Raw genomic sequence first — 288,358 nt, 5'->3', positions numbered from 1 at the left:
ACACAAAACGTACTGTTCCGCGCTCAGCAAGCGATCGCGAGCAATCGAGATACTATAGCGCGATACATTGCTTTAGGGATGTCTTGCGCACACACACATTTCGCTTCGTAGCACCTTCGGAAGCGAGTTTACGTGCTGCCGCCCGCGGCTGAAATATGTCCATGTATCCTCGCGACTGGGTGTCTTTAACCCTATTCTAACTGGGGGGGGGTCAAATTGACCCCCCCTCGACATTTCGCGCCACGATTCCGCAACGCGCAAAGATTTTGCCACGTCGTTTCATGACTTTTTTTATTGAAGTCTCCCGCATATTTTGAGACCAAATTTGCGACATCCGGGTACACCGTTCTGAAGTTACGCAATGTGTTGCATATGCATGTCAACCTGAAAACAGCTCAAATTCATGATTTAGTGTGCAAATCCAATGCAAATTGTGTTTTTTTGTTTAATTGATATAAATTAGATTATTTCAACTTTAAACCATTGATATTAATCAATTCTAATGTAGATAAGCTTGAAAAAGTGCCTACAACAAATTTTGGCAAAAAAACAATAGAAAACAAAAGGTCGAAAAAACAATAAAATACGTAAGAAATTAACAAAACAATAAAAAACAAAAGAAACTGATTTTGATTGCACAATCTTTTTACAAGAAAACTGTTCGATGTGTCTTGAGGAACTCTGACACAAAAATTTAGCAATCCTTCAATCTTTTTCATGGAGTTATAGGTGAAAATATGATTTCATGCGTAAATTTGCATAATTAATTTATTAAAAAATATAAAATCAAATTTTTCTATTGTATGACCATGTAATCTTGTAGTTGACATCCGGCTCTATGTTCATGCAAAATTTTGCGGCGATCGCGCGATCGGCGGCCGAGATCTGAAGGGGGGGTCAAATTGACCCCCCCCCCCCCCAGTAAAAACTTGGTCTCAAATAGCCCAGTTAGAATAGGGTTAAGTTGCAACTGTCATGGTTCCCCTAAGAGTCGCCTTTCCATTTTGAGTGTAGATTGTCTGTTTTTGTTGTACGCAATGTGTGTTTTGTAATTCTTAGATGGTTGTAATGATGACAAACAATTTCACCTTTTAGTATGCATAACATCATACCATCTCTATGCATGTTACTTTTGAACCAGAAAACATGGAAAGCAAAGTACATCATATGAATGAGGGTTGATAGCAGGAAATGATTAAGGATTTCAAGCATTCACAAATAGATTAGTCTCTAAAATAAGTGGTCAGATTACCAGCTTTCTGAAGGCTATTGGGAAGAGAATTCCACCAATCTGTTGAAGTTGAAGATTTAACATTCACTCGACCTGACAAATTTCTTGAGTAAGACCTGCAGTACCTACATGGTGAATAATGGTGCATTCCCTGTTGAAGGTAGACCAATGCCACATGGCTTCGCTTGTATCATACCTGAAGACGATCAAGGTGTTAAACAACATTTCTTTTGTAAACTCGCCCTTGGTATAGGTGTCAGTGAGAGAGCAGTGTCTAAGGCCAAGGTGGAGATCACAAGACTGATCAAGGAAGAACTGATCAGACTGGTAAGTATTCACCACTCTTTCTTCATTCTGTCACTAGGCATTCAAACTGAAAAATGCATACAAATTCAGACCAGGTTGTGCTTTATACGAGGAGGCAAGCATTTTCTTTTGCCTATTCTATTTAGGAAAAATGATTGATTTCCAAAGTCCAATGAGTTCTGATTTTTTTTCTTTTCTCTGTATTCAAAGCTAGAGCCCAAATTGCTTATTATACTCACCAGACTGTTTGATTCCACCACTGATATCACTATGCTCGCAGTACAAGTTGCTATTGCGAAAAGCTATGAGCACAATTTTTATCATGGTATTCCCACGATCAAGAACATAGTCCTGTCGGAACTAAACTCATCTGCTCCGCAATGTGTTGTTTTGCTGTTCATTGCTGCAGTGTGTAATTTGTATTTCAGGTTAAGAGCAGTGATTAGTTGTTGGTTAGAGCTGTTTGCCTTTATTAAAGGAAGTTTTCTCATTGCCATGTAATGAATACCCCATCTGTGCCATAACTCAAAAGAGTCATTGGAGTAAGTTGTATGTGTTCAGGTTGAAATAGATGCACATCTACTTCCTGTTAAACATCCAAGGTAGTGATAATCGCTGTTTGTGTAAATAGGAATTGGAGGATAAACTGTCATACAGTGTCCTTTGAAACTTAGAAACTTTTGAGAATTATGTTGCTCCATTGGTCTGAATGATACTTATGTATCCATGTGCATAGCGTCATGAAGAGATGGTTTGGTTTATAATGAGTGAGAACCATGTGGTATAGTGGAAAAGCCTCTGGACCTTCAGACAGAAAGTCCTGAGCTCAAATCCCTCCTTGTGCTAACGTCCTTTTGGATCTGTTGTATCCCGGACAAGGCGTCCTACTTGCAATATCACTTTTGGATCAAGAGTTAAAACAGGTACCTGGCAATGCTGACTTCATGGTAACTTTAGAACAGTTTTGCCTGTGGAGCTGCTTCCCTGGGTAAAAGAAACCATAGTAATACCAGTTCAGCATTACTTTTAGCCATCAGAAAACAAATCATACCGCATGCATAAACTGTGTCCATCCTTGCTTCATCGTGTAACGTCAGGTCTTTCCCCATTGTTCTTTCTTCCAGCAAAACTCCTACCAACCCACCAACAAAGGCAGGTACAAGGTGCTCTGAATTTCCTTCCAGACGAGTGACGCGTCGTGGATGCTAATTGCTTATTCCAGCCATTTATTCTTCTGGATTACCATAACTTATGGATGTGTTTATCTAGACTGGCAGCACTCCTTTCTGTTGACACATTGAAACACTCATAGTTGAACCTGACTCACTAAAAGCCTTTGTTACGTTAAGAAAACTGGCCAGAAAACATGAAGGATGTTGTGCAAATCTGGACACTACAGATTTAGTGCATTTCAATATCTCAAATTCAATCTGCCAGGACTTGCAACAGCTTCCACTGATAAAAAGATTTGATATTTACCTGGTAAGTTATTTTCATCAAATTTAAGTTTGACACCAGAGAGGTTTTTGTTTTGGAATTCTTTTGATATCAAGAGGTCGCACTTCTTGGCACTTTTATACTCTTTACAATAAATCATCCATTTTTGGTCCACTCCTGGCCTGTATTAAAATTGCTAGCGCCAAGCAATAAAAATTGCATTCAGTAGCTATAGCAAAGCCACACTACTTTTACAATGACCCATTTACGAACTTGGCAAAGTAAGAGATAACTGCCGTGGTAACCAAACACGCGCTCCAGTGGAGGCATGGCTAGGAATTGTGACATTTGACCGTGCAAAGAATTTTGGCTGGAGCCTAGTGCTGCTATCGTTTATAAACCCTTTGGTTGGCACCTGGTGAGGGCCTGCCACTGGCTATTCTGGTCTGCGCTATTCATAAACTCAAAATTTTATGACTTAGCCCGGACCTGGCTTGCACCAGAGAATTTTTAAAAGGGGTATTACACTGTTAATTATGCTGTTCTGTTTCCTCAAGGTGAAAGTCAATAAGGTGGGATATGAATTGGTTTGTGCCAAAGTCCTGTTGCATCATTTAGCCCTCTCGGGCAGTGAGGTTTAGCGTGATGTACAATTTCCAATTACTGAACTTCACTTAAGCTCTGCATTTGCAAGCTTGTCATTGAAGAGATCCCTGATACCTTTCCAAAGGAGAATGCAGTATAGACATATACAGTTTCAAGCTCACTGTTTTGCCACCGTCTTAGATGTGTATTGTCAAGTCAGGTGATATATTCAAAACTTCTTGGTCACATGATTCACTCTTAAGTGAAGAAACTTGACAACAAAATAAGATATGGTTTCTGCAACATACTGTATAAGCTGTTATTTTCAAGTACAGATATTTTCGTGAATGAAGAGATCACTGACAATTTTGCAAGATGTTTTCACAATGGACATTTTCGCGACATGTTGTTTTCGCGAATGGACACCAATGCTGACATAACTGCACTATTACCCTAGCGCATGGCGACATTGTTGCGTGTTGTTAAATTTGCAGTCCATCACTGATTCGCGAAATTCATGAAAATTAAACCCTCGCGAAAATAACAGCCTATACAGTAATACATTTTACACATATTCTGTTATACCGTGTGTTCACTGTGTCTAGCTCTTATTTTTACAACATGATTATGCAGAAAGTCATGTTACATTCCCAATACTCTCCTCATTGACATCAATTTTCAAGTGTTTGAAAGTGTTATTTCAGTGAAATCCTACAAGTGTATAGCCATCAGTGTCAAGGCTAGTCAGATATAAGGGAAAGTTTCACTCCTTCTAGTGGCTGTTTTGTGGAGTATCATCTGAATATCCACACTATCACTGGGGTGACATTTTGTTTCACGTTCTCTTTGTGTGACGTCAGAAGTTGTCCTGACATTTGAATGATTAAATGTGAAGTTATTTATCTCAACTCCCCTCCCCCCAAACCACCAACAACATTTGGACCTGGACTTCAAGAAAAGGTGTTGTATCTCCCATTATACCAGCATAAAGATGTCTGATTTACGTCAATGTGGGGCAATTTGTCAGTTGCAATAAAAACAACTTGAAGAAAAAAAAGGAAAAAAAAAGAGAAACCCAATAACAAATCAACTAACAGGCTAGCAAATTAACAAACAAATCAATAAACGTATCCCAAAATACAAATTTGCAATGCAGACAGTTGCAGTATTGACTATGGCTTGTGGAGTAAAGGTCTTTAGAATCTTTTGTATTTTTCTTCATCCTCATTGTCCATTTTTAGTGTGACTATAGTGTTTGTTTTGTAACGTTCTATGGTACAGGGACTCTGATTGGTAGATTGGTGATTAGTATATCTATGCATGTCTTTGCACAGGTGGTGCAAAGTTTGTACAATATGAGAACAGATGTGTAGGTATGCAAACAGCTAATCAGACCTGATGTAAATTGTATATGAGTCTAAAATCCCCCAGTGTGCCAAAAAGGCATTACCTGAAAATTTTATGTGGATTTTAATTTTGCGAATTTTGCGAGAGCCAACATTCGCAAAATTAAAGTACATGCAAAACTTCTTGTCTGCACTATGATGCATTGGATGCCAGTGGCAATTTGTACTTGGCACCAGTTTGCAAAAATTTCATGCCGCAAATATTTCTTGCTTTACAGTATACAACACACACACACACACACAAAGGCTTGAGCTATGCCTGATTAGATGAAAGCTCCTCACACACCATTTGCTGAAATGTACATCGCATGCTTTCTCTGTCAAGCCTGCGAATGTTGTCGAGTATTATGTATATTGTGTTACTCCCATAGATTCTTCATCGAAGTCAGTTTTCCATTTTGCCTTGCCCTGAGAAATGGTGTGTTGTTAGCTACTCTTGAACTTGAACTTGAACCACCCCCAATATATACCGAGGTGGTCTATAAAACAAATAGTGAATGTTCGTTTGTGTGTGCAGTGGAACAAGATTTCGCATTTTGATGGAGGATCCAATGTTTTGACTGGACTTATATGTGGCTTGATTGAGCGTCACACCTTTCACCTCTGTGTGAAATCTTGCACCATCACACTCTGGACCATGTACTGTTTGTATAATAGCAACCCAGAGATTCTTGGCATCTATCCCTCCCTTTTTCTCACATGAGGATCGTGTACAGTATGTGCAGGACTGTGTGTTTGTCAGTGTAACATGACACATTGAAATTGTAATTTTGTAAATAAAAGTCATGGGTTCATGAACAGATTTGTGCGGTAATGTCTCATGTTCTGTTGGCTAAAGTTCATTTGTAAAGTTTGGTATATGTGGCGGAAAAGTGCGATGCAAAACAGTAATATGTACGTTTCAAATTATTGTTCTGGTTTCACTTTTGCTTTTTGTTTTTGTTTTTGTTTTTTGTATTTTTAGATTGGGATGCCATAATTACTTACAAGTATTTGATTACAAGCCATAAAAGCATTGCCAATCACATGATATTAAGCCCATCATGTCCAGGGATGGATTTTTTTTTGAAAGATTGTTTTGTTTTTTGCTCCACCTTATGAAACACTACCAAGAAGAGTCAAACTTGTAATTAAAGGGGAGACATACAACAGTGAAAATTTAATCTAAATTGGAGAAAAAATTAGGGAAATTATGACATTGGAAGTTTTGCTAATTTCTTCAAAACAGTTTCTGTACAATTGATATGAATATGAAAATGAGTGAGCTGATGTCATCACCTCACCATTTTTCAGTAATCATGTACAAAAAAATTGTCAAAAATGCAAATTTTCTGCTATAGCTGTATTTAAGTGTAAAACATAATGTAATTCATGACTGATTATCTTTAGAATCATGATCAGTCAGATCTATCAGGATCTGGGACTGGTGCATAATTTTGCTCGATAAAAAAACTGGAAATTTCGTGACTTCATGAACACAATGTAAAGGAAATTGAAAGGGGATGCCATCATCAATCCACTTATGTGCACATTCATGTTGACTGTTCCAAGAACTTTTTTGTATGAATTAGCAAAACTTCACAATTTCCTAACTGCCTTTATTTTCATGATTTTGATCAAACTTTTACTGTTGTGCTTGTAAGAATTTACTCTTTCTTTTTGGACAAACTTATGTGTCCCAGGGTTCCCCTTTAACCCTAACTAGGCCGGGCTATTTAGGTAGATGATAGAGCTAGAGGTGGGGACTCCCAGTATGTCTTACCATCAAGCAATGTTACATGCATGGCCACAAATGTCCACACTAGTAAAATTACCCATTTTGTGGCACAAGAATTTATCATTGTTTGAGATTTGCTGCCCCCAATTGTTGGTGTTTATTCAAATTCAATCAAGTGGGACCGAAGTGAGGGAAACGATTCTTTTGTCGGTGATGATGCACAGTTACGCAATTGTCACTGTCCAAACATCTGAATGTGTATTAAGATGCACATAATCAGGGGGAGGTGGTGATTATGGGATCAAAGAAAGACCTCTACTCATGGTCCATGTGTGTATTGTGTCCATGGTAATACAAACCCAATGAGACATGCAGAATTTCTGTGAGAGACACACTGTCAAGTGGCCAAGACTGCTATTTTTAGATGCATACATTTTCAGGACACCAGGCTGGAGAATATCACTAACATCAAAAAGTGGTCACAGCCTTCATCCTCTGTTGGCCAATTTCACATATTTCTTCACCATTGTGCTGCTTCCATAATTTTTCCGTATTCAAATCAACTACACGTACACAATATACAGTGCGAACAAAGAAAGGTTTCTAAGGAAACATTGGTTGATGTGATTACAGAATATTTTCTGTGTTGTAGAAATAACAAGGAAAAGTAGAAATTACGCGGTGCGTAATATATGTCCCCGCCGGAAGTAGCATTTAGTAGCAAAATGTACAATATAGGAAAAAAGATGAAGGTCAAAGGTCAAAGAAGTCAAAGGTCAAAATTCTATGTAAAAGTTTTGAAGCCCTCACCTAGTGCCATCACATAAAGCAAACGGAATCGAATTCGGGTTAGAAATGGCGAAGGAGTAGCATTTTGTAGCCAATGTACAATATAGGTAAAAAAATCAAGGTCAAAGGTCAAAGAAGTCAAAGGTCAAAATTCTGTGTAGAAGTTTTGAAGCCCTCACCTAGTGCCATCACTTAAAGCAAACGGAATTGAAATCGGGTTACAAATGGCAAAGGAGTAGCATTTTGTAGCAAAATGTACAATATAGGTCAAAAATCAAGGTCAAAGGTCAAAGAAGTCAAAGGTCAAAATTCTGTGTAGAAGTTTTGAAGCCCTCACCTAGTGCCATCACATAAAGCAAACGGAATCAAAATCGGGTTAGAAATGGCGAAGGAGTAGCATTTTGTAGGCAATGTACAATATAGGTCAAAAATCAAGGTCAAAGGTCAAAGAAGTCAAAGGTCAAAATTCTGTGTAGAAGTTTTGAAGCCCTCACCTAGTGCCATCACTTAAAGCAAACGGAATTGAAATCGGGTTACAAATGGCGAAGGAGTAGCATTTTGTAGCAAAATGTACAATATAGGTCAAAAATCAAGGTCAAAGGTCAAAGAAGTCAAAGGTCAAAATTCTGTGTAGAAGTTTTGAAGCCCTCACCTAGTGCCATCATATAAAGCAAACGGAATCAAAATCGGGTTAGAAATGGCGAAGGAGTAGCATTTTGAAGCAAAATGTACAATATAGGTCAAAGGTCAAGGTCAAAGGTCACAATTGAAATTCTGTATAGAAGTTTCAAAGCTCCCATGTAGTGCTATCATATAAAGCAAACAGAATCAAAATCGGGTTAGAAATGGCGAAGGAGTAGCATTTTGAACATTTTGATCACACACGGACGCACACACGGACGGACACACGGACGCACGGACGCACGGACGCACGGACGCACGGACACACGGACGGACACACACACGTACGGAGCCCGTTTCATAGTCCCCTGCTCGAACTCGTTCGGCGGGGACAACAATGATGTGAAAAGGTGAATAATTTGATATGAGAGAAGGGGTGTAAAGAATGTGTCAAAATTATTTCTACCTGTTTGGGTATCTTAAGTATTCCTGCCATGCATACTTGTTTTGCCGCATTTTGATAGTTGCCCTGCAGCATACCAGTGCACTAGTGTATAATTGAGCGCTTGCGTTGTGAGTTATCATAAAATGGTGATATAGATCATAGTCAAATGATTGGTCGAGAGCTATCACCTGACCACTCTTCTATTTTGCCTGGAGGCCAAATTGTATGTTTCACTGACATTGGCATACTAATGACTGGTATAACAACTACTCGTCTGTGCTCTGCAGCATTGCCAGTGTATTGTAACCGCATCGCAATTGTTTGTGTCTTTGGTTTGGTCGGCTTGGAGCTATAGTGCTGGCCTGGGAATCTTGCAAAAATGGCTGAAGTGAAACTGAAATCATGTCACCACTTTATAGAACAAATAACGCACATTCCTTGGTCATGCATCAGTAAAGTTATCCATCCTCCATAACTTTTGAACATGCGGTAGCACTTCGCCTTGCCTCTTATGTTTCGGACTATTGCACAGTCAGTGTCGGTTGGATAATTCTTGCAAATGTCCTATGTAATGTGCATTATTTGTATTCTATTACCCTCCTGGAGATCTCTTCTTTACAAATCAAGGTAAAGCTGTATTTACACATTCATGAACACTCACATGTTCATGGGCACACACACTCATACATATGACCAGCATGCCCACACAAGAAATGTACAAAAGTGTCATTGTAAACAAAATAAAACAAAATAAAATGTGAAAGAAAAGAAAAGAAAGAGAAAAGACCAGTGTGCAAATTGACATCAAACCAACTATTTGCAAATTCCTCTTGTACAAATTCATAGGTTTTCATTTAATTTCAATCCTTGGCTAATTTCTTTCTGCACATGATGTAGCACAACATGATACTATTCATTTTTTCTTTATATATGTAATGCACAAATTGGATATACACTGACAGATTGTTAGCTGAGAAGGTATGGGGGTGTTCACACCTACCAACACTGTGGAAGTGTGAAAGCACCCATCCCCCTTCCCACTTGACAATCTTAGAAATTTCTTCATCACCTCCAAAGATAAATGTTGAGTGAACAATGGGCTCCAATACTCCAGCAAAAGGCCTCATCGATGTGGAAATGGGCAGAGCAAGCAAAGGTCTGACACAAAAACAAACAAATTATCATTTTCTGTTCATTCCCAAGAAACAGTTGGGGTAAGAAAGAGCTCATAGAGGCCATATTGTAGGAGATATTCTTTTGTTTGTTTGTTTGTTTGTTTGTTTTTTTGAGGGGGGGGGGTGGTATATCTGCATCAAAGCCATCTCTACAACATAAATGTATTACAAAAGGAAACCCAAACCCTACACCACCATGAAGATAAAGAATAGATAAAGTGAGCATTGTTACGAAATTCACAGAAATACACATATTTTGGACGATTCTCAATGAGACAGCATGATACTAAAACACTTGGTAATTTGTACATATTGAAGTCACATGTCTTAGAAACTTACAGGTTTATAAGCAGTGAACTTGCTCTTTATCACTCTTGAGAGCAGATCTTATCAAAGCAAATAAAAAAAAAAGTGGGTGAGAAGGCTGGAACATATCGATACTGGCAGGTAGATGCTTCCTTTCAAATAAGAAATCAAGAAAAGACCTACACACATGCAATACTTTTTTTGTTTTTTGTTCATCATTGGTACCTTATCGGGGCTAATTTTACTACAATGTAACAATCCTTCTTACGGAAGCCGTACACTAGCATATATGTGTCTTTAAATATCATCAATTCTTAGATATGCAGCCTTAAGCAAAATATAAATATGACTCCCAATTTTGGTTCAGACAACAAAAACAATAATGCAAATAAACCATTTTAATCAAATATATCTTGAACACTTGATATGATTGATTCTTAGAACTTCTTCTGGTGATGTGCCGCAGTAATTTTGGAAGAAATCACCATAAGAAATGATAAATGGATTTGATAAAGCAAGCATTTTGAAATAGGAAAAACAATGCCAAAATAAGCCTTGATACTAAAACAATAGAGATTAGAATATTGCCATCAATATAACTTCTTCAAGCTTTGTAAAAATAAAACAATTACAAGGTGCAATTGCATTTCTACATTGAATAAACATAAATTTATCAACTGCAAATATTGGCAATTATATGATGGAGACCCACTCACTTCCCCCAATTACGATACCATAATTTTATGCTCCATATCATAGTCCTTCTCAACTAGAATTCTCCATTCAAAATGTTTGTAAAATAGAATTGAGCCTCATGAAGACAGGGACTACCTTTTAAACGATTGCGCATTTCATATGTGATGGAATGTAGGGTTGATGTTACATCACTTGCAAGAAGATAAATGAAAATTTCATTCAGACCAGGGGATTCAGCAGGTCACGAAATCTTGGGTTTCCTAAATGAACATATATATGATTTGACCATAGCATGAAAAAAGGACAAATGAAATTACATAAGTGCTATTTGATAGGTTGTATACACACGTCCAGGAGTCAAACTCAAGCCAAGCCTTGCCTACCATGCAGCTACTTCTAATCCATACATACTGCTTAAATACATCCTCTCAATACTTAAATAACAATCAATCAGAGTATCTGGCTAGTATAATCACACTGAATATATAATCATAGAATTGAACAAAACTAAAAAATAGTACTGGTATTTGAGAATATATGTATCAAAATTCATTGACAAAAAGAAAAACAAAAATCAGTTGCATTTAATTAATAGCAGACAATAATTCATCCTGATCCTGTCATACTTCTTTCTGCGTGACATTAGTCACACGGCCCTGAAACACATCTGCATTGAAATTTTCCACTTACAGCATCTGTGATTCACAGACTCCTGCAAAATATGTTCATATTTCTGTCACATTTCCTAATCTGCACAAAACCAGAGAGACAATTCACTTGGGCTCTCTGGTCGATCACACAAACTGTATATTTTAGGTTCTTCGATGACCATGACAAGATCATTCCAGTCACATCTGATCACAACAGTTAGATTGATACACTGAACTCACCCAACCACGACACACATAGGCAATGTGCCATTATGAGTAGAATAAGAACTCTATATAAATGAGTTTATATAACATTTCTCTACGGAGGTAGCTGCTTTTAGTTGCCACTTCTGGACAGGAAACACCATGGCGCTCAGTAGACTACTAAATGACATCTAATGTCATTCAATGGATAAGTTCCTACAGTTTTTTTGCTTTGTTTTTTTAATTACCACTTTCCCTTAATTCTTGCAATTGGCAAACAGTCTTTGGATATAGACTCTGAAGTCATTCTTTCAATCCATGGGTGTGTGTGTGTGTGTGTACTTATGCTGGCAAAAATGTTGCCACAGAAGTACTTCTTCTCTTTCTCGGGAAGCAGTGCATTTGTGATTATTTCAATCATTTTTCTTACTTTGCAGGCTACTTTGCAGCAATACTTTATTACAGGAAGCTGGTGACACCCACAATAAGTTTTTCTACTTTTCACTGGGTAAAACAGCTGAGCTGAATGAGCAGCTGTGATGAATGTAGCACAAAAGTGCAAAGGAAGTACATCTTATGAAGTAAAACTAGAGCACCAATGATGTTGCCAATTTGATGAATAATTTGGCATTCATTGCAACATGTTGATAACCAGTTTCACTGTGTTCTGGATGCATATGATATAAATGAGGTGATCTCTTTCCAGAAATAATAAGCTACATCATGCATGATCCTTTTTGGCATGTCTGTGTCCATGTATGGCAGAGACACATTAAAGGGCTAAGAGTTGCTGCGTGCAAGTTTGAGGTAAAACCCGAGATTTTTCGTAGACTTCTCCACATTCCTTTCCCCGACCACTCCATTAGTATTCATCCATCCATCAGACATGAGATGAGTGACTCGTACGGGTTAGACATGCCGCTGGCAGATTTGTTACAAATACTTGAAATTAACCTCCCTTGCCAACTGAACACTTCACCTCAGCATTATGGAAATAACAGCTCAGAGTGTTTGTGACCACATTAGTGAAATGAAAGGATGGTGAAGAAAAACCATAGAAGAGTCCTCAAGCGATATATATATTTTTTTTCTCTTCCCATCGCTTGCTCACGGAGAGTCTTGCTGGAGAGCCATGCGCTGCTGCTCGATGGTCTCCCGCATCACGTTGGCGATGACGTGGGGTGAGTGGACGCTGGCGATGGCAAGGAGCAGGGGCAGGTCGCTGCGGTCCACCCCGACTGCTCCGGCCAGTGCCGCGGCCTTGACCATGGGCTTGTGCTCCAGGAGGCCGGCCACAGCGGTGCTGTGGAAGAAGAGCTCTTGCAGGCGATCCTCTAGGTGCATCAGGCACTGAAATGAGAAAGGAGGAAGAGCTGGATGATGAGCTGTTTTTTTAATTTCGTTATGTTTCTGTTTTGTTTCTGTTTTGTTTTGGTTTGGTTTTTGCAAACACAGAAAAGCCCTCAGCATAGGGTCCCGTAAGATTAACAGCACTCCTCCATTCTTTTCTCATTCTCTTCCTGTCGTCCTCACCACCATCATCTCAAGATAATAGTCTCATGGGAAATTCCTACAAGGTCCATCACAACATGCCTGTTGTGATTTTTTTCCTTTCAATTGACTCCGACAAATGATCACGAACAGCCCAAACTTCTAAACTAGTAAAATCATAGTTTGTAATGTAGCATCACGTCGCATGTGTGTCTTAAGTGGACCCCTCTGGAAAACAGCTTTGCCATGTCGTCATTGTAGAGTAGGGTCATCCACTCCGGTCTCACTCAGTTATCAAAGCATTAACATTTGCGATGTATGTCTATATATTGTTCATTGTTTGTATATGGTGAAAAACTACCATACCATACCATCATCATTACCATTACAAAAGTCATTATTATTTTTTATTTGCTAAAACATGAAGAAAACAAATAAAAAAATGTGGGATATTTTTATTATTATTTAAAGAATATTCCTCGCTACACAATAAGCCAGGTATCATTGGAAAAGTTTTATTTTGCTCTCTCTGATACTGGACGTACTTAACCCTAAAAAGACGGGGGGGGGGGGGGGAGGCTTCATGGCCCCCCCCCTCGACATTTTTCATGATAAATCTGTAACATAAAAATCTCCTGCCGCGACATTTTATGACTTTTTTCTTTTAAGTCTTGCGCAAATTTTGAGACCAAATTCACCCCCAGTCCTAGGAGGCATCAAAATAGCCCAGTCTTTTTAGGATTAAGAATGTTTAAAAATGACACTTTTTGCAATCAAACTCAAATTCTTCCTGGCATCCACACTTACAACACATACACTTCAAGGATGATTTTTTTTTTCAAGCATACTGCCAATCCCCTCCTACTCACAAAGTCTGATGAGAGTTTCATGCGATGCAACAGCTTGACGGACTCCAGGAGTTGATCCACCAGGGTTGAGATGGCAACCTCCTGTATCGTCGGCTTCTCCACGCATCCCTGGTATCTCTCGCAGGACACCTCTTCCACCGTCCAGCTGTCCGTGTTTGCCACGATGTAAAGCGGTTCCTGACCCGACTCGTCCAGCACTGGGTGCTGTAGGAAGAAGGCACACAGTAAAACAGTTTTAGTGATACACGCATGGCAGTTTGTGAACAACAAAGCTGACTTCTGCAACATCTATGACTGCGTGATGCAAAGGCCAAGTTAAATACGTACAACGATGTAATTATCATTTTAAGACCCCATTCCTCTTGAAATGGTTGTTCATTATTTTCAAGAACTTCTCACCCTTTCTTTTTGATCTTTTTTGTTTTTGTTTGTGGTTATACATTTTTTCTTTAAATTGTACTTGGTATTCCTATTTGGTTTTAAGATATAGCACGAGTGCACTATAACATTTATGGAAGGAATCTAAATCTTGGCACTGGCAGATATCCACACATCCTGAAACCACAAAGGTAGATGACACAATGTGAGGTGCAAGACACCACATTTTCAAATCACTTGGTGGATCTACAATTTCAACAAAGGCAGCTCAAGCCATGTATGTGTTTTCACAGTCTGCATTGCTGACCAGTGCTCAAATCCAATGGCTAAACTCTACATTCACTCACGGTCATTCATTCAGGCACACATGATGGCCAGACGGCACAACACACTGATTTGAGAAGGTAATATATTTCTCCCAACACCTGTACACCCTCAAGCAAAGACATTCTATGGCACCCAGTATGAACTACATCTTTACATTTCTGTATGATGACAAGTTATGATGAGACAACAACAATGAACATACCTAGCCCCCTCCCCACCCCACCCCCCCCCATATATACATTTTTACATTTCTATTGTAAGTTATGATGAGACAACAACAATGAACATACCTAGCCCCCTCCCCATTCCCCCCCATATATACATTTTTACATTTCTGTTGTAAGTTATGATGAGACAACAACAATGAACATACTCACCTCCAGCTGCTCACCTCCCTCCCCCAAAAAACAAAAACAAAAACAAAAACTACACTAAACTAAAGCAAAGACAAAAAAAAGTAAAAAATGCCCACCTGGGTAGAGTCCTGCAGACTCTTCTCTACTCTGGCCATGTCCAGCTGGGGCACACCTTGGAGGGCAAAGTCTGGCACAAAGTGCTGGCTGTAGCCGCCCAGGAGGGACCGACCAAAGTTGTCCACGTGGGTCCTGGTCTGCTCCAGCTCCATCTCAAACAGCTGCTCAGAGCTGCAGAGAAAAGTGGTCATGTTAGGAGATGTGGTAACACTATAGTGACTCAATTGCAGTCTGGAATAAAATCTTTGACAAATCATCTAAGATTCCACTTACATGGAACTGAGGGAAGCACAGCGAGTGTTCCCTCTGACAAAGGGATACAATAAAACAACCACATGACTAATGACATGCCCATGACACAGTATGCCTTTAAGAACTATGAAACACTTGTCATCACTACCTTCCACCATACAGCTGATTACGTCAACTGAGAGTTTGATAAGTGGTCCCTTGAGGGGGTTAAAGAATCTCTGTATCATCCTGCAGGACACTAATGGAAAAAAATATTGTTTTGAAGTAAATTTGGGAGTCTGGTATCATAGCAGAGAGAGAAAATAAGAGAAGAAGGGCAATGTGGTTAACACAGAGAGGAGTCAGGAACCATAGGACGGGTGCGGTCTTACCTAGCGAGGGGCAGCTCCACGTGGTCTGGGCAGGTGTGGTCAGACAGGTGAGACAGGTGACTCAGTGATGACGAGGCGCAGGACACGCCCGACAAGCTGGACACGGATCGGTTGCACAGCGCGGTCCTGTCTCTACAATCGCCCTGGCCAACCGCTTCCAGCCTCGCGGTCGCGCTCTGATTCTGCTTGGATGCGTTTCCGCCATCCTGGCAAGCCAAATGGTGGCTGTCATCTGTGGTTGGATTCGACTCACTGTTGAAACAATGCCCAGGGTCTGCCAGCTGAGAGGGGCACTTACTATCTGTTGTCCGCTGGGCAGAGTTTGTAACGATATCAATGGAGTCAGATACTGTCTTCCTACATGGACTAGAAACATGGTTGGGAACAGAGATGTGATCTGATGCGCTTGAGTTGCTTAAAGTACTAAGGCTAGAATCTACACACACTTGACCTGAAGTTGGGTTAATTACACTTAACGGATTGCATGGTTGCTGCTCTTCATTCGGTAACGTCCTACATGGCAAGTTTTCCGCGGTATCCTTTGTGCTGGTAACTGATGGAGGGGCACTGTCCATATCAAAGCTCAGAATCTCATCGATACTCTTAACTGCACGACCTACTGGGGTCACACATTCTACTTTGGAGTCCAACATGCTCAAATTCACCATTTTGCACACGATGGCCGGCTCGGCTGTGGTGTTGTCATTCCGGTCGTTCAGAATCTGAACCTCGATGGAAGTTTCTGCAACACACGTCTCACTATCGGCTTTGACCTGCACTTGGGATATTCTGTTGACTTCTTGTAATCGCGAGTCAAATACCTCGTCACTCTCCTCTACGCCATCACTTGTCCTAGTTTGGGGAATATCCCCGTTGGCTTGATTGCACTTGTTAAATCCTTGAATACACCTCGACTGCCCCGATACATCCACAGTTTCACTTTCGAGACTGACGCCATCATCGCTGGAGGTTTCCACCTGCCCCGAAGACTGGTCGAACGTGGAAGAGTCCTGGATGTAGAATACTGGCTTCTCGCTAGCCTCACTGGCCGTCAAGCCCACATCCATGATGCCACTGTCTTCAGTTTTCGCAATGAACGACTCCTCGGTGAGAGTTCTCCTGCGATCGAGCTTGTCCTCGGGGTCGGCCAGCTCACTCATGTCGGTACAGTCCAGAACGATGTCCTCGCACTTTTCATGCACTTCATGGACCTCACTGCAGCGGATGAAGTAGGATAAGACGTACAGCAGTCTGCACACCACGTCAGCTCGCTTGCCAGTCACTACCGTCTTGGCCACTCTGTTGGGAAGGCCTATTGTTCCATAGATGTCTCTGTTGCATACACAAAGAAAAAAAAAATGGAGAAGTGAATATATTTTCAAGATTTCTAAGTAGCTTACAGATGGTAATGAACCAAATTATTTTCATGAAATACAAACTCATTGGTAATAGACAAGAATTAGTACATTTGATATATCAAAGTGGGAAATAAATTACGAAAAGCTATTTCTACCAGACATAAGTGTACACTGAAAAAGAAACAGGAAATGTCGAGGACCACCAGGTTCATTGGTAACCCTACATTTTCAAAGGGGATATGCTATGTATATTTGATATTTTGCATGAAGTCTTCTTCTTTGTATGGTACCACGTGCCTGGTTGATACCATTTGCTGACCATTGCTAGTCACCTGGGGCCAACCATGATGGGTTGGCACATATCACCCATTTTCCTGCATGTGTTTTGGGCCGACCACTTCACCGCGCTTGCACCGCACTCTTTACAAGTGAAGAGAGATCTTTTATGAGCATTGGTTGTGACACCCCGACACACAGGACCCCCACCTGAGCCGTTTTGATTGCAAGGCAGACATACTACTGACCGAGTTACCTCGCCACCTTGCATGAAGTGTACAAATCTTATCATTCACACCAAACTGCTTTGTTCGTTTGTCTTATCGATAAAAGTGACAGGTATTTCAGGGTATGGGATAACTGGTGGATGACTTACCCAAGCTGTGCCCAGAGAGGGTTGTAGGGATGAGACTTGGCAAGCATGTCCAGCTGTGGAGGGACAAGAACCAAAGGGTTATTGACAATGGCCTCAAATTGATCATCAAATATGCAGAGGCAGATCATAGAATGTCATGATTCACGGTATAAGATCACTTGCCATGGGTCTCCATCATGTCATCGTACCACTTACACAGCATCCAAACCATAATTCCAGTTGATAGAACAGAGTGATGTCCATACTAACAGGTTTACTTACGTGTCATTTAATAGCACATGGACATCTGATCAATATCATTTTATGTTTGCATTATCAAATTTGTCTACATTTTTTTCATATAAACCCATATCGTACCATCTACGGGATATTCCGTAGTTCCTCCGAACGCCGCAGGGGCCACATACAGAATATCCCGTAGTGAATAAAATGACATATGAATAACGTCATTCACTTCCGCTGAGTACTATGACTGTACTTTGCATTGAATGGCAGCATGTTATATACCATATTAAAGAGATTTTATTCCTCTTTCAAATGATATATAACTTGTCTATGTTTTTTTCATTGCTTGCTAGTGAAGAGCGATTGTTTGGAGAGTTGTCTTTTTGTCGGCGTGTGTGCGCGAACGGTGCTGGGCCACTTGGGTGTTTGTTTACACAGGTGCGTTGGCCCGATATGGGTTAATTTTCTACACATTGAGTTCATCTCACATATACTAACAGTTAACCCTGCGCAAGTCAAGGCAAAGTCTCAAATCAACTATGAGCATATTTTCTCATGTCAGTCAAGATATTACCTTTTCATTCTCCTCCAGTCATAGCAGAGTTGATTGAATGCTTACTTGGGGACAGCAGCTGGCATTATACAGTCTTGATACCACACTGAATATGTCAACTGATGCTCCCCACTACAAAATAATGTACCCACACTTTGCTTACAAGTGCACTTACCGTAGTCGAGGAGTGTTTGTCTAGGAAAGCCCTGCAGGGAGCCGAGCCAGCGGGGACCACTGTGGACACCCAAGCCAAGTGGTGCATCAGCACACCGCTCAGCAGCCGACTCATGAAGCTGTAGCATGAGGTAATGTTGGTTGGACGAAAGGAAAGGTAAAGGTGAAATCAACCAATGTAGAGTCAAAGCTGACCATATGCAAGAAAATGAATATGATAACTTCTGTTCTGAAAATCAAAATCTTTCTCAAGAGAGCACAAGCCTACCTATCCATCCCTCCTTTCCGTGAAAACAAATTTGAACTATAATCTTCTCCTAATACCCCCATTCCACAGACATTTTTTCTCATCGGTCACTCGGCGGAAGCAAAGTTTTTTGCCTCCGGCCACCCACCAAAGTGTATCGGATCGCAGTCTGATGAATCCAACTCTGGTTGGTTGACTATCAGGTAAGTGTCCAACACATCAGGCATGATCCAATGAGGCAAGATCGTCCAACGAGGATCACGCGCTATATGTCTGACACCGACCTGATAGTTGACCAACACAAGTCAGATTCATCAGACTGAGATCCAATACACTTCGGTAGGTGGTCAGAAGCAACAAAACAAAATTTCCCAAGTGGTAAAATTCGCGATTGTGGAGTACAGCAATGAACTGAGAAATGTACACGTTCATGTCTAGGTCATTGTTAATAATTATTTCACATTTTATCAAATTCGCGAATAGCACTCGACTTGAGTAATTCATGAAAATTAAAACCCCTCAAAATATATGGCGCATACAGAATAGACTGCGTTTTTGGTAACTCACAAATTGGTTTGCCGGGTGTTGTGTGCCTCCAGGAGGGTGCCTAACTCTCGGACCAGCTGGGCACACAGGTGGCCTCTCTGCTGGGGGTAGGTCATCAGGTTCAGCCACACTGGCTTCTGGATACGCGGGGCAGTGTAGAGATGGAACACCGTCGACTTGAACTCCTGCAGGGCCTGGGGTGGCAATGCATGATGGGTAGAGATTGGGACAAGGAAAGAAAGCAATAATACTAACTCTGCCTTTTTTTTTTGTCTGTGGTGTGAGGTCTCTATTGAAATCCTCTTTCCAAAACAGCAAATTACTCCACAAAAACCTTCGCAGCATGAAACTTTTGTGAATTGCCACTGGCATTCAATGCATTTGTAGACAAGAACCTTTGCGAATCTTGGCTCCTTGGTGAAAGTTTCACAACCTCTGGTTTTACAGTATTGAAATCTGTGACACAGATTTCTTCTACAAATGAGTCGACTCTACACAAGGGCGTTTAAAACATGGAAAAGACAGTTTTGACTGAATTGCTCAAGGCTGCATTGCCAATTGCAGCAGGCAAGCGATGGAGGAACAGTCCCTCTGTTTCTACAAAGATGCTTCCGTTTTCAGCGCGTTTATGATACAGCACAAGACTAACGGGCAGGGGAGCATGGTATCACTACCCTCTTACCTCCATGATAGGGCTGGGCCTGAAGTACGTCTTCTTCTGAGAGATTAGCGCCCTCTCGATGGCCGACACCAGCCTCTGGAAGTGGCTCTCCAGGAGGGTGAAGTGGGAGAAGAAGAAACGGCGGAATTCCTGGTCCTCCTTCCCCGACGGCTCCTCCGGGAGTGAGAAGAGCACCGCTACGCCTATCTTGGGATACCTCTTCCTGGGCCGGATGGGCTGAAACGGGTGAGATTTGATCTTGTTGAGATAATGTCACGACATGTATTATCAAATAGTGTTACATGAACCTTACAATATAGCAAGCCAAAGACTAAATCAGGTGGTCTTGAGAACAAAGTTAATGCAATTCCATAAAAAAAAACGTAGGGTTAGCACGGAGAAAGCTTTATTTCTATTATTTTTACAGATACGGCTTGAGATGTGTCCACCTAAGCATCAATTAATATGGCCTTTCACTTCACAGTGATAGACGTACTTCAGTCTTTTCTATACAGGACTTACTTCCTATTACTGTAAAACCATACGCATCTGTGGCATGAAACTTTCACCAATTGGAGCCAAAGGCCTTTTTCACGGCATGAAGCTTTCGCAAATTGCCTCTGCCATTCAATGTACTGTGTAAACTAAAATTTTCACATGCATTTTACTTTTGCAAAACTTGGCTCCTTGTGAAATTCGCGAAAGTTTCACGCATGCCAAAATTTCTGGTTTTACGGGATTCAGCTTGCCCATACATGGAGCAGTGAAATATTGGTACATGAAGAGTCAACCTGAAGGTGACATTGTTTAAAACAGGCTAACACCACCATGCTTAGCCCAGTATGGTTGGCTATGTAAACAGTCCTTGAGCTAGCGGCAGAATGCCTGCCTGTGCCGAGGTCAGAATTATACTATCCCTGGCATACTAAGCAGGAACCATTTCCCTTTGACAGTTCCACTGTTTAGTTTGTTGATATCTAGAAAATTGGGGGGGGGGGGGGGGGGAGATTACATGTACAGTTTCTACGCAGATCATTTTCCTTCCTGTGGCCCAGTTCATGTAGATGTCTACAGTAATCATCAGTTGCTTCAATAATTGCAGGTTTCTTTGTTTTGGTAGTTCTACTAGTGTTACCCTTTCAACACAAACTGTCAAATTTTGCAGGATGATGTTACAATGTAACACTGTATCAAGTACTGAAGACATGTTCATCACTTAACTTGTCATCTACAGCTACAATGCCTATTTTTTGTTCTCATGTACTACCACTAAGTGACGAATGTGAGGGCTACAACTCTAGGTGTCAACAAAGGGACAGACGACATTGCAGTAGGGTGAAGACAAACTGTATCAGCACTGTTTTCATTGATACATCTATCAGAGACTTTTCCACATGATCTACTAACTTCACAAAAATTAGGCACGAGAGCAGCAATGAATCAAAGAAGAACCAAAGAGGGAAACTAACCTCCTCGGCACTGTTGATGTTCTCGGAGGACCTGCGGCGCACCACGTTCTCCATGCTGGTGAGCTGGTTCCTGAGCCAGCGTCGGTGCAGGCTGCTGGTGGAGGCGGAGCTGGAGACGCTGCTCCCCGGAGACGAAGGCAGGAACGGGGTGAGGAAACTACCAGAGGCTGAGGCGAGAGATCACAGAAAATGATGTTTTGGTTAGTTCTTAGCTAAAGCTTTGCTTCCCACACATCATCACACATTTTTTTAGAAACCCAAAGTAACTTTTCGCGTGAAGATGCTTTAAAAGTCGTTCAGAAAGTTTTCTTGTACAATCATATACTTTGGATCTGTATTAATCAGCAAAACACTAGTCATACTTATAGAAATATGACAAGGATTTTAAGTCCTACAATCTCCCAATGCTACTGTGTGTGACTCAGAAAAAGAAATGATTTTGCTTCTTCACCCATGACAATACCCCCCCCCCCCCTCCTTCCCAGTAATTTTGTCTCTGGTTTCTCTGGACTGATTAACCAAAATATCATTCCAAGTCAAGAACAAAGTTTTGTTTAAACATATTCTTTGATGTTTGTCATGCATCTGGTCTTGTATTATTTTTGTTTTTGTTTTTGTTTTTTTTAAGCCATAACCCTAAAAGGCATCTTACACATGACATCACAGCCACTTAGTTGTTTGCCATCCTATCTTGCACTTATCATTCTGACCTGATATTTTGTCTACATCACACAGAGTACCAGATCTTGTGAATACAGTTTAATCGCTGGGTACACAGTGTTACAATTAGTCCGAGGGAAATGACGAAGACAGCGAAACAGCAAGAGAGAAGATCTAGAGAGAGAAGCGGGAATGTGAGAATCTTTCTAACAGGTACCCTGGAAGATCTACAAACAGTCCATCCCCAGAAATTAAACTAAACGAAGGTCACACAAAGTTTCATGACCTGGGTAAAATAGACGGACATTACTGTGATATGGAGGATGGAGGGGACGTAGTGGTGATGGTTGGGAAGGGGGAACCATTGCACGAACACATTGCTGCCAGTTTTGTAATGAAGTCAACTTGTACAGTGAGCCATGGCAGAAAAGTCACAAGGTCACAGCAAAAGAGAACAACAATGGATCTGTGCTATAACCTACAGGTGTACTCTCCTAGTACAGTCCCCTTACATAACCTGAATTTTGGCACAAACTTTACAATGACAACATGAAAGAAATATCTAGGTCTGTTATGTCTAGAAGTTAACAAAAGTGTGGTGCCAAAATAAATATTTTGGTGGTACCAAGCAGAAGTTCAATATCATCTTGTTTAAAGTGACAATAAGATACGCAACACATTGCATGTGTGTGCATGTGTATGTGTGTGAAGAGAACCTGCTGAAAATTACTGGAATATGGAATAACAATCAAACATATTGGTATCATGCTGATGAAGAGATGGATATGAGAGTTTAGAGACAGGAAGGAAATCTGTTTGTCTCCCTTCGTCAAACTCAACATCCACATCCCCACATGTCCGAAAAAATAGAAACGACAAAAATATGGATAAGCAAAGAATTCCAAACACAATGGATGGTCAGGTGACGATACGCAGGTGATGGAAAGCGGAAAGAGAGCGGCAATGATGGCAGATCCAGGGGGGGTGAAGGGACTGCCAGAGCACTTTCATTGACGGTGTGTGGCAGAGTAATTAAGGGCCGACGTCCCTAAAATACCTCGCTGACCCAAGGGGTTATCAGAGAGGAAATGTGGTTGGATATAATCACCCTTGCCCATTTCCTATTAAAACACACACACACACACACACACACACATGCACTCACATAGTGCATGCAGGTGTGCTAAAGAAACAAAACAAAAACGATGGCCACGGTCCCAAACTCAAAACTTTGCCTGGATGTTGGAGAGTTCAGTGTTTGTACACTGTCGGGGCACAGTCACATGTCACAACAATTTACCAACAGTTTAGGGGAAAAAATATCTCCCCCGAAAAAGAAAGAGCATTTTTTGTATACACAGGAGTGAAGATGTGCTGTGACAGTTTATTTTAAACGGGTTGTCTCTCGCTGTACAAATGTGTTTGTAAGATCGCAACTGCTTAATGACCACAAAGTTTATCACTTGACTGACTGCAGTATGAGCCCTCAAAGAGTTTTCGAGAAACATGACCATCAACAGACCAAGGCAAACAATAACACAATTGTTGATGGTGGCACCACCCTGGGCACCCATATGACAGATAGTTAGATCAGCACTTCACTGTAATTTGATACTAACTGCAGGGTAGTCACCAACTCGGATGTTAGCACTGTGCCAACAGTAACTACAATGGGACGGTCAAGTACGTGCGTTTGTTTCACAGAGCCACATGCTTACCTGTGAATTCTCCACTGGAGTCGTCGAGTCCACGGCCGGGGGATGGCGTTGGCATGGCGATGGGGAGGCTACGTGCTGCAAACGTGGAATGTAAAACCGACAGTCTCATCATCAGACGAGGAGTAACGATGTAATGAATTATGCTAGCAAAATGTGATATCCCTCACATGCATGCATCTATACACATGAATACAAGATATCTATATCTGCTTCCGCATTTCCATAAACAGTGCTACCATAAAAATTTATACACTCTATAAAATCATACTCATGACATATTTGTTGTTGGTTTTTTTTTATTGTGCTAAGGTGTCAAGTTTCCTGTCATAAAATAAAACACACACACACACACACACATAGAAACAAATGAACAAATTCAACGGCATTTCCCCTCTATTCATATCAAGTGACGATGGAGAGACGGTTTTACCTATTTCCATGGCAGGCAAGTTATTTTCGCTGATGCTGCGTGGTATTGTCATGTCGGCGCAGTACAAGCTAATGGCGTCCTTATCTCCTCCCTCCGGCTCTCTGTAATGAATGGGACAACAAACGAAAGTCATCATTCACAGGATTGCCAATCACCATTTTTCAGTCCCCATCTATGATCTGTGACCACAAAAACCTTGTACACTCTGTGGACATAATTTCTCCAATAAAATAGTTTCATCTCAAGATTTTCAGCTTCCAAATGACATGTGATTTGTCCCACTTTTTATTTCCGAAAAGCTACCACAGCAAAGCCACTATACTCGGCTTTGACCACAATCAGCTTTAAATCTTTGATGCAATCAAGTATGTCAACAACAAGGCATTTTGAAACAATACGAAGTTAATCTTCAACATCAAAGAAGCCTTCTTCAGTGGAAAAAAAAAATCACAGATAGCTACAATTCCAAAATTCTCTAGTTCTGACATACAGTAAACAGAGCATAGCTGATATATAAAACTTGCCAGTTTTGGACATAGATCAAAGTATCATTTTTCAAATGAGATGGGGTAAGGGAGGGGATGACAGAGGAAGGCAGAGGCCACAAGCAGCACACTTACAGCTGACCCCTGGGTGGCTTCAGGGGGAAGACCCGAGACAGCATGAGTTTGGAGGGCATCTTGAAGGTATGGACCTTGATTATGGGGCCACTGGAGCTCATTGGGATAGACCCAAAGAGCATCTCGCCCAGCATTGTCACGTCGGAGCCTGGTCGGGAGAACTGCATGGGAGGTTCAAAAATTCAAGAGGATGGAAAACTGAACTGTGACAGTGGGAGCGATGAGGTATAGTAGACAGTAGTATGGATTCTACAACATGAGATCTGGGGTTCAGTTCCTGCCCAGTGCACATATCCTTTGACAAGGTGTTCTTTTTTTATTATCATATTTCTCTTGACCCATGTGTGAAAATGTGGAACTAGCTTCAGATGTGTAATAGTATTCATCCCAAATATGTAATCCAGATTCACCTCCTTAATCATAAGACAATATCAAATCACAATATGATTTGATATTGTCTTATGATTAAGGAGGTGAATCTGTTAAGTATATTGTCTTTTACAGACTTTGTGATATATCATATCACAAAGTCTGTGAAAGACAATATATTTCACAGAGGCTGCTTTACGTAATAACAACTCAGCACAGTATAATATGGTAGACTCCACATTTCATCCTTGATTTACTTGACAGCTTAGTGATTTTTTTTTTTTTTTTTTTTTTTGGGGGGGGGGGGGATGGGTGTGAATGATGGCAAATAATTTTTTTTTTCATTATGATGCAAAGACTGATGACTCTTGAGTGCAAAATCCCCACCAAAACACTAACAAAAACTATGTTGTAAAGACGACTCACCTGTAGCAACATATAACAAGGTCAATCGCATGAAAGAGACTGATTGCACGATCAATAGCCTGGTATTCTTCCAGAAGAAAAGCCTCCCTTTCTCATTACTTCCTCATTCTCACTCACCTTGTAGCCATCAAGAATGTTTGATGGCTGGGAGGGTCTCTCAGGGGGGCGGCGTTGCTCCCCATTGGCACTCTGGTAGCATCTCCCCAGCCTGCCTGTGTTGGGTGACGCCTAGAAAACAAAACAAAAGATTTCACCACTAGTTATGTTCAGACGACAAACCCTAACCTCGAGGTTAAGCTCTTGCCCCCTAACCACGACGTGTGTCCACATGACGAATCTTAACGTGTAACCTCGAGGTCAAATTCCTGCCCCTTTGAGTGCGTTGATTTTTGTGTCCACACGGTGCATAACTATGAGTGGGGACCCCCCCCCCCTCGTGGTTAGAACGCTAACCATAAGATTTCTCGTGGCTCTTAACATCGAGCAAACCTCAAGGTTAGCCAACTACGAGTGCGTCTTCACGGTCCCTAACTACAAGCTCTAACCTCGAGGTTACGGCTTGCCATCTGAATGTAACTAATTTCACCATTTTAAAACTATCATCACGGACAAGCTGTGTCCAGGATAAACACAAATACAACTCCATCCACTACACTTTCTTATCGACTGAGATTTCTCCATCAATTCGGCCAAGTTTTCCTAGTGCAGCATTCTACATTTCATAGAGAAAAAAAACATTTGAGTTTTGATTGTGAAATAAAAACTGTATAAGAAATACAACTCGAAAGGCTGGCCAATAAACAGGACTAAATCTTTCTTAATTTACACATGTAGCTTGACAAAAGCGATGGAGTACAAACGACAAATTTTGATGAAGTGCAAAGGGTAGATTTTATGGGAGCCAAGAGGTGGAAATGCACAAATTATGTAACGGGTATTGAAAGACTGGTACAGGTATACCTGCACGCTTTAATAGAACGGTTCTGTAATGTATTCAGATTTTATGCATACTTTGTTCACAAAAGTTGCCCTCAATAACCAGAAAGCTTGCCGGGCACTTGCTCAACCTAGCAACAACATAGACCCCGTTTACAGTGCGAGGCTCGGCCGCGCCCACCTTCATTTCAGTGTAAACGCGCAAAAGGCCAAATGCGAGGCCAAAATTGGCCTCGCATTTGGCCTTGCTCTGGAGGTGGTCTCGGCCACGAGCTGCGGCCGAGCCCGGCCTTTTCTCAGTGTAAACGCAAACTGGGCTAAATGCACGGCCAATTTTAGTCTGGCTTCCAAACCCTCTGCCTGTATCTTTTGCTATTCAGGATATTAACCCCTTCAACGTCGAAAACTAGTATAGTTTAAGGTGGTTTTGTCCTGCAAAGGATTTTTTCCTTCGGCAAAGGCCTTTGCCCGAACGGCGACTTTGTCGCCACGAAATTCAGTTGGCAAAGGGTCTGAAAACCAGACAATACCAAATTGCGTTTGTTTACAAGCAGAGCGCCACTACGACAAAATATTGAAAGGTTCGAATCTAAAGCGCGGCCGAGCCCTGCAGTGTAAACATACAAAATTGCGGGGCTCGGCCGCAGCTCGGCCGCAGCTCGCCTCGGCTCAGCCCAGCCCCGCACAGTAAACGACGTCTAAGTGAATTCCTGCCTATGGAACATAATGGGAGAGAGCAGGTGAATGAAATATTACGTAACTGGGCTGAAGGGAAAGAGAAATCCATAAATTGTAATTCATGACAGGAAGAGCCTATTCTGTGCATAACCTGTGCATAGACAATGCTCTTGACAATCAAAACCTGCCCAAGTTGTGCCAAATATAGCATCATTCAAGTATTTAAATCAATCTAGCTGGAACAGCACTAAATAGGTATCTACATGGTTCCTAGCAACAACAACAAAAAAACAAAAAAACAACAACATTTAACAAATAGGCCTATATGAACATGAACCTACTTGCGTATTCATCAAGATGAATTATCATAGACCCCGTCAAAGAAGCTTACCTCATTTGCATTTGGTTCAACTTTCTGAATGGCCTTGGAATCAATAAGAATCCGCTTTCCCTTGAGATCACACTCTTTGAATACCACCAGTCGGATCTGCTTCTCCTCTAGAATAGGTGCCTGCCAACTGCACAAAGAGAGATAGAATGAACATAACTTTGACACACATTTTACTTGGTATCAAGAAGCAGAAGCAGTAGCACTTTCATTTCTAGCCACATTATTGTGAAACCATTGTGACAAGTAATTCTACACCAGGACAAGAAAAAAAATTGCTTGATCACATAGGGACTTTGAAACTGTTTCTTTCCACAAGCTCTGCACTGCTCGACAACTAAGCTGTGTAGATGTACATGCTCTGCAAGAATAGATTTTAAATGGACAAAAAGGAAAAAATAACTGTACAAACAAGGAGAAAAGATGAAAACTGGCTTGGTATGACAGTGACCGTGTACTTTCAGCAAGATTTTACAATAACAATGAAGAAAGCACATAAATTGTGTGTAGCATCAAGCAATACAACTGTAATATCCATTTGTTATTTTTTTTTAACAAGCACATTGACACTGAAGGTATTTATTCCCAAACAAAACACAACAAAACCAAACAAAACTTGTCTTCGAAACATGCCAACTTGGCATGTGAAGTCCACAGGTGTGTGAAAGATACAACTGTACATGTACATTTGGAGGCAAGAGAAAAGATACACTGATGGTATGTAACAGGTATTTATGCCACCTGCACATTGAAGAGGCTGATATTCACACTTTCTTTAAAGAGCGTAGGCACTTATTTGCAAGTACGTTTTGACTTTATAGTACCCTGATAATCACATGTGGCCAAAAAAGAAAAATATCTCTGAATATGTACACTGTACATTATATTCTATAATAATATTCCTACTGTTTTCCTTCAGATTACACTGTACTTGGATATGGCCACAAAGGAAAGGGGTACGTCTAGACTTTGTAAAGGTATCTCTGCACAAATGTAGACAGAGGCTCAATGACATGTACATGGACTATTCATGAATAACATCCTAGTAAAGAATATGCCAATGACATCAGTGGCAAACTGCTTGACATGCATACGTTGCATTCCTTCATCCCCATAAAAGAGGTTTGGTTTCACTGTCTGCAATGGAACCCCCCCACTCCCCTCCCTTCCCCCCCCCCCCCCCCCCCAATAGAAGAAGAAAAATAACCAGAATAGCTGTATTTTTCCCCTTGGCCTGTACTTCAAACATTTGAGCAATGGCTTCTAAATTTTCACATGGAAAGAAGTACCAATTCATTTCACTGGTTGGATAGTGAGTTTCAGTTGCCCCAAAGAGTTATTAGGTGAGCCTAGTACCTCATTGGTTGCCCTGGGGCAAGCAAGCAAAGTGGGTCTGTTGCACCATGATCGTAATGAACCAGTCTGCTACTAAGAGCTTCCCAATGGGATAACGGAAGACACAATGGACGGGAGTTGCATTGGGAGGAGATCAGACTGCATCCAGCTATTCTCATTCCTCCTCCCCTCTCCTCTTCAAGGAGATTGAAGACCTACAACTGTATAGCATGCCTAGACATTCTATTGACATGGTGATGGATAATGTTTCAGCCAGCATTGCACCCCTCCCCCACCCCTACCCCCACCCCACAGTACCACCACCCCATCTCTACCATTCCATGTTGGCCTATTTGGGGCTCCCAGAGCACTAAACTGTGTGAACTGCTCTTGACCCTTTCCGGGCAAACAGACACGTGGCATTTGGCATGCCTAGTCAGAGAAAGAGGAGAGAGAGGGATAGAGAGAGAGAGCATGGAGTAAACAATCCATGTAATGTGCCCAGGCATGTGCAGCATCCACGCTGCCTTCAGCCAGTTATATAATGCCTTCATATATGCATGCACACTTCTGCTGTTGGTGCTTTTTAAATAGAGTATGCATGACACCTTCATGTTGAAATTTCTACTTCTATTTCATGATGACTTTTTGTTTCAACGACACCAGCGTGACACAGAAATGACTGATAAGTGACAAAATGTATAATATTATGAACTAGCAATTAATGTAGGGCCTATGGCACTTGAAAAAGATGTAGGATACTAGTATATCTAGACTGTTTCATGAAGATAAAATTCCACATTCAACACTGATTACAAGGACTCTCCAAGGCATTGTGATGTACCATGGAGGTAGAAATTTCTACCTCCATGGATGTACCAAGAAGGAACACGTAGCAACACAGTGCATGGGGGGGGGGGGGGGGGGGGGGGGGATCATTAATTTGATAATCTATAATTTAATTAAAATCATAATTTAATAACATTTACATCGGATAATCCCTTGCCAGTTCAGTGGATGGGTTGTGCCTGATGAGGCATATAGGCCTACATGTACATGTAGTGGGATACAGAGGGATTTCACACCTAAGTTACTGGTTTCATAATCACATTACTGAAACCATTTCTCCATTTACAGTCACAAAGTGATGGAATCTCTGATTCCAGTAAGATTAGAAAAAAAAACCCCACAAAACTTGGATATTTCATAAAAGAAAGAACTTTAAAAAAACACACACCCTGAAATTTGTATGTAGGTCAAAAGGAGACTAACATTAGTAACGAGGAATCAGTATCAAAAGTACCACATACAGCACTGTATCAGAATCCATCCATGATTGTAGCCAAGTATCGATCACTATCTTATGAACAAATCACAAGTGAGACTCGAAGATTTTATGACTATAACGAACTTTCAGATCACCATCTTTGGTCCATGTCACTCAAATCATTTAAGGCATAATTTACCATTTGCAGTTAAAACAAAAACCCAGCAATGGTGCTTTAAAATAGTTCTAAAATGTGAGTTAGGGATAGAAACAACCCCTGCAAAAATTTGAATTGGTAAAATCGATGGCAAGTATCGTTAAATATAATATACAAAATGGGAACAATAGTTGTAATTAAAATGTTTCCAGACTTAACTGTCTACAGACACGGTTTATTGAAAAAAATACAGATATCTCCTCATATCTTAGGCTTTATTGCGAAAATTTTACATGGTAGGATGTTTTGTGATACAACATGTATGCATCAAGCGTGATATCTTAAAAAAAATTTTGAATCACTGTTCCCAAAGGTAAACAAGTCCTTTAAAGTCAACCTTTGGAAGGAATGGTATTTCCCCTTAAAGGTAGGGAATCCCATTTGCACGCCTTAAATGAAGAGTTGTATAAATACAGTGGTATGTTGAAGAGAATATCATTTCAGAAACTCCCATAAAGTATTGAAAGTGGAAGGTAACATTTAGTACATTTTTTTGACGGTTAGATTTTGAAATGAATTGTTTTCGGGGCTCACCGTAAATTCCAGTACATTACTAGGCTACCTTTGCAGACCCATGTACTGCATGTGTGTCCATCATGTATATTTTGTGAAGAAAGTTCGTCAACACTTACAAACATTTCTATATACATTCTTACCACACACTCTATTAGTTACTACATCAACTCTAGTACTTTTAGATTTGTGTTTATAGATCACAAATACAGAAGAATGCAACAAAAAGGCTTAAGTGTGGCTGACACACAGAACTACTGAGTAGTTGAGTTTTGTGCATTATTCAAATTTTAGATAACGGTTGACTTCTAAATTTCGAAGCAGTGGCCTAAGCAAGTCCCCTGAGGTTCATATTTAATGTTTTGCTGCATTTTGGGAGGTCTGTAAAAGGTATCTCCTACCTTTAAAGCACTGTCTATCACCTGCTGGGCTGTAAAGTGTAGGCAGAGACTGCCAGGGAGGAAATGTGATGAGTAGCACTGTGCAATCCATTTATTTGGGCACCTGATCATGTGACATATTATCTTGTCTGCTAGCATGAGGTCATGTAGGCGGGCTGCACAGTTAACTCCAAAAGAGCGAAGTGTATGTGTGCAATGTGTGTGTGTGTGTGTGTGTGTGTGTACAGAGAGACAGACAAGGAACTATACTAAACCTATAGAGTGGCATATATAGCACCTTGTTACATCCATCTGTCAGGCGTACTACATATTTTTCAGACTAAATTCATTTATTGCACAGTGCTTTTTACATACTTCCATTCTGAATGTGCTTTTTCTGTGTACAGAGTTTGGATTTTTTTTTTTTTTTTTTTTTTTTTGGGGAGGGGGGTTCTATGCATTTGTTTTTTTAATTTATTACATACCAAGGCACAAAAACATTTTGCAACACAAAAAAAAAATTACTTTGGGTGATGCAGATTAAAGATTATACATCTTTACACTGACTTCTTTTGAGATCATATCATCCACAACAACTGCTGTCAGTCTGTTATGAGCAGCCCTTGTTGAAGTACAGGTAATACTTTACGATTGTTGTATGTAGTAATAACACCATCCTTACCTTTTCAGCATCAAAGGAATATGAAGAGAGAGGTTCGTTTTTGTTTGTTTGTTTTTTCACCTTCTATCACTTCATCAAATTTCATTCAATACATATCACGGCACTTAAAACACATTGCACAAAGTCAGTTCTGACTGTTGTATGTGTGGGGCCCCACAGCTGTACCATCTTCATTTCTTCGAGAACATCACGGTATGGCTAATTAAATTACCTTTCTATAAAATCTCCAAACCCTTGTCTTTCTTTCCTGAGCAGTCACGCCACTCATGACAAATCAGGAAAAGATTACGACGACTTTAACCTTGATAACCTCGTACAGTAGCTTCAATAGTTCTATTAAAGCCTTTCGACTAAGCTATTTAAATAGGCCACCCCATCCATTGCAAAGCTGTGTACAGCCAGGTGTATTGACCCTGATGTTTAATACCTTTGTACTGTTTCGTCTGCTGCAGTCAAGCGGAATAACACACAAACACACACACATACATACACAAACCCATTGTGGTCAATGCGAAATCTGACGAAGCAACTGGTATCAGAAATAACAGAGATGATTGACTGGTTCTTTTTCGTCGACCTTCACGCCCACGGTCCACACACGTTCATGCCCGCGTCACATGACTGCCTACAGGAGGCCCAGAAGGTGGCAACTACCACAGAAACCCCCAAGGTCCTAACTGGGGCAGCAGGCAGAGTTCATGATTACTGGGTTGGCTGCATGTAAATTTGAGCTGAGGTGGAGTTCACTCCACCTTTGTGAATAGCTGCAGTTTGAATGCAAGACTACTTCACTGACCTTCCGTTTCCTCTAAAACCTGTCACCATGGATATTGAGCTTTTTTTAAAATCAAGGATGGTACATTTTACAAATTTTAGTTTAAAAAGGCACAAAAAAAATATAGTAATGTTAGCTCTGTAAAATGATGTGAGATGTAGTTCGAATATATAGCACTCTCAATTCAGTGCTTTTAGACCAACCATTTGTATCTATGGAGAACTATACTGCTAGAAATGTGGGAACTCCACTAGAAATAAATAAATAAGATGATATTCATGGCATTTCACATTAGCTGTCAATTCATAGCAGATATATTCACAACAAAGTTGCTCCAAAAATCTGGAAATCTGACAAGCTGAAATCTTTTTGGGTACAGATGTGTAATACATAAAATATATTACCGGTACTCTTCATTGTACCAGCAGAATGCATACCTTTGACTTGAGCACATGTTGTATATTGTATACATGTAAATTGTGTCCAACACCCACTATTACAGGCTTTTAATGTATTGTGTTAAAAAAAAAAAAAACCCACTGCTTTGTAAGCTCATGTTGGGCACATCACATCCCATAGTGATTGCATTATCACTCACTATGTGTATTTTCTGCACTCTCCAATTGTTGCAGAAATGAAGACAGCCATGAAACAAAAAGACAATCAAATCATTTTCTTGTTAAAAAAAAAAAAGGACGGAAATATGGAACACTGCAAAATCTGTTTCTGGCTCTGGAATACACTGCCTTAAAAGCAAATTTGGATGACAAGACGAAATGACGCATTGTCACACGCCATGCTTGTTGACGACGTCATGCAAGTCACGCTAAGCAGACTCGCGCAGAATTCGCGTCTGCCCCTAGCGATGAAATCACTTCCTAGAAAACGTGCCACAGACAAGAGGATAGTGCCAAGAAATGTTTAGACTGACGCCTTTCACATCGTCAAAATAAGGGCAAGTCCAAGATAAGGTCCCCTCAGAAGGCAAAATTTCATCTTTGCTCAATATTGACATGTTTGGTATCATTTTGAAGCTTATGAGTTGAAGTTTAGATTTCCATGGAGGAAAAAATTATATTATGTAAATTTATACAAATTTCAAGGGCTTCATTTGCATAAATGTGAAACACAGCGTTACGTATGGGACATTTATAAAAATTCATATTAATTCAAAGGAAAGCAAATGATATTTGATTAATATGTGGACATAAGAAGTTCATCAAATAGTTTAACTTGGTATGAAAATTTAGGGATTATGCAAATGATTATGCAAATTAGCTCGTGTCCTATCATGAGATGTCCCATACGTAACAAATTGAGGTCATTTTTTTAGGTTTTTTCTGAAATTGCTAAGGTTATTTTAATGCCCTTTTGGAAAGTTCTAATTTATTGTTTAGAGAAATTAAATACCATAGAAAAAAGAAAAAACAGTAAAAGAAGTATTTTTTATCAGGCATTGAAATAATGTTACGTATGGGACAAATGCGTTACGTATGGGACATCCTCATACATATTGCATGTGAATGCATGTAGCATAGCTGGGAAGGTCTCTCAGTACACAAATGGTCAATCATCCTGAAGAAAGCATCCCAACATTGTAGCTACTTTTTGAGTTATAGACACTTTAAACAATACATGTACTTGACTGAACAATTTTCAGAAAGGGGGAGGGGAAATGGCAAAATACACAATGAAAAATCAGCATTAAAGGGATGGTATACTTTTTTGTAGAAATGGGGATTCAGTTTTCAACATTTAATGAGATGATTGGAAACCAATTATATGAATTACTAAAGAGCATACAATCCCAAGACTAGAGGAATTCAAAGTTTATGTGATGGAGGTCCAATTTGAAATGGTTGTGATATATATTTAAAAAAATATAAAGTAAAATGATTTTTTTTTTATTGCAAGTGATACACAAATTGTCCTTATTCAGTTTTCAATAGTAGCCACGACAAAATTCATGGGTATACATACTGAGGTGTCACTCGAATCAATGACCTGACTGCTAGACAGACATTATATAGATCTACTCAATCACTGGGGTTCCACGCAGCAGGTATTGCTTATTTATTAAGATTAATACAATGTATTTCTTGTGTCAAGTTGGTTTTTATTGAAACTAGATGGCAAACTGCCCTTCATTAATGGAAGTAAACACTTTAAACTATTCAACTTTTCAGTAGTAACTACCCTGATAAAAATAGGGCATATATACTCAGGTTGGTCATAAAAATATAGAATATGATTAGATATGAATATGATGGTAAATATTTGGGGAATATTGTTCCCTTGTCAATCTGGATCAGTATTTGAGTAATTTTAACTGATTCCATTTCAATAATTAAATGCAAAAAATTGTTTATGGGTATTTTGCAAAATTATTTTGCAATATTATTTTGCAACATACCCATAAACATGGTTCTCCACACACTAAACGAATGGGGGACAAAGGGCATGCATACTCAGGTTGGTCATAAAAATATAAAAATATGATTGAATATGATTATGATGGTGAATATTTGGGGAATATTGTTTCCTTGACAATCTGGATCAGTATTTGAGTAGTTTCAACTGATTTTACTTCAATAATTATGCAAAATACCCAAAAGCATAGTTCTTCACACACTAAATGAATGGGGGACAAACTGTCCCATACGTAACTGTCCCATACGTAACACGTCATGTCTGTCTTTAATCAGAACCTGTAATTAGAGCTTTTTGCCTAATGACATGAAACTTACCTGTGATAATCTTGAGTGTTGTGACTTTCATCACAGTGAGTTACAAGTTGTAGAATGAAATACTTTCAGAGAGTTTTGAGGTTGAAAAAAAATGTTCAAAAAAACAAAATTTTTCTGGTCCCATACGTAACGGCACATATTTTCTCTTCTAGAATATAATTGTCTGGGTCATTTTTCTCAATTTTTTACATGATTATACTTCTCCTAGATATCAATCACCATGATGAAGTTCAATATGATCAAAGGCCATTAACACTATTTTTCAGGTCATAAAAGTCTCTGAATGTCCCATACGTAACGCGCGCGTTATCTTGGACTTGCCCATAAATCAGCAGTGGCATTGCCCACACTCGGAAGTTTTTCGGTGAATCATTCAGCCTCCTACCAAGTTGGGGGGGGGGGTACCCTCTGTGGGTACATCACGCAATCTGGAAGCAAACAAACAAATAAGGATGTACACTGACATCAGGAAGGGGGTAACCATGTGTACAGGATGAAATTATATCATTTTCCTGGCAGAAGGAAGACCGAATCCCATCACTCGGAAATAGTCGCAATAAGAATGACCACAAAGCGACTCTTCTGTGGGTAAAATGGTGGTGGGGGGGGGGGGGGGGGGTAGGGGGTGGGAGGAAGTTATGTTTCGTAAGCACCCATACTGCAAGATACAAAGCGTTGGATGCATAGAATGTTTAAATTTTCTACTGCAAGCAATACCACTTATATGGGAAGTAACCTTAAACTCCTGTTTGAATAGAAAACACAATAATCTGCATGTTTAGATTAGAAAAAAAAAATCTTTGCAAGTAGTCAGAAAGCATTTGGTTTCCCTGGAGATTGGATTGATCAGTCACAAGTTCTTGCAATAGACTGTAGGAATATCCATACTTTAATACATAGAGTGTCTTTACATGAACCCATGATGCAGGATTAATTCATCATTTGGTGACTATCTAATAGCACCATTTACCACACAAAATTACCTGCTGAGTGATTATCAAGCAGTAATGATTTTACATTTGTCTCAAAAAATCAAGAACTCTCGAAGCCTCTAGCACATTTATGGATACATCAACTGGCAAGGAGATAATGAGCTTTACTGACAAGGATTACACACATACAGCTGTACATGTGTACATTTTATACCCCACAACCTTGCATTTTCACAAAATTTGGGTTAGTAAAAGAAAATGGAACAAGTGCTAGAGAAGTATAAAACTAAAAAGAAGCCCATCATGCACACCATTATTCCTCCACCTGCATTACCACAGTGTGAGAATTTTGGACAATTTCTGCACTTAAAAGAAGTTCTGTTTTAGTACGGTGCAGGAAATTTCAATAGTCCATCAGTTTTAACACAGTCACCGATCTTGGTATATATGTCATTAGACATTGAGGGATTAAGCCATAGAATACTTCAAAGAAATCAATTACGATAACCTATTTGCACAACTGGCATTGGGTACCAATAACCCAATTTAGAAAAAAAAAAGTTGGCTATGCAAAAATCTGCTTTATAACAAAGCAATCATACAAGTTCTTGCAAGTGTGAATGTATTTTCAATAATTTTTCAGTCATATCAAGTAAACATAATTTCTAATCTAAATGTACATGCTGTTCAACATACAGTATACCCTCAAAACAGGCTTCTAAAAAGTACCTAATTGCCTCAGAGCTTAAAGGACAAGTTCACCCTCATAGACATGTGGGTTGAGTGAATGCAGCAACATTAGTAGAGCACATCATTGAAAGTTTGAGGAAAATCGGACAATCCGTTCAAAAGTTATGCATTTTTGAAGTTTCTGCTCACTCAAGGCTGGATGAGAAGACTACTATAGCTTGTGATGTCACATGAGTACAACGATATAAAGAAAGAATAAAGAAAATTCAACATATTTTCACTTTTCTCGCATAACAAAAGAACACTTGACTTCTCTCTTTCAGAAGGCAGGGGAAATAATATTACCCTTGACCATATGTCAGTGACAAGTCGAAAAAATGTGCACTTTATTCAAAAAGTAAAGTTTTGTGAAATTCTCTTTTTATTTTCCTTTTATTGTTGTACGCATGTGACATCATACACTGTAGTAGTCTTCTTATCCAGCAGTGATTACGCAGATACTTTAAAAATTCATAACTTTTGAACGGATTGTCCAATTTTCCCCAAACTTTCACTGATGTGTTCTACTAATATAGCTGCATTCACTCAATCCACATGTATATGAAGGTGGACTTGTCCTTTAACTTTTTTATTGCTGCAATATGTTCACTACAGTATACCCAACTACCAGTTTCCCATTGTGTATAGAATTACAACCTACAAGGACTTCCATACTTTTATTAGATTTTGACACAATAATATAGACAAAAGAATCAGCAGAGACACAAAAGGAAGAATCAACATATGAAATGCAATGAATAATCAGCCGAAACTGATAATAACTCTCCACGTGCTTCTCATTAACTGTTGAGCATTGGGGGGGGGGGGGGGGGGGGGGGAGAGAAGAATCACTTCCATCAGCCCATGCAAGATGATACAATACACAGGACAGAAAGATGTTTTAAAACACTTTCAACATGGACATTAAAACAACATAGAGGAGAATGATTTGCATACATACACCCTTCAGGCAAAACAATTCTAAAGGCATGACCACATGTGATTAGTGCAGGTATTAACTTGACACCACAGCCTTGAAACAATGCACAATTTATGAATGTCAAATGTTTTTATACCTATGATTATCATACTGAAATTCATTCTAAAGTGAAAGAGCTTTTAAGTTAAACAAGGAAAAGTAGAAATTACGCGGTGCGTAATATATGTCCCCGCCGGAAGTAGCATTTTGTAACAAAATGTGCAATATAGGTAAAAAATCAAGGTTAAAGGTCAAAGAAGTCAAAGGTCAAAATTCTGTGTAGAAGTTTTGAAGCCCTCACCTAGTGCCATCACATAAAGCAAATGGAATCGAAATTGGGTTAGAAATGGCGAAGGAGTAGCATTTTGTAGCCAATGTACAATATAGGTCAAAAATCAAGGTCAAAGGTCAAAGAAGACAAAGGTCAAAATTCTGTGTACAAGTTTTGAAGCCCTCACCTAGTGCCATCACATAAAGCAAACAGAATCGAAATCGGGTTAGAAATGGCGAAGGAGTAGCATTTTGTAGCAAAATGTACAATATAGGTCAAAAAATCAAGGTCAAAGGTCAAAGAAGTCAAAGGTCAAAATTCTGTGTAGAAGTTTTGAAGCCCTCACCTAGTGCCATCACACAAAGCAAACGGAATCGAAATCGGGTTAGAAATGGCGAAGGAGTAGCATTTTGTAGCAAAATGTATAATATAGGTCAAAGGTCAAGGTCAAAGGTTACGACTGAAATTCTGTGTAGAAGTTTCAAAGCTCCCATGTAGTGCTATCATATAAAGCAAACAGAATCAAAATTGGCTCATAAATGACAGAGAAGTAGCAAATTGAAGATTTTGATCACACACGGACGCACACACGGACGCACACACGGACACACGGACGGACACACGGACACACACACATACGGAGCCCGTTTCATAGTCCCCTGCTCGAACTCGTTCAGCGGGGACAAAAAACAATCATGTCAATGAATTAGATCTATATTGTATTAACTATATCTACCTGAATGTGAATGTGACCGAACAAGACAGTCTGAATTTTGGTGTAAATATGTGATAAATCTCAGCATGATAGCCACACATCTGCAGTACACATCCAGAGACTCCAACTCTCCCGTTTTTGACAGGAGATCTCCCGCCGAAAACCCATTTTTTGCAAAATCTCCTGTTCTCCCGCTTGAGATTTAATTTCTCCCGCCCTGGCTCTGTGTCTCCCATTGGAAAGGATATCTTACTTATTGCTATTGTATGTTGAAAAAAATAAGCCTTTATTGATAGCACCAGTGAGCATCTAGAACCCTAGGAACTTCGCGCTTCGCACACATCAACTTGGATCTCCCGTTTGCAGGCGGGAGAATCTCCAGATCAGAAGGTGCTTTGGGTTAGAGTCTCTGCACATCACATCATGATATGGGCCTGTTGAAATTACACCTCTGCACAGTGTTTGTGATGCCTATTATACAATTACCTGGTAGTATAAAACTCTTCATTAGCCATCTAATAAAAAAGATTAATTTTCCTGACATATTTTACACAATTCAGCTTCCTATTACTAAATCCTATGTTTCTGAAATGTGCCAAATCATACTGCACTTTAGAATGGTATAAGAAGAGTCACAAAGAAAATATCTTTTCAGAAAGCAAAACAAGATGACAGAAGCACTGTGCATGTACAGTAGACCTATGTGTAGGCTACATGTAATGTCCACTAAGAGAGCATTGTTTACATAACATGCCCACTGGATGACTCATTTGTACATGTGTAGGTTAATTTCTGGTCATTGGGGATTTCTTTTATATCATATGACCCGAATTCACGAAGGTGGTACAATTGAAACCATGGTTTAAACAATGGACAATTGGTATGGAGCACCAAGTCCTGGTTGCATGGCCTACTTTGTTATGAAATCAGTCATTTCGTCAACGAAATAACCATGTCATTGACAAAATGTTCATTTCGTTAATGAGATAATCAGTTCGTCACAACATTTCGTCTACGAAATGACTGATTTCGTAATGAAATAGGCCATGTGACACTTGGCGCTCCATACAAACTGTCCATGGTTTAAATCATGGTTTCAATTGTACCACCTTCATGAATTCAGGCCAAGGGGTCTGGTTTCCCTTGAATTTCACAGAGTACTGTAAAACATGACATATTCGCGGCATGAATTTTTCGCAAATTGGAACTGACAGCCTTTTTCGTGGCGTGAAATTTTCGTGAAGTGCCACTGGCGTTCAATATAGTGTAAACAAGGACTTTCGCGTGCACTTTAATTTCGCGAATCTTGGCGCTCGCGAAATTCGCAAAATTAAAATGCATGCGAAAATTCCTCGTTTTACAGTATTTGCTCTGGATACATTGCTTTCATTCACAAAGAAAATGTTCTCTCTCTGGTTTATTTAGCCTCTCATTGAACAAGATCTGTTCAGAACTTTTTGCGTTATGTTGTGAACATAAAATATAAATTAACCCATGCCCACAAAACCATAACATCCTTGGTGGAGGTACTCAGAATCAGTGTATACTCCTTGGCAATTCAAAGCGGGCGAATAGAGATATCATTACTATTAATGTAGGCTAAAGGGTATTCACAATCTATTAGACTGTTACACGTACACTGTACATTGTGAAATGAATGGTTTAAGGAGTGGTACAGTTTTGGTTGAGATGGGAGATTCAGACCAAACTTTTTGCAAGGTAGGCCTAATTTGAAACTACTTATGAAATCTTAAAGAGCATACAATTCCATGAGGAATTCAAAGTTTGTTTGATGAAAATAAGTTTTGAAATGACCGATATCCAAAACCAAAGTAAACCAATGTGGTCCTATCAAAAGACGGGTCCCACTTTTTATTAGGACCTCTTTTGTTTTTCGATAGGCCTACATCTCAGTCATTTCAAAACCAATTTTCATCAAATAAACTTTGAATTCCTCTTAAAATTGTATGCTCTTTAATATTTCATACGATTTCTCATTATCTCACAACAAAGTTGGAAACCTGAAGCCCCATCTCAACCAAAACTATACAATCCCTTTAATCTTCATAGGATTTTTATTTTTGTATTGCTACGGCTTTCCGCCTTTCTGTTTGACATCCAATTTCTATCGACAGCTGGCAAAAAGGATCGATTAAATCTGTGTTGACATAGATGCAGTATTCAAAAGTTCAAACACTGTATGACCACTGACACAAGGTAATCACAGTACAATATTGTATCACAAATGCACAACTCGTGCAATTTCATCTGGCTAAGAAAAAAAGAGTTGCAAATGACTGTAGGAGTGTGCTGGATATGTGGTGACCAGCATACACGTAGACTGTGGAAATGATATCTAATTCTGTAGGGTCAGTTGTAACTCTCTTGGATTACTGGTACACAAGAGGCACTGACTACTAGAGGAATCACTATCAGCCTTACTCACGCTTCTCCACCTGGTGACAATAAATATTGGCACACATGACTCTGATTCTGCCTTTAAATGGTGCTGACAGGGAGCATGTGACTGTGATTAACATGCAGCCAGGCTTGGCTGCCAGCCAAAAGGCCACAAGTGCAGCGCGTCGATGTTCAGTCCGACAGGCAGCGTGACTCAGAGTAATATGACAGAAAATGAAAATGCTGTCCAAAGATTTGTTCACACGGAAATATTGACTCTGTTCCAGATCTTTTCTGTCATGTCACTACGCTATCTACATTTTAAAAGCCTGGTGAAAAAGAAAAAATGAAAAAAAAAAAAAAATTCATACAAGTGTGTTGATCAAGAAGGTGCAAAATGAAATGCAACTCCTGGCAAAGTTCAAGTCACACAACAGTTTTTGCTCTCTTTTTTTTTTCTCTCATGTGTAAGAAGAGCTGTTTTGTTTGGGGTTTGTTTGTTTGATTGTTCATTCTGTCATTTGTTTGGGGGAGGATTAGAGACTGTGTCTTGCTTATAACAAAATTCCTGGAAGAATTCTACTAGTACTACACATACAGGGCATTGCAAATTGGGCACATGACCTGTCATCAGTTGGGTCCAACTTTGTATTGGTATACAGTATTAGCTAACACCCACTTATCACATGACTAAGCTGTCAGTAGTACCATGCTTCTATTACATGATTTAGTCATGCTATTTGATCTAAGGCACAGGTTTCACTATATTGTTGAATTGCCTTATATTCCCCTGATGTCATCATGAACATTCTCTTTTGATATTATCCATCAAAGGCACATTACACTTTCAGCAAAATTTCACATACTGAAGATTAGGCTTTCAGAGGAAAAAAAAAATCATGGATATGAACAATTTGTTACAATTGGGATTTATAACAAATTACCTTCGAAGTATTACAGCATAGATACTAGAGTATCTACACAGTTATCTAAAATAAATAAGACTTTAAACAGGTGATATCCCCTTGACGAACCTGTAACTTCTTTTTTCAGTTTATCATTGTTACTAATGCTTGACTTTGACAAATGGAAAGTTTAAGCTCACGGAAAATCGTGTTCTTGATTTCCTCCTAACTTTTGATAATCATAGTCCCAATACAGGATGGTAACTCTGCATGGAAAGACTGCAATACAGTATATATTTTGGTAACCATGACATTGAAAGACTCCCTTTCCTTTCCCACGAATGGATTTGGTTCCCTTCCGCATATAGATCACAGGTTTCTCCTTTAGGTAGCTTTTTTCTTTTTTGCTGCAACAGAGATACAAACTCTATGTGTAGTAATCTGGGTGGTGTTGTGCGTATATTCTTTTAATGAATTTTCAGTACTCTTCATGTATTCTACATTTATTTAGTGCTTCTGTTTTTTTGAAAACACACACACAAAAAAAAAATCAGACAATATATAAAAAACCAGGACACATCATCATCAACACGATAAATCCTGTTTCCTCCAGCCCTTCAGCCATATGATATGAGAGATATTTAAGTTTCATATTGAATCACGCACCGTGTGACAAATCAATTCTAACAGAATGGTTTACATTTCCCTTGACAGGTCCTAATCCACACAAGCTGTCACTTCAGCAGTGACAAATGCTATAACATGCACGAAATCCATCTCTGGCAATACTGAAATCAGTATCTTTTATTTTGCTTTCCAGCAGAGGTCTAGATGCCGTGGAGATGGGTTTTGCTGTATTTTGCTTGTTTTTCTTAATGATATTTTATCTGGGTTCTACTTCACAAATGCAGGATATATCAAAATTCATGTACATCAAAATTCACGAGGGCATGGTTAGAATAAGACATTATACCATCTGGTCTGAAAGGTGGTATTGCTCCTCTTTTTTTAAAGAGCTCTCTCTGAAGTTCAATAAAGCAGCACTCAATTATTATATGGTAAATGGAAATGACATGAATGAAATCATAGCTAAATTCACAGGTTTGAGCAGTACTATGCCCAGTCTGGTTGTTAACCGCCCCCTCCCCCCCCCCCCCACCCCCATATCAGTGTCGCGTCATATCCATTAGTTTAAAGGGATGGTATACTTTTGGTTGAGATGGGGATTAAGATTTTAACTCTTTGCAAAATAAATAGAAACCATTTCCAGTACATGAAATTGCTGAGATATCAAGAAAAAAGAGGTCCTAATAAAAGGTGGGAACCATCTTTTATTAGGAGCACTTTCTTTTGCTGTGTTTTTGGATATATCTCAGCCATTTCAAAACAGACTTTCATCAAATAAACTTTTAATTCCTCGTAGAATTGTATGTTCTTTGATAGCTCACGTAAGTGCTTTCTAATTATCTCACAAGAAGTTAAGATCTGAATCCCCATCTCAACCAAAACTATACCATCCCTTTAATGTTTGCATCATATCTACGACAGGAAGGAAATCACTATGAGTGTGTATTTACCAAATGAGAAGCTCTATCAACCCATGATTGACAGTAGGACAAGACTTCATCTTCCTCAATCAATTTTGGCATGAATATGTATCTATGCTCTTGAAGAAAACAAAATGGCGCTAGTCCTGGTGTCCTCATTCCGTATTGGGTGAGGTGACCCATCTTCTGTGTTGTTCATCCATCTTGCTGCCATGGCAATGGGCCTTGCAATAGTGGACACTACAGGAAGCCATTCACTAGCGCTAACGCATCCCGCACTCGTGAGTCAACCACGAGGGCGTGACGGGAGGTTGATCTCATGTCAAAGCGTGCCTTTCATCGGCTTCCAACAAGTGTCATCATACACTGTACTCGGTGAAAGGTACAGATGATATGACAAAAGGCTCTGTCAAATTAGTAGGCTGGAAATGAAACTGCTGAGGTTTAGAATCTGGCTTTGTATTTGTTTAATACCCTATCATTTATAATAAATCCAATCATGCAGAAGTAGATTATATTACTCACAATTGTATTATCTCACCCATTTCCCTCCAAACAGATTCTGAAATATCCATTGGGTACATATTGCACAGGAATAACCAAAGTCCTATAGACAATGGCTTTACCTAGACATTATTAGACAAACCTACTGACTTAGTACTCTTCTAGCAGGTGCCATTAATATCATATTCTCCACTATTATTATTACCACATTTGAATACTCTTTTGATTGGACCAATATCGATGCAACTGGTGATAAAACTGTCCAAGAAAGTGTGCCACATGATGAATGAAAACTTCACAAAGACTTTGATCCATTATAATTATGACATGACAAGGCATGGATTAAAACTATTGACCTACTTTATTTTTCCCTCTCTGTTTGGACTTTAATCTCAGTCCACTCAACAACTACTGAGATGCTTGCTCTCCAATCGCAAGTTGATCTAGCAGCATATTTAACCCATATCAAATAGAAAATTAAGCGCAGTGATGCTAATTAAAGATTCCAGCATATTTGGAGAACCATCTCTGTATTCCGCTTCACTTCCTAGAACTACACTTCAATATCTCTAGATGCAAAATATCAATGGTAAATAAGAACAATGAAGTGATCCACCTAATTCTTCAAAATACAGTGTACAAAAATACTGCCATGGGTGGGAGAATTTTATATCACATCTGCCGAGCAATTACAGGCAGACCCCTCAATATCCTTTGCTTTATTCAAAAGCAAGACAGTCAGGGATACCTTTTTATAACAGGAATGGCATGATATTGATTTTTCTTGGAATTGGCAAGCATCCCTTGATGTGCTCTGCTGACCATCTTGCATTTACAAGTGTATAATAATCTATCCACTAGAGTGCTTTGATTGTTGATGGCACAGAAGTCCTAAGAATACAAAACTGTCCATGAATACAGCTTAGGCATTGCCCTCAAATGGTATTGGTCATTCTGCTAGATGGTCAGCTATCACAGCTGAATGGCTTTGTCTGTCTGGCTTGTACTATAGGTCCATGCTTGCACTGCTGCAAAATGGGAAGGGGGGGCAGGTATAAACTTGAATGAAAATTTAACAGTAAGGCAAGTTTGGATTTCTTGCGTAGAAAACCTCATGTACAATTTGTATGTGATTTCACCTTGTATGGTCAGTCTTACCTACCAATGAATCAGAATGTTGCAACAGTCACCAGGGATAATCGAGACTGACTAAACATCATGATCAAACAGTCAACAGTGTACGCTGAACATACAATGTATGGTCAGTAGTTGAAGAAAGTCTGGTCTAATGTCCTTTTCAGTGGTACATGTGTATCAGGCACATGATTTTTGTGGCACAGAGGTTCATGTTTGATAAGTTTTACTTTACCACAACACTGTAAAAGTGAAAAAAAAATGACAACAAAAGCTACATGTACCTTATGATACCGATGTATTGACTCCTATGCTTTATACTGGCATACTGACTCCTGTGCTTTTACACTGGCACCATGCCAAGTGTATTCTAAACACCATTGTTGATGTTACAATGCAGGATAGTAAGCGTGTTACTGTTTTAGTTCTCACATCACATGACAGTTTTGAAGCCAAATAGACTGGCTGATTCTGTATTTAGGCCATGCAGGGCACTGAAAAAAAAAATCAACAGCAGTATACCTTTTGCAGGCAGTGAGTTTTTGGTTTTAGTATCCCACGCATAAAGGGGCAAAAGGGTTCGTGGCACTTTGCATTGTCCTGGACTTCAGCGCATCGCAAGTAGAATAGTGGTGTCCCAATCACAACTAACTGCCACATGCCAGAGCATTATTCAAACTGCTTAAAACAATAATCATATGTAATTGAACACTTCTCATCTTAATACTATGTGTTGATCACAGTGAACTTTGCCCTACGCTCAAAAAGCCCCACCGCAAAGTCATCTGACCATGTAAAAATTTTGAATAGTGCACACTGATTTTTCCTCAGCTACTTTTTTGAGATGAGTTTTTGCCAACCAAGTATGTTACAATGCTCCACAAAATGAATTGATATTCTAGCTAATATAAAGTGTGTGTTTTTTTCCCACAAATCCCATGTTAATGAGCACCAGTGCCCTCAGTTCAAAAAAGATCTAGTGAAATTTGACAGAAAAATAGGAAGTGTACATGTGTACATGGAGCAATCCTTTCAGCTCAATGTGTATACTCTGACTAGAGGTGGGACATCTGCTGCAAACCAACTTACATTTATATGAACTTGACAGTGCTCCTATACCATGACACGAATACCTGGCATTCTTAGCAATCCCATTGGCTCAAGGCAAGCTCCCAGGAACCCCACACCATCTCCTCTCCACGGGAGGGGTTCCAGGCAAATGAGAGTGAGTTGTGAAAGCAAAAGCCATAAAATGTAACCCAGCTCCTCCACAATAAGAATTTGAAGAAAGCTATAGCCACTCACACGATATCATCTAATATTACATTTATACTTGGCAACCCTCAAAATTTATCTCAATCACATGATGATGATAATCTCTCATAGTTTTCATTTGACTACCTAGAAGACATTGAAACAAAACAAACAAAAACAAAAACAAAACTGAAATATCACATTCCTCATATATTATTATGTCTACTTCGCATGATACCAATCTGGTTTTGTCACAATGTCTAGATACATGTAGATAGCTATAAAGCAAGCAGCAAAAGTGTGTTGAAGTCAATTGCCACATTTCAAGTATGAATACCATAAAGCATCACCAACATGAAGCAGCAGGCAGTCTGAACAGTGCGGCAGAAGAATACTTCCCCAGAAGATCTTGAAAGTCTTTGAAAACTCAAAACTACTGTGATTTCTGTTTCTTTCCTTTTTGGTGTTCTTGCATATTGAAAGCAAAGTCTTCATAATGCTGTAATATTTAGCTAAACCCCAAAATGCTGTGTTGTATGTACATTGTACCTCCACCAAACTAACATGATGGCATGCATGCATGGCATGCTGTACTCTAAAATGTTACAACGTATGTACTGTACTTTCACCCATGCACACTAACAGGTATACCGTATCCAAGGTAATTACGATGCGATATCCATGTTTGATTTGCCCAGTTCATGGAAACACGGAACCAACCATGACATGTATAAAGCCTTGTGGACAATCATAATAGTCATAATCACAGGGTAAATCCTTTCCCCAGTTACTCTCCCCAAATCCCACAAATCACTATAATCCAGCTGCATTAGTTACCCTCCTTTGTGTTACTTTTTGAAGAAAAAAAAATCCTTTCTAACATTTCTTTGGCAAAATGCACAGCTTCACACAGTTTCCTTGTAATGTAACAAGCAACCATCATCCCTACGTGCATCTGACTCATCACAACAACAATCCCTGGACCTCGAACACTAGCCAAATATCTGCAACACTCAGTTGTACAGCTGAAGGACACAAACAAACCAAATCCAATTTCACAACAAACTTTACAAACTACAACTGCATCTAGACAAGTACAGGTACAATGTAACTCTACACAACACCTATTATTTATCAAGGCTAAGCCAGCACTAGATTGTAGGTATATTCAATCTGACATACAGTAGAAACAGATGGCCCTTTTTATACCACTCTTCTGCTCTTCTTCAAGGCACCCATTCTCAAAAGCCAGTGCGCACACACTATATTCAATTAGGAATTATCCAAACTCTTCATCTACAGGCTCTGTCCATGATTGATTCATTTCATTGAATGTCTGATTAATGCTTTTATTAGCCTCCTTGGGATGGCAGCATTCAATATTACATGAATACAGATCTAATTGTGATTTAGTTGATAGCAAATTGGTGATATGTAAAGCTGTAGACACAATCCTTTTTTAATGGATGGGTTCTGTTGCCTGTAACAACCATAAAGCTTGCAAGAGGCTTGCCCTACCTAGAAACAACTAGGCGAATTCCTGCCATTAGAAGTTCATGGGAGGGAGCAGGTGAATGAAATACTTAGTTACTGGGCTGTAGAAAAAAGAATGGATCCATATAATGTAATCAATTACCGAAACTGGTCAAAACGTCAACGAGCAACTCCTTTCAAAGATGGAAGAGCTGGATGAATGGTTATGTGCTTCACCTCGATGTGTAGCGATAATAATATCTTAATAGCCGCGGTCACACTGGCAAAAAGATTGTAATGTTTAAACTTGTGAAGTTCATTTAAGTTTGGGTAACTGGTGCACCTTCCACAAACAGATGGTGGACTGGTCATGTGACAAACTTCACGAAGTTCTGGTTGTTGGCATTCACACTGCCAAAATGTTGAGAAGATTAGTAGGGGGAGGCGGTTCAAAAATATCCCTAGTCTGAGTGGGAAGTTTCAAAAGAAGTTTTGCAGGAAGTTTGCGGTCACACTGGCAAAACTTTGAGATCTTAAAGATCATGATCTTATATAGATCGTGATCTTAAACTTAGCGATCTTTTGCCAGTGTGACCGCAGAGCTATAGAAAACACAAGAGAAATTAGTAGCTTCTAGACAAAGTCGGCTCAGGATTTTGCTGCGCAGGAGCACAACTAAGCTGAAATCCGTCCCCCAGGAACTTCTTTCAGCTATAATAGACATACAATGTAGATTTGTATTTATGCCCACATTTATGCCGGAAATAGCAAAAGTCATATTGCTTTGAGAGGATTCACGGTGTGCATGAAAAGCTATGCATACATCAGCTAAATGGCATGGGAACAATTCCATTCATGCACAGGTGGTTTGGATTTGCTCAGTTTCCACAGCTTGGTGTGAAATATCATACTGTCAAATGCTAGCTATGTATGTGTCTTCATTGTAGTGCACACAGACAGTGAAGGGACAGATATGGGGTTACTTTCACTGATGAAGCAACCTGAGGTAGCAATATGCATGTAAGCTCCTTGCATTGTATAATATCATTCCAAGCTGATATTCCAGATTTTTTAATGGTTCCATTCCTCTGGCTGGCAACAACATTAAAGTCTCTATATAACCTGCAACTCTTCCCCAATCCTTCATATAACCTTTACAAGGAGTTTGTAGTAATTGTACATCAAACTGGTTCTACATATATGCAGTCTGATAGTATGCATTTAGTAAGTATTTATACCGGTATGTAAAATCTGAAATGACAACACATTTTTGCTCTGGATGCCTTTTGCTACTGCTCATTGTCTGCAAAGATGAGTGGGAAGAAGAACCAGACAGTCTTTCCCTAGCGGAAAAATTAGGCAAAACAGGCTCTTTCGAAAATGCACGTACACTACATGTACTTGTAATGTGTAGCTGAATGGGTCCTGACCTTTAGGCCTACAGGTTTGTAACTGAAATAAAAACAACACATTGAATCATTCCATTTGTCTGCAGAATGACAGGAGTGAGCTGGCTTCGGCTGCTTACTGTAAGCACTGACACAAGAGGAGACAAATGAAAACCCATAAAATATGCAACAGGAAGAGTCAGTTCAAATGACAATCACCACTAAAACAAAAACAAACAAATAAACAAAAACAATTTCTCTTGATTGTAATTTGTATGAATGTGCATGTAAAATATGGAGAAAATTGTTTACTACATTAAAATACCCTGAAGGCCATGGCAGGTTGATTCCTTACATACAAAAAAAAAAAACAAACAAACAAAACAACAACCAACAAAACAAAACCAACAAAAAACCAACAAAAAACAAACAAACAAAAAACAAAAAACAAACAAAAAAACACACAAAATGATGGAAACATGAAAAGTACAGGTAAGAATAATCACTTAAGAAAAACAAATGCATCTACACAGCTAAGAAGTATGGTTTTAAGAGAGAGATTTATTGCTATCCCCAGAGCACACAATGTATGTACTTGTACCCAAAGTAAGCCTACAGGTTGCTAGTATTTCTGCTGTACTATTCCCAACAGCTGCTCAATTGAATTCACACTTTCACTCTACGCTTGTTTAAAAAATGATTCATGTGTTGCATTATTGATTTGCAAGTGTTGATGCAACGTGGATTTGAAATGGTAGGCCTACAGTGCCTGGACTACAAGGCATTGTTATGTCACGTTATGTTAATCCAGAGCCAGAGATGCTCACATGACATAAACCGCATGCAGGAGGGCAAACTACCCAAGTGTACAATATGTGTGTGTCAACTAATCTCTTTACATTATACAGAGATAGCTCAGACAGGGATTTCCAGACTATATAACTGATAAGTGTTAAGTCAACAGCTTATCAATAGCATGCAGTCACATGAGTTACTGGGTACCAAGGTCACCTTGCTCTGTAAACTGTTTCCTTATCTCAGCAAGGCAACACAAACATATATTCCAATATTTTGCACACTATGTAGAATGTATGCCATAAATCTGATGAAATCATTAAGTAATCAAGATCTGAGAGCACAGGATACTCATTCAGTGGCAAAACGCTTCCAGCTTCACTATGATTTTGTTACTACTTTGCTTACAAGATTGTATCCCTCATAATTACATTTAAACAATCTTCATACAAAAAAAGAAAAAAAAAGAAAAGAGAAGACTTGGAAAAAAGATTGAAGCTAAATGTTAATTGCCAGTATGAAGCTTACCATTTGTGCGATGTTAACACTTCTGGGGACCTGGATGTTGGAAAGTTCACGGAAATACAAATAATCGATTAAAAATTTGATATCTACAGAAATACATACAAATAATCAATATCAGTGTTCTATTTCATTTAATATGGAAAGTGTTTATTCTACCTGACAGAGCTACAGTAAAATTGTACATCAAGCCAAACGTATAGTGGGATTTGAGCAATGCTGTGAAACTAAGAATTTTCTCTTCAAGAGTAAATTTCAACAAAATTAAAATTCAGCATATATATATGAAGAAAGAGAGTAAGCTTGCTCCAACACGACATTGTGGTTGGATCATGATTTATACTACATTAGGTGCTGCTCATTATTAATATTATTATTAACCATAGCATCCTGAGGAAGAATATCAACAAAGCTTAATTAAATGTTTCAAAAGTTCTCAGACTCACTATCACATGGTCAAGTAGCATATCGTTGCTGGGGTGACAAGACCTTGTATCTGCAACTTTGGTGAAAATGACTTTTTTAAATTAATGGCCAAATCATGGGTTAAGTGATGTCCTGTCCAAATCCCAACTGTCTTACTCTAAAAACGAAGCCACCACGGCATGTCAAAGGAAAGGCTATCCCATTAGCCATAGTGCTTTGGCCGCCATGTTTTTTGGCTCTCCTGAACATTTGACATTTTGTAGATACGAGGTCTTGTCGCCCCAGCGACGATATACAGAAGCAGAACAGTGATCAGTGGATTGGATTACAATGTTTTGTTATTTGTATTGTTAATCTTGATAACAATGCTGCTTCCAAAAATCTCAGCATGAACATTTTACATTCTTTCTCATTTCACCGAAATATTGTACAATCCTCTTGTAAATTCTGAAATTAAAAATGCACTGTCAGCCATGCAACATGTACACTACGTAGGTGATGTATATTGTGTACAATCTTTCCATGTCATCATCGTCAGTGTACTGAAGTATTGAATAGGTGATCCTGTCAAGACGTGGTACAGCACTTCGCGAAGAATTCAGTGTTGAAAGAACCAATGTTCAGTTCAATATATACTTATGAAAACCGAATTAAAGATATTAAAAATAAAAAATTACAGTGTTATAATAAACTGAATGCATAACTCCAAGAAACTTTCTAAAATCTATTTTGGCACCAGGTTAGAGTACAGACAAGTTGGGAATTAGTATCAACTTGTGACATAAAAAACCTGCACCAAGGTTTGACCTCATATGCCAAAATTCAACTGCGCGCAAAAGCATACATTGTAGGTTTCTACAGGTAGCAGCTGGTCAAAATTTTTGACGGTGTTTATGGTTGAATCATGGACGGTTTGCTTGATAGTGTTGTCAAAGCGAATAGAGTATTAGACATGTTAACACATTATAATCTTGATCATAAAAATACTCTCAAATCTGATACACTGTACATTCGGGTATTGCCTCCAGCTTCAGAAACCTGGACGGAGCAAGTGCATCTAGGGCACAAATGTCAAAGTGTTTGGTAGTGAAAACAGCATTGGCATCCACACCGAGGTTCGATTACTGCTCAGCTAAGAACAGGAACAGGGTAAATCCTAACTTGGGACTCTTGTTCCCCTCACCCCCCAACGGCCAAGACTCAAAAGGAATGTGATAGATGGATATGACACTGACATTAAATATTACTATAGACTGTCTGGCTATATGAATTCAGTGAAAGTTTAACACCTGTCACAAGATATGGCATGCCCAAGATATTCGTTGCCATTGGCAGCACACACAACATTCACCATTCCAATTTTGTAAATTGTACAATTGTATCTCACCGTTTAAAGGCAACATGCATACACAAGGATGTCTGAAGTCAGCGAGTGCTTGGTGGATTATGAACTATTTGAATAATAATAGCATAGTCTACTATACTACAGACTGACCGAACACTTGTTACAAAGACATTGCCTAATTCAATAACCAAACCATAAAGGCAAAATCAACAGCATTTCATTGTATTTGTAATGTTAAAAATAATAAATGTATACTACAATGATGACCATGAAATTATTATTAAGAAAAACAATGAACTGACAACAGAGATTTGCAATGATTCCAGTATTATTCTAGTAGGTGTCCAATGTCTGAATAGGGTGGTCTATCTAGTACGTTTCTTGCTTCTTTAGTAATTAAATTACACTCACTATCATTTATTAGTTAGCTGGTCTACCGACAAGCCCAAAATTACGTAACTTACTCAAAGAGCTCGTCCTTCTTTGCATTGCCGCTACACCACGTCGGGCGCCTCCTATCTCGGGAATGTTGAAAAAGTCGAGTTAACGCCATTTCTCACAACATGATGGATAAAAGAAAGGATCATGCCACAGCTGTGCTCACTTGAATGCTGTAATCATTGCTGTGTTATTAACAGACCTAGCGTTAAACTTGCAAGTTGTTCTCACGGCACAGCAAGAGACAGGCGGCACGGTTTCCGGTACCAACGTGCATATACTACAGAATACTACTGTATACCATTGACGATTCGCGTACACCTACACTATGTGAACGTACATGGCATGCCTGCCAGTGTAAACGACGTTGTTTTGGATTGTCACATGACGGGGAGATGTCGACCGCGACCGCGATTGGATACGTGAATCCAATAGTACGCTCAATATCATTGGACATATCCTCAGCATTCCGTATAGATCAAAGTCTATGATTGGTCGTATTGCGAAGAATGTCGTAGCGTTTGGAGCGAAGAACCTGCCCCGATAAATGCGGCCAGTCATGTGAAATGAGTAAACACAGTGTGATAGTTCGTTATCAAATCCCGAAGTCACGTGCCGAATAGCATTGGGTAGTGCAGTGGGATCGAAACGCGTTGTCGGATATAATTTGGTGAACTTTTTGTAATGTCGCCAATAGATTCGAAAAAGAAATACTTGAAGCCGATTCTTTCTGGCAGCAAGGATAATTGGCAACAGGGATAATCTAAGTCAAGAGTTGAGTTGCTCACACATTTCATGTTTTGAAATTAAATCGTAGAGAATATATAGGGGGCCTCACCTCTTCAATTTGGTTTATGTTTCAAACCTACAAGAATGAATTTCCAACTGCCCTCTCAATTTATGTCATAAAGACAGTCACGTCCATATTTATAGTTATACTCCAAAAACTTATTCTCCAAAACTTATTCAAAAAACCTAGAAAACACCTCGCACACCCACCGCCCTTGCACAAAACACTCGAACGTACTTTTCTGGTCCAAAACTTTGGAATAATTGCCACTGAATGCGAATATCTGCCCCAGTTTATCTATGTTCACGTCACGAGAGGGAGAGAGGGGCACACAGACACGGATAGACAGACACACAGACAGACAGACAGACACACACAACAACAAACACGTACCTCCTTGCATCCTGTTAAATGATGATTGTTCGTATGTGACTTTGAATTTTGCACTCACATACTGATGCAGTTATTCTCTGTTAGTATATATTCAGTTATCTTGCCATTCGATGTAATGATGCCAAACTTGCACTGTCTTCTGAATATCCTCCATAACTCTCAAGTTCGTGGAAATAAAGTCACCTTCATGATGTACAATGAGCTTTATGACTAACAAAATTGTCCCTTTGTTTGTCTTCAAATAAAAATATTCCCTTTTTCTTTTATAAGGCCCTTATCTATAGGCCCCCTATTATGCAGTTATCACTATAGTAGGCCTATATGTAACCATAAACAATTAACCTGCTAAAACTGAAAAATGAAAGGCCGCATGTCACACCTTTCCGGGCAAGCTACGCGGGCTTGTTGCGAGTAGGGATTTTCCAGCACGTAGGAGAATTTTCCGCCGGCGGACAAGAATGTTTGCGATCGAGTTTCGCACTTGTGTTTTACCTGCTAGACGCGTGCTACTTACCTTCTACTTACGTGTATTCCGTGTGACCTGCGTGAGAGCTTTGAAACCGATCCGTTTTCTGTTACGAGCGACTTACGGGCACTGCGCAGTACCTGCCTTGGAGCTGCCTGCGAGGTACTGCCGGTAAGGGTCTTCTACTGGTGTTCTGCGTGTACCTCTGCGTGAACCCCCACGACTCACTCGGAACAAGTGTTTAGCATGCTCAAGGCCTTGTCATACCGCATTTGGGAAAGTTTTGCGGGTTGACTTGCTGGGAAACAAATTTGCTACCCGGAGCTCTCCGCAGTTGGTCCGCACCTGACAGTACCTGGCGCGTATCTCGCCCGTAGTTGCCCGGAGGTCCTCATCAAAGCATGCAAGTCCGATTTACCCGCAGCCAAGTTTTGAGCATGACCAAAGCTTTTTCCGGGTGAGTATAGGAGGCCCTTAGCGGCAGCACATCGCGGGCAGTTCCACGCAGGTACTTCGCAGTCCCCGTATGCGGCCAAGACAATGACATTCTGTGGGACTTCTGTCATTCCTAATTTTCTACGATTAACACGATTAATTGTTGATCGTGATCATCGCATCAGGTTGTCTTGGATCGTATCAAAACGCAGCAAATCTCATCTAATCGTACTTCTTAAACGTGTTGATCGGGATCGACTTTTTCACTTCCCTCCTATCTATATACATATATTTATTCTTCTTTTTTTATATTTGCCCTTATTTAGCTCCAAGATCGTACATATTTTGTATTATATATTTTTATACATATCATTATTATCACTATACATTGTTTTACCATAACACAGACGCACAAAAACGGAGTTCCCCGTAATCAATTTGGGATAATTTTTTAACAAAAAAAAAATAGCAAAACTAAAATGACTGTGGTATGTCTGCACGTATTGACTAAGGTCAGTATAAAAATGAGAATTATTTCCTGAATCGTGCATGAGTGAGCACACATCAAAGGCAAATTTGATTACTTTTTAGAACTATACTACAGTAATTGTTGTTGGGTTGTTTGTTTGTTTGTTTGTTTTTGTTTTTGTTTTTGTTTTTGTTTTTGTTTTGTTTTGTTTTTTTGTTTTTTTTTGGGGGGGGGGGTAAAGTATTGTTTCTTGTGTTATCAATCGCTTTTGTTGTTTCATCATCCATCATTTGACCCCTTCACATCTATTGTAACAATTTTCATGTTTGTTTGTTTGTTTGTTTTTTGTTTGGTTTTTAGAGGAAAATAGCTGTGTCTACTCTTATTAAACTGCAAAATCCATTTAGTTAAGGATTGTTGTCAGATGATGCAGCCAAGATCTAGCAGCCCATGTCAAGTGAGCATAAGAAAGAGTAGTTGTGTCTTCATTGAGTAAGCATGTACACTTTAAAGATGGAGCAAAAACTGCAAAACTGTACTTTTGATATTGAATAGGGGAGGGCTGGCACAATGAATCCTAAAATAACACCATTGAAAGCAGAATGTTTCTCATACCCCACGAAAACTTTTGTGACTTTTGAAAAGTGACCATTGTCACTCATACATGACTATAAAGATCACTGTCATTTTTCACATAGAGGTTAGTTGATAAGACGTGTAACAATACCACTGCGAAATAATTTTGCTTCAAACTTATTTTGTGTTAAAAAGTGACATTAGGGGAGTTACTTTTCTGTTGTGTGTATATCGGTTTTGTTAAACACTGTTGAAAAAAACTATTTATCAAGCTAAACCCACCAAACTTTCAATACCCCATGAGATAACGACATTTTGAAATAGAAAGGCATATATACGTACTATGCGAATATGAAATCAAACACATAAACAATACTAAGTTCGGTCAACTTTCTTATAACTGAACCTATAACACATAATAATCTAAAAATAACCTAAAACAACTGCGTATGCAGTTGTTTTAGGTTTTTTTAGGGGGGGGGGGTGCTGAGGCCGAGCATGTCGATTCAATAATCTTTAGGTTGAATTAGAAAAGGGAATTTCTGACGTTGTGGCTGGCCTAGGCGCTGCTTTCTCTCTGATGATAACGTAATTGTCATTCGCAATATTGCAAAGGTCACGTTGTCGTCATCCTCAGTCAACCCTTGCCATCATCAATGGTTGTGGATAAATAGGCCTAATCACTCTTAAGAAGTTAGAGAAATAATAAAAGACATTGTCAGTCGGACTATAATATTCCCATTCGGGTCCAATCGCGCCTTAAATCGAGTCGCTTTTGATCCCGATCGTGAAAGATATCGTATCTTATCTCAACAGCCCGCATTGCTTCGCGGTATTCGTACTGGAACGTATCAGAACACAGCTGCACGCACCAGATCGGGGATCTCGATCGTAGTGATCGTGTTAGATCGAAACCAATCGTAGACTCAATCGGGACAATCCTATCGGGTCATATTTGAATCGGAGACCACATCGTGACAGATCGTATTGCTTGAAATAGACCAATCGTGACCATATCGCATCCCAGCGAACCAACACGTATTGACTCGCATAACCTCATATCCAAACGTGAAATTTCAGACGAGTTGAATAGAACCTTAAGAGGAATTCCTGCTGAGTTGTCAGCCCCCACGCGCCTGGCACACAGGTCACACAGTATACCCGCAAGTAGAACTTCAGTAGAGCGCGTCCAGCGAGTAAGACACATCCACTGACTTGCCTAAATCCTTGTCTACCCTCAGAAATTGTGCGGTATGCTGGAAAATCCCCACACGCAACAGGCCCGCGTAGCTTGCCCGGAAAAGTGTGACAGGGCCTACACATGGTTGCGGGTAATAAGATTTGCGTGCGCACCTCCGGGCGACTACGGGTGAGATACGTGCTAGGTACTGTCATGTGCGGGTCATCTGCGGGGACCTCCGGGTAGTGAAAGTTGTTCTTCGTAAGTCGCACGCAAGGCTTGCCCGGAAAGGTGTGACACGGCCTTTAGGACTATAACCTGTAGGACTATTATATATACGTGCGTAACTCCGTCATCTCCAAGTGGAGCCTTTATCATAGGCACCTTACTTCGTTTTTCTTCCTTCCCTACTTCCCAGTTGGTTTCTCACTCCAGCCCTATACGAAATACACCACTTTCACTATCTGCATAGTAGACCCTATATTCTATATTTTTTTTCGGACCTAATGGTTCACTCAAGTCGTACTTAAAATCAAGTCACTCACAATATTCAGTGCATAATCTAACCCCGGCGCGGGGCGCTGTAACCAGGGGTCACTGCTGCGGTTATGCATAAATCCTGACTCTTGGAACTAATATGTAGGCCCTATGAATACATGCTCCCGTGACGTGTATTGTGTAAATGCTACCCATGTGAATGTTTGTGAAAATAAACCGAAACTGAAACTGACACTGAATTGCTTCCGCTGCGTTGCACCAACGCAGTGCAAATTATTAGGCCCTACTAATGAAAAAATAGATGTCAACATTTGCATTATTGGGAAACAAACTGTCAAACAGAATCAATAGGTAAACATGTATAGTATTGTCATATGTTCTCAATGTTACTATAAACTTGCTATTCTTCTCATTCTTATCATAATTGTCATCATTATCATTATCATGTTACTATTTGAAACAGAGACGTGGAGTGAAAAAAATGAATATGTCGAGACAAATATACAAGTACATCATGTTATGAGTACTGAGAACTCTATATGCATAGTTCAATAGTTTGGTGGCTGGGCAATATACGGAAACATGCCATCGATTACGAAAACCGTTGCGTTGTGACGATTGCGTCACCTGTTGCAAAATACACATTAATTTAGAGATGTTATGGATTGAACATGCCATGATCGAGTTGCAATATCACATCAATGTCCTGTGAATCTGACGGACGGTAGAATGACACCATTTATGTGAGGGTGCGGCATAGTGGATAAGACTCCCAACTCCCAACCAGAGGACCCGAGTTCGATTCCCACCCAGTGCTTACGTCTATGGACAAGATTTTACCCACAATGTCCCTGTCGACCCAGGTGTATAAATGGGTATGTGGCAACGCTAGAGAAATAATAATGGTAGGGCCCTCTGGTAGAACAGTGGCAACACTGGAGAGGCTAGATCAACCCTAAGATCTAGAAGACCTTATCATTATCGTTATTATAGTCTCTGGTCATTTCTTTTTTATTGCTTTTCGGATTTTTTTTTTGTCTTTATAAAGAACATACGTGGTTATGCATGAGAAGTGACCGCATTTCTCTTTAAATTCTCTCAATATTGTCTCCTGTCTTTCACATTTCATAGCATGATAACAAAGTAAAGGCGTAAGTTCTGGGTGAGAGGACATATCAAGAAATTTTCTTTGAGATATTAAAAAAAAAGTATCACCAGTATACTTATAAAAAGAGTATATAAACGTGAAAAAGATACATATTCAAGTGGGTTCTTTAAATCAAACAACAATAACAAAAGATATAGCAACAATAACAACAACAGCAACAAAATGCTAACACGAATAAAGGTGGGTCCACAGAGGTCTGTGCAATATAGGTCTTGTAGGATGAAACGGTACAGGTCAATGTCGTATATTACTCTCTATATACAACACTGGAATACAGGTGAGAGTCCCTTCAGGCAGTTCGTTAGACAGCTCCCTCTGTCGTTTGAATCGAGCTATAGAATGCCTGGAAATTTTGTTTGCTTGATTTCTAGCTGCTTCTTGAAATACGATCAAGATGCCCAGGCGCAATCCCAGCCGCGAGTGCACATTTTTCTCTGGTCACATTTTAACCAAATAATTTTGCAGTTTGACTCTATTTTCTAGAAACGATGTGGAAGCGTAAGACAAATGTGTACGGTATAATTGTACGTTTGAAATTATAGCTCTCCAATCTGAGTATTTGATTTTATATAGGGCTATGATACTTCACCTTCCTTTTCATGAAACTCGTTGAAAGTTAAACGCGCAGTTTCATTATTCTGTACAGAAAGGGATTGATTATTGTGTGTGCCTAAAAATGTGTTAAAATGTGTGCTTAATGCGTTTGTATTTCCACATGCATAAAAAAATTATATTCTGTGCCATTTATGATATTGTAGCTTTCGTGCTGCTACAGTCGCAAAAACGTTATACTTCAAATCATTTATCATATCAATCGACTACTCGACAATATCATTGCAAATATTAAATACTTTGAAACAAAATACCATTCAGGCATACCTCTCACATAACGTAGTATCTTTCACTTATTGCATGATATCCGCAGTCTCGATTCGTAGATCCATGGTTTCCTTTTCTTTCTTTTTTCGTTTTTTGTATTTCTGATCTTTTTACTTTATAAAATAGTGAAGACAATTAGATGATTATACAATGATTGTATTCGGTTATATAGAAATCACAATCTAACCGTATACGCTTCGTCAGTTCATCTATAGGAAGCTCATTTTCAACCAGCCCATAATTCAAGGTAATGCTCGGAATAATCTAAAAATTGCAGAAATAGTTCCCATTTTCTAGAAAGAAGACAAAACAGACTAAAAATTAAAACCTTTAACCACCCTCAACAAGCACGTATTGATCAGGTATAAACTGGAATGTTACGGTGTGCATGGTATTGCGCTTGACTGCATCACTATCTACATCTACACTCAGCACAGAAAAAAAAGAAGAAGAAGAAAGAAAGTAAACACTTTTTCGAGTTCATAATTTTCATAGAAGATTTTGATGAAAATCAAAGTATTGTATACCATATTAAAGGTAATTTAATTGCCTATCAACCTTTAGTACGTCAACATAAAGCGAAACTTTACGCATGAGTAAACACTTTCGTTTTTATCCTCCAAGGTACAAAGCTACAAGCTACAAAAGTAAAAACTGCAAAAATTTACATGAATTTATTATTATTGTCTTTCATTTGCAAATGCCCTTTAAGATAGCAAAGATAACAAAAGACCAGTTTAACACAATGAAAGACATGAGGGAAATACTAGTAGCAAAAATATGTTTTCGTTTTCTTTATCTCTTTATAACCTCAAAGGCAAAATCAAAGTCGGAAAATTAAAGGGGAAAATAAGATTTTTTCTGACAACTCAAACTTGAAATGACATAGGGAGTAAGGGCACAAAGATTATTAGATGAACAGAATATCTTTATTTCATTCATTCAATTTAGTTATGTAAGAATTCATGAGACAAATTCAACAACTGAATATAATTTACAATATTCTTTAATTCAAAATCCTATCATTTTTGTCAATATTGCTTCTTCTCTCATTTCATTTGAATTTGGATTTGACAGAAAATTCTTCATTTTCCTCCATTACTAAGCCTTTGTTGATATTTTGGAATATAAAGATAGTAAAAAGATTATTAACCCTTTCTTTGCCACTGAGTCAAAAGAGCATACATTTCACATCTGTATCATCCCAATGGACATTATATAGATAAACGTGGCACATAAAGGGTTAAGGTACATTTTTGCAACTGAATTCATGTTCTTTATTTTGTTAAATTTGTCTTATGTTCTTATTGTTTCATAGAAGAGCATTTACGCATGAATGACTTGTTCATTTTTGCAATTTTTAATTTTGTGCCTTGAAAGAGAAAAACAAAGGTGTTCACTCATGCGTAAAATTTTCCCTTTTATTGACTTACCAAGGTAATGGCTAATTAAATTACCTTTCATATGGTATACAATAGGGCCTACATTTACATTTATTGTATGAAAAATATAAACTTGAAAAAGTGTTTACTTTCTTTCTTTGCTGAGTGTACTTGGAAGAACAGAAAACAGTAGGCTACCTACGTTGTGTTAGAGGGTGCTGAATCCAGCTTTTGTAACGTCACATGTGGCGTCCCACAGGGCTCAGTATTTAGACCCCCCCCCTTTCTTATTCATGTTAATTGCATTGTTTCTTCTTCCGATATTGTCAAGTTCTCATACATTATTATTGCCGACAACACTACAATCCTCTTATTCCACTCACACACGCGCGCGCGCGCACACATACACACACACACATCAGTGATCTTATAGCAATTAATGCGCGAAGAATTTACACGACCGGCTCATTTGGGCCCACGCCACGAGTCCGACCCACGAGTCATTTGCAGCCCACGAGTTACACAACTCACAAGTCACATACAGTCCATAAGCTTAACAAGACACTGGGCAAATAAGGCACATGAGTCCGACACTATGCAAACAAGGCCCACGAGTCAGACACTCATTACCACATACATGTAGCCTATACGCAAAACAGCTAGAGTGGTCTTTATAAAAGGTGGGACCCACCTTTCTTTAGGACCACTTTGTTTTACTATGTTTTTGGATATCTCAGCCGTTTCATAAACGATTTCCATCAAATGAACTTTGAATTTCTCTTTCATGCTCTTTGATATTTCATAAGTGGTTCCTATTATTTCGCAGACAGTTAAGATCTGATATACAATTCCTTTGAGCCTCGTAATGCACTACTGTCGGTCTCATGGGTCATTAACATTTTTGTCTAGTGTCGGCCTAGTTTGTTTAGTATCGGAACCATATGAGTCTTTTTTCTTCGCCTATAAAGTGTCGGACACATGGGCCTTATTTGCCTCGTGTCGAGCTAGTGGGCTGCATGACTCGTGGGCTGTATGACTCATGGGTGTCGGACTCGTGACGCGCACCGTTCATAAATGCAAACACTTGAAAAATAACTCAATCAGCCATCCCGCGTAAACACACTCGCACACACACACACACACACACACACTCTCTCTCTCTCTATCAAACTGCATTTTCAAGTGTATTTCATATGTGTGATAGAAATATAAAGGAAAATATAAACGCGCCATCACGCAAGGACAGAATATGCAGTGCTATTAAATATACTTTATTTGACACTTCATCCGGGAAATTGCCCTAATTCAACTACTAGTTCAAAATTAACCTTGTTAGTCGTAATTTTGTCAACAGGAAAATATGAATTCCTGGACAACCATTAATGTGCTCCTGGTTATTCATTACACTGTGGAATTGTGGAATCTGCAATTCCTATAGCTATCATGATGTAGAATTTGAGTCCTCAACTGCACAGTGATTAGTTATGTAATCACTGACAGATTAGCAAAAAAAAAAAAAAGAAGTAAAGATCACTCAATTATGATATTTTGGTGCAATATGTGAAAAACTATGTCATTAAAGACCCAATTACATTTGACTGCTTTTGTTTACAAGTTTTCAGTCGCTATAAATCCCGTTGTATAAACGAAACTGAACTGAAGAGAGCATTAAACATTGAACTCAGTAGTAGACAACTACTGAGTGAGACATCTTGTTGAAATACACACTAAAATTGTTGCTCGGCGGGGACGTCCCACACCTTATATCCTATCCAGAGCAATCATTGCCGTTTATTGGAATAGCTAAACGTCCCGAACGTACTAAACAAAGTAATGACCCATGTTCATTAGCGTTGATGTGTTTGAACGCCACTTTGGCCCCAAGTCAATTCATATTATTCCGCTAACTTGGCATGCCGAGCACACGACACTTGCCCCGGCATCCGCGAGAGTATCACAGAAAAGGAAGGCCAAAGTTTGGTCAAAGTAGTTGAAAATCTGGTCGCACATGTACAGGAATTCCGCGGGAGCACATGCTGCTATGCAAAGGTCGACGACGGAAGCTGGAGCCAGGGTAGAGGCAAGAGTGGTTTCCACAGCATTAGTGGTTTCTTGAATGGTAGTGGTTTCTTGATTAGCAGTGGTTTCTTGATTAGCAGTAGTTTCTTGATTAGCTGTAGTTTCTAGATTGACAGTGGTTTCTTGATTAGCTGTAGTTTCTTGATTGGCAGTACTTTCTTGATTGACAGTGGTTTCTTGATTAACAGTGCTCTCTGCTCCGTTGTTTTCAGTTACGGGATTTGTGCTGGCAACGGGTGGTAATTCTGTGGTTTGCTCTACTGGTTTTAATCCGGTTCCTGTTTCATCAACCGCATTGGTGGTCTCTACGAATGGCTCCGTGGTTGCAACATTTGTGGGAGCATTTGTGGACTCGACAACCTGAATAGAGTCAGTCCCTTCTGCATTCCTGTCAGATGTCGGTTCCTGACCTTCCGTGGTTCCTTCCACAGCGTTAGTGGTTTCTTGATTAACAGTGCTCTCTGCTCCGTTGTTTTCAGTTACGGGATTTGTGCTGGCAACGGGTGGTAATGCTGTGGTTTGCTCTACTGGTTTTAATCCGGTCCCTGTTTCATCAACCGCATCGGTGGTCTCTACGAATGGCTCCGTGGTTGCAACATTTGTGGGAGCATTTGTGGACTCGACAACCTGGATAGAGTCAGTCCGTTCTGCATTCCTGTCAGATGTCGGTTCCTGACCTTCCGTGGTTCCTTCCACAGCGTTAGTGGTTTCTTGATTAACAGTGCTCTCTGCTCCGTTGTTTTCAGTTACGGGATTTGTGCTGGCAACGGGTGGTAATTCTGTAGTTTGCACTACTGGTTTTAATCCGGTTCCTGTTTCATCAACCGCATTGGTGGTCTCTACGAATGGCTCCGTGGTTGCGACATTTGTGGGAGCATTTGTGGACTCGACAACCTGAATAGAGTCAGTCCCTTCTGCATTCCTTTCAGATGTCGGTTCCTGACCCTCCGTGGTTCCTTCCACAGCGTTAGTGGTTTCTTGATTAACAGTGCTCTCTGCTCCGTTGTTTTCAGTTACGGGATTTGTGCTGGCAACGGGTGGTAATTCTGTGGTTTGCACTACTGGTTTTAATCCGGTTCCTGTTTCATCAACCGCATTGGTGGTCTCTACGAATGGCTCCGTGGTTGCAACATTTGTGGGAGCATTTGTGGACTCGACAACCTGAATAGAGTCAGTCCCTTCTGCATTCCTTTCAGATGTCGGTTCCTGACCTTCCGTGGTTCTTTCAACAGCGTTAGTGGTTTCTTGATTAACAGTGCTCTCTGCTCCACTGTCTACAGTTACAGGAATTGTGCTGGCAAAGGGTGGTAATTCTGTGGTTTGCACTACTGGTTTTAATCCGGTTCCTGTTTCATCAACCGCATCGGTGGTCTCTACGAATGGCTCCGTGGTTGCGACATTTGTGGGGGCATTTGTGGACTCGACAACCTGGATAGAGTCAGTCCCTTCTGCATTCCTATCAGATGTCGGTTCCTGACCTTCCGTGGTTCTTTCAACAGCGTTAGTGGTTTCTTGATTAACAGTGCTCTCTGCTCCGCTGTTGTCAGTTACAGGAATTGTGCTGGCAACGGGTGGTAATTCTGTGGTTTGCACTACTGGTTTTAATCCGGTTCCTGTTTCATCAACCGCATCGGTGGTCTCTACGAATGGCTCTGTGGTTGCGACATTTGTGGGAGCATTTGTGGACTCGACAACCTGAATAGAGTCAGTCCCTTCTGCATTCCTGTCAGATGTCGGTTCCTGACCTTCCGTGGTTCTTTCAACAGCGTTAGTGGTTTCTTGATTAACAGTGCTCTCTGCTCCGTTGTTTTCAGTTACGGGAATTGTGCTGGCAACGGGGGGTAATTCTGTGGTTTGCTCTACTGGTTTTAATCCGGTTCCTGTTTCATCAACCGCATCGGTGGTCTCTACGAATGAATCCGTGGATGCAGCATTTGTGGGAGCATTTGTGGACTCGACAACCTGAACAGAGTCAGTCCCTTCTGCATTCCTGACAGTGGTTCTTTCTACATTAGTGGTTCCTTCCACGGTCACCTTAGATGAAGCCGTTGTCATACTTGTGCAAGTGTTTAGGCAGGATTGGTAACACTGCCCGTATGGAGTTGAAGTAGCTGAAGTGATAAAGAACAAGTAAATCAACGGGGAATCGCATTAGAAATCTAGAGATAGAAAAGTCTGGCAGAGAGATCAGGTCCCAAGCAATATCAAAAGCTGAGAGTCAACCAGTATCATTTAAGTTTTGTGCAGAATAAAGAGTTTAGTTGGTTAAGACAGGTAGGTGGACCCGAGTCTCCCACTTCCCTGGTTAAAACGTCAACTTACTTCTAGCGATTACAGGTAATTCTTTGAGTTTTATGGACATTAATCGCAATTATTCTCGAGAGTTGAGAAAAATGCAGTTCCATACGTCAAAATGGTCACATATGCAGGTAGGGCTCTACGATGTCTTCTTCGAAGGACATTGTTTTTAAGGGACAATCTTATTATCACAACAAACAAAACAAAGAAATAATTGAAGTAAATTGAAGAAAAGTATACGTGCCATCAGGTCGACGGAGATGCCATAATTCATGGGTATATGCTTATGTAAATTGATCTTGATGGCAACAGTATGTTGAAATGACCAGATGCACAATGATGATCGCATGGAAAGCAATTAGATATAGTCAGATTAATGTCTAGAAAACATTATCATCTTTCAAGATAGAGAGAAATATAAGAAGAGAGAGAGAGAGAGAGAGAGAGAGAGAGAAAATGACTTCGTTTGTTTGTCTGCTTCATATTTTGTAATCTAACTGAGCTCCGTGAAAACAATATTATAATCATTCACAAATCTTGGTAGAAATGATAACAAAATGCAAACATCAAAACCTGTTATCGTTTAGAGTGGAAGAGTTCGTGAATGAGTTTACTCGACATTTTATCCAAATCACACTATTATTATATGAAGTGTTTGATCGAAAAACGAATTAACTCAATTCTTGCTAGTTTGAGACATTTGCGAATAAAGGGATGGCATAGGATTGGTTGAGGTGAGGGTACAGCTTTTAACTTTTTGCGAGATGTTCAGAAACCACTTTATGAAATGCTAAAAAGCATACTATTTTAAGAGGAATTCAAAGTTTATTTTACGAAAAATTGGTTTTGAAATGGCTAAGATTTCCAAACACAAAGTACAAATGAAAGTGATCCTAATAATATGTGGGTCCCACCTGTTGTTATGATCGCTCTATTTTGGACATCTCAGCCATTTCAAAACCAATGTGGGTCACAGAACTTTGAATTTCTCTTAGAATTATATCATCTTTCATATCATATAATATGTTTATTATCATCTAAAAGAAAGTAATCATAAAAAATGTTGAAAAAATAGAGACCCATCTCAACGAAAACTCTATCATCCCTTTAAAACTGCTAAAGACAAAAAATAAGAAGAAAATGTGGGATATTTATGATTATAACTTCAAGAATATTCATTGTTACGAAGAGAGATATCACTTAGAAAGGATTTATTTTGCATTCCCTGGTGAAGGACTTACTTTAAATTGTTTAAAAATGGGGCTTAACTCCTTTTTGAGCAAACTCTTCATTATAGACAGTCGAGTCTGTCTCGTGTTATTTCAAGGGTGGGGGGGGGGGGGAGTTCTCGACAGGATTGTGCATGAAACTTTGCACTAAGGTTCATTTTCATGCCATGATGAAATGCCCTCATTGAAACAGAAATACAAACACATGCAATAAAAGGCATTCTGATTTATTACCATATTGTGAATGAGTGCTTGCGGCCGAAACGAGGAGAACTAGCGCGGTCACAAACATGTTCTGGAAGAGTGCCATCTGGAGAATCACAATACATACGCATCGATTTATTGGGAAATCGTTGGATGAAAGCCGATAGACTTGAACTTAGGAGATTGATATGTAACGATATTTTTCAGTAATGATTTACAGCAATTCATCGGAGTGATGGTGTTTGACCAAATCACATGGCTGAACGCTTTGCTCGGTGAATATACCATGATTGTAGACACGTGGACTTGCAAACTGTAACTTAAAGTTGAAAAACAACAACACAACAAGCAAGGAATGTGTAATGCTGTCAACGGCGATCATCATTTATTTTTCTTCATACAGTGCCAACGTATTTCCAACTTTCATATGACTATAAGCAAACTATTGGCGAGCTGGATGGCAAGGCCGTAGATGGTGGTGTAAAGTGTCACATGCTTTCAAAACTATATAGATTCATTTTGGAGGAGTTTAAAATCTTTGAAGAAAATGGGATAATACCGGAATATTAACTATACGTAACAGATATTATGCCATGACGTCATAATGGATGTGAAATACTGACAGCTTCAAGCAGGCGTAAAACCAAGTAATTTTGGTTCGTTCATTTTCAAAGCATGTTATGAAAGTCATAAAACGATGTTAATGAAGAAAAGATAGCATTTAAGGATGGTTTTTATCAATGAATGAATGATTATTCTAGGAATATATGATTTTCAATGGCATCGCTCAGAATGGCGGACAGGGTCTAAACTTTTACAGTATAACATTAGATAACTCTGCCCTGCACATCTACTGGACAACCAGTGGCTATTGTCGGGTGAAATTTAAACTTTTGTTTGCTGAAAATAGCAACTGATAAAGCCTACAAAATAGATATACAACTTTATTGCGAACAAAAGAAGGTGTTTTAACGTTCACGTAGAATTCTTCTTACGAAATTACGAGCCTTACCTTATCTTGCTTGTGTTGCGATCTTTCTGCGATGACACTTTACAAGCTCACCTCGACCCGTGAGGAAGTTTGCCGAGTCTGTCTTTTTCACGGAGAATGGATCCAAATTTATGCCAAGCTGATATCACCTGCTAATTAGATATTCATTTCAGATCAAGAAACACGGGCGGGTAACAAGAATATAAATATTTGACAATAGCTGTATGCCACAATCTAGTATTTGCAGAAGCATGCTTGCTCAAATACCCATAATTAGAAAGCATGTCTTGCAAAGAATATCGTATTGATTTAGATCGATCCAAATTGTTTAATTGCTCCTTAATGAAAGAATGTTACAAAAGTGGTTGGACAAAATTTTGTTTATTGATGTCAATCAATTTCACCGGTAAGGAGGAATCTGATTAAATGTATAAGAACATCTGTTTATATCTCCAGATTTGAAGTTCGAGCGTTATTCGGACAAGAATACACCAGGTGGAAAATCATCACAGAGAGACGTGTTAGCGTAAATACAGCAGCACATCCTTCACCAATTAATGTTTGACCAGTATGGACGTACCCCACCCTCTCTCCTTCTCGTTATATTTGCAAGGATACATTGCAAGAAAGAGTGCATGGAACTCAGCTTTAGAGCCGGAGGAGAGAGCGGAGGAGGCACAATGTTACAATAGGATAGTGAAATGGGGAGGGGGGGGGGGGGGTTGGGGGACGATTATGTTAAAAAGATAATCTCTCCCTAGAGTACGGATGGGTGTCAAAAGCAACATCTTTCATGGAAATCACAAACTGCAAATTTTTAGCAATATTGACATTGACATTGCTCAACGCACACCTGCCGTGTACTTGTATACTATCTGCAGATTGAAGTCGCACAGTAAATCCTATATTCATACCCTCTTACGGCTACTAGTATGTGAGAAGTGTCCTTTTCGCGATTATTTTTCTTTTGCAAGTCTCTTAAAACAATCGATCGGTGGATGATAACAACACAATGAGAATTGCTTTCCTTTTGAATCATCCTTAGGCAAATTCTTCTGCTTGCTTAATCAAGCCTACCAAGTTGCCTTCAAACGTGGCAGTGAGCCTGTGTGAGAGGGTGTACGTCTGCAGTATACTATACAGTATACGCAATTCCTCCAGCTGGTCTTTGCTTCAAAGGAAGTATCCAATACAGAATGCATGTCGAATTGTATCGATTCATGATATCGATTCATGACATATATGTCACTGGCAGAAATCTTGGTATAGAGGATTTTTTTTTTTTGTGGGCGGAATCCATATAATCTGAAGAAAATTTGTAAAATATTATCGAGCAATTCAGTCAACATGAATTTGCATTGCATAGCTCCTTTGATGGGAGCAAACGACAAACTATAAAATGTGAACTACAAGCCATTGCCAGCAATAATAGAACAACAAAAAAGGCAGTATTGTCTTATTACTTATACGTTAACCCTAACCAGGCTTTTTGGCCTGTTCTGTGGCCGGGGGAGGGTTGATTCAAACCCCCCCCCCCCCCCCCCCCCGAGATCTCGGCCGTCGGTCGCGCAAGCGCCCTGAAAATTGGCACATACGTTACTTGTCGCGTAATCTATACCAAACTATAACAGAGAAGAAAAAAAAATGAATTTTTCACTTTTTATACTTTAAGCGTGAAATCATAAGTTTTGCTGTGATTCAGAAAATAAAGCTAATGGCATCCTAATTTTTGGTGACATTATACCTTGTAGCAATCCTAACAAGGTACTTGAAAAAAAATCCTGGTATGAAAGTTGATTTCCTACATATTCTATTGTTTATGAATTTCTTATGAATTCCCCTGTTTGTCGACCTATTGGTGTGTTGTTGTTTTTTTCGTTTTTTTCCACAAAATGTATTACAGAATCTATTTTAAGCATAATTATGCAAAAATTAATTGATTTCAGCCTTTGAAAAATGAAAATAACCATATCTATGAATAAGGTGAAAAAACTCTATTTGCATAGACTTTGTACACAAAAATCACGTTTTTGAGCCATTTTCGGTCTGACAAGCTTGTCGTGCGGCGTCGTAATGGTATATCCGATTTTCGCGAAAATGATGTCATAAGATGTGCTAGACATAAAAATAAAAAAATCAGCGAGCGGCGCGGTCAAAAAAAAAATCGCGCAGTAGAATTGTCGCGTAAAATGTCGAGGGGGGGGGGGGTTGATTCAACCTCCACTGGCTCTTTCAGGGTTAATCCTGTGTTTCTTTGTCTTGTGTATTGCTTTATCTCAACGTGGTCAAAAGTACCTGCTACAGTTATCTGCCACTGAAACTTCGTTTACTCGGGTTTGTCCGTTTGTTTTCAGCAAGTCCTGAAAAACAAATGAAGTATGTGGGAAACACAGAAGAGAACACGACTCAACATGAGGTTGAACAATGACAAAAGTTCAAAGTTGAAACGGAATGTCAATAGCTGCAGGCCTACTGAGCCAAAGCAGTGTGATAAATGATACGTCAAATCGTTGTCATTATTGACACCTCGTGTTAAACGTTATGAGACTAGTCTAACCCCAACGATAAGCCCCTATACCGTACTTCAGTGGAGATAGAAATAAAATCTAAAGCTGCTGGGGAACTGCAGGGAGTATACTTGTTTTGGTTTTTTTTTAATCTAATATGCATGAGCATTGTTCTTTACGATTAGCGTTGATAAAATTTTGTAGAATTTACGAAAGAGAAATAAATCTACCGAAGCATCCGGATGTAAATATATGAATAGAATTCATGTAGGCCTACAGTGTAGATTTTGAGATTTTACTATTTGAGAATGTATTATCACTGCAGCTGCGAGTGAAAATTTAGTACAAATCGGCTCACAATATAACTATGGAATAATTTTCTGAGTCTGGAGAAAGTTGTTTCACCGACATAATAGATAGCTTATGTAGGTTTGGTGGTTTGGTGACGATTGATCCCGACTCATTTGTAAGACTCCAGAAAAGGGCTTTCCCTCACATTTGAATCTTTCCTGCTTACAAGAAGGCACGCACAATCACCCACAACCACGTATACATACTTATACCTACACGCACACACACACACACACACACACACACACACACACACACAAACATACGATTTTGCAATGGTAACAGGTGCAAGTCTGTCACACATGCAGATAGTCTTGTACTTGTCACTCGCGCAATAACTGTTTGACACACACGTACTGTAAATGCACACGAAACATATTTTTCCCTTCACCTCATCTTTTCATTCACGCATATAGCTTGATTTTGTATGTTAGGAACTATACTCCCACCACCTGACAACCATGCGCTGACTTCGCATGAAAATATGAAAAGTACTCTTCAATTATGTTGATGAGGAAGATACATTATACACACACACACACACAAATATACATATATATATATATATATATATATTTGATATCTCAAGTCTCAACATTAGCAGTGGCTTGGTGGCACGGAGCCACTATATAAAAATTGACGTCGGGCAACCAAATTTCGAAAACGGTTCATCTTTTCGTGGCCCGATCGGGCAACTAAGATTCAAAATTGATTGATATACGTTTGCTCTTATTTCGGGCCATCGAAACTTTTTAATGATTTTACTGGCCCGACAGGGAAGAAGGATGTTGTATAGCCCTATATATATATATGTATATATATATATATATATATATATATATATATATATATGGCCATGAAAAAGTTGTTGATCATTATCTGCATCAATAAAGTTATTTCACTATTAAAGCTCCCGCACACACATTTAAAAGGTATCTGTAAGCGATCAAACAAGAGTTGAAGAAGAGGCACTCAAGTTTATTTTATTGATTCATCGAAACATCTTACAGGAGAACAGTGTAAATGAAAAGAGGTCTCATCTTCTGTCTCGACAGAGATCTTAGCTGGTTAGCCACCGATGCTATCCCTCTGAACAACCATCGAGATTGTAACATTTTGACAACATTCGTTGAAAAAAAGACATTCTAAATAAATAGAACCTACTTGACTCAATGAAATGGAAAATTTTTACCGGGGTTCTCTTCAAATGTGCAAGAGTAGCCTTTTAATTGAGTTATATCTATGATCACTTTCTTTTACTGTATAATATATACTCTAGGCTGAATGGTTGTCCAGATGTTTACGAGTTATTCCGAAGGCTCTTTATTCCTAAGATTCGTTATTCCGAAGATTCATTGATCCGAATTTCATTTTCGGATTAACCAATCTTCGGAATTACGAACCTTCGGTATAACGCCACAAATTTTCGGATGAACGGACCCTTTTTCATTTTCGGATTAACGAACCTATAGGTATAGGGAATTCGTGTGTTTCGGATTAACGACCCTTCGGAATAACGAACCTTCGGAATAGCGAACCTTCGGAATAACGAACAGCACCCGTTGTGCTAACACGCTAGTCATCGAAGGTACCAGTAACCGTAAAGGGAAATTAATCAGCATTCTGTAGCACACTTCATGGTCAGCCAAACAGTTTGTTTGTTTGTTTGTTTTCTAATTTCATGCTCATTTTGTCACAACGTAAGGCAGATAGTGCAGACAATGAAATAATCTAACACAAGCTGCTTAATACGAATGCTGTCACACCTTTTTTGTTGTTGTTGATGATGTTGTTGTTCAAAAGAAGGACATCTGTCAGGCAGTTGTCTCTTGGTTTCAAACGGTTTTCTTGTAAATTCGTTTTCTTGCTTTCGTTAATTAAGTTTGTATAGATTCATTCATTGATCATAATAGTAAGGACATTTGATTTCTTGAAAGAAGAGGAGCTGGTTGTGCTTTTAAGGTATCTATCACAGCAGGGTAAAAGGTCAAGAAGGGGCTAGATTTGTAAAGAAAATAAAAGTTTAAGGAAAATCATAAACAGCACTGACTGTCTTCGGCCAGCTATCCCACATATGTTATGACAAAAGAAGATAGCTTTCATTCCAATTATGTGCGTCAATGTTTCGGTAATTGATTTTCATTTCAATTCAAGGCCACCATCTAGACAATCCCGGTAACTCGACATGCGGTGCAGGCAACGCTGGCGGCCTGTGCTGCCAGCACATTGCAGAACAGTTCAGCCAGGATGTCATCGAAGTAACTGTACATCTGGCGGCAGGCCTCCATGGAGAACTCTGGCGCACAGGACGTCTGGCAAAATTCCGTCACAGTGGTGGGGACGAGGGAAGATAGAGTTGACGAAACCGTTGTAGGAGCGGAACTAACCACTGTCGTTTTTGAACCGGGAGTGGACGCTTCCTTTAGAGCTGTGGTCTGTCCAGCAGTGGAAGCCTCGACTGCCTGTGTCGTTTCCTCTTTGACTGTGATAGTGGTGGTTTCACCCTCTTGAACAGTTGTCATTTCGGCGGCTAGAGTGGTTTCTTCTTCAGTCGTTTTTAAACCGGGAGTGGATGCTTCCTTTCCAGCTGTGGTCTGTCCAGCAGTGGAAGCCTCGATTGCCTGTGTCGATTCCTCTTTGACTGTGACAGTGGTGGTTTCACCACCTTGAGCAGTTGTCACTTCAGCGGATAGAGTGGTTTCTTCTACAAGAATCCCTTTATTGAAAGTGGTAGTTTCCCGTTCAGCAACTGTGCTCTCAGCTATCGCAAGAGTGGTTTCTTCTACTTTGTCGGTGATATCTTCAACAGGCAAAGTGCTCTTGTCAATTGCTATAGTATTTTCTTCATAAGAAATAGTGCTTTCCTCACCAATAGTGGTAATTTTTTCGTCTTCGACTGGAATCTTGTCAATATCTTCGGTGGTCGCTAACCTACTTCCCGGGGTCGTGTTGACTGTGTCTTCAGTGGGAGCGTGTGATTCTCCTTCGTTAGCTGTAGTTTCTTGAAACGCAAGTGTACTCTCTTCAACAGACACAAGGGTGGATACCCTAGCAGATTCAGTGGATTTGCTACGACTTGCGGTTGTTTGGACAATAGTCGAGGAAACGAGGGATTCCGATGAAGGCGTAGTTTCCACACCTTGCAAAATGTCAACGTTTGTGGGACCATCCGTCGGTTCACCGTATATTGTCGTGAAGAAAACGGTGGAAGAGCAGATATCTGAACATGTCAGGGCACAGTCTGATATCGGAGTTGATGATTGGTCCGTCAGCATTTGAACAAATGTAGATTCAGTAGTGACAACACTGGAAGAATATGCTTCAGTGTTTTCCGTATTTGCACCTATATCAAGTGGAGTGGAGAATTCAGCAACAGTGGTGGTCTCTTTGAATGCATCAGTTGTCCGTTCATCAGAAACCGTGTTCTCTGCAAAGTCAGTTGTGATTTTTTGGTCTATCGGTGATGTTATTTCAACAGCAACAGTGCTGTCGATAGGCGTCTCGGCGGTTGTCGCCTCACCGGCATTAGTGGTTTCTTCATCCACTACAAGAACCCCTTCATCGGATGTAGTGCCTTCCCCTCTATTGTTTATGGTGGTTTTACTGCTTGAAGAAGTGGTTTCTGTATCACTGACTGTGCTCTCATGAACTGCAGGAGTGGTTTCTTCATCTAAATCAGTAATCTCTTCAACAGGCAAAGTGCTCTTGTCAAGCGCTACAGAAGTTTCTTCATAGGAGAGAGTAGTTATGTCACCAACTGCTGTAGAACCATCCATAGGTGTTGATGATTGGTCTGTCAGCATTTGGACAAATCTTGATTCAGTAGTGACAACACTGGAAGAATATGCTTCGGTGCTTCTGGTATTTGCACCCGTATGCTCCAGAGTTGAGAAGTCAGCAACAGTGGTTCTCTCTCTGAATGTATCAGTTGTCCCTTCATCAGAGACACTGTTCCCTCCAAAGTCAGTTGTGATTCGTTGGTCTGTTTGTGATGTTATTTCAACAGCAACAGTGCTGTCGACAATCATTTCTGTGGTTGTCGCCTCACCGGCAATAGTGGTTTCTTCATCCACTACGAGGATTCCGTCATTGGCAGTAGTGCCTTCCAATCTACCTGTAAGGGTGGTTTCACTGCCTGAAGAAGTGGTTTCTTCATCGATGGCTGTGCTCTCACGAACTATAGGAGTGGTTTCTTTATCTATATCAGTGATATCTTCAACAGGCAAAGTGCTCTTGTCAAGTGCTACAGAAGTTTTTTCATGGGAAAGAGTGGTCATGTCACCAATTGTTGAAGGACCATAAGTGGGCTCTCCGTACAATGTCGTGAGAAAAATGGTGGAAGAGCAGATATCTGAACATGTCAGGGCACAGTCTGATATCGGTGTTGATGATTGGTCCGTCAGCATTTGAACAAATGTAGATTCAGTAGTGACAGCACTGAAAGAATATGCTTCGGTGTTTTCAGTATTTGCACCTACATCAAGTGGAGTGGTGAATTCAGCAACAGTGGTGGTCTCTTTGAATGCATCAGTTGTCCGTTCATCAGAAACCGTGTTCTCTGCAAAGTCAGTTGTGATTTTTTGGTCTATCGGTGATGTTATTTCAACAGCAACAGTGCTGTCGATAGGCGTCTCGGCGGTTGTCGCCTCACCGGCAATAGTGGTTTCTTCATCCACTACAAGAACCCCTTCATCGGATGTAGTGCCTTCCCCTCTATTGTTTATGGTGGTTTTACTGCTTGAAGAAGTGGTTTCTGTATCACTGACTGTGCTCTCATGAACTGCAGGAGTGGTTTCTTCATCTAAATCAGTAATCTCTTCAACAGGCAAAGTGCTCTTGTCAAGCGCTACAGAAGTTTCTTCATAGGAGAGAGTAGTTATGTCACCAACTGCTGTAGAACCATCCACAGGTGTTGATGATTGGTCTGTCAGCATTTGAACAAATGTCGATTCAGTAGTGACAGCACTGAAAGAATATGCTTCGGTGCTTCTGGTATTTGCACCCGTATGTTCTAGAGTTGAGAAGTCAGCAACAGTGGTGGTCTCTTTGAACGCATCAGTTGTCCCTTCATCAGAGACAGTGCTCTCTTCAAAGTCAGTTGTGATACTTTGGTCTATTTGTGATGTTATTTCAATAGCAACAGTGCTGTCGACAATCATTTCTGTGGTTGTCGCCTCACCGGCAATAGTGGTTTCTTCATCCACTACGAGGATTCCGTCATTGGCAGTAGTGCCTTCCAATCTACCTGTAAGGGTGGTTTCACTACCTGAAGAAGTGGTTTCTTCATCGATGGCTGTGCTCTCACGAACTATAGGAGTGGTTTCTTCATATATATCAGTGATATCTTCAACAGGCAAGGTGCTCTTGTCAAGTGCTACAGAAGTTTTTTCATGGGAAAGAGTGGTCATATCACCAACTGTTGAAGGACCATCGGTCGGCTCTCCGTACAATGTCGTGAGAAAAACGGTGGAAGAGCAGATATCTGAACATGTCAGGGCACAGTCTGATATCGGTGTTGATGATTGGTCTGTCAGCATTTGAACAAATGTAGATTCAGTAGTGACAGCACTGAAAGAATATGCTTCGGTGTTTTCAGTATTTGCACCTACATCAAGTGGAGTGGTGAATTCAGCAACAGTGGTGGTCTCTTTGAACGCATCAGTTGTCCGTTCATCAGAAACAGTGTTCTCTGCAAAGTCAGTTGTGATTCTTTGGTCTATTGATGATGTTATTTCAACAGCAACAGTGCTGTCGATAGGCGTCTCGGTGGTTGTCGCCTCACCGGCAATAGTGGTTTCTTCATCCACTACAAGAACCCCTTCATTCGCAGTAGTACCTTCTAATCTACCAGTAATGGTGGTTTCTCTGCCTGAAAAAGTGGTTTCTATATCATCACTGGCTGTGCTCTCATGAATTGAAGGAGTGGCTTCTTCATCTCTATCAGTGATCTCTTCAACAGGCAAAGTGCTCTTGTCAAGCGCTATAGAAGTTTCTTCATAAGAAAGAGTAGTTTTGTCGTCAACTGTTGTAGGACCGCCCTTCGGAGTTGATTGATCCGTCAGCATTTGAACAAATGTAGATTCAGTAGTTACAACACCGGAAAAATATGTTTCAGTGCTTCCAGTATTTGCACCTATATCTACTGGAGTGGTATATTCAGCAACATTGGTGGTCTCTTTGAATGCATCAGTTGTCCGTTCATCAGAAACAGTGCTCTCTCCAAAGTCAGTTGTGACTCTTTGGTCTATTTGGGATGTTATTTCGACAGCAACAGTGTTGTCGACAATCGTCTCGGCGGTTGTCGCCTCACCTGCAATAGTGGTTTCTTCATCCACTTCAAGAACCCCATCATTGGCAGTAGTGCCTTCCGATGTACTTGCAATGGTAGTTCTGACATCTGAAAAAGTGGTTGCTATATCATTTAGTGTGCTCTCAAGAATTGGAGGAGTGGTTTCTTTATCTACATCAGTGACCTCTTCAACAGGCAAAGTGCTCTCGCTTACTGAAGATTCTTCATAAGAGAGAGTGGTTATGTCGCCAAATGTTGTAGGGCTATCGGTTGGTTCTCCGTACACTGTCGTGAGAAAAACGGTGGACGAGCAGATATCTGAACATGTCAAGGCACAGCCTGATATTGGTGTGGATGACTGGTCTGTCAGTGGTTGGGATGCCAACGACTCAGTAGGAGTTGTCCAAGAAGAGGATGCTTGGTCAGACGGAGAGACGAAAACATGAATGTCGTCTCCAGAAGAACTCGACATCCACGTTGGAGTCGCTTCAACAGTTGGCTCCTCCGTCATTTCATCGAAGGGTGTGGTGACGTATGGATAGAATGAACAAACCTCCGCGCACGTATCCGCACAAGACAAAGAAGGTGTAGGAGTGCTTGGTATCACTGACGCAAGATCCTCTGTGCAATTCAATTGAAATAATAAACAGAACGTGAGATAACGATATACTCCCATTTTACTCCCAATATACAAGTATCATCAAAACGAAGTGCATCAGAATCACATATGTTTGAATTTGTTTGAGTAAGTCAATTGTTTAGTTGAAACTTTTTATTCCAAATCGTAACACGCCGCAGATTGTGATAAATCAATACCAGCTGAGTATTGATTCCGATCAGAGTATACCGTTACGTAAAGATTAAATACAAAACAAATTGTTAAATGAAACAGTTTCACAGCATTTAGGCATTAAAATATCTCAAAAGATGTGCAACTTAAGCGACAGAAGACGGACTACCCCTGCATTTGCGAGTATAAAGAGATAGATTCCCCACTTACGTGAGTTCACGTTCTCTGGGCTTGTTGCCTCTGGTGACTCTTGGGCCTGAGTTGTGTATCCTGACTCGTTAACGATAGCGGTAGAAGGCAACTCCTTTTGGGTAGTGGATGGAGGATGACTTGGGTTGCTTTGGGTTGCTGTGGGTGACAACTTGGGTTGCGAAGTAGACGGTGACATTGTATCGATCGTCTCCGAGGACAGCTCAGATAGAGTGGTGGATGAAAAGGGGACGTCCGTTGCCACCGATGATAACGAAGACTGAGGAGTGGTTGGTGGCAAACCATCTGTGTTAGTTGATGACAGCTCCATTACAGGTGTGGATGGTGGTTGAGATTCGATTGCTACCGATGATAATTCGGGTTGAGAAGTAGATGATGACAGGGATTCGATTGCTACAGATGACATCTCGGGTTGTGAAGGGGATGATGGCATCTCGGGTTGTGGAGTGGATGGAGGCTGAGATTCGATTGATACCGATGATATACCAGGTTGTGGAGTGGATGATGACATCTCGGGTTGTGGAGCGGATGATGACATTTCAAGTTGTGGACTGGATGATGACTTAGATTCGATTGCTACTGATGACATCTCGGGTTGTGGAGTGGATGGTGGCTGAGATTCGATTGCTGCCGATGATGTTTCTTGTTGTGGAGTGGATGGTGGCTGAGATTCGATTGTTGCCGATGACGTTTCTTGTTGTGGAGTGGACGGTGGCTGAGATTCGCTTGCTACCGATGACATCTCGGGTTGAATGGTAGATGGAGGCTGAGATCCGCGTGCTACCGATGACATCTTAGGTTGCGAAGTGGATGATGGCACATTTACAGTAAAAATTGACGACGGCTGGGATGGAGTGGTGTTTGGTAGGACGGGTCCCATCGCTGGAGAAGACAGATCCGACTGCGTTGGATATGGTGACGCAGCTTCGGTCGCTAACAGTGACGGTAAAATGAAATAGGTATACGTTAAAGATACCAATCTTGTCTGAATAAAGATCTCAGTCGAGCTTCATTTCGAAAAGAAGTGTGCCCACCCCCTGATGCTTATTTTAAGAGCTTATGCTTGAACAAAATAATGAGGGCTTCCCCTTTTATTAAAACAGTATCTTCACCGCGCTTTAAAGAAAATCATTCAAAAAGAACTGCATGAAACACAAACATGATATGAATAATTCTTTTAGCGAGAGCGGAAAGCATGCAATTGACATAATTGTCTATTTCACTGCCTGTCATTCCAATTAAAAGTCAGTAATGCACTGTGGGACCATCGGTGGATAACAGGAAATAGTAAACAATTCCTTCATCACGTCAAATCTATGACTTTACATCCGGTTAACATCTGCTGGAGCCAAGAGGACAGCTCGATATCCATAAGATTTGAGCATTCATAATCACTTCACGGGGTTTCAAACATCGTTTTGAAGACTATGTCGGCAAAATACTTACAGGGATTGACGAATGAAGCATTTGTCGTTTTCGGTGAATCTTCGACCAGAGGAGTGGAAGACGGAGGATTGGTAGTGGTGGGGACTTCGGGTGACTTCGTCGTTTGAACTTGACTTTGGGTCTTCTTTTTAGTGTAGACGACTTGAGGTTCTGGCTCCACTGTTCAGAAGATGATGTAGGTTGCATTTTCAAAAATTAAAGTACTGTTATACGCATGTATAATTTCATGTGCTTAACATATCCTAATTGATGTTAGCTTTTCATCCGATAATTGACACGAGTTATGCCATACTTCAAGTGAGGAAACGATGTATGAAGCGATAAATGATTTATGGCACATTTAAAGGTAAAACGAAAACAAAATCGATTTACATTTACAGAAAAAAAGATTTTCCCGAAAATGGAAATGCAAAGGCATTCCAGTCATTGCTTTTGTCCACCTGGGTTTTGATAGAGTTTATAAAATGCAGAAAGTGACTTACCAAAGAACGGTTTAATCATTAAAGATCTCTGGAACTGAACGACTTTGTGTACAAAATTTTAGAGGTAATTTGCCGATATCGAAAGACGTCGGAGTTTAAATGCCAGAGGTATATAGATATATCGAAAGGGAAATGTCAAAAATTGGTGTTAGAGGTAAACATATATTACAGAGGTAATGATGGCAGTGTTAAGTTGGCAGAGGTGAGAATGTCACGGGTAAGATGAAGATATTGAATGCCAAAGGTAAATGTACAAGAGGTATTATTATGTCAAGAAGGAAAAGTGTCAGAATCAATCATTATGGGAGATGTAATGATGAGATGACGCAGCCAGAGGTAAGGGAAAAAAAAAAACAACCCGAACTTCATTTCCCCTTAATGGTAGAAATATCCCGTTCTTTAATAGCTAGAACAAAGCGTAACAAAATAATTCTTACCGACAATTTGACTGAAATCATAAGCAGTCGCGGCCAGTGCTATGCAAAGGAGAACTATCAGCGACGGAATACATCGAAGTGCGGCCATCTGAAATGGCACAAGAAAGAAGCAAAGGGTTACTAATTATAGTGTTACAAAACAATCTATGTTTCTATTTATCAATGTGTCAATCAATCTATTCATCTTTAGATTAAAGAGAAGGTAAATGAAGCAGAAACAAATCTACAATTATTCTTCAAAACACTTAGCTAGCTCAGGAAAAGAGAAGAAAAGATGTCTGTGTTTTAATTCATTACTATCAAAGATCACTACAATTAAATGTTATTTAAAAACTAAACGACAAATGTCAATCACACAGTGCGTGGAGATACATAGTTTAATGTAGACTTTACTTTATGGGAGAAAGACATTCTCGAATTCAGTTCCGGGCCTTGTACACTGTAGTTATAGATCTGCACTTCTACAATTAATAGATTACCAAATTCACTGACTGTCGCACGGGAAAGAGATACACGTTAGGCAATGTAACGTTGTCGGTCGCCAGGGAACCAATCCCCTGCTTGTTGAATTTTTCTAGGCAGGAAGACGTTAGCTAAGTTTTCATGAGACGGGAAAGTAACGATGATCCATGCAAACATCTTGACACTCAACCCATACATTGTCATCCTTAAATTGACACTTCTAATTTCACTGCATGTCGGACACTGAACAGTAGAAAAGAAATCGGATGGACCTGGTTAATTTGATCATATCTGCACAAAATGGGGGAAATATAACAGAAACTTTCCAATGTACGAGAGATATAGGAGCTTCATTGTTTCTTTTTCTTCTTTTTTTTTGGGTAAAGATGAGTCACCAATTTACCACACAACTGCATATCAAGCAATTTAGAAGCGTTTGAAAATGAATTGAACAAAACAATTAGAATCTGAATAACAAAGCACTGAAATGAAAGAGCATTTCTTTACTTTACCTTATGATAGCATTAACAGTGAAAATCAACAATACATTTAAAAGCACAAAACCGTCGGAATTTGGTTTCTGGGGCTTCACGGGTAAATAAAAACCTTGGCTTTTGTTTGACATGGATTCTAAGTAAGCCTAACCCTTGCAATCTTTCCCTTATTGGTTACAGCATTTATCATATCTTTGTCGTGTCTACAGAGAACATGATTTATGACATGACAAAATCACAAGAAACGGATTGAGCACATTAGTCTTCTTCCATTCCCACAGGCAGGCTTTAAGTACACAACGAACGCACAAAATAAGCACATATTGGATAGTGTTTGCATCGTTCAATTCAACAATCTTTTGTTGCAGTTTTTTCTTTCCACGTTTACACGGGGATCTCCTCCTACATCTCGTGGAAGTCTCAGCTTACCTTTTCTGATGTCGGATGTTCTCCTTCGATGCCCTTGGGAGTATGGTAGCCGCGAAACTTTGGCGATGAAAATAAATTTTACACCGTGAAAACTCCGCCGACGCAGACAGATGGGACCCACAGTCCAATAATTGGTCGCGGATATAGTCATCGATTGATGATCCCGCCCAAACATGAGCACACCTGGAACTCCTGCTTTTTCCTTCGTCAAATTAGCACAGGACAGCTCTAAGCTTGCGCCATGGTATCGTTATTGAATTTGTCTTTAGCCCGAAAAGCGTGACTTGACGTCGAAAAATTCTGGATGACTTTTCCCCTCCGCTATTTCGTCACTTTCTTATTGAACATAATATTATCATGATTTATTTGATTTTGATCAATTCCTTTCACCATCACTTTACATACTTGTGTCCTACACTATTCTTAACTACTCTCAGTTTTGAGAGAAATTCATACAATACCAGGTTTACAAAGATCTAGAAATATTTTGAAACATGCTGGTCACGCAATGCATTTAAAGGAACGATTTTTAGCATAGAATCATTTAATTACATCACTCTAGAGAGAGAGAGAAAAAAGCAAACTTTTAACCTTTAATTAGATTCCCGACAAGATTACACATGTTCAATGAAAAGAATTGGTTTCATTATGCCAAAATCAACGTACTGTATTGACTTTGAATGCAATAACTTGGTGTTGACATGCCACTGACAAACCTAACTACAGTATACAAGTAAATAGATTTGATCAGCTGGCGGTAACACGAACATACTCCCAAATTCGCGTCAGAGTTAAGGGTAATTCTCATACGGAGGACACGCCACATACTTCTAACATTGTTAGAATCTAATTGATGCTGAATATTTATCAAGACCTAAAAAAAAATAGTAAAATGTGTCAAGTGTCAACACTGATGTATAATAATGTTATATACATATCTACATATATGAATACTATATATATCTATATACATGTAAACTCCTCAAAAAGTTTGGAAATCTGACTTCAGTTGTAAATTTCTCCAGTTTGTAAGCACTATTCAATACCTGCTTGATATCAATGGAAAGATTATTAAATTCTCTTTGAAATCATATCCTACTCATTATGATTATGCTATCAAGTAAAGGGCTGTACTCAAAAGTGTCTGATAAAATCTGCATTGAAAAGCTGAACAAGAACGGTCCTTATGAATGAGAATGGTCGTGAAGATTAAATAGAGAACATGTTCTTTGTGTTACTGTATGTCTTTTGTTCTCAACTGGTCAGCCATGAAGGCGAATTTCGACAGACATCTTAACGTCACATTCATGTTTTCAGTGGTGACATGCCAGGCAATTTTGATAGCTCATCAAGTTTTATGGTTGTACATCATGCCACGTGTAACAATGTTAAAAAAAACCCGCGCCATAGGGCAAATTGAAGCTGAGATGCCTAAAAAAGATGACAACGCAAGACCACATAGAGCGAGACTTGCGCGCAACTTTCTCGAGAGAGAGGGCATCACTACAATGGACTGGCCTGCATGCAGCCCCGACCTCAACTCTATAGAACATCTTTGGGATCAACTTGGCCAAGCTGTGGGGAAGAGGGTCACAAATCCAACGACATTGGCAGGACTCCGTCAGATACTGGTTGACGAGTGGAACGCCATTCCTCAGTAGCGAAATCACGAAGCTAATCAACAGCATGAGGACACGGTGCCAGGCGGTGGTGCAAGCACTTGGGTCGTCCATCTGATACTGAGCCCCGATCATGTTCATTGACAATTATAAAGACAAAGTAAACATAAAGTAAAAACAAAATAACGCAAAATGAAGACAAAATAAAGATGAAACTCCAATAACACCAAGACCATGCCATTTCACTTCTTTATGTCTTTGTTGTGGTTAATGTGGCGAGGTTCTATGAGATAAAATGGTTTGAGTCATGATCGTTTGTATTATTGTGTGTGTGTGTGCGTGTGCGTGTGTGTGTGCTGTGTGTGTGTGTGTGTGTTTGTTTGTTTATCAGTTTGGTTGAACGCGTACATGTTTCACTCCATAAAAAATGCTGTTACCGTAAATGAACACCAAAGAAACGATGAGGAACTCACTCGAAGAGAAAACTCCATTAGGGACGTAAAAAATTGGGCTATTTCGCAGCTTTTGAATTCTGACTTTACCTCATATTTATAAGCACTGCACCTCCGTGCATACGATAATCATAACAAGTATGGTATCATTTTAAAGAGAATTAAACAACCTTTGTGTGGTACTAAGCACAACTAAATAATTTCTAACGAGCCCCAAATGAGAAATGATTGATCAAACTCAGATTTCCAAACTTTTTTGGAGGGGTTTATATAAATATAAATACACATATATTAGCGTAAATGATTACAAGACTGTTTTCTGTTCACGTAAGTACAATAAAGTAAAATAAATTGTATTTACATTTAAGTAAATCAATAACAAAATTCGCATTAATCAGCAAGTGCAAGTTACCTTTGTCATCTTTGTTTATTCAGAAGTTTTAAGACAGCGCCCTCTTCCACAAAGTTTCAAATAATCATAACTACGCACAAATCGTAAAACAACAAGAACACTAACATGTTAATTGACAGCCAAATCCGTACATATTACTTTCATCGTCAGTACCATAATGAATTCTGACTATGAAGATGGATTGTGAATATTGATTTTGTTGTTACTTTATTTCTTCTTCCTCGTTTAACAGACTTGTCTGATGTTTGAGCGCTTCTTGTGAATCAAAAGCTGAGAAAATCCAATTTCATATTTTTGCCACTGCACAACATCGTGTTCAGAATTGAGTAATTTGTGTTAGACAACTACCAGTTTCAAAGACAACTAAAGTTTGAAAATACTAGTCATCCTATCTAATGTTTAATCTTGGGGAGAGAAAGTATCATATGATGTCATGGATCAGTATCCCTGACGTTTCAGTTTGTGAGATGGAAATAACATGACATTCGCGTCATGGTTGCTTTTGTCAAGAAGTTAAAGGCATAATTTACCATTTGCAGATGAAACAAAAACCCAGATTTAGTGCTTCAAAATATTTCTAAAGTGCGAGTTAAGGATAGAATCAACCATTGTAAAAATGTTAATCAGTATAATCAATGTTAAGTATTGTTAAACATACAAAATGACAACGATAGTTATCATGAAATTGTTTCTACACTAAACCGTCTACAGTTATGGTTTTGTGAGAAAAATAGTGATATCTCCTCATATTTGAGGCTTTATTGCCAAATTTTCATACGGTAGGATGTTTTGTGATAAAACTAACCTACACATATGCATCAAATGTGATACCTTTAACTTTGTGAACAGTCCATCTACACCAGTTACTAAAGACTGAAATTTATATCAGCAACACATCGGGCTTTCAGTAGCACTCGGAAAATGTAATTATCAATACATGCACAAAACCACTTTGCTATGTGACATTTTGGCTCAAACATTCAAATCATAATACTGTGTTTGAGCATAGCGGCAACACCGTCAAGGTATGTATTTAACCCTAACTAGGCGGGGCGAGCCCCCCCCCCCCCCCCCCCCCCCCGAAGTTCCGCGCGATGTATTGTTATCACGAAAAGCTGTCGCCGCGATGTTTCATGACTGTTTTCTTTCGAGTCTCCCGCATCTTTTGACACCAAATTTGCGATGCCCAGGCGCGCGGTTCCGAAGTTGCTTATAAATCATTATGTACGTGCACATCAGACCCAAAATTGCTCAAAAACGTGAATTCGTGTACGATTTCAATGCAAACAATGCTTACAAGCAAATTTCATAAAAGTATTATCATTTGTGGGTTTTACTGATTAAAATCAACTAATAACATATTTTCTTGTTCGGAGCAATGTTGAGGACAAATTTAATTAAAAAAACAATGAAAAACATAGGATTGATAAAACAAAGAAATATATAAGAAATTAAAAAAACAATGAAATACTTCACAGAAATTTTTCTGACGCCACAATTTCTTTTCCTTACATTTGCTAAGGACACTAAAAAGAATATTTACACAAAAAATGTGCCTGTTTTGAGCTTTATATAGTGATTTATACCAAATTGTCTGATTTCATGCATCATTATGCATAAATTAGCATAATTTAGCATAGACAATATTTTTTTTTGGAAAAATTAACTGCACGGTACTTTAGATTAAATCATAGGGCAATGTGTGTGCCAATTTTCGTCAAGATCGCGTGGTCGACGGCCGAGATCTGGAGGGGGGCTGGGAGGCCCCTAACGGCTCTATCATCTACCTAAATAGCCCAATCACCAGCCGTGTACAGAAAATTAGCTACAAGAATAGAATACTAACTCTCGAATGCCAGGTCAAGAATGAAGACACATTTTAAGTTCAAGCAATATTATAGGAACTCCTTTTATCTTTATTGCTATAATGAAAATACATAATACATGCGATATGAGTGTGGATATCATAATAAACCATGCAAGAAAATACAACCATTTATTCACAGGAGGTCTTTGTATAATCCTATGTGTGCGTTATCAATCCAAAACATATGGGTATTTCCACAGACTATTTATTTGCATATACACTGCTTTACTACCTGGGTGGCTACTTTGGGTTTTAACATCAATCATCTAATTAAGTGCAATTTCACATAAATTGTGCCATCCAGGGAGAGTTTAAGCAATCGACTGTCATTCTGTTAAAGAAAAATTATTAAGTTAAAGTATCCAGAGCGGTACGGTCTCCTAAAGCAGCCTGATTTGTTGAATTAATTTAGAATGCAAAGCAAATTAAAAATGTTATCACAACTTACATAATATACAATATTTTCCAATACTTTGTTGGTATCAAAATGATTTTAGAAGTGCAAAAACCCAAAACAGGAGAATCCCAATAATTTTGAGAGGACTTGTCATTCAATATTTCTAAATATGAAAAAGTAACCAATAGATTTGTTAATTTGAGCCAGCTGCTTTCAATATTATAGAAAAGTAAATACAAGATTATACAAAATAGGAATATATCTAAATCATACAGCATATCATGCAAGTTGAAATAATCTGCTATGATTGTTACCCTAAGAACTATATTTATATCAATACAAAATATGTAAACATAAAATCCTCAAAACTGGTGAAATATCATCCTGAACAGTAATAATATACAAAACTAGAAAAGTGCACATTCCTTGGGTTCTTTATTATTATGAAAAAAAAGATAACTTGCACATTAGACCTTTTTTGTATGATTCAGCCTAGGTCAATAAAAGTTGCAAAGATATAAAATAGGACCTCAAGACATCACAAGCAAACAAAACACTCTAAACTTAGTTTCTGCACACGAGATCATTTTATCTGGTAAAGAAAGATTATGTGTTCATGATTCTAAAACTTTTGTTTCTTTTCATTTAGCATACTTCCATCAGTGAGCAAAACATTAAAAATAGTAGTAATGCATTTGCATTCTTCACATTGTGATGAATTTTCTGTCATCTTTGGTCCACAATCTAGTCTTTGCTTTGTTTATCCCGAGGGAAAAAAAAGGTCCAAGCCATACCAGTTAAAGGTATTCAGCCATAACTAAGCACCAAAACTCATACCAAAGGAAGGATTCTTACACTTCCATTCAGATTATCTAGCAAATATTTCAGAAAAAATATGATTTTCTCAGCTTTTCCAAAATAGTTGCTGCACTTACTAAGCAAAATGAATCAGAGTGGAATTCATCACCACAAATACACACTAGCAATGCCATGGCTTATGTCACACTGTGAAATGTGTATTTACACAATGAACTTGCAAGTATGATGTTCCCCTTCACTAAAAAAAAAAGAGACCACCCCCCCCCCCCCCCCCCCCCCGCAAAGAAAAAAAAAAGGCAAAGTGACAAAAAGTCCTAACCCAAAACAAATGAACGTATGCATTAATAAGAATATTAATAAATCAGACTTCAGGATTTATGTATCTACGAACATGTCCATTTTCACGGCAAATTCTGCTAAAGTCCTAATTCCCAATGACTGAATATATGTCTAGAGACTTGTATCATATTACAACATAAGTAAAAACTTACAATATTTAAAGACCAGCAACAATTTGGCACCAACCTTTAATGTTGAAGGACTAATCTACAGCATTACATAGCTGTCCAGAATTACCTGATCAGAAGCTACTTAACCTGGGCCCCATTTCATAAAAGAAGTTAGTATAGCAACTCTTGCTAGAATGGCAACTTCCAATGGCAACAGCCAATCAGGAAGCTGGATTCTTGTCATTACCATGACAATTGCCATTCCAGCGCGAGTTGCTATCATATCATTTTTTTTAAATGAAATGGGGCCCTGGTTTCTGATCTCTTCTGTGTTTGCATTGTAAAACAAACAAATAAGACAATTACAGTAACACAGATCACAGTGACTTAGACACAATTTAAACCTGGACCACAAAGACATTATCATCAACCACCTAGATTCAAAATTCACATATACATGTACCCTACTCTATATCATGGATGGATTTAGAAATGTTTTAGGAAAATAGCACAGCAGTACCATTTCAATCAAAATGTTCAAATTGGTAGAAAATATCACAGTTGGTATATAATATTCAGCATCACAGTAAATATATATGTACAACAGAGTAGATATGCAGTATAAGTACATTTTATATGTGTTTCATCCTACCTCTAATGCACATTATTTTGTCAATAAACAGCTGTGCGCTTCAAACATCAAAGTTTCTGAAAATCTCTGTATCATTTCCATCTCATCATTTTGTTGTTGTTGTTTTTATATTGGCAGCCATTTTCCTGTAGCAGTCATGTCAACAGTGTAACACTCCCCAAGCATGGGTGGAGCAAAACTGAAGTGCAGATCAGTGGTGTCAGATTTTGCACTGATTTTTGGTGCAGCATTTTTACACTGCCTGATCAAAGTATCCGATTGCATTTTCATTCACCTGTCCTGGTCTGAGCAATGTATAACAACAAAGCAAAAGTGACCTCCTCTACAGTGTGTTGTGTGTTTTAATGTGTGCGGTCAAATTATCACCTCATATAGGTGTTTGACTTGAACAAATTGCCTTTATGAGTGGATGGTAGTATGCACAATACATATGCATTTTATTTTTGACCAAAAACTACAGTCTGTTTGAGTGTGAAAACAAATAACAAATTTCACAAGGAACACAAATCATCACAAGGCCAAATGCTCACAAGATGACAGTCGGGTAGAATCCACAGCCATTAATACATGTTGTCTTAAAAGGAGCCCCATTGGACACTAAATAAAAGGAGATTACCTGGTAGTCTAATACAAATCGATTTGTACATGACATATGTCTATACCTCAATACCACAGGATTTCTCACCGATACTTGTCAACTTCAAAATAACAAGATAGCATAGTCCATCATTAATGGTAATACATCACAAAAATTGTAACAAGTGCAAAAATACAAAGTGGTATACCAAATATGTAATATATTATATGTAAAAGGGAAAAAGGTTGGAGTCTTGTTAAATCTAATCACACGGTCATACAAAGTCAGGACTCTATGATATACAGCAACCATTCCAACCACACGCTATTGATATTGTCCTTTGAAATTGGATGAATCCACCCTGAAAGTTTAGCCAAGCCCCTGCACTTCAGCTCCACGTACTCTGTATCAAGAAAAGAACTTGGTCACTCACCCACACAATGTGCACACTGATATGAATAATCGTGTTTCTTTCTTTCTGTCTGCATTTGTATCACTTTTGTTGCCACAGAGGCCATCAGATCTAGCAGTACTGCATTGCAAAGGTAGCATTTCTATTCCTTTGTGACAATCAAGTACTGAGCAAGAGTTGCATACCGTACACTGTCATTCATCTTTATATGCAATCGTTTACCAACTCTGCCATGCAATACCCGATTTATACTTCAAGCTCTCGCCACTGCAAAATCAGTTTCTTTTTTCTTTTTTTTTTTTTTGCTTAGTTCAGCTGGACAGTGATCAGGGCAACTTCTTCACAGTGTTGAAAAATCACATATCTGTAGTACCAAGTAACCTAAAAATGATTCTATGATTTATTTCATACATTCTCACTCATGCTATGACAAAGTGATAGATGTGATTCCATTTAATCTACTGGGAATTTCATTTTTTCTTTTCTTTCCACTCTAGAGAAACAAACTGATACACTTGTGAAATGCCCTGTTATCCACAATAACAGCATACATGTAAGCATACCCTGTTGTTTCACAAAGACCAACACATGAGTAATTCACATGATACAAGCTTTGTACAATTGTACAAATGTAACAATATCTTCTCTGGGTGGATGGACAGGATTTGGAAGCAGTGGGAAAAAGGTTTGTATATGTGTGACAAATACTTTTGTACGAGCATGGGGAAGTACACAATTCATTTACAGACAGGGTAGGTTTGGGGAGACGAGCAGCTTTGGAAATAATTAGAGATGCTCCTTGCTTGATTACCATGACAACAAGCTTTCTCAGATGGTAAATACACTGGAGACCATGTAAGCATACCCTGTTGTTTCACAAAGACCAACACATGAGTAATTCACATGATACAAGCTTTGTACAATTGTACAAATGTAACAATATCTTCTCTGGGTGGATGGACAGGATTTGGATGCAGTGGGAAAAAGGTTTGTATATGTGTGACAAATACTTTTGTACGAGCATGGGAAGTACACAATTCATTTACAGACAGGGTAGGTTTGGGGAGACGAGCAGCTTTGGAAATAATTAGAGATGTTCCTTGCTTGATTACCATGACAACAAGCTTTCTCAGATGGTAAATACACTGGAGACCATGTAAGCATACCCTGTTGTTTCACAAAGACCAACACATGAGTAATTCACATGATACAAGCTTTGTACAATTGTACAAATGTAACAATATCTTCTCTGGGTGGATGGACAGGATTTGGAAGCAGTGGGAAAAAGGTTTGTATATGTGTGACAAATACTTTTGTACGAGCATGGGGAAGTACACAATTCATTTACAGACAGGGTAGGGTTGGGGAGACGAGCAGCTCTGGAAATAATTAGAGATGCTCCTTGCTTGATTACCATGACAACAAGCTTTCTCAGATAGTAGATACACTGGAGACCTTGAATATACAGTATATATTCACTTGTGCCACAAGAGCTTCCGGTGAAACTTAAAGTTGTACAGAAACACTTCACTCTAGAATAAAATGTTAGCAATATAGCAAATCAATTCTATGTTTGTCAATATTTCCAGCCTTACATTTAAAAAAACACCACCATAAATGAACAGCTGTACAAAAAGAAAAAGCATGTTTGCAAGAGCAGTGCATCTTCATGGTAAACATGAAACAAACAACCTAACACATTGTGTATGAGCAATGGAGGAATATTTACAAACAGCGTTATGCCCAATTTGTGCTGAAATATTGTATCTGATTTTCCAGAGTGTTAAGTCTGTCGGCAGCAACGATGCTAAGCTAATACTGCTTTGATGTTGTTGCATACAAAACCCCTGCTTACCTTGAAATCTCTACCTTCTTTTTTTCACTCACATAAATTTCATCCCGATTTCATGAAATAGAACAAGCAAGGGATTATTGTTATACAGAACACAAAATACTTTATACACTTGTTTCATTCATAAACATGTCACCATATCTGTAATAAAAAAATATGACAAGCTTCTCATACCACTGCAAGCTTTCATCAAAGAAGAAAAACACATGTTTTGACCTCATCACATCATCTGGTACCAACTTCATATAACCACACTGGGTAAGAAATCTAGAAGACCTCTGATCAAAAAAACTACTCTCAGATTCCTTGAATCAGATACAAAAATAACACCTTCACTTGTTTCCATCTCTGTCACTTTCTCCCAACTCTGTCACTTTCTCCAACTCTGTGAAATGTCTCTGCAAACTTGCATCCTCCAACTTCTGAACTGACAAACACATTCCAAGGCATCTGTTTGAGGACTATTTGTATCCCTCCCTGAACATTCCTCATCGACATCTCTCCCATATGAAAAGATCTCACTTTCCCTATCACTAACGACATGAGGCTGTAAAACCAGACATTTTCATATGCAAAAAGAGTTTCCCAAATTTTGGAACTAGCAAAGATTTGCAAAAAGTGAAATGCATGTGAAAGTAATTGTCTACACAATGCATTGAATGACAGTGGTACTTTGCAAAAGTTTCATGCCACAAAAAAGGCTATTGGCTCTAATTTGCGAAAGATTTATGCCGTATTAAAATCTTCTGGTTTTACAGCACTTAGCTCTCATGCCATCATCTCTCCAAAGCCTGAAGCTGTTTTCATAAATTGTGTCTGGTCACTTTAATAGGGATATATCATGGAATGACTCTCATCTAACATTTCCATATACTCTGGCATGTACGATCTTTCCGTCTATGCTTTCTGCCTTTTCAGATTATTCAAATTTAACTTTTTGCAACACTACATGTACCATTACATTTCACTACAATAAAGCAATGGAGTAGACATGCCAATGTGAAATGTAATAATATGTACCAAGATGATGGGGACAGCTTTCAACACTGCACTACAAACGTTAAAGCAAAAATCTTTTAATCAAAGGAAGCCTTCAGTCCCTAAATGGCAAGTTACAATGACACTGTCAGTGATATGTACTGATAAGTTGGATTACCAAGAATTATTCCTCTTTTTTATTTTTTTTGGTCATGATTTTAAGTTGTACAATTGTGTCAAAAACAGAAATCTTACCCAAGATAATCTCTGACATGATTGATAATCCATTCATAACTACCACAGCTTTATTTGTATATACATTTTTTTTTTTTAATTGGGGGGGGGGGGGGGGGGAGGAGGGGGTGTCCCTGATAAATTCTACATGTCATGATCAAGTACTCCCAGTGGCTCAAAGGAATCTAGCAACATATCAAAAAATGAGAACGTATTTTATGAAATGAACTTAAGTTCTGGCCTAATTCTTTGTGAAGAAAACACAGATGGAAATATTCTTGTACTTATCCCTGATATTCTAATCTTATCTTATTTGATGGCCTTTAATTCTTTCTTTTTTTAATGCTGTGGTGCATCAATCTATGGTAGTTCTAGCAATATGGAAAAGCAATTTCATTTCAACATTCCAAATCAAGTCACCACCTTGAAGTCTACTTCAGCTTCTTGACTCAATACAAGGCTGCATCTCTCTTTTCCTCATTCAGTGTCATCTATGTCATTCCTCAGTGCAACTCTTACCACCATCATACATCAGCCATCTGATTCACTGAGATCCAGAGTATCTAAACTGAATCATGACCTTCCATTTCCTCTCATTTCTTTCTTTCTCTTTCTTTTTTTTTTCAAATTCAAAAGTTAAAGCTAAGAGAACAGAGTCACGTAGTGAATGATGCATTCAGAAAAGCATCATCTGCGCCTGGTGAATGGAAAAGTGAGGGAAAACAATGGAACACGATGGAGAGAGGGAGACATGGGTATGGATACGGCAATGATGCCAGAGAGAGAGAGACATGAGTTATGCAGGAAATAACCATAAATGAGTTGATAATAACAATGTGTACAGGGAGGAGAAGGTGAGAGAGAACTGCGCTTGTACCTGTGTACATCTTCATCGGTCACATAAAAAAATATTGTACACAAAACTTAGGTGTCACGAGTGACTGCATTTTTACAATTGGAAATACTTGGAAAAAAGAAGAAGAAGAAGAAATCAATCTGGCTGGGTAGTCTAGAATCGAGACTCCCAGTTGCCTCCGTCTCCTTTCTCATTGATGTCTGCCACAACATTGCCATCTCTCATCTCAGGTTTTCCATTAGCCGTAAATTCCTCTTTTCCAGCTTCCAGCTCAAGTTCAGCCTCCTAGAACATAAAAATATACCACACATGACTCACTCTATTCATATACCCCTTGATGGAATCGCACTATAATGACTTCATTCTGAGTATTGTCTTCACAAGGGACTATGATGGGAATGATAATGACAGAAATGCATATTTTCATGGGGGAACAATAGAAAAAGGAAGTAGACAAATTTCTGTTATACAGAGGTCAGTTCATTACCTGGAACCAATCACTGAAAACCCTGCCTGACCAAAATCATCTCTCCATGAAAGGATGAAGGAACTCTCAAGGGTTGAGAAACAGTTTAGATTTTAAATCACATCTGGTTTAGAGCAAGAAAAAGGTGACCTCATTAATCATATGTCATATGACTATGGTAGGAGTATAATACTGCAACTACTAGATTGGTAGTTGAGTGCATGGAAAAAAAGATATATGTTTGTAACAAAGGCCATTTCCAGAGAACTATATTAAGGAACACCTTGTCCTATTTCTGTGTTCAATGTCAAATGAAGCCCTGAATAATGAGCTTTCTGTATCTTAACCATTGAGTATTTCATCCTTTGAGAGTCAAAAGGTGACTGGCATTACACAGTAAGTAAATACACAGAATCAAAATAAGGGAACTTACAGCATTGCTCATGGCTGTCAATTCCTTCTGAGACAGATGGTGGACAATGGCTGCTCCGTAGGAGTCACCAACTACGTTGATTGAAGTGCGGCAACGATCCCTACAGTAAAAAAAAAGAAAAGAAAAAAAAAAGATTTAAGCTATAGAAAAACTGAAAGAGGGGAAGTTATGACAATTGCAAAATCTAGAAGTCTGGATCACTGGATTTCTTCTGTACAGAATTATAAAGAGGAATACTGTTGAAAAGTTTTAATCATTTTATACATTTTTCATTATACATTTGTCAAGCTTTTCCACAGAATCGATCAATCAGGTCTAGATTTACTGTATTTCCTCTTTTTACTTAAACAAACGAGAGTCTACCTCCTGATGTTCTCTCTGAAATGTTTTACAATGTCATGAACTTAAACTTTTTCTAAATTCAACAATGTCAATCACGATATCACTTATGGATAACAGTAGAGGATTAAGGCAAGAAAGAAAGTGTCACAGTTCTAATGTTGTGCTATTCCCTGTTACCCTACAGTCGTTGCTTCTTTGGAGATGAATTATCAGGAAGTGCTCAGGGATGCCAACCTTGTACACAGCATTGAAGTATTCTAATAACAGAAGAGGCATAAATTGGGCAGTAAAATAGTATTTTACCTTGGTCTTATTCCAGCAAAAGAGTACAAGTTGGGAAAAATAGTATTTGCCATGAAACTTGTAGTATATTTTTGGGGAAAAAAAGAAGCACAAAATGCTGCATAAAGATAACAGTTGGTATTTTTGAGTGCTTTCAAGGTATCTCCAATGTGCAGTACTCACAAGAACCAGTCCACAGTGAGCAGTAAGCTGACATCTTCCACAGGTAAACCAGCTGCAGTCAGCACCAGCAGCATGGTGATGAGACCAGCACTAGGGACACTGGCTGCTCCGACACTGGCCAGTGTGGCTGTCAAGCTGAAGCAAACATAATAACACTGGGGTTATTCACTCACTTCTCAAACTTTGCAGAATACAAGGTGTATCAAAAGAATTGAGACATTATGAAAAGTGCCAGAGCCATGTGAGACAGCTCTATTTGTGACTGATGAAAACAAAATTGTATCTGTGTCACTCTGCATAGAGAGAAAAAAAATGCAAACCAAAGGGATCTTTGGTTTAAAAATCATTTTTCTCCAGGGCTATATTAAACTTTCCTTTTGTATACCGAGCATGAAGGTTGAAAAGCAAATGGCGAATTAGGGAAGAAAAATCCTCGCCAAAAACAAGCATCATGGAACACTATCATGCAAGCTGTACCAGATGATGAGCCTCATCTTTTAAGCCATTTTAATTTGGCTTCTCATTTGTTCCGTACTGTGCTTGAAAACAGCAACTACGTGCTTTATGCTTGACACACTGTGTTGGCGGAGGAATACCAGAGAGGATGCTGCCTGGTAGTGATCAGTTTGCATTCCTGATTTCAAGTTTCAAAGATACACAATCTTCTTTGAATGTATACCAGATGTGAATGTTACAAGCTGTTCAATACAAGAAGAAAAAGAAAAAGATGTTGGCCGAGTCAACGTGCAGCATATCTTGAAAACATAATTTACTGGCTGTTGAAAGCAGCCTGAGGAAAAAAAAAATGCAATGAGTGCCAACACATGTGCCATCTTACTGACAAGGTGAAATTTGATGATATACTTGTGCAGGTGTACTTGAAGAGGGCAAAACATGCTGGCTGCCCTCTGTGGTCAGATTCAGTGCAACATCCAGCAAAACATATACCACAGAACCATTTTTTAAACTTCTTTTTCACATTTTTGTCATTAATTTTTTCCAATTTTGAAAATATTTTTTGACAACAAAATGAATTCAACATCAAGTAAGCAACATGGAATCTAAGCTTGCCTTTGTAAACTTCAGCTCATTTCACTGGAAATTAATTACATAATGTCTTTACCATCCTGGTTTGGTGAACTTAACTCACTGTGATAGCACTTCACTATCAAACTCTTAGTACCATGAATATGAAGTTAATTGCACCTCAAATGATCATGGCAAACCAATCTTTTTTTTTTTTCAATTAATATCCTTCTCTAACAAGAAATTCAATCAAAACAAAATTTATGCTACATACATTGGTAACATGAATCTGGCAACACTCAAACACAGAGACCCACATTTGGTCATTTCATGTTGACCTCACCTAATGGTGATGATTTTGCCAATGGTCATTGGTATCCCGTTGAGCTGCCCGATGAAGATGGTGGCCACGGCTTCATAGAGGGCGGTGCCATCCATGTTGACTGTAGCGCCGATGGGAAGAACAAATCTTGTCACTCTCTTGTCAATGCCAAGATTCTCCTCCAAGCAGCGGAAGGTGACGGGGAGCGTTGCAGAGCTAATTTTATTTCAAAAGAATATAATTATGCATCAAGAGTCTTAAGTCCAATACTGTTTCATCAAAATGGCAGTAAACACTTTTATGATGACAAGTTCTTTACTAAAACAATTACAAGACTGCAGTTCTAGCACAGAAGCTTTAAGAACATTCTCTCCAAAGATGTGATGATCATCATCACACTATCTGTACGACATTACATCTGTTTGTTTTCTTATTTGAAAAATATATATATATGTGGAAACTGTTCTTCAGAGAGGTTGTCTGAAGACTTGAAAGTAGAAAGAACTTGCACACTGCCAAATTTTGTGACATTTCAGACAACTGATAGGTCTACTTGCAAATGTTGCTACTGCATAAAGCCATTGTGTATAATACTTCGAAGTTCTTTGTCACTATCACTGTGATATATCTTGTGGATATTTGAAAAGTTTAATCACAAAAATGACTTCAGTCCATTCTTGTTAATTTGAGATACTTGCGATGGAAGCTGCTGCAAAACAGACAAAATAATAAGAAAATATGGGATATCTTCAATCACAGCTTCAAGAATTATTTCTTGTTATGTAACGACTAGGCTATCACTAGAAAGGTTTTGTTTTGCTCTATCTGATGATGGACTTTGATACTTTCAAATGTTTAAAAATGGCACTTAGCCCCTTTTGCAATCAATCTCTTCATTTACAACTTCTTAGCACTGTATGGTGCCTCTTGCCAGTTTTCCAGGAGTTAGGGGACCCCCTTTCCTCTTCCCATCTCTCCCCCTCTCCACCCACCTGGAGGATGTTGCCAGAGCTGTCAGCCAAGCCTGGAGCAGACCCCGGAAGAACGTGAAAGGGTTCTTGCGCGTGAAGGCGAAGTAGATGCTCATCAGGCAGCCCAGGTGTATGACGAGGCCGATGAGGACTGTGACCATGTAGAGGCCGAGGTTCTGGAACACCAACTGGGGATTCTCCATGTCCAGAATCTTGGCACAGATCAGGCTCATGATACCGATAGGGGAGTACCTGGATGCATTCAGGGGCGTGGTGGAAGAAAGACATTTATATTAACCAACTTCACAATCAGGAGTCTTGCTTTGTTCTCATCTAATGTAAGGGATGTCTTACTTAACTGAATGCAGGAGCACTTGACAGTATGAATGCTGCTTTTATGGTGAAAAGAAATAAATAAGGTCCCACAGCAATTTCTACAGGTTGGGTATTTCATGCACAAAAAACACAATCATTTTTGGCAGAGTGGTGACAAATTCAAAACCAATTGGAAAAGGATACTAAAGAGTCACTAAGAAGAAGTTACATTTTTGACTGAGTGAGGATTATGTAAAAATATTGGGGCATAACGAATAGACTATGTTCTAGTATTCAATATTTCAACTCAGTTCAATGCAGAAAAGTAATGAAATTCATAAATCATGCCCCATCTACAGAGAAAACAAAACAACACAAAACAGAGTAACTTGAGCACTGAACAAGACTTTGAACAGGTTTGCTTGTTCACAGTTTCAACAAAGACAGAGCATCTGAGGTATATTTGAAATGATGAATATTTGCACTTTAAGATTACAGCAAACTAAATTGTCAATCATGCATTTATCAAAAGGAAAAAGAAAATAATTTTAAGTACAAGTTTTTTGATGGGACCATTAAAAAGAATACTGAATGTGTATTCATAATTCTTAATAAGGAAGTGCATCTTGTGATATATGAAATATCATTAGGAAAGTGCTTTGCAACAAACATTCACAGTTTACGGCATTACTCCAACTGAACATTTCATAGCAAACTGGGATATTCAACAAAATGTGTGCCTTTGACACCGCCTCATGCTTCAGTTTCCTAGGTTCGAGAGGTGAAAGTGTCTTTTCATATAATGTAAAATTTACGATACAAACCAGAGGACAATTGACCTGAGGCAGACACTTATATTAACTGCTGGGAAAGTTGGCAAGAAAACGCGGCAAGGATAAAATGAGTACAGACATCTTGGAGGCTAACCCCTTGAGTCAATCAATTCAATCACAGTAAAATAACAACCTTAACAATGAAAGGGTATGGAAAAGTGCAAGAGAACTATTCAACTAGCAGCATGGCTCTCCCCTATGTTTGTAAAGGGCAATAATATGCACTCTCAATGCAGCAGTTAGCACTGCAAAATTTGTTTGAATGCATTGGTAATAACATTCCACACTTTTGAAATTAATGAATCGGATGCGTCTCCAAAAACATGCATTATATGCTCTTATGCTTTTGGTAAGATAATAGGGAGGTAGTGTCACAAGGTGTGGCTTCATTGATTAACAACATACCACATGATGATGGACACCATTGTCATTGTGATGTCTGAGAGGATATCAAAGAATTCCACCATGACACGTCCACGGGGTCCCATCTGGCTGAGGAGGATGCCAAAGGCAATACAGAATGCAATGATCCCTGAGAAAATCGACAAAATAAGTCAAGAAATTGCTGTCACAGTCAATCAATAGATTAGAGCGTACACACTTTAAATAAAACAAACCACATACATCCATTACAAAGTATCAGCTCCCATTCAAACATCATTGTAGGTAGGAGTGAGCATTGTCACAAGGTGACGAAACATCACAGAGATGAAAAGGGTCATCTGAGAATGTAATCAATTTTGGGAGTGAAAAGTTGAAAACTGCTTCTAAGGAATCAGCATGTCCTATGTTAACATCTTATATTCCAAAAATGCAGAGGAATGAAAGTCCAACAATATGAATGATTATTTGAAGAAAAATAGAACATACATTGTGCATAAAATGCTGACCACACAGGAATGGCTGTTATTCATCCATTGTGGCATTCAATTGACATCTTCAACATTTGTAAAGCACCAAAGTGTGATGTCATAGCCATCATCACCATGGAAACTGGTTCTAAACAACCTCACCTTTATTGCTGCTAACCATGCTCAAACCCAGTTCAAACCCAAGCTATAACAAAAAACTGTCACATCATCACTTTGGTGCTCTATTGGTCTCATAATATTGTGATACATTTTTTCTTTCTAATACTTTTTGTGGTGATATGGTCCTACTTTTATTCTTCTGAAATTATGTTTTGCTTTTTATTGACTCTGTTATTGATATCAAAGCTATTATGTTATCATACTTCTTTATGTTGAAGGAGTCAAAGAAGTGTAATTCCTTCATGCATTGTCAAGAAAATTGGGCATTCTTGAGGGGACAACTAATCAGCGCATCCACAAAATAATGTTAAAATTGTGTGACCTGGATGGGTAAGTCACCCTGTAGGAGGTCATACCAATTAACCCACTGAGGACGGTTTGATTACGTTACAATACACATTTTCCATAGACACTTGCCCGAGTATACTCGGGACTTGTCCTCAACGGGTTAAATGGATTTAAGTAATGTTCACATTAAAACCACTTTGTCAAGACCTGTCAACTTTTGCTCGAAATGGCACAGATACGTCACTTAAAAGGTTTGAAGTCCTGTGGCTAGATATAAAAAGCTCTTTGTGGAAATAAAGACATTGTATTTATGACCAATAAACTTATCATTCCTCTGTATATGAGTCCGGTGCCCAGTCATATTACAGTTACACACACACACACACACACACACACACACACACACACAACCAACGTTCTCCACAAGATCTGAGAGAGTGCATTAACTTTCTAGTTTGGCTTGAGGCGACAGGTACCCCTCTGTGTCACAATGTTCCCATTCTCATAGCTCATATTGTCTCGCGTATGATCGATGTACATTTGAAACCCAAGCCTGGGACCCAGCCATGCCACAGTTCATGTTTTGCATGCAATGCTTATTTGAAATAGGGATAGAGGGGCATGCTTGTATCAATAGCCCGTGACTTATAGCACAGCTTGTACAATGTGACACAGCGTGCAGTGGCAGCCACCTGAAAGCGCAACCCTAAAAAGAATAAACAAGTCCCAGGCCTCTAAGGTCGCCATGCCAACCAACAAAGATGCTTAGAGGTGTGGCCTACGGACTTATATCAGGACAGGGGCTCTGGGTATTTGTGACTCATCCTGTGATATAAAATGCAAACAGGTGAACTACTTTTCTCAATATGATAGTCTACCAAAATCTGCACAAGCAAAAGGCATATCATGCTTTACATTTAATGCCATCATCCTGAGGGAGCAATATTTTGAGTGTTTGTTTTTTAAATTATTATTATCAAGAGGAAGCTGTTGTACTTCAATAAAAGATGGTAAGAGAAAGGATTTTGGGAGAGGGTTCATTAATGCTGCACAAAGACAAATACATTGTATCAGATTAGGATGTGTGAGAGTGCAGTTACATTAGTTCACAAATGTCCCTCTACTTTTAGTTGATAAAAATATTTTTGAGATAATGTTATTATGTCATAAAATATTGAAAGTATACTGACTAGAAGTAGAGTGACACAATGGTATAAAATCTCCTGCACCATTTACCAGTGTGAAGACAGAGGAGGCAGCTTTTTCACCGCAAGTTATAAGAGCGCCATCTCTTGGGGGGAATAAGTGCATGGCGTTTAAGCTACATTAAGATTGTTTGGGCTGTTGATACCTGTAGGTACACTGTGTGGTCTTTTCTCTGTTGTATTGTACTTGTAAAATGCATGACGTGCTGCTTCCTAAAACACATGTGAAAATGAGACAGTAGAAATGGGCTATTGCTGTGACATCTATTCTGTATTGAATGAATAGAAGCTTTACATCTGCAAAATGTTTCCTATGGTTGTATCACACTGCTTGTGAAACATGTTCCCACCACCTACTACGACAAGATGAGGGGAAAGAAAAAGAGGAAGAAGAAGAAAAGAGGACCCTTGGCAGAATTCCCTTGGCCTTTCACCCTACATTCCCTACAAATAACTGGGAGTCTGTTAAGGTTAGTTGCCAATCTGTGCTCAATTCTCCTCTGCCCAATCAAATTGCATGCCTTCTCCAAGCTGGGCCAAGCCAACTCCTGTTCAATAAGGCTCCTTTGTGGTGGAGTGACACACTTCAGGACTTTTTCTCTCGTGGCCTGTACCTTTCCTTTCAGGTATGGGATGTTCTCACTTGGACTGTTTGTACTAGGATTACAGGTGCAATCCTCTTTACGTTACAAGCAGCACTTTGAAACGTCATCAGAATGATGATTAAAAGTAAGCAATTTGTGGTCTAAACACAATTCATCAAGTGCACACATCAGTGTTTCAGTCAAGGTGACAATGTGATATATTCACGAGGCAACTTTGTCTTTTGAGTGCTAAAGAATATCTCAAGCATTAGTATGAAATAAGAGGAAATTCTTTGAAGAACAAACCTTCCTTTCACATTCCTCCACATATTACAAGTTGAAGCTTTATGCTGTGACCATAATCCTCATAGAAAATACAGAGGTAACTACAGGGTTAAAGAAGTGGAAGATAGTGGTATGAAAATCTGAAAACACTATTAATGGGTAAATATTCACAAATTATTTGAGGGAAAATATCTTTACTAAATTTGAAATGACATTCCTAGACTCTATCAGGTTGCTCATCTTTTCTATAGCTATTCTTTTTCAAATAATCTTGATGACGTTTTGGCTAAATTCTTGTTTCACTTTTGGTTTGTGTTCTTTTTCATTGTCATCTAATTATTTGCAATTCCAAGGTTGGCATATGATAGGATTCTTGTACTTTCAGTTGTACAATGTACATATAGCTGTAATCTTGTTGCTGCATGTTAGCAAACCAGAAAATACATAATGAAGTCACGTTAATGAAAATGATATCAACGAACAATTCCATTGTTCTCACATCACCTTCTGAACTGAAAGTACTGAACCAAAACATTTCACACTGTACCGAAACATTTCATACTGTGAATCTGCATGTTCAATCTACTGATATTTATTTGCCATACGATAACAAAGAACTTTGCCAATCCATTCATGCGGAACACACACTTCTGCTGTATGTTTTCCACATGGCTGTTGACTTTGATTTCCACCCTCCCACCTTCTTCATAACCACTCAAGTGTACAACCACCTGTATGTGTGTGAGAAAACAGGCAGAAATGGGTCCTAATTGTTCCCCCAGACTCCAGCCAACAAAGGTGCGATTGTAGGGCAGCTAGCAGGTGAAGACAGAATCCATCCTATGTCGGCGCAAGAGCTTAAAGCGCTACTTCACAAATGGGCACTCCCAATTATCTTAAAGTATGAGTCACATTTGTCAAGTCTTTCATGGCTTCCCTGCGTACCGTAAACACATACCTTAACAACCATGGTAAACTTCGATTAACTTTAATTTCTGTGACTACCAAGGTACACTATGGAAAAAGTCTTTGACATCTAAGATGAACCTATTCTGACAAACATGCATCACTTCCAATTGTCTTATATGCAATTGGTGAAGAGATATATAGACAGAGATGTAGACAAGAGATTGTGGGGGGGGGGGGGGGGGAGGGCTTGCACTAACCTGAGTACCACAAGTTCACCTATAGCAAATGTTGGGGGGGGGGGTGGTGCAGTATGGTGTCCATTTTTATAGTTTCTATCACACTGGCAAAAAGATACCTGCTAAGTATATAGAAATTTTGACCATGCATGCATGGACCTACTTTAAATAACCTTGAAAGTACATTCATTAATGTATTTACTCACTCTGAGTATTTGCGGTTTTTAACAAGGTTTTTCTTTTGCTTTTAAAATCTCTAACGTAAAGGTTCTGAAATCAACGTGAGGAGGGGGGGGGGGGGGGGGTGGGGTCTGGCCATGGTGTCTATAATGACATATAAATCCTCTAGAGAGACAATGCCTGCCAAGTTCGGTGACAAATTTGACCGTATGTGTCTAAGGAGAAAATGAAAATGTAAAAAATAGGCCCCAATTTGGTTCCCCCTTGATAGAAATTGCAATGCAATGATCTGTTCAATTCTAAAAATAGCTGCAGAATATCAAGTGGCAAAAATTGATCCCTTTCTCCCCCCCCCCCCCCCCCCCTCATCCCTTCAAAAACAAATCTAGTTGCTTCATGTTCCAACTCAGTTTGGCTAAAGAACAGATTTGAAAGAACAGGAGCAAATGGAAAGCATTTAAAGCTGGAAACAAGATGAAAGAGGGAGGAAGTTCAAGGAGAAGGAGAGGTGGGAAATCTTTCCAATGTCAGTTGGAATCAGTTCCCCCTCCTCCCCCGGGCATTTTTGACAATGCGGTCAAGTTTCACGGCTACCAGCACATGCGCATTATAGAGAGCCAAAAAAGGTGCAAGCATATCATGTATGTTGTGAGAGAAAACAGGATTTTGTTGGAACAATGTGTGCATGCAATGCATGACAATCCCTTGGGGAGATGAGCATATTAATATCGGTGTGAACAGCACTTCGACCACCTTGTACCTTCATTCAAGTCAGTGCTATCTTCACTGTAAAAAAAAAAAAAAAAAAATCAAACAATTTAAACCTTACAAGTCTCCCTAGGATGGGCATGGGTTAATTTGTTTGTTTGAACAGCCCTTCAACTACCCGGCAGCATCATCCTAGGCTACACTACCCATTAAAGAGGAGACAAAAACAACAACAAATCCAAACATTGCAGCATATAACATGACTGATGAATACAAACACAAACACAAACAGCTGTTTGATTTTTTTTGTGCTACCTTCATATCACTACCATTAAGACTTATACTGGCATTCAAAATAAGTCATGATGCACTTCAATCTAGTAAGAAAAGGCAAACAAAAAGCACAACTCTTGCAATCAAATTTCCTTCATATTTTGAAGAGCTGTAAGACTCTGAAGTCAGTGATAGATATAAGTGACACTTCTGGAAACAAACTGATTTTTTTTTAAAAAGATGTTTACAGTTACTGCCATGAATAAATTCACAATAATGGCAAATAAGATAAAATCATTAGCTACACTCCCACTCTTTCCCAGAACAGGTGTCATTGTTAATAAGTAAGAGATCATAGCACATGAGGGTTTTGTATTAATAATCAACTTTGTGTATCTTATGAAAAAATGATTTCATCTGAACATATTACTCTTTTGATGCAAATTAGTCGTTCAAACAAACCTGAACTGAATGTAGTTATTTATTAAGGCAATGCCTCACATCAAAGAAATTATGTCTCTAATTCATGCATAATTTCCAACACAATCTGCACAATATTATTTGTGACAAACGAAGCAAGTCAAATCACAAAGTGAACATCCTACTCAAAACTAATTCTTGAGAGGCACATAACAAAACTATCATTGCCACTTTGTCATGTAATATTGAAGAAAAAAAAATAGAGACGGATAATCATAAGCTCCAGTAATTTACCATGTCTGAATGAAAGAGAAAGAAGCTCGAAACTTTGACAATGTATGCCTCTTTTCTCCTTCTCCTACTGTGATCCGTCTCCTTCTCATGAACCTTCTGAGCTGGGTTTTTCTATGCAATTTCACATAATCTGACTGTACTCTTCTATCTTCTCAGTGGTCTACCTGCCTCACTCATGTTGACAAACATGTTATTGCTTTCTGTCTTTCCCTTCATCTGTATGAATGTAAATATTGATTGTAAAGTAAAAGCTAAGCAATTTAATACACTACTGTGGAAGCTTTATTTGGTAACTTTTTTTTTGATCATTAGCAATTTCTAAACCTACAGAAGTCATATCTCGTACCACCAGGATGTGTGCTCAAACATCTAGGAATTCAAACATGAATTCCTAGATTGTGGTCTTAGTGAACTGCTACCATACTGCCTCAAAATATTAAAAGCAAACCATTACAGGACTGCCCTCCTAAGCAACATACTTTCCTGCACACTCTCAAAAACAAACTTGGTCGCATGGATTAGAAGGTGACTTTCAAACAATATGATCCAAATTGAGAGTAATGTACCAGAACATAAACTTACCCAGAACATTCATGCCATTCTTAAAGCCAACTTTACGCACCATCCGAGAGCCAAGAACGATGGTCTCATAGTGGGTAAAATTCTCTGTCTTGTTGAGACCGTCTTCAAACACCGTGATGTTGGTAACATTGTAGGGCACATCTTCTGTGATATCCTCCTTGACCAGGTAGGTTTGCGTCTGTCAAAGAAATAATTAAACCAGCTATCAAACCTATTGTCTTTTTTTTTTAAATATAAAAAAGAAAAACAAGAAAACAGAAATGAGAGATCTGTAGGAATATCGCTTATCTGAGCAGCGCACTTCGCCTTAATGGTACTCCACCCGAGGAAAACTATTTCAAAAATCTTGAGACTTGGGATTGCTTGCAGGCCCCTTGGGCAACAGCCTTCTCATTTTGGGAATTTGGGCCCAGCCCTAGGGGACCCCTGGGGCACCAACACCATAAATACAAACTATAAACCCCTCCCATCATTGCCGATTTTGGTTTGGTCAAATTCAGCAACCTGATTTCAAGAAGGTGAAAGAGAAACAAGAAGGTGAAAGAGAAACAAAAAGTTATAGAATTAGCTAATGTAGAATATATAGGTCTTGCCCAATAGAAGGCGGGGGGGGGGGGGGGGGGGGGGGGGGAGGCAAGGGGGGCACCACCATATGAAGCAATCATAATCCCCTCCCCCCTTTTGATGGTTCTTGCCAAGTTTAGACAAAATCCCGCCACCTGTTTTCAAGAAGAGGAACATGGGAAAAAAGTGACGCACGATGCACACCACATGACCGACACCTACCATGCACAAGAACGACGACGCACACAGGATGACAACTGCTCACAACAGCTCACTTGAGCTCATAACACAACAGAATGGGTATGATACACAAAGGCATATTCAGCTGGAAATGATAGTGAGATAAACAGGTTTATGTCCTAGGCTAGCAGAGGAGCACTTAGAGGTAGCCTGCATATATGGGTAATAAGTTTTGGACAAGCCTCTTCATTGGATATGATAGCAAACCACTTCTACTTACCTGCTGGAAGCATGCCTGCACAAGGTTTGTTGGGAAGAAGTTCCTGCAAAGATAAAGAGAAACATACAAACTGTAAAAGATGCACTAGGATATCCAAATTCAAATCAAACAGAGAGATTCAGTGCATTATGGTCTCACTACAGTAGAGCATTACTATATGTAAAACATGATTCAAAATATACAAAGTCAATCAATCAGGCACTACATTAGCTGAAGTTCTGGAAAGGCTTGCAGACTTCTCATGTAAAGAATAGGAAGTTAATCTGGGGGAGCCTCTCAAAGTATGATATAAAAGAAATAAGGTGATTGGTCTGAACATGAAACCAATCTTGCATCAATGGCTAAAAACAAACAGCACAGTTTATTTTTTTTTTCCACTTGAAAAATACTATGTACATATGAATATTCTTGGCCATGATCAATACAAACTCATAAATGGAAATATCATATTGAAATTATCATTTTAACTGTCTGGGATATGCATCTCCTGAAATACTGTACTGTGTATACTTGACAGTAATCACCGGTGTATTATGAATTTTATGAAACAAAAGTTTTATTATTCACATTTACACATTCTTAGAAGCTGAAATGAAACAAGTTTCCACACTATGGTTACTGGCTCCTGTAACAATAATTTGCATAGAAAGAATGTGATACATATTAACTAAATATGCAGAAAATGTTGCAGACATCCAATCAGATCTCTGTTGCTGTCTGCAATTTAGACTTCTTTTTTTTTGCCACTCTTCTGTTACATCATCAATTGTTTTACAGGATGTAATGTTATTCCTATGTTGTGATCTGTTCTGAGTGTCCTGGACAATGATATGTGCAACAAGAGACCCATGGGTTCGGGGCTCACCTAAACCACACACTTGACCTTAATGGGAACCCGCCTGAGACAAACCATTTCAAAACTCTTGAGATTCGGGATTGAATTTGGATATATGGGCCCAAACCTAGGGACTCCCCTGATGGCGCCATCACCATTGCACAAATTGTAATATCAGGTGAAAGTGTAAAAAATGATGTAAAAGAAACTAATTTGGAATATTTTGCCTCCCCCATCTTCATTTTTACAAACTATGATCTTATATCCCATTGTTAATTCTTCCAAGTTTTTTCCAATTCTAGCCACCCATTTTCCATAAGAAGAAGAAAAAAAAGAAGAAGCTAATTTGAGGTATTTGGGCCATTCTTTTGTAGATCAGTTGATCTGAAGATGACAAAGTACTGATAGAAAAAAAACAAGGAAAACTAGAAATTACACGGTGCGTAATATATGTCCCCGCCGGAAGAAGCATTTAGTAGCAAAATGTACAATATAGGTAAAAAATCAAGGTCAAAGGTCAAAGAAGTCAAAGGTCAAAATTCTGTGTAGAAGTTTTGAAGCCCTCACCTAGTGCCATCACATAGAGCAAACGGAATCAAAATCGGGTTAGAAATGGCGAAGGAGTAGCATTTTGTAGCCAATGTACAATATAGGTAAAAAATCAAGGTCAAAGGTCAAAGAAGTCAAAGGTCAAAATTCTGTACAGAAGTTTTGAAGCCCTCACCTAGTGCCATCACATAAAGAAAACAGAATTGAAATCGGGTTAGAAATGGCGAAGGAGTAGCATTTTGTAGCAAAATCTACAATACAGGTAAAAAAAAATCAAGGTGAAAGGTCAAAGAAGTCAAAGGTCAAAATTCTGTGTAGAAGTTTTGAAGCCCTCATCTAGTGCCATAACATAAAACAAACGGAATCGAAATCAGGTTAGAAATGGCGAAGGAGTAGCATTTTGTAGCAAAATCTACAATACAGGTAAAAAAATCAAGGTCAAAGGTCAAAGAAGTCAAAGGTCAAAATTCTGTGTAGAAGTTTTGAAGCCCTCAACTAGTGCCATCACATAAAGCAAACGGAATCGAAATCGGGTTAGAAATGGCGAAGGAGTAGCATTTTGTAGCAAAATCTGCAATACAGGTCAAAAAATCAAGGTCAAAGGTCAAAGAAGTCAAAGGTCAAAATTCTGTGTAGAAGTTTTGAAGCCCTCAACTAGTGCCATCACATAAAGAAAACAGAATCGAAATCGGGTTTGAAATGGCAAAGGAGTAGCATTTTGTAACAAAATGTACAATATAGGTCAAAGGTCAAGGTCAAAGGTCACAACTGAAATTCTGTGTAGATGTTTCAAAGCTCCCATGTAGTGCTATCATATAAAGCAAAGAGAATAAAAATTGGCCCATAAATAACAGAAAAGTAGCAAATTGAAGATTTTGATCACACACGGACACACACACGGACACACGGACGGACACACGGACGCACGGACACACACACTCGTTCGGCGGGGACAAAAAAACACCAGCAACAACATAATGATGAATTGCTATACTTCTCATATGGTGGATCTGTTTGCATGCAAACAATACATATATATCCACATACACACTCACACACACACACACACACACACACACACAAACCACACATACACACACTAAAACAGGTGTAAATGTTCACAAATTATACACACAAGTAAATCTGAATATGATTCCCTATTAACTGTTCATGGCTTATTTCATTCAACCTGTAATACCCCTTTAAGAACAGTCGCAGTCAATACTTCAATTGGTGCATCCACAAGCACCTGTCATACTTCTCTGGTATAAGTTCTCCTCCCAGGAATTCCTGTTCAACCAATGATGGAAAACCGAACAAAAAGATACTTTCTCCTTCGCACAGGTAACTCTTAATAATTTTAAGTAATGATTCATACAGGAACTCTAGTCTGGAAAGCTTTCATATTGACACAACTAATGAATTTGCAAATGCTGCCAAGTGTGGAGGGGTTAGCTACTGCACTGCCCTTTCTTTTGAGTTGTAGGGTGCACAGTGCTGGCTGCAGTAAGGGACTTTTATTTTTGCTGCTGCTTTGCATTTAAACCTGAATGAAGGTAGAGAATTAGAAATAACAGCACACAGAATTCTTCATTAAATTAGCACAAGTTCACTTGTAATCAACTGGATATGTTGATCTGAAAAGGGTAGGCACTTTATGATCATCTACTGACTGACATCGTCTTTTGACTGAGAGTTGATGGTTCCTTTATGGCAGTGTAAACACTGAAATATAAAATGTTTACCATGGAAAACATTTGATCCTCGTATTCTGGGACAGGATCGCTAAATGTATTGTATAACCTAACTGCGCAGTCACATCTGGGTTCTATTAGAGGACGAATTCTGCAGAGACAGAAGTCTGAGCTGCCAGAAGTCTGAGCTGCCATCGCTGTAAACATCATAGATCAAGGGAGAATCCAGCAGACCGAAGTATGTCACTTTATATTCCACACGCAGAGGTACAGTCAGTTGAAAGAATATAAATGACTACCTTCTGAGAAAAGTGTTTTCGAGGGAGACAGAGTTGTGGACGGGATTCGTCACTGAAAGAACAGCAGAACAGGGTAGCGAACAGAAGGCAAATAGAAGAACTAAGGGTGAGATGGAATGGAAGAGATCAGACTGTAAATAAATAAACAGATATACCATCTATAATAACAGTCATATTTGCTGAAATAAATTACCGAGGTTTTTGATGAGCACAACATCATAAGTCATCTTACATTTCATCAATAACAAGTCCCTATCACTTGATTAACCTACAAGCTCATTTTAATTAGCACCTTAACATACAGCTTCAAATTGGAATTTGTTCCTATAACACTGAGAGAGAGAAAAAAAAATGTATCTAAGAGAGGTCTATCATTCATGATACAAACTATGAATATAGTGTCTAGGCTAAGACATTACCACTCAATTAAGAACAACAACAACAACAAAACACAAAGGTTCTGTTGAAAATTTCTCTGAGAACTTGTGCCAATATAGGTGCAAATCTGCATGTATACATTGTATATGTTATTAGGGGGGAAATCCTTTGAAAATCCACACATACACACACACATAAACAAGGCATGTGTATATGTGAATAAATAGAATAGAGAATGAAGTCACTGTGAGGACTCACACAGCTATGTTTTACTTCATGGGTCAAAATTACGTCTAAACTAATTCCATTCACATTTCTATGAACCAGTGGTATTTATCATGATCACACATATTATAATCTCTTTCACTTTTCAAACATCTTGACATATAACATAACATAACATGACATAACATAACATAACATAACATAACATAACATAATATAACATTAATAACATAACATAATATAACATAACATTAAGAACATAACATTACATACCAACTATTCACCTGCTCTTTGAGACAGCAGTAAAGTTTCTTATCCTTATGCAGTGGAAAGTTTGTCAAGCTTTCCGCTCACTACTAGATGTGACACGGTTGTAATAAAGAAGAGAGGAGGTTCTCTCCCTATACTTTCCCTTGGTCACATCTTTCTTAAGGGAATTTCTGCATCTATCAACTTGATATGTCAAAGATATCTCCGGAGAAAAAAGACAGATACAAACACACAAAAACGTTGAGGAAATCTATTTACATTCCCTGCTGAATACCTATTCAATGCATGCAATGCATGACTTGCCAGTAGCTATGGCCATTACCCCGAACACACTACGCGTAACTTGATGTTCCCTGCTAAAGACTGAATTTTGAATGAGCCAACTGTCATAAAAACAAACAAATGAACAAACAAACAAACAACACAATAAATAAATAAACAAACAAACAAACAAACAAAAATCCATTCACTGGAGAAGTTATATAGTATTTGGATTAAGAAACTGAAATGAGATGTAATAAAACTGCAATTTATTGTTTCATAGAATTTACTACAGTGCTCTCATCCTCTCAGTTACTAGTATCTGTTTTCCATGTTCTCTCTGTTTAAGATTCCTTAAACTGCTTGATATCTCTTTTGGATAAAAATATGCTATAGATTCAGTCAAGGGGGTAGGGCTGGAATTTCAGCAAGAGGGGAATACACAAAACAAAACAGGAAATTACGGTTTCGGGCAAAGGGAGGCATGAGTGCACTGCAGATCTGTCAAATTATGACAGGTAATTCCGATCAGGGAAAACACAAGGGGATGGAGTTCACCTCCTTCCAAATTCTTTCAGTATTAAGATATGCATGAAACTGTCCCTTTACTCAGTCATACACTCTTACGTACTTGAACCTGGGGTAAGCTGTATAGTATCCCTCATGCTGTATCAGTCAGGGTGATATCACGTGGGTGCACATCCTCGTTGTAGTTGTAATATTGATGAACAATATGGCACAAACTCACTAAATGACGAAATAAAGTAGCTTTCATCCATAATTGTGTACAACACTTCTCTTGGGTGGCCACAAATGTAAACAAAAGATTCAAGCTGTGGTATTTGGGAGCATAAATTTCATTTCAATTCAAGCATGACTTTGATATTCTAAGTGATATATATAATATATATATATATTATATATATATATATATATATATATATATATATATATATATATATATATATATATATATTTTTTTTTTTTTTTTTTTTTTTTTTTTTTTTTTTTTTTTTTTTTTTGATATGCAGGGAGGATTAAGCACCAGAGCTGTGTTCCAAAATCATATGCTAGGATTCTAGAATGAAGAGCCAGTACTAGCTGTGTCTAAGACAGCGTTTACAGTGCAGGGCTGGGCCGAGCCCGAGCTGAGCCCAGGCTGAGCCTGGCCTCAACTGCGGTACTCAGCCCCGCGATTCTGTCCGTTTACAGTGGAGGGCTCGGCCCGGGCTTTTATTTCAAACCTTTTAATATTTTGCAGCAGTGACCCTCTGCTCGCAAACAAATGATTATTATTGGGAGCCCACCGGTCGCAATTTGATACCGCATTTAATTAGCCCAGTTTGCATTTACAGTGAGAAAAGACCAGGCCGAGCACGGGCAGAGCCCGGGCCGAGACTACCTGCAGAGCTTGGCCAAATACGTGGCCGTTTTTGGTATCATATTTGGCCTTTTGAGCGTTTACAGTGAAAGGAAGGCCGGGCTGAGCCCAACCTTTTCACTCAAAGTAAACGGGTCTAGCTGCACCACAGTCTGTAATGATTGACATCCCAGGTGGTTACAAGTCAACAGATAAGGAAAGCCTGCCAACTGATTTAATTGTGTCACCCTTACGATGAAATCCAGTTATAAATCATCAGGATACATGCCATTATATTTGGTCTGTTCCCCTTTGGTCCACCTCCTACAGTATTTGACAAATTTAATCAGCATTCAGGTAGCTAAGCATCAGGATTACTGCTTTAAGAATTGGGCAAAAATTGGGGTCTATGTTCAGGGTTTAGAATTTACAATGTAGACATGGGTGAAGTTTATACTCTTGGATATATGTACACTTCAGGCACCAAGCACTTAATCAAACGGGGAAAAAACTTAACTGGAATAGAATGACAAGTTCTGCTTCTAGGCATCTGTCAGAGGAAGTGCAAGGACATCAATTTGCAAGACATGTGCATAAAATACAGCAAGAGTTTTACTTGTGTCTTGCAATAGGTGTTCGCCCTGAACCCGTAACAAAATATTCCAAAGATCACTATTCTAAGAGAAACACAATACAATCATGATGAATATAAATGATCCACATACAGTCAATGCCTCGAATCATCAATTAGTTTGACATTAATGTGAATTGACAACTGAGTTTTCATGAGATATGGCCTTCCTTGCGGGCATATTGTGAATGAATCATGAAGCCTTTTGTGATTTCCAGCTAAAATAGCAAAGTTACTTGATTCATTTCCCACGCTTTGGATAATTCTTTGTAACTGGCTGCAAAGTCACATTTCAAAAGATGGCTTTTGCACACACACACAAAAGAGGATATACTGTAGTACAGAGATCACAGTTAAAATACCTGCAGACACAGGCACTGTAAGAATGTAGAAAGGCTCCAAGAACACCAGGCAGAATAGATATTACTGAACACAAAGAGCAGGTTTGGCCTATCTTTAAACTTAGTGAGTTTACTGTCGATTAAGAATTAGCAGAAAAAAAAATCAAAGTTCGAAATATCAATACCCTTGAAAGCATTCATTCACAAATACCTCACTGCAGTTACCTTGCTTTCTTGCAGTAACATTCCGTACATTACTTTCCAAGATACTTACTGAGCTGTTTTCTGCAATGTTTTTTAAAGTGCTAAGGTATTAACTTTTCCTCCAGTGTTTCCAACCTTAAATTGTTGACAGCTATGAATGGCAGAATGCCACTGAAAGTGTTCTCCCCAGTTTTGTAAATGACTGCTAAAAGCATCGTCACTGCTGCTCGAGGATGGATGATGTCATCATTCCATGAACTGAATGTTGACATTAACGCTGGGAGCGGTTCCAGCAACCCATAATCATCACACTCTGTTAATGACCTCAATGATACCTCAAATCTCTGCTTTAACCTCCATTACCAACAATTCTTTAGAGGCTAGAATGTCAACAAACAGCTCATCCCAATCGGACGAAAAAAATACAATTGAACAAAACTATCATGTATTACATGCTATTGAAAGCAACCTAACACACAGTGTGGTATTGAACTTGTGCCACCGCACTCTAAAAACATTCTATCATGGATGTTGTTCAAATGATGTTCAGAGTTCATTGTGTAAGATGAGAATGGAAATGCACTAATAGCTTTGCAGACCTTGTCCATAGCGCTTTGCAAACCTTGTTCATAGGTGGTCTGGAGCTCATGTGGGCTAACGTGAACTTGGGATGGCTGCATTTGCTGCATTATCATGAACTACACTTAGATGTACGACATGGAATGAGTGCATGCAACATGATATACGCTTTACCCAGCTTTCAGCAAACAGCAAAGCAAAGGTCATGACATGGCCTAGTTCGGCCAAAGCTATTTGTTTGAAGGCAAGGAGTCAAAGGAGCATCTGAGGCAGTCTAGTACTTGTTTTGTCGAGACTTGGCTCAAAACCACCTGCTAAATCATTTGAGGTTGGATTAATCAGTTCTGGGTGAAGAACAGACTAAATGGGTAAGGCCAGGCCAAAAGCTTGCTTCTTGTTAAGGGATGAGAATATGAGTATCATCTCACAATCACAGTAAAGTTTGTGTACAGCACAACAATTGACAGTATGATTGAAAACAGAATATGAAGCAAGTAGCATTCTTTTACAACACATTATGACAGTCACAAGTTTGGAATGTGACTGATGTCTTCTTTTTTCAGCTTCTCGACTGAAAAGGAAAATATACCAAAATGTTGTATTTTCAAGCATAGTGTCAATTCAAGAGTGAACATTTCATGCTTCCTATTTGAAGGTAACCTAAAGAGAGAGTAAAAAAGAATAACGTTCAAAGAACATTTTTCTCACTCAACAGAACCTGCAGAAGAGGAGTGCTACCTTTGGAAACACTACGAACAAGCTAGAATAACAAAAACAGCGACAGGATCAGCAGCCATGGCAATAACAACAACCAAAACACCTATGAGGGGGTGGTGGCTAGCTCATATTGCACGACCCTCACCTGAGGAGATCTAGGAAAGCATCGAGTGTGGAGAGCTCTTTTGTCTGAGTGCCTTCGCCAAGATTCTCCTTGATGTTCTCCCGACCGGGGTGAATGGCGACGACCAAGATGATGCCGATGACGACAGCGATGCACGTTGTGCAGAAGTAGTAGAGCAGCGCCCGCGCACCAAGCTTCCCACTTGACTTGGCATCCAGTCCTGTCAGGCCTGCATGGAGAGTCAGAACGATAAAACCATGCCCTCAAAGTGTTATAGAAATGTTGGACTTCACCTCAGAAAACCTATGAATTTAGAATAAATCATCCAATGCCAACAAAAATTTGCCACGACAAAATGTCTCTTTCTCCTCCTGTTCAGTCTCCTCTCACCCCTGCACTATTCACCAAATTCATCTTCTCATGTCATCTTTCCTCTTTTTCTCCACACACATACTCACAGACATTCTCCAATCAAATCAAATTCTCAAAACTACATCAGTAAAGCCATCTGATAAAGAATTGTGCAATTTCTTTTAAGATTGCATATATATAAATTTCATTCAGCTATCTTAACATTAAGAGTTTAAGATCAACTTTCCTCCAAAATATGTCATGGAGAAGACAAATATCAAGCGAAAGAAATTTTCAGAAACAAATTATATTACCCTTTACTAGTGGCTTACCTGTGATTAAACTTGAGATGATGAGTGGCAGGATTAACATCTTCAGAAGCCTCATGAGGATATCTCCTGGGAAACCAATCATGAGGATGGCATCTTTGGAGGGCTTGGCTGCACGAAGTCCCATGCCCAGAAACACGCCCAGGAGGACTGCAGCCAAGGTGAAGATCAGCAGGAGGTTGTTCCTCATCCATACTTTGGTCTTGTTCTTCCAGTTCCTGAGGCGTGGTCGCAAAATGTATGCCCTCTTCCCAGACTCCACTTCCATTCCATCTGATTCACCCATGTTGGATTTGTGATTGACTGACGTGAGTGTATGGGAGTGCTAAAAGGTCTCCGGTTGTACTTCACTGACCTGAGACTGCTATAAGTACAAAGGTGGATGAAACAAGAAAAATAATCCCCTTTAATCACTGCCAAGACATGAAATTTAATCCTACAGTTCTTTGTAGGTGAGCATATCACAATCAAGAGCAAGTATAATTTATAAATTAACTCTCATAACTATTAAAGTTGGGTCATTTACATCAAGGGTGGTGCTTGCCACTTATGTCATTGGAACTGAAAGATTAGAAATCATGAGGTAGCTTGCCATCAACAATAACCGTCCAGTGCCAAACTTGGTATCATTTATGGTTTATGCAGTTCTGTCAGCTCTATCATATTCATTATAGTGTTTGGTCAAGTACACAACTGATAAAAAGTATATATATATATATATATATATATATATATATATATATATATATATATATATATATATATATATAATGGAATCTATCACCATTTCTCATTTTGAAAAGGGTTAAGAAAAAAATAAAAAGGGTAATGTATATAAAGAGTGTTATAGGTGTTCAAATATACATATTTCCATATACTTTGGATGTCTACCAGCCCATCACCCCCCCCCAAAAAAAAAATGAGAACCTTAAATACAAATCTACACACAAAGTAAAGCCCTCGTGCGAAGTATCCGAAGGAATTTGTTGTACCTTGCTATAATGGTGAAACTGTTCATTTTGTTAATGGACATAACATCAAATGAAAGTTGAACAGCTACTGTTTTCTGCGTGTTGTCTTAGGGTTACTTGAATATGTTTACCACATATTCTAGTTAACTCCTAAAATTACTGCAAAATGACCTATACAGTGGAGTTAAAGCTTCTTTCAGATGTAATAACAATATCAGGGGCAGATCCACGAATTCCGTAGAGGGGTATCTCTAAAAGAGGGGCACACATGCCCCCCCCCCCCATTGTTCTTTCTATTTCATTTGTTTTAACAAAAATTAAGAAGGGGGGGGGGGTGCGCCCGGTGTACCCCGCCTGGCCCTGCCACTGAATATAAAGTTATGAGATTGAAAGCTTCACATGTTTTGAAGAAACAACGATAATGGTCACAATCACAAAAGCAGTTTAGCTGCTCTGATGTGGCAGCTTCCTAGTTCTCCCTTTGGCTTTCACATGAACTTTTATTCATTTTTTCCTACAAAGTGAGTTCAGAAAACTAAAGACATTACACATCCCTTCGTGGATGGGGACTTTGTTACATCCTTACCATAAACAAATCTCGAAAATGTTATTCATGGAAACAACAGAGAAAAATGTAAGGTGATTCGCAGTCAATGGAGTGATACATTTAGCAACAAAATGATAAAAAAAAGTTTTTTCACCATACACTTCCCATTTGAGGGATGATAACATTATCTTGATTCCATCATAAGCATGGACGTAAAGATTGGCATATTACAGTTGCCTGATAGCATTGATCAAAAGAACTTCTTGTTGGAAGCTAAAAAGAACTACACCATTTTTTCTTGTTTTCATACACATGGATGGGAAGCCCTTTAGTCCTGATATAGATCTAGTCCAAAAAGCGGTTATTTCAAGAAATTTGTGCATACATTTATAAGCATCTACTAGCTAGAAATCTAAACTTCAGTGTGAACATTTCAGTTTAAGAAATAACACAATACATGAAAATACATAGGAAAAATTGAATCTAACACTGTTTGATTCTTTCACAATCATTTGTGCATTTTGTTCCAACTCCAGTTTATCAAATTCACCAGTTTATGTATGAATATCATTGATTGTGACTGACATTGCAATACAAGAACCAAGCCATCCTCATTATGTTAAAAATAATCCCTGTGATATTTTGTATTGTCCAGTGTGCAAATGCAACATAAAATCCCCCCATAAAATGAATCTATTGAGGGTACCTTTTACTACGCTCCAGTCACTGCTAGTTCAAAGATTTTAAAGTGCTTTGCTTGCAGCCGAAATATCAACAGTGACAAGTAAAACTCTTTTTAATTTTGCAATCACCCATCCGAAAATGGACAATTCTTGTGAGTGAATAGGTTTTATGACAAAATCTCTTCAGGGTTGAAATAATTTCTTGTCCCCCTTCACTGATTATCAAGTACAGTCCAACCTCAGTCATCCAGCCATTACTCTTCTATAACTCTCTATTATCTGAACAAAGGCCAGCACACAACTGTGTTTGCGTTTTGATGTTTTTCAGTGCTCAACTTCACTAAAAGCAAATGCGAAATAACAATTCTCTTGCAAATTCTATGCAATGAGAAAGTCAGTAGAGCTGATCACCATGATACACTTTGTATACTCATACCAACCAAAATGCTTCTGCCAAAAGGATTCTGCTCATTTGAAAGTCTGACAATGGAGATGGGAGAGTGAGAATTCAAAGACAGCTCCCATGTTTGATTATCTTGACTTGTCAGCCAGCCTAAAGAAACAAACTTAAAGCCACACAAGACAGGTTATTTGACTAACATTTCATCTTTTCCATGTCCTTAGAATTTACGAAACATGGCAATGTCCTCATTGCGGTCATAATAAACCGGCAATGCCATATGTATACCTAGAACTCAACTTGCTGGACGGTGTTGTCCTTGAACATATCTCTCTTATCAAACAACATCACCTATCCCGATGGCTGCCAGTTCCAACATGGCCTGATAACTGAGGTTGGACATTTAATGAATTTCATAACTACTATTCAGAGGCACAAGACAGCTGAGATTGCTTGAGCATTACTGACACTCTGCCATACGATACACACAACTCTGAATGAACATACGGGAGTAGAGAGTCAAATTTGCCCAGCATTATTTTGTTTCTCAGAGGAATTTCAAAGTTTGATATATTTCAGGAGCAAGCATCCAGCAGAGGTTTGGTGTAGATTTTAACATGTCTCGTGTGGGCCTCAAAATGCTTTGTCTTGGTCACGTAATGAGTATTTGGTAAAATGTTGCTAAGAGGTCAGTGCTCTCAACACACTCGTGACAAGGAGACACAGATACATACATCTCTCTTTCTCTCTATTTACAAATACTACTGGTATTTGCATCTCTGATCATACCTGTTTATCCAGGTACTACAAAAAAAAAAAAGGGTTTAAAGGGCAATAAGAGATTCTGAGGAAAGAGTTAAGCTTGGAGAAAATGAGAAAATGGAGGGCGGATACGGTGATATCACAAAAAGAGGGAAATAAGGTCAAAACAGTATATTGTATCAGACAGTTACGGTGACAAGCTTTAGGTAAAGGTTTATTACAGATTTCAATAGTATGTAGATAACAACAATTTTCATTAGCAAGCTCATATAAAGAACAATCATTAAGTTGTGGACATTTAAAGGGACTGTACAGTACTGGTTGAGGTAGGGATTCATGTTTTCAAAATTCCTAAGTGAGGTAATAACTAGAAATGTCGCTATGGCGACTGGTATGCCTCCGCCATAATGCATGATTCTCCTAATAGGTCTAAAAAGTACATGTGGACAATGTGAGATTACATTTTCACAAAATTGGCAAAATGTTAAAATGACAGGTTTGTCACAAATGTGTTGAATGCTCACCTTCCATGACCTAGGTTTAATTGGATGAATAGGAGAGCATGTATTTGGGATTTACGGACTTTAACTTGACTTTGACCCATTCATATGTTTATGCATTGAGTAATTTTCAAGGTATGGAGAAAAAGTGCACTTTCTGTATTGAATAGTAAATTGTTACCATTTTCATCTGGCCTTTGACCCTAAAATTCATAAGATAATCACTGTCAGGCAGAAAATGCATAAATATGTAGTACGTTTCAAGATAACTTGAGCCACTTCAGAGATATGGAGGAAAAATTTAGTTCAGCACTTTCACTTGATCTTTGACCTTTTGACCTTTGAGGCAAAAACAAAAGAAAAAAAAAACTTTCCAGAGAATCTCTATTAGGTTAAACATGCATATACCTAGTGTAAAAAAAAAAAGAAAAATCCTGCTGGCATTGCACAAACATGAGGGAAATATTTAGTAAAATTTTGAAGTGTTGCCCTTGACCTTTGACCCTGACCTTTGACCCCATGAACCCTAAATTCTCTAGATAATCACTGCCAGTCAGTACATGTATATATACTATGTTCCATGAAGAGACCTTGAACAATTTCCAAGGTACAGAGAAAAAAGGTGAAGTTTTAATATTTTTACTTGACCTTTTGACCTTTGACCTTTGACCTCATGACCCAAACTTTCACAAGAGAATCTTAATTGGGTAATACATGTATACACTAAGTTTCAAGAAAATATCTTCAGGCATTGCATAGTTATGATGGAAATAGTGAGATTTAATGTATTTGACCTTGACCTTTTGACCTTTGACCTTGAGCATGTGCACCCAAAAGTTGATAGGCACAACTTCACCCCCTAATACACATACATGCCAAGTTTCATTAGGATACCTCAAAAGGTTTTGATAGTTACCTTGTCCACAAAATTCATTACGGACGGAAGGACGGACGGAAGGACGGACGGACGGACGGAAGGACGGACGGACGGACGGACGGACGGACGGACAACCCGAAAACATAATGCCTCCGGCACCACTTCGTGGCGGAGGCATAAAAAGCCTCTTATGAAATATTAAAGAGCATGTAATTTTAAGAAGGATTCAACGTTTATTTGATGAAAATTGGTTTTCAAATGGCTGAGATATCCAAAAAAGTGCTAATAATAAAAGGCGACATGCCACAAATTTATTAGGATCTCTTTGTTTCACCTTGTTTTTGGATATCTCAGCCATTTCAAAACCAATTTTCATCGAATAAACTTTTGATTCCCCTTAGAACTGCATGCTCTTTGATATCTTATAGAGTGGTTTCTGAATATCTAGCAAAACGTTAAAAGCTAAATCTTCACCTCGACCAGAACTGTACACACCCTTTAACATTTTTACCAGTTGTCAATATTTAGACTGACAAAGAATAAAAGTGGGGGTGTAGAGATGCTGCAAGTATGAAGCCATTCAACATCTTTCTAAAAACACAATCACAATGTGTACTGTTTGCCTTTTTCTTCTGTTGGACTTGCCTTCACAATAACTAATATTCCCCTTTGAAGGAATATTAGTTTAATGTGATATTCTTGGCATATTTTGAAAAGAGTCATAAAGAATATATATATCTGGAAATATAAAGTTTCATGATAGAAACACCACTAATGAGTGTCATGAAAGTAACACTTGACTATGAAATGGTCACATTTGCAAGACATCTGTTTCAACATAATCACAGACTGCCATTCTGGGTGACTGACTGACATTAAAATGGTCACATCTTTCATACTATTCATTCCAGTTTCCTGAAGCTTTCCATTCATATGCTGCTTTTGTTTCGTCATGATCATGAAATATGAATCTCTCCCTGGGGAACCCTCTAGTTCATATCGGACATCCATCTCAGCAGGGCCAAAATCAACACATCGAAACACCTGGACTATGACAAGATAATGGCAGCAACTGGCATAACACAGCATGTTATGGTTAAATGATAGCCATCTCCAGCTCTTATCACTTTGCAAACAAGAGTGAGTCCCTATTCATTTATTTGCCCTGACATGTCAAATTGGACTGCATTGATTTCATTTGCTTCTGAAAGTGCACACAGAGCATCACCCTGGAGGATATTGAAGAGGAGAGTGCAGTCTTCTCCATTGTCTAGTATTGTTTGTACATAGGCAGAATGTTTGAACCAATGTGTGATTACAACACGGGAGATTTTATGCAATCTTTGGACCATCTGCCATGATAAAAAATCACAAAATCAAAATCTCAGGTAGACAAAGACAGACAGAAGATAGGAGAGGAAAGATAGATTCACAGAAGACAGAAAACAGATACAAGCAGGGGAAAAAATGAAAAGGATAGTCTACGTGGAATCAAATCAATTACAGACAGTTCAGCGAATGGCTTAACTCTGCTTCTGTTGTTGCTTTGAACCTGACCAGTCAGTGCCGTTGCCAAGCAATGACAGACCTGTAGTTCAGCACCAATCAGGATGATGTGGATCAAATCTATCCATTTGAACTAGGTCAGGAAGTTGATATGGGTTAGTGCACCCTGAATGCATTTGTTGTTGTTGTTGTTTTTCTTCATTATAATGTGACCAGAAACACACATTATCTCTTTGCCCCCCCCCCAAAAAAAAAAATGGAATATAACCATTGACTTTGCTCTTTCTTTCTTGAATCCAAGGTATTGTAAAACCAGAAATTTTCACATCCATTGAAACTTTCATTAAATTTGAGAGGAGCCAAGATTTGCATAAGTAAAATGCATATGAAAGGTTTTGTCTACACAATGCGTTGAATGTCACGGACAATTGGCAAAAGTTTCATGGTGCAAAAAGTTATGTAGTTAGACGGTTACATCCTGTTTAGAGTCCGTCATCTAAGGCTGCGATTATCATCTTTCCCCTGTTTGAAACGGCTTTCAAAAGCCGTTTCCAAAGCCCTTTAGAAATGACCGGCTTCCAAAATAGTTGCGTTTATCAACTCATTGCGAACACGAAAACTGGCCTTGTCACTTCGCAGCTGCATTGTGCAATATGACCTGAGGAGAAGGGGTCATATACTGTAACTGCAGTACAAAGCCATTTCAAAACAGCTTTGTGTTTATCTTGCTTCAAAGGGCTTCTAGAACTGGAAACCTGTTTCGGAAACCTGTTTCTGAAAGCACAAATTTGCGGTTTTCAAAAAGGCTTTCCGAACACCATAATCAAAACAGCTTTGCATTTATCATCTCATAAAAATTCCCTGAAAGCCGTTTGGAAAACCTGTTTCTGCCGAGAAAAAGAGTTGATAAACGCACCGTTTGAGGACCTTAGCATGACCTCTGGCGGACATGCCAGACAAAAAGGAGAGTGCTCTTTTTTCAGTTGATAGTTAGATAGTTATACCCTGTTTGAAGTCCCTCCGTATAGGAGGACCTCATAAGGACCTCCAGAGGACATGCCAAACGGAAAAAAAAACGCTATTATGCTAACATATCGGAGAGGTGAGAGAGACCCTCTGTTTAGAGTCCACTGGTCGTCTAGAGCAAGGTTGCCATACATTTCTATGGAAACTAGTGGCCGGATGTCTCTCCTCGAGGGAGGCGGCAGTTTCTTTCCTATGCGGCGCACTCCGCCGCAAACAGTGCAAGTCTCTGGAAGCATGAGCCGTGTTCACAATGAGACTGTTTACAGTCCCCTCATCTGTCAAGAGTCTAGCACAACCTCTGGAGGTAGCACTAGACTCGCACTAGCAGTCTAGCATAACCTCATCTTTCTTCTTCTTCTTCTGATTAAGTCTGCCTCCTTCAATAGACTGAAGATTCTTGCAGACTGGTGCTATTTACATTATAATACAATTTATTTACAGATATTTACAAGCACATAGAAAATTTGACGAAAATACTAGCCACTGTGATCAACCGTTAGACGGTTTCGAAATGATCCCACAGATGGCGCTGAAACAATTTCTGACGACAGGGAATTCCAGTTCCTTACAGTTCTTGGGAAGAACGAATGGCGATGCGATTCAGTTCTCGAATATGGTACCTGATAGGAGTGTGGTTGCGAGGCTCTCGTTAACTGAGTAGCCTGTTTGATGATATAGTCCTGTGCTGAAAGAGGAGTGAGATTATTGTGTATTTTGTACATCATAATTAGCCTGTCATTTTCTCTGCGCTGTTCCAGAGTGGTCCAATTAAGTTCTTGTAGCATTTTGGTGACACTCGAGGTGTTATGGTAGCGATTTAAAGTGAATCGCGCAGCTCTTCTCTGGACCATTTCCACTTGGTGGATTAGGTTCTTGGTAGATGGGTCCCAAACTGTGGAAGCATACTCAACAATTGGTCGAACCAATGTTTTGTAAGCTGTGGCTTTAACATCAGAAGATTTTATGCGAAGATTGCGTTTTAGAAATGCAAGCACGTTATTGGCTTTATTGACAGTATTGTTGATGTGTTGGGTCCACTTCAAATCAGAAGTGATGGTTACACCCAAGTACTTCACGGATTCAACAGATTCAAGAGGGGCGTTATTTAGATGATACACGTGTTGCACCTTACTTCTTTTCCTGGATATCGTCAAAACCTTACATTTATCTGTGTTCAAATCCATCATCCATTTTTTCGCCCAGTCACCAATTTTGTTTAGGTCCTCTTGAAGATTTTGCGTATGATGTTGATTGTCGATAGTCATGTAAGAAATTGCATCATCAGCAAAAAGGCGAACCTTTGACGCGAGACCATCAGGCAAGTCATTGATGTAAAGTAGAAAGAGGCAAGGCCCAAGAACCGACCCCTGAGGCACTCCAGATCCTACCGCTACTGAAGAAGATTTAATACCATCCAAAACGACCCTCTGACTTCTTCCATTGAGAAAACTTTGAATCCATTTCAGATTTTTCCCCCTGATACCGTAGTAGTCCAGTTTACGTAAAAGCCGCTCATGCCCAACCTTGTCAAAAGCTTTTGAAAAATCCATGACTATAACATCCGTTTGACGTCCTGCTTCCAAGTTCCTATGTAAATCGCTTGTGAAACCAAGTAATTGTTGTTCACATGACATGTTCTTACGGAAGCCATATTGCAGGGGGAAAATGATGTTATTTTCGTCCCCGTGCTTCATAATTTTGCTGGCTAAAACGTGCTCCATTAGTTTACAGCAAATCTTTACCTCATACCCTGCATGTTTAGATTCCCCTTTGTCTAGGAAGACCTCGGGAGGACATCTGGTGGATATGCCAGATGAAAATGAGCATTTTTTTTTCTATTCTAACTCAGTGGACTTGAGAGAGATCCCGTCCGTTTAGATTTTCTTGGTCGCCTATCACGAGGCCAACATACGTTCCTATGGAAACCAGTAGGTGGCAAAGATCCTACAACACTACATAAGATGGTCAACTGTCAGTCGAAATGTGAAATGCTGCCACCTGGAATTGTGGGATTTTTAAGGAGTGCGCCAACTAGCGCTGAGTGATAAAGTTTCCAGGTGAGCTGTACTTTCCCGATATGTTTGTGTAGGACCAAGACAGGCTAGAACAAAAAAGAAGGAATTTTCTGTAAAGAATCACGTGTAAATCCAAGAACTGAGGCAGTGCATCAAACTGCATCAATAGCTACACTAAACCATCAGCAGGTTATCATTATTTCGATTTCCAAAAGACTGCGCACAGCAAGTTTTTGTCTCACCTCCCTGGTCACAGCGAGCAGTAGACTCGCACATAGCTCACTCAGCTCTGCTCGCAGGTCGCTACACTTGCTGTGACAATGACATCCACAAATTATTGTGAGCTTCCTTTGCAAAAGGCTAACGTTTGTTCGATCTATACCTGCTCAACGCTAGTGGGCGGCAGCCACTTCCGTTTCATCAGCGGCCGTGTAAAATCAGGAGAGTTGACTACCTTACGTAGTGTGTAGAAGCTTTGGTAGGCGGGCATTTCTCCTAGAGAGCAGTGACAGTTTTTTGTGCACGTATATATGTGCACTCCGCCACAAACAGCGCAAGTCACCGGATTTCAGACTCCGTTTAGAGTCCCCTGGTTGTCTAGCACGAGGTTGGCATACGTTTCTATGTAAACCAGTAGGTGGGCATTTCTCCGAAAGAGAGGTGGCAGTTTTTTGTGCACACATATATGTGCACTCTGCCATAAACAGTACAAGTCACCGGAAGTGTCTGCTGAGCTCACACCTTGTTCAATCTAAGACTGTTTAGAGTCCCCTTGTCTGGTGTGAACATGGCACAACCTCTACGGGTTGTGCTAGACTCGTGCTAGGCTGTCTAGCATGGTATTCAAGCCAGACTCACTCCAGACTTGTACTAGATGTTTTGCGCCATGACCGTTTAGTCCCCATCATCTGGCACAAACATGGCACGACCTATAGAGGTTGTACCATGTTTCAGGGGACTCTAAATGGGGTATCAGACTAACATCAGACTCACCAAAGACTCGTGCTTTGAGCTTTATTCCATGACCATTTCAGAGTCCCCATCATCTGGGGTAAACATGGAACAACCTACCGAAGGGGGCTATAAACGGGGTATTAGATAGAAAAACAGTCAACCCAAGTGTCCTCAAGGAATGCATATCCCTTGATTCCCCAAGACATTTCTCATTCCGCATGTGTCTCTTCAAACTTTCTCCCAATATCTACATATTCAGTGGATTGTGCAGAGAGAAATGTGCTCATTCCTGCTCCCTGCCCTTGTCTGTGACCTTGCAGGAAAAGTGAAGAGCAAGCTGCCCTGTGCAAATGGATCTTGTCATCTTGCCCAGAGCTCTTCCAATCAACACTGGCCTATCTGGAAGGCCCCCAAGACAATACCAGCTGAAGTAAAAGAGAACTAACATGAGCCGCTCAGTCAACAAACAATTCTTAACATGCTCGCCTGATGCAGCCTATGAGTGAAGATGACTATTTTGTAAACCAGGGGAAAGGGGTGGGGGAGGGGGAGGGGGAGGGAGTGAAAGAAATTAGTGTTAACGTACCTAACTTTTACAGAACACAAAAATACAAATGTGACATTGTGTAGACTTCAGAATTATTTCAAGGCCATGGACAATACTGATACTATTTCCTCATTGCTTCCTCTGCAGGTATCCATATTCTTACAAACCCACGAATATTATTATAGAACAAACAATCACACAACACCCGATGTGACTTAGTATAGCATCTAAAGTAATAAAAAAAAAAAAAAACCACACACACACACACACACACACACACTCATACATACATACACACCTTTTCTGTAAGCATATAGCAATGCTAAATAATTTAAGCCCAGTCTGGGGAGAAGACTATGAAGGAGCCCTGGGGACACTAAGAGCCCTGTCAGTGCATGCATCCATCACTTCCAGCCTCTCTAGAAAACTGGTGTGAAAGGTGTTCTGGATCAAATGTTCAGGGACAGGAGAGCGCCTCATAAATAAACAAATATCACATCTTTGGACAGGAATCATTTATTTGAGGTCTGCAGTGAATACCTTTTTCCTCCTAGACACAGACTTTTCTCTTCCTCCTCGCTATGTGGACAATCCTAACAGGCAAACATCTACATCTCGCATTCTCGGAGAGTTTTGCGATCTCAAAACTCTGCTCTGAAATGTGTGTTTTATGGAATGCTCCGAGCCATCAAAATAATCATAGAGATCAACACTATTGAACAGTGTCTACAGCATTTTTGTAGATGTTCATCATCATAAAAAGTGACTTATGTAGGTCATCAAAGCAAACTGACAGCCCACAGAATTTTCATGTTTTTGAGAATGCCAACATGAAAATATTATCGTGCAGGGTGATTTACATCAAAGTTGAAATTTGTGTCTCACAAAAGACAGAGAATGGCGTTGGTAAACTAACTGATATTTGGAAGACACAACCATAAATATTATAAGCACAAAACTGTGGTATTAGGTGGTAAAGAAATGTGCTCTGATTTTTTTTTTTTTTTTAGTTTCCTCTTTTCAATTATATTTATTAGAATAACAAGTAGGGCCTAATCTTTGAAGGTGTATCTCATCTCCAATAGTGTATGTCTTTAACTATAAACTTCTACCACTCTTATGTGTGTGTGTGTGTGTGTGTGTGTGTGTGTGTGTGTGTGTGTGTGTGTGTGTGTGATATTAACTTAATCTGGAAATGACACCAGTACAATAAGGGTAAAAATTTAGCATGAGAAACAATTCTGCTCAAAATTTGCACTGACTATGGGGGACGGCTAGGAATTAGTGTAGCAGTCCTTCAATAAAACAAATAGTCAGAACAGGTAAAAAAAAATTTAATTTGTAGAAATAAAATGTAAAATTATATCTATCACTTCCAAATAATGTTCTTTGTACTGCATTGTTACCTTGATTTCTTTCTTATTCTATAGTTTTGTCATTTTACCACGTATTCTAATTATATTTATCTATTAAAGACGTTAAGAATTTCAATTCTTGTACTTGCAAGCTACATCTTGCAGGTAACCTCACATAATTTCTGTGATCATTAAAGGACAAGTCCACCTTCATATACATAAGGATTGAGAGTATGCAGCAATATTAGTAGAACACATCAGTGAAAGTTTGAGGAAAATTGGACAATCCGTTCAAAAGTTACGAATATTTTAAGTATCTGCGCAGTCACTGCTGGGAGAGAAGACTATACTACAGTGTATGATGTCACATGCGTACAACTATATAAGGAAAATAAAAAGAGAATTTCACAAAACTGATACTTTTTGAATAAAGCGCACATTTCTTCGACTTGCTACTGACGTATGCTAAGGGTAATATTATTCCCCCTGCCTTCTGAAAGAGAGAAGTCGAGTGTTCTTTTGTTATGCGAGAAAAATGGAAATATGTTGAATTTTCTTTATTCTTTCTTTATATCGTTATACTCATGTGACATCACAAGCTATAGTAGTCTTTTCATCCAACCGTGACTGAGCAGAAACTTCAAAAATTCATAAACTTTTTAACGGATTGTCCGATTTTGCTCAAACTCTCACTGATGTGTTCTACTAATATTGCTGCATTCACTCAACCCACATGTCTATGAAGGTGAACTTGTCCTTTAATATTACGACTTTGGCGGATGTGAACCAAGTTTGGAGTTTAATTGTTGGTTGAGATGAAGGTGGAGAAGAGTGAAAGTAATAGGTCTAAATAAAATCAAACAAGATGCAAAGAGAGTGGATATTCATCAGGAAAGCCAAAACTGGGAGAAGAAGATGCATGGCCTTTGGCAGTGCAATACAGCAGAAACGTTTTGGAGCTCAGCAACCCCCCCCCCCCCCCATCCCCCCTAAGGCGTTATTGGTTTTGGAACGCATTGCACCTTTAAATTGCACGTACCTTAACCCGTTCCACACTAAATTCTGAAATCTCAATAGACTTAACCCGTTGAGGATGAGCCCCGAGAATACTCGGGCAAGCGCCTATAGGAAATGCGTGTTGTAGCAAAATCAGTCCGTCCTCAACGGGTTAATAAACAGGCCACCAGGTTCTCGTAAGGAATGGGTTAACAATGACCACATCAAGCATGACTATGGGCACTCTGGTATGTGGACCTATATCGTGGCAATATGAGATTTAAAAATTCAATTCTTTTTTGTATGCTGATCAAAGGTTTCAAGAAACAAATACAAGAACTCCTGTAGCATTTTTCATGTGTGTAGATGCATCAGATTGAAAGGAAGGTCATGGTGATGCAATAGGGATTAGGAAGATTAGGTAATCTCTGTTCACAGATAATTGGTTTCCAGACATAAGTGCCAGACACCAAGAAAGCACCCCCTACATGAGTGACAAAAGCCTGACGCATCAAGAAATTGTGATTAGTATCTGGATTCCGATTGTGGTCCAAATCTTACTATTTGTGCACTTTTTCCTAAAACCTATGCTGTATGGTAGTGCATATTTTCAGTGTGTCTGATATGCTGCATAAATGAAGCTAAAAGAAACTGCAGTTTAAAATTATTGCTAAATGTTCTAAAAGTGTGACAGATAGTAGTTTTAGTTTTGAGACAGAAAAATTCAATACTTTTCTGTATGCTGATGACACATACTGCATAAGACAACTTACCACAAAGGTTTTTAAGAAAAAACTAGAAATGTCGCTACGGCGACTGATGCCTCCGCCATAATGCATGATTCTCCAAATAGGTGTATAGTACAATGTCTTCACAATGTGTGATGACAGTTTCACATAACTGGCAAAATATTGAAATAACAGGTTTATCAGAAATATCTTGAATGTTCACTTTCCATGAACTGGGTTTGCTATAATTGTCTATTAAAGAGTACAGGTACACATATTTGGGGAATTGAAAACTTTTACTTGACTTCTGACCGACCTTATTATAAGTTTATGCATTGAGTATAATTTTCAAGGTATGAAGAAAGAGTGTACAGTACAAAATATATCTTTTTTTTCATTCAAACCTAACCTTTGACCCTTAACCTTTGACCTTTAACCTTCTGGCTGGAAACTTCCAAGAGAATCTCCATTAAGTAATACATGTACATATATTAAATTTTAAAACTAATACTGCAATTATTGCATATACTAGTAAATGAGGGAAATAGTAACATTTTGAGGAGTTGACCTTGACCTTTGACCCCCGACTATTGACCCATGACCCCTAAATTCCCTAGATAATCCCTGCCAGTCAGTACATGCATATGTACCAAGTTCCATGAAGATACATTGAACCATTTGTGAGAAATGTGATATTGCAACATTTTCACCTAACCTTTGACCTTTTGACCTTTGACCTTATGACATGAAACTCTCTCTGGAGAATCTTTATGCAGTAGTACATGTCTACACTAAGTTTCAAGAAAATAACTGCGGGCATTGCATAGATATGGGGGAAATAGCAACATTTTTAGCATTTGACCTTGACCTTTTGACCTTTGACCTCTTGTCAATGTCACTAAAATCTACTCAACTAATTGTCCCATCATACATCATCCTTGGACCAAGTTTGGTGAAAGGTGCTTCATCCAGTTTTGAGTTATCACGTAAACAGATAAATTTTAGGATTTGACCTTGATCTTTGACCTTTGACCTCTGTCCGATTTCACTGAAAAACTAATCAAGTAATTGTCCCATCATACATCATCCTCCAACAAAGTTCGGTGAAATTTGCTCCATACAGTCTTGAGTTATCGCGTAAACGGATAAATTTCATGATATGACCTTGACCTTTGACCTTTGACCTTTTGCCGATTTCACCTAAAATCTAATCAAATCATTGCCCCATCATACTTCATACTTGGACCAAGTTTGGTAAAATTCCAGTAAATATTACTCAAGTTATCGCGTAAACGAAAGCGGACGGACGTACGGACGTACGTACGGATGTACGGACGGACGGACGGACAACCCGAAAACATAATGCCTCCGGCACCACTACGTGGCGGAGGCATAAAAAAGTGGACCGATTGCTGTATTTGTTTTTGTTTTTGTTTTGTTTTTTTGGGTTGTTTTGTTGCACACACATAGACACGCAAGAATGAAGTATTTGCATGAGATCAAAAGGAAGGCCAGGGTGACACAATAGGGATTAGGGGATTAGCTAATCTCTATTCACAGATAATTGCTTCTCAGACATGCCAATCACCAAGAAAGTACCCCTGGTGAGTGCCCATCGCGAAACGAAATGAAAGGGTTACTTTGGAAAACTAGTTACCGGTATTTCTCAATCTGTCACTGTGGGTCTTGAGAGCAAATTCAACCATGTGTGAAATTGCCACATGTGACAAGTTGAATTTGAGAAATATATGGTATGAGCACTTATGTTAAAAAAAAAAGAACAAAAAAATCATGGTGTTGACAGTTACTTTTAATCTAGTGATTCAAGAATTGATTTTCATTTCTTTGGGAATTCATTGTTATGAGAGTGATTATGAAGACCAACAATGAACACAATCGTTTCATGTTGTAGGGTCTGCAATATTACAAAAATCCATATGAAATAATTCCCAACAATAAAACTACTTTTGCTTAGCAGAAGAGAGGTATCCCTTTCTATTAGTATCATTTTGGTTAAGAGGTGACAAGTCTTCATTCTCGTTGATTTATCCAGCTGGGCCAAAACTTCATCTTGTCACGATTTGAGTTCATGCTTGGGACACAAGGTGCGGTCTGACTGCAGGAGGAGTGAGATTTGGACTGCAATACGAATTGCGATCAGAATCTCACATTTCAGATATAAATCATTCAAATGAGGTCAAAATTCAATTGAATAAATTGCAATCAGAGCATTGACATTTTCTTGGTAGCCATTCACACAGGAACCAAAAATCCAACTGTCCCAATCAAGTTGAATGCCTGTGACATTAGCATATTTTCAGCTGACTATGGCCGCCAATTACCTCCTAGCGAAAACAGCTGATGCATTGTGGGCCTAAAAATACTGATGTTCAAATCACCATTCTGACAAGACATGGCATGGAGCAATCACCATGGTTATTTGAGACTTATCACACAAATAGTATGACTTGCATTGCAATCAAAATTGTGATTTTGGGGGACAATATATATACATATTTTCTAATTTTTTGCTCACCAGGCATTCATACGATGAATAAGTGAGATTTGGATTGCAATCCAAACATCAATGTCTGGATTACAATCAAAATGTCACTCCAAAACTGCCATGTGAATGCCCCCTACAGTCTAGGCTGTGGCTGCAGTGAGGGGATCAGCAACATCAGCGGCATTGGGTCCTTCACCCTTGTGTTTGGCAGCCTTGTTTCCTGAGACATCAATATCACCATCTGATGTGTGAACATCATTGGCTTCCTCTTCATCTTCATAACTATCTACCTCAAAACTTACATCAAAGATGATTGTGTTTGTCTATTTCTATAAAAAAAAGAGACCTATGGATCTAGTTTTCATTTGAGTAGCTCACTTCAGCTATTTCATAAATCTTGAGATTCTGGGTTTGTTGTAGGTTACTTTAGAGCAACAACATCCTGATTTTAAAGCATCATATAGTTTTGGTTGAGACCTAACTTCACGTTTCTAGCATTTTTTGGTGAGATAATGAGAAATCTCTTCTGAAATAAGAAAGAGCATGTAATTCCAAGAGGAACTCAATGTTTATTTTATGAAAATTGGCTTTGAAATGGCTGAAATATCTAAAACAGAGCAATCATAATAAAAGTTGGAGCGAAAATTGGCTTTGAAATGGCCGAGATATCCAAAACAGAGCAATCATAATAAAAGGTGGGACCCACCTTTTATCACGATCGCTTTTCTTTGTTTTTGGATGTCTCAGCCATTAAAAAACTGATTTTCATCAAAAAAAACTTTGAATTACTCTAGAATGTTATGCTCTATATTATTTCATAAGTGGTTTCTTGGTATCTCACAAAAAGTTGAAAGCCCAATCACCATCTCCACCAATACTGTACCATTCCTTTAAGTATGTGGGCCCCCAGGGGTGTATCCAGGATTTTTTCTGGGGGGTCGTAATCAAAATTTTTGGACCTTTACCTTTGCGAGGGGCAGAGCGACCAAGCTGGGGGAGGGTGTGGGAGGAGGGGCTGTCCCCCCTCCCAAAGTAGGGAGTTTTTTAATTTTATATCTTAAAATGGGGCCATTTGGTGCATACAAAAGTGACTTTTTCGGCATGGCAGTGCGGCTTAGAAATACGGTATGGCATATTAAAACTTGCTGGAACACCACCTGGTCACTTTTTTTCCTGTTGTATATAGGGTAAAAAGCCCTCAAAAAACAAAAATGTCTTTTACAAAAAGTGGACCATTTGAAAATTGGGGGAGGGGGGGCGTACGACCCTCCCGACCCCCCCCCCCCCCTTGCATACACCCATGGCCCCCTACCTTAGGGCACCCCTGATGGCATTGCCATTTGTGCAAATGGTATTCCCCTCCCCAATTAATATTCCTGCCAAATTTTGGTCAAAATCTAGCTACCTGTTTTTGAAGAGAACACTTTAAAATTATGAAATATAGCTAATTTTGTACATTTGTGCCCCACCCAAAGACCCCTCTAGACCCCTCTTAAGGGGCAGCACAATCATTTGTACAAACTATAAATGCCTCAATACAGAAGGAGACTCCTAGGCTGCAAGTAGTTGAATATGTAAAAAAAAATAATAATATGCACAAAGCACAATAGACTCTGCACCACATGAACTTTCGCAGTAGCTCACTGGAGTCATTCAGCTCAAATGAGCTAAGAGGGAGATGTTGAAATAGTGCACTTAGAAAAACAGATTTCTATTCACAAGCAGGGGTACAGGCACATCCTTCCAAGCACAATTGGGTTTAAACTGAGCAGTCAAAAAAAAAAAACTAGAAATGTCGCTATGGCGACTGATGCCTCCGCCATAATGCATGATTCTCCCAATAGGGGTATAGTACAATGTCTTCACAATGTGTGATCCATGACAGTTTCACATAACTGGCAAAAAAATAAAAATATGACAGGTTTGTCAGAAATGACTTGAATGTTCACTTTCCTTGAACTGGGTTTGCTATAATTGTCGAAGAATGCAGGTACACATATTTGGGGAATTGAGAATTTTTACTTGAATTCTGACAGACCCTTTTATAAGTTTATGCACTGAGTAATTTCCAAGGTATGAAGAAAGAGTGTAATTACAGTACAAAATATATATATATATATATACATATTTTTTTTTTTTTGGGGGGGGGCATTGAAACCTGGCCTTTGACCCATAACCTTTGGCAACCTTTGACATTCTGGCTGGAAATTTCCTGGAGAATCTCCATTAGGTAATGCATGTATATATTAAATTAGAAAACTAATAATGCAAGCATTTTATATACTAGTGTATGAGGGAAATAGTAAAATATTGAGGAGTTGACCTTGACCTTTGACCCCATGACTATTGACCTATGACCCCTAAATTCCCTAGATAATCTCTGCCAGTCAGTACATGCGTATGTACCAAGTTCCATGAAGATACATTGAACCATTTGTGAGAAAAGTGATATTATAGCATTTGACCTTGACCTTTCTCTACGCACCTTTTTCAAGACGGACTCTTGCCAACCTTGTCCTTTGACCTCTTGCCAAACTAAAAACTACTCAACTAATTGTGCCATTATACATCATCCTTGGACCAAGTTTGGTGAAAGCTGCTTCATCCAGTTTTGAGTTATCACGTAAACAGATAAATTTCAGGATTTGACCTTGATCTTTGACCTTTGACCTCAGTCCGATTTCACTAAAAAACTAATCAAGTAATTGCCCTATCATACATCATCCTCCGACAAAGTTTGGTAAAATTTGCTCGATCCAGTCTTGAGTTATCGCGTAAACGGATACAATTTCATGATTTGACCTTGACCTTTGACCTTTGACCTTTGGCGGATTTCACCCAAAATCTAATCAACTAATTGCCCCATCATACTTTATACTTGGACCAAGTTTGGTAGAATTCAAGTCAATATTACTCAAGTTATCGCGTAAACGAAAGCGGACGGACGTACGGACGTACGGACGTACAGACGTACATACGGACGGACGGACAACCCGAAAACATAATGCCTCCGGCACCACTTCGTGGCGGAGGCATAAAAAGCGAATATGTGTAACAAGCAGTTCTAGGACAATTACCCCCCTTTTCCCTAATCCTAAACCTAACCCTAGCCCTAACCCAAATTCTAACCCCAAACCTACCCTAACTCTAATCTTTACTCTAACCTTATCACTAACCGGTATTTGGGTGGAGTTATTGTCCTCAGACGGTAATTGTCCTGATAAAGTAACAAGGAATTCTTGTGCCACACATAAGCCGCATTTACACCTACTAACAGCACGATTTTTAATATCACGATATTTTGGTTCCATCGTTAAAACTTGCGCAAAAGCATGCGAAGTTTGAGCTTCAAGGAACATCACAATTTTTTTGTCGGTAGTGCGCATGTGTATCAACATGGTAGACAAGTGGAAGCGCGCACTATTCATATTCACTGCAGTGCAGTCTATTTTGCTCACAGCAAGCTGGTTGGAACGTTGAGCAAGGGCTTTTTATCAGTACAATGCACACATAAGTTTGTGTTTCTCTCAAGTGTAAACTTACGGTAAAACTATAGCTTGCTATATTACATCACATACGTAGTTGGTGTGTAAAACTTCAGCTAAGTATGGGAAAGTTGATGAAAGCAGCATTCAGGAGGATCATGAAATTTCACCGATATAACGAAAGTGAGAAGCAGGCTCGTTTTTTTAGGTGTTTTATCGGGCGACAGCAAGAACTCACCACTGTTTTACTGACACTTCTTACGTACTCCTGTATCCCACAAAGTCAACGTATACCGAGATCAGTATGGGCACTCCCAAAATCAACGCATTTGATTTCTAGGAGAGCATTTGTTGAGTTGTCATGGGGTGATGATACGTGGTTGAAGAATTTCAGGTTTGCTACTAGTCTACATGTACTAGTTTCATTCACGAGCCGAGGATCGGCCGTTTACCTATACAGCTGTACCGTGTACTCTGGCCAGCGGCCGACGCACTCTACACATTTTAAAGAGGGATCGGGAGCGAGCGTAAACTCCCGGTGCAATCCGGAAGTACCGAAAGTCATGTGATGAAAAATCACGATATTTTTGCAGTTTGGGTTTACACCTGCTAAACTTCGCCTCAAACATCGCAAAGTTTAAAAATATCGCACTCCGGCTGGCGATTTTTCTGGCAATGTTTCCAGGGCGTTTGGGTGTAGTTGCACCCAAATTTTGCAATTTTAGAAAAATCATGATTTTTCCAAGCAAGTGTAATTCCCCCTATATTTTGTGTCATAATCATCTTATTAAAAAAAAATGTTGGCATGTTTTTTTTTTCTATTTGAATGACCATCTGTAGCGTATCTACAGCTCAGTCAGAACACAACCGTTTTCATTTAAGCGATACAACATCAAGCAGTATCTCTAATGTAGTGTCCTTCCTGATGTCTCAGACAGTTGCACACTAACTTCCTGATCTTTATTTTCCACACTGATGGATGAAACATGGTGTGTAGGCAGCCTTGCATGACTTTGATAAGGACATGCACATCTTGTATGTGTGCAGATTGGACACATCAAAGACAAAGAAGAACACTTCTTCAGTCAGTGACCCCCCCCCCCCCCCACCCCACTCCTTTCCTATTCTAATTTAAAGACAACTATAGCTAGTGTTTCCTGTTCACCATACAGAATAATCACCATAGAACACAGACTGGTCTACACTTCAATAAATTGAATGCAAGAGGTTATTTTGGTGCTTTTGCCCAATTTAAACTGCTAGAAAATCTGGTGACTGACTGAACATGAATGTATTTTAAGTCTCCTGTCTATCTAAATAAATACCATTTGAGCCAAATGCACATTATCAAAAATCACAAAAACTGGAACACAGGTGACTCCTGTTATGATTACAATGAAATCCTTGAGACTTGTAGTTTCCTTTTGTTATATCAAAATTTTTATTATAATGGAACGATTAAGTATAGAATGAAAACATGCAAAACATGCATATAGGCTATATTTTGTTTCTTGTTTATTGTACTTTAATCATACACAGGAAAGCAATATAGATGCCTAAATCAGAAGGATAGGAAGGGGAAGCTACTTCCAAAATCAACTCTCGAACATTTGAAGAAGACATGAATATCTTAACATCATCTGGTAATATCTTTGACTGATAGCAGTTTGCCTTGTAATGTAAGTGATCAAACTCATCTGCACATACCAAACAACAGACACACAATAGCAGGCTCCCTATTACTCTGTACCATTATGAACATACTGTACAAGCAGAAAGTGTACTGTTTTGTTGCTCATAGTACATCTAATTTTTCAGAGCCTGTAAGCTTGTTTTGGGTGTTTGTTTTTTTTTCCAACAGAGAAACTATCTAAATGTTAACTTAAAAGCAATCCTCCTGTTACATTTTCATTGTCGTTGCAAAAACACCCACTCCCAAGTAATGACTTTGACAAACTCACAAGACTGGGTGGGTCGTATCACCCTGTCAGCGCCTTTCTAAGAAGGTTCTTATCAGAATGACCCACAAGGACGATTGATGGACAAAGCATACTCTCGCTTATTATTCTTCCTTTTGCATAATCCGCTTTGATGGAATCCGGAAGATAGAATGTGTTTGGTTTCATACCCTTACTTCTGTAACAACAGGGCACGATCGAAAAGAGCCAACCACATTTTTAGGGCCCAGCAAACAATAGCTGACTTCATAGGTAGCTTTGAAAGGAAATCTTGAGAAGCTAGCTTCTACAGGCCCTAATCCAGGGCATGCTAGTGTAGCCTCCATGTTACATAGCTCATGTTAGTTATGCCCTTTTCAGCAAATGCGAGTGATGACATAAGAAATTTGCTTTCATTTCTGAGCTACTATATGAGGTGCAGATAACACATTTTCCTTTTATTCCTGCACAAATATATAACTTCTCTTACAGTTTGAACATCCTTAACGCTTGGTGGGACTGATAGTTAATAAGTTACGTGCATGACCCCGTTTACAGTGAGCAAAATGCCGGCCTTTATTTTGATGTAAATGCATGAAAATAGAAATTGAGTAGCAAAAGTGAGGCCGTCCCAAGATCATTGATGAAATTGCAAGCAGACCCAACTGCATGGCTAAACCATGGAGCTACAACTTGTAGAGCTCTCCATAGCCAAACCCACTCAATTGTAGGTCCATGGTTGTACCAAGGAGGTACTAGGCCTCCTTGGCTGCACTGTAGAAATTGCTGGGGAAAAAAAATGTTAACATGTATGAAGAGCGCTACTACTCATCGGGCGCAACTCCACAAAGCAGTGTAAATGCATGAAAATGCAGGGCCAAGTGCGCTGGCCCGCCACTGTATTAAACAGGGGTCCATGTCTCCACTACATTGCAAAGTGGTGACTTGTTTCCATTTTAGGAGATATGAAAGAATATACCCGGTATCCTGTGCAATGCTGGAAACTAATATTATGAATTGGGTTTAGCCAATCTAGCCATGGGATAGTAGTTTTGCTGTACAAAAAGTATCATTTCAAAAAACCAAAAATATCTAATGCTGGTATAAACATGTCTTGAAGTCCAATTTAGTTCACAGTGACCAGCTGCCTAAAAATTTTGTCATACAGTTGTATGTTGTGATCAAACCCTTATCCAATTGTTAACTGGGCTATGAATTCATACTACAGAAACCAGAGCAGCCTACATTAGCACTGTGCACTGATATACTCTCTGAAAATCTCATGCAGCTTAAAAACATGAAATACAGGAACATAACAAGTTTAAACATTTGTGAGCATAATGTTAAATAATCTGTAGAGAACAGCATCAAAACTCTGCAACCAGTTTTGACCATTAAATAAATTCATACTAATGGGTGATAATTTGTAACTCAGTAACAAAACTCCCATTCCTGTACAATAGCAAAAATATTGCATCGCAAGTAAAGGGTACCTAATACAGAGAAAGTTTCATTCATTGTCAAAATACTGCAATAGTCCTTGTGCTCATCATAGTTTACACCATGCAATACTGTAAAAGTGGATATTTTCGCGCGACTGATTTTTCGCGCTTGGCCGGGTAAGGAGAGTTTCGCATGTTTTTAATTCCACGAAATCAAGACATCAACCACTGGAACATAATGGCATGCAAAAATGTTCGCGTGTTTTTATTTTCGCACTAGTTCTGGTTGCGCGAAATGCATGAAAATTTCCACTTTTACAGTATGCAAAGTAATGCAATATACAGAATGAGTTTTGCATTCAAAGATTAACATATAGCATCATATATTGTTTAATATTGTTTTTACACAGACTAACACTCTGTTTCATGGAATTCATGTGCTCTATATGATGTTGCACATACACACATACACTAATAATTATTTCAGCGAACAGAAAAATCACTGTCAAAGATAAGTATTTTCTTCAAGAAATAAAGGGTTCACTGTTTGTTGAGAATGTTTAACTGCAATTTCATGACAATTTGTGTATACAGTGAATAGGGAAGATAGATTTTGACACTCCTATACAGTGCATATCAAAAAAAAAGGTAATCCAACTTTGGAGGGCTACCATCTTATAATTATTAGCTGTGGAGAGTGCAATGTTGGTTGAGAGGAAAGGGGAACTCTTCCTCTTTCCATTGATACCTATTTATGTTGACAAATGTCATGCATGACCGAGCACATGAACTTTAAAGACAACAATGACAAATTGCACATTTTCCAAGTTTGCATGTTACTGTGAATATCTCACTGCATGGATGAGATCTATCAATGGAGGTGGTCTCTTTAAAGTTCATGTGCTCAGTCATGCATGACATTTATCAACATAAATAGGTATCAATGGAAAGAAGAAGAGTTACCCTTTGCTCACAACTAAAGTGTGCTCTCAATAGCTGATAATTATGAAATAGTAGCCCTCCAAAGTTGGATTACCTTTTTTTTTTTTTGATACGCACTGTATAAACACAAAGGTACAATATAGGCCTATCATGTGCATTAATTGTCATGCATGTGAATCTGCCTTGTGACTACCAAGCAAACCTTAACTGGCAAATGCAAATATGATGCAAATGATATCATGATGCCTATAGGAGCAAATATAATGGGTTCTCAATGCTCTTCAAGTCTGAAAGCTTTTATGTAGTATGCTGGGGGGGGGGGTAGGGATAAAGACCTCAAGTTTTAACTGCTGGTACTACTTGAAAATGGAGTTGCTTTTCTTACTATCAACAGTTTAAGCTTATGTTTCATTGTCAAAAAAAAAACCCATTGAAAATCTGCATTCAGTTGGGCAAATCTATAATGAATTTGTTTATATTTGATAACTGCTTGAAAGTACACTAGCTGTACATGTAACTGCACATGAAAAACCATAAACACTGCAGTAAGTTCACAGGAAATGATAATCTCCGCATCAGAACAAATTGATCTCCGCATCAAAACAAATTGATCTCCCCAGATTTGCTTGAGCCTTCTGTACAGAGCAAGCAGCTCACAAACCCGGGGCACACCAGATTAAAAAAGATTTAACTGTGGCAGAATCCTCTAACTCCCATATAATACTCACCCAGTTACTGCATATTTGCTCTATTGAGACCACTAGAAATACACTGAAGTAATGCCACGTACATTCTTAGCTGAAAATGGCAAATTCTGTTCAATAGATGAAAATCATCTGGAAAATGAACAAAAATATAACTAGAGCACTCGCACAGGAGACCCGTTCGAGCACATGTATCCCCCGAACCTGTCTCCCATACCCCATCTGGATTACTTTTTAGGCCAGAATGTTGTATAATTGTTACCTAGAATAACCCCCACAAACCTCCATAGCAAGTTTGAATAAAATCCGACGAGAAATGTGGCTTATAGAGCATATACAAGAAATGGACATGGCCTCCAAGTCGGAACACTGAGGGCGCCATCACCACAAACTGTTGTGTCCTTCATGTAGAATGACTACACATGCACCTCCTTAACAAGTCTGAGTAAAATCCAGTGCATAACAATCAAGTTATTGCATAAATAAGCACTTTTGCAAATTTTGACATGATGGGGGTGACCTGGTCCTGTAAAAGGTGGAACAGTGAGGGCAGCATTAATAATAGGTATAGGTGTATAGATTTGACTATGATGCATTTACATACCAAATTTGGACAAAAAAATCGGTCGAGAAACAAGGCCAGCGTCGCACACACAAGCAGACCCTGTTAAATTTACCTTTTCATGTATAAAGACGGCGAGGGCGCCACCGTCAAAAACAAATAGGCATCTTCATTTCACTATAATGCACCTTTTCACCAAATTTGACGAAAATCTGATAAGAAATGTGGCTGATAGAGTGCACACAAGAAATGTGCATTGGCATCCAAGTCGGAACACTGAGGGCACCGTCACCACAAACTGTTGTGTCCCTCATGTAGAATGACTACCCATACACCTCCTTAGCAAGTCTGAATAAAATCCGTTGAGTAACAATCAAGTTATTGCATAAATAAGCACTTTTACAAATTTTGACATGATCAGGGTAACCTTTGACCCTGTCAAAGGTGGAACAATGAGGGCAGCATTATCAATAGGTATAGGTGTATAGATTTGACTATGATACATTTAAATACCAAATTTGAAAAAAAAATCGGTCAAGAAACAAGGCCAGTGTCGCACACACAAGCAGACCCTGTTAAATTTACCTTTTCATATATAAAGACGGAACAAGCGAGGCCGCCGTCACCAAAAACAATAGGCGTCTTCCTTTTACCAAAATACACCTTCATGCCAAATTTGAAGATGATCGAAGAAGAACTGCAGCCAGTAGAGCGCTCACAAGAAAATCTCTGCGGCGGACGTGGACGCGGATGCAGCGCAACGAGGCCAAATCCACAGTATCCTCCATCTCTGTTCAGGGGATACAATAAGGCTGGCTCTTCTGCAATGCCTTGTTGAGGTGCGCATAACATTCAAGCCAATGGTAACTCCCATTTCTATCTGCACATACTATGACTTTACTAATAAATAGTTAAATTTGAGGGGGGAGGAGGAGTTCACCAAGTAAGGCCACTTCAAAGAAGAAAGCACTCCATGAAAATAAAAGAGACCCAGTGGGTCTAACACTCACCTATGTATCACAAGTTTTCCTTCAAAGTATTCTTGCCAATTATTTTACAAAGAACAGAGCAAACCGAGGAGGCTTTGGGGGGGCCTCTGGGGTGGGAGCATGTTGTCCATCTGCATTCTGTGAACACATTTCTACTGGGTGATCAAAATTTGAGGCAATGTGAGGTGATGCGTGGTGATGCTAGATTTTCAGTAGAAACATAGCACGTAACAAAATTTGTGGTGTACCGGAACTCTCAAATCATTGGGAGATTTGCCCTCACTACCTCCGCCAAGGGAGGAGGTTATGTTTTCGTTACCGTTGGTTTGTTCATTCGTTCGTACCTTCGTTCGTTCGTTCGTTCGTTCGTTCGTTCGTTCGTTCGTTCATATGTCTGAGCACAAAATAACTCAAAAAGTAGATAACGGATTGGGATGAAACTTGCAGGAAAGGTTGAGAATGACACAAGTAACAAACGATTAACTTTTGGTAGTGATCCGAGAATTTTGGGGGAATTTATGAAGGATTATGATATTTTGGCAGGTAGGGTCAATGAACTTGGGAGTTCAGGCTGGGCGTATTTGAGGTTTGCATGCGTGCACTAAAGTGCCTGCTCTAGTTTCTGCTAGGGTGAGGCATGCTGTGCAGCTGAGGGTTTATGACGTAACAAAGGCTTCTATATTGGGAAATCGGGAGACTTTCAGCACACTATTATAAACACTTTCAGCATGATATAATATAAGTACAGTTTTGTACGAATGGGCGGAAATCATTGATATCTCTATAGAAGAACAAGATCAGTGATGGAAATGAGCTGCATGCTTGGCGGAGGTCTGCGCTCTCAGAGTGCTTCTCTAGTTATCTAATTGATCATCACACACATGCACAGTGCAGAGCTACCAAGTCTCACGCATTGTGAGTGAGACTCAAGCATTAAGGGTCTGTCTCACGATCTCACGCATGGTACCTATTTTTCTCACGCATCGGGAGCATAGCTTAAAGGATTAAAGTGAGAGTTGCAATTGAAGGCATATTTCCCTTTTGTCTTTCACAATAAGTAAAAAATAGTCACTTAAGTATGCACCAGCTTGTACCATTAGGAGCTAAAAATTGAAAAAGCTCCCTATCGTGGGAGGGCGGACAACCTCATCCCACACCCTCCCCTCTCTCAGTCGCTTCACTCCCTCGCTCATGCACATGAGTGCGCGCCGAGTTGCCGAATCATGGAAATCTCACTCATAAAAAAAATTTGAACTTGACATCTATGACAGTGCTGGTGGCACATCTTGCATACAGTCTACACTTGCCCTGCATACTTTTCGTTCCACATCTTGTATGCTGCTGGAGTGTAACGTTTACGTTTCCTATACAAATATCACATTTGGGGCTTTTTTTGTGTGTGTGTGTGTGTGCTTGTTTGAATATGTCAGAGAATATCAAGTGGACACTGGATTTGCAACTTTTTTCTTCTTTTTTTAATTTCAAAGTGGCAGGAGATGATATAATGAAGGGCATCTTAATTTTGGATAGCAAAACAAAGCAGCATGCCGAGTATGTAGCCTACATTATCTAATTTGAAACGTCACATCTCCCAAAACATTTGACTATCTATCCTTCTCAAAGCAGCAGAACTTGACTCCTGACTTTCTGGGGCAGCTGAGAGACATAAGGCTAATATACTATTACACATTTCATGTTTTGATCGAGATTGTGCCATCTTGATTGTTGTTTACCTTTCTGTATGGCAATTCATGGGTGACCTTATCTGTGACCTAAAATATGCAACTTCCTGGTTCAACGCTAAGTTCCCTCAGCCTGGCATCACCCTACCTCATCAAATAGGTCTATTTATTGCTATTAGAAAGTAGAAACAGTTTGGGTAGTCATAAACACAAAGTGATGGGGGGGGGGCACAAAAATTTGCAGTGATGAGAGGTGATACGAGGTGTCCAATAGAAACAAGCTCTAAGATCATATCAGCAATAATGCCTGCCAAAATTGTAGAAAATTTGACTCTATGTGTATTCAAAAAGAAATCAAAATGTGAAAACTGAACCCCAATTTGGTCCCCGCCCCAAAAGGTACGAATCTGCAATCAACAAACTTGAATGTACACATATTAATATAATGTACTGTATACACCGAATATTTCGCGAGGTTTTTATTTTTGCGAATTTCGTGAGTTAGGTGCTATTCGCGGAATTAAAGACACACAAAAATATTGACTCTAATCCTAATGGGGATGTGACGTACGTGTGTACATTTCTCTGTTCAGTATAGGACTCCATGATCGCGAATTTAACCACTCGCGAAATTGTCGGGCATTCCCGAAATCGTCGGGCATTCCCGATTCGCGAAAATTTAGACTTGCGAAATATATGGCATTTACAGTATCTACTCAGAGCATTTCTGGTTTATCAATTTTTTTTAAAATAGATTCTCTGATTTAGAGTTTCTAGGCTCCTGGGGGCCCCCTTATGGAGCATGGAGTCCATTGATATAAATAGATGTTCTTACATCCTAGTGGTAAAAACTGCCAAGTTTCGTGAAAATTTGATGCATTTTCAAGATGATGAAAATTGGACCCCAACAATAAGGTACCCCCCCCCCCTCCGAATCCACCATTTACAAACTTGAAAACTGCAGCCAGCAATGTACTTGCTTAAACTCAAAGCATCACATCACATCTGTTTCTAGAAAACTGAAGATTTAAAGAATTCCTTTACTTGGGGATTCGGGGCCCTCAGGGGGTATGGTACCCATTAGAAGAAAATTAAAAATCCTATCACCACATGGAAGCTACAGTACCTGCCAAGTTTGGTGAAAATGAGTCATGAAGTTTCAAGAAGATTCCCTTTTTCTTCAAAATAGTTGCACAGCACAGAGAAGAATTTGTCTCACGTACAACTGTACCACTTCCCTTCTAAATGGCTTCTACGAAATAGTTTTGGGCAATTAGGATTTATATCTACCATACAAAAAAAAAATCCACAACAAATTGAAGTGAGTTTCTGCTACCATAAAATAAAAAGAATGTCATTACATTGTCACTACAACTGTATTGAAGATTTACGAATTTCACTTTTAGGAGAGAATCACTTTTTGATCATGAAATCAATGCTATGACACATAATAAAAAGAAAATCCTGTTATCTCCCAACAATGACTGCACTGCTACTAACAGTGAAAACTTGATTCTGAGGAAAACTTACGAAACCATGAAGTCTGGAGAACAGACATTGACAATGGTCAGTGGTCTGCTGAATAACGCACTTGCAAAGCTCGCTACAATTCTTTTCACAACTGAAAGGGTGATTTATTTGACCGATGACTGGCAAAAAGCCTGCAGGCACTTCTACTGCCATATCGAATCAAATCTTTAATCCTTTGATTAATTTGTGGTGTCGTCCGCAAGTGAAATACTGCCCCATAACAGAGTCAAGGCTGGCGTGTTTTTCTCTGACCGATTTCAAAAAGTTCAAGTTGAGGCAGGTTCGAGAGAACATTGGCAGGAAATAGCTTCTCCAGAGACAATCTTGAATCTCAAATGTAACTTAATATTTGAGGTTCAATTTATGTAATGACCTCGAGTTAAAGGAGGGCGACAGGCACCTGGGAGAATAGTTTTAATATGAATAGCATGTGAGTAGGATAACATGCTGAACCAACAAGACAAAAAATTTGGACATGATTATCAATGAGTGTTTGTGTTCACTCTAACAAAACTCACTCACAATTTCACACTTCATAATCTTCATGGGTTGGTAGTTTCTAGCACACATGGTCTCCAGCTTCAGGTTTCTCTCATAATATAAATTTACTCCCCAGCATGATCATTACTGAAAATGAGCTTTTAACATATCATAATAACACAGGTATGGCAGCATTAATATCTATCTATTTCCTTAAAATGGCACTAAAATTCAAAAGTGGAGGCAAGTATTGCACTTACAAACATATTACTCAATTCACAATTTATACTGTGACCTTTCAATAGGTTCAATTTATGAACACACACACACACACACACACACACACACAAAAAAAAAAAACCCACATACATACTCTCTGACATACTAATACTAGGCTGTGTTTATCTAAAAAAAATTCTGAGGCAGAATCACGATCCTAAACGCGTTTGAGGCATTTTCAGGGGTTAGATAAACGCAACCGTGTTTTCAAACGCGTTTAGAAACGCCGTTTTGAAACGCCTTTCAAAGGGCGTTTTGAATCACGTTTGAGACCACGATCGCCGTTCTGTGAGTAGATAAACGCAATGCCGTTTTGAAACGCGTTTACATCTCAAGGTCAAATCCCAGCTGTTTCCGGTTGTGTTCTCTGCCCATTATTTGTATGTGACTGATGAGGCATATTTGGTGGTATGCAGCTGACCTTTACTTCCCGGGTCAAACGGCGCAAAGCAGCTGCGCAGTGACACCACTTGAATCGCAATTGTGTGATGATTAGATAAACGCGGCACCCCGAGAATTGCGTTTCAAACCACGTTTGCAAACACCGTTCCAAACGCGTTTAGAAACGTGATTCTCTCTCTCAAGTTAGATAAACGCAGCCCTAAACAAACAAGCAAACAAACCAACCCATCTGGAAACATTCCCTTGACTGCTTTTCCATGTTCACATCTCTTCACAACTTGCTCACTGTATTCTTAAAATGAATCAACTTGAGCACTGACAGAGGTAAGTGGGTGTGCCAGTTGACTGAAAATCATTTCGCACCACTCAAGGCTGGGAAGATATTCTTTCAATCATGCTTGACTACATCTGCACACTCCAGTTTCTCTATTGCACCTCTTCCGACAATTCAGTTTCATTTTTAAAACTCAGCAGCTCAATTTATTTCACTACCGAGCCTGTAGAACTTTGGCAAATCTGGACTTCCCAACAATTTCATGAATGTTTAGATTTGCAATCATGGAGTACAGTTAAGAACATTTTATTTTATTTCATTTTATTTCATTTTATTTCATTTATTCATTCTCCACTCATGGAAAAGATTGCCCTTTCAGCCATAGTTAGAAACGGTTTTCAAAGGGGTCCTTGCCATACATCATAAGAAACCAAAACCCAAAGAGCAATGTGGATTGAGTGAAAGCAGTAACATTAGTAGAATACATCAGTGAAAGTTAGAGGAAAATCAGACAATTGATGCAAAAGTTATCAATTTTCAATGTTTTGGTGTTGCAATCACTGGTTAAGGAGACTAATAGACTTTATGACGTCATGTGTGGACAACAATTTAAAGAAAATATAAAGAGAATTCCACAAAAATCAATTTTTCATGAAAATCACACATTCCATCAACTTGATTCCCCATAACACCATGCTATTTCAAAATCAATGAATGTGAAACTGTTTAATACTAATAATAGGCAAACTCTACTGCTGTAATTAAAAAAAAACAAAAAACAAACACATCCGCAGATCAACATGCCCTACCTCAGTATTCAAGTATTCCCGGTAGAATTCCAGTGCTGTTATCATATCCGACTTAAATACAAATTTCCTGTATCCTTCCCCCTCTACTACCTCCAAAGGATACAAGACTACTCCCTTTCATGCTAAAAAAAAATACAGCACTAAACACTCAACTAAACTGCTTTGTAACTTCAGTCTATTTTCCTCTTTTTCTCACTTTTCTCTACCAACAAAAACACAGGATAACTTACTGTCAATATGCAGTGTGAACTTTGGAACAGACTTTTAACCAGCACCAGTAGTACCACCACCACCAAGGAAAAAAAAAAGAAGAAAAGAAAATGTTTGCAGATCCATATCTTGCAAATATTGGAGATGCAAATTCAAAGAATACCTCAGATAAAAAGCCAAAGATTTGCTCTTTGAAGCTTATGAGTCACTGTGGGCATAAATTTCAAAAAATTTAATTTGATGGAGCTTTTACTGTACATAAATCAGAACATCAAGTCACATTACCTTGTCACAAAATTTGACACTAAAGTGACTACAATGTACTGTAGTTGTAGATTCTATTAATTAAAAAAAGGTGCATATATATCATTCCCCTTTTTTGACCTCACAAAATAAACAGAACAAAGAAAATGCTGCATATTACATCATTTATTGACATTAAATACAGAATAATTAATAAAAAAGATAAATAAACAAAAATAATCTACATGTAACTCAACTACACACTTAGGACAGGCGAGAAGTAAGCAACTGTATAATGATACCGGCAAAAGCTGCCTTTCAAATAAGAGTTATGTTTATGCAGCTAGACTATAGCAGCATATAATTGGACAAAAGTCCTGGCACATAGCTTCTTATGCTTCTGATTTTAAATAAGACAAAGAAACAAAAAAAAAACACAAAAAATCTTGAAGGAACAATAGTGAATTGACATAACCATATTGAGGTGAACAAGGTTTGAACTGCACACATTGTATAGCATCTACAACATCTTCTTAAAAATGATATAGTTTGAGATGATGTTTAGTTTGCAAGCAATGGAGGCACTATGAGAACTCTAAAAAAATTCCAAAGCACCACTACCCACCTTTCCAATTTGTATGGTAGCTGTTCTATTCCAATGTTTAGTGGCCAAGTGCATGTCAAAATTAATTTAAGGCTGATTAAATAGCGATTTGACTGCAGAATGCCAATATCTGACATGCCTCTAGTTCTAACACAATCACAATATTTTGCTGAAAGTACACTGATCATCGTCTACATAATTTGATAAAGATAACTACTGATCTTGAGGATAGACCTTCAGCACTCTTTGAACAAATTAATTTTTATTTGATTTCAATTCATTTCATCTATCATACCAATGAACAACAAACACTGACTTTCATAGGGAAAATTAGGACAAAAGTGATGTTTCTCGATAAATTTTGGTGACCATGATCTGTCACCCTGACCTTGATCTGTCACCTTGACCTTGATCTATCACCCCTGTCACTAATGATTATTCATATTCATCATATTTAACTTTACCACATACATGTACACTCAGCAAAAAAAGAAAGTAAACACTTTCTCGAGTTCATATTTTTCATAGAAGATTTTGATGAAAATCAATGTATTATATACCATATCAAAGGTTATTTAATTGGCTATTAAGCTATTAGGTTAATTTAAAAGAAAATTTTATGCATGAGTGAGCACAGTTGTTTTTGCCCTCCAAAGTAGAAAATTAAAAATTGCAAAAATTGACATGTTCTCTTTCATTTGCAAATGCCTTTCACGATAACATTGACAACAAAAGACCAGTTTACGACAATGAGAGACATGAATGAAATAGCAAAAATAAGTTTTCGTTCTCTTTATTTCTTTATAACCTCTAAGAAAAGCAAAGTGGGAAATTATAGGGGGAAAATAAGAATTTTCTGTCAAGTCAAACTTCAAATGACATAGGGAATTAAAGATGATTAAATGAACAGAATGGCTTACGCCTTTATTCATTTCTTTTATTCCAGTAATTTAAGAATTCATGAGACAAATTCAAGAACCAAACATTATTTACAATTTCCTAATTTGAAAAAAAAGCTCAAATTTCTACCATTTTTGGGATTATTACTTTTCTTATTTCATTTGAATTTAGATTTGATATATGATTCTTTATTTTCCTCCATTATTTTTATCCTTCATTGATCTTTTGGGCTTTAAAGATATCATATCTATAGAGATCATAGGTTCATTTTTACAACTTAATTGATGTTTCGTTTTATATGAAATTTATTGTTTGTTCTTATGGAAAAACACATACGCATGAATGACAACTTATTCAGTTTTGCAATTTTTACTTTTGTGCCCTGGAAGAGAAAAAGAAAGGTGTTCACTCATGTGTAAAGTTTCCATTTTTGTTGACCTACCAGGCTGACAGCCAATTAAATTACCTTTAATATGGTATATAATACATTAATTTTCAGCCAAATATTCTATGAGAAATATAAACTTGAAAAAGTGTTTACTTTCTTTTTTTGCTGAGTGTATTACCATTGAACATTCTCAAATGAAGTTAAGATATGATACATTATGACATTATGACACAGTTATGCACAATTTTGAAGGTGGTCACTGACAATGTAAAAGGGAAGGGTACCAGAATGCTGAGAGATTAAGAAAACACTTTACAATTTGACATCCTGATACCTTCCTCTGAAAGGGTCTTCACTCACTTTAAAGACACAAACATTAGGAGAAAAAAGGCTATAGAAACTCTGAAATTGTTGGGCTGCTAGAAATAAAATACAAACCAAAAGCTTATCTCAAAGGATAGCTTTGAAAGTGCATTAGTGGAATATGAATTGTAAACATAGCAACAATAAGTCTGCCCTCTGGTCAAAATAGAGCTGTGAAGGACAGTTAGGCCCTACTCAGGGTGAAAAGGGGGACACAAAAGACTCTGGTTCAAGTACACCAAAGATTTACTGCTGGAGTAATGGTGTTACATTACAGTATTGTATGAGTGGATTTAACAGTGAACGATGTAAAAGTCTATAGCTCTTTTTTTTTCTTTTTGCCTGACATGTAGGTTGAATGGACAAGTGTTGTTTGCATTGCCTCATTCATCGACTTGCCTCAGTTATCAAAATATTGACATTTGATATTATCTCATTTAATCTGCAGTCATGTGATATCAATCCTTGGTGCCCATCCTTTCAACAACAACAAAAACAAAGCAAAACTCGAGTTGAATTCTATAACATTCTTAATTTGTCTGATCCTTAATCAAATTTTCCTTGGTACCTATTCAACTATACCATGTTTATCGAAAGCAACATTAGGGGAATGATACCCACACATACAAGTGGATAGAGTGAATGCCACATTATTTGATACATCAGTAAGATTGAGGAATAATGGCGAATCCCTTACAATACATATAGTTTTAGTGCCACCATCGCTGGATGAAAAGACAACAATACCAGGTACTTCACAAAATCACTACTAGATGATGATATATTCATAAAGCAAATTGCATAATGTTAATTCCACAAATTTTAGTTTCTCTAATGTAATGGAAGAGCACTTGACTTTGCTCTTTCAGAAAACAGGAGAAATATTACCCTTAACACCCATGTCAATAACAAGTCACTTGAGGTAACATGTACTTCTCCTTAAATTATGAGTTAAATTCCAAGGAAATCTCTTTACAAATATTCTCATATCATTATCTCTTTACTAATATTTTTATATCATTGTCCTGCATTGGTCACAAACTGCTTGAGTCTTGAGTCTTGATGGAGTAATCCCTATAGCAGCTGCAAGCACAGCTAGACTGGGATGGGTTGGTGCAGTGGCAGTATGTGATGGTACACGTGATGATATCAGTATATGTGGGTAATTGTGAAGTTGGGGCACAAAGTGTTACATTTTAGCATAACTCAATACTAATTATGCTATACATATATTCTTTATAGGCTTTACATTTGTATTGAGACCATACATTTTCCTGGAAATTTTGTTTCATTCAGACTCAATTTTGATGAAGTTATTTTAAAAAAGAGTAACGGTGTCCTGTAGCATCGTGACGTGTCCATGTAGCATCGTGATAGTTAAAATCTGGTCCTAAAAGACAAATTAATGCAATAAGCTTGACCAAAATTTGATATAATATGCATAATTACTAGATTAGTCAGATAGCTAAATATCTTAACTCTCCTTTCCACAGTTTTACTTTTACAAGAGAATTACACAATGTGTCACTATGCTACACAGTGTCCACCAAATGTAACAAAAAAGGACACAGCGTAGCATCGTGATACATTTTGTAATTTTCTTTTAAAATTAAAACTGTGTACAGGAAATTTGGGACATTTAGCTATCTGACTAATCTAGTAAATATGCATATTGCATCAAATTTTGGTCAAGCTAATTGTCATAATTTGTCTCTTAGGACCAAATTTTAAAATTTCACGATGCTACATGGACATGTCACGATGCTACAGGACACCGTTACATATTGTTTAATAACTTCATCAAAATTGAGTCTGAATGGCACAAAATTTCCAGGAAAATGTGTGGCCTCAATGCAAATGTAAAGCCCACAAACAATAAATGTATAGCATAATTAATATTGAGTTATGCTGAAATGTATTTTTCAAATATCACGATGCTACATGGACACTGCCCCAACTTCATGGAATTACCCATGTACAATTAAAACGTGATACATGTGCAAGTAAAAGATGCTCTTGAATTACAGCATTCTGTCACCAATAGGAGGCTTCATCCTTCGGATGGCTGGAAGGGCAGCCTCTTGGAAAGCAGCCAGGGTTTGTGCTGTTACTGCTTGATGTGGTAGACAGTTCCATAATGTGACCCGCTACAACAAAATGATCCTAAAGTCAGGCGAGGTCAATTATTTGAAAATTGCATGGCATAATTTCCTAATCTTTCTGCTTTAAATTGATATATAACACATCTTATAAAAATAATCGGCTGCGGAGACATCGATGTTTAAAAGAGAGCATGTCGAGACGTCTGGGAAATCACTGTTTCGAGAAAAGCACCCTAAAAGTTTTCCTTGCGACGTAATCGCGATCAAGGGACACGCAAGTCAATTTTCACCTCAGGACAATAGAAGGCAAGCCCTAGCAACTCCCGAAATGCTCATTCAAGCACAGCGTCGGCGGTCTCCTCACCGACCAATCAGTGTCCAGGATGCCAGAAGAAGCGGTTGGGCATAGCGCACCCCGCCTGCACGCACCAGTCGACTGGGCAGTGTGTGAGCTTCACGCTTCGGTTAGCGGCAAGCAGCAAACTGACCAATGAGATCACTCTGGTCGTTGTTAGGGGCGGAGCCTATCTGTGGTGCTCAATCCAAATTTTGGAACCAGTTTCTGCTTCGTTGAAACGCCAAAAAACATGGCTCAGAAAAACGCTATTTTTTTGTCTTTCCTTTCACCATTTTGCTTCAAAATTTCGACAGATGATTGAAGATATGTCAGACTACAATAATATGTCAAAATCAGAAAATCGTAAGTTTTGACAAATTTTGATGCTCTGACTTCAAACTCGATTTTCACGGCTTCGACCGTGCGCGACTTTAGGACCCTTTTGTTGTAGCGGGTCACATATATATATACGGATGGCTCGAGGATAGAAAGAAAACTTGTAGGAATCTATGGTGGCCACAGGTACTGTAAGCTTGAGGCTGTGGTCGTTTCTGCTGATGTATGGGGCTGGTGTTATGAAAGCTGGGAAGGAGATATTTACAAGTTGTTGCCATATTTTGAAGAATATTGGGGATTGTGCAAGGAGGCGACGTGTGTGCAAAGGATCCCATCTAAGCTGATATCTTTTCACGCAGCGATAGCACTGGTCAGCAAAATTTTACAAATTCATACCTTTTAAACCAATTGTCTGAGTATCACCAAACCTCACTGATGTGTTCTACTAATATTACTGAATTCACTCAATCCACACAATAGAGTACATAACTGGGTTTCATTCCCCTTTAACAGAATTTCCTTTACAGCTGACTTTAGTTTTCACCCTGTGGAACTAGTCAAAATGTTGAATCAGTATCAAAAGGTCGAGTACAAAATGTTTTTTCTATTACTTTTTCTATTTTATTCTCCTTAATCTGAGAAATTCAACGTTTCATGCTAATGTTTAGAGAATATTTTGCATAAAACAATTCAATAATAATGATAATAATGATAACAATAACAATATATCAATAGTCTTTTCTATAGCGCATTTACAATAATTGATCACTGCGATTTACATCCAAATTGAAAGTCAAAGGGAAAATAAGAACTTTTTCATTTTCAAATTCTTTCTGAATATTAAAACTGAGGGTGATAAGTAAAGTTTCTTTGGCAAGGTATTCCATGCCTTTGGCCCACAAAATGAGAAACTAAGCTTACCAGCCTTAGTTTTAACACATACGCCTAAATGGTATCTGGAGTACCAGTAGTATCCATGGCAGAGCACAGTTTTTAAGCAGAATGGTGGGGAGAGTGCAAAAGCTGTGATTAAGTATTTTGAGAGCAGAATTGTGGAGGCAATGAAAAACCAACAAACATATCTATGTATATGACTCTTTTGTCAACAGGCAACCAATGTAATTGTTAAGAGTAGTGGTGATGCACAACATGAGCTGCTCGATTTTGGATACGTTGAAGTCTTGGTACATCCCAAACATTCACATCAATCAAGGCAGAGTTACAGTAATCTAACCTACTCAAAAACATTGAACGCATAACCTGTTTATATACACACATCCATTGTCAAAAATGTAGCAACTCTTTAGATGTTATAAACATGATATCATTGAAAGACTTGCATAATGAAATCATTGAATGGTGTGTTTCATTGTAATCAAAAATTGACAAGGTAGAACTGACCATAGTTTAGAGCATCTGCAGTTCCAGTGCTAATGAGGAATCTTTTATGCCGTGATAAAACGGGGAGAACGCAAGAAAACGGGGTGGCACGTAAAATACTAGGCCGTAACAAAACTTGGAGGCTATCTGTAGCGGGACGCGACTGAAGATATTGATAGCCTGACCACACGCTGTGAGAACAGCGTCTCATAGAAGTATTTGTATGATGTTCACCAGGGCAAGGACTAGAGCGAACGAGACTAGAATGTGAAGGAGGAGGGGGGGGGGGAACAGGGGAATGTCTTACCTACCCATGGAGCACTATGTTTCGGGCAAATGGGGCTGCCGCCGGGAACATGGTGTAAACAAAGCTTAAGATCTCCAATATGGATGTACAACAAACTTAACTTGTTGCATAATGACACTTGTTCCAAAAGAGCAAGTACCAAAATATTTGCTGTTTTTCCCCTACAATGTGCCATAATATGAAAGGAAACATCACAGGACAGAAAAAGTCTTGGAAAAAAATTCTTGTGCACCATATTCTTGGCTATGAAATGACTAGGTAATTACCTGTCATTAGCATGATTGGACACCAATTCATCGTCCCCAATAGCCATATCCATCATAGACAGCTTCCCAAAGAAATGCCCTACCTTATGGAAAAGAGCGAATGCAGGCTCTGATTTAATTGATGGGACAGGAGGTACAAATGTCATTGATACGTTAATGGGTATGAAAGGCATGGCTTTGGCGTTAGAATTGCATTAACTGCATGGGAAAAACCCTTTGAAGCTCTTGATGAACACATTTAACAAACTCCACTCAATCTATTGACTAAACAGGGCTGAACTGCTTTCTAACAATTCTACTCAATGTTCAATGCAACAAGTCTTCTCGTCACTGGCCCAAGGCTACAAAAAACGATGCCACTACAATGAATCAGAGTTGCACTATTGTACGGCGCACGAGTCAATAAACCAAATCAATTCAAGGTAAAGCTTTGGTTGGGGTTTTACCAATGTCAGGCATAATTTGCTGTAGCAAGGTATAAATACTGATGGCAACAATAAAACTAACACAGTAGGTTCTCCAACAAAAATTTGGCATAACATAAAAACTGTTAAACCATGTACGAGTGCTGAATGGAGGCAGCATGATGCTGATAATGAGCCTGACATACAGCTTTTAAGCTAGATGAATACTAGCAAAGTCTCTCAACCAACCATGCAATATATGCATATCGCACAAAAATGAACAATAAACACATTACAAACCAGAAGAAATGAATGATAGAAGTTTCAATATCAGACATACAACTGTAAAATACAATCCCAGTTATGGAGTACAATGTATACCTACCATATATGACAGGCTTCCATCAAGTTGTGATTTAGGTTGCAAGCACCTGTGCAAATCAGCATAAATTGGTGATGATCTCATCGACTAATAACTCTTCAAATTGTTTCTGAATAAAAAAGATAATTTCCTTGATCAATATGTACATAGAGTTATATAATCCTTCCTCCCCTGAAAATCATGATAATACACTTACTGTGCACGGCAAAAGAACAAAAAAAAAAACAAACAAACAAACAAACAAACCCAAATACAAGGATACATTATAACAAATTTTTCTTGTTGATTTCATGTGAGAAAAAGCAAACTTCAGTACATATGACAGTACAAGGTTTAGGAGGCTGTGACCTATCACCTCATCTAATAAAATGTGCTTTAATCTAATTTGTGAAAATGTGCCTGCTGAGAAAATGAAGCCAACTGCATGTACTGTGGCACTGCACTCTAGAGAACGATAAAAATTCCCCATTATTCTCTAGAGGTAAAAGTAAAAAAAGTTGTGGTGGTCTCACACTTTCCTAGAGATAACATTATTCTTGCTCAAGAGCAGCTCGACTCTTAATACCCTGTAAAGTGTACACCATCTTCAAGTTGACTTCAAATAATGAACAGAATAGTACTGTAATATATCAAATGTAGGAGTGTTGTTGCTACAAACCCGAGCTTCAACCACTACAGACATGAGGGAAAACTCCTTCATTGTTATTCCCAGAATTTTGTCCAACCCGACTGGTCATCACATCCTGTGGTCAGTCCACACACCCTACCTCCCTAGGAGCATAACCTCTCCCATAAACATTTCTGGATAACCTGTCTCCCCATTGTCTATCAGTGCTAAGTTTCTTCCCCATCATCCCCGTCATGTAATATGTGAGTCACTGGTGTCAGTGACCCATGGATTGACAGTGGTCATCATTAACTTACACCTTTGTTTTATTATAATTTGAATCCCTCTATTTTGAATATTTGAATATTATCTAGATTAAGCCCCTCCTTTGAGTATAGATGTACTATAAAAGTGACCATGTGCTTTTGGTCAAGAGTCCTCTCTTTCACCCTCTTCGGGTAGAGACACACAAAGCGTTGGTCTCCCTTGCCATCCCTCTTTAGGGGCAATATATGGCCGTTTGATGGGGAGTACCTGTTAATATATCATATCTCTGTTAAGCGCTACTGTGATTAAATAAAGAGCCCAGGATTGTATATATAATATGAACTGGTCTCTTCTGTGTGCTGTCGTCGAGTGTCGAGAAACTTTACCAATGTAACACCGCCTATCGTACGCCATCGAAGAATAACATCAACACTACAAAACAAAGGTGTTACATTCTGGTGGCAGCGGTGGGATTATCGGATCCATCTGTATTATATCGCTCTGGACGTTCCTGTTTTGGACTGTTTTATATTATTTGTTTCCTCCGACTGGATCATCGTGAGACAGCGACCTAACCTGCCTTCTACGGAACTGAATTTGAGCCTTTGTGCAGTATAGGGCTCCTGCTGACACAATATATTTTTACACTGTGAGATTGCAGTTTCACACAGTGAACAGCTGTGAACTATCACATCTGCAGAATTACCTATCCCTCATCACTTTCCTGGATTTTGGAGCAGTGGATTGATATCCGTTTTATACTTCAAGCGACGTGATATTGTGCTCCTTAGCGGATTGTATCCTGTCGTCATTGTGGTATCATCATCTATATGCTGGAGTGTTCTGTATTTTAATGTAAGCTGTTCGCCACTGCTGGAGAACCAACCTTTATTACCTTGGATGAGCTGTTCTTCTTCATCCTGGATCTTTTTTCATCGCTGACTTGTGCTGTGTTAACGTGAGTCTACCTATGCTGTACCTGGCTGTGCCTCCTGTTCAGTCGTCATCAACCAGTGACGTCATACATGGACTGTACAGAGCTACCGGTCATCTACGAGGGATCTGGATGAGTTCTTCTTATTCATATTAGTTTTTCCTTTTTCACTGAACATTAATTACTAAATTTGGACAGACTCTTATTACAAATAGCCTTTTCTTTTGTCCTAATCCTGTCCTCATTTTATGAGATTTGTTTTTGATATTCAGAGTGTTGGTACATAGCTTGATTACACTCTGTTGTTTTAACAATTTTTTTTTTTTGCTTTCATTTTATGCGCATGTTGATATACGTATTTAATTGTAATTGTTTGACGTGTGTTTGTTTGTTGATGACATTACTTGTTTTTTTTCATTGATTACGGTTCATGATATATTGCTAGTTTTGTATGTCAGTTTATGCTTGATTGAGCATAAGTTTGTTTGCTGATTTTTTTTTTCCTTTTTATGTTTGCATAGGGTGATTTATTAACATCTTCACATTTTTGTTCTCTATATCTTTCTTTTTCTTCTCTCTTCTCTCTCTCTCTCTCTCTCTCTCTCCTGTGTAATAAGTTAAGTAGGTTTACATAGTACTCAATATTTCTTTCTCATTCTTGACTTGGTTAAACCTTTTAACTTCTAACAATGGCTACTGAACAACCCACTCCTACCACATCTACGTCTCCTTCCACCTCCCAACCCCTCATCCGCATTGATCTCCCTCCTCCTTTCAGCGGCGATGGGAGAGAAGATTTCTCCCTGTGGTGTAGGAGATTAGAAGTAGCAGCAGAAGCATGGCCAGGCAGTAGTCAGATTGATCTGGCCAAAATCCTCCCCTCCCGATTGGAAGGCTCTGCCTTCACTGTCTGGGATTCCTTGCCAGCTGCTGACAAGTGTAATTTTCCAAAATGCAAGACACATTTGTCCAAAGTGTTCTCTAAAACGACAGAAATTTCAACATTCCAGCGAATGTTGAACGCCCGACCCCGCGCCCAAAATGAACCCCTTGAGGTTTATGTTGCAGACCTCACCAGATTAACATCCCTTGCTTTCCCTAATTTTGACGAAAAGGCGAGGGACGACGAAGTTTTCCGTCGATTTTTGGCAGGATTGGATGCGGAGTTGCAGCGAAAATGCCATGAGCATGGCGCTGCAACTCTCGACGATGCACTCCGCATCGCTCATCAGATCCAAAGAGCGGATGAGGCACTTCGTCTCCCCTTTCCCCATAACCGCCCCCAATCCCCAGTTGTTGCTGCTGTTGCTGCCCCCTCTGCAGATGTTTTGAACACAGTAGTTGAGTCGCTTGCTCAACTTCAGGTTCAAGTAGGTGATTTGGCAAAAACTGTCAACAGTCGTTCGCACCACAACCACCCTCCCAATACAGCCGCTCGACATCGTTCCCCCTCCCCATACTCTCACTCATTGGCACACTCACATCCTCACCACTCGTCTACATCTCGTCGGGAGGATACATCATATCGTTCCCCTTCCCCGTACTCCCGTTCTAACTCACCAATTCGACATCTCCTTTCATCCTCCTATTGTCACCATTCACGTACTCGCTCCCCATCCCCATATCATCCTAACAATTCACGGCAGTATTCCCGTCGGGAATATCGTTCTCCTGATCGGTCTTCCAGTTATGGTGGACCTGACGTGCGATTTTCACGCCGAGATTACATGCGATACAGGACTGATAGTCCCGCTCGCCCCCCTCCATCTCACTCCCCGTATCGTTCCCATGACTACCGCACCCCCACTTCCTCTCGCCATGTTTCATTTGCAGACAATCAAAATGGCAGCCCCCATGGATCTCAGCATGCCTTTTCTCAGCCGGGAAACAGGTATTAGCTGGTACTGCGGGTCGACTACCAGCATCCATCTCTCCTGATAGACCCACTGATTCTCCTCACTCTGATTGCCTTCCTCGTATCTTGGTCAGAATTGACAACATGCAAATTCCTGCCCTTATAGATACTGGTACATCTGTCTCTCTTGTTAGTGATCAGCTGCGTTCAGTCATTCCTAGTTTGCATACACGCCCTTTCCATTCATTACCTCTTAAGGTAAATTCTGTGTCTGGTGTCCCCCTTGACACGTTAGGTACAATTAATGTGGATTTTTCTGTGACCTCTCATTGCTTCACATTTCCATTTCAGGTGGCCCGTGACATTGATCCCCCCTTAATCATTGGCTGGGATTTCTTGCTTCACTATCAGACACAGCTTGACTTCACTTCAGGTGTCCTCATTATTGACAATGCCACTATCCCTCTCATGCACCTACATGAGTTCACACCACTGGTGTGTAATGCTGTTGTTGAAGAACAGATTGTGCCTGCATGGAGTGAAATGACAATACCACTGTCTCTCGCTGATGCACCACTCTCTATCTTCCCTGGCGGCTACGATGCCGTTCTTGAACCATCTACAGATGCCCCCATTCCTCCTCCTCCACCTTTTCCACCACCTCCTCCTCCACCTCAAACTCCACCACCGCCCCCTCCACCTCCCCAACCTCATCCTCCACCCCCTCCTACTTCTCCCCTCACTTCTTCAATATCTGACAGTGATAGTATCCCTCCTTTTTCACCTGTGTCTACCTGTGATACTCATGACCCAGATTTCTATACCCCGGAAGATAGTAATGACCTCTGTTTCTTGTTAGTTAATGAAGGTTTCAGATTACATCAAGCACAACACCAGGACCCCATCATTCGTGAAGTTCGGTCCTGGGTGAGATCTGGGAAATTTCCCCACAAATCATCTATCCCTCGTTATGAGACTGCTCTTCGCAAATTTCACTCAGAACGTGATCGCCTAGTGCTCCATGATGGCTTACTTTGTAGATTAAGACGTGCTTCAAATGGTTCCCTCGATCGTCAGGTTGTCATACCGCATTCCCTCGTTCCTAATGTATTGGCTATTTTGCATGGTTCCCCATCTTCTGGACATTTTGGTGCTGCTAAAATTATCCAGCAAGCTGACAAGGTTTGCTATTGGCGGTCTATGCGCCGAGACATTACAGATTTCTGTCTCAGCTGTGCACCGTGCCAAGCACGTCGCAATCCCGTTCCCGCACTCCGTGCCCCCCTTCAACCCATTACCTCTTCTTGTCCCTCTGAACACATTGCCGCTGACCTGACTGAACTACCCCTCATCTCACGAGATGACAAAGGCATTCAATGCCATCTCATTGACCCATCCTCCCCTTCTTCACAGCCGAAAGTAATTCACTACAATCGGCTAAAGCCCTATCTCGACATTCCCCTGCCTCTGTCATCCCCGACAAGTCCACCACCTTCCCCCGATATCCTCACCCCACCAGTACCCCCACCATCACTCTCTACTAATATATGGCTTGTCCCACCTCCCTCCTCACCTGTCCCGCCTGTTGCGTCCCCTCCCAGTCACCCCAATGCGCCTCCCCCTCCTCCCTCACCATCCCATGACGCTCATGCACGTAACCATGATCCTCCGAACCGCACTCGAAGCGGCCGGATTGTACACCCTCCCGATTACTATGGTAACCCCATCTCCTCCGATTTCGCCCCTTTTTCTCGTTAGGCCTTGGTTAACTTGACTTTCAGACAACCTTAATTAAGGATTGTTGCCATTTTGAAGTTTATCGCGTCATTTGGCTAATGTTCATTTATGTTTCTGATGTCTGATTTCTGAATGCAAAGTAAGAAGGTATTGCCTCCTAATGCCATTCCTTTGTATATACTTTTTTTCATGACCATCAACAGTTAAAGCAGGTCATGATTTATGTTTATAGACAAGTGTAGTTCCTACCGATTAATGCCTTAACATTCGTATTTGCTATAATTTCATGTGTGATTATCTTTTAAACCATCGATGTCTTACTCATGTCCCACACGAGTGTTATGTAGTTTAAGTTTCAATAATTGCCTTTCTATTGCTTTGATTTGTCTTATGTTCTGCCTGTTCTCTGACTCCTCAGCTTTTGAATCTCCTCCCCGCTCTATTTCATTTCACATGATGCTTTCAACATATTTCTGCCTGTCCACAGCGTCATGTGGACCAATTACTAAGCTTTCTTAGCACATTTTTGTAAGATCTCCATATTTCACACAGTCATGTCTCTATAACTTATCGCCATAGATTGGCCTATTTCTAATATCTGTTTGAATGTGTGTTTTTTTTAATTACGTTACGCTAACAATATTTTGGTTTTAGGTTTTTCATTCCATAATTTTTAAAATGCAAGATTACTGCATTGTCATTCCCATTTCTTAAATTTGGCTTAATTTTTTTTACGCTGATTCGGAACATGAACCTAATTATATTACCAAGATGTGTTTATTTTATTGACCTTTTTATTCGCTGAATTTGAGTGACCAACGCAATCACTTTTTTCCTGGTTATTATTCAATTTTGTTGGAACTTTTTATTCCTTTTCATGTGTTACACCCTATTACACATGAGTTAATTGTTTTGGATCAATAAGTTCAACACTGTAGTTTTTAGTATTGTTCAGATGAAGCTGGTTTTTGTTAAGTTGTTTAAATTCACTGTGCACACATTTTTTCCTCATAGTTTGAATCAGTATTTATGCGATTCTTTGATTTTTGCCTAGGTTTTACAACTTTCAGTATTGCAACACGGAAACAGGAAAATGTTTCATGATTTTTCCCATGTGCTCATTGCCTTTTAACTATGATTTCACTTGATGTTTTTGTCGTAATGTTAACACCATGTTGAATTTGATATTTCTATGTTCTTTTGTTTCCTTCTACCTCTTTCCACTTTCTTTCATTCCTTTGGTCATGCTGTATTATTCTGTATGTTTTATTATTGTGTACACATACGTTACATTTTATATCCAGTCCCCTCTCCCATTTTCTCACTGGAGAATGTTCTCAATTGGGTTTTCTTAGGTCACCTGTCCCACTGTAATAAACCTCCTTGAAACGAGGACGTTTCATTTTGAAAGATGGAAGTAATGTAATATATCAAATGTAGGAGTGTTGTTGCTACAAACCCGAGCTTCAACCACTACAGACATGAGGGAAAACTCCTTCATTGTTATTCCCAGAATTTTGTCCAACCCGACTGGTCATCACATCCTGTGGTCAGTCCACACACCCTACCTCCCTAGGAGCATAACCTCTCCCATAAACATTTCTGGATAACCTGTCTCCCCATTGTCTATCAGTGCTAAGTTTCTTCCCCATCATCCCCGTCATGTAATATGTGAGTCACTGGTGTCAGTGACCCATGGATTGACAGTGGTCATCATTAACTTACACCTTTGTTTTATTATAATTTGAATCCCTCTATTTTGAATATTTGAATATTATCTAGATTAAGCCCCTCCTTTGAGTATAGATGTACTATAAAAGTGACCATGTGCTTTTGGTCAAGAGTCCTCTCTTTCACCCTCTTCGGGTAGAGACACACAAAGCGTTGGTCTCCCTTGCCATCCCTCTTTAGGGGCAATATATGGCCGTTTGATGGGGAGTACCTGTTAATATATCATATCTCTGTTAAGCGCTACTGTGATTAAATAAAGAGCCCAGGATTGTATATATAATATGAACTGGTCTCTTCTGTGTGCTGTCGTCGAGTGTCGAGAAACTTTACCAATGTAACACCGCCTATCGTACGCCATCGAAGAATAACATCAACACTACAAAACAAAGGTGTTACAGTACCTTTCATCTAGTATAACATACAAAAATTAAGAAAGTTAAGAGAATTTTAAAGCTTCATGTTTATTGATACAGGTCACAACAACCTTCTAAGATTGGTCGAGGTAATATTTTCATCACCTCAAACCTCTTCCATTAGTTTGTTTACAGAAAATCATGGTTTTTGTCTATAACTTGGGAAATGTAACCCACTTTCCCCAAAAATTATCAGCCTAATTGTTACAAGACAATAATTTGATATAAGGATCCCTTATTCACATTAAGACTGCTGAGTTTACTTCAAGTAGTAACTTAAAATGAAGTAAACTATTAGGACATTTAGCTTGGCTCCCTAGAGGTTGAACTTTCATTCAATTTAAGCTAACCTTGTGTGAACCTCACTTAAGATTGCTAATATTGCTGTGCTTTACACATTTCTCTTTTCCTGTGAAGACTGTTGATCCTTGATTGCTTGGTTGAGTTTCCTCACTTGTCATAATAAACAGACAATAAAAAGTACACACAGCCTAACTGCTTCCTTTCAATAGACATAGGAATATACACATCTGGGCAAAGAAAGCCTTGAAGTAACCTGAAATTGTTTTTAAGACAGGTGAAATTACCCTTACAAAAATACAAATCTGAGCAATGACCTTTCAGTAAATGGATGACAACATCCTGAGAAGGTGATGGAAACTGCATTATACCAGATCTTGTGCATGACAAAATGTTTGTTTTTTGTTTTTTGTTTTTTGTTGTTGTTGTTTTTTTTTTTTGGGGGGGGGGGGTGTAAATATGGCTTGCTGAGATAAGACTGTGAATTGATTCAGATACGGCTCATTTATGTTGCCAAAGACCGAACTTATAAAACAAATTAAAACTTCAAAAAAAGAAAAGGTCATAAACTTAGATTTGTGTGCAAATTAAAGGTAACTTGACTGGTCATAACAACATCATTTCATCTACATGTAACTTGCAACTATATATAAACACATTAACTTTGTCAATGTGATCAAAAGTCAAAAGTTCATTTTGACCACTGGGCCAAAAAAAAAAAAAAGTTATTGACACCTCAGGTGTTTAATCTGGCCATTATCTCACCAAATACTCTAGCAAACTTATGATTTATCATGAAGAGCATCATGCACTACAACTTTGTGTCCATTACAGGATAAAGAGATCTTTGACATAAACCTTACATCTTTGACCTTTCGGAGTCCAGGCCATGGGGCCTACATGGGGATTGCCTTTATCATTCAAGCAATTTTGTATCGGCAAGATAAAGTTTTATCATGTGATGAAGTGACAAAAATGACAAAAATGGAAGAAAAAACATTAAGAACTACCACCCCCCCCCCCTGCTCATGTGAGTTAAGGCTTTGAATTTTATGGATGTACAATCTCTCTTTTTTTTTTCATGCATTCCTTCAGTTCTTTGGCTAATCTAATATCTGAATTACAACATCTTACTCTATCTTCAAATTGTGAGCTGAGGGATGATAGTCAAATTTCCCTAGTAAAATTGAAAACTTTCTCATTTTTACTTAATAACAAAACCTGTTCTAAAGTAACAATAAGACTTCAATCACGGCTGTACTAACATTCACAAATAACCCATTGCAAAAACAACCTGATATGTATAATGTAGGCCTACTGTGCATTGATAACCTAATTGGGGATCTTAAAATTTCATTATGAATGAATTGCAACAATTCAACAAGGTCTTTTCACTTGATATTGATCGGACAATCCATTCAAAGGTTATAAATCTTTTTTAAGTTTCAGTGCTGCCAGTGCTGAAGAGACTACAGCAGCTTGTGATTTTACTGCAGGACAATGATATATCATAATGAAAATGCAAAAGCAGGATTTAATATATTTTCCTATTTCTATCAAAATTAAAGAACACTTGACCAACCTCTTGAAAACATGAGGACAACAATTAGCTTTAAAGGTAGGGTATCCCATTTGCACGCCTTAAATGAAGAGTTGTATAAATACAGTGGTATGTTGAAGAGAATATCATTTTAGAAACTCCCATAAAGTATTGAAAGTGGAAGGTAACATTTAGTACATTTTTTTTTAAGGTTAGATTTTGAATTGAATTGTTTTCGGGGCTCACCGAAAATTCCAGTACATTACTAGGCTACCTTTGCAGACCCATGTACTGCATGTGTGTCCATCATGTATATTTTGTGAAGAAAGTTCATCAACACTTACAAACATTTCTATATACATTCTTACCACACACTCTATGTGTTATTAATTCAGCTCTTGTACTTTTAGATTTGTGTTTATAGATCACAAATACAGAAGAATGCAACAAAAAGGTTTAAGTGTGGCTGACACACAGAACTACTGAGTAGTTGAGTTTTGTGCATTATTCAAATTTTAGATAACTATTGACTTCAAAATTTCTAAGCAGTGGCCTAAGCAAGTCCCCTGAGGTTCATATTTAATGTTTTGCTGCATTTTGGGAGGTCTGTAAAAGGTATCCCCTACCTTTAACATGTGTTTGTATTCAACAAGGAACTTAGGTGCTTTCATAAAAATGAAATTTTGTGGAATTCTCTTTATATTTTCTTTATTTCGCCGTCCAGCAGTGATGTCACAAACCCTCTTTGAGAGTTTTTTTGTTTTGTTTTTACAACTGTAGGTCTATACACTATTTACATGCACAGGGATGTTTAAGAACTTTTCATTACTTAAATCAATATTTATGACATCAAAAAGAATCTTTTTTATCCACTACAATCAAATTTAGGATTTTCAAGGATAACTAGCATTGGAGATATCATGTTGCTGGAGCATAACTTAATACATAATTTTCATGACATATATTGATGTATGTTCACTGTGATGGTAAAGTTGTGAGGAAATTGCATCATCACATGTTTTTTTATTGTATAACCCTTGATTGTGGCCAATATTCCTAATAACTATAGACTTCATGTTAATCCTCAAAATTCTAGAACTTACTATTTAAGAGGTTGTCCGAGTTCAATCAATTTCATTCATTCATTGGAAAGAGCAGGGTGCTGAGCCAATGAAGTGATCCATCTACCGTACCCACCCACACAAGAAACACGGGTGAATGATGCTGACCCCTCGTGACTAGCAATAGTCAGCAAATGGTATCAACCAGGCACATTGTGCCATTCACGAAAAAGAAGAAGTAAACTTCTACTCTTGATTCTACTCCATCCATCAAATATACATAATATGTAAACCTATAAGAAGTATTCTAGCCATATTGTATTACAAGGAAAGTCCAGATATTTCACAATTTCAAATCATGTAGTACATAAATCAACAGCTCCATGTTGAGATTTGTAAAATCAATTTTGTGTGGTGCTTGAGCAGAGAAACCACAACTCTTAAAAACCAAAAACAAATTACACTGACAAGCCAAAATTCTTCTTTACCTTGCTATCCTCCATAAGCTCTAGAGGTAGAATTGAGATCATATCAAAAACATGACTTCCACAAAACCTGTGAAACTCTAATCACCATGTAGTATCATCATAGTGGAATCACGCAGTGTGCTCTTTTCAGATCTTTTCACATTGGCATTTCAAAGAGTAACTATCAATGCATCACACAAAGTGAGCCAACAAACACCAGATCCAGACTACCATGATTTCACAATGATCGAAGCATACTGGTACTTGAAAAATGAGAGTAGCATATGATAATACTAGGGTATCACTAGGTTTAAGTAGGGTAAAAGAGTGGAGGAAAACTAACCCTGCCAAATGTATAGGCACAGATCTGATCCCTTCACGAAATTAAAAAGAGGAAGATGTAAATTTACTCACACTTTGCTGTGGCCCCCACAACATCGTGGTCCTAACCAGTCAAGCCTAGCCACTGATAATCACTGGAAGGGAATGCATTCACAATTTTTTCAGACAGTGACAGTCAAATACAAAATGTAAACAAGAACAAAACAACCTGCAAAAATGTCAATATCTCCTGCTCACTGAATCATACCTGAATGAAATTGGCAGACGAAGATCTCACTCAGCTCTCACAGGGTGCAAGAATTAACAGGTCTCCACTGTGCTGGCACAAACTCAGCAAAAAAGAAAATGCCACTGCAAAATTCCTCTTTGATACCTTCAGCTGTGGTAGAAAGAATCACGTTTGGTCCAGCAGAATGGAGAAAGTGGATGAAGCAGATACTAGTAATTCCTGGGAGGGCTGTGGAGAGGAAAGAGAGGAAGTTGTCCAACCAGATGAATGAGTCTAGTTTATACCCAAATTGCTGCACTCAACAGCCCAGTTTCAGTGCAGTAGCATGCAGCAGCACAACCTCATGGATTCTTGCCAGGAGTCTATTATATTTTACTTCTATGGTGCGCATTCAAAAGGCAATACTTCTAGTTGTGGAGTGGTGTTATTTCAGCACTTCTGGTGCTGTGCCTCTGCAGCTACTCAAACTCAGCAGCAAGGACTATGGGGTACCCACCCTATAATAAATACAGGTTCCCTTTGCTACGCTCTGATTCCCACCAGCATGACTGTTCCACATCACAGTTTGTACATGTAGCAGAGCAGTGTAGCAGTGATCACCACTTTGTCACTTACTGTGGGAACATGTGTTATAACATTTATATGCCTGGAATGTTGACAGTTGAAAATATACATAACTCCACATGCCTGGGCACATGTAATGATTTAAAGAGCTAGTTGAGGGAAAGAAGTCTGAAAACAGAGACTACATCTTAAGACTGTGATTTGTGTGCGTGGGTTAAGTACAGTCACAGCTTATCAATCACAGGAATATGATGATGCTTACAGAAAGCTTAAAGTCAGTCATATTAAGTGCTATAAGAGCTACAGCGGATTTGCTTTGAAGTGTCCGTTTGCATATGATGCAAATATTGAATGGGGTGATTCAATGGTAAACTGGGAAGACAGTTTGAATGAGGCTATCAATGAAGTATTTATAATACATCAGTACTGTCATGCACGCATCATGTACTTTAACTCATGATTGTAGGTGGCTATCACTGCTTTTTAACCCATCCTCTGACCCTGAATCTCATCCTGTTTGAGTGCAGAGTGAATTGAGCTTTTAGTATCTAGCAAACATGAACTGCCTGTACAGGTTTTCTCTATTAAAGCAGTTTGATTTTGTTTTCTTCAGGCCAGGGCATTAACAAACACACACACACACACAACTATGTGTGGGTGGGGGTATAAAAACTGTCTCCCATTATGCATAAAACTGAAAAGTACCGGTACTGTAAATATCTCCAACACTGTACATATATTCTACAGCAGCATGTACCACTACTGTAATATTTAATCCTGTGACAAGTGGTTTATCGAGGTCAGCTACAGAAAAGGCCAAAGTTACAATAGATTAGAAGTTTACAGGTTCGATGTCACCACAACATATAATCAGCGGAAGGCATGCCGAGTAAAAAATCATGAAACAGACTTCTTGGTAGGTATCTTCAGATCAGCCGACTGGTGCACAGTTGGATCGTTAACACTCATCACTTTGGTGATTATGATGATGAATGTTTATGTTTGTTCAGCCTCAGCTATGTGGTGAAGGGCACGGGGTGTGACGCCATGTGGCGGCTGGTGACAGACCTTAAGGGTACGATCTGCTTGGAAGATGGGAAAACTACTAAGTAGTTGCCTCCTATTTCACCAAATCTCGATCATATAATGCATACACATTACTACAACTGCTCCTGTCAGCAATGTAGCTGTTCACTTGGGCTTGTAACTACTTCCAAAATGTTTGCTCCAGAGGGGGGTTTACCAAATTGGCAGATACACACTATATGTTCAATCCTGGAGATTCTGAATGTGTGTACAATTTTTCTGATATCACGAAATGGTCAATACAATCTTACATCCACATTGACCTCTACATCATCCATATAATAGATGTCTATTGGGTTCAAACTTTCATACTTTTCTTTTCAAAAATGTTCTTTTATGCAGATGCATGACCATTATCCTTAACAGCACCTGAACATCTATACAATGCTCACCAGCAGAGTAAAAGTGACTGCAACAGAATGTGCACAAATGTGGGATAAAGGTGCAATGCTTGTGTTTTGATATCCTTTCTCAGGTCAAAGGCAAATATGAACTTATAGATGGAATGCAGAAGCAGTGTGTGCTCTGGCATGATGGGAAAACAAATAGTGTGTCATCACTCACAATGTCAAAGCCGTGTGGGTGCTAATTTAAACAAGGTTCTGTTGCTAGTGGGCACAAGGCGATACACAAATTAAATTAGATAGCAATGTACAGTTGTACCAAGCAATTTTAAAATAAAATATTGAGGGTCTAATAACCCTGTTTCACAGATTTTTTTTTTTTTTTTTCATCAGTCAATCATCAGAAACAAAGTTTTTTGCTTCCGGCCACCCACCTAAGTGTATTGGATCTTAGTCTGATGAATCCGACTTGTGTCGGATGACTATCAGGTCAGTGTCAGACAAGTTTTTCTCTTTTTTTTTCTGTTTTATTAAACACTGTCAGACAAGTTGGGTGTAATCGAATGAGGCAAGATCATCTACAGAAGGAACTAGGCTCAGAGCTTAGGTCGCCATCAAATGCCATTTCCAGCTGCAAGTCCAGTCAGTGTCGGATAAGTGTCGAGTCAGTCCGACGTGTGTTAGACTTGTGTTGTGCGACTATCGGGCATATCCAGCCGATGTCCTATGACAGTTTGCTGAAATTCCGATGATCAAACAGTCATCGGACAGGTTAGGGTCTTCTGGCATTGGTATCACCCTCGGTGAGCCTTGATGCAAGTCTCTGGAGCTTGTCAGATTAGATTTTATCGGAACTCATCAGAAAGCCAAAATTTTTGCATTTTGGGGATCAGATAAGCCTGCGATGGTTAGTGCAATGGGGCCTCCTTTTAACTCTAACATCAGAGGAGATTACTCTTGATAACTTTATCTTTATATTTTGAATAAAGGTTTCCTCCCATGTCATTGAGATAATAACAATTTTTAAAGGGAACTTTACTCCAAAAACATACAATGAACAACAAATGAAATTGAAAATGATTGACAAACTGCTGTAAAGTGACATAGATAAGCTCTGAATTAATCATTTTTGTCTAAAGAAGCAATGATAAATAAAAATCATGTGCATACATACTCGGGCAGGATTTGAACCTACGACCTTCAGATATGTTTAAACCCTGCCTTAGTATGTATGCTCATGATCTTTTTATCATGGCTACTACTAAACACTGATTAATTGAGTGCTTATTGACATCGAGATGTGGGGCACTTTGTCAATCAACTGCAGTAAAAAGAACTTGATGCAAAAATTGCATTTGAATTAAAAAAAAACAACAAATGATCAAATATCAGGGCAAATACATGGATTCAGTGAATGCGGTAATATTAGCTTCAAATATACAACCATGTAAATTAACTTTGAGGAGTATCAGATAATGCATTGATACAGTTTGGGTTAAATCCATGTGCTATCATTGATGGATAGGAAGACTACAAGTCCTGGGCCCTGTTCTATGAAGAGTTAAAATTGATAATAAAGTTGATTTCTATGATAAGTTTATGGCAGCTGTGTGTTAAGGAAATTGAAAATTGATTTCATCTTTTCATAAAACAGGACCCTGATATCACAGTAGAGCAATGATTGATATAAAGAAAGTACAAACGAATTAAAAATATTTTCATTTCTCTAGCTTGATGAAAGAGCAGTTGACAACCCTATAGAAAACAATATTAAAAAGAGTATAAAAGGAGAATTCCACAAAATTCATTTCATTATGAATAGTAAACATTAATTTGACTTGTTACTGGCATAAGTTTGGGATTATCTTATTCCCCCCATTTTCTGAAAGAGGGAAGTCAATTGCTCTTTCATTATGGTAAAAAAAAAAAAGGTGAAAATAATTCCTGTTGATTATATTTGTTTTCAGAACATTTTTCTACACATGATGTCATAAACTGCAGTAGTCTTCTCATTGCATGGAAACAACAATGGATGGAATGTTCATGATATCTTCGCCACGTTTCAGAATAATCTGATCATTTCATCATAATGGAAACTGCGGAGCTTTAAGTTCCCTTTTGTTCACACACAATAAAGAGTGAGTTACTGTGCTCCAATCTACTCTAATTTCAAGGTCCTATTTCTCCTTAGGAACATTCCTTTAGGATGGAGTTTCTATCACTTAGTTTAGTGGTTTAGGAATGTTGCTGATATGTAGGCATACCAGGTATTTAAAAAAAAAAAATCAGTTTCATTAGATTCATGATTAATTTTTAAGTTAGGGTTCAGATTTTGCTCTATTTTCAACCTTCTGTACAAAGTTTTAACTTTGCACAAGGGTCAATTGGTGTGTATGAGAGTGTGTGGTTAACACCCATAGACAATGGCCATGGTTTGAGTGCTCCACTATTTATTCATGAGGAATTCCGCTATCAACATCCCGATATGTAGTATATACAAGCATATGGAAACATGTCCTTACTCTTTTCTTGTGCATGCCTTTCACCCTTTACCATGAATGCAGACTAGCAGTGCCCAGGGCAATCCATCATGAATAATTAATAGAGCATTCATGTGCTTTGGAGCAAGAAGCCTTGTCAGCAGAGCTCTAAAAAGGTGGTATTCGTGGTATTCTTGTCTATTGTTCAGGGTCATTGTAAGCACACACTCGCTTTCACATCATTGGTTCCTGTGTGAAGTTCAAGTCTTGTACAGAAGGTTAAAATTTGACCAAAAGCTGGAACCTATCTTTAAAACTAATCATAGATTTAATGAAACTGATTTATGCTTTCACATTCAAATCATCTCTGACTAAATTGCACATTATTCAGCTATTACTCCTATCAATGACAGTGCTACCTAATATATAATTTTAAAACTATTAAGCCGTTGAGGATGAGTCCCGAAACTCGGGCAAGTGTCTATGGGGAATGCATGTTGCAGCAAAATCAGTCTGTCCTCAACAGGAAAAGGATCAAAAGTGGAAATGTTTTTGCAACACCTAGTCGGAAATAGACAAGTATAGAGGCACACACCCTCTTGTATAAAAGCTGAGATCAAGCATAAGTCAGAAAAAAAAAATATTTCTCATTATTCAAATCTGTTTGGCTGATACCTGATGCATGTTTGATTTTTTGACGTTAATGTTTGATTGCATCTTTTTATGCATCATGGCCCATGTACAGTAAAAAATCTTTTAAAGGTGGTTTGTGTAAGATATAACAAAAAATCAGAGAATTCCTATTACAATTTAGACAAGTTGTTAGAATATGGAAATGCTTGGTTCTAATTCATCATGCATTTAAAAAGGATAATGCTGAAAAAAAAAATTGCACTACACAACTTATATCCTGGTAATTCATGTCTAGATATTGTGCCAATCAACCAATTCCAGGACTTAACAAAATTGCACATCTACCTAGTATTTATTAGTAAGAGTGCAATAACACTGACGGGCATACCAGACTGATCCAGGATTTCAATGAAATTATTTGGAATATTGGTGTCTTCTACAGACTAAAAAAAAAAAAAGAACAAAAATCTGGAGACGAGAGACTAAAACATGTGCAATCACAACAGCAAGAGTATAAAACTTCTGATATTTTAGGTATGCCCCACAGTCTAATACATATATTTAATATGCAGACTGTTAAACAACCACCTGTTTCGTCCATCCAGGAAAAATCTGAAAACATTTGAGACGTGGTAACAGGATTTTCAGAAACGTACAGTTCACCCCCTGTCATTTGTTAAGAGTTTGTTTTTTTTTAATCTTCATCTGGTTATCATTAGGAAATTGTTGGTCTACAGATCAAGGTTGTGGTACTTATGTGATCATCCAACAGAACAGAAGCAGAGATAGTGACTTCAGGAGGCCTTGCCATAAACTGAGGGGTACCCTGCCTATGTCAACCAATGACAACTGCAAAATTTCCCCAAACCATTTGATGTTTCAGCACTCAAAAATTTAGAGTTTGGGATGCAGTTGAATCTGGTCTAACCGCTCCATACCAATAGGGAAGGGCACAGCAAAAAAACGTAGAACGTACAGAATGAATAAATTGAACAGAAATTCCCCTTTCTACAGGCTGCCAGAATTACAGAAAAATGCACCCACAGGGGGAAAGGTACAGGCCTATTTACTGAGATCAAACAGAGTAAAAGCAAGCTTTTCTTTGCTTTGTGAGCATTCGAGATCTGTGGCATTTGAAACAAAAACCTATTTAAAGTGAACAGTAACCTGTTGGACAGTTGACTGCATGTGATGTCATTGAAATAATAATCCTCTTTTGTCTAGAGGATTTAAGCTTTCATGTTGTCACAAAAAACATAGTTAAGATACATCAAGGATGATAGAAACCTTTAATTGTACAGAAGCAACAAATCTCATTGGGCCGTATGCATAAAAACAAGCAATTGCTTGCAAAACAAAAAAGTTTTTAAAAGCAAGCACAAGCAATTGCTTTCATAGAAACCAAGCATTTGCTTAAAAACGTATGCATAAAATGGACCGTTTGCTTGTTCTTGCTGTATTTGAGTTTTGGTTTTCTTTAAAGAAAAAGTCTGCCTTCATATACATGTGGATTGAGTGAATGCAGCAATATTAGTAGAACACATCAGTGAAAGTTTGGAGAAAATCGGGCAATCCACTCAAAATTTGTGAATTTTTAAAGTATCTGCGCAGTGACTCCTGGATGAGAAGACTACTGCAGTGTAAGATGTCACATGCGTAGAACGATATAAGCAAAATGCACGTGTATAAAGAGAATTTCACAAAATTTTATTTTTTGACCAAAAAAAAGAGCACATTTCCTTGACTTGTCACTGGCATACATTAAAGGGACTGTACAGTACTGGTTGAGGTAGGGATTCATGTTTTGAACATTCCTAAGTGAGATAATGAAAAACCTCTTATGAAATATGAAAGAGCATGTAATTTTAAGAAGGATTCGACGTTTATTTGATGAAAATTGGTTTTCATATGGCTGAGATATCCAAAAAAGTGCTAATAATAAAAGGCGACATGCCCCAACTTTATTTGTATCTCTTTGTTTCACCTTGTTTTTGGATATCTCAGCCATTTCAAAACCGATTTTCATCGAATAAACTTTTGATATCTCTTAGAACTGCACGCTCTTTGACATCTCATAGAGTGGTTTCTGAATATCTCACAAAACGTTAAAAGCTAAATCTTCACCTCGACCAGAACTGTACACACCCTTTAAGGGTAATATTATTACCCTTGCCTTCTGAAAGAGGCAAGTCAAGTGTTCTTTTATTATGCAAGAAAGTGATAATATGTTTAGTTTTCTTTGTATTTTCTTTACATTGTTATACACATGTAACATTACAAACTGTAGTAGTCTTCTCATCCAGCAGTGACTAAGCAGAAATTTTAAAAATTCATAATTTTTAATGGATTGTGCCACTTTCCTCAAACTTTCACTGATGTGTTCTACTCATTTTGTCGCATAATCTCAATCCACATTTATATGAAGGTGAATTTGTCCTTTAAATGGTTTTATACTTCATCTTGAAAATCACTAGAGCTGTTTGGAGAGACAGAAGCAGCTTATTCTTGGGGTGCAGCTGCATGACTTGTTAAAGAAAAATTAGTAATGAGCATGAAAAGATGCGATGGAAAATCTGTATAGTGTTGACACAGGCAGCACCATGACATGACTGGATATTGCTCTTTTTTTTCACGTTTGAAAGGCATTGTGACTGTAATATTGTCAAAGTAAACAGAAGATAAATCTTCTTTGTATGATGTGGCTCATATCAGTAACAGGTCTGATTGACAGTGTATATGTGGATGCACTGCAGGGCTGCCAACTCTCACGCATTGAGCGAGAGACTCACGCAATTTAACCAATTTTGACTGTCTCACTCTGATCAACGAAATCTCACGCTAAACCCCCAAAATGGAATGTACATGACTACAAAAATAAATATATCTCTAAATTCTCTGATATTCCGAATATCGATATGCCCAAGCCCAAAATTTCGAGATTTTCCCGCGCGGGTGTAAAGCTTAACCAATAATCTTTTCGGTTCGCGCGCAAAGACGAGCTATTGGATTACGATTGGTTTCAACCTATACCGAGTGAGCGTAGCTTGTACTTTTGGCAAATTACAGTACATGTATGGCTATGACGTGTGCTTTACATCGCTTTACATACACTGACTGTGTACGTAGTAGTACGTACGTACAGCTGCACAGCAGGCCGCCAGGCACTAGCCAGGAGGTTGCTCCGCTCCTCGCAGCGTCTCACGCCAAACTCTCACTCAAGGTTTCCAGCCCTGGCACTGTACCATGTTAAGTTCAACATGAATAAGAGATGAGTTTTCTGGCATTAGTAAAACCTAGACATCATGAAGGAAAATGAACAGATTTTTCATTATATCATTCAAATTTTCTTGTATACATCTCTCCAGGATCTTCCTTGCTATCTTTTCTGTCAAGATGTATAATTCTCTCTTTCCCTCTCTCTCTTTCCACAAGTATTCCCACTCCCTCCATTCACTTTTTACAAGATGCCTGGCAAAGTACAAGCAAATTAGGTTGTACTGGACTTGGCCAGCACATATCTTGAAACCTACATCGTTACCACACAAAACATCACTCTTATCCCTTCACAGAGCATGTGAACAATCCCGAGCTTTGTTACTGTAACACTACTGTGTAAAACTTTCCCAGAGGTACGCTTGCTACGGAAAGCAACTGCAAATATGCCTAACTTCTTATCACAAAGACCAATTTCTGTCTCTCCCTCCTTCTCTGCCCCCCCCCCCCCCCCCCATCTCGTTCACTCATTACATGACCAATCATGCTCTAGCGAGGTAGCCATTGCACACCATCCTGTACAATAGTACAAACATAGTCCAGGGAGGGTGGGGGACATACAGCTATGAACAACCAGGAAGCATTTTACACAAACTTTTTACATTACAGCAGGGCCACATTGGGCTCTCCGGTATTCCAAGTAGCTTCAATCATTTACTCCATGTATAAATGCACTGCATAATTGTGTATACCGGCATATACATTGTATGAATATAAATGTAGGTAAAAATATCTAAATGTAATACACAAGTTTCTGGTAGATAATTTTCCACTTTAGAAATGCACTGCCTTGAATATCATTCCTTTTACTTCCTGAAGAAAAAAAAAATTCTAAACTGCCAAGGAAATTGAACCAAGCAGCAAGTATACAGTAAGTAATGGTCAAGAAGAGACATGCAAAGAAACAATTTACATTTGAGTTTCAAGGAGATTATTTATCTTACCTACTCCACAAATTCTCTTGCTATTCCACTTTTCTAAACCTATGTCAATTCTTTTTCTTGCATGTGGTACTAATACCATGCTTGTATTTTTGCTTGCTGATAAACGCAACATACTACATTATGTGCATGTGTGTTTTTTTTTTTTGTGTGTGTGTGTACAAAGCTTTACAGCCTAAATATGTAGATATAAATTGCAATTTTTTTTTTCTCTCTCTCTCTCTCTCAGAAAAAAAAAAGATTATTTCATTGTGCCACTACATTTCAGTTTCTTGAAATGACTGAGGTATCCATGTTACTGGTTGCTAACTGTTTTCAGCTATGATGTATCTATTTCTTTGAAAATGTAAGCAAGTGCCATCTTGAGCACCTGATATTTTTTCTTTTGTTGTATTTTTTTTTCCCCTCACACACATGCAGATCAAAGAGCATCAAATCTCTGTTACAAGTACATAATGGTGGAAACTTCATATCATGGAAGGGAGGGAAAAATCCATGCCTGCAGCAGCATGACAACTGACACCGCAAATCTGTTATTGCAGTTCCACCGCACCACCTTGTCAACTCTACGGTGTTTCCAATAATATTTCTGTTACACTTTGTATCTTCAGTAGGAATTTGCTGTACTAACAAAGCATTGTGTTTCTTTGCCTTCTGTATTTCCCCTTGGTTTCCCCAGGGAAAACTGACCAGAAATTGATACCTTTAACTTATTTCTCATTTCTGAGCAAAACATCAAATTAGCTATGTTAATAAAAGTACAGATCTATTTCTTGCCATAACTGTGTAACAAACAATGTTCATTAACTCATTTTTTAAATCATAGAAAAAATCTGTTGTCTGCCCTGCCTTTGAAAAAAAACATAATCAAGGCTTGAACTCCTAATAAAACTTGATTATGAACAAGATCAAATGAACACTGCGTACAATCACAGTGTGTACAGCGACCCTTTAAAGCAGAATCTACACCACAGAGAAAGTTATTGCAACTGCGGTGATAGATGATGAAGCAGTCATGTCTGTGTTTGCGTGTCTATGTGTGTGCACTAAATTTTAATCAGGATTCCTCCAAAGACAAAAAGCAGCTGTAGTGAACATTCGTTCAGTGACACATGATGGCATACCAGACCATTAACTCCGAGAAATGCTATGTGATATTTTGATAGCCTGTAGATCGGCTACATTATAAACCTCGACCCTGAAGAAAGACTGCAGCACAGTCCACCAGCAAAAATGGGGTGGGGGACAAAAACAAAAAACTCAGTAAAAATTGGATTCATTTCAAGATTTGCTTTATATCACGCATGGTATCTTCTCAGTGACTCTTGTTAGAACATACAGCCTATGTAAACAACCTGTATTTTGACACATTCCCACAAACAAATCAGTGTATATCTATACCTTACAAAAATGATATAAGTTTACTTTAGTTTAAACAAAATATGTCTGCACTGCATAAAAAAAGCGTCAGGTGACACAACAACTGATGTACACTCTACATGGCAAAATCTCCTGTTGGGTAATTCACATATTAAAAAGCAAAACTTTATTGAAAAACGATTATGAACTGATAGAAAGGCACATATTATACACACTTCATACTCACCAAGATTAAGGTATTTCACACACCTTATTTTCATAAAAGGGTAACTGATATGATGATGGGCGATTTCATGATATCATACAGATCATAAGTTGGCAAGGTGAAGGAACAAATAATATTCCTTCAGTGTCCCTAGAAACAAGAGATGAGCTAATGTGGTCCCAGCAAAGTGCATGTGATACCGTATATGCCGAATATTTTGTGAGGTTTTTTATTTTCGCGAATTTTGCGAGTCAGCTGCTACATTGTATTTGCAAAATTAAAAACACGCGAAAATATTGACTCTAATCCTGATATGAATGTGACGTATGCGTACACATTTCTCCGTTCAGTACAGGACTCCATGATTGGGAATTTAACAACTCACGAAATCATCGGGATGTCTTATTCGTGAAAATCTAGACTCGTGAAATATATAGCGTATAGAGTACCCTGTCTATTTCACATCCTTGTGTTGCTGCAATAATATTATCACAATGGAGTAAAACTTACATGATACTGTAAAATATGATATCATACAGATCACACATTGGCAAGGTTAAGGAATACATGTTATTTCTTCAGTGCCCTAAGAAACAAGAGACAAGTGAATGTGGTCCCAGCAAAGTGCATGTGATACCCTGTCTACATTTCACATCCTGTTGCTGCAATGATATTATCACAATGGGGCAAAACTTAAATGACAGCTGCAATGTTTTATAATATCTAAATAGAACCTTGTCATTTGATTGGTTGTTTGATATAATACTATTATGTCATCATTCATGCAACTGTGGTTCCATTTACCATGTAACCTTAAATCCATGCAATTTGCTCCATTTGCACAAATGTTGAGAGCCCTGCACACCACATGTCACATAAAATGCTTGTATTTGCAGTGTGCATGCGATCAGTAAGTCCCTTCTCTCTTGTTTTTAAATTAATTAAATATTACATGACCAGGATCCTTTCTTTAAGTGTTACATAAAACAAATAATGAATGTATTTTCCTTCGTGCAATGGACAGAATATTTCATGTGGTGAAAGCTGAAATTATTGATCCATTCAATGAGGCTGCACCACTTGAATGGATCACTTAATCTTTCACCTCATGAAATATTCTGTCCATTGCACTCCTAGATATTCATTATGTGTATAATTATGAACCGACAGAAAGGCACACATACGCAATTTGTGCATGATTAAGGTATTTCACACACCTTATTTTCTTAAAAGGGTCATTTTATACTGACCTGATGGGAAAAATCATGATATCATACAGATTGCACGTTGGCAAGGTTAAGGAACAAACATTATTTCTTCAGTGTTCTTGGAAACAAGAGATGAGATAATGTGGTCCCAGCAAAGTGCATGTGATACTCTATTTCACATCCTTGCGTTGCTGCAATAATATTATCGCAATGGAGGAACACTCAAGAATCAGTTACTTTCCTTTACAAAGAGGAGCGAGAACCAAGATCATCAAAGAGCTGAGTTGGTCCTAAGCCCTTCTGGGCAGGGATTACAAGACCTTTGTTGAGCTTGATACCAAATCCTTCTAAATAGGTCGGTAAAATCTGGGACTCTTTCCCAGAGTTTCCCAGACCTCATGTTCATGGCCTTGCAGCTCAAGACTTGCATTCAGTAGCTGTTATATAAATGCCATCATGTAGTGAAGTCCAGCTTTCATTTCTTCGTTAAATCTTTCTTTTTCGTATGAATACCCCAAGCATGCCCTCCTTTTATTCACAATCTCACACACCAAGAGTATAATATAGCTTAGTATGAGCTCCCCATTCAGGAAAACATCAAATGCCACTCTAAAACAAATCCATTCTCTAAACCTCTCTGGCTTTCTCTCATGAATTTTCACCCCAATTCCCTCCTTTGCCATCTAAGCTCAGTCTGTTAATCCACTGTTCAAACTAATTAACCATCAAGTCAATCAATTACACCAGCAAATTTCTGAATTAACTTTTATTGGATGTCTGTGTACAGTGGAATAAAAGCTGATTAAACCAATCATGGTGGATAGGAGGAGAATGAACTATTGATTTAGATTATCAGTCAAGGCAGGAGAGAATTTGAAGGTTTCCGCTCGGGACCAATAATGAATGAAGACTTGATCTAATATTGAGGTGTCTGTTACTGCAACAGAGGCACCATTCTCATTACTCATGATGAATGATAGCACATGGGGTACAAAACTGTCTCATATCAATCAAGTCAGAGCACAAGAACAAAAGGTTCTACTTCACTGGCTCTGTCATGTAAATGTGATGGTCCTTTGTTCCTGGTTTATTAAAGTTACATTTACAAATGCAGCTTGATATAAATCAATGAATTATACAAAAAGCTGCAATAAGACTTATAAAGTTGGCAACATTAATTTCTTAATATTGGGATTTCACAATTTTCTAGATTTTAAACATAAAAATGATGTATAATTTGTCTCATTTCATTAACCACAACATACCACAGAAACAACAAGAAAGTGGAATTCTAAAATAGATATACAATCCAGCACGCTGGAGTGCATACAAAAAAGTATCAACTCAAAACACCACAGTAACAAGTTTCATGAAAACCAAAACATTTTGATTGTCAAAACATCCCTGGACTTTGACATTCTAACAGGAGGTAGTTGAGATATCAAACTTTGAATCTTCTACAAGTATCAAATTTTTAACTCTTTATTTGCAGTACATTTTATTTTGAGTGTCAGCAAATTTATTGGGGTGACACAGTGATGGGTCATATATGAACTGTTCTGGCCCGAGCATACAGCGAACTCCCCAGACTGCACAATAAGTTAAAAGAAAGAAGTCAAACTATGAACGGGAAATTCTGGGCCGCTTAAAAGTTTGTCTGAAACTCAGAAAGAGTAGAATTTTATGAGAAAAAAAAAACCCAAAGAAAAACAACCAAAACAAAAACCCAAACAAACAAACAAATTTGATCAAAATTGGACAAGAATTAGGGAAGTTATAAAAATCATGAAGTTTTGCTGATTTTGCAAGCAGTTCTCAAATAGTTGATATGAATATGCAAATGAGTGAGCTGATGATGTCATCACCTCACAATTTTCCATTGATCATTTACAAAAAAAAAAAAATGATGAACATTTGACTTTCATCTATGAAAGTGTTACACCATGATATTCTTGGCACAATAACTCCAAAATTGTGATCAGTTAGATGTATTAGGATTTGAGATTGGGGCATATAATTGCATTTGAACAAAACTGGAAATTTCAAGATTTTGTGTTCAAAATTTATGGCAAGTGTGAGGGAAAGACATCATCCACTCATTCATTTGCATATTCCTAACACATGTTCATGAATCATTTTGTGAAAAGTAGCAAAACTTCACAATTTCATAACTTCCTTAATTCTACCCCCCCCCCCCCCCAAAAAAAAAAAAAAAAAAAAATCATTTTTCTTTTTCCTTTTGCACTCTTGAGATCATCTTATCATCTCTTTTCAGACTAACTTTAAACTGGTCTGGAATTCTCCTTTACAGGGCATAATTGAGAGCACCATGCTGCGATATTGCCTTCGGCTGGCTCCTGGAGCTTGAATATGAATGGACTGCAGAAGGATAAATACCTGCTGGCTGGATTAACTGACTCTATATGAAATCCTAATGAATCTTGATTTACTGTCGCTATGCAATGTCATGGGGATTTGGGAGTGAAATACTGGGAAGATGTACAAACCACCGCCCATTGAAATTAACTGAAAGGATTCAGGAACTGTGTCAGTCCTTTTTCACTGCAGATCTGCAGACAGTCATGGATTTGCACCATTTGTATCCCCCTACATTGTTAATTGCTAAGCTGCAGAACAAATTCCACAGCCAAGATATTGGCTGAAATTCTCAACGGCGCAGATGTCTTTGTATATATACAGGTATACAGGAGCAGTCTGCACACACGTACACACACACACACACACACACACACACAGAACTAATCAATCTGCTGCAAAAGAAAACAGCCTGAAAAAAAATCAAATATTCTATTTAAATGCATCAAAGAAAAACAAGAAACACAAAAATAAATTAGATAAATCTGGTTCCAAACAGCGAGTACTATGCAGGCCTGACCTGTTATCTTTACAAGGGTTTAAGTTTCGTGAATTTCCTGAATCACTATTAGATTGCGAATTTCACAATGTGCAAAAATGTCACCATGCGCAATGGTAACAGTGCACTTACAATAGCCTATGCATCAATTGGTGAAACAACATCTCGCGAAAATGTCCTTGACCTGCTCATTTGCGAAAATATCTGTATGCAAAAATGACAGCTCATACAGTACTACAGAACTTACATTTGCCAGTTTCCAATATACTGCACATGGTGTACTTCATAAAGCTTTTCAGAATGAAGCATCAGTAAATGAATTATAAAAAAACATACACTTCTGCACTTGATGTGCATGCTTGTTCAGTGCTTACTTGCTATTGAACACAAACATGTACACAATTTCAATACCTGTCTAACGGCTGCTCAAACAAATGAAAGATATCCAATAAGAGCTAAACTTTATGTGTGTTTTCACAACCTTAAGCTAAACTTCTCCAAATTCATGTGAGCAAGAGGCTTTTTGCATTAACTATCAACTAATGACAATAAAAAGAAGACAAATATTTCTGCCTCCAGCTAGTTGTTGCTGGAATATCCCAATATGTATAACCTGCTTCTCTTTCTCTCTGTGACACATGTTGGACACATCACACACTTAATAATATCTCCTCTCTTGCTTTAGCCATTCTTTATCCTTTTATGAATTAAATATCACTGTAAATAGCTTATTCTCTGCTTAAAGGGTGTGTACAGTTCTGGTTGAGGTGAGGATTTAGCTTCTAACATTTTGTGAGATATTCAGAAACCACTCCATGAGATGTCAAAGAACATGCAATTCTAAGGGGTATCAAAAGTTTATTTGATGAAAATCCATTTTGAAATGGCTGAGATATCCAAAAACAAGATGAAACGAGGAGATCCTAATAAAAGGCGTGGCCTGTCGCCTTTTTTTATTATCACTTTTTTGGATATCTCAGCTATTTGAAAAAAAAAAAATCAAATGAACATTGAATCCTTCTTAAAATCATATGCTCTTTCATATTTCATTAGAGGTTTCTCATTATCTCACTTAAGAATGTTCAAAACATGAATCCCCACTTCAGCCAATACTGTACAGTCCCTTTAAAATGTGCGAACTGAAGTGACACAAAAATTATATGATACTATAAGCATAACACTGTTGAGTGATTCCACTCTGCTACTGTATATGCCGAATATTTTGCGAGGTTTTTGTTTTCGCGAATTTTGCGAGTTAGCTGCTATTCGCGAAATTAAAAACACGCGAAAAAATTGACTCTGATCCTAATATGAACGTGACGTATGCGTACACATTTCTCCCTTCAGTACAGGATTCCATGATCGCAAATTTAACCCCTCGCGAAATTGTCGGGAAGTCCAGATTCACACAAATATAGACTTGCGAAATATATGGCGTATACAGTATTCTTTTCTAACAAAAGTTCATGAGGTTTACACACCTTTCTCAAAAGGCTTATGGTATGAACCGATATATGTAGAAACTTCTGCCATTACATTAAGCATTAATACACTTCAGTATTAATATGAACAATGAGTTTTAGACTCTGTTAAAACTGTACCTATGAAGTTATCCACTACACATTAACATTAAGTTAATTCCTTTGGAATGGCATCAACAGAAACGTTAAATCCAACCTTTTATACCCTTTTCTTCCACTCTTCTATCGATCTATTCACTGGTATGGATAGACTTTCAATTGTGTCTCTGGACCATTAAACCTCAGTAAGAAGATTTAAATTGAAAGAGACAATACAAGATTGCCTAATCCTACCATTCAATATGCGGAAATTGTTTCAAATTGGCCTTAGTAGCGTCATGCCTGACACGCCTGGCTTGAAAATTCTATCTTCACTCTTACTGCTGCAACTCCAGAACACACTACTGGATACTCAAAAAAATTCATTTTCTCTTACGCAGATGCATTCTTGCAGAAAATATCCCTACTTGTGACATCAAATCCTCCCGCTTATTGTAAATCGTGTGACGTGTTGTGGATGTTTCACATTTCCTAGACTATCTGCTCATCTCATAGTGGTAGCTTTAATACTGGCAAGTCATCTATTCACTCTCATGGAACAGAAACATTAGTCATCAAATGAAATCCTCTTTCACTATAATACAGCTAACTCTTCAGTGTGCCAAGCTGTTGATGTTCACATTTTCTGCATGAATTTTTCATAATGTAACTTGCAAGTTGCAGTCAACATATACAGTAGAAGCGGTCACAAGCCTATGTGATGTGTACCTCTCGGACATTTGAAATCATGTTGTAAATCTTCAGTTTGGAAGCTGGCTCAGGCGAGAGATCTCAAGTTCAGGAGATGCTTGATAGAGAGTTGAAGAGTCTTTTAATATAGTGCCAAATTAGATGGAACCCCTTTAATGACAGACTCAATTAATCAATTCTTTTTACTTGTCTGATTTTTTTTTTCTGATCTTTACTGATCTGCTGCTTTAAATCACTGCTTAATTCAAAAGACACTATTTTTACTTTTTTTTAAAGGAGTGAAGTAGCTTACTGTAACTCTGAGATGTACTTCACAGTTAGAGTAAATTGGAAAAATGTCAGAAATGGATCTCTGCAGGAGTAGCTCCAACTGTAGACAGCAATACTGTAGGCAACAACTATCATTTATCATAAGAAAAGGAAAATGTCTTCTGTAAGTAGTAAAGATGTAACTGTTTTAAAAACAAGGCAGTGAAAAGTTTTCAATTATTCATTTTGGTTTGAATTTACACTGTCCTATTCTTGACTTCCACAGAAGAAAACAACAAAAAGAAAATGTAACATAATCCTAGATATTTAACAAAATAGGGAAATAACTGAAATCACCTCATACCATAGGTAGTGGTGGTGTATATACAGTATGCCCATTACAAACTCACATCTAAAATCATGTGAAGATGAGACAAGTTGCTGCACAAAGAGATGGAGAAAGCATTTAACGGAAGCCCATCAACAGAAGATTAGGGCACTGAAGCAGGGAGCTCGGTACACACCCACAGGCCATGGACATTCTAAGGAGATCATCAAAGTAGGCTCAGTAAACATCGCCTTTAAAAGAAAACTACTGCCCATTTCACACATATGCAAAATAAAGGCGGTGTTAGCTGGATCTCTCTCAATAGGAGCACTCTTCTGCAACTATGATGACAATACCATGCGAGGAACGACAGCTGTATACCACAGGAGAGTATCTGTCCTAGGAAGGTGGTCTGGCAGCATGGTTTGCTTTTCTTAAATATTCAAGAAGCACTGTACAAACAATACAACTACTAAGAGACGGAATATTTTTTTTTTCCAGTGTAAAGACACTAGAAATTACCAAACAGGTCTAAACATCACATTTCAAATCAAAGTGACTTTTCAAGAAGAAAACTTGATCTCATTGACACAAAAAGAAAAACATCACACTTGCAACAAACAGAGCTCCCTGCCATTCAAGATCTATATTATTTTGCGATTGTGAACAGAGCCCTATGGTAAGTAGCACGTTTTTTCCTTAGCGATAGGTTCAAGTAGGACAAAGTGGCTGTTTAGAAAAACATTTCTAAGGGATCAGGCCTCTTCAATGAAAATTCTTGAAAAGATGCTCTATGCTTTGCACCTCAGCACTGCATACACGTATGCATGTTTATGCCTGAGGACTGCACAGGTGATAGCTTGCCATGAATAGCTCAAAAGGAACATCACAATATATCATGTGTTTGTCAAACTTAAATGTGATCACTATTCACCTCAGTGAACATTTCAGCTCTCAAAGGAGATTATTCTCCACATGTGCATTATTTCTAAACATGTCCACATAATACATTGATTTTGATGCCCAAAGTAGACACAACTTGCCTTCTAAGCACAAAAGGAGTCAAGTCATTCTCATTTGTAATGTCACTACTCACACCAATTGTATTTATCATGGATATTGCCACAACCATCTCCTAACCCCTTATTTCAGGTTGTCTACCACAAGAGTCTGCCATCATACACCGGAATCACATTCGGTGCATAGAACATGCATATCAGTGTTGTCTGGAAATCTATCTTTTGGAAGTATGAATAACATTATTTTGTGTTGTAAAATTTATCTGTGTTTAAAGGGGATGGCTAGTAACTGATCAGTGGGAATCAGTGGGAATGCTGAGGGATGATTGTTCCAATCCTCGTGGGATTCATTTAAGAGTACATTATATACCTATTCTTGAGTGAAAATTATTTGCTTCAGAATGGTCTCATATTCAAGTAATGTGCAGTTTAATGTTTCCAGGTAAGCGTCCCTGGTCAGTGACGGGGCATTAATCTGCACATTACTTGAATATGAGACCGTTCTGAAGCAAATAATTTTCACACAACAGCAGATATATAATGTACTCTTAAATGAATCCCACAAGGATTGGAACAATCATCCCTCAGCATTCCCACTGATTCCCACTGATCGGTTACTAGCCATCCCCTTTAAACTTTTGCAAGTGGTTGTTGCACAAGGAAGAAAATATGCCTTCTTATGATGGATAATGCCTATATCAAAAGATTAAAAATATATATATTCATCATTTTCATACGCATAGCATAAGTTTCTCTTCTCAAAATGCAATTACCTGTTTTTGTGTTCTATAGAAAAACTTTAGTTTCACAAAGACCAAGGTTATGGTCATGAATAAACTTTATTTGTTCCACTGGAACTACAGTGTAAGATAATCAGAGCTGGCTCCTTTGGCAGCAATCTCTTTAATAGCCTTTACATGGAGATGGATTGGACATGTCTTACAAATGGACGCAAACTCAATTCCTAGAGTGGTTCTTCGTTGGACACCTGATAGAAAAACAAGACACGACAGACCCAAGCAGACATGGCAAAGAACAGTAGAGGGTGAAAGATCAGACCACAGACAATCCTGGGCTTCTCTCCTGAGGATGGCCAGCAACAGAGAAGGGTGGGGAGCCTTTGCCGCTGCCCTATACGGCCAGGGGGTGTAAAGGGTTGACCTGACCTGACCTGATACACTGTATATCATATCATTGATTTTCAGCTCACAAATCATTCAGGTTTTAAGCACCAAGCCATTAAAGTGGTCATTGAATATTTTTGTGGGAAGAAGAAAGATTCACCAGAAGTGGACTAGGCCTGTAGTTACAATACCCTTACTTATTCTGTAAGTTCAGTGTTTTCCATAAGGGCTAGCATACTTTATGCCAAAGTTAGAAGCCCCATTTAAAATATTACACAAATATAAATGTACACAAAAAAGAAGAAACTGTAGTTTGTGGAATAAAGATAACCATGAGAGCTGTCTCTATTTGCAGCCACCTCTTCATAGTCTTCAGATGAAGTTGGTAAATCCTCCTATTGATGAGCAGTGGAAGCTCTGAAATGCAATAGCTCCCTCTTTAGACTACATGCATGCAGCACTTAATAGAAAAGGCAACGCTAGAAAATTGTTAAGTAATTCACTGCCTGCACAGAGTAGGTGCATCTTCAAGAAAATCAACTTATCATTCCTAAATAGTGGAAAGGGACATTCATTTTGCTAATAAAACAGTGGTACTACTGACAGAAAAAAACCCCAAAATGTCCATGATAGCAATGCTAAAAAGTCCATGAACTGCACTCATTGCCTCTGACACTTTGCTGTTGTTGTTGTTTTGAAGTAACAGACAATTACAAGTATACAAGCTAATCAGGTAACGAACAGGCATAATACAAAGCATCTACGATTCAGGTTTGATACCATATTTTATCCTGTCCATGACAGATGGTTATTCGTAAAGATACCTGCCAAAATGCTTCTTGCATTCAATTCTAACTCGATATCTTTGGTAGAAAGTGAAGGGCTCTCTAGATCAAAACCAAGTGCATCTACCAAAATCTTGCAATCCTGCTATCAGTAACACATGTTCATAGACACGTGCATGGAGAAATTATGCAAATCAGCCATTAGTCTTATTTTCATACACTCACATAGACAACTGCATGTACTTGCACTCACTTTGCAATCATAGAACATCTGGCAATGGGATGGTTTGGTGTGTTCCATGATAATTTGGGACAGCTTTTCAGATTGTGATGACATTATCAGACCCACCATTGTTCCAGAAAGGGAAACAATAATCTAAAAGAAAAATTGGACTTAAGTGGAAACTCAGGGATTGTAGCCTAGAACGAGGTGATGATTTGCAACTGGCATTTCAGTCATCATTTATTCTTAGATTTTGATGAACAGCTGCATAAAAATGGTAAGATTGGCATAGCTTAATGATAATGTCTATTTCTGAGCTACTTCCCAACTGCCAATCCCATGCAAACTGCAAGAGGCCATTACACTGGCATAGCAAGCTCACAAGCTATGCATTGGCTAGGAACCTGCGCTGAGAGCATTGCCCCCATTGTGATGTCATCATTCATGACTTCATACTATAGCTTTCTGCGAGAATTTAGAGGTCTTGCAAGGGTGGCAGGAAATACATAGTATCTCAGGAAAAGATTTTGAAGCTATTTCTTTACAACTGAAAATCACAGCCTTTGAATTCTGCTGTGCTGTGATACATTCAAAATTTGTGATTTGCTAGTTTGATGAATCATCCCTGGGGGGCGTTTCATCAACGAGTTCGTCGGAGTTTTCACCGACAAATTTGCTATCAGCCAATCACACCAAGGATTTCATTAGCTTGTAACAGTTGTCAGTGTAAATCCTTGCGTCTGATTGGCTGATAGCAAATTTGTCGGTGAAAACTCCGACGAACTCGTTGATGAAACGCCCCCCAGAACAGGTAATTGAAGAATGGACACATATCGACATAATATACCAGATATCCAAAGGAAACTGCACATAAAATGTATTAAACATATTTGATGCTGCTTTTATCAAATCCGTTTCCATCACCAACTATACATTAAATATATCATTTTCAATTAGACATCAGTATCCTTTGTAGCTAGTGTCTTCTCTTTCTGAAGTGACATAGACCTACTCTGCGAGTTGACAATTTGGCACAAATTTCCTTGTGAGCTTAGACAAAAATGTGTTTATACCTGAGGGCATTCTCCCCCTCTTGTGAATACAGCCTAAACCTTAATTTTTACACCATTTACAAATAGTTGTAAATACATCGTATAAAAAAAAAAGAGTTTTGGTGTTCAAGAAATGAAAACATTTCTCTGTTTATTCTTTTTTTTTATCACTGCTGCAAGAGGATAAAATACAGCCATGCACAGGCATGTGAATGTCATCGTAAGTTGATAAGAATAGCTAAATTTTATGATCTCACTTTTTTTGGAGACTTTTATAGAAGTCCTGGCAGAGATCTGAGTTCACTGGAGTTCAGAATCATACCGTACGTGAGGTGAAGTAATTTTTATCATAAGGCTTCATTACCTACTTAATGGTTTCTCAAGGTGTTTGCCTTTTTTTTCCATGACTCTGCCATAATATGCTCATATATCTAATTATATTTTCCACATCCTACATAGTATCAAGCAGTAATTTTTTATCACAAGGTTACTGGCATAAATGTTAGATTTACTAAACAGTACAAGTAAGTATCTTTGCTTGAGGTAGATTAGTTTTTTTAATGGTAATTCTAAAAGAATCAAATGTTGAATTTTATGTGAAATTAGATGTGCCAGTCAACTTTTTGACCTGACAATCAATTTTGATTCAACACCTACACTGTATTGTCACTTAAGGCAATCACAGGTGCTAGAGGCAACACATTACATCAGCGGATGGGGGAGGGGGAGTTGCAATATCTGAAATTTACCTTAACATTCCACAAATGCTATAAAATTTTCTAGTCTGAATGTGCACTAGTATTGATAGATAGCTGATAATACCATCACATCCACAAATGAGGAGAAAGAAAGAACACATCATAAATTTCAAAACAGCATCACCTATCAAACAGCCAATGATAATTCCCTCTTTACATGACAATAGATTCAAATAAAAATCAATTTACCTACAGAGAATGTTCCTGGACCATTTCTTGTAAAACTCTCCGATAGGATATTGCTAGTCTTAATGATCAAGAAGACCTGCAATCCAGCTGAAGTGATGTTCAGTGGTTGACTTCTCAGGCTCACATTCATTCTGGAATATCAATACCCTGGCAATGCTGGCTCCCTCACATTTGCTTACCCACTATCCTGGTGTTAGGTGTGCTTTTCTCATTCCATAGGAGAGAATTGAGTTAAGGCTAATTGAATGCATTACCTCTGCACTTTCACACTTTCACGACCAGGGGCAAAGCAACATCTGCATTTGTACATCCTGAATATATCTTTTAAAATTTGAGCACACCACTGCAAAGAAAGTCAATGCTGACTATCATGGGTTAATTTATAATGTTAGAGAAAGGTACAAAGTACATTTACATTCTTTACTTCACACCCACATCACACCTACTACTACATAAACCAGATATGTATGACATTTATAAATTTGTATCCTCATTCAGCTTTTGGTGGAAGAACATCATTGTTACTATTTCAAATACATTCCATGCATATATGGGTCAGCTACATTTCATATAGCATTTTGTTCTGCAATGCAATATAAACTTAGTCCGAGACCTAGGCCCTGTTGTATAAAAAGATGCCATCAAACATAAGTCAGGTTTCAGCCAATCAGATTTTAGTATTCAGAGATTTATTTTGATTTTCTGACTTTTGGTTGATCTCAACTTTAGTGCAACAGGGGCCTTGGTCCCCTGTTGCACAAAAAGATGGCATAAGTCAGACATCAGCCAATCAGAACTGAGTTTTCTGACCTAGGTTTGATGTCAACTTTTACTCAACAGGGCCCTGGTGACATACCCTTCCAGACCGTGTTATCCACATGAGTTTGTCACATTCTGTTACTTACAAAGGCTGCGTTACATGTTTATTCAAGAAACATACCATTCATAAATCTGTGGGCATTATCTCAGACCCCATTTACACCAAAGAACTTGCGAATCCAAAGCCAGCCACAGTACAGCAATTATTTGGTGTAAAGGCATGTGGGCCAAATTGCAGTACAAATTGTGGGACTGGCCCGAGATGACCTCCAGAAGGTAGTCTTGGGTCTGCCTTGGGCCCGCCTGCGGCCCGCCTTTTGTTGATGTAAACGCATGTACACTTAGACCCAAGTGCCAGGCCAAACCAACTTGGCTGTACTGTTACAGTAGAGATTGCTGGGTAAAAAAATATTATGTAGTATGTAGAGCACTACTACAACGGAAAAAAAAAAACAAACCAAAACATGTGAATGGAAACTTCACTCTCCAGGTGCGACTCGACAAGGCAGTGTACATGTACAAAAATATGGGGCCAAACACTGCAATGTAGGCAGGCCTGAGTAAAGGCTTCAGCACGCTAAGCACAGTAACAGCAAGATTTTTGCTAAGTTGCGCTGAAAGGAACCATGTCTGGTTCTGTTTAAAAAAATAATAATAATGATCATTCCATACAGAATCACCCAAATTTTATTCTTATGTCATAATCAAGAGCAATAAATCTCCAGTTGAAGATTGATTTTGTAACAAAATTATTCACTGGGAAGTGATATTTCCGCAGAACCAGACATAGTTTGACATAGCAAAAAGAGCGGACGGTTGCCGTTACCATGTGCTCAGTGTGCCAAGGCCTTAAACAGGGTACTCAGTACTCATCTCAACCTGATCCTGCTTGAAGCATTTGTTGGTACCTTGCCCAATGGATGTTAGTGCAGTCAAGTCCTCATACTTTTGATAGTCAATTCACAATAGATGTTTTGCATCTCACTGGTTGGTATTAAATAGTATCTTTCTGCCAACCCCTTCCAACATGCCTGCATAACAATTCTGAGGAGCAGAGAGACACCTTGATAAAACCTTTCAAGGACCTGTTTTATTAACTTGCGTAGCAGTCAAGTTGGTGATCTGATACTGACATAAAATGATATGAGAACTAAACAAAAGCACAATGTGCAATGATACGCCATTTGATAGAAAGTCCTTCGGGCAATGTAGATTTAAAAAAAGATAGGAGGTAGTAAAAATAACAATACTGCATCTACCATATGTGACTGTGCACCTCAAAACAAACAAAAAGTCGCCAGACATGAATTTTTAGTTAAGACCATATTCTGAAAGAACAGACTTTAAGCATTAAAATGATGTATAACTCAAATCAAATGGACTCTCCTAACCTATCTAAATATTGGAAAGAAAGCACAAACTCAGGAAAAGTGTGAACTGAGAAAAGAGGCTCTGAAGTACAGTGTCTATTCAAGCGCTTAATCTTTACCAAACCGTGCTGGCTGTGCGATGAATGAGACAAAAAACAGGAAGTAAACCACCAGAGTAAAAACAATGAAGGGATTATGAAATTAAACTGAAGTTAGGCATGTCTCATTAACACATTCTTTCCATAATCAATGTCAACTTTCAAAGCAATAGCACTATCCTTTCAAAAGTTATTAGAGTTGAAAGTGAAGAGTGTGGACATGGCTTTTCAGAAATGAAAAAGGGACTCTAAAAACACACCTAATCACACTATTCTACCAAAAATGTTCGAGATAAACAGCTAAAAAAAACACACTTTCCTGCCCGTTTTATTATACCAAATTTTAGCATTATGTAAAAGAAGACCCGCTCTTTCAGAAAATATGAAAAAGTCAAGTTCGGCTAGGTTGACCCATTTCACTTATTTTCAGTCCTCGCGCAAAATCAGTGTGTGCGACTTTATGTTCGTTTTGAGGTGCACGGTCACATATGCAAAGACTCTCACCTTTCACCATACCTGCAATTATTTTAGTGTTAGAAATGCGAGCCACATACCTGTGTAGATCCTAATGGTTTCTTCCCAGTCCTGCACAAACCTGTAAGTTGGAAAAGAAGAAATAGCTGTTTCCTGAAATAATGCAAAGTACTTGTAGTGAAATTTGTCATTGTAAAGAAGATACCAAAAAAAAAGAAAAATGAATTTAAAGAAAACAGATAGCGGATGATACCTCTGGCTAATCACAGAGCAGGCACATTTTTCACATGGTGTACTGACACATGCAAGCAAAATAACTGCTGCCTGTCTCCTCTGTTGATCTGTCTGTCTGTATCGTATGTCTGTCTCTTGTTTTGTTTTTTAGCTCTTTCACCTGACCTTGATACATATAGTCAACTACAAGCATAATGATGGCTGTTGATTCTACCATATCTGCATCTTCTCTAGTTTCTTGCAGGTGACAAGGTCAATATCCGCGTGACATAAGGATATGATGGTAGGAACACCTTGTAGTCATCCTTTTGCTGTGTCTTTTCATACATAACCACAATGACACGTGTGTCCACAGTGGAATTATCGTGGTATAAAATACCATGGTAATTTGTTGTCACCATTCTCGTCAGTAAATTACCACAGTAAGAGATTCAAGTACCACAGACTGTATTTCAGTCAGTACTGTTCTCATTCACAAAATACCATGGTATTTCTGGCACAAAAGTGCACCTCTCTGAGGTAAGCACTGTACATGTACAAATCTCATATGGGGAGAAGACAGGAAATGTGTCAAGTCACATGAGATGTACACTGCAGTGCTGTTGGTGGTACAGAGTGTATTTTGGGACATGATTCACATTCAAATCTTGCATGTGTATTTCACATGAAATTTCACTTTCCACCCGAGATACATTCACTTGTACCATGGTATTTTGTGAGGCATTTCATAGTGTATGTGTTCACATTTCGAAATACAGTCAGAAATACCATCCATATACCTAAGTGTGAATGGTCCTAACATTAAGAGGTCAACTCCTACTAATTGTGGCGGTGTTACAGTCCAGCAGTTTGCTCGCTTGACTGGTAATAGGTTGGCCCTCTGTTTGAGCTCTGACTACAATACTGTAATTCCGTGAGCATGGATATCTATCCATACTGCTTTTGCTCCTAAATGTATGTGAATGAATACCTGCCAGGGTACAGAGGCCCTGAGAAATATAATCTTCATTTTGCCACAAACAGCAAGAGGCGAATAGTCCCCAGAAACTGGTGCCAATGTTATATGTACAGTTCACCAATCAAAAAATGATGAAAGCTTTCACAAAGCTGTGGAAAAGCGTTTTCTTCGAATGTGATTATCAGCACAACACTTCACTACTATCACAATTAAGAGTCTGTGTTGAAAAACTCAAGATTCCTGATAGAAGACATTTTGTCAAGTACACAGTTGCAGCTGGACTGCAAATGCATGGCCCATCTTCAAGTAAGCTTAAAAGTACTAAAATAATCCGGCCAAGAACAAAAACAATATCTATTTCATTTATGAAACAAAATTGATGGTGGCTAAAACATCAATGCTTGCATCATTTTAGTGACCCAAAAACCAGATTTATTTGAGGCCTGTCAAGCATGTAAGTATGAGAGGTATTCTGGAAGCTGCAAATTGTGGCTGATCTTTGAATTCAATCTAGTAGTCATCTAAGCAAATACACTCGAGGCGTTACCATCAATTATACTGGTAAACTGTGAAAAAAAAAAAAGAAGCTGGCTTTGTTGTTCTTAAAATGGATGTATATAAATTTTAGAGTAAGAAACGTGTAAATGTAATTCTCATGCCCTGAAGTATTGATACAGACATAGTCTTACAAATTACCTCCAGCGAAGACAAGGTACTTTTAAATTTGTTCCTGCTTTAAATGATACACTTGAGAAAGTTAGCAATACATGTATATTCACAGGCTCTTCAATTATCACTACGTCCCCTACAAAATATAAATTTAATCCTTATAAAGTGAGTGATATTCATATATTACACTTCCTTACATGCTAAAAAAAGTAGTAAACATTGAATTCAGCTACTATACTAAAAGAGTAAATTAACATTGAAAAGGGGCGAGGAGTGACAGCATTTTTAAAATGTTGTATTCACCCTTTTATCCAGTTGAATCCAACAGCTAGATGTGCTAGATACAGCAAAAAAGGGTGAATACAATATTTTTAAAACGCTGTCACTCCTCACCCCTTTTAAAACGCTGATTTACCCTTTTCTTTTTAAGAGTGTACAAAGTTTGGAGAATATAGTACCATACTGTCCAACAATGACAGAGCAATGGCAGGGATAGGGGCTATTTGGCATCCTAATCACCTTTACTCCTGATGCATTCCACTCAGGGTGGCTAAACATTCCAACGGAACAAAATGTTTTATACATCTGCTCCAACACTGACTGATGGAAAGCAAGCCACGACAATCCTGTATTCATGTTTTATCAGACACGTTCAGCACTCATGCTGCTAAAACAGTGACTGATGGTGAAGAGGATGTGGTCACAACTTGCTGTTTGGTCTTACCCAACGAATGTTGTCATTTTGTGGAGTCAGTATGAGTTTCTTGATAAATAGTTGTGCTATATCCTTATGAATTGTGTTTATCTGTCACATACAAAAAGCCAAAACTGGCCCGGGGGTACCTTTTAAGGTTTACAATCACACATATAGCTCCAAAGACTAAAGAAGGCACAATTTTCTTGCTTAATTAAACAGAGGAAACTACTGGAGGTTCTAGCTTAAGTACCCTGATTAATATCTGGCCCACAGTCCGTCCATGCGGGAAAAGGATTGCCTTGTTTTGAGTTTGTCATCTACAGTTTAAAGGACAATGTCCTACCCAAGAAGTAAGTGACCTACTTTGGCATATTGATATTTGACTACCCTTGAGTGAGGGGAGGATAAAGAACTTTGAAGTTAGTTTACTTCAGAGGTACATTCACCAATAGTTTTGTAGTAGAAAATCTATTAACGAATGCACTGTTACCATCAAATCGGTGGAAAAAAAATCACAAACAGCTGATGATTGGGTAAAAAAAAACACCTATATTAAATGACAATGTATATGTACAATGTATGTGACTTGGTAAATGTGCCTATGTGTTTCCAAGCATGGACCTACAAGGTCCAATATGTTCCAAATAAGTTGAGAACCAAACTGCACCAAACTGAAGAGCATCAAATCAAACTAAAGAGTAGAAAAAAAAAACTGTTGAAAAGGGCTTTACATCTAATAGTGGTGAGCCACTGCAGTAAAAAGACAACTACACAGAGTGTTACACATGCTTTCCATCCCAATACGGAATGCCTCCAAGAGTTCTTGCTGCCTATTACGTATCTTTCACATATTGTTGCATTCACCCTGTTTAACAACAGCCTAGGCTTCTAATTCACACTGTGACTGCCCTGTCCTTTTTTTTTAATAGTTTAACATTATGGCTTGACATCCATGGCAATCATGGCCCATGATGTCTCCCCAGGTTGCCTCACGTCCACCCCATTTTGTCCATGTGCAGTGGCCTGAAACGTGACTGCCATGGCCACCAGAAACATGATGTTAACAAAGCACCAGCAATTAAAAAAACGTTTATCCTTGGCTTGTTTTGCAAATCTATAATTATAAGAGTTTGCCCTAAATGCTAATATACAGATATGCCCTGTCGTGCAAACCTTGATGCAGAAGCAAATGAAATAAGGTTCAGGAATATTTAAGTTTTTATCTTGGGTTTGGTAAAACAAAAAACTAGATGTCTAAGAATTATCTTGAGTGAGACTGACAGGGACATAATAATGGATCACTTAAATCGTGTTTCTAAATGCTAAATTTTCAAAGTAAAGAAAACAAAATTTACAGATGTCAGACACCTTTCACCCTACATCTTTAAAAAGATTTTTTTTTCCACATTTGAAAGCAAATTGCATTGTAAAACTTCACCATTACACCAAGTTTGCAGAATTAATGCACCTCCAAGAGTTTCCAGGAATATTAGATCTTAAACTGTGGACCTATCATTTTTCTGCAACTCTGATTTTCACAATCAAAAAGCCCCATGCACTCCATCATATCAAGTTTGGTCAAAAGCAGAGTGATGCTTTTTGTGAGCAAATACTGTAAAAGTGGATATTTTCGCGTGACTAATTTTTCGCGCTAGGCCGGGTCAGAAGAGTTTCGCATGTTTTTAATTCCGTGGAATCAAGACATCATGCACAGGCACATATGGCAAGCAAAAATATTCGCGTGCTTTTATTTTTGCGCTAGTTTCTGGTTGCGCGAAATGAGCGAAAATTTGAACACCGCGAAAATTTCCACTTTTACAGTAGAAACCTTTACAGATAGCTGATAAGTTTAAATTCAATGTTTCAACAGCAACCTTGATGCGGAAACAAATGAAATAAGGTTCAGAAATATCACTCTTGATCTTGTTTTTAACATAGAAAACTAGATGTGTAAGAATTGACTTTCAATGAGACTCACAAGGACTTGATAATAGATCACTTTTGTACCACTGCTGCTTATTTCCATGTCAAACACAAGCTACCTTGCCAGCAAGCCATAACCAGGCATGCATCGTCTGTTATCCAGTGTTGAGGTATGGTCACAAGGTCAACGAAAATCCCACTCTGCGCTTCTTACTTATTGATCCCTGTTCCTCGGCTGAAACCGATGAATTATTAAATCAGTGCAAGTGAGAAGAAAGTGATTTCTTCCCTACCCGTCTTCTTCTTTTCTGTCCTTTAAACATTTTGCCCCCCTTAAGCTCAAGCCAAGCCACACTGGAAATGGGTCTCCATGCCTTCCTATACCTCTCCAGGGACAGGGAAAGGAGTATTTCCTTACTCTCGCCTCTTTACAGGGCTGACTTCTTCTCAGAGACTTTGGTGGGGATGTCTATGGATAAAGCCTGGGTAATCAATAATGTTTGAGGTGACAGTCACTCTGCGACTTTTGTTTCCCTCTACACACCTCCTTTCTACCAATGCCTTGCGATAAACCGTGTGATACAGTCCTAATCAACCAAGTGATTTTTTTTCTCCAATTTCATCATAATTTTACCATATTTTTTCAACTTTCACTTCTATTCCAAAACCTCACTTCAAAGACAAAGTCAAAATTCCTTTACTTCTGTTTTTTTCTTCTTCTAAAATCAACCCAAAGAAAACTTTGGCTTCAGGGAACATATCCTTCAATGTACTTTCAAAATCAGGCAATCCATTTCTACATAATATAATCATTTCAAGAGTTCATTAACACTAGTCAACTCTCAGTCTAGTCACTGTCCAATTAAAAAACAATTACAGTATGATGCAAATATAATCAACATGCATCAAAGGAAATTGGACGCCTTTCAATGAAAATGTCTAATCCAAAGCAACTGCTACTCATTAGACATGGAATCATATATGACTATATGACTCCAATATATGGTAATTCTCCACTTGAGATCACATATGACAGATCCAGTTTCTGTAAGTTTATTTGAAATAAAAGGGAGGAGGAGGGAACTGAGAAGCAAGCAAATGGACAGGTACATCAGGGTGGCATGAAGATACCTTACTAAGTCAAAATAAAAATGCATCTTGAACAAGCAAGAGGTATCAGACTATCATTACTGGTCAAATCTACTTAGGTATATGAAATACATGTTTGTCCTCTGTTTAAACCACCCTAACCTTGCTGTTTAACACAAACAAGAATGACAACTCAACTGCCCATGACTTCCAGATGGACAGATTGCTGCAGCACGCTTCCACCATGGTGAATATTGCACTCCACCCTCGAGATTTGATCATAAAAATTCATGGTCCTCATTGGAGTAGACAGTAGGTCCATTACATGGCATCACTCAGTAATATTTTGTCCCATTTAAACTCTGCAGTGGTTCCATTAGAACTTTAAAGCCTGTATTTCGTCTGCTAGCATGCTGTTTGCTTGCCAATATGCTTGTTGAACTTCTGTTAAGAATGCCAGATTAGAACATTTTCCACAACTGCTTTATTACAGTGTTTTTATCCTCTAACTGTTATCTCCCATCTTTATTGCCAGGCCTGCAATTAGAGTTTGAAATATTTCAAAATTGCTGGACATTATACCAAATGCTTGACATCTGAAGCCCCTGGCTAAAACAGTCACCTCTCCCACACACGTCAGATATCAAGGACATTGCTTTTATCAAAGTCAATGATTGCTTGATATGAATAGTGCTCAGATTGCTAAAATGTTTATGATTACACTCTCATGACATTTTTCACTATTTCAATATACTTTTCATCACGAGTTCAAATGATATGTTGAATTGACTGGATGTTACAGAATATCTTAAATCCTCAGTGCACATGTGTCTTTTTCTTTCATTTTATTCTCAACAAAGAAGCATATTTCATGTCAATTCTTTTTCATTCTATTCTCAACGAAGAAGTATATTTCATGTCAATTCATTATCAACTGCTGTATACAATTACAACAATAGACTGACAACTCTCAGGCAATAATTAAAACACCTATCATGATACCTTTTCAGTGTGATTCAGGGATGAAGACTGAAAATTTGGCAAAATGTGTCTACACTATGTATTATACTCAGACCACAGTATCATTCAAGTCTTACAGAATATATGGCTTGGACAGAGCCTCATTAAATATAGGCCTATCAAACAAAATTTTCTCATAAAGTGTTCTTTACACGATCATTTTACTAATACTGCAAATAACGTTACAGCTGTTTATGTCATAATCATTCTATAAAAAATCATGGTCTTATGTTTGTAAGAGTGAATACAAAACTCCAGTAATGATAAATTTGCTGTCAAAGGAGGCTTTGATTATGATATTACCATCAACTACTGCTATTGTATTGTCTCCTGTGTGAAATGTACTGTATTTTTTTCCAACCCTTACACTTAATACAAACAGTTGAGAGTCCCCACTAACATCAGACAGTTACCTCAAGCCTCCTCCCCATTATGTTATAAAATGTACTGATTGGAATCATGCTGACTTTCCTCTCACACTACAATTACAATTGCATGCACTGAAACATTATCATGCTTTTCCAAAATACAGCATAGCATTCATTTTCTCCAGACTGCCAATTCCCCACACAGTCTCTTCTCTCATCTTTGATACAAAAATTCATACATCTTTTCATGTTAATTGTTTGAGATTTGTTTGACCCATGTCACACCACAGTATGTACTAGAATAATGACATCTAGGCAGTTTGCTAGTCATGCTGTATCAACACCTAGCTTCGCAAGAGAGTATCAACAGTGGTGAACAGTATGTTACTTGGACTTTCGTCTTTTGGTCGGTCCACGTAATCATAGTACGTTCACCACTAAGTCTAGAAATGGTATAAAACAGTGTTCAATAGAATTTAAGGGCTGTTTGGTATCTTTTCTAATCAATAGCAGGCAATTTAGTTGAAAAACAACAAATTTTCAATGAACATCTATCATTTGACCTTCATATGTTAGTATACAGATGACACTCCATCATTATATACATTTGCCCCAAATTTTTCATTTGGAGCATAAATTCCAATAGGTTTGCTTTTTTTAAAGCAATTTGGGGAGAATGCTATCTCTCATTAAAGTGTTATATGGGAAGGGGGGGGGAGGGGGGAGGTAATGCATACTAGAAGCACAAAATTACCTGACATCCCTGAAAAGTACCCTTTTATTGTGGAAATACCCACTTCTGATTCAAACACACCTGAATTATTATTGTGATTTAGAATATAAATCATTTCACATGCATGAACACTAGATCAAACAAATTCTACACAATATACTGTATACGCTATATATTTCGCGTGGGTTTTATTTTCGCGAATTTCGCGAGTCGGGAGCTATTCGCGAAATTAACAACACGTGAAAATATTACCTTCCAAAATGAATCCCTTGCCTTGATGATACGAACATTTCAGTACTAGTATACCATGTCACGGCTTACCGAACAGACCATACTGGCTAAGCTTGTTTAAGCACGTCCACGTCTACTTACGAATACTGTAGAGAGCCAATCCATTATCGCAAGGGGACCACTCGTCAGAAATCTAGCGCTATGGACTTAACCACTTCAAAAATGTTGGATTCTAACTTACTAGTTCGCAGAGTTTGGTAAGTTTTTTTCATGCAGTGTATAACTAGTATCATTCTTATTTGCTAGTAAGTTGAAAATTCACACTTTCTTTGCCACTTCATATTTTCTCTGGTCCCCCAATCGCGAATTTAACCACTCGCGAAAATGTGTGACAGCGGCAATTCGCGAAAATTTATGTACGCGAAAATTATAGCGTATACAGTACATCAGTACATAGTAAACATATGAACAAATGCACTAATTCCTTCTGAACAAATAACTTTAGTTGAAATAATTATATTATATTGGATGGAAATGAATGGGATACCAGAAGATATTGCACAGGTTAGGGCCATTACTGCACAAATCAAAGATGACTGCAATATTGGCCCTAACGAGTACAATATCCCTGTTATTCCTTAAACTACAGCCATCCAATGTACCAATATAATTCTATTACCTACAATAATCATTATCTAGGGAAGGCATAAACTGTACAAAAGTACCACACTTCTACTGGTCTTTGAAGTCAACTCTGCACTTTAAAAGGAGCAACTCAAACTTGCTAGTTGCTACATACACAACTGCATAAGTAGCAACTAGCACAATGTTTGCTTGCTTGTGAATTGTCACAAGAGTTCGCGCACTCTGTACAGTAGCAAGGTGCCCGCGCAGCAGACAAGACAAAATATGGTGTATTATTGCACAGCCACTAGTAACAGCAGCCTATGGGCAATTAATATGTTGGCCTATGTGTTTTGTTCAATACGCTCTCGTATTGCACAGTGAAAATCGAGTGGATGAGAATATGCATCTTTAATGCACTGCTAAAATATCCTACATGGATGATAATGGAGCTTCCTATAAAACCAGAAATTTTTGTGTGCATGAAACTTTCATGAGGAGCCAAGATTCACATAAGTAAAATGAATGCGAAGGTATTTGTCTACGCAATGCATTAAATGGTAGTGGCAATTCGCAGAAGTTTTATGCCATAAAAAAGGCCATCAGCCCCAATTCGCGAAAGTTTGATTCCACAGATGTTTGAGGTTTTACAGTTTGGTAAACGTGAAATTGATTTTTTTTAACGCAAATTTCAGTTCTTGATGAAAGAAAAAGAAAGACAGCACTTCTTTACAAGCACAACAGCTAACGCATCATTTTAGCCTCTAGGCTTTCCTTGCACCATATACTAGGTGCCGTGATATAACAAAGAAATTGGTAAACACCACAAAGGAATGGTCTCGTAAAAATTGTAGCCTGCCCGACACCCTTCTGTAGCTCTGTGTCAGAACATAAGTTGCACTCAAAGTCTTCTTCCACAACATACTGGCGTCCATCTTTATTATCATAATGAATATAGTTTTGACTCATGCAAAATGCACACACAGAATGATTGGAATAAATCCGTCAAACGTTTCCGTCCACGGGAAATAGTAAGGAAAAAAAAAAAAACGGAGCGGCAAGAAGCCAGAGACAATGAAGAATAACAGTGGCATTTAGAGGTGGTAGAATTTCTCCCTGAAGACTGAACTCTACATGCATGAAAAATCATGGAATTTGGCACAGGCACACCACCCATGTTCATGGGAGGAGGACATTGGTATGCATCAGCATGATTTCTGTATGGATTTGAGGTCCAAGAAGCTTTGATGTGTGAATTCTCAAGCCCAGTGAGATATTCTCTCTACTGCACTGACTTGAGATATGTCTCCTAGCATTCCGACTTTCTGTCCCTAACAATCTTGTGCTATACTTTTCTCCTCTGCCCCTCTACTTTAACTCTTTCCAATGTTAACCCTGTAGCTGATATGTAGCATAACTAGCCAAAATGTCAATTCTGCATCACCTATGTCATGCAGGTTATGAGGAAGCAACAGTGAGACCAATGAATTATGAACAAGTAAAAATCTGTTTCCAAGCTATGAAATATGGGAAACAGTAAAACATTAAATGACACATAATCATCTACACCACTCATTGAAAGTATGTACAGTGTAGTAGCCTACACTTGTATGGATGTTAGATGAGCTCTACAGAAAAGACAGCTTGATTGATAAGGTCATTAGTCTGATAACAATACTGTGAACATGCAATAAAATGTATTAATGGTTCATTCAAAAGTGAAAGTCACATAGCTTGCCTTTAATGGCTAAACAAGAAGACATGTACACATTTTGAAGCACTGTAATGAGGTAATGGACTAAACTTTGAGGTATCATTCTTTTAAAGCCTTTTAATTAGATATATCCATGCATTATCTGCTTGTTAAGAGGGTAAATGCAAAAATCTCCATGAAAAAAGACTTCTCATTATGAACACTCATTCTTCATAGGCCCTACAAATTGGCTGATAACTGAAGGGGGACTTTGTAGACTGACTAATATTCACAGGCATTTTGTATTGTTGTTAGTACATGAAAATTGTAACTCATATTTATTCCTTTCAAATTGAGGATTACATAAATGCAATCTATTATGTTGCAGAAAATTGTGTTCCTTACTAGGTTATGTGCTTGCTTGTTAGTTTGTTTGTTATTTCTTCCCTGTTCTTGTGTTTTGTACATGATGTATTTCTGCTTGAAGCTCCATGAGCACCAAAATATGGACATGAGAGCTATACAAAGAGCCATTATTACTATTATTAATAATAATAGTAATAGTAATAATAATAATAATAATAATAGTGGCTACTTGTATAGCGCACAGGTCCACTTTTCAGTGCTCATGGCGCTTACTATTGTATTACTATTGAATACAAAAAGTGATCAATTGAATTTAATTCTTGATGTTAGTTAACATTTCAGGTGCTGAACCACTACAGTATACATTAACCCTTTTATACAACAAAATATTGCATTTCTCTCCGACTGATCAACTTTTGTACACTTTAGAGGTAACTAACACTATAATCTAATAACATTTTATAGCCACAAGGAATATACCATCTAAGCAAAGTCTAAGAGTTCCAAAATAAGTTGGACAAGTGTCAAATGTTATAACACAAACATGGTTGTGCTGTATTCCTTTTACAAATCAGTATCTAATGTGAAAACAAACTAGCTTTGCACGATGCTTCATAAGAAAAGGCTACTACCTTTAAGGCTTGACCAAAACCTGTGTTCCATGATCTCTGCCACCCTCTGGCTACCCCACACCTTATCAGTTCCTAGCCGTGTTTGCCCTAGAAACATTATCTCCATCTCTAAGATGACTACCCTCCCCGTCAATCGATTTTGTTCCGACTGACTTGGCTGACTTGGCATCCTTTTTTTCTGCTTCCCCTTTCTTTCTCCCTTCCTCCTTTCCCCCTTCTCTGTAACTGCCATTACAACCACAGCTCTGGGCACATGGAATATCTACAGCATGGTTGTGTCTCAACCCCGAGCTGAGAGACACTGTGAAAGTTACTTACAGGCTTACTCGTCTCACTTCTTTAGCCTTGCATGAAGGAAGCAAAAATACTCACGAATATGCACTACGAGGTATACACTTTCAGAATAGATCAGGGGTAGAATTAGGGTGACTGGATAAGAAGATTTAGATACTTGGGATAATTAAAGTATCTTTATCATTCACACAAAGAGACATATCATTTACTGGCAGCACAGCAGCAATAAAATACCAGTAGAACCATTAAGCCCAGTACTATTCAAGTTCATTTAGAAGTACCGTCTAGTTTTGGTTTGAAAAAAGAAAGAAGGAAAAGGAGAAGAGAACATTATACCTGTAAACACACACACACACACACACACACACACACACACACACTTAAGTTTCCATGAAAGTTTTGATCATGGTTCAATACAAGACCAGATTATCTCATTAAGGTGATTTAAGAATCTTAACATAACATGTTTAATCAGATGTCTAAAAAAACACATCATCATAAGATATGAACTCATTGTGCAGCTTTGATACATATATATCTGATCTCCATATTTTGAGAGTGTTATTCCAAACATATAGATGGAAAAATTGGATGATGCAAGAAAGATGAATATGCAAGACTTGTGTCAAAGTCAAACGGCATGGAAGCGAAGTAATTTTTCATTAATAATTACTAATTTTCATGAACATTCTCCACAAAACAATCACACTATACACACAACATAAACATTCATATGCACATACTTTTTTCCACTAATCTTTATTTCTGATTTCATACGATACAAAGAAAATTTATACAATTAGTATGCATGTCTTAACAGAATGAATAGCATAATAATGCAAAATGATCTTTTTCTTAAAGTACAAATCAACTATTTACAAAAGAAACTGAAAATACTTTTTATAAGTTTGATAGTAAATTATTGTGATTAAGCTTTGATGTGTATAATCTAACAATGGAACAACAACTTTACAAAATTTTTAATATACATGTAAGTAAACAAAGTAATAGACAACCTCCCTCATATGCATACACAAAGACACATAAACACAAATATAATATACAGAAATACACAAATATATACATCCCACAAGTTAGTGTTATTTTGAAGTATGGTGTTGGGCAACTGACACATAAATAAATGACTTTAAGTGCAACAGAACAAAGTACTTGACACTTATGAAGATTTCTAAACCATATCATATCATATTTTCTGGGAGCAAATCTGCCTTTTTTTACACTGCTCCTTCCTGTACATATAACCTCAAGCCATTCTATCTTAACCTTAGGACCCCCCCCCCCCCCCACCGTGCCCCACAGACAAAAAAAAAATATACAGACATACACACTCACAGAAGTGACAAGGAAGAGAATAGAAAATCCATCAGGGAGTACACAGGACAAGCCAAGCAAAGCTTCAAGTGCTGGTGTGCTAGGGCATTCTAAAGAGCTTCCCCCAGCGTGAAACCACCCAGAGGATACAGGCGTGTCACGGCATGCTTGCAATGAAAAATCGGACACCACTGAATTCCGGGCCAGCCCATAAACGGTCGTTAGCACTAGATACCAATTACTAGGCTTTGGGCTCTGTCAAGCCAATACCCCTAATGCATTTAACCAAACACACAATGCAAATATACCCACACGCTAACAGAAAATGCATACACATAAGCACGTCAGAGTCGCAAACTCTCCTTTTTTTTCTGTTCCTTCCTCCTTCCTTCTTTTTTTTCTGTAGACTGTTCAGACACCTCTGCAAGAAGGGCACAAAAATGCAGTGCAGGGTCATTGTTATCATCATTTTTCTGCAGTCCAGTATACGTTATACTCCAATGCAAACACTTCGCTTTGACCGGTGCAGAAAGGAAGATCACAGGGGTTTTTAACAGCATACTTTGCAAATTTGTAATCAATGATCATTTGAAAGCACTCCACCAGCCCCCATCCCTAGGGACACTATATCCATCTCTACCTTTTCGTGATAACTCTCTTATCACGTAAAAGCCTTCTACCTGTCCTTTATCTGCTTTGCCCGCTCAACTCCTTCTCTTTCTCTCTCCCTCCCTGTCTCTCCCCACCTAGCTGGGAGACAGGGATTAGTGTGGGGATCGCATTATAAATCGGGCGCCTTGAAGATTAAATTAAAACGCGAGCACAATAACTCTGGCTCTTGATGAATTTGCCCGACCCCTTAGGGGGCTGTACGCACACAATATTAATTCTCAATTATGTCAGTATGATCACCTTGTCAAGCCATAGAGGTAGAAGGCATGCAGCTCCACAGCCCAGCACGTGGCAGCTTCCTGCTCCGCCAACTGTTAAACTGGCACTCAGTATCACGTTACGAACGGATACTTCGGTAATAAATCTTGGCATACCCATTGTGCACCAACAATGACTTACATAGCTTATTGATTTCAGCTTCTGAATCCCTCAACCTTCTTTCAAATATGAAATTTTTCTCCCCACACTGAGCACTTTTTCTTTTTTTCTGAGAAGTAATGAATGATATTGATTTATTACTGACCCAATGCACCCTTTTAAACCCTGGGCTTCAAACATCATGAATTTTAATTCGATTTCTTCTGTAGCAAGGCTGTATTCCCATGGCCCACTTAAACCTACACCAACATTTGTTATTTCTGAAGTTGGCCTGCCCCTGAAAGAGGCAGTTCTACAATGCAATCGGCTAAACACCATGCAACTATGTGGTTTGGCTTTGGATGCACTATGCTACTTAATACGAGTAATTTCAAATTTGAAAAATGAATTTCAACAGAAATTCACGGGTGCTTCTCTTTGCATGGGTAGTTACAATGAAACCATAACTAGGATTTCAATGAGAAATAAAAAGCATTTGTATGGACAAATTCTAATGGTGCAACACTAACCCTTTAAAATGAAGGATTAGTTTGAATTTCAAAAGGGTCTAATGAATCATATCCCTCCTGTACAACCCTATGAGGCACAGAACTTGCCATAATATCATCTTATTTTCCTTCAGCAAACAAACAAACAAACAAACAAACAAATAGGGCCCAAACGTACTTAATATCAATTTTTGCAAGAGAAAACTAGAAATGTCGCTATGGCGACTGATGCCTCCGCCATAATAAATGATTCTCCCAATAGGTGTATAGTACAATGTCTTTACAATGTGTGATGACAATTTCACATAACTAGCAAAATATTGAAATAACAGGTTTGTCAGAAATATTTTGAATGTTCAGTTTCCTTGAACTGGGTTTGCTATAATTGTCTAAGAGTGCAGGTACACATATTTGGGGAATTGAGAATCTTTATGTGACTTCTGACCGACCCTTTTATAAGTTGATGCATTGAGTAATTTTCAAGGTATGAAGAAAGAGTGTAATTACAGTATAAAATAATTTTCCTTTTCATTAAAACCTGGCCTTTGACCCTTAACATATGCCCTTTGACCTTCTGACTAAAAATTTTAAGGAGAATCTCCATTAGGTAAAATATGTTTATATTAAGTTTTAAAAATAATAATGCAAGCATTGTATCTATATACTAGTATATGAGGGAAATAGTAAAATTTTGAGGAGCTGACCTTGACCTTTGACCCCTGACTATTGACCCATGACCCCTAAATTCCCTAGATAATCCCTGCCAGTCAGTACATGCGTATGTACCAAGTTCCATGAAGATACATTGAACCATTTGCGAGAAAAGTGAAATTGTAACATTTTCACCTGACCTTTGACCTTTTGACCTTTGACCTTATGACAGTGAATTCTCTCTGGAGAATCTTTAGGCAGTAGTACACGTCTACACTATGTTTCAAGAAAATACCTTCTGGCATTGCATGAATATGGGGGAAATAGCAACATTTTTAGCATTTGACTTTGACCTTTTGACCTTTGACCTCTTGCCAATGTCACTAAAATCTACTCAACTAATCGCCCCATCATATATCATCCTTGGACCAAGTTTGGTGAAAGACCCAAAGCTGATCGTCTGTACAGTTCTTATATGTGAACAGTTTTATCCTATTTTCGTGTAGTGCTTTGCTTTTCGTTAGTATCATTCTATTCAATGATCCCTGCTGTTATCCACGATTTTGTTTATGAACACATTTCCTCCAAAATGATGACTGACATTGATGAAAACAAGGTTGTGCACAAAGCATCGATTCTGGGAATCTACTCCCTACAAATAGTCCTTTCATGTAGATTTCTCACATTTCACATGTATTCATTCGCTTATTCGCTCCAGTTTTGAGTTATCACGTAAACAGATAAATTTTAGGATTTGACCTTGATCTTTGACCATTGACCTCTGTCCGATTTCTTTCAAAAATTAATCAAATAATTGTCCTATCATACATCATCCTCAAACAAAGTTTGGTGAAATTTGCTTGATCCAGACTTGAGTTATCGCATAAACGGATACAATTTCATGATTTAACCTTGACCTATGACCTTTGGCCTTTGGCCGATTTCACCCAAAATCTAATTAAGTAATTGGACTATCATACTTTATACTTGGACCAAGTTTGTAAAATTCCAATCAATATTACTCAAGTTATCTTGTAAACGAATGCGGACGGACGTACGGACGGACGTACGGACGGACGTACGTACGGACGTACGTACGGACGGATGGACGGACAACCTGAAATCATAATACCTCCGGCACCACTTCGTGGCGGAGGCATAAAAATAGTATATGACAGGAAAATTTGAACAAGTTGAGATTCTATCACCCAAGGAATGCTTTCCGCCAGGTTTTGATAAAAGCTGTCATGGGGTTTTGAAGAAAAAGCTAAAAGATTTGATAATGTTACAAAAGATGGATGTTGGATGCCAGAATTATAACAATAGCTCACTGAGCCTTTGGCTCAGGTGAGCTAAAAACATACTGTAAAATGGCAGCTCTACAACTGTCAATTTCTAGCTATCCAGCCAGGTTATTGCGCACCTCACATATTGTGTATATTAAATTGTCTACTGACTCCGAAGCCAACTGTGCATTCAAAACTCAACAGTTTTATCACAAGTGGTATAGCGCCACAATTACATTTCTCTTGCAGAGTGAAAGGAATAGGTCTACTTTTACAGTTTTTAATTTTGTGAATTTTTATGTGAGAGTAGATTTAAATTGATAATATGATAGAAAAACTACAGGGGAGAGAATAGAAAACCCAGGGGACTGTTACTACAATTGATTTAAAAAATGAATCAGAATGGATTGGAAAATGGAAATATCAGTAGTTACACGAAAACAATATGAATTTCTAAAAGTCAGTGACCCATATGATATGGCATCTTCGACAGACCATACTGAGCTGCCTTTATCATATTACTGTGAAAATGCATGAAACTGACTCCTGATGTTTTTATAAGGGAATGCCACCACCTTCAAATTTCACGAAAGAAACCATTTTCTCTCTGTTTCTGATCAATGATTAGAAAATTATGTTCATATGCATCAGCCAACACAAAGGAAAATGCTCCAAAAACATGAAAGAACAGAAAAGATAATTCTGAACTTTGTTTTAAAAAGTATCTGGTGAAATATATGAGGCAAGAGATGGCACATTGACATAACAAAGATGGCTAATTTGAGGTGAAATCAGGGTTTAAATTTTCTCATACCATGATTCTCAGATATTCAAATAGTACATTTTCTATCCTTTGCCTAGCTTCACTCAACCTGCATGTCTCAAGTTTTCACTAAACATTTTCTTTTGACAGGTTCACTGTTTTTCTTAATAACACATTTTTATCAGGTATTTCTCTTTTGACAAAAGGAGATGGGAAGAATACAATGCAGTGGAGGAAGAGACTGCTGACATGATGAGGCATATAGCACAAGGCTTTTTTTTTTAGAGTTATGAAGCAAAACTACTGACTAGAAAGGGGGCAAATGGAGAGATAGTCCAAACATGAAATAATACACATGGAGAGTTTATCTCCCTCTCTCTCCCCCTCCCTGTGATTGTTATGTGTCTCCTAACTTTCCTATGCTTCCATGCCTAACAAGGATTTGATTGCTGCTTAATTCAATATAAGTAATCACATTTCATGCAACCGTAGTCCATAATAGGCATATTATACAGAACTCTTACAGGTTTGCTTGACTCTGCTTTACTCATGTCATGTGTCACATGTGAGGGCAATGCATTTACATGCTAAATTAGGGGGAAAGCAATGCTCTTGCTTTTTAGAATTACTAGCCATGTTGTGTGAAAATATACTCTATCGATTCTCTTATTTTATCCAAAGTTGCATCCGCACTTTTTCATGTTTTGCATTTGTTTATGCTCTTGTCGTTAGGCAGGAACACATACTCTGCATGCAAATATCCTATGAAAGCATGTCTGCCGGCACTGTGTTCAGTAATGCTTGCATAGTACTTAACCTTTGAAATTCAGTGAGACAAGAGGTTTATTAATCTGGTCAATCAATCGCCCATGTTTTTCCACTACAGAGCTTTGTGATATCTTCTAATGACATGAAATCACTACCTTCATACATACAACTACATAGAGGGACACTTGAAGCTAGGGGAATTACCTTACCCTTATACTGGAGCTACACATTGCCTTGAAATTTAGACTCTAAGGTCTGCTACACAGATCAATAAATTTGTCATAGGAAGGGGACAGAACTTCAAATCTGATTCTAATCAATATCAAAGACATAATTTGTCCTTTGATTGAATATGAACATGATAGCCATTAAACTTTCTACAATACGATCTTTATCATAGTAATCTTTACTAAAGGAAGCAGTAAAGATTGCCAGAAATAGATTAAACTTCAGATAATTGTATAGATTAAACTTCAGATAATTGTACAGTCAATCAGCAATCATACTATTCATTATCACATTTTTTTTTAAATTTCACCAGGGAAAGCATATTTATAATGTACCCTTTCCCCCCAGTTCATTTGAAATTATTAATGGCTTCAGACTGTGAAAACTATCCTAGTCCCATGCATTTCTTTGATATACACCAACAGTATGCATGCTGTCATAATAAACAATTTGGCTATTATGTCTTTTGTAACCATTACTTTCTTAACACTAAGTGTGCATTTGCCTCTTTCAATGCCTTGTCAGCAGGGGGCAGGAAGCTGTCTGCATGGGGTTTGGTTTTTTTCTGGATGCTTTTAGCAGGGCTTCAAGGGCCAACAGCCATCCTCATTACTTTCATGTCAGTGACTACAAGACTCTGATGTCCTATGAACAACATCAAAGGATGGATTTGCAAACGTGTAGGAAGTGTAAAATTGGATGAGGGGGATAATGAATTTCCCTTTCACCACCAACTGACTATCAAACTGAAGTGTGATTCTGTTTGCCCTATATCCTAAACAGAGTATTATATTTTCTTCATAGAGGTAGTGATGGGGCAATAGAAGATAAAAATAGAATTAGACAAGAAGAACCAAGCAAAGAACAAATGGAGAATAGGTTTAGAGTTGTCACTAGTTATTACACAGTGCTAGTTATTACACAGTGCAGCAGAAAATTTTATAATGGAATGTTATCAACTGCTTTGACTTTTAAAAATTCACCAATTTTAAGTTTTCTCCTGAGAAGATTTTTCTTTAGACCTTTTCTTAAGATATAATTTGAATTATATGTTGTTATGTGCCTACATCAACAGATAAGTTCTACATCTGCAGCTGAATATTTGAGAAAAGTTAAAATCAGTGACATTTTGTCTACAAATCAAATAGACAGCTGCTCAACACCTGGATTACACAGACTTGCCAATTTGTCTTACTCTCTACACTTTTACAATTCATAACTTTTTTATGTGTCTAATTCTTTTCCAAATTTTTCACTAATCTGTTTCTCTGGGTTTTTTTTCCTTCTGTTTTTATACAAAGAAACATAATATCAGCATAGGATTTCCCTTTAAGTGTTGCCAAATACCAGAGCAGATAGTGGGGGTGGATGGCTCAATCCATTCCTGTCAGTGTGACAGAAGCATCCCATGACAGACATACCTCAATTTTTTTTTTGTCTGCTAGGGATGGTCTCGCAGGAGGCTCCTCCAATAATGGAAAATGGAAACCTTGTGCCATTTCACACATTACTGTACTTCTCAGCCTGCATGCACCCGTGCACGAACAACATACAGGTAGAGAATATGTTAAGCCTACTCTCATGTGATACTCTCGCTACACGTCAACAGCACATACCTGTTTACACCTGTAATCTTTTTTCAAACATGTTTTTTTTTTTTTTTTTTTTTTTTTTTATAAAACAGAAGGTTACAGAAGCTAGTAAGCCTGCATGCATCGGTATGGAAATCTGAGTAATTGACCAAATGCCATTTGTAAACATAAATATTCATACCCAATTCCACAGGAGTAGTCTTCCAAAATGATTATGGGAATTCTCGCTCCATTGGGTTTGGTTTGAAAAATGATAACTGTGACCAAGATACTAGAAGCTCTAGGGCATCCTGTCACTTGAGAAAAAAAGAGAAAAAAAAAACTGTCATATGAGAAGCAAAAAGGCATTGCTGCCTCTCTCAAGTTTGAGAATTTATAACAACAACAAATCTTGCAAACACATATTGATCCTGAAATTTGTATCAGTAAATATACACTTTTTATCTTTTTTTTTTTCATTCTCTGAGATAGAGTCTAAGTGCAAAAATATTCTACCTTCATGCCTTCTGAAGGGACACAAGAAGCCAAAATCTTTACTGCTGTCAGTCTTGCTCAGGTCAATGCTGACCTTCTACAATAATACAGTGCTTCACTTGTCTTTGCCTTTTGAAGCCAGAAATGACTCAGGAGGTCATTTCAACAAACAAAACAAACTAAAAATCATCCCTTGTTATCAAAGGCGGAGGTAAGGTTTTCTGAGAAGACGCCCTATAGTACAACACCAAACCCTATTGAACATCTAGCCAAGGCTGAAGTAATTTCACTAAGTAGTACATCCGTTCGCAATTCATGAGAAGGTGGAAGTTTTCACCTCATTACCTCTGAGATGCCCACGCTGTCAGCAGTGTCTACAGTTGACTACCCCAGTCATTGCATCCTCTGACTTTAATATTCCTTTCTTCCAAGTTCCAACCCTCTTTGCCATCAAATTGTATACACGGCCAGGCAACCCTAATCCATACACAATCACCAGTGTTGGTAGAGAAACAGCCCCCCCCCCCCAAAAAAAAAAAAAAAACACACACACACACAACAACAAACAAACAAACAAACAAACAAACAAACAAGCAAAAAACAAAAACAAAACAAAAAACACTAACAAATGATAAACTACAGCACATAACTAATTATGTCTGCTAAGGATGTGTTAAACTTCTGCAATGAATTGAACTGTAGCATGATAACGTACATGTAGTAAACTTTACAATGAATTTAAATTTGAATGAAATTCAGTGGAGAATCAAGGTCTTGACTATTTCTCACACGTGGTGTAGAAGAATTTCATTGGTGGATTTAAATCCAAAGACTGATATTCCATGCAAAGGATGAGAAAATTAATGTCTACTTAATGTACCTAACATTCCTAAATTGCATTTTTTCCTAAAATACATCACTGACTTGCAATTCAGTTATGAATCAGACAGGCCTGTATTTGTGACAGCACAAAAGAGGTTTAACACCTGCTGATATCCTGGAGACCATTCTCGGGCTTTTCAAAGGTTATTATCCTCAAAACCTAGCTAACTAGATATATTTTCCCTCCCACATTACTGTAAAAGTGGAAATTTTCATGCATTTTGCGCAACCAGAAACTAGTGCGAAAATAAAAGCGTGTGAATATTTTTGCATGCCATACGTTCCTGAACTTGGTGTCTTGATTCCGTGGAATTAAAAACACGCTAAACTCTTTTTACCTGGCCAAGCGCAAAAAAATAGTTGCGCGAAAATATCCACTTCTACAGTAGTAGAAAAAAGGGGCAGTTGAACATAATATACTAGTATGCTCACCTATAAAATCACAGTTCCCCCATTACCTCAAATAAGCGTGTATCAATACCCTGAACATTAACTTTGTGACATGGAAGAGCATTGCGGTAATAACGTTTTCTCAAACTAGAAATGTCGCGATGGTGACTGGTATGCCTCTGCTACTGTACGAGCTGAAATTTTCGCGTACAGATATTTTCGCGAATTGCTACTTGGAGGACATTTTGGCGTGTTGTTAATTTCGCGGTTGCGAGGGTCTAGCTGAACTTACTTATTGGTGCGTTGTTATTTTCGCGTGATGTTATTTTCGCGGTTCAAAGGCGATTCGCGAAATTCGCGAAAATAAAGCCATCGCGAAAATTTCAGCTTGTACAACTGCATACTCTCTCAATACAGGTGTAGGTCTATAGTACATGCTGCAAATGTGTGACAACAATTTCACATGATTGCCAAATAATCATTTTCTGGTGATCGTACACCAATTTTCATGGCAATACTTTGAGTCACTTTCAAAATTTGGAAAGCAGGTGAAAGTTTAACATTTTCACTTGACCTTTGATCCCACAGCCAAAAAACTATCCATACACCAATCACTGTGTAATGCATGTATATATACAAAGTTCATTAAATTACACTGTGTATACATTCTCATTTCCAGGGAATTGGAAAAATGTGTATTTCAGCATAAAAAGGGAATTGGAAAAATGTGTATTTCAGCATAAAATAGTGAACTTGTAGCATTTCAACATGATCTTTGACCCTTGACCTCATCACTCAAAACTCCAAAGAGAATCAACGTCAAGAAATACATGTATTTGTACTAAGATTTATGAAGAAACCATGAGCCATTTCAGAGATATAGAGGGAAAAATGACATTTGAGCATTTTTACTTGAGCTTTGATATCTTGACCAAAAACTTTCCTTAGAGAATCTGAATCAGGTAATACACAATGTATGTACACTAAATCTCATGAAAATACATTCAGGCATTGAAAGTATAAATCAGGATAGTGAAATTTTAGCATTTGACCCTAACCTACAGTCTATGACCTTTGACCCTAACTTCAAAACATTGATCAGTCAGATGTGTTGACACTGGGACATTATTGTGCTTAACCCAAAAAACTGGAAATGTCCTTTTTTTTACACAAAATATACATCAAGTTCCAAGATGACATCATCAACTCAAAATTTGCATATTTATATTAACTGTTCAAGAACTGTTTGACGTATACCTAAACTTCACAATGTCATAACCTCCTTTTAAAATTGTAATCAGATTTGATCAAATTTTTACTTTTGTGCTTACAAAATATTACTTTTTCTTTTCAGACAAACTTTTAACTGGTTTGGAATGTCCTTTAAGAACTGGTTACCATTCATCCAATTAAACACCCTGAACTACATGTATATCTGAGCTATTGATAACTTATCAGTAGGTGATGGTTTCACTGTTAAACATGATACTAGCTACATATGATTTTACATCTGACACACAGGCAACTTATCTGTAATAGATATATAGTTCACTTTTAGATGTGACAGCTTCATAAGTGAATCTATGTCTGTGACACTGACAACTTAAGTAGCTAATAGTTTCACTGTTAAATGTGATAACATATTTCCAGGTAAGTCGTAATGCATACGATTACAGAAAACTGTTCATGTTGAAATATAGGCCCAAAGTTGTATCATGACCCAAAGTACACACATGTCATCCCTCTCCTCAATGAATTATCCTAGCTTTGTAATGACGAATGGAGTTAAGAACAATGACACACAAGTGCACTCATGCTCAGGCAATTGCAACCAGCTACTTATCAGACCTCCCTGTGGTTACACTTCGATTTTCTAGTTAAAAGATTTAAAAAAAATAACCATAGAATTGATGAGATCTTTTCATACATTAAGCCATTCATGTAGTAATAAATCTTTTAGCTGTTAACTGGAAATGAATCTTTTGATATTTTGACTGTATTTCTACATCCATGTTTCATCTCATTTCAGTTTGTCAGATGTTACTCTAATTCTTTAAATCTATTCACCTACCCATAATAAGATCATTATACTTGTAATTTATTGAGAAGTGCCTCTGCAATCAAATGCATCACTAATTGTTCATGTGTTGCCCCAATATCTCAGTTAAACAATCATGTGTCCTTGGACCAAATCCAAAAGACGTAATTGCTAGAAACCTCTTCAGACTAATCCTCCGGAATTAAAACCCCCTTTCTTTACGGTCTGTGCAGGCAAGCGTGGGTCTGATCACCCTTTCTCTTATCTTCCCTTCAATTAACAGCATCCACTCCGATCGATAGTTTGCCCAGTGTTGATCTGCTGGTCAGCACCGCATAATGCTGCACTCCTGATGCACACCTCAAAAGGGTTGATATTTCTTGCCTCCCCGCAAAGCAGCCTCCGCCTCTTTCATATGCCTAGCTGAGTTGTACTACAAGTTTAGGCTACTTGTTTTGCGAGCCATATCAATGGTGATCTGTAGATAATTTGAGTAACAACAGATTCTGGGAGGGAGGGAATTATGCTACAACTGCAGTTACATCTGAAGGCAAATTATAGCCTAACATAATGTTGCTCTGTACGAAAACAGATTGAAAGTCAGAGTAGCGGAAACTTTGGGGAAAATAAGACACACAAAAAAGTTATGAACTGTAAGTCTTTTTTTTCCCCCAAATTGTCTTTACAATCACATAATTCAAGAGTGAGGCAATGTACAACTTTGTGTGATAAAGGTGTTGATCAGCTCTCCATTCAGTTTATACCGCCAAACAAAAATTCCACCAATTTTAATTTTACTTCAAAGAACAATCTTCTTCAGACCTGTTCTTGGTATCTGATCTGAGAAATGCATTTTTGCATTCTATCTGTGCCAAAATATTGGGAAAAAATCAAACTTAGTTAAATTCTGTGTACAATGTTAGTCTGCACTCCAGACATGTAAGGGTGGAGCAGATTGCCTTTAAAATAAGAATTTGGGGCCCAGGAAGACAATTAACTCTGTGATAAGACAATAAAGGTTTTGAATTTGTAAAGGACTTAAAAGCACTGTCGAAAGAGAAGGACAAAATCTCCCCATAATTTAAATCCCTTGAAACTTTCCAAACATATCTAAAATGGTTGCCATGCTCGAAATAATACCAAGTTAAATACTTCATATATATATATATATATCTATATCTATATATATCTATATATATATATATATATATATATATGGGCCGTGACGCGAGAAAAGGTCCCTTAGGGCATTAAATACCGAATATGAGTTTTCACCTCCACATTGTAGAAGGAACTCTGACGTATTTAGATATGCAAAGCTTTTTCTGAAATTCCACTCCTAAATGCCCCAATTACGACATTCAAAAGAGAATGTTTTGTCCAAATCCTGTCACTTTTTGATGGGTCTATGCATGTGCGCGCAGTTAGCTAGTTGATCTTTTTTTGTGCGTATTGCTTTGTCAAACTTCCGCGCCGTTTTCTGGCGTTTGCGCACAGCTGCGCTAAGGGCCCTTTTCTCGCGTCAAGGCCCATATATATATTATTCTTTCTTCTTCTTTTTTTTTGAGCCATGTCTAGCAGTGGCAAACAAGAGTTGTCAACTGGAAAGTATTAGAGACAAGATTTGCTGGCAATTTACCAACACTGGGTTTCTTGTCTTTCAGGGCCAGTTCCATTTGGAGGCATGGCAATTACACCCCATGTTTGAAATACAGTCATAAACATCTGAGACTGTAAAAGTGCTGGTCGCATCACAGAGACAGCATGGAAAAACCAGTCAAAAAACTATCCTGTGAAGAATTTAGGTCCTCTTATTTTTAGTTTTTCTTTTAAGTTTTCACAGCTAAGAAAAAGATATCCACATTGCTTTGAAAGTTTCATGATTGGGAATTTACATTCTTTTTATTGTAATAGTGTTGCTTGGTAACTAGAGCAACAATTTTCACAGTTTTTTTCCTACAAATTTGTTGTGATATGAACATTCATCACAGGAGATATGATCTCTTTTTTAATCAATCATAATTGAATGCTAATGTATATTTTATGGGGCTACAGATATGACGTCTGATGACTGACCCCTTCACCTGCCACATAAAATATATCTCATTTCTGCCGCAATTGTCTGCATCCAAAGCCATCAGGAAACCTCCCCTCTTCTCATATCCTGCGCAACCTGCCACAGATGTATCCATCAATTGTTTACACATGCCATTTTTAATAATTCACATCAATATATACATATTAAAGGGAGAGTAGTGGCTTCCACTTTGAATTACGGTTTCTCTCAGAAGGCATTGTCTCATGTCAATATTTCAGGAAGGCAATGCCTTATTCATCGCTCCCTGCAGAGAAGAAGCGGTCGGCCTCCACATCAATCCTTTTGTGAAATCATGTGATTGATACATGTACCTGCCGCCTCTTTGGTGATATGAGTGATTTATTGCAAATATCCCGCAGCATCTGCCACTGGGGCAGTTACAATTGCATATTGAGAGAAATCGATTCCAGACAGCTACAAGTGCATTCCTTTAGATGGGATTTGTAATTTGAAATGAACACTTCCCGTAACACAATCCCTTTTGAAACGTGTAAAATCGAAAGACTCGTCCATAATTACTGACAAGTAATGGCTAAATCCTTTAGACCTTATGGTACATTTATAACAGATGGCATGCTCATATTTAACAATGTGTGAATAGCTAACCTGCTACTTCTGATATATATTCAGGGCTCATTTTGTATGTTAATGGGCTGAAAGTGCAATGAAGATATTCAATATTCTTATTGCAAATCTGTCTTCCCTCAGGTAATGCTAGAAAATACTACAGTATTTATGATGAATATTGATTCTTTTAGTACAAAAAAAAAAAAATTCAATGGGGAATCTAGCTAGAGTAACGTAGCGGATGGCAGTACTCACAAGCCAACCATCCTGTTCAGACTACAACACATTAGGATATTGATCAAGCTGCTCTTTACAACAACATTAAAGAGCTACACAAATCTCTATTCCTCCTTAACTATTGCTACATCAATTCAAAACATATCTTCTCCCTTGTACAGACATCATTTACCATACACAACTATTGAAACAATCATCCCATTTCCATGACACTCCACAGGAGCGTGTCTGAAGAAAGTGGGTTTGAGACATGACACTGCATGTGGTAATATCTTTGCCACGGCCTTGAATGTGTCACTTTGACTCCTGAAGGAAAGGAATCCAGAGCAAGGATGCAATTTAATCACACTCAAGCATTATCCATCTCACGATTGAAGCAATTTCCTACTCTGCCAGAATTCTTCATACATTGGATTTCACATTGTGGATCCTATCGACCAACAACAAAGGAATCCTAAAGTTCACATAATTTGTCAACCTCCTAGCAACCATACATAACAAATATGAGGAAAATGGAAGAAAAGAGAGTAATAGAATGCCGCCTCTTCCATCAACAGCGACACAGGGTTGAAATTTATCTTATCATAGACTCAAATCGGTTATTCAAGAAGCACAGCACCAGAGTCTGTTCCCTTTGGTTGCATTCCAATGACTTAAAACTTCAAAGATCAGAATCTTACTTCCAGGGATGCATTTACCACTTGCATTATTTCCATCATTAGTCAAGTCATGCTTAAACACAGAATACAGCAGAGATAAGAACATGCTTATTGTCATGATGGAAAATCTCTCGTTTGACAAAGATTTGAATGGTGTTTCTTGAGGTCAAGGACTTTCTATATTACGATGTAATTCTTATTACACTCACTGCATTGGACATAATCTTTAAATTGTTTATTTTTTGGTTTGGTTGTTTTGTTTGTAATTCAGTAAAGATACACATCCTAGTCACTTTAGGACTTGAAAGGGATTGACAATATCATCCCAACCAAGTTCCATACACGAACACATGTCATTTTGAAAATTCCACCACTGGGATTTGCTTACCCTTGATCTGATTTTCATCAAACTGTCACTATCCTGTTCTACTGTATTTGCTAAAAGCCACATTGAGCAAGCAGCGCAGATTAACTTCAAAATTGTTAACAAATATTGCCTGTACTTAATGGATGCACCCTTAAATCATTTGAAGGTACTGTTTACCATTGGGAGCAATTATTTTTAAAGATGTCCAAAATATCACATTTGATGCATAGTGTAGGTCAGTTGTATCATAAAACATCCTATCATATAAAAATTTTGCAATAAAGCCCAATAAGGAGATATCATCATTTTTCTCAAACCATAACTGTGAATGGTTTAGTCTGGAAAAATTTTTATTATAACCATTGTTCACATTTTGTGTATCTAACAAAACTGTAAAACGAGGAATGTTCGCATGCATTTTAATTTTGCAAGTTTCTCGAGCGGCAAGATACACGAAATTTCTTGTCTACACTACATGCATTGAACGACAGTGGCAATTCATGAAAATTTCATGCCATAAAAAAGGCCGTTGGCTCCAATTCACGAAAATTTCTTACCGTGAATACATCACGTTTTACAGTACTTGAAATTGATTATACTGATTCAAATTTTTAAAATTGTTGTTTCTATTCCTAACTCACATTTTAGAACTATTTTTAAGCACTAAAGCTGGATTTTTGTTTCATCTGCAAATGGTAAATAATTCCTTTAAAGATTCTTAGGGCATTTCCTAGAACAGCTACAGGTACTGTAAAGAAAACAAAATACAACTGTACATCTTTTGTCATGTACAATATTTCCTTTCACTTAAGGCACAATGGACAGGTGCAGAAGCAAAAATATTGAACTGCAAGATCAAATAACCTCCAAAACTTTCTGTCCACCTTCACCTACAAGGCCAATGCCACCCATAAATGCCAAGCTCACGTCTGTAGTCCTGTTGGATGTCACAACAAGGGAGTCTAGATGCAACATTTAAATTGCAATTTGATGGAAACATTGTATTCTTCCTTTTTCAGGATTACTTTCCCAAGGTTTTCTGATTGCTCTGAAAATATCAGTAATAGAATGCTAACTACTAGTAGTTCTTTCAAAATATTTATAACCTATGGTAAGTTATTTCATTTGCAGTGACTTTCACACAAGTGAAAGTCCTTGTGAGTAGCCAAAGAACATACCCATGGAGAAATCTTTGAAAACTGCTAATGTTAATTGAACAATCTCTCATTCAAAGTTTACATTGACTTCTAATCTGCATAATTTACCAAATTTGTAAAATGTTACTAGGCTACACAAGTATTCACTCATTCAAATGTTAAAAGGAGACTAGAAATAATTGACAAAATATTGATATATAAACCATCAAAACTACATGAAAAAGAAGAATCACTCATTTATTTTGCCTGACTTTTCCTTGTTTAACATCATTTAACACTACATGTAAATGTATTAATTTGTATTTTTACCAGTGCCAGTGATGAATTTTCACCATAAGGCCATAGGTGTGACATCAAAATTGCAATAATACATTACTAGTGTCATTTGTAATTCACACCTACATGTATGATATAATTCACTTCATGTCACTTAAAGCTTTATCACATGCATGACGTCCTTTACACCGATAACCATGAATGTTGCACTAGTTTCCAAACCTATTCTGACATAGTCTTACTTTTTATATGATCAGACTCAAACTGGCGAAACAAGCTGAAATAGTCTATAGGGTCTATTCTACATGCTTCTAAATCATCTAGTTAGGTTCACCAGGGATAGATTAGATCCATTTCAGCTTTCATGTACAGCTGTACTGTAAACATTTTACACTGTTAAAATGTTGACTCTGCACATACAAATGTATATGATTGGACATGCAGCCAGGATGTGATATCTTGGAGTCAACACACAAATGTTGTCAAAAACAATGTACTGGTGATGCATGTTACACGCCACGAGAGGAGGAGGAAACGTCTGGATGTGTAACTGACTCAGGGGCACTCTGCTTTGTGACTATTATTCCCTAATTATGAACATATTTGGCCCCTTTACTGTCTCTTGCCCTTGACTTCAGCTCAGTCATCCCAGTTTTACATCACTGCATCACTTAATTGAGTACAGCTTAAAGACCTGCCAGTGTAATATATGCAGTTTTAAGCAGGCAGGTGATATGATGTATACAACGAATGACCAGCATTTAAAAAAAAAAATGGTTTGGTACCCATACAGTATGATTGAGAGCAAATAACAATTATCACTTGGTTGCTTTCTGCTATATACACTGAGCTGTACCAACATGATTTTATACTTAAACTAAAAAAAGAAAAAAAAAATTCTATGATTTATTTGTAAGCTTCCTGGAGGGTACACGAGTTCTAATACCCTCATCCGCTTTCATCTTGAGATTGTGCAAAAACACATCAAAAAAGTACATTTGATAACAACAATGCATACATTAGGGAAAAAATAAAAATATGATTTTTCTCCCTTTTTTAATAGATACAGAAATACATTTCCAGCAGAGGGGAGGCTGGTCTGCAGACTAGGCACCATGCCAGGAAGTGATTCGGTTCCGTGAGCAGTAGATTTAGTTCAGATACTATATGATTGATATCTTCCAAGGTGTCAAGTCGCAGATTGACTGAGCACCCTGCGGAATATGTTCAGGGAGTACTCTCTATTTACTCTCTGCTCAGGGCTGCTTCTTGGGATTGCTTATATGTTTTAATGGCACAGTTCCTCCAGACAAAATAGAAGACATGTACTTGGTTTAGGTCACGGGAGATTTCCACTGAAATGATTAGATCTTAATTACACAAACAAGAGAGAAATCACATAGATGTTGACATGGTGAAAAGCTGACCTCCCATTAATCTTTTTTTGCCTTCATCCTGCTGGCACTGCTCCAAGCTGGTGACCATTGGCAACCAAACACATTAACTCCTTAACTTCCTACAGATATTCTGGCTTGACAGTGTATCTGTTCTGTTGTGGATCTGTGTAATTCATCACAGTTGCTAGGCGATTTTCATGGTAACTTCACAATTTTTCCATCCCAATGAGAATTGCCTTATAGTTTTCTAACACTGATGAGAATCAGTATCATCTGCATGCTCCATTTTCCATCAATGTCATTAAACCATAATACCCAGTAAATTTATCACTGCTTCATATCAATTCTGAATACAGGTCTGAATTTTTAAAAAAGAATGAAAAAGTCATACAAATGAGTTTCCTGTTGCTATTAAAACCATGCTTTTATTACATCTGAGATACTACAATTTGTATCTTTGCAAAATTAGCTTTTAAATGTTCAAGCAAACAGGAACATGAAAAACTGAAAATCACTACTGTATTTGGGTATCAATGAAACAAGCCATTTTCTTCAGCCATTTGTGCTAATAATTATTAACTGAGCATGTTGTTGCTACCTGCTTGCTAGCACATCTGAAGGAAACATGGTCATACCAGCTGGCAAGTTCATGTCATATGTAGAATGAAAGCGCACTTAGAACTAAATCAACTTATAAACCGAAATATTCACTTAAATTGTAGAAGTAATAACCTTTCATCACCAATTGTTTCACATATTCACAACATTTGCTCAGTACAAGAAAGCAAGTCAGTTTCAGTTGCTATCACAGCTGTAATAATGCACTGCAAAATCAGAAAATTTTGTGTACATAAAATTTTTGTGAAGTTAGCAAGCAAAGATTCGTGAAATTAGAATGTGGGCAAAATTTCTTGTCTACATGACTGACATTGAATGCCACTGGTAAATCACAAAAATTTCAAAGCACAAAAAAGATTGATTCCAATTCGTGAATTTCATGCCGCGAATATATACAAAGTGTATCTCTGGCTTTACAGTATAAACTACAATAACAATTGCATATGATTTGAATTATTGTTTGTACACATGACCAAGGAAGGCTTTATGGATTCTGCAGTTTTGAATTCAAAGCAAGGAGGGGGGCTACAACTCTAGGTGTGGCTTCTTCCCGAGTTCCCATCAATTACTCTTGAGTAGTATGTAGTGGGCGCTTTGACTGTCCATTAGAATGAGCATTTGAGGAGCACAGTATTTTTTTTTTTTTTTTTGAGATTCAAAGAAATTGATAGGTCACTGCAACCTATAACACGATAGGGAGGTCAATCCGTACACACGACTGTTTCGTTCGGTAATGCTGGCAAATCATGACTGGAAACAAGAGACCCGCGGGTCTAGCGCTCACCTGAGTATCGCAGGTTCACCTTTCACGCAGTCACTAATCTAAATTATTCACAGCTCTACCAAAATTTACCAGGCATTCTCAAGTAGAAGATGAAAATGTACAATAAGGGCCCAAATTTTTTAAGATTCCTTAATTTGGGGGGATTGGGGCCCCCTGGGACCCTCTGGGTGGGTCATGGTGCCCATTTTGATAAATTGAGATCCTGACCCCCTAGGGATGCTATCTGCTTGGTTTGACGAAAATCCATAACGAGGTTTTCAGGAAGAAGATGAAAATGTACAATTCAGGCCCCTATTTGGACCTTCCCAACCACCCCCCCCCCCCCCTTGCCCCCCAAGAGGGGTATCCCTGGATCTGCTATGAACAAACTTGAAACTACAGTCATTAATGTACTCACTCATAGTATCATCTTAGCTCTATAACTTCTGATTCTAGAGAAGATTTTTAAAGATTCCTTCATTTTGGGGGATTTGGGCCCCCTGGGGTGCCCATTTTAGCAAATTGAGATCCTAACCCCCTAGGGATGCTACCTGCCAAGTTTGGTGAAAATGGGTCATGGGGTTCTCAAGAAGAAGATGAGAATGTACAATTTAGGCCCCATTAGGACCCCTCCCCATCCCCCTCCCCTGGGTCCCAGGGGGGGGGGGGGCACCCCTGATTCTGCCAAGAACAAACTTGAAACTACAGTCATCAATGTACTAACTCATAGTATTAACTTAGCTCTATCACATCTGGTTCTAGAGAAGAAGATTTTTACAGATTCCTTAATTTTGGGGAGTTTGGGCCCCCCTGGGGGCCCCCTGGGTGGGGCATGGTGCCCATTTTAACAAACTGAGTTCCTAACTCCCTAGGGATGCTACCTGCCAAGTTTGGTGAAAATGGGTCATGGGTTCTCAAGAAGAAGATAAAAATGTACAATTTAGGCCCCATTAGGACCCCTCCCCACCCCCCTCCCCTGGGTCCCAAGGGGGGCACCCCTGATTCTGCCATGAACAAACTTGAAACTACAGTCATCAATGTACTAACTCATAGTATTAACTTAGCTCTATCACTACTGGTTCTAGAGAAGAAGATTTTTGCAGATTCCTTCATTTTGTGGGGTTTGAGGCCCCCCTGGGGGCCCCCTGGGTGGGGCATGGTGCCCATTTCAACAAACTGAGTTCCTTACCCCCTAGGGATGCTACCTGCCAAGTTTGGTGAAAATGGGTCATGGGGTTCTCAAGAAGAAGATGAAAATGTACAATTTAGGCCCCATTAGGACCCCTCCCCACCCCCCTTCCCTGGGTCCCAAGGGGGGCACCCCTGATTCTGCCATGAACAAACTTGAAACTACAGTCATCAATGTACTAACTCATAGTATTAACTTAGCTCTATCACATCTGGTTCTAGAGAAGAAGATTTTTACAGATTCCTTAATTTTTGGGAGTTTGGGCCCCCTGGGGGCCCCCTGGGTGGGGCATGGTGCCCATTTTAACAAACTGAGTTCCTAACTCCCTAGGGATGCTACCTGCCAAGTTTGATGAAAATCAGTCTTGGGGTTGTCAAGAAGAAGATGAAAATGTAAAAAGTTTACGCACGACGGACGACGGACGACGGACGCCGGACGAAGGGCGATCGCAATAGCTCACTTGAGCCTTTGGCTCAGCTGAGCTAAAAACCTCCAATTCAAGTCACCCTCTGCAATTCCAGTTTGCATTCACAAAGCAAAAATGTGTGATTTTAATCATGATTCTAGTGATGTGTCATTACAATCGTGTTTCAAATTACTCAATTTAGTCTTGCTATATATGTGAAAACACTCTCAGACCACAATTCAATAGAAAAGTTTTGATAAGCTATAAAAAACTAAACATTAATTTTGTACACATTCAGCATCATTAGGACTGCTAAACAGAGTGTATAAAAAAATGATAATCCAACTTTATCCCATCCAATCAGTGAGACATTCATTGTTCCTTCATGTGACACTCAAATATGGAAAAAGTGCAATATGTCATTGTTGTCTTTAAAGTTTATGTGCTCAGTCATGTGTGAGATTTGTCAACATACAATTGAACCTCTCTTATCCGGCCTCCCTTTATCCGGATCTCTCTATTATACGGACTCAATCTCGCTGTGATTTTTTTAATACAGTGTATTACGGGAGGAAAGGGGGATTCCAAACTCCTTGAGAACTCCTACACAAACACACATGAATTACATATTACTTCCAACATGATTAACATACATTACATCAAATTTCCTTCCAAATTGCTTACCTTCAGACATTTTAACATCCCCAAACATCCCCAAATCATCGCAAGAACATGGACAGATTATGCGCTCGAGTCCTCTCATATCGCACTGCCACATATAGGTCCATACACAGCCGTCGATAGATAGACATGCATTGCTTCGAGTCATTGGCTGAGCAACGAATGATATTGAACACTCAAAAAATGTTCACACACAGTACACACACAAAGAGAGAGAGAGGGAGACCATCTATCAATGGCGACGTACAGTCGACTTTGCCGAGCCGTGATGATCGAATTTTGAAGCGTAGTTTCGTCGACTCGTACTGTTTATTTTCAAGATCTACTTGATACATTTCCTAATCATTATTTAGGTAAATCATCCCAAGAATTTATAAAAGAAAATGATTTCATTCTTGCAAACAAAACCTCTATTTTGGGGTCTGTTACTGAGAGTAACAATGAAAAGGTTGCAGTATACACATTACTACATGTGGTACTACAATGGGCTACATCAGTACATGTGTATGTATATGTACATGTATAAAGCATTGAGTCTCCCGTATCCGGCCAAATCCCTTATCCGGATGAGCCCCGGTCCCGACTTGTCCGGATACGAGAGGTTCAACTGTAATTAGGTATCAATGGAAAAAGGAAGAGTTCCTCTTTCCTCACAACCAACATTGCACTCTCCATAGCTAGCAATTATGAAATGGCAGGCCTCTAAAGTTTGATTACCTTTTTTTTTGATACGCTCTGTATATGTCCTATGGAGCATGTCTCAAATTCATATCCTTTGTTCCATATAGATCAATGTGTACACTTCATTAGTGATCAAAATATATCTACTCTCAAACTATTATACCTGTCTACGTTTTTGATAAAGAAGCAGACAGTCTTGATATCAATTCACATCTATGTCATGAATTTATCAATTTTGTATACATATACTTACATGTATGTTATACAAGAAGTGTAAGATCGGCCATATAGATAATCATCATTATAAACCTTACTGAGTTATCTGAGGCAAGGTATTTGAGGGGGACTGATAATTTTCATACATTAAAATGTATGTTTTAATACTTGCAAAAAGAAAAATATTGGTTTATTGTATAGATATTCTGCAACAGCTACTGCAAATGTACCTCTGTACTCTATTCTTTAAAGATATTTTCTTATATGATATTTCCAAAATAAAAGAAAAACTTACACAAATGTTTTTGTCTGGCTTCCCAACACTTATTTAAAAAGTTGCTGCAATTCAAATGTAAGTTGACATCTGGTAAAGTCTTTTGGTCTGTACATAACCAAAGTACTAACAATACTTTATGAAAACATGCATCATGTATTTTAAAAGTTTTTCTATTTTTTTTCTGCATCCAGTTAAGCCCCACCTACAAAAAGAAACTAGAAATGTCGCTATGGCGACTGTTATGCCTCCGCCATAATGCATGATTCTCCTAATAGGTCTAGATAGTACATGTGGACAATGTGTGATTACATTTTCACAAAACTGGCAAAATATTGAAATGACAAGTTTGTCACAAATGTGTTGAATGTTCACCTTCCTTGACCTTGGTTTAATTGGATGAATAGGAGAGCATGTATTTGGGGATTTAAGGACTTTAACTTGACTTTGACCCATTCATACATTTATGCATTGAGTAATTTTCATGGTACCGGTATGGAGAAAAGGTGCAATTTCTGTACTGAATAGTAAATTGTTACCATGTTCATCTGGCCTTTGACCCTAAAATTCATAAGATAATGACTTTCAGGTAGAACATGCATAGATATGCAGTAAGTTTCCCGATAAATTGAGCCACTTCTGAGATATGGAGGAAAAAGTTAGTTCAGCACTTTCACTTGATCTTTGACCTTTTGACCTTTGAGGCAATAAAAAAGAAAAAGAAAAAAAAAAACTCTCCAGAGATTTCTATTAGGTTACACATGCATACACCAAGTGTAAAAAAAAAAATACTAATCCTGCTGGCATTGCATGAACATGAGGGAAATAGTAAAATTTTGAAGTGTTGCACTTGACCTTTGACCTCTGACCTTTGACCCATGAACCCTACATTCTCTAGATAATCACTGCCAGTCAGTACATGTATATATACTATGTTCCATGAAGATACCTTGAACAATTTTCCAATTTACAGAGAAAAAAAAGAAGTTTTAATACTTTTACTCGACCTTTTGACCTTTGACCTTTGACCTCATGACCCAAACTTTCACCAGAGAATCTTAATTGGGTAATACATGCATACACTAAGTTAAAAGAAAATATCTTCAGGCATTGCATAGATATGGTGGAAATAGTGAAATTTTATGTATTTGACCTTGACCTTTTGACCTTTGACCTTGAGCACGTGCACCCAAAAGTTGATAGGCACAACTTCACCCCCTAATACACATACATGCCAAGTTTCATTAGGATACCTCAACAGCTTTTGATAGTTACCTTGTCCACAAAATTCATTACGGACGGACGGAAAGACGGACGGACGGACGGAAGGACGGACGGACGGACGGACGGACGGAAGGACGGACGGACGGACGGACGGAAGGACGGACGGACGGACGGACAACCCGAAAACATAATGCCTCCGGCACCACTTCGTGGCGGAGGCATAAAAAAAAAAGGGGGGGGGGCCAAGACACAGTTCTCCAGTCTCGGACTACAAGCAGGGTTGATGCTGTTCAAAGGAAGCCATAAGGCTATTCCATACACTACTTTCCTGACTTTCAGACTATTCTCAAATGTGGTCATCCATCAGTAATGTTGCTTGACAGCATGAAAAGGACTCTGAGGTGATCTTGTTGCTGTGGCAATAGTGGTTACGTCAGAGCAGCTTCAAGCAGAGGAAAGTACTGTCTACAATATCTACTTGCGAACCGTTTCACAGCATCTCTAGAAAAATGTTTTATGTACCATGATGTCATGCCTCCTTCAAGCTGGAGAATTGATCCGGTGGCACATTTTCTGAATCAATCTTCTCATGCATGCTCTGTCCAACTGATGGTGGGACCAAAGTGTACAGGATTGGAATCGGATCAGTCTTATTTCAAGAGTCAAAGAAGGACTCAAAGTATTCTGACACACTAACTAGAATGTATTTGATACAAAATGCCACAGGTGTTCAAAGGAAACCAAAGCCTAAATATCAATGTGGATTGAGTGAAAGCAGCAATATCAATAGCACACATCAGTGAAAGTTTGAGGAAAATCTGGCAATCCGTTCAAAAGTTACATTCTTTTTTTTTTGGGGGGGGGGGGCTTGGTAAGGAGACTACTACACCTTATGATGTTGTAATGGACAACTATTTAAATGAAAATATTTAAGGGGAATTTCACCAAATTTCATTTTTCATGAAAAGCACACATTCCATGGACTTATTACTGGCAAATATAATATAATTCCCCTTGCTTTCAGAAAGATAAGTCAAGTGCCCTTTCATTATGCTAGAAAGTGAAAATATGTTGAATTCTCTTCATATTTACTTTTTGTCTATACTGTCATTCTTAATGATGTCATGAAGTGTAGTAATTTCCCTTTCCAGTGATAAGGCTTTTATATATAAAATCTAAACTGGAAATGTCACTATGGCCACTGATGTGCCTCCGCCATAATGCATGGTTGTCCCAATACATCTACAGTATGCCTTGACAATATGAGACAAAAGTGTCACATATCTGGCAAAAAATTAAAATAACATGCTTGTCACAAATGTGTTGAGTGTTTACTTTCCTTGATCTATTTCATTAGTATGGATGGCTAAATTCAGGGATTTGAGCATTTTCACTTGACCTTTGATCCTTGCCCTTTGACCACATGGCCCACAATTTTCAAATGGTAAACTTGCAACATCCATTTTCATAAAAATACTTTGAGTGTTTTTTTTTTCAAAATATGATGAAAATTGTGACATTTAAACATTTTCCCTTGACCTGTGATCCCATGGCAAAAAATGTTCCCTACAGAATCATTGTGTACAAGTAGTAATGCATACAATCCTTATCTGCTTTTAAGTTTATGCATTGAGTAACCTCTAAGGTATGGAGAAAAAGTGTAATTTCAGCATTACATAGTAGAATTGTAACATTCTAACCTGACCTTTGACCCTTGACTTTTGACCCAATGGCCCCCAAATTCCCGAGAGTCATTGTCAGGCAGTATATGCATGTACTAATTTCATTAATACCTTGAGCCATTCCAAGATACTGTATGGAGAAAAAAAGTGAAATGTTAATTTTCCTCAACCTTTGACCTTTCACCCCATGGCCCAAAACTTTCCCTGAGAATCTTTATCTGGAAATGATAGTAAGTTTCAAGAAAATACCTTCGGGCATTGCATGGATATGGGGGAAATAGTGAAATGTTGATAATTTGACTTTGACCTTTGACCTTTGACCTTTGACCTTAAGCATGTGCATCCAAGAGTTGATAGGCACTACTCCATCTACTAACACATATATTATATTAGTTTCATTTGGATACCTCAAAAGTTTTTTGAATTACGCTGTCCACAAAATTGATTACGCATGGAAGGAAGGAAGGAAGGAAGGATGGACAGAAGGACGGACAGATGGACCGACTACCCCAAAACATAATGCCTATGGGGACACTTTGTGGCGGTGGCATAAAAACCCTACAAGAACTGCTCATAAATACACATACAGTGTATAACATGTACTCTGAAGGTTTCCTTTTAGAGCAGGTTATAGTATTGCATATCATTTTAGTATAGGATAAAGTGAGTTTTTGATATATGAATTAGTGCTTAGAATGAGAAAGGTGTACAAATACAGTTTATTTCATTACATGTACAGACAAATGGATGAAAGACGAGCCTTAAAACTATTCAACTGTTGGGTTTTTGCCATATCACTTGTTACACATACTGGATGTCCTTGATTACTACCGATGACACACAATGACAAATCTTGCAGGAAACGATGGGTGAGTTTGTCCAGTGTAACCACACTTTTAATATCAAGAAGCAAATCCAGGCACAAATCTTACATGTCACTTCTAAAATGAGTTTGCTGTAGTTTTTTCCCTTCCATTTGTTTGTGTTTGTTTGGTTGCTTGCTTGTTTTTGCAAAAGAGTTTCTTCAATCAAAGACACATACCTCATTAACACTTGCCTGATAAAAACATGAAGTTACTACCAAGACATTCTTGGTAAATAGTCCATGGGCCAAGAGCCGAAAAATGGGTTATTGGTACCACCTGAGGTGGCAAGTTCTAGTTGTGCATTTTGAAATGGCATATATCTAATGATTATATTTTGCTATGATAGCATTTCCAGAGTAGTAGCTTAGTCATAGATTTCAGCCATTAACCCGACCAATACCAAATAGTTTTTGATGCTCTGTGACCAAATACAGGCAGAGTGTGATCTTTGATAATGTCAAGATTTTTAAACCAATTCCTCTGAAATTTGGCATATATCGGCATATGATGCTCTAAAAAATGACACCATCAAAATTCACACCAAAACGCCGGATTGGGGTGCACTCAGTCAAAAACACTACAAACAAAGAAAAAAAAATTCAAAATAATATTCAACTACTTTGTTCTAAATCATGAATTGGGCATGCGAGGTGGAATCAAATTGTGCTGTTATTTCAAATCTATAAAGACAAAAGAACATATTTCAGCCTTGTTTTGATAAATTTAGTGCATTTAAAGGGCCAAATCTTGCAAGAAAGTGGTGTTTACCATACAAGAAATAAAGACAAAATTAAAGAGGGCGCTATAACCGTTTTAATAATTAATGAATATTTCCTTAAAATAACCTTTGTTGTGGTTTTGACTGTACATATGTATTGCTTTGAAGCAGATTATCAGGCACTATCACAATTGTTATGGAGATGCTGCTATGAAATAGTATTATTTAGGGCAAATGTTACCTCGGAAAATGTAAAAACAAAATGCACAGAAAAAAAAAAAACCTTATCTAATCACATTTCATACTTTATGTGAAGAAATTATATCAAGCCATGCTAGAGACTTTTCCCAATCATATATCTTTGGGAAAGCACTAAAAATTATTCACAACTTGATTTTGTATGCTGGTTGCAGTGATAACCAGAATGAGTCAACACAAATAAATCATATTTTGTTTGAAATTTGGAGATCATCGGATAAGAACCTCAGCAACGGATGTATAGTATAAAAATGGAGATGTTCGTCTCACCTCCCTAGGGAGCCCCTCACTTTTTGGCTTTTCAAGATTAACATAATATCAATGTACTTTAAGTGACATAATCCGACCCTAATAGCAGCATTCACATATAAATATAAATCTTAGCACACAAATCCATACGACATGCTGGCCCAGATATTTCGAATGAACTTCCACTTGACGTAACACCAAGTCTATTTATTCATTTAAAAAGCAGTAAAAGAAAATGATGATCTCACAGCACCAGTGATACGTTATGTAGAAACCCTTATTAAACAACTCATTCTTTATTCATTGTTGTATCTATCATGTTTATTTCTGATTCTTTGTGGATGCACCTGCAGTATACTGTGCTCCTCTGATCTTAGTGGGATACATTCCTTCTCTGTTGTTCATTGTTCATTTTATATTGGGCAAATCATGATTCTCTATAATGTCATGTCCTGAAAGGGCACATATAATAGAATGTTATGCTTCGTAGATGATTGTTTTTGATTTCTTTCTCTTCTCTCTCTCATTCTCATTCAATGTGACTTTAATGTAACTTTTACATGACAAAAGCAACACTTATATGAATACATCACTGTAACTTCAAGTATAAGCAATCATGTTGTATGCAAACTAGAAATGTCCATTGCCGCGCAGTGCGATCGTATCCCCCGGCACTATAAATAGCAGCAACTTTTGCTTCATCTTCACGTTTGAGCGAGGGACAAAGATCCCATCCCCTTCTTCAAACATAAAGGTGAATATTGTGAAGACTAGGCGCAGCTTCACAAGCCTAGGCGCAGCTTCACAAGCCTTTTCTTTTTTTTTTAAAGCAGATCTATCTTTTTAAGTCATTATGTTCATTTATAATATCATTTATTGTAATTCATTGTAGTGTACTGGTACATTGTATTTGCATTATCTTTCGTTGTTGGATGGAAATAAAGCGACATTGGCGTAGCATTCGCGTTTTCACCGGAAAATGATGAATAATTGAAAAAATCTCAAACTACATCAAAATGCATGAGGATTTTCGTTTTTTAAGATAAAGGGATATATACACTGTATTATAACCTTTGGATACTCCCTCACTGTCTTTAATAAAGACTAAGCGCACCGCGTTTACAACAGAACACCTGTGGATATCATAGCCCTTGGATATTGCCTTCGCTGCCTTGAATAAAGACTAAGCGCACCGCGTTGACAACAGAACACCTGTGGACATCATAACCTTTGGATATTCCCTTCACTGCCTTGAATAAAGACCAAGCGCACCGCATTTACAACAGAATACCTGTGGACATACAGAAGACAGGGCTCTTCAATGTATAGCAATTAGTTTCGATTCAGAAGTATACGGATATAAAAACAAGACCAAATTGGTTGAAAGTACATTTATCATGACTAAGCTACTCATTTGGAAATGCTATCATAGCTTGACAAGCATATCTATGCCCGACAAACAAAATGACACCAAAAAGATTTTGCCACCTCAGGTGGTACCAATATCTGGCCTGGCCCATGGACTAAGACCCCGTTTATAGTGCAAGGTGAGGCCGCGGCCGAGCCGCGGCCGAGCCCGCCTTCATTTCAGTGCAAACGCGCAAAAGGCCAAGTGCAGGGCCAAAATTGGCCACGCATTTGGCCACGCTCTGGAGGTAGTCTTGGCCGCTGCCCGGCCTTTTATTAGTGTAAATGCAAACTGGGCCAAATGTGTGGCCAATTTTAGTCTGGCTTCCAAACCCTCTGCCCGTACTATTTTGTTATTCAGGATATTAACCCCCTCAACTTTGAAAACTAGTATAATTTAAGGTGGTTTTGTCCTGCAAAGGATTTTTCCTTCGGTAAAGGCCTTTGCCAGAACGGCGACTTCGTCGCCACGGAATCCAGTTGGCAAAAGGGTCTGAAAACCAGACTATACCAAATTGCGTTTGTTTACAAGCAGAGCGCCACTACGACAGAATATTGAAAGGTTTGAATTAAAAGCGCAGCCGAGCCCGGCAGTGTAAACGGACAAAATTGCGGGGCTCGGCCCCGCAATGGAGGCTGGGCTCGGCCGTGGCTTGGCCCAGCCCCGCACTGTAAACGGGGTCAAAAAGGGCACCAGCTCTAAACTGTACGTGTACAATGTACACCATGGGTTTTATGACAATAACATCTGTCCTGTCACTGCAAAATATTTTCCATTAACATTGGTAAAATGATATGAATGTGCATGTTCATTTTTTGTCTAGACTTAATTATCAAAACAATGCACTGTTATGTACTAGATATTCTAATCACTTTCAAATTTGTAATACCGTAAACACACAGAGATGCTTCAACTTTTCAAATGCCACACATAACAATTGATGAGTACTTGTAATACAAAATGACAATTGAGTATTAAAACATACTGACAGATTGCACGTGTGTAAATATTTTCACTTTCAAAACATGATTTCTTTATATTTTTTTTTTTTAATTCACCTGTCTCAGCTGGAACTTGTCCCTACCAGCAGTTGACAGGAAGCTGTTTAAATGGCAAATGACCTCTTACCTAATATGTGGTAAGTGTGCTTCAAACCACATGTCTGCCTTGACTAAAAGGAACCAATATAACCAGGTCTGATAACTTAATTACTGTGATCATTTACTTGTGCCAACAAGATTTTCAGCAGGGTGGACAAAACATTGAGTCACTTCCTGACCTAAGCATCTTGATTTAAAATCTAACACAAGTTTGCAGACTTGCTGTACAAATGTAGGCGCCAAGTTTTTATATATAGGGAGGTCTCTCCAAATCCTCAATCCCCATGAACACTTTTTCCCCTTTTTAACCCAATCCCCAACACATTTTAAGCACACAATTCATCATTCAACACACACACACAAAAGAACTTGCATGCAAATTCCATGAAAACATATACTGTAAAAGCTGTTATTTTTGTGAACAGGTATTTTTGCAAATAGGGATATCACACACACTTTTGCAAGATGTCGTTTTCATGATTTGACACTGTACCTGTCCGTGATACTTTTCATGTTCTATTAAATTCGCAGCCCAAAAGTGATTAGTGAAATTTGCAAGAATTACACCCTCATGAAAATAACACCCTTTACACTACATCAATTGATTTACAAGACAGTATTTCATTTCAATTTGCTGATTGTCTGCTGAAGTCATTAGAGTACATCTATGCAAAGTACTTTTTTGCATTACCAAGAGTCCCTTTGATGTAGAAGTGATACACATGACAAGTTCTGGATACTGTATACGCCAATATTTTCTCGTACAGATGTTTTCGTGAATCACGGTATCAGTGGCATTTTCGCGTGTTGTTAAATTTGCGATTGATACGTGTACAAGTAGTAGTACATGTACAGTAGGGTCTACTGCCAAGCCCGAGAAGCACTTGCCAATGTACTCGTAATGTTTTTCCATTTGCATTGTGACTGCAATTATGGCATTCACAAGTACTCAGTACATGTACCTACCAAATGTTGCAACAAATAGATAACAACATTACAATATCATTCTACAATATCTGATTTTGGATTCACATGATCTGGAAATGTTAGAATTGTGCAAGTCATCCCCAAATAAGATGACAACAGTCTCACATTTACTATCTACTCATGATAGGTAAACTGGTATTCATTTTCCAGCTCACACATACTGGAGTTTGGACAAATGGTCAGGGCAAAGCTTAAAATTGATATCACCATTGTGCAGAAGAAGCAATTATTCAGTATTACATACATGCACATGTGTAGTGCAGGCATGTAGATGACATGTGACAAAAAAATTGTACAATTACATTATGGAATGTTTCATTATTATGAGCAAATATTTGACAGTCATAAGTGATAACGAATAAAACTAATCCAAGAAAAACAGTCACAGCAAGTTTGCCTTTTTGAATCCTGGATATTTCAGCAAAATTTGATTTGGCACCTGCTTGTGTGAATAATAGTATTAATTTCATAAATAAGCTTTCAAAGAGTAGTTTTAATGATCCCCTATCTCCACACATTTGATGGTCAAAGTGGTAATAAACAATTTAATCAATGCAGGAAAACAGTATGCAAATCTTCATTTTCTAAATTCTGTGAAATTTTGGCAAAATATGACTTGGCCACTACTTGTATGAGTAAATAGTATTAATTTCATAATTAGGCTTCAATAAAGTAATTTTCAATGATCCCCTCATCCTCAACTTCAGTCTGTCTGTTACCATGGCAATGCACCAAATCTTGTACTATTCAGCCCTTGGATGAAGCTTATATCATGTTCCACTCCCCTTTCATAGGAGGCATTCAAGAAGCACATCCTTTGCATGCTTAGAATGGCCCTAGGAAAATTGGAATATATCTGAGAAAAAAAAAATCGACAAGATTAAATGAAAAAACCTCCAAGGTAGGTCGAGAGTAAGATTAGATGGAACGGAGGAAAGATCGCCAAACAGCGGGGGAACATCAATAATAACCAGGTTTCTATAGTTTAGCTCTCTTGGGGGTTATGTTCTTCCAGCATGAGAGGAATGGAAATGTAATTTGTCAGATGATACATAAATTACAGATATACCAATTGTCATTATTTGCAGCTTGCCAGAACAGATCTTCATGGCTACCTCAAAAAGGATTGGATTGAAATTGCATTTGGATCTCACAAGCTAGAGTGAGAATAAAAAGGCACAGTTACACATGCTAGAGTGACGAGCGTCCATAGTGTGAGAATGGTGTGATGAACGGAGAGAGAGCACAAAAAGTGAAATGCAGTGAACTTGAATATATTGCATGATGCAATTCAGTTTTCCTCTAACCCGCAGTTATTAGATCTGACATAGCTCTGCTCTGTTAGCCAATTTAAAAGCTATTTTTTGGAGTTTACAGATATTGACACACATCAAAAATATGACAAACATTTCTCACCGATGATTATCATTACCATTATGGGAGCAAAACAAAACCAAAAAAATATTTACAACAGAACAGAAAGAAGGTATTGTTGAATATGATTTATTTCTCCACTATTAGAAGTTTTATCGCTGGCTGTCAATTCTCTCTCAGTATCTTTTTCATTCTCCTTATTTATCTCCCTGGTCTTTCCATTTGTTTGTTTTTCTTTCTCTATCTATCTCTCCCTCTCTCTCATTCTCTAATTTGTCTCTTTCTCACTCGCACTCTCTCCCTTTGCAGTATCATCCGGAGCACTGTCTTTCCCACGAGGCAATCTGCTGATTGATCAGTACACTGCCATGACAGCCACCATACCTTCATTCAAGTCCGAAAAGTGCAATAAAATCCCAATTAGTTGGATAACATTTACATAGCACATTAAATGAAGCTCTACTTTCTTCAGGGTCCAACATGTGCATGGAACATACCATAAATGGGCGCACGTTTCTGATTCTCAGTCAGGGATGAATGCACAGATACACATACAATACATCAACATACTGAATTAATGAATATGAGATCACTTTGATCTCTATAGAACAAATGGCCAAAGCTTATAAAGCTTTGTATGGAGTTCATTTGAGGCAGATGCAGGCAATTAAAGATACAATAAAACTCAGTTCCATGATGTAAGCATGCACATGTTGATTGACAGATTGACTGATTGATTTACTTTATTGTCCTGAATGGAAATTCTTGGTTCACAGGAAATAACAACAAATATACAGTACATCAAATACATTCAAGTACACACAATGGCATTTCACGAACTGGAACTGAAACTCAAACATTATTATTGACATTTAAGTGAAACCGAAACATATTGACATGCAATACAACATACTCTATCACAAAGTAATACACTAAACCAACATTTACAAGTGTAGTATTAAACCTTCATGATTGTAACAATAGAATTAAAGATACGACATATAAGGCTTTTGTTACACCATTATTAGATTACTGTTCTACAGTCTGGGACCCCCACACTCAGACTCTGGTAGACAGACTGGAAGCAGTGCAGAACAGAGCAGCGCGTTTTGTTAGAGGTGATTACTCTAGACACAGTAGTGTTACACATGTACAAAAATGAAGCGTGAGCTGGGCTGGGAGCTGCTGAAACATCGACGCAGAGTAGGCCGCATTACCACATTCCGCGAAGCGCTTGCGGGTCGCCTATCCATCCCAGTTCGAAAAACCCTGCGTCCGGTCCGAAGGGTTCTCTGGAAATCATCCACTACAAGCTTCATCCCAATCGCCACGAACAAAAACTGTTATAAATACATATACTCGTTTATTCCAAGAACAATCATAGACTGGAACTCACTCCCATCAACAGTTTCTAACATCACAAACAAGGACTCTTTTAAAGCAGCAACCCTACAATACATCCAGGAGCAAAGCAACTAGACCCCACACTTCTCTCTCCGCGCAATTTAACATCAGCGCACCCCCTGTCCAGTTGGCCCCTACTAAGGGGTGTTGGACAGTATACGAAGAAGAAGACGAAGAAGGACTATATAGTGTGTGTCAGCTTTGGAAAATTATCCAGCCTATTGCACTGTTCATTAATTGTTTTTGAGATATGAAAAATATCAATTACTTGGGTTTAAATCATTTTGGGTTTATAATTTTGTTCACTAAATTCTGCCTATTGCTGTGTTTGTTTTCTAAGAAATGAAAACATAAGATAACTATGGTAACAAAAAGTTCAAGTTCAAGCTCAAATCTATTTCCATTCGACATAAAAATCATCAAACAATTCATACAATGAAAACACATAGATACAAATATGAATATCAAAAGAAATACACACACATACACAAAACAACAAGAAGAACAAGAGCCGACGCGTAAATTCATGTGAATGGGGGGTCAACAGGAAGAGCAATAAGCCTTGTAAGAAACCCAAGATAACCAATTCTTACAAAACTGGTTTTGACATTGGATCATTTTGTTTGTATTTTTTTCTTCCATTCTTGGAAAAACAAACTAACACATACACAGATTTGAAAAGCAGCAGCATTGAGCATCATCCTTTCAACAAACCTAAGTTTATGTCACAAGAAATCTATATCCATCAAATGCCAACAGGAATTGAACCACTCAAGACAAAGAAAGGAAATTAAAATATGATCCAGTGATATTTGGTATTTTTCAACACACAAACTAGAAGTGTATGACTGATTTGGGAAGACAGAATCCTAGGGTGCAGCTTGCCTTCACTTCACGGTTTACAAATCTGGGGGAAACTGAGAGTGCTCAATGAAAGTTCCTTTCTAGATCGACAGAATTCACATCTGTGTGACCATAGACCCAACTTTCCCACCCAACCTATCTTTATCAAGGGAAGCAGTGCCACATGACCATTACCCTGACTTCCCTGCCCAACCTACAGTGTTTTCGTATCAAGGGCAGCAGTGCCAACAGCACAGGGGCGTAATTTTCTATTGGAGTGACAAGGCTAACATACGTGTTGTTAGTCGTTCATGACAGTAACTATTTTCCATTCTTCTCTTATGGAAGTGAATACCCTAGAAAAACAAAGTCCCTTTGATTGAAAGCATTGATAGCAAAATAAAAGATTGTTCAAAGTATTAAAAAAAAAAAGCAAAATGGGACATAACTATACATTGTCATATAACCACTTACATGTAGATATGGTCTACATCCCTCTACACCTAAATTTCAATGAGTTAGCAGATGTGACATCCTAAACACATTATGGACCATGAAAGGGAGTACTACATATGTCCCAAGAGTATTAATGTGATGTCACCTGCATATTATTAGACACTCATTTCTGAATATGAAATATGATCAGTAAAAACAGATCTAGAACTGCTGGTTGACACGGGCAAATTTGCCCCTCTATACTACTTTCCGAATGGAAAGCTGATTCCAAAAGGAAAATAAAGGCATCTGAGACCTGTTAGGAGCTGTATGTACACAAAAAAGACTGATCTGACTGATTGGATTGACCTTATCTTTGTTTGTTGTCTTGTTCCTTAAAAAGAAACATTTCTGCAGGACTTCACAAGCAAAATACCATTAATGACTGACAAGAACACTGTCTGCTATGTCTATAAATATTACTTCTAAATCTAAATTGTAACAAATTATGCTGGGAAGAGGAAATCAATTCCTTGACTAAAATTAAAGCAATGGTCTAGGCCCTATCCTTGTGGTTCGGGAAGACAGTGACACACAACAATTTAGTCAAATGTCAATGACCCCAAATGCAAGATAAATACTAGCCATTTCTAGACTTTGCCAAAAGGATGTCAGGGCCCAGTGATTTGTTGACTTACTGCTGTAACTGTCTCTCACTAGAATAGTAAGGACAAGGTGTTATGTTAATAGGCATCTAACAGTTAGTAGGGCCCAATGATTTGTTGACTTACAGTTACTGCTGTAACTGTCTCTCATTAAAACTAAGGACAAGGTGTTAATAGGCATCTAGAGTAGTACAGTAGCAATTTAGCAAACAATCAGACCACAACACCATAAAGAAAAGAATGATGTTCAACTATGCAGCCAGGTGGCTGAGTAATGAAATTAGAAGACTCCAACGACTTAACAAGGCCGACACACTGGCCCAATGTTCATCCATATTTTTCACCCTCCTCAGGGACAGTAACCCATAACTGATAAGTTTCCCCATTAAAGTATTATCAAGTAACATAACTGTTAACATTACATGATTGAAGTTAGAAGTTCAATAAAAAACATTATAGGAATCATGATCACAATCTAACGTTAGTAAAATCTATGGGGTGCCACTGTTCTATTGTTCCACTTTTTTCTTTCTTTTCCCTCCTTCTCTCAGCGTCCAAACAGAAAAACAGTCCGTTTAACAGTTTAATCTTTCTCAACCTCGTAGGCCGTACACCTGTCCTGTTCCAATTACGTGATGTTACCCTACTTTAGTACCGTGGGCCCAGCGGCACTGTCGGCGTCCAGCCAAGCCTTGATGGCAGTGATTTCATTTCACTATTCAGGTACGCCCACACAACATCTTACCCCGACCCCCATCACGGATTTACAAACTTTCGATCCGTCCAAAATGCAGAACTCACCAAACTTTGTCTTGAGCGAAAGTCGAGGAAAGTAGCGAAGCTCCTGGTCTTGTTGAATGATTTGGCGTCACTCTTGTTCACCTTAACTTGACCGTCAGATTTTGACATCAAAGAAGGCCGGATTTCTCAGGCTAGCTAATGCAGTCGAGGTGACGATCGGCTAATCCCGAGAAAATCGGTGATGAGAGAGATGCCGAGTCGAGAGTATCTCCGCTCCAAGATCCTTCCGACCATTCAAGCAGGCGCTTTCTGAACGCTCGTAGTTCGATAGTCACTGCCAATGCCGATACCTTTCCAATCGCTATCGCACGGAAAACAGTCTGCACTCTGCGTAGCGGAGGCAACCAGCCAGGCTTGACTTGTTAGCTACCACAACGGCTAATGCAGAGGAGTGCGTTTGCCGCATGAAGACCGTGCGGATGGGGGCGTGACAAAAGGAAAGGGGTCGAACAGGGAGGATAATTTCTCTTTTGGCATGTCTTTCTTCTATTCGCGAACTTAAAAAAGCCGGATTATTTCGTTGCGTCTTCTGCTTTACACTAAACAGAGCATAGCCTAAGTATACGCAATTGTTTGCTCCAAGTTTTTCGCGGAGCGTGATAAATGACGTTTTCCACGTTTTGAATAGCGCGTCTTTTTGTTACTTCTTGTGTTACTTAGTGGATAAAAGAACCAATTTGTTTGTTTCGCTGTTTTTTTTTTTTTTTTTTTTTTTTTTTTTTTTGCCTGGGCCATTCGAGTGGCAAAATGACAGGGGAGGGAATGGGGGTAAGGGGGCAAAGATAGACCAATGTGTGTTTCTGTACAAAGTGAAAACAGGTCTGTCATTATTAACGTCGGTAAACTTTCCTCATTTAGATTTAGTGAAATGGATAAACGTCGAACGGTAAACTTTTATCCACTTTTGTCTTTTCGAAGAGGAATAAACTATTGCAATGTTTTCTTCAACCTGACATGAATATACATTTTTACAGATTTTACACGCTCATTTGCACCACTTGTTTGTTTGTGAGAAATGTCACAGCTGATAATTGATACTGTACTTTTAATAGATTGAAATGAATTGTAGTCAGGGACCGATTCAAACGTTGGATTGAAGTTTTCAATCTAATAGAGTTAGAATTCAATCTTATTCGATTGAAACTTTCAATCCAATTTTGGATTTGTCCCTGACTACAATCTATCAGATTGACTTTCAATCCATGGAATTTAGAGAGTACTATAAACGCACTGTGAAACCATAAGCTCGTGAACGGTGTCAAGCAAATAATTTCATTGCTGCATTGAGAACGAAAGGGGCAAAAGTAAGGCGCGTATAAACATATAGCATCTATAATTTAAAACAATATTATCATACAGTGACCGGCAATAAACTGCGGAGTAATTGCTGCTAATAATATCACTCAATCACGATGAAAAGAGACTATACATTAGATCTTTTGATATTTTCTGGGATATGAAAAAAAAAAAGCGGCCGGAACATTACTCATTTCCGCACAAATTCACAATCTGTTTGTTTCATGTTGCTAATACACTCTTCATTTCTTTCACGGTCTTTTCCTCTTCTACTTTGCTTCTTCTCTATCTCTTTCTTCCCATTCGTATACCATTTGCGTATAAAATGAACGCCATATCATTGAAAGCAAGAAATTATCAAAGGGATTGAATAGTTTTGGTTGAGACTTAACTTCAGGTTTTCAACATTTTTTGTTGAGACATTGAGAAACCTCCTATGATGAAAGGACATGTAATTCCATGAGGAATTCGACGTTTATTAGATTTTGATAGAAATTGGTTTTGAATTATGGCTGAGATATCCAAAACAGAGCGATCCTAGTAAAATGTGGGACCCACCCTTTTACGATCGTTATGTTTTACTTTGTGTTTGGATGTGTCAGCCAAGCCAAACCCGATTTTCATCAAATAAACTTTGAATTCCTCTTAAAATGGTATGCTGTGTACTATTTCATAAGTGTTTTCTTGGTATCTCGCAAAAAAGTTAAAAGTCCAATTTTCATCTCCACCAATACTGTGCCATCCCTTTAAGCAGAGGGGTTAAGATATGGAACCAGTTTTCTTCAATTTGTCTCCCTGTATATACTAATGAAATTTGCAAAATCGCAACAGCTGATCTACATTTTAACATTTCGGGAAAAAGGAACCAGGGCGAATCGAACCTGTCATCTACTGCTTTCCGGGCAGCGACACAACCACCATGCAGGATATATACCCCTGGTTGCCGGCAGTATATACGTGACACGATGAACGTTTTGGAACAAAATATACCAAACTCCAAAATTCCGGCATTGTTGTGTTAAGTAGGGCCTATTCCGAGGCGGATAAGGCATATTAAATGAAAGCAACAGCCGACATGTGTGTTTAAATGTACACTCTACAAACATCCGGGTCAGAACTGACCCGGAAAAGGGTTCCTTGGGGTCACACTGTTCCAGGTCAAAAATGACTTGGAATTTTGTCATGAAGACCCGAATGTATAGGGTCACCCTGACCCAATTCAGGACTCTGAATGGGGTCATATCTGACCTCATTCCTTGTCATTTCTGACCCGGAACGGAGTGTGACCCCAACAGACCCTTTTCCGGGTCAGACTGACCCGGATGTTTTCAGTGTAGACTAGCAGTTGCGATGTTGCAATGGAGGGAGAGAAATCAAAGAAAACTCATACCCCAAAATAAAATCATTATCTGTCCCATGTAATACCTGAAATACTTTTCTTTTTTTTTTCTTCTATCGTCTTGCCTTTACAACATCACGTCATTTTAATGAGAATTACCTAAGCACTTTAATCGTATTTAGGATTTTTTTTTTAAAGCCAGGTAAATGACCAAGGGGGTGCAAAATTAGGGTAATGCAGACTTTAGGAAGTGAATATGTATTATAGCAGGCGACAGCAAGGGCTGAGTCAACAGAGATGATCTGAGATAAGCGGAGTATTAAGTACCTGTGATAATGATACAAAATGAAGAGACACGTATACGGAACCTATACACGCGATGTGAGTGTTCTCCAGATGATGATACTCAATACTATTCGATTCAATTCAGTTTTCATATTTTTCTTCCACAGAACATAACAAACAATGAATACGAAATGACAAAATAAACGAATTTTTACGAAATGCATATTATAGAGGCAAATATCATACACTTTTCGACAACTTTAATAGCACTGAGCAGAGAAAATTTGGTGGTAGAGTTTCAAGTACCAAAATGTTGATTGTCGCGCATCCTTTGTAAGTTCACTGCTGTACATTTGAAATTTAGCGGCATAATTCATTTCTTTGGGACTCACTGACTGCAGAGCTGAGAGGAACGAGTGGAGTTATAGCGTACACACTAAAAAATAAAGGTTCAAATTTGCACCCTATTTGTCTCTATAGACGCACCCTGGGGTGCACAATCGCACCTTTTATCATGCAAGGAGAAAATTAAATCTCTTGATATTTATATTCGTGCCTACAAAGATGCAGACATACCCATCAGAGTGTAAGTTTGATCTTACGAGTAAAACCTTGGTACTCGTGATCCAAATTTTCAATTCACAATGTATTAATGTTTGGCGCATGTTTGCACCCTTGATTAGCACAAAACTGAAGGTGCAAATTCGCACCCCTGCAGGTTCAAAATCCAGCGTGTTGCACCTTTAAGGGTGCACATTGCTTATTTGGGTGCAAAGTTGCACCCTATAGGGTGGTTGTATAGCGACAATTTGGGGGTTCAATTTTGAACCCGTATTTCTCAGTGTGTACCATAAACTCTCACCGCTATTATATACTACATTTTGTAAACCATGCATGGTTCTTAATTGACATGTTAAGTTTATACGTTTAATTCAGTTATAAAGGGGAATGAAACACAAATAACATGTGCACTGAGTGAATTCAGCACTACATGTATTAGTAAAACACATCAGAGAAGTTTGAAGAAATGTTTTAATCTGTTGAAATTTTATGAAATTCAGTGCAGCTATTGCTAATTGGTTACAACAGTTTGTGACCACACTTAAGGATAACAATATGAAGAAAAAATCAGAATAAAATAATACAATTTCACTTTTATAGCGTAATAAAAGAGCAACTGACTAACCTCTTTTATGCCAGTAAACAAGTGGAGGGAATGTATGGTTTTCATAAATAATGACATTTTGTGGAATTCTCTTTATACTTTCTTTATAGAGCCTGTATACGCGACGTCGCGAACTGTGGTAGTCTTCTTACTCTCTAAAAAAAATCGAGTGAAAATTTTGAGTGAAAATGCTCATTTTCACTCATTTTTTAGTGACGTCAGGGATCACTCCAAAATCTTCGGGGAGTGATCCCTGACGTCACTCCAAAATGAGTGAAAATGAGCATTTTCACTCGAAATTCACTCCAATTTCACTCGAAATTCACTCTTTTTTGTATTCACTCTTTTTAGAGTGAAAATTTTCACTCGATTTTTTTTAGAGAGTATGTGTCCAGAGACGGCAAGGATCATCAGATTTTCCTCAAAATTCGCTGATGTGCTCTAAAAAGTAACATTGCTGCATTCCATAAATTCGAGCATACCGATTAAACATAATCTATATTTGGGTTCCACTCTCCTTTAATTTGCCTAAGATGCAAGATGTGTATGCTTCTATCCTGATGCCTACAATTCGTGTTAAATCCTACACAGGGGCGGATCCAGGAATTCCGTAATTTGGGAGGCGCCTTCATATTAAAGGGGGGGGGGGGTAAGCGCCCCCAATTTTTTCTTTTTAATTCTAATGTTTTAACCAAAAAAAAAATGATAAAGAGGGCACCCCCCCCCCCCCGTGCGCCCCTGTGGATCCGCCGCTTCTACAGACAATGGCAGCGGGGTGTTGGTCTGATAATGCAATGCTGCGATCTTCGTTTTTGTCGTCTTTCTATAAAGATCATGCGATTTAATAGTGAAAGCAATAATTGTGCCATTAAATTACTTGTACGTACGTCTGTATTCATTTCGTTATTTATAACATAATTTATGTTGTGTATGATTCCATCACTCTGCATTGATTGAACAGTATAGTGGTCTATTTTTCAACCCACTTTTGTATAAAGGACTTGTAATTTACCCATGCACAATAAAAACTACCTGACTATTATGAGGTGCAGTATAGAAAGTTGTGGTTTATCGTCTTAAAACGAGCTATGCATGGTGTCGACGCGTAGACAATCCTATATACTTCAAAAGTAATGATGATGTCACTTTCGTTCCGTTTTGATTATCTTCATAAGTCTGACAAAATTTTGGTCGTAAACCTCATTAATTTTCATTTGTCATAAAAGCTCTAAGGCAGAGAATGCTTCGCAGTTTTACCGGTGAATACATATGGCATTTATGTTACATATAATTAATATATTCCTGGACTGTGGAAATCCTCCATCTTTTTGAAGTGCACAAGGAGGAGATAACGTAATGAATTGATGATGATGAATTGAAGAGATAAAGAGTGAGAAAGAAATAGACACCCTCGTATGAGACAAAGACAGAATAAGAAACAGACATAGCAATAAAGAGAAAGTAAGAATTAGAGACAGAGAAAGATAGCGAGAGTATAGAAAGAGATGAGGGAGAGGAAGACAGGGTAAGAAACACAGGTTCGTTGTTCCGAAGGTTCGCTAATCCGAAAATGAATTTAGGTTCGTTTTTCCGAAGGTTCAATAGTGCGCATCTTGTGCATATTTTGGGTTTAACACTTTTTTTTTTTTGTTTTTGTTTTTGTTGAATAGCGAACCTTATTTCATTTTCGTATGGACAAACCTTCGGAATGACGAACCTTATTTTATTTTCGGATTAACGAACCTTCGGAATAACGAATCTTATTTCATTTTCGGAATTACGAACCTTCGAAATAGAGCCACATTAATGTTCGAATTAACAAACCCACAGATATACGGAATTTTATGTATTTCGGAATAACGGACCTTATTTCATTTTCGGATGATCGAACCTTCGGAATAACGAACATCACCCGAAACAAGAGACAGACAGAGAGAGAGAGAGAGAGAGAGATACACACACACACACACACACACACACACACACACGACACAGAGACAAAGACAGACAAACAGACAGACAATCGTCACTGTATCCAAGAGAGTTTATCTGGACTTTTATACTTACTTTTCTGTCAGTCTTGCGTAAATGAATTGTTGTTCTTGTTATTTATTGTACATGATCCACACTGCATCATGTATTTTGGGTGGTTTTTTTCATACAAATTGATGAAACAATATGATTCGTATGTAATGAATGCTTTGTATTTTGTTTCATCCTTTTGTTGGATGGAAATAAATGAAATTTGAATTGAACTGAACACGCAGTCTCCCGATTCTCCACATTGGCTTGTCTGTTTCGTGTCATGGACTTTGCAGTTACACTGGTGTAATATCTTCAGTTATTTTCATTTGGGGTTAGGTTTCCTTTCATTTCTTTGTACATCACGATTCGAGTACGTAGTATTTTAACCCACGGCTTGATGCACACTTTAATCAATGAACATGAGTTCACTTTGATCTCTGTTACAGAATAAATTTCCCTAGCTTATAAAGCTGTGTATTAAGGAGTCCATAATGAAGGTATAGAAGCATGTAGTTAAAGATTATACAACAAATCTCTATTCCATAATGTAAACATGAACATGTGAATATGATTTCATCATGTTCAGATCTGAGTGCTTAACAACACGTTTGCAGAAATAGTTTTAAATGTGCGTACTTGAGATCATCCAATACATGGTTTATCTTACAACACTAGAAAAAAAGTTGAGTGCATGTGTAGAAACGGTTCATGTCCGTTGTTCCGAAATTTAGATAGTCCGAAAGTGTTAGTTACGTTCGTGATACCGACGGTCCATATTCCGAAGGTTTCGAGTATCCGAAAATGACATAATGTTCGTTTTCCCTATAAGTTCCGTTATTTTAAAGGTTCGTTAATCCGAAAATGATATAAGGTTTGTTGTTCCAGGTTTTTTTCTTCTCACCTCCCTGGTTATTCCGAAGGTTCGTTGCCCCGAAAAGGAAAGAAGGTTTGTAATTCCGAAAGTCCGTTGTATAGTACGCTCATTAGGCCTAATCGGGATTAACGAACTCTATTTCATTTTCGGATAAACGAACATCGATAGTATAAGGAATCTTTATGTTTCGCCATAACAAAATTTCAGAATAACGCACTATATTTGATTTTTGTCTTTTCGAATTAACGAACCTTTGGAATAACGAACTTCACCAATGGTAACTATTTTGAGTTGCATACTTGAAATAAACATTAGTAAGAAAATATAAATAAATTACAATTAACATCTGCAACTGCTTTGTCTGTGTAATCTTGAAAGAATCTGTGATTTTTGGATGCATGGCTTCTTTCTTGAGAAAAACGATATTCATCTGAGTTTATTCTATCATCTATTCCAAAGAAATGTAAACCAATCCTTGAAACTTAAAGAAAATTGCCTAGTCGTATTACCATAAAGTTACACGGTGTATGAAATCTTAGATTTGTTGCATTTGATATCCATGAAAGATTTACTAGCTACGGCATGACGGGAGTACAAGAAGATGCTCTCTTTACAATACACACTCAAAAAAATTTGATGAATAAAAAGTCAGCTACAGAAAAAAGAGAGGGATGGAGACATCAACAACACATTTGCGGACTTGATGCTATGATGCTCTCCGCATTGATACACACGATCAAACCTTGTGACATAAGCGCCCTCTCTTGATGAATGGTTGTACAGTGGTCACCAAACTTTCGTTCCTTGTCGAGCATAACGACTATAAAATCTATACACGCGTTAACCAAAATGGTCATAGAAACTAAACTAGTCTTGTGCAAACTCCATGGGAAAGTACACTATTTCGGAGGCGACGGAAGTTGACAGTTGATTGGTCAATAAATCTGTTCCATATATCTGAGAGGTTTTCTTCTACAACACTGTAAGAGGATGTCAGTAATCTAGCGACTTGGCTGGTCGGCTGGAGGTATTGAGAAACCTTATGTCTGCCAAATAGGCCAAGAAGTTGTTTTTCGATGTTTTCAGTCGGTTGCCAAACTGAGGTTGGATTGTTGCACCGGCTGTCTATGTATTTTTTTCTCCCCGTTGTTATTTACATCTTCTTCAATCGGTTGTCCGAATGCTGTGATTGCTCCTCCTCTTACGAACTATTTCATACGTGACACTGTTGCAGTTTCCTATTCTCTTTTTCCCCCTCCTGTACCTGACTTGAGAGGAAAAGTGCGAGTGATCGGCAACTGTTAAGAAACCAAACCATCAGTCGCTGATCAATTTGTTGAAAGGTTTTGATTATACGAACCTTCAATAGTCAGCCGAAATGACGCAATATTCAATTGTCTATTATGATCACGTGATGGCATCAAATCGGTACTCGCGGTGGATTACTTCTTAGAGGCGCTCCCTCTTTATCCTCTACTTTGCCTCCGAAAACTGTAATAATATTGAGTGAAGAACTTTAACACCAATTTGTATGTCACTTCCCGGCAAGATTCCAAACCGTTACATGTAGTTATTCAGTTTTAGTTATACATCTAATCACTTCACACAACTCCTAAACACTGTATGCTTTCTCGCTCTTCTTTTCTTCTCTTCTCTCAGTTATTCTTATTCGGGTATCGTCTTTCTTGTCAATTAATTTCACTTCTGTCTGGTTAATATCCCCCTTGTGTGTTCCCCCTCTGTCAAATGACATTGAAAATACTGGGAAGTTCAGGTTATTTATTTCTTTATGTATGTGTTTTGTTTCTTCACTTAAAAATAAGCGAGAACTGAAACAAACCCTTAAAGGGATAGTCGGTATTGGTTGCACTGAGGATTCAGCCTTTAACTTTTTGCAAGGTAATTTGAAACCACTTTAAGAAATTAGAAAGAGCATACAATTCTAGAGGAATTCAAAGTTCATTTGATGAAAATAGGTTTTGAAATGGCTAAGACATCAAAAAGTAAAGTGAAACAAAGCGATCCTAATCAAAGGTGAGTCCCACCTTTTATTAGGATTGCTTTGTTTTGGATATTTCACACATTTCAAAACAATTTTCATCAAAATGTGTCATCACAGACCAGAAAGGTCTGGAATCTCAGCCGTTCACCAAACAAGAGTATTGGTCGCAGTCACTATGCAAATTCATTGAGGTGACAATGTTACCTCACAATGATATTCTCCAACTGGTTGGTACACAAACATATCAAAATCGCAGTTTTAATCAATTCATTCAGCACCTTTACATTCCTTTTCTAGGTGTAAGTCATCATAACTATGCAACACAACAATATCTTGGTGTAAAGGATACAATATTTATTTATCCTGATTAATGAATTCCTGCGCCGAGTTGTTTTATTGCAACTGATTGACAAATTGCCCATCATCGACGTAAATATAGGACCGATTATTCCGTGTTTTAGTAGAATAGTGATGTAAAAAAAAATCAATGTCTGTGATCTGTAATCATGGCTGATACTAAAACACTTTTATAATCTGTGCTTATTCGTCTACGAAGGGCAATTTGTCAATCAGTTGTGAATGATACAATCTATTATTTTATTCCATCTTAATAAACAACGATATAAGAGAACATGACTCTGTTCTCACTAGATGTGCATGCAGTTCAAAGGAGTCTTGAAGAGATGGCATAATCACCCCATCTAATTTGCATAAATCTTCCACTTTATAAACCAACATGATGTGTCACGTAAACACATGTGAAACTTCGAAATCACATAACTGCATGATTTATATCATGTCTGATTTTGATTAGGCATACAGTTCTCTTTTTAGGATTTACTCTATATATAACATAATGTTGAGACGTTTTTAATTAATGTTGAGGAGGTTCTTCGTGGAGGGCGTCTTTTATGCTCGGCAGAAGCTTGTGGGCTGTTTTAGATGTAGGTCAATAACTGAGCCTTAACCTCTGCATTCAGTACAGACAGACAGACAGACGGACGGACAGACTCAGACACACACGCATGCTCAAAAGCAACAAAAGAAGGCTGATCCACCTCTTTGTTTTGAATAGTTTGCATGTATCTTTATTAGAGTGTTAAATAATACACATCATAAGAAAAATATATTGCAAAAAAAAAGTCTACCAGGAAAAGTTTTGCATGAACAGAAAATGTATAGTCATCTACAAAGCTTGCCACGGATTACATTTATTTATTAGAATTAAAAGTAACTTTTGCTGGAGAATTGAAATAATGCTAAGTAAAACTGTCAGAATTACGTGCTAATCAATGCAATAAAAGTCTAATTTCTGGCGTTTAAAACCTCCTAAAGCAACATAAATTAAATGTGTTGGACATTGATTGTGATTATATGGAACAATTTTGCTGAATTTGTTCCTCTTAATCAGAGTTGAGTGAAGCAGCACAGTATTGCTATTTTCTATTTGTTGAAAGCAAATACATTCCATATAATATGTCATCTTCATACAAAGCAAATGAAATTAACTTTTTGTAAGATATACTTAGAAACCATTTTATGAAATGTTAAAGAGCATATAATTCTAAAAGGAATTCAAAGATATGTGATGAAAATCAATTTTGGAATGGCTGAGATATCCCAAAACAAAGTAAAACAAAGTGATCCATATAAATGGTGGGTCCAAACTTTTATTAGGATTGCTTTGTTTAAGATATCTCAGCCATTTCAAAACCAATTTTTATCAAATAAACTATGAATTCCTCTTCGAATTATATATATATATATATATATATATATATATATATATATATGCTCTTACACATTTCATAAGAGGTTTTTCATTATCTCAAAAGATAATCATAAAACAACGTTGAAAACCTGAAGCCCATCCTCAACCGAAATTATACCATCTCTCTATATTCTGCACTTTGTAACAGTAATGATTATGCCATTCAACAAACAAATACACAAACAAAAGAAATGCCACACGGATATAACATAGCTAAAGTATAATGTTCCCTGTTTGAGCTATTATTTCCCATTTCCAGTGATAGAGTTGACGTGAATGCATAACAATCGAGACACGAGCAAATATTGCCAGTTTTTAGCTCTGGAAACGTCTTCTCAGCGGCAGCATTCGATTTTCCTCCATTACTAAAGCATCTGATTCGAGAATAAGATTCATAACGGCTAGATATCAATATGTACATAAGTCAAATTTACAGAAAAAAACTGACGAAATAGGCTATTCAATCCATACATATATTACAACAATAGGCACAATAATTTCTAATTAAGTGTCTTATCAGTAATAGCCAATTATCATCGTATGACACAAGTTATAAACGATGAATTAAAAGCCACAGCATAGAGCAAAAATCAGCGTTAATTTGTTTATACACTTATGTCGTCTATTACATTCATAGACTTGTATTTGCTTTCAAAACCAAGTTTGATTCTACTTTTTCTTACCATCATTGTCACTCTGACATCTACAGTAAATCAGAATTTTGGTTGTTCTTGGACTTAACGATAAAACCTAGTAATAATCATGACGTTCATACATAGAGCATCAAGTACGATTAATGAGAAAACAGTTGCAGGTATTTCTGTTTATAAACTTGAACTTTCTATTCATAAAAATGAGGTTTGGAGAGTAAATGTTGTATGAAAACGGTGGTCTTGGTCTGGCCCAACGTACATCCACATTTATTTTTCAATCAAAAAGTTTATGGCTAGCAATGACATCAATGCGAGATCGCTATACGACACAAGAGGGCGTACTACAAAAAAATACACTCGACCTCATAGCGCAGACCGTAGAACTCTCCGGTACCAGTAGTACATGTATTCGGAAGATGATGTAACGGGCCGTTGGTAGTTTCTCCTGGCGATATTTTTACAAGGAAGCTGTTGTAACAGTGCGGAGAGTGCACTGGAAATACTTTTTGGGTGCGGAATTATGCATTTTGCGTTTTCTTTCGATGTGAAAGCACTGCTTCAGTTTTCCGACATCTTACAATGAATACTGTTGAAGTAGGCCTACATGAAAGTCTGTAAAATGCGAAGACAATCACGGGCTGCTTCTCTCCTACATTATTTCTGTTTAACAATGCAAAAGATCTATTCACATTATCATAAATTACTCATCCCTGCCGATCTAAATATAGAGGGAGTGGAATGTACGTTTTGCTTGTCATTAGAGAGCTTTAGATTTTCGCGACGGGGACGTTCAGAGGAAAAAAACAAAACAAAAAACCTATGCTGAGCATGCGCAAAAGCGCGCATCAAGTCGATCTATTTATAGCTCGCGTCGTCGGCGTTTTTCACTACGCGTTCTGGGCTGTTTTTACGTCCGCTCAATTCACGACGTAGAAAGCTACCTAATGCACCGATCATAATTATGGGGGCGCCATTTTATTTCATACGTTCCGTCCCAGCGTAATCTGAAGCTACATTTCAGCACGACGCAGGGGGAGAGGAGAACGTCCAACGCACTCGTCGTCTCAAACGTCCGCGCCACAAATCTAATAAAGCTCCCTATTCTCTCGCATGACGATGTGTGTTCGCCCTGCGTACCGCATATAGATTATGAAGCAAGTATTATTATTTTGTAATCACCGATTTATTGAACGATGATTGCAATAAATTGTTGCGAATGTAGCGTTTGGTTCATTCTTCATTACAATCACTACGTTAGGCATTTCAATGAAGGCAAACTGCACTCTACATTATAGTACAAATCATAATTATATAGGCACATTACTTTTCTGATTGCTCTCCGACACACCTTATAGTATCCTTAAGCACAATGCACGATTCGTTTGATCAAAGTATATCTTTCGTTTACATAACACTATTACAGCACCATTATTTTTTTTTTTCGAAATACGCATTAAACCCACACTTGATTCGCACTCAGTCAAATCCAATAAACTCCTATTAATTGCAGTTTCCTTGAGATACAGACATTGCAAATGAAAGTCAGGTAAAATGATTTAAAATTTGCCTCAGATTTGCATTTGTCGTATTCATATCAAGGTATGTCATTTTTAGTCACTCGTTGCAGTAACAAAATAGGGGAAAAGTGATGCAACATTCACCATGACGTGGTGGAATTTCAATTCTGTACATTGTAGACAGACTTAGCAATTTATCACACACGGTGCCGCTTACACGCAATGCCTGCTTAGTACCTACATGTTAGATATACGCAGTACAGTTGATGATAATATCGTAACCTGAATCTATTATGCCTGATTTCGTATTCCGACTGTCAGGTGACGCATTTTTTCATATCTATATCGATCATTTGCAGATTTTATCGCTGTAGTGATCGCAATATATTCCATTACATTTTTGACTAATAACCTGACCTCGTAAACACAACGATAAAGATTTCGTGGACACAGCCCTAGTTTGTTGTCTTTTGAGCCCACATATTTCATAAAACGGAATGACATAATTTCATGAATATTTCTCAAAATTCCTATCGATATAATTATGATAGGGACAATTCACTATGGTGGTAAAATAAATGTTCCAGATGTTCATGGCAAGTATTCTTAGACCAGGTAAGTCTGAAATAATGAACTGAGATGATGATTTTAAAAAAAATACTACTGAAGCGTTACGTCAATTTGCTTTGAAGTATTTATTTATCTTTTTATGATAGTGGCATGTGATTCGTACGTAAATTTCTTTGCATATAGACCTACCATAGAAGGACTTTCCTAAACAAAAAGGGTCAGTAGTGGTTAATTTGCATTTCTTTAATCATGATGATCACAGACGATCTGTTACACAACAGTATTTTCGTCACCACATCACTAATCTGTTTGTCTCCAGAAAGACGGGAGAAAATTTGAGAGCCGATCGATGACGAATACAAACAGTCTATTAACTGATGTTGCTTGCTGTCTGTCGAACAGTTAGATATCGTTTGGTTGAATTCCATCGGATCTCTCTCTACCACCTCAATCTCGAAAGGAAGTCTGAAGAAGTCACATAGTGGCCATAGTTATCTGCTGTATCAGCTCAGGTCCCGCCTTGTAAACAACTACGTCCTGTCACATGTTCAATGTGTTTCCTGTCACGTCCACTTTTAACATGGCGTCTTCTTGATAGTCGACATTCATAGAGCTGTATTTACATATACAGCTCTATGTCGCCATTCCATCACACACACACAGACACACTGAGATGGTAGCAAAGGCACACGCGCCCACTGTGTCTGTGACTGATTACGGCGTTCCATTTTCAGCCACCAGGCTTATTTCGGATTGACGAATTTCGGACTGGTTGGAGTACCGTTGAGGGCGTCTTCTCCCCTGGGGGCCGTGGATCCGTTTGTACATTTTCAGCTGAGGCGATTCAATCACGATCTAAGCAGTGGGATGGGTGAAGACACGTAAACATCATCATCATCATCATAAATATAAGACGTCATCATGTTGATAAGTTAATAACATCGATACATTCTTGAATGGTTGAAAATACTAACTTCGTATTGTTGAATAAACAAACAAACCACTTCCGTTGACAGTTTCGATGTTTCAAGTCCACACGTCAACCTCAGACGCGAGCCGACGGACATAAGGTACAATCGGAAAACAAACCAGTTCGTAGTCCAACTTTGCGCATGAGTTGAAAAGGGTCATAGTACCCACGGGCAATGTTGGTTTTTATATTAACTGAGACAAGCATCTGTAAAGTAATGGTTATTCATGACTGTAATTCTTATCAATGTTGCTTGCAAGGTGACATCAACCTGATAGCAGGCCTGTTATTTTGGAAGATTAATAGAAATAATATGTTTGTCAGTGAATTCTCAAGGGCCCATTCTTAATGCGAAACAATAACATGGATACGGATCACTGATCTCGTCTATGCAAGTTCATGCTTTGTTCAAGCATGAATTCCATAAAATAGTTACGTCGGGCAAGAATATGCATTATGTCACTTTAAAAACGGGTAAAATGCCCAATCAACCTTGAAAACAGAAAGGTCATTAAGTTTGTACCAATGTGCAAATATTGGCTCACTTCAGACCGCTGATTCACGAACAATGAAGGATATACCTGATCTTTTAATTCTTTCATTATATTATTTGTAAAGACAACAAACTTGTCTCACAGGTAAATTCATGTTCTGAATGTTACATGAGATTTTTTTAGCCAAACAGTTCTCTTTGGGTCACTCACGGAATGAAACATACATCGGAAATAAAAAAACAAAAATGTAAATGTTATGTTGACATAATCATGTCTTCTGTGGAAATGATATTCTTGCACGACTAATCAGCAGATCTTTCAAAAATTGATATGCAAACGAATTTGGACCCTCTAGATGAGGACTTCGTAGGGAGCAATCATAAAAAAAAAGATTGGTAAAGATGATGGAGTATTAAAGAAGAAATCCACCTCCAAAATGAATAAACTTCACAACAAAGAGAAAATATTCCCTACGGAGCAATACAAAAATGACAAAAATCGGACAAGAAATAAGAGCGATATGACATTTTGAAATTTCATTTTATTTTTTCGAAAAAAATCTTGACCAGTCCCTATGAACATTCAACTCAGAAAGTTGACGATGTCATGCTCTCACAATTTTTTATTCATTTCATTTACAGAAATGACAAAAATCTCATATTTCAGCTGTACCAATGTAAAACTTGTCTCAAAACCACCCAAATTAAAAAATATCTTGGTATGGTAACATGCATTATTTTTACTTGTATTAGCTAAAAATAGCAATCTTTCCGAATTTCATACATAATATACGTGAAAAATTGTAAGGGTATGATATCATCAACTCGCTCATTTGAATATCCATTAGGACTGGTCAAGAAATGTTTTCCCGAAAAATGTGAAATTTCAAATATAATGTCATATCTTCCTTATTTCTTGTCCGATTTTTGCCATTTTTTTTAATCATTCTATAGGGAGTATTTTTCTCTTTCTTTTGAATCTTATCTATTTATTGGGGTGGATTTCTTCGTTAATGACATGAGGGTTGCCATCGCCTCTACTACTTACGTCATCGAAGGAAATCTCTGGAGTGGTGTCGGGAGTATTGGAGTCGGGTGATGAGGGCGGGTTACTTGATCCACTTCCGGCTCGATGCGCTTTCGCAGTGTGCTTCTTTGGTTTCGGTGCTATCGGTGGAGGAGCCCTGTATGGTTTTGAATGTAAGACGTGACACCCAGTATGTTAAAAATATTGATAATATTGATAAAAGGGACGTTTGGTAGATAGACGGTTTTACCAGTAGTGGCAAAGTTAGAGCTTCTATTTCTTCGTCCACGACAACTGCACAGCAAAGGGTGGGCTTCAACATACCTCAGCCAAGAACTCCATGTAACAAAATAATACGTGCGCGTATGTGAACATTATGTTTCATGTCCATTCACATGATTCCTTCCCTTTTCTTTGCCCTTTAGCTCTCTGCATGCAGCCAGTTTGCATTAAAGAGAATTGTCACGAGCGAGACCATAAAAATGTTATATATTATTTACTTGGCTCCATGTGGTCTCGTGAAAAAGATTATAAATAAAACACTATACAGTGGCGGATCCAGAGTGGGGCGCAACCGGCGCACGCCCCCCCTTATTTTTCGTTAAAAACAAAAGAAATAAAAAGATAAAAATGAAATGAAACCCGGAAGTGGCACCAGAAATATTAGTCACGCCCCCGCCCCGCCCCCCTTTACAGAATTCCTGGATCCGCCCCTGCTATCAACAATACATCAACCGTTAGGTAAACGCTAGTAATGGACGTTGATATGACGTCTCCCTATCTGCAAATCTCACTTTTATCTGATTATTCTATTTGCAAAAAAAAAAACCACCAAAAAACTGGTATTTTGTTTGTGTCCGAGTGTACATGATTGTGTATGCGCAGTTGCCCACTGTCCGTGTGCGCTTGTGTTTTCCTCAAGATCCCAAGCAGTGGAAATAATATCTCTGAAACGTGACTATAATTACGTTTCCCTTTCGGGACAAGCAGGATTCTGCTATGCAGGCTGACATCTTCAATCATACTCAAATGCTAATGTCGAAAGTGATGATCGCAGCCCTGTTTAGGTCTTGTCCTATGTCAGTTGAACAAATACAGGAGATGTGCGGTACCTTTATTGTTGACCAAATCAAGCAAGAGAGAACAACGATTGCAGAACAAAGAGCACATCAGGCGGTAACTCGATTACGCAAAGAGACATGTCGGGCAAAGCGGAAATGCTGGACGCCTCGACGGGTCATTGACCGGTCACAAATTCTGCACTCAGGCTGGTGTTTGAAAATCACGTCGCAAAGATTCGATTTCAAGTCGACGGGCTTCCAGCGCGTTATTTGGAACGCGTTAATTGGAAACCGTTATTTGGAATACAGAGCAGTACGGACGAGACATCGGAGAGTCAGTATGTGAAAGAATTCGATAGTACAGATTTTGTTTTGTTTTTCGGGAAATTACCGGCTCCCTATATCTTACTTTCGTCACACAAACAAACAAACAAACGAACAATTGAAAAACACACACGATTGGGTTATGATCTTGCAAGGAAACAAAATCGTTTTGCAGCTGAATACGTTATCATCCTGCTCATTATTCTATTATTACTATTATTATTATTATTTATTCGGCAATTCAATATACAATATACAATACAAGCTGACATAAAATACAAACAGAAAATCGTATATACATGATATGAAAATTGTGGTGGTTCCAGGTGCATGCTGCTGGTTGCCAGGGGATTCTGTGGTAATATTGCGCCAATAATCGACAAAAATGATGAGGAAGAGCTTGATTGCAAAACGATTTGACTTTAGTCTTGTTAATTTGAGAAATTCATAATTAAAGCTGCTACAAAACAAAACAAAAAAAGTAGTAAGAAAGTATGGGATTTCTAAATTGTAGTTTCAAGAATATTCCCTGTTAAGCAACAGGTGAGGTATCACTTGAAAAGTTTCATTTTGTTGTATTTGATGATAGACTTACTTTAAACTGTTTAAATACGGCGCTTAGCCCGTTTTGCAATAAAACTTTTTAAAAGATAATGTCAACCCGTTGATGAAAGGTGTGTGATGTGCCACAGGGACTAACCTAATGACAAAATTCATTGCAGTGAAAGGCAAAATTCAAACTACTGTGGCATCCGTCACTTTGATATGAAGCTCTGTCATGACATGTTATACAAGCATACTTGTATATAGCTTGTTCTAAAAGTGAGATAGTGACCCATAAAGAGAGCACATCCAAAAGGCACGGCATGGAAGCAACGAAAGCTCTTTCTGTATTTTTTTATACGAATAATCTAGAACTATCTTAGAAAGCGGCTATAGGTTTTCTTTAAAAAGCCCTTAAATTTCTGGGAGCTATAGTTCGATCAATGAACTTAAAACAAGTCAAAACAGTTGAGAGAGGCAAATGCTTTCAATTTGGAGAGAGGGTGCATGCATGGGCATCTTTAAGGAATTTTGGTATTCTTTCACAAATCTCCTCTTCTTCGTCACATGTTATTCACAGAAGACAATGACCGGCTTCAAAACATCGCGTTAAGTTGTAGGATAAACACAGTGATGAGATTTATACCGATGCTCCGGAGAAGAAAGGCTAATTCTTGTCGAGATATATCTTTATTGTGTTGACGTTAATGAGAAATATCTATCTGCGTACCTTGAATTTATACGACGTAATCGTTGCTACACGGCGAACTTCACGTATTTTTCTTTTTGTTACATAACATCACTCTTCCTATTTTACTGAAACAGGTCGCCATTTAAAAGAACAAAGGAAATTACTCAAAGTGTCATCCAACAACGTGATAAGAGACAAGCATAATAATGCAACTGCTTGACAAATTGCCCTACATCGACAACAGTTGCATAAAGATCTCGACGGAAGAATTTCATGAATTTGAAGCATAATAATGTACACATTGAATTTCATATTGTAATAAGTTGATGCAAGTCATATGATATTCACCGTTGTCAACGTAGCAGGAACTAATTTTACTGGCAAGCAATGCCTCCAAATAAAGTAGAATGCTATTAAAAGCGGATTCATTATAAAAACAGTTTTTATGTCTACAACAGGTTCAAGTATCTTATACGTAACATAAACATAGATTGCTGAAAACAATGATTCCTGCAAGGATATCTGTTTTGAGTATGCCTAGCAGTGAAGATTGAGTCCATGTCTATGCATGATTAAATTTGAAATTGACGGTTATGGGTTGAGCCTTTGATAGGGTACATGATGACCTGTGCTTACTAGTATCCCAACGAAATCTGAACTTCTTTGCAATAATTATGTTCTTGTTTATAGCCGCTTGAATGGTATTTCATCTAATACATATATATTAATTTGATCAAATCTGATTTTCTGATTTCAATTGGGGAAACTGAGTGAAAGAATGACGCCTACTTAATTCATAAATGAGTAAGAGGTAGTGGCCCACAACTTTGCTTTTCCGGGTGTGACTAAATTGACCATAGCATGGACACAGATAATTTTCACACGCGGATTTTCCAGCGTTCCTCATCATAGTCCATAAGATGTGAAACGCTCACTCGAGTAACGATGGATATTAGTGTATATAAGCCATGTTAATTCGTGCAAAGAGCGAGTCGGGAAAATAATTGTAAAAAGTCAAACTTACTTGTTGGTGTTCGTCCGATGTCTGTCCCTTGACTTGGTGGTCGCTCGTTTGTGCTTGGCAGACCGGGTCGTGGTCCCGTCCTCGCTCGATGACCAGTCACTCTCCTCGCTGTCCTCGATATCGTTGCCAACTGGCCAGTGGAAGGAAATATATGGGGAGAGATTCATAAGCGGCAGTGCAATTTCGGACCCTTCCAGCACCCTGTATGCTCTGTGATGGTAATGGCCGTGTGGAAACTCAAAATGCAACATGGCGGGACCGCAGTATAAATTATAATTTCCAGAACAAAGATGGTATTCTCCTTTTTACAAACGTAGGATCAACAGTTATTGACCTTTTAGAATCATGAGCATATCACCAGTCTGTACAAAAGTTTCCTAACAGCCTTATATATCACACTCCTGACACACTTTCAGCTTTCGTGGCGTCAAGCTGTACGCATGGGCACATCCGACAACGTCATCTTCTTGTTTTTATGTTACTCAAATCGTAACTGCTCGATTTCACTGAAGTGAACTTTCCGCAGTCTTGGCGTTTGTTTGTCTTTTTTCCCTCTCTTTTCCAGCGTGACCACGGCATAAATATTGATTGTCTTTCCTATCATTTTCAGAAACTCTGTAGTCACTTTTGGAGATCTGCGTGAGTAAGAATAGCTTGCAAGGTCCAATCAAAAGAAATGCAACGAAATAGAAATCTACATCCACGTCTCAAAGAAGAAGGACTGTGGAATGAACTAAACTAACTTCCGCTTCTCCTATCGGAGAGTTGATAATAGATAGCATGATGTTGCATGAATTAAGATAGATGTTAAACAGTCAAATGAGATGGACAGGAACAACCGTTCCAAACCATCGTCAGGCTGACCGGCAAGGAAAAGAGAAAAACGAAAGGGGGGGGGGGGAGTCCAGGGTAAGTGATGATCATAATTTTGCACTGTGGTGCTGCTCCTATAAACCACCTGACGTCAGTTATACTTTACATGCAGGCTATACCCATCTACAGGCAAACGTATAAGTTATGCTTGGTTTGCTGATCAGATATTTGCAAAATGTGAATAAAGATACGTATTCTTTTTTTTTTCACTTTTTTCCCAATGCTTAAAGGTTCTGTTTACCTTTGGCAGCAGTGATTTAAACAATTTTCAAGATGTCACTTTTGATGCAGTGTGTAGGTCTGTTGTATCACAAAACATGGTCTCATTAAACCATAACTATTGTTCACATTTTGTATATTTAAAAATACTTAACATCGATTATACTGGTTCAAATTTTTACATTGGTTGTTTCTATCCCTAACTCACATTGTCGATAGACCTATTTTGAAGCACTGCGCATGATGCTGATTTTTTGTTTCATCTGCAAATGGTAAATTATGCCTTTAAAGTGTCGTCCAGTAGCCTTCATAAGGGAAAAGTTCGCCTAAATATACAGTGTGTGTGGATTAAGTGAATGCAGCAATATAAGTAGAAACATCAGTGAACTTTGAAGAAAAGAAAGAGAAGACTACCAAAGTTCGTGATGTCACATAAACAACGCTATGAAGAAATTATAAAGAAAACTCCACTTTTTTTTTAAATTGAAAAATACACATTCCCTCGACCTGCTGACGTAGTTAAAGGCATTATCGTCACCTCGCTTTCTGAAAAGCAAAGAGTGAGTGAAGTGCTCTTTCACTATGCGAGAAAATATGAAAATAATTATGCTCAATCTTCTTCATAACTATTGTCTTCTTTATATCGTTGTATATGCGTGACGTCATGCACAAGGTATTAATTGTAGTCTTCTCATCAAGCAACGATTGGCTGCACCAAAACTTCACAAGTTCATAACTTTTGAACGGATCGTCCGCTTTTACTCAAATTTTCACTGATGTGTTTTACTAATGTTGCTGCATTCACTTGATTCAAACGCACACACACACACACACACACACACACATATATATATATATATATATATATATATATATATATACACACACACACACATATATATATATATATATATACATATATATATATATATATATATATATTGGGTGAAGTTGTCCTTTAAGATAGTAGCATTCGATTTTGAAATGTAGGCCTAAGCATGCGTCATCATGCTCATAAATGTATTCAAATCATACATTTCACAACGTGACTTCATCACTTCCAGCAGCACATAACTTAACCTGAATTAACGCGCTCCTCCGATGGAAGTCAAAGTAAAAGCAGGGCTTAAACCTTGCAACACTTTATTTTCCTTGGTAGAGGGAAGTTGAGGGAAAATAGAGGGGGGGGGGGTAATAAAGTTAAAGGGAGAGAGAGGCTGGAGAGATTAGTGCAATTAGTATAGAAAGGTTATGCTAGCATAACAAGCATCATGGTCAGGTATCGATACCAACAGGGAGTTACAGCATTATGGTACCAATATATCTCCCCCCCCCCCCCGGGTGGTAGTGGTTAATGGTGGTGCTGATATTGATTGAAGAAGGGAGGGGTTGCAAAAGAGGATAATCAATAGATGGGCCTATCTACAATATTTGCTGTCCATCAAAAGGAAATAAGACAGGCTTTTTTTCAAGAAACATCGTCTGAAAGAGGGACTCGGTCAGAACCTACCTGTGAAAAGAGGGAAGAGTATTCTGAAATTTCGCAATGTCTTTCTTTGTGCTTCAGAATTCCCTTTAAGATATAATTATGTAAATGGAGTGATATATGTTTAGAGCTATATCTTGTGCATTATGATGAAAAAATAACTACATGTACACACACACACACACACACACACACACACCCATACACACAAAACGAGGACCACTGTGTATATACCAATACCATCATAGTGTATGTAGTGTAGGCCCACTTATGCTCGCATTTATATTGAGCCTTACGTACTTTATAGGCAATGCTATTTCAAAAGGAATTCTACTGTAAAACAACAGGACATAATTATCACTCTATATGCAGTGTGCACAGCATACAAGACTTGCGAGGCTTTTTTGCAGTGATGTTGTCGTGCATGACGAAATCGCAGGCACACATAGTCGTGTATAAGGTCAGAAAACAAAGCAGGCAGCATGGGATTAGAATACCCTTTCTTCTCAAAGCATGCAAAAGGAAAAAACACAACAGTTTAGGAGACATAGAATACATTAGCGGACCTTGGATGTTAGTTCTCATTCTGAATGCACAGACGGAATGAAGGACACATACAAAACAGCTAAGAAATAGTCAACATATAAAAAGTAATGTCCTTAAGCTGGTTTCGCATGCATATTTCAACGTAGAAAGAAATATAGGCTGACTAACAGACAGACAGACACGCAGACAAAAACATGGACAGAAAGACAGACACAAACTGATCATGTGCAACGATAGAGCAGAATGATGCAGACAGACTTCACTTATGACAAAAACGAGTGGTTAAGTTTAAAATTGATAATAAATTGTGGTCTATCGGTTGCCTAGGTAATGGCGTCACCTTTTATGACATCATTCTAATGAGTCATGAGTTTATTTTTCATTTTCGTCAAGTTATCGTTGTGGGGTGCCGTTAAAGGTTGAAGAAATACAGAGTCAATGCTGTGGTATATAGTGCGGCGTCATCCCAAAACAGTCCTTTAGTCCTTGAGTTTAAAAGTATCCTCTTCTGAATTCCTGTGTGATGGGAACTTAGTGGGTGCTGCAAGAGGACCATGGAGTTTCCAACTTTTGTAAAGAACGGGTTAGAAGCCTGGTTTATAGTATCGACACAACGAGATGATAAAGTGACGAATCATTATTTTCCTCACAAGCTGCGTCACGATAATATTTTTGTGAGAACTAAGGCATGGTATAGTTCGATACACACTGAGATCAAGACAAACAGTAATAGTTTGGTGTTTAAGATTATTATGTATTTACATTTCGTTATTATGCAGATTAATAATTACGTTATATACATTCTATACACAAAAATAACACTAGTTTTCATGAAAGACGATAATGAACTATTTACGAATTACCGTCCGATGTTCACTCTGTCTTGTTTATCAAAAATATTTGGAAAAAAATGTTTTTACTCGCCTTCATAATTATATATATACATTTGCTGCAACATAATTTATCATACGACAGTCAGCAAGGGTTTCGGCAAAATTTGTCAACAGATATGGAAGTTATGGAAATACATGCAGGACAAAATTATTCAAGAACTTAATGGTGGCAAAGATGTCTTAGCAGTATTTATGGATCTCTCTATTAGCTATCGACTGTCTTTCACATAAAAGTACATAAAGTACATTTTAAAAACTGCGATATTATGGTGTCCGAAGCGAATGCTTTAACTGGTTTGGATCTTATCTAAGTGGTAGAAAACTATTCACTGTTAATGATTCTTTTCAGTTGTCTTTTAAAACACTGATACGGTTATTCCTAAGGGTCCATTCCTGGACCTTTATTTCATATTTATTTGAAATAAATGACATTGCAGACTCTTGCAACGAATCTCCTTTTATTCTATATGCAGATGATTCCTCGCTTCTTGCCTCTCATAACGACAGTGGTAGATTGGATTTTAGAATAAAGATCTTGCCTTGAAGTATAAAATTGGTTCAAGTGCAATAGATTCTTTTTAAATATAAGTAAAATACAAAGCGTATTTTCAAATAGGATGTGTGCAAGATAGTTTCATATGATTTTGAAAATTTGTGAAACAGGGCTTACATGTAAAATTTTATCAATCTGTAAATTTTCAAGGTGTTGCATTAGATAGTAACTTGAGTTGGAATTATATTGATATCTATGTATTATATTGATAATTATATCTCGTTTTATTGGAATTTTATTCTGACTGATATACTATTTGGCCAGTTATATTTTGTTAGCTCTTTATGATGCTTATATTTTATTTCTTTCACCTTGCTGTAATTCAATCTGGAGAAGTCGCTATTCTTGCTAAATTCAAAAATTTATCTTACTGCAGAGGAAAGCCATTAGATTATGCACAAAATCAGATTATAGAGAATCAACATCTAAACTGCTTAAATCCTTTTAAATCCTCAAATTGCCACACTTGAATGAGATGCAAATAATTATGTTCTTCCATGCAACGTTATCATGTTCAAACTTTGTCACCTTACTTACTACGTGTGTTTTCTGCAAATTCTAATAATGTACATAATTATACTAATCATACGAGCTCATCAAATCATTTTCATCGATGAAGATGATTCAACTGACAACGCTGAATATTCATAACGTCATTCTGGTCCTGCCTTTTGGAATATCTTAGATGTGAGTAAATTTGATACACAATTTAATGATAATCATAAAAGACAGTATACAAAAATGATTAGTAAATACTTATAATTCTCTTTCGACTTTGTTATAAGAATGTTACATGAATATAAACGGTAGGTATTTTTGTGTGTGCGGGTACTTTGGTATATATTCATGGTACATTTTATTCTTTATCAGAAAAAAAAAATGTGCTAATCATTTTTCTGAATTGTTGATAATGATTACAGTTTGGGGGTATTTAACATTACAAGGCTATTCTGGCTTTCTACGCACATATCATTTTCCGGTCGTCTACACACACAGGCCTTTTTTTTAAATTGAGCTCATGATCTTTATAGACCTACCTATTGTTAGCTAATTTTGTTGCCCCCATGCTTTGTCCTCATAATCTCGCTATATTCTTTCAAATTTTTTTTTTTCACTGTCTTATATACCTATATACTTCGGTATATAATTGCTTATATTTACATGTAATGAATTGGAAATAAAGATTGCATTGACATGTATACTGGAGGGAGAGAGAGAGAGAAACAGCGAGAAAGCTTGCAGGGCTGCTGTTAAAAAGATTGCCCCCTGGAGTACAGCTGATGCTAAAATCATCAGCTAAAGTGTCATCTGCCTGATCACCTCATCAACAAGTGGACATTTTGTTGGTCTGGTGTAGACAGGTGATCAAAGCAGAAATCATAATCTTCACGACATCAACCAGGTCAAATTCCGTCGTATAGTACAGCGAAACACCGCGCAAAGACATGCTTCGTGCGTTGATGCATCGGTCGTCGCATGCATCTCCAAACGAGCAAGCTGAGATAGCAGGATTAATTAGAGGTAACCATAGTAACACCTTTTTATCTCTCGTTAATTTTGGCTCATGATGATGACGCATAGGCGGTTCCATTATGAGCGCCGAAACGAGAGCGGAGTTCGCTTTGTATGAATGGCTATTGGCTTCTCTTTCTCTTTCTTGACAGCCAAACTCAGTAATTAACCCGCCAGTACTGATTGCTGCATCCAGTGCAAAGCGAGGTTTTTCATCTGGCGTTGCACGTATATAGTCCGAACGACGACGCGCATTTGGAGTTGTAACAATGGCCTCTGACCAGCCTCCTTTTGCTGAGTCAAAGGCCTCACAATATCATTTTCTTTAATTAAGCAGGTTGGTGTGTGATTATTTGACTTACAAGAAAAAAAAATAGATGTCTTGTGGGACCGGACCATGCTGTTTTGTTTTTAATTAAGACAATAAACTTCGCATGATATATTGAATGCTAAAAACAGAAAGTAAGTTAGTTGAAAACGGATCCTTTGGTGAAATGTCAAAAACTAATTTCATCGACAGAAATACTTAATGTTCAATGCGCTGTACATAGATTGAAAATAGCATCCATAAACATTAGACTAGTCAACATCGGCCAATGTTTAGTACTTTCTGAAATCCATACAAAGATACTCTTTGCACCACTTAAAATATATAATATAAAAACGCTCACAGATAGCATTTCGACTCATACATTACGCATAAATTGCAAACAATTATCATAACGTGCGTTGAAATCACATTCATCCATTACTGAATAGTATGCCAGACATGTGGTATCACGTTCACTTTGATGGGGGTGTATTTTTACTCTTGTCAGCGGCTTATAGGTCAAGACATTTGTCAGTGTTAGCGAGTGTGTGTATTGTGTATGTCATGTGTGTGTGAGTGTGTGTGTGTGTGTGTGTGTGTGTGTGTGTGTGTGTGTGCGTCGTTTCTATGTGTGCAATGCTGTGCCGTTTGCCTGTGGTACACATTACACTCCTCCTATAATACCACCTGTGCTCGCTAGGGACGCATAATGGCGTCGCACTAGAAAATAAACACACAATGAGATCATTCGTCATGCCTTCTCAATCATGGCATTGACTGTTAGGCGACAAGGATTGAGAGGACGAACCCTTATTATTAAACACACGGATCAACCTTTCAGTCTTGGCCTTCGGTGTGTACACTGCGATACAGTGGGCTGTGATTATGTGATCGCACGAGACATTATTACATGAACCGTGGAGGGTAAAAGCTTAAGTTCTGATTATGCATGGCAATGCAGTGGCGGATCCAGAGGGGGGCGCAAGAGGCGCACGTCCCCCCTTTATTTATCGTTAAAAACAAAAGAAATAAAAAGAAAAAAAGAAATGAAACCCGGAAGTGGAACCAGAAATATTAGTTGCGCGCCCCCCCCCCCCCCTTTACAGAATTCCTGAATCCGCCCCTGCACAATCGACCGTTGTCTGTGGTGAGATACGTGTGTATAGGCTCCTTTAGATATGTAACAAGCATGCACACGCACGCACTATTACACACACATACACACACACACACATACACACACACACATAAATCATTATATCTTAAATATGCCTTCCTCCCGCATAAAAGTCTGATTTATGTAGGTTAAACGGTAGAAACACTGTTTTGAGCGCCTCCCTTAAAAACATTATTGAAAGCTAATTGGTGTTACTTGGTCTTAGAACTGTGTGTTTCCAGTGAAGTGTTTCTCTATAACACCTACCTGGGCCCTGTTTCTATGAAGAGTTAAAATTGATTATATAGTTGATTTCAACTGTAAGTCTATGGCAGCCTGTGTGGTAAGGCAATTTAAAATCGATTTTATCTTTTGATAAAACGGGGCCCTGGTGTATCCAAAGATAGTCCAAAGCTGACTAAAAAGACCTGTTAGGTTTTGGTGCTTGTTTGTTTGTTTGTTTGAGGTTTTTTTTGTGTGTGTTAATGCCTATTTCAGCCATAAATTGGGGCTTCAGTATGCCAAACAACAGATGATTTTATGCATTGACATAGCAATGCACCTGACTCATTGCGTAATCCGCTGCATCATCTTGTCTTCATAATTTAGAAGTCTCCTCTCCCATCCCCCCCCCCCCCCTTATGGCCGACGTATGGTACAGTGTTTCAAAACAGCATATATTTATCATGGGGAGAGGGGGAATCTTTATGTCACACCGCCTGATCACTTTTTCTTGTGATCTGTGCTTAAAATAATATTATTATTTTCTATTTATACAATCTAATGTAAAAAAAAGGGGGGGGGGATTGCAGCCCATGATGTATCTGATTTAGACAGAGATCCTGCTCTGCATCCCCCCCCCCCTTTACAACCCCCGTGGGTGTCGTGGTACCCAGTAATGGTAAGTGCAAATTGGATGTCGAAATCTCAAAGGAGTAGTTGGTTTCAGTTACCATCTGCTCTTGCTACAGACATATGGCTTAGCACATATTTATGATTTGATAATGATGTATGACGTTGTTTAATTACTATGTAAGAATAAAAAACCATTTACAATCATAACTGGTAATAGCCATATAAGCATTTGGCTGTCCTGCTTTTGCTCAAGATCGCCTGTAAGCACAGCCATCCAAACCTTAATATGAAAACGTCGAAACAAAATCAAGGAAAACTAATTTTAAGGGTCTTCTTTCTCCACATTGAATGTGAACTATTCATTTGAGACACTGATGGGAGATACAGGTGCACTATACGGAGCCTATCATTTCACCGGTTATATTATTTCCTGCACGTTTAATAGTGCAGTAAAACAGACAGTGGGAATGAATTCTAAGCAAAGAATGGCAGAGAGCTTGCGTGCCAGAATATCTAATTGCATTATGATAATGTTTTATTGTCGATTTGCAGCAAAGTAATGTGGGGGATGAATTGGCATTACGTTGGCATTCTTAAAGTTATGAATAGGACAGAAATAGAAGTTACGAACTGCAGTTCACGTACTCAGATAGAGGAAGTGGGCTACATTGTACATTCAAGCCATTTGTAATGATTTTGATTGGTATTCTTATGTTTTGATTAAAGTATATACCTCATCCACTGTCACGCATGTCTTGGTGTGTACGTCTGAATATCGAGCTAGCATTTATTACCTTCTTCTATTGATGAAGTAAATAATCAATTGACGATATGAATAGCTAAATTTTGCATCATTTCTTGAACAAAAGTATGCTTTTTTCAGTAGAATACTTAAGATCCAGGGTTTGTATTATTTCAACACTGCATCATTCATGTTATCAGTAAAAGTTCTCTTATTTTGTTGTATTCGTCAATTCGCATATTCAATTTCTTGCTATGTTTATGGTTTATTTGTAATATAGAAAAAGAGTTAGATGGAATATGAAACAATAAAAACAACCTGCACTGGAGAACTCTGTTTCTCATTCCTTTCTTGTACCGTGTCCATGGCGGTCATTTCTATCAGAGGGCAATGCTTCATTGCGGTGAAAGTGTGAAAAGCCGCAGTAAAGTAGCAGACGATGAATCAAGCTCGAGTGTAGAGGCGTAATGACGTTGCTGACCCTTCCTTAAATATTTCTGTCCTCTTCCTGCATAAGGTGTTGTTAGAGATACAACCTCACATACAACTTTCTACCCCTCCTTTTTTTCCCCTTATTGCATCAATCATGCGAAAATTGAACTGTCACCGGATCGAGTTTCCGCCAGCAGAAACTAAAAGTGCGTTCGCCTGCGATCTGTTTTGGTGACTCGTTTTAGGTGCCGTAAGTTCCGTGCAGTGGTATGCAGGTATGTATAGTATACACTACAATAATTATATAAATCATATATATGTATGTATATATATATATATATATATATATATATATATATATATACATTTATTTATTCACTTATCATTATATTAAATTATTTTCTTCCTCGAAAATATTCAGAATGTCATTCCATGATGACTTCTGCTGATGTGAAAAGGTCTTCACATCACAAACTTAACAATAACAATAATTATGATACTTCATGGATTCACATCGAAAGTTAACATGGAAATGGATGTCAGGAACTCTTTCAAATTACTTTGGGGCAGCAAGAAAAGTAAAATGATTGTTTTGTTTAAAGCAAAATAAAAGAGAAAGCAAATGAAAAGCAAGGACCTTTAATCAGTTTTATGGTAGCCAATCTTAGAGGGTGGATGATTAAAAACAATTTCACTTTCACATATTTGCTCAAATCCGCACGTATAGTTCAGTGTCCGTGTGTATGCATATTATGTACGCATAAGACTTTTGAATAATATTTGACTATGTACAATTTAATAATGTATCGGGGTCCTAATCTATAAGCACTGCTTCTCCCTGGGTTCCCACTATTCTTGCATTGCTTTAACCTTACGTTGTATATGATTATGCATTTTTGTGTTTTTTATTGTACTCCTGAAATGATGGGGAATAAACTTAACTTAATTGAATTGAATTGAATATTTAAGCGTGTATGTTTAAAGTGTATGTGTACATACTACGATTGTATATTACATAGGAGATCTATATATTTATGTTATGTATACAAATAGGCCCTACATGTGTGTATGTGTGTGCAAGTCAGATATTCATTCATTACAATGCGTACATTGTGTGTGTGTGTGTGTGTGTGTGTGTGTGTGTGTGTGTGTTATGGATTGTGTTTAGGAACTTTCAGTCGTCATCTAGAAGTGTAAGCCCCCCCCCCCCCATTCCCCATACAAGCCTGAACATTGGTATAATCGTATACTAGTATGACATCTCAAAGAAACAGTATCAGTACTAAGCCACTAACAAATCCAGGTTTCGTTGCCTGAATGCAGAATTCCACGTCTACATGGTCTGAAAATTGCACTTCATATTTTCTCAGTCGCTCAGCATGGCGTAGGAATGCGAAACTCGATATAAACGCACGCCTTTCACGCACACGCACACACACACACACACGCACACCCCTGCTGAGGGGGCGACGAAGAGAGCTTAAAATAGCGCGGCACTCCTGCTAGAGAATGCGATATTACTCACAATCTCGTCTCGTCATTCCTCATGCTGCTTACAAGGGAAACATCCGCCATTTCAGAACATGTCAACAATCGCAACTCACGCGTATGATATTCCCCGTTACGATTGATGGCATAAACTAATCTTAACCCTCCGTTGAAATAATCGTCAGTCACAACAAGTTCACATGTGATATCATTCTCTCACAAGTTTATTTCATCATGATTATGTGATTATTGACATTTTTCCCTTCACCGAAAGAAATGAATTTTGCCGTTCGAATAGAAGGTAGAAAAGGTAACTTTGCAAACATACAGAGTGGATTATGTTAATCAACCATTGAAACATTCAAAGATAGGCATGTCTTTGGAATAGTGTAAGCGTTTAGATATTCACGATGTGTTTACAATCATCCGTGTATGATATGGAAACATTTTGTGCGTTCATTGTATACGACATTCGACTCGTCTGTAAATACAGTCATCTATAGAACATACGTGCCTTGTTGGCGACGATATGTTTGTATGTAACGTAGATACTCACCCCGCGACCAGCGATGCTCCTGCTGTGAATAGAAGACCTCCCGCACATAGCTGAAGAGCTTCCGCGGTAGACTGGCGAGGAACGACATTGTCCGTCTTACGATGCCGTTGTGGTGTCGCAGCGAATGACTGTTGTTATTGGAATCTGCATCGTCGCTCTCCGCCGTCTTCAAATCCCGATTCTCCTCCCTTCCCCGTCTTCCATCATTCCCGACACTCTCCTCCTCCCCATCCTCCCTGCCTCCGACGCTCTTTCTTGGTTTGTCTTTCGGTGGTTCCGTCCTCTCGCCTCCTTCCTTCCCGACGGCCTGGTAAGCTACTTCTGACCGCGGCATGATGATGCTGCCTGGTAGCGAAAGCGGGGATGATGTAACGGATGACGTAATATTTCCCCTGATGGCTCCTCTTCACAGAATCTCCCTCCGTCTCAGCTTAATAATTTTCCTCAAAGAAGAGGGGGGGGGGGTCAGATGGTGATGGTATAGACAAGAGCACAAAGGAGGCCCACCGGTACTGATGCCTTCCGTCTCTCTTTCCTCCTGCTTTCCTCCTTACGCCTCCTCCTATGCGCCGTTATACACGAAGGCACGAATCCTGTAAGTGCATGATGCAGATTGGACGCACACATTAAGAAAATCATGACACATCCGTGGCTCACTCGACAATGCAGGGCGGCACTGTGTCTATTCAAACACAGACGGTGAGGGAATAAGCAGAGAAAGGGAGAGAGCGCTATATTATAGAAACTAACCCGCATGTCTAGCGCGAGCCATAAATGTTCAACACGTGAACCTCGCTTTATTGATGCTATACATCGGTTTTAAAAAAAAGAGAAAAAGAAAAAGACATAAGGTCATGGTTCTACATCGATGAATATTCCAATATAACGCCAGGATACGGAGATAAAATCCACGGTTCCGTGGCGAGGGCATTGTTAGTTGGAAGTGTAAGAATCAACTCTAAATTTTCTTCTTATGATAATACACTGTATGTATATGGCAAGATGATATAAATCACAACAAACATTAGCAAAATAGAAACGAAATACTCAATCTAATTGATAATTATGATGATAATGAAAGAAAAAAAAAACCCGACAGATAATGATTAGGCCTACATGCAGCTGAAGATGGAACCCTCGTAAAAAAAAAAAAAGATAATCGTAATGTTCAGTAATTTCCATAGATTTTGCTACCTTTACGATAAGAAATGATGAGATCCTTCAAAATGAAAAGATAAAGATGAAAACGTGGTGCAACATATTCAACATTCGAGCCCCCCGAATCATAATCTTTTACTGACACCGCTTTATGATGATAATGTATCGCAGTCACAACCATTGTGAAAAGAAAAGCCGGAGATAGAATAATGAAGTATGAATGTATTTGAGTATCTATTATAAATATCATTGTGACACATCACACGATGTGATGATTATCAGAACATCCGGTACCATTTTGATATCATTTACCACAAAAAAGAACAAAACATAATCGGCAATAGAATATGTCTTTTGCATCAAGTGTTCGATTATGAAGTCGATTCAACAGATCATTTCACCTGAAAAAAAATAAAAAATAGGGGTATCGCCTTCCGGTACCCTTTCTAAAATCAATAACAAAAACGACATCAACAAAACAGTATCGATAACAACAACTACAACAACAACAACCACAACAACAACAAAGCTGTGTATGACTGGCGAAATCTTTAACTCACTTTCAATGTACAGCAGTGGCACTAACTTTAGTCTGAACGCAGTACGTCAGGTGCGAATGTGTCTTCTACAGATTATCTCTCTCCATACACATTACTAAGCTGTAGCTTGTCAGCATATCCCGGAGTTGACAGCCCCAAACTGACATGCCGACGCATATCACAACTTACACTATGACACTTAATTTGAACTCTCCGCTGTATGCAGGTATGGGGCTTGGGTATTCACGTGAAAATGATACACAGGTAATGATAAACGGACATTATGTCATCACACAATGTATATTAATATGGCGGGGAGATTATAGGGCCTACTGATTAAAATAGATGTATATGATTACCCCACCCTTAAAGGGGATGGCTAGTAACTGATCAGTGGGAATCAGTGGGAATGCTTGGGGATGATTGTTCCAATACTTGTGGGATTCATTTAAAAGTACATTATACATATGTATATCTATTGTTGTGATGTGAAAATTGTTTGCTTCAGAATGGTCTCATATTCAAGTAATGTGCAGTTTAATGTTTCCAGGTTAGCATGCCTGTATTACAGTGACGGGGCATTAAACTGCACAGTACTTGACTATGAGACCGCGTTCTGAATCAAATAATTTTCACACAACAATAGAAATATAATGTACTCTTAAATGAATCCCACAAGATTTGGAACAACCATCCCCCACCATTCCCACTGATTCCCACTGATCAGTTACTAGCCATCCCCTTTAACGAGCGAAAGTGGCTTGGGGGAGTAAGCCGACCATGATCGAATGAATTCAGTGTAGATATCCACAAGTAAAAGAAACTCTGGAGACAGAATTACCCGATCGTAACTTTTACGTACTGTGGTTTGCATGGGTGTTTATACAAGAACACTAATCTATTCGCAAATATAATAGCATTGCATCAAGAGAAATGGGGCTTTTTCTCTGTAACTCTACCTGTGTAATTGCATCTTCGATCCCTCTGGTGAGTGTGAGTAATCTAAACTGTATTATAGAACAATGAAAGTAACTTGGAGAGGCGGGAAGATTCCCTTTGTGATCGATAACACTCCTAAATTTGTCACTAGCCTATTACAGTTGGGATTCGACGTCATAGACATCGGCTGACAGCAACTTAAAGACTTCGATTAAGACTTAAGAACAATACGTAGTGTATTGGTAATGAATTTCAACGACTAAAATCAAATCATTTTCATGATATATATATATATATATATATATATATATATATATATATTAGCATATATATATTCTTGTAATACATTGTAATTTTTTCCTTGAACTTGTATTGGAAATAAGATCTCAGTTGAATTGAATCGAATTGAATTGTTTTTCTGTTTTGTGGACACTCGCCCTGGATAAATTGCAATATCCCCGCAACACACATAGGGCCTACACCAAACATTGGCTATACTAATTACTATCCACGTTGTTCATTGGAGATGTAGGTTCTAACTTGATTTGCCAAATCCCTATCGCTTTGGCCCCATCCCTCCTTCGAAATGTTGTGTATTAACATTTAACATACATAAATGCTCTTTGCTTATCATTTCTCCTATTGTGCGATATAACTACACGGCTTTTTAGGGCGGATAAACGATCAAAGATAAAGGAATGTCATCACTGATAGCGCCTGTAATCAATGTAAACAAATTGGTAAAGGAATTCGGTAGAAGAAACAGACAGTGGGCATGGTCCGAATCCTCCTCGTCCAATGTTATGTTGCATTTTTTTTTTGATTTTTTTTTTTTTTTAGTTGCATGGAGCGAATTAATGAACGAGTTTATGCGTTTGCAACAACAATCACTTATGGTAAACAAAATAATATCCGGTTCTGTTTTTGTTTTCGTATCTTTCTATACTCGTTTCTTCGTGATATACGAGGCACTAAGGGACTTACACGACACTTCTTTTTTTATTACGTTATAACTTAATCATACATCCATTAAACATTGTACTGAATATGGAGATGTCTTTAATTGTATGCATCTGTTCTGCTCCCTTCCCCGTTTTTAGAGGTTTTCGTTTTCCATTTTAGCGGAGTTTTCTGATGACAAAAAGTGTACATTTATACAACATTAAGTAATGAGCATACAGTGGGTGTCACTCTACTACATCTGTTGGCCTAATCCATTATCACATTATGTCGTAATGAATATTATGGCTATTCTTGTGCCGCCCACCTTAATCTCCACTTACCTGATGCTTTGTAAATAAAGGTCGATGACCCTTTGGAAAATAAAATAAAGAGTCTGAAAGTAGACTTGCTACTCCTCCGCACTCTATCCGTCTGAACATAACGCTACCTGTAGCTCCATGGGGGCTTCCATACACCTCCCTGGTCTGAACAACTCTAATCATTAAGTTTACAAAGGAGGGGAAATTGGAATGCGCTTACCTGAGGTAATGGTCCTGTCACCGTTGTTCTCCCGTCTTCAAATGCCGTGTGGTGATTCGAGGTGCAGAACGTAGTGACTTCCACGTTGAAATGAATCACATGAATTGTGTGCACCAGTCCTTTGCACTATATACATTAGACACGTCTGACAGTTTAAGGGGGTGATTATTATTTTGCTTCATCCGCTTTTGTTCTGTCCTGATACACCCTACACCGCAATGCGTCAGCCCACCGAGTCAGAGGGTATACATCAAAGCATGACGCCTCGCTATCATATAGTATGTCATATCTTATCACCGTATATCACATAGCCACGCGAAAATCAACCGTCGTTACTGCACCGAAGCTGGTCTGCACGGCTGTTTCTGACTTCAATCAGGAAGAAATGGAGTAATTTTGATATTTTCTTCTGCGCATTTCCTTCTACATGCATGCATTCCAGTATTGCAAGGAACAACAAATAAACAACGCTTGGCTTGCACCAACACGCATGTGAGCGGAACCTAATAACACGAGTGTAACTGATAATAGGCGTGCAAAGAGTACTTTGGTTTCATACGTCAGATTGATATACATTACATTCGGAAATCCCCGTTTGTTTCACACAACGCGTCGACGTAATTCCACATGGTATGCGGAATTTTGTAAGCAAACAGAAGGCTATTTTACGCTCTGAACACAAAAAGGTCGACGCGGTTACGAAACATACAACAAAGGGGGAATTTTAAGAAGTCTTTTGAATAACATGTTTCTTCTGAGTACGGGCGCTCGAAGAGAAATGCATACTCCATTTCCAGGTAGACTTCATTACGTGGAGTGATATCAAAGAAACACAATGCTATAAGTTTATTAAACACGAACATGAGATTTGCTTTTGTTTTTGTGTTGGAATTCTCACGTTTTCATCAAACAGTGACATTGTCAGTTCAGTTCAGTTCCATGTTTTTTCGTATTTCTCGATGGAAAATACATGAAGTATAACAAAATACAGTGATACATAATGTCCCGCTTGGATATGAACGTAAAATAATACTATTCATAGAACATAGCGGTCGATGTGTCAGTTTCGATCAAAGCAAAAGAATGCTGTATACTTATGGAGAAATATGACGGAACCTACTTAAAGGTAAGCTTCTTCTCAGGCATAATCAAGTAATGAAAACAAATAACATCATACTGCACACACACTATGATAGTAGTATTGACAGCGGTGCAATAATGTGATTGCGACAAGAACTTTTCATTACGGCTCCCATCGAAAACACAGAAGAAGTGTTGGAAAATGAAAGACAAGTACCAACAATTTCTAGCTCTGAACTACCAGCCAGCTGCTGAGGCTAGAAAAGAAAGAAAGAGACAAGCAATGACAGCATGTGCCGCGACCCTACGACTTAAAAGTTATGTTTACCACTGTTGTTTACCTCTGGAAGCAGTGATTTAAAAATGTTCAAGATATCACATTCGATGCATATGTGTAGGTCTGTCGTATTACAAAACGTCCTACCATATGAAATTTTCGCAATAAAGCCTAAAATATAAGGAGATATCTGTATTTTTTCTCAATAAACCATAACTGTAGACGGTTTACTCTGGAAATATTCTTATTATAACTATTGTTCACATTGTGTACATTTAACAATACCTAACATCGATTTGACCGATTCCAAAAATTTTACAGTGGTTGTTTCTATCCCTAACTCACATTTTAGAACTATTTTTTTAAAGCACTAATGCTGGGTTTTTGTTTCATCTGCAAATGGTAAATTATGCCTTTAAAGTGGACAGAACACACTGATAGACTGGAATTCGAGAGTGCAAGCAACTATAGCTCAAGTCTGTTGGCATGGCAACAACGGACAGTACATCAGAATAATCATAAGCGTAATAGAAAAAAAATTGAGTGCACTTGTGTGGTGTAAACCATTCAATCAAAGTGCTGTCGGTGTTGAAACTTAATAAGGATGGTAAAGATAAACAGCTTGTGGCTTCTGTTGGGAGATCATTCCAGTATATAAGTATTTCGGCCCTGTCTGCATGGTCAACCACCGTTGAATGCAAATTAGATGAGAAGGTGAAATCATAATCGGCTAGCAACTTGCCACCACGTTTGTACACAAAATCATACTTTAGTAGCATATTAAAAAATCTTGCCTGTGATAGATCTCATAGACCTGGATCCCCATCTAAACCAAAACTATACCATCCCATTAAAATGAGTAATACCATGATACATTTCATGCGCCACTGCGCCATAAAAACAGAAATAGATGAAATGAAAAGAAGTATGGTGTCGTGCGTTCTCACTAAGTATACAGTATACTGGTTCCAACCACATAATACGATCAACTGCTGAGGTGGTAACGATTGTCATCAATTATAACTAACAACTCTCCCGCTGTTCAGTGTTTAAAGCTCATTAAAAACAGCAAATTTCAGTGCATAATTTAGCAACCTATAGGCCTATAGCTCTTTCTATAAAATGTTACATTGATATGTATTATTGCAACACTGTAAAATTGATACAAATGATACAAGTGCTTTTTTCCCCCTCTGTTTGACTGCATGATAATATTCAGTGAAAATATATGTGATTAAGTTCATGTAAAACTTGCGAGGCGATGACATCATGGTCCAATCTAATTTGCATATGAGCTACAACTAACATCTTTCTTTTTTTTTCATGAAATCATAATAACACTTTCAGATTTCATAACCCTCTACGTTTATTTCCGATTCTGATGAACCATCTATACCAATGATTACATTCTGCCTATGAAAGCGAATTTTAAAAATGAGTCGAATTCCTCACTAAAGGGACTCTATAGGTTTGGAATTGTGAGGGCTCTTCATGCATATCTTTTTGTATGTGTGTGATAAAGAGAAACAAACTATAGTAGATGGAAAATGGATGATTCTAGAGGCAAAGCAAAGTTCAGACCCCATCAGCACCTAGCCCACCCCCCGCCCCCTCCCCCACCCCAATCCCGTTTTCGCTGCCCTGGGAAGTCATCGTGTGTGCTTCGTTTCATGTTTTGACGTATAGAGTCTAGTCACTGAACAAGATTTCGAGTATTCATCCTGATCTCATCCTGACCTGAAAGGGGGTGGGGGGGGGGGTGAAAGCGTTATGGACATGGAGCAATTTCCCTGTAAAACCATTTTCAAAGACATGATTATCGGTATTGTAAAATGTGCAAGAATGGTTAAACATTTCAATCATTTTTTTTTTCTGACGGTCTCCCAGGTCGATAAGGTAAAGTCCCTGTAAGCATCTTTCTCTCCCTTCTTCCCATTCTCTCTCACGCGTTCTCTGTCTTTCTTATCTATCTCCGTTCCTGTCTCACTATCATCCCCCGGCTCTCTCTGCATCCTCCGATGACGCAGTCGAGTCCCGCCCACCACTGCATTATAATGTCGCCTGTAGTCGTTTCCATGGTCCCCCATGCATGGTGCATGCATCAATCCATGAACCTGAGACACATCGCAATGGGGTTGAGTTAAGTCGGGAGCCATGCCCACACTCACCATCTCCCGACTATAGCCCCAAGTGTGAAGTCACGGCTTCTAAATATAGCCTATGTCGAACACGAAAGGGAACAACTGTCCATTGGTACTCCTGTTGACTTTAGCAATCATCAAATGTGCAATATATTTTTTCTCTCGCGGTCTCAGAAGAGCTCAACATAAAGCAATCTCATTTTCACGAGCACTGAACTCTTTCACAATGGCTGTAAGGAACAAATTCTATGCCATCGTATTTCCTCATCCTTTACTTTTTCGATTCTACTCATTCCAGAGTCGTTTCTATATACTGTCATCACTGCGACACTCGTTTTGAATGATTTTCATCAAGAAAAAAAAAGAAAGAGCCTGTTTCTTGAATACTGAAGTACGGTCCTCTTTATCTCAATATATCATGCATGACAACTATAAGTTCGAAGAATAGTAAAATCTTGCTCTCAAATGAATATGAGCTTTTCCTTCCTATAATGATAACTTGGAGTTGTTGCCCCTCTTTATCTATCCCTCACGGCTTATTTTGCTTTTTTTTATCTTAACCAGGGCACCACTTCTAAGCCAATGATGTGGACGGCTTGTTTATTTGATCTCTAGTATTGTTCAGTTTGATGATTTGGTTTATCTATCTTTAAAAAAAAAGTGTTATCACGTGTGGTTAGTGTGAAAGGTTATAAGGATGCAGTCATCAAAACTCCCAACATCAGTCATATTCGGATTTCTTTTTTCTTTTCTTTTTTCCCCCAGATACTCTAAATTTGTATCTATAGATGTTAAACACTCCTATCGAACAAATATATGAAGATATGGACACGCACTAATGGTATGAAATGGGTATTTTCCTTGTAAAAATGTGCATTTTTTTTTCATTCCACAAGTTATCACTCTAATCACAAAGTTATCTGATGAGTTATTTTCCACAACTCATCACTGACCCGTATAAATCAACATCTGTATTTCGTAAAATGTTCATCCCACTCATCAACAAACGGATAGTATATTAATCGCTCTCACTTCAGAAATGACTCATCAAATAGGTCATTTTCTGAAAAGGGATATATCAACATTTCAATAAAACAAACCAGTGCATAGCAATGCTACGAGACCGGATGTTCTTCGCACTCTTTGTGATTATGGGTGAAATGAATCTGAAGTATGACATGCAATATGAGCAGTCTTGGAAAATAATGTCAGAGCTTTGGGTTACCATGCTTTCACTCATATTACGGGTATAGAGATTTTCTTTTTCTTTTTCTTTGTTGCATGTGGACTTTAGAGCGACCAGTCAGAAATACGTCGTTTATTACACTTAGGGATGGTATCATCTCACAAAAAGGTTGAAAATCTGAAGCTCTATCTCAACCAAAAACTATACCATTCCTTTAACGTTTATTACTTCCATTTCTTAATCATTTAACTCTCTAGGCAGCAGATATCACGCTATGTTATACATAATGTATAATGCATACAATTATGATTTATACAGAATGAATGTGATTTTCATATTTTGTTTTCGAAACCGATATTAAAAGACGTAATGTAAACACATATCAAAACAATATCAAATACTAGTAGTGAAGAACCATCTATTACACGTTTTGCCTTAGGTGACGTTTTGTTTTACTTCATCGCCTACTGCATTTATTTTTTTACCATATTTTCTGCTCACTCTTTCGCAGATACTAATGGCCACAATGTAAAACGGAATCTACATGGAAACCTTGTATGAAGTGATGTTCACACAAAGACTTATTCCAGAATTATGAATTATAGGCCTATATAGCAATTGTTAATTATCAAGAATGACCCTTTTACTGTTTCAAATCACAGGTGACGCGGTATTGATAATAGATGGTTCGTGTGCCATAATTTTCACACTATTGCCGGAAATTGGGATAGCTTTCGAGGGCCGTCTCGTTGCCTGTACAGTATAAATACACGTAATCGATAATGCAATTAATGTAGAGTTCGTAGTTATAGGTCAGTTTTCAATTTGTTGACAAATTTTTTGCATTTTTTATATACTTTTTTTACTGTGACCAAGGTCATAGCTGAGTCAAACGTGAATCATGAAAACCACCGGAAGTTGGGAAACTTATGAGGCCGAGTTTCTGAAGAGTTGGACACATTGTGGTCGAGATCCCACGTGGAGCTTGCGGCAATATCTTCCGCGTTTGTACGGTTGCCATATCAACGGATTCATTATGGCGTCACAGTCAGGGAGGATGTTGGTTGTGCTCCATGACGTCACATCTTATTCTTTCGGTCATGGAGATCACACATACATTGACATAATAAAGTACAAGCAGCATTCCGCTGTTCAGAGGCAGAATCATCATTGTGTCGTCACAATGTAGTTAAAGCGAGCTTGTTTTGTTCTCACTTCTCGCTCTCCACCTTGGACCAATTTTTTTTTTCTCTCTCCCTCTTTAAATAGAATTTTGATGATTCCCCGTCCTTGGTTTCAATAACTTTCTGCGTCATTTTGAAAGAAGCTGATTCACACATAAAAACTAGTTGTTTCTTGAAGTTCATGAAGAACGCAAACTTTAATATTCAGCAGTAGTATAGCTGGGGAATATAGTGGCATATAAAATAGGCGAGGCTGTCCTATGTGGTTCAGTTGTATATAGTGGCAGATAGTGACAGCAGTAGTAGGCCTACTGTAGTAGTATCAGTATCAATTGTAGTAGCGGTAGTAATATATAGTATCATTGTCATTAGCAGTAGCATGCTTTAGTAGAAATAACCCTGGTGATTGTAGTACTTGTGGCAGTAACTGCAGTAGTAGTACAATAAAATGTCCATAATGATGAAGCAATAGTGCTTGTACATCTCATTTTTGCAATCATAATGTTTCCAACTTCGTTAGATGGTCAGTAATAGGAGAAGGAGTAGTGGTAGTAGTATTTAAGAGTAATTGTAGAAGTGGGAATAGTAGCAGCAGTAATAGTGGTAGTCGTGGTAGCAGGTAGTTTGATATCTACTATCAAGTTTTATACCAGTACTTAACTACGCGAACCAAAATGTAAAATTTACATTTTGGTTCGCATACATCATATCAATACAGTATGTTGAATCAGTTGTAACGACTAATTACCACCTTTGATGACTGCAAATAACTGAAAAAGAACCAAACACTGAATCGTTCAAACACCATGCAATCGAAAGATTGACGAGCTAACCATCCACGCGGGCATGCAAGCATGGCGGAGAACATGCAGGTGGGAAAGGGGGAGCATGGGGAAGACAGATATTGCTTTCTACGGGCGTCGAGCGTAATTGCTTACATCTATGCTCCAAGATTAGCCAACAAGCCATGTTGAATATGAATTAGTGTGTGCCTATTACTGAATCCATGCGATACTTCCAAGGCATAGAAAAGAATAATTAATTCAAGAAGGAGCAAAATGTTCTTTTACACCTGGCATTAATAATTCGACATCATTATGCGTTGATTAATAGCTTGTGTGCAAGACCTCATTCGATTTGAGAAGGGTTAAAATGGCGGGAAATTACTGACCAGGTGGGGCTCGTCGTCTGCTTCTAGCTCCCCTGGTTGAACGCCTTTTGAGCGTTTTCACTCTGGGATATACATGAGGTTTCTTTCGGCTCTTTCGACTTGTTCGAACAGGCGTTAGACCTGGTAGACAAAATGACATACACTTCTGATTAGCTGAAATGAAAATAGAGTTCCTGGAAATTCAAAAAAAAAAAGAATCTCTTTATTCCTTTTAGGATAGACTTCCCCTTCAAAATTGTGCCATTTGGCTAATGGTGACACGACATTTGCTCCCGCGACAATTGCTCTGGTCTTATTTTCTCCAAGAACTTAGGGTTAGGGTTAGGTTTTGTGATAGGGTTTTAGGTTTAGTTTGACGTGAGAATTAGGATTAATAGGGTTATGTTTGTGGGCAAAAATTATGTTTGGCTTACAGCGTGCAGATATTTCATGGGAGCAATTGTCGCAGGAGGAAATGTCATGGAACCTTGACTAATATCATCATCGCCTTTTTTTTCAGGCAAGTTCAAATATGTTATCTTGTTGCTCCATTTGAAATCTAGGTTTTGGATACAGAAGAGCGCGAGGAGCAAGAATAGTTTGGGTTTCTCTCTGATTCTGACGTCAATACTGAAAATATCTGACTACAGAAGAGTGAAAAGTAGAACGATTCGGTCCATGAGTGTTTGTTTAAATGCTCGGAAAAAAAAATGGAAGGATTTATAAGAGCCTAATACAGATGTCTTTCCGTTGTACTACATTACTTTGCTCCCCATATCAATTGACATTAGGTGATATCAAGTGACTATCTTGTCACTTTCAAGTACTTAATCAGCTCATCCAGCAACAGTGCATGCTCACTATTCAGTGTAGAGTGACGCATCCAATTCAGGGACTTGGACACAGAAAAAAAAAGTTGTAGAAAGAAACGAGGCGCAGTAGCAACAGTGACAAGAACTTCTCAGCGGAACGATAAACTAGAACCAGAAAAGCCATGTCTTTTGGTATGCAACAACTTAGAAATAAAGTCGCCCGGCAATTTAGTCATCTCGCTTCCTTGTCGATTCCGTAACTTGATTGAATTGTCATCGCCAGAAGGACGGTCGCTCGCCCTCCAAACTTTAAAAAAAAGAAAGTAGAATCGGCGCGATTCCTTTAAAGTCCCAGGGGAATTTTTACAAACTGATAAAAAATAAAGGATTCTCTCAGGAACATGGCTGAAATTCATTTTGGTCGCTCGAACTTTTAAATGTAGTCGTGACAATGTTAGCTAGCAATGTTGAAACATTTTCATGACCGAAAAAAAAATCATATTGAAGACTTTGGTGGCCGGAAAAGTACCGATGACGACAAGGGTACAAATATATTGAACTGCTACGAATATGTCTCCTGTAAGAAAAGAGAGTCAAGTGGAGTACTGCTAAAATCTCACACGAGCGGATAGTATAGATTTAGTTACAAGTTTAGATAAGGCGTCACTGCACATCGTGAAAGAGAAACGAAATGGTTGTTAATAGTGGATCCACAGAATAGAAGTCCGTATGAATTTATTTAAAGATGATAGATACTTTATTTTCAAGTACATTCTTGAGAGGAAATGATAGGGGCGAGCCGTGAAGGTGAGAATCGAGAAGGTCTGATATGAGATGAGATGGTGATGGCAACACGGAGCAAGCGGGATGATGCCAAACTTACCAATTAAGGGCGTGGCAGCAAAGCTCTGCATCTTCTGTGCAGGCGTCTCATAATCTGACGTCAGACTACACGTTTCTAAGGTAGATACCTCGGGCAGGTCGTAGATATGCCTGACAGGCTTTCTTCGACTTGTGAAGAACTTTGTTTGCATCCTACTCAAGAGAGACCTCTGCGTGGCCTTTTTCGGCGACGAAGACTTAGATGCCTTGTTTCTACTCAGAAGTGACTTACCGGTTGCTCTGCTGGTGGAGGCCTTGACCGTTTTCTTCAGCTTCCCTTTGAGTTTAGATTGTTTGTTTTCTTTGTTCAGTTTCTCGACGCGTTCTTTCTCCAGACGCTCCTGCTCTGCTCTCTCTGCTTCCTCTCGCTCCAACTCCTCCATCAGCTCCTGTTCACACTTGTCGTCCAGGTTGACGATGGACTCCGACAGGCTCACCAGGGAATGCACGCTGGGCCTTCGTCGCATCTTGGGCTTTGACGCCAAGCGCGCCATGTTGCTGACAGTACTGGAACCCGACAGATTCATGGTTCCGTCGCGCTTGCGGAATGCCTTCTGCGAGGGAGCAAAGTTGCGTCCGAGAGTCTGTGAGCCGCTGAAGACTCTTGATTCGCAATGCCCATTGCTGCTGGGGTAGCGCCTCTCCGAATCGGGTGTGTCAGCGAGAGATGACGGCAAGGGCTGCGGGACCACTGAGGGCATCACGCTGATCCCACGTACGGTGTGAGCAAAGGAAACGTTATTGTGCCTGGCCTTTTGGCCGTTGAGCTGACCATTGACATGGAGGTTGGGGTGGCCGTTCTGATGGCAATGCGACTGCAATCTGGTCTTGTCGATATGGTCGCCATGCGTAAGAATCTCGACTTTATCAGCATCTTGGTTCCTGAGCATCCTCCGACTGTCTCGAGGAGTGGATGTCGTGATGGACGATGAGAAACCTACTCCATGCTTCCTCGGAGAGGGTCGAGGAGGGTTGACGGCATCCCGGAGGAGGAAAGGGTGTGGCTCCTCGTATTCCTCTCCTGGTGCCTCTGTGATAGAGGGCATGGCAGCCGGCGTGAATGTGCGCGCTTGGGATCGTTCTGCCTTAAGTCGCTTAATCTGATTGACAGTAAGAGAAATGATACATAACATTATAACTACGGTTATTATTTCCAAACTGAATAAGAATAACATGGGGTAATTAGCTGGTGCACTTTACAGACACGATATCATGATATCAATCAAATAGAGACAATAAATGACTCTAATAAACATCTTTTTATACTCTTCTTTCAGTCGTCTCCTTTTGCAAATCACCGTACACTGATGGTAATAATTATTATGATTACGTAATGTTCATGAACATGAATATCATTTATTTTCTTACTCAAAGCGATGATGATAATGATGGTGATGGTGATGGTGATAATGGGATGCTGACGAGATAGCATCCAAAGCTCAATTTAGATCAAACGTGAGATTAGAATACTTCACCTCCTCTTCCAACAAGGATGCCTTCA

General features: G+C 38.4%; 5 protein-coding genes across 9 annotated transcripts in view; 1 reads left to right on the top strand and 4 right to left on the bottom strand.

Annotated features, from left to right (window-relative positions):
* LOC139741775 (probable ATP-dependent RNA helicase DDX46) overlaps positions 1–4,205 on the top strand; it is a 41,035-nt gene extending 36,830 nt beyond the window's left edge. Inside the window, exons 23-24 of the mRNA XM_071652363.1 lie at positions 1,485–1,558; positions 2,662–4,205. Coding sequence (XP_071508464.1) covers positions 1,485–1,558; positions 2,662–2,709 — 122 coding nt within the window. The 3' untranslated portion in view covers positions 2,710–4,205. The remainder of the gene's footprint in view (positions 1–1,484; positions 1,559–2,661) is intronic.
* An 8,470-nt stretch (positions 4,206–12,675) lies between these two features.
* On the bottom strand, positions 12,676–53,923 carry LOC139741791 (folliculin-interacting protein 2-like). The gene is made up of 16 exons (XM_071652379.1): positions 53,539–53,923; positions 51,310–51,339; positions 27,843–27,969; positions 25,955–26,065; positions 25,043–25,203; positions 24,423–24,523; positions 23,993–24,067; positions 21,615–21,781; positions 20,167–20,382; positions 19,506–19,678; positions 18,693–18,810; positions 17,740–17,792; positions 15,730–17,061; positions 15,106–15,277; positions 13,929–14,132; positions 12,676–12,918 (listed from the first exon to the last, which is right to left on the bottom strand). Exons 1-16 carry the CDS (start codon positions 53,625–53,627, stop codon positions 12,676–12,678), a joined length of 3,372 nt encoding a protein of 1,123 aa, XP_071508480.1. The 5' UTR covers positions 53,628–53,923.
* Positions 53,924–63,015: 9,092 nt separating this feature from the next.
* Positions 63,016–68,659, bottom strand: LOC139741790 (uncharacterized). The gene is made up of 3 exons (XM_071652378.1): positions 68,571–68,659; positions 67,589–67,664; positions 63,016–65,938 (listed from the first exon to the last, which is right to left on the bottom strand). The coding sequence occupies exons 2-3, from the start codon at positions 67,662–67,664 to the stop codon at positions 63,639–63,641; spliced, it is 2,376 nt and encodes a 791-aa protein (XP_071508479.1). The 5' UTR covers positions 68,571–68,659; the 3' UTR covers positions 63,016–63,638.
* Positions 68,660–93,311: 24,652 nt separating this feature from the next.
* Positions 93,312–243,069, bottom strand: LOC139741773 (excitatory amino acid transporter-like). 5 transcript variants are annotated; one of them, XM_071652358.1, is made up of 13 exons: positions 242,777–243,066; positions 193,784–193,824; positions 167,975–168,184; positions 116,365–116,725; positions 115,703–115,910; positions 107,215–107,257; positions 106,191–106,368; positions 99,601–99,727; positions 98,069–98,299; positions 97,098–97,292; positions 95,729–95,863; positions 94,922–95,021; positions 93,312–94,307 (listed from the first exon to the last, which is right to left on the bottom strand). In XM_071652358.1, the coding sequence occupies exons 4-13, from the start codon at positions 116,645–116,647 to the stop codon at positions 94,176–94,178; spliced, it is 1,632 nt and encodes a 543-aa protein (XP_071508459.1). In that variant the 5' UTR covers positions 116,648–116,725; positions 167,975–168,184; positions 193,784–193,824; positions 242,777–243,066; the 3' UTR covers positions 93,312–94,175. The 5 variants fall into 5 exon arrangements, with proteins under 5 accessions (XP_071508459.1, XP_071508461.1, XP_071508462.1 ...); XM_071652360.1 differs by lacking the exon at positions 167,975–168,184 and having other exon boundaries at positions 242,777–243,069; XM_071652361.1 differs by lacking the exon at positions 167,975–168,184 and having other exon boundaries at positions 116,365–116,722; positions 242,777–243,069.
* Positions 243,070–256,987: 13,918 nt separating this feature from the next.
* Positions 256,988–288,358, bottom strand: part of LOC139741783 (uncharacterized) — a 49,882-nt gene continuing 18,511 nt past the window's right edge. The window contains exons 5-9 of the mRNA XM_071652373.1: positions 288,333–288,358; positions 286,859–287,957; positions 262,407–262,536; positions 258,785–258,920; positions 256,988–257,128 (exon numbers count right to left, since the gene is read on the bottom strand). The exon at positions 288,333–288,358 is cut by the window's right edge and continues 74 nt beyond it. Coding sequence (XP_071508474.1) covers positions 256,988–257,128; positions 258,785–258,920; positions 262,407–262,536; positions 286,859–287,957; positions 288,333–288,358 — 1,532 coding nt within the window. The remainder of the gene's footprint in view (positions 257,129–258,784; positions 258,921–262,406; positions 262,537–286,858; positions 287,958–288,332) is intronic.

The sequence above is a fragment of the Diadema antillarum genome, unplaced genomic scaffold (genome assembly GCF_040938485.1).
Source record: "Diadema antillarum isolate AM-2024a unplaced genomic scaffold, OU_Dant_1.0 seq00000953_RagTag, whole genome shotgun sequence".
NCBI classification, from domain to species: domain Eukaryota; kingdom Metazoa; phylum Echinodermata; class Echinoidea; order Diadematoida; family Diadematidae; genus Diadema; species Diadema antillarum.
The sequence above is the reverse complement of the archived record's forward strand: the minus strand, read 5'-3'. Positions and strand labels throughout refer to the sequence as shown.

What these genes read in the sequence shown, in the direction of transcription:
- LOC139741791 (XM_071652379.1), bottom strand. Translation starts at nt 53,627, where the DNA reads ATGGCGTTAACTCGACTTTTTCAACATTCCCGAGATAGGAGGCGCCCG. An exon ending in ACATTCTTGATGGCTACAAG is followed by an intron (nt 25,204 to 25,954) that starts GTGAGTGAGAAT and finishes CCTCCCATGCAG; the next exon opens with TTCTCCCGACCAGGCTCCGA. An exon ending in GGCCCAGCCCTATCATGGAG is followed by an intron (nt 19,679 to 20,166) that starts GTAAGAGGGTAG and finishes TTGCCACCCCAG; the next exon opens with GCCCTGCAGGAGTTCAAGTC.
- LOC139741790 (XM_071652378.1), bottom strand. Translation starts at nt 67,664, where the DNA reads ATGGCACTCTTCCAGAACATGTTTGTGACCGCGCTAGTTCTCCTCGTT. An exon ending in AAGCACTCATTCACAATATG is followed by an intron (nt 65,939 to 67,588) that starts GTAATAAATCAG and finishes TTATCACTTCAG; the next exon opens with CTACTTCAACTCCATACGGG.
- LOC139741773 (XM_071652360.1), bottom strand. Translation starts at nt 116,647, where the DNA reads ATGGGTGAATCAGATGGAATGGAAGTGGAGTCTGGGAAGAGGGCATAC. An exon ending in TGCAGGCATGCTTCCAGCAG is followed by an intron (nt 106,369 to 107,214) that starts GTAAGTAGAAGT and finishes TTTCTTTGACAG; the next exon opens with ACGCAAACCTACCTGGTCAA. An exon ending in GAATGGCATGAATGTTCTGG is followed by an intron (nt 99,728 to 106,190) that starts GTAAGTTTATGT and finishes CGATTTTCTCAG; the next exon opens with GGATCATTGCATTCTGTATT.